The sequence below is a fragment of the Rhinolophus sinicus genome, chromosome 18 (assembly GCF_057876585.1).
Source record: "Rhinolophus sinicus isolate RSI-liver-muscle chromosome 18, RSI-T2T, whole genome shotgun sequence".
In the NCBI taxonomy this organism is placed as follows: Eukaryota; Metazoa; Chordata; class Mammalia; order Chiroptera; family Rhinolophidae; genus Rhinolophus; species Rhinolophus sinicus.
The window spans coordinates 76,722,056-77,010,413 of NC_142518.1; the positions used below are offsets into that span (position 1 = coordinate 76,722,056).

General features: G+C 39.9%; 1 protein-coding gene and 3 pseudogenes across 4 annotated transcripts; all 4 read right to left on the bottom strand.

Annotated features, from left to right (window-relative positions):
• Nucleotides 1-4,669: 4,669 nt before the first annotated feature.
• On the bottom strand, nucleotides 4,670-202,217 carry DCX (doublecortin). Of its 4 annotated transcripts, none has more exons than XM_074323613.2 (7): nucleotides 202,118-202,217; nucleotides 199,984-200,369; nucleotides 176,947-177,287; nucleotides 100,883-100,985; nucleotides 82,343-82,465; nucleotides 46,644-46,738; nucleotides 4,670-13,279 (listed from the first exon to the last, which is right to left on the bottom strand). In XM_074323613.2, the coding sequence occupies exons 2-7, from the start codon at nucleotides 200,345-200,347 to the stop codon at nucleotides 13,223-13,225; spliced, it is 1,083 nt and encodes a 360-aa protein (XP_074179714.2). In that variant the 5' UTR covers nucleotides 200,348-200,369; nucleotides 202,118-202,217; the 3' UTR covers nucleotides 4,670-13,222. The 4 variants fall into 4 exon arrangements, with proteins under 4 accessions (XP_074179714.2, XP_074179713.2, XP_074179716.2 ...); XM_074323612.2 differs by having other exon boundaries at nucleotides 82,328-82,465; XM_074323615.2 differs by lacking the exon at nucleotides 202,118-202,217 and adding an exon at nucleotides 201,948-202,073 and having other exon boundaries at nucleotides 82,328-82,465.
• An 11,145-nt stretch (nucleotides 202,218-213,362) lies between these two features.
• On the bottom strand, nucleotides 213,363-214,666 carry LOC109439111 (large ribosomal subunit protein uL4 pseudogene; annotated as a pseudogene).
• A 37,126-nt stretch (nucleotides 214,667-251,792) lies between these two features.
• Nucleotides 251,793-251,899, bottom strand: LOC141569805 (U2 spliceosomal RNA; annotated as a pseudogene).
• A 1,990-nt stretch (nucleotides 251,900-253,889) lies between these two features.
• On the bottom strand, nucleotides 253,890-254,091 carry LOC141569809 (U2 spliceosomal RNA; annotated as a pseudogene).
• Nucleotides 254,092-288,358: the final 34,267 nt, after the last annotated feature.

Here is a 288,358-nt window from a genome sequence, read left to right on the forward strand (position 1 = left end):
GAAAAAGGAATGCAAAACACAATTCCTTTTGCAATTGCAGCAAAAAGAATAAAATACCTAGGATTAAACTTAACCAAGGATGTGAAAGACCTATATGCTGAAAAGTATAAGACATTTTTGAAAGAAATTGAAGAAGATACAAAGAAATGGAAAGACATTCCCTGCTCATGGAATGGAAAAGTCAACATAGTTAAAATGGCCGTATTACTCAAAGCAATATACAGATTCAATGCAATCCCCATCAATATCCTAATGGTACTTTTTGAAGAAATGGAACAAAAAATCATCAGATTTGTTTGGAACCACAAAAGACCCAGAATAGCCAAAGCAATCTTAAGAAAAAAGAACAGTAATGGAGGTATCACACTTCCTGACTTAGGCTTGTACTACAGGGCTACAATAATCAAAACAGCATAGAATTGGCAGAAAAACAGAAACATAGACCAATGGAATAGAATTGAGAACCCAGAAATAAAACCACATAAATATGGACAGATAATTTTTGACAAAGAAGCTAAAAACATACAATGGAGCAAAGACAGCCTCTTCAATAAATGGTGCTGGGATAATTGGATAGCCACGTGCAAAAGAATGAAACTGGACTGCTCTCTGTCACCATGTACCAAAATTAATTCGAAATGGATCAAAGACTTAAGCATAAGACCTGACACAATAAACTGCATAGAAGAATCATAGGTACTAAACTTATGGACCTTGGGTTCAAAGAGCATTTTATGAATTTGACTCCAAAGGCAAGGGAAGTAAAAGCTGAAATAAACGAATGGGACTACGTGAAACTTAAAAGCTTCTGCACAGCAAAAGAAACCATTGACAAAATAAAGAGGCCACCAACTGAATGGGAGAAGATTTTTGCAAACAGTGTCTCCGATAAGGGGCTAATACCCAAAATATACAAGGAACTCATGCAAGTCAACAACAAAAAAACAAACAACCCAATTGAAAAATGGGCAGATGACCTGAAGAGACATTTCTACAAAGAGGACATACAAATGGCAAATAGACATATGAAAAAATGCTCAACATCACTAATCATCAGAGAAATGCAAATCTAAACCACAATGAGATATCACCTCACCCCAGTCAGAATGGCTGTCATCAACAAGACAAATAATAACAAATGTTGGAGAGGCTGTGGAGAAAAAGGAACCCTCATACACTGTTGCTGGGAATGCAGACTGGTGCAGCCATTATGGAAGGCAGTGTGGAGGTTCCTCAAAAAATTACGAATAGAATTGCCATATGACCCAGCAATCCCTCTCCTGGGTATCTACCCAAAAAATCTGAAAATGTTTATAGATAAAGAGACATGTGCTCCAATGTTCATTGCAGATTTGTTTACGGTGGCCAAGACATGGAAACAACCAAAATATCCTTCGATAGTGGAATGGATAATGAAGTTGTGGTATACATACGCAATGGAATACTATTCGGCCGGAAGAGAAGATGATATAGGAACATTTGTGACAACATGGATGGATCTTGAGAGAGTAATGCTGAGCGAAACAAGTCAGACAGAAAAAGCAGAGAACCATGTGATTTCACTGATATGTGGTATATAAACCAAAAACAACAAAAGAACAAGACAAACAAATGAGAAACAGAAACTCATAGACACAGACAATAGTTTAGTGGTTACCAGAGGGTAAGGGGGTTGGGGGTGGGGGGTGGGAGATGAAGGTAAGGGGGATCAAATATATGGTGATGGAAGGAGAACTGACTCTGGATGATGAACACACAATGGGATTTATAGATGATGTAATACATAATTGTACACCTGGAATCTGTGTAATTGTACTAACAATTGTCACCCCAATAAATTTAATTTAAAAAAAAAGAAATAGAAGAGGCAGAGTCTCTCCCACAGTGGCAAGGGGATCAAGGAGAAGGAGGCCAGATAATTTGACAAGGAAACCTAGGGAAATCCTGTCCCAGAAAGGAATCATATTTTCCAAACTCTCAGTTCAGATGTGTGTCTTGACAAGTAATGTTTTCTAATTCATGAGTGTGTTTATATAAAAATGTAAATAAAGGTCAAAAATGAAATCACGTTTAGTTATATGTTTAACAAATCACCTTTTTTTTTTTGAAAAGGGGATCAATTTACTTAAGATGAGGACTGCTCTGGAAAGTTCAGGGTAGAAAGCTGTAGTTTTCCCTCCATGTTTGGGTTTGTTTTTCTTACAAATATGTCTTAAGTTCCGTTGCTGGTAGCTCTTGGCTACATCTGAGATTTAGACAGGTGGAGAGAAGGTGAAAGTACATTCAGAGGGTATTTTTCTGGGCAGAAAAAGAAGGGTAGACTCTGTCAGCAAGAGTGAAGTGCGAATGAGCATTGCATAGCCAGGGCCCAAGTCAGGGGAGGAGGTGAATACGAGGGAGGCTATTGAACTTTCCAGAACAGAGAACCATATCTAGGGACAGGAAAAGCTAAAACTGAATTGCTTAAGTCAAGTCGGGGTTTCCCTTCTTTCACATTTCCTCCATACATCCAGTCTGTCCACCAAGTCCTGTCATTTCTATATCACCAGCTCCTTGCCCCCATTTTTCCTCTCCTCCACCATTCTGGCCACAGTTCAGGATCTCCTCATGTCCCCATATGGACACTTGCAACAGGTGCAAATACCCATTCTCAATATGTATCTACCTATGCAAGTTTTTTTGTCAAGCTTGAAAAGGTAGTATTTCTTCAGAAAACCAAATATACAGAGGTTTTGCCAGAGTTAACCGCCTTTTGGGTCTTTGTTCTTCCTGGAAAGGTGCAAACTCTAATTCAAATGACCCATGAAATCATATGTACTCACTGAATCCTGGGGAAAATGTAGTGGAATTCGCAAGAACAGGGGTCCTCAAACGAGGGAAGGCCTTAGAATCCACTGGAGGGCTTGTTAAAACAGGAATTACTGGTTCCCACTCCCAGAGTTTCTGATCTATTATATACAAGTTGGGATCCAAGGATTTGCATTTATGACAAGTTTCTAGTTGGTGCTAATGCACTGCTCTGCAGTGTGAACACCTTGAAGACAAAAACCGTGTTTTATTTCTGTACCCCAGGTCCTTAGTGCAGGGCCTGGAGTATAGGAAGCTTTCAGTAACAGCTGTTGAAAGAAGGAAATCATAAAACCAGAGAAAAGAGATGGGGGTGGGGATGAGGGGAGGAGAAAGGAAAAGGGGCTGAGGAAGGAGGACGGAAGAAGGGAGATTGGGAGAGAGAAACCACTGATCTAAACCACCCAAAATATAATTCCAGACTATGCTTTTCTGTTTTCCTCCCAGAACCCTGTGTACTGGGTCTATATAACCTTGCTACTTCAGGTAATTTTCAACTCTCAGAGCGGGCCTTGCTTTTTCTGCCATTTCCTGTGCTATTCCATATGCTTAGTTAGAATGCTCTCTGCCCACCTGGAAAACTCTTAAATCATTTCCCAAGTACTTCCAGTTCTGTGAAGTTTCCCTGACCTTCATCATCCTGGGACATTAATTTGCCCAACATTTGTGTTCCCATAGCACTTGCTCCTTTGCACTGGGCTCGTTTATTTATAGGTCTGATTTCACTAGGCTGGAACTCCTGGAGACCCAAAGGTACCTAGAACATAATTAGCACTCCAGAAATTTGACAAAAATAATAAAGAGGAGTTAGATTTGATCTGGGTAATAGACAGCTGTCATAAGTTCCTGGTCAGAGGAATAACACAATCAAAATAATCTTTTAGAAAGATTTTGCTTGCAGTGGAGACCAGGATAGACCAAGGTGGGATAAAGTGATATCACGAGAAAACAGCAATGAGAAAGGCCTGATGATAGTGGGGATGAAGACTGGCCTGGCCAGTCTGGTGGCTGTATCTAGCTTTTCTTTGGATTAAGAACACTAAGAAGTTCCACCTCTACCTACTTTCTTTGTCTCAACCAGAGTGATGGTCCTGGTGGTATGGAGGAAGCATTCCTAATCATCTGAGTCCTTGGGAACACCCAGGATGCTGGCATCTTTGCTTCTTCAAATACACGTCAGGTGGAAGCTCCAGGGTTGGCCTTCATTGTGAGGTTGTTCAAACAGTTTTCTAAGATCTCAGCCTCATTTTTCTGTACCTTTTTCTCCCACCATTTCCATCAACCTCTGCACAAGCCCAGTGCCTTGTATTCTGCCTGTTAATAAAACCTTATCTGTAAAAAACATTTAATTAGTCACTTATGCCTGATGGTGAATAAGATATTTAGGAGTTCCCTCTCCCAAAGAGTGGTTGTACCATCAACCTATGGAGGGAGAACTGGAACACTGTCAAAGGAATTTCAGGCAACAGGTAAAAGTATTTTTGAGGAACCCATGGAGTCTTTCTTGGACCTCTGAAAACACAGTACTAGAAGTGACCACCTATTCTGATGGCACAGACTGACCTTAGCCAAAGCGTCTTATATGTAAAAAGAGGTCGTTTAATTTCTGCTCAACTCTGGAAGAGAGATCCAAGATCTTATATGTTGCAAATGTGCTGTGCTGTTAATTATGGTATTTCCATCATACATTGATCCTCAGCTTTCTTCATCTATAAAATTAAAGGTTGGACAAAATATTGTCTAAGTTTTCTGCCAGATTGGACATTTTGTGGTTACATGATCACTGGTTCAATGCTTAAAAAGAAAGAATGTCAGCCAGAAATATTGAAATCAAATTTTATTTTTGGAAAATGACATTACACACATCTTGCAAATGTACACAGAAATGAGAATGAGATGAAGAACAGAGCTTGAGAGCCAAAATGATTGCAAGAGCAGCTCTTGGCTGCCCGGTGTTGAATGCTGTGAATGTACAGCATTCATAGTTCACAACACGCTACACACATGGGGAAATTTTCTAGACTTTGAAGTCCTCTGACCAAAGAAAGCCCTCATCAAATTGTGGAGGGAGGAAGAGGGAGATTAGCAGGCACAGGAGATGAAAAGGGTCTGCTCCAGCTGCTTTACATGGGCCTCACCAAACCTACCAGTCCAAGTGGGAACAGCATACCAAAAATGAGAATGCGTTTTGAATTACAGTCTAAGAGAAGGCTAGGCATTCCCTGGGAAACCAACAGCAGTGAATATAAACCCAAGTCCTTGTCTTTTCTGCCTGTAACTATTCTGAAGGGGCAGATAATAATTCCTAAATATCTGTTGTCTTTCTCTGTTTTTTTTTTTTTTTTTTTTTTTTTTTTTTTTAATAATTATTGGTCATTGGTCAAGCAGAGCCTTCAAAACTGCTGCAGGGATAGAGACATCATTGTTTGCTGTCATTTGATTATATGTGACTCTGAGAACTAGACAATTCTGCAATGTAATTAAATGGCCAATTGCACTCCCAATTTGCCACTGATTTTTATGTAAAGGGGAGTTTAGTCTTTGATCACAATGCCATTCCTTGAGAAATGGTCAATAACTGCAGAGAGACTGTTGAGAAATGCTTCGTCCCCCCTTTTTTATTTGTTTGTTCTTTTCTGACTTTACTTGAAAAATATTGTTGGCCCCCAAATCAGTTATTTACAACTGTAAAGACACCTGGGAGCAGGGGGAAGGAGAGGCCAAGGGAGGGAGGAGGGATCACAAGGAAGAATATTTTCTTTTCAGAGATTAAAATGAGTTATTTAAGAAATGTGATGTACAATACCATGCATTTACTCTCCAAAGCTAGTCACTAGCAAGCTAACATCTCTAACACTACAACCACCAATTACAGTTGTTTTGCTACACTTACTGAGTTCTAACTACAGATATAGGACAGAAAGGGTGGGCTGTTTCCATTTTAAACTTTCTCCCTTTGAAAATGGCCATAAAACAGTTTTCTGTACAAGTTTAATGGCAGAAAATGATGACCAAAAATGTTTTAAAGAACTTACCACACATGAGAAATGCAAAAATTCAATCAAAACATGCATCAGTTGTGTACAAGTTATAAGGGATCATTGGCGTCAAGCTGCAATATATTACAGGACCATACATTGAAGACATTTTGATATAACCTCTTACTTGCTCAAATCCCATTAAAAGGACTTATAAAGAAATGGCATTGGAAAGGGCATTCCATATCGTATTGCCAAGCATTGACATTCCCAAGGGCTTTGTACCCTGTTAAATAAATTAGCACCTACAGGCTGACTTATTTGTCTAATAGTTACTTTTATATGGACTACCTGAACAAAATCATGAACAGTTGGTGTCGACAGTAAATATTTAGGTTAATTTAGTAACAGATGGAAAAACACATTTCAGTTAAGCAAATGTTTCTTTTTATGGTATGGATTTGTTAAATACACTTTTCATTTAAATCAACCCCAATTGCCTATAAGTTTAGCAAAAAAAAAAAAAAAAATCAGCAGTTGGCAAGCCCCAAAATATAAGGTTGTTATGCAGAGCTTAATGTATGTTGGTAAAACTTTAAACAAATTGTTCCCCCACCCAACACGACCACCCAGCCAAACCAAATGACAGGGGAAATTACCTGTGGTCTCTTATTATATTACATTGCAGCTTTTCAAACTAAGAGCACATTAAACAAAATTAATTAATAGTATTTAGCTGATATGAATCCATGGGTGGATTTTTCTGTTCTGCTGATTATTTCTCTGAGCACACTTAACTGCTCCACAAAATGGAAGACTAAAAAGTAATCACAAAGTATTCTGCACAGTGCTTGGAAAGCAAAGGCCAAAAGGTACATGAGCTATAAGGAAACTGCTTGTGTGGATCCGCTTCAGGGAATTACAACTGAAAAGGGTGAAGAATAAAGGGCCAGATTTGGATTATTCCCACCAATTTACTTCTTACTAGACGTGGGTAGGATCAGGGCTGGCTGAGTAGGGAAATAATTCTCATCACCAAGGGGAAATCACAGGGTTAAGCAGAGACATATGCCCAATTCCTAGACAAGGAGGAAGGAAAAAAAATTAAAAGGCTTTTAGAGGACAAAAGACAGAGTAAAAAAATTGCAGAGGACAAAGGGTGGATGTATGTACTGTGGAAAGAGAGTGGCAACACAGAGTATAAAACTAAAATAAAAAATAGTGAACTAGAGAGAAAAAGCAAAGAGATATGCAGGGGAGGTAGAGAGTGGCAAAAAACCCATTGATTTCCTCAGGTTACTAACCCAGAAATGAGAAGTCCCAATGCCTGTTTTTGCCTTAATTTACAAGGTGTTTGTTCTGACTTAGGCTGTGCCATCTGCCCTCTCTCACTAGCCTGTCTTTCTAATCTGGAGCAGGAAGGTGCCTTTATTTCCAAAGGGGATTCTATATTTTCCTACCCCTGGCATCCAAGGCAAGGCAAGATTGCCTCTGATTCCAGAAGATGTTGAAGCCTATAAACTAAGAGATCCAAATTAGGCAGGCAGAAGGGGGCTTCAAGAGTCTTGTCACATGATAACCAGTGTCACGCTACCTAGGCCAAAGTGGGAGATCTGCATGGATCCTTAATGGGAAACAAGCAGGAAGCAACACCAACACTGAGAAGCTGGGTGTAAAGATCACACTAGATCTTTGAGGACCCAGGTATGCGAGAGAGAGGAGGAAGTCATTTTTTCCTGAAGAGATAGGAGGGGCAAGATTCTTTAACCAGGCATACTAAAAGAAAAGCCAATGAAGAGTGAGTCTTTTAGTCTCTGAAAAGAGAAAGTAGAAGGGGCTAGGAGAAGCTGCTGACAGTCCCAGACTATAGTAGGTTGCCCATTGGATTCAGTGCTCTGTCGGTTTAGAAATGCATTTTATCCCCACACACGTGACTTGGCTACTGTGTGACTAAAACTTCCAGCCTTTTACCTACTAGAGAAGTGAGGTCTGCAAGCCAGAGGAAGAATAAAATTGGGAATTTATTTTTTTGGACTTATTGCTTTTTAAAATTGTAAGTATGTTATTAAAATTGAAATAGAGAACTTTAATTTTACCTCTAATTTATTTCTTCCCAAAAAAATCTCAATCAAAAATTTTAAAAATGTAAGCAAGGGTAGTGCATACTTTCATGTTTCATATATTACTTTGTACTTGCAGCAAAACATTGCATAGGCCATAGATGAAAATTATTGGGCCTGTTGGGAATTCATTTTTAAGAAATGACCTGTGTTGCCTTAGTTTAGGATCACAGCCTTTAGCTATGATTAAGGACAATTCACTGAGTGTTAAGAGTACTAGACTGGGTCTGGATCAACAATAACCAGAGAACCTGTCAGAGATGCCTCTCCATCCAAAAGCTAGGCATGAGGGATCAATGCAGTATCCTTGCTCCAAGTGGTAACACCTGTAAGGAAGAGGAAAACTTCCATGGAATCAGAACAGTAGATGAGGCTACATATGGGCAGAAGAGTGACAGCTTCAAAGTTCCATACCAGGAGCAACACCCAGGAAGACCAGCAATTGCAAGGCATCATTGTACACAAGAGGTCTCAGATCACTTCTGGCCTATCAATGGCTGTACCTTTAGTCTCTCTAGATCCCAGGTCCAAAAACATACAACTCTAATCCCTCCCCCATCCCAGATAAGCTTCAAAACACTGATCATTTACTTAGGAAACCAGCCTAGGCCTAAGAGCTAAATCCCTTAATGCAATGAAGGCAATGTATGAGTGAGACCTGGCCGTGGAGATCAAAGTGACCCCAAGTGGCCAAGGACAAGTTCCAATGTCCTTGTTTTTTTTGTTTGATTTGTTTTTATTTTTATTTTTATTTCTAATGCTTTTATTTCCATAGCAAACTGGACAGTGGATGAGGTCATTCAAACCCCACTGTCCCAGTGCATCTATCTGGGTAAGTCTCTTGGCATAGATATTTCTGAGGTGAGCGGGTCTTTGGAAGCATTCTCATCAGTGTGCTAGAGCTCATTTTGGGGACATGCGAAGCCTTGTTCCCTTGTCCAAGGAAGACATGTTTGTTTGTTTTTTAAGTTGAGAACCAAATCTGAGGTGGATTGGGAGCATGTCCATCCATAATACTGAAAGGACTAGGGAAGCGGACACAATTTTTTCCAAGGCAAGCACTGGATTGCTGCTCTAAGACTTGGACTGGTTAATTCAAAGAGGGATCTAGGGGCTCAGACCGTTTCTTCTTGCCTTCTTCAGATAAATACACATCCACTTTAAGGTTTCTTGGTTATTTTGGATTGGGGAGGAGAAGCGGGAATGAGACAGAATTTCCTGAGGAATAGGGTAAGCCTGGAAGGAGGTCTCTTGGAACTGAACTAATAAATACCCTTTAGTTCCCAGGAAGAGGCTTGCTGTGAGTAATAGTACGTGTTCAGAACTTGTTGTCCTGGTTACTGCCATGGAAGGCCACAGGAGCAGTGTACACAAGATGAGTATGGTGTGTAGAGCACATAGCTTACTATTTTAGTGCAAACACAAGGAGCCAATGTTTAACATAGGCCAGGGTACATTTTAGTCACAAAGTCCCTTGCTTATACTTGGAAATTGTCCCTATAATGGCAAGATGGTTATGGGAACATTGCGGATGAGGATAACCACAGCAAGACCAGGTTATTTTCTCTAGCTAGTCTCACTCCCATATTTTTAAAAGAAATCATTGCCAGCAAATGGTAGCCACACTCATTTTAAAAATACTAAAAAGCCATCACAGAAAGTCAGGATGAACAAAGCTGTTGTTCCCTCTTCCTTCCTTCCTTTCCATGCTCTAAAACCAAGAAACATTTCCCTCGACCTATGAAGACCAACCAGTGTGAAATGAGATAAAATGAGCTGTTTGGGAAAACCAGTCTTTCTATATCCCATTTGGACAGGGCAGGAACTCAGGGGGCTGTTCTGAGGGCTTCTCAAGGTGATCCCCTGTGTTGGGCTTCTCACAGTGATCCCTTGTGTTGGATGCACAAGGTCAGGGACCCCATTGCTCCTGTTGGTCTTCAGTGCTTCCTTCTCTTTGCAGACATCTGCAGTCCATGTGGATGGGAACCATATGAATACAGGGAGAAAAAGCTGTATTAGGTTGCTGGGTGGATTTCCCACTGAGATCAGGACAGCAGCATATGGCTCCAAGATGCAACATGATCCTGGGAAAGAATTCTCAGGAGCCTAGTTGAAGGCAGTACAGTTCAGTTGGAAAAGGCCCTGGAATAAGAGCCAGAAGATGTAGGTTCTAATCCCAGACTTGCCCCTAGCCAGCTGTGTGACCTTGGGGAAATTACTTTACCTCTGCATCTCCATTATTGGCCTGAAAATGACGAAAATTTAGAGTAGATGATGTGATCTTAAGGTTCCTTCCAGCTAGAAAACTCTATGATTCAATCTAGGCTAATACTAAAGTCCGTAAGGACAAAAAGAAGTCATGCTAATGGCTGTCCTTTCCAAACTGAAAAGGAAATTTTCTCTCAATTTACCTCTAGTTAACACCACTTATGAAGTTGTTCTGCCCTGACCCCATATATACATTTTCCCCTTCTTGGTCCCTATTTCTATTTCTGTAAGGGAGAAAAATCAGGAGGTAGGAATAAGCAACAGATCAATTGAGTGTGTGTTTGTATGTGTGTGTTAAAGAGGAAGAAAGAATGGGGTGAGTGGAAGCAAGTGTTTGGTGAATGACTTGTTATTTGCTAACTGTGCAGCAGGTAACACAATGGGAATTTAGTAGTAAAACTGGATTGGGTAAAATTGGAAATGAATGATGGGTGAAGTAGCTCAGTTACAATTTTTTTCTTTTTTGCCTTGAAAATGGGCCAATTTAAAATGCAATTACTAAAGCCTTGAATTTTTAACTATACCAAGTCCCCCTGAAGTGGCAGTACAGAAATATTTCCCTATAATTTATTACAAGAAAGATGGAAAATCTATTATTATAGGAGATTGTTGGTTCAAAGATTATTCTAAAGAAAACGTCCATTTAGTATTTCCTAATGATACATATGCCACAAGCAAGGCAACACTCAGAGAGGTATCATAGGGCCTGGATATAAGGAAATCTCAATCTCTCCTCTAGTCCCGCTCTTTCCAGCAGGTCATTTAGCTGCTTCAGCCTTAATTTCATCATAGATGGAAGGAAGTGGAATAAATGAGATCTAGAGAAAGATCTAGAGAAAGGATGGAATCTTTGGGGGTCTGACCTGAAGTTTACAAATAGACCTCCTACCACTCTCTATAACACCACCCATTTCAAGCACCAATTTTTCCCAGTTAACTACAAATTGTTCTGGGAGGTACTAAGAAAACCTTGAATTTTTCAAAAAGAATTAAAGGAGTAAATAAAATGGGCTTCTTAATGGTTTCTAAAAAACCTACAAATAGAGGAGAGGGGCAAAAAGAGATTATCATATTTTGGGGTTCTTCAATGACCAATTTAACCAGGAATCAGTACTACCACCATCTGGACTTCTCTTGAACCAAGAATGTCTCTTGTAGCGGAGGTCATCTGAATCTTGTCTAGAGGCATCTGAAGTACCCCTTCATCCACTGAATTCCCTCCTACACAGTGCTCATCAGCAAGGCCACCAAGTTGCTACTGATCAATGTTGGAGTATCCTGTAGTATCTCTCAATTATGAAGGGGTACTTTCACACGCCTGCACGCGCGTGCATGCACACACACACACACACACACACACACACACACACACACACAGCAAGCTCATTCCTATTAAAGTAGAGGAAAACTGCAAGTCATTCAATAGCCAAGAAGCAACTTGGCTTCAAATGTTGCGCTTTTCCAACTATCTGCACATTACGAAGAAATAAGAAAATCTTCATATCTGTTAAAAACAAACACAGAATTGGCATGCATGGTTTTCACTTAAATTTAGTTATCTTTGCAATTATGGGCTATGATTACAGACAAAAAGCAGTGTTATGAACCTGTACCTCAAAGACTTATAATTATTTGAAATGATCAGTCCTTAGCAAAGAGAAACCCTTTCTAGTGTTAAAGACAGGAGAAAGGTTTCTGTAGCTTCAGTATGAACTATCAGGATTATAGATAAAAAAGAGTTGCTTAAAATATGCCATAACATTTCATTTAAAATATAATTAGAATGTCTGGTCCACATTGAAATTATTAATGTAAGCATAACTGTTAAAAAGTTATCAAAAGACTGATTCTATTGAATTGGCCTCTGCTATTTATTTTGTTTACTCCTGGAGGTCTCTGTTTGGCAGTGACAGCATGATTTCTAAACTACGTTATTCTGCATTTTTTTTGATAAATTTTCTGCTGTGTTTTTTAGACAAAAGAAAAATCACCAGTTTATAAAAAAGGAGCTTGAAGAGTTTGCTCCTGAAATACAGACAAGAGGTTTTATAAAAAGGATATTGGTTCCTTGCTATAAAAAGCGACCGAAAGGTAACAGACCTGAAAACAAATTCTCACAGTGTTTTCAGTGTTGGCTGTTTACAAGGCATTCAATAGAACAGAGATAGATGGATACCATACACTTTGTGTAATAATTTGCTATGTTAGACAGCCTCCTAGAGGAATCAGCTATATGAAGTCCGTCACCCCCAACTCTATTAATTGCTTATTGATTCTAAATTGCCCCAGTGGAGGAGTTGACAAGGAATTCACTGTGATTTATAAACTTTACTGAGATGCCTACAGTGTTTTCCAATTCTGCCTAGTCTCTTTCAGCCAGCCCTGTACCAGGGCCCTAAGTGTCTAGTGTCAGAATTATAAGTTGCTGGTGTTTCTCCCCATGGTTAGCCAGAATTGATGCTAGACAACAAACAGTGGGCTCAATCAGGTGTGAAGAGCAAGACCAGGGAGCTGCCTTGCCATCCTCTGAGGATCTTCCAGGATTCTCGAGATTGGGAGTCAGGAGGTACTTGTGTTTATCACTCTTGGATTTGCCAATGATGTTTTCACCACACACACATTTTAAGTGCATGTATGTAAACAACCCTCTACAAAAGGATGACTCCTGTGTATGAGCAAAGTGAGACAGGGAAAATAATGGAGATGCCTAAATATTCAGTAGGACGGTCATGGACTATCACATTTTGCATCCCTGGAAAGATACCCCAAAGTATGGTTATCAATCTATCTCTTACAATTGGGAACTGTGGATCAATCAGTGGCCCAGAGGAGAAATCACAGGAAAATAAACCCAACATATTACAGTGTTGTTGTTTTTTAAATAACAACAATAACAAAAAAATAAAAACTTGAAAGCACCAATAACCCTGTTGGACACTTGAGCAGAAGTACCCTATTGTAACAGTAAGCTTGGATTTGTACTCTGGACTCTGAATACTCTCTCCTTCTTCACATGGAATCACCAAGTGAGTCTGAGTCATCCAACGACAGAGGCAGGTACAGGTCCTATAAGAAGATAAGAGAAAAAGTTAATTATCTTTTTCTGAGCAACTTGGGCTCTGAAATGGGCGAGATTATATGGCTGCTTTTATTTTTTAGTTAATATTTTCTCTAATTTTATTTTGAAATATAGATTCACAGGAAGTTGATATACAGGGAGGTATACTTGTACCACTTACTCTTCACTCAATTTCCTGCAATGGTAACACATTGCAGTTTTCCATTTACTCATGGGTGTGTGTAGTGGTGGTGGTGGTGGTGGTAATAGTAGTAGTAGTAGTCCCATGCAGTTTCACCACATGTATATATTTTTGTGTAATCATCACCAGTCGAGATACAGAACTGCATCCTCACCAAAGGGCTCTCTTGTGCTATGCCTTTATAGCAACATCTACCCCTCCCCCATCCCTAAGCTCTGGTAACTAAAAATCTTTGCCATCACTGTAATTTTGATGTCAAGAATATTATATAAATGTAATCATATAGCATGTAACCATTCACCCATTGAAGGGCATGTGGGATGATTCCAGTTCAGGGCTATTACAAGTAAAGCTGCTATAAACATTCATGTGCAGGTTTTTATGCCAATATGTTTTCATTTCTCTGGGGATAAATGCTCAAGAGCACAACTGCTGAATCATATGGTAATTACACGTTTAGTTTTGTAAGGACTTGTTTTCGAGAGTGGCTATACCATTTGCATTCTCACCAGAAAAGTATTAGTGATCCAGTTTGTCTACATCCTCATCAGTATTTGGTGTTTTCACTACTTTTTATTTTATCCATTCTTCTGAGTTTGTATTGATATCTCATTGTGGGTTTTTTGTATGTCCCTGATGGCTAATGTTAAATATCTTTCCATGTGCATAGTTAACATCTGTAATTCCCTCTCAGTGAAATGTATCTTCATGTCTTTTGTTCATTTTCTAATTGGATTTTTTCTTACTGTTGAGATTTAAGTTACTTTTTTAAATTAAAGTTTATTGGGGTGACAATTGTTAGTAAAGTTACACAGATTTCAGGTGTACAATTCTGTAATACATCATCTATCTATCACATTGTGTGTTTATCAACCAAAATCAGTTCTCCTTCCATCACCATATATTTGATCCCTTTTACCCTCATCTACCACCCCCCCTTACCCTCTGGTAACCACTAAACTATTGTCGGTGTCTATGAGTTTTTGTTTCTTCATTTGTTTGTCTTGTTCTTTTGTTGTTTTCAGTTTTATATACCACATATCAGTGAAATCATATGGTTCTCGACTTTTTCTGTCTGACTTATTTCGCTTAGCATAATAATCTCAAGATCCATCCATGTCATCATAAATGGCATTATTTCATCTTTTCTCATGGCAGAATAGTATTCTGTTGTGTATATGTACCACATCTTCTTTATCCAATCATCTATCAAAGGACACTTTGGTTCTTTCCATGTCTTGGCCACTGTAAATAAAGCTGCAGTGAACATCGGAGCACATATATCTTTACGGATAAATATTTTCAGATTTTTTTGGTAGATACCAAGGAGAGGGATTATTTTTGTATTCTATATATGTCTTTGGTTAGATATGTGGCTTGCAAATATTTTCTCCCAGTCTGTAGTTTGTCTTTTCATATCCTTTGCATGGTCTTTGACAGAGCAAAATTTTTTAATTTTAATGAGGTCCAATTGATTATTTTTTTCTTTTTATGGATTGTAATTTTGTTGTCAAATCTAAGAATTCTTTGCCTTGAAGAAGATCAGAAGATTTTCTCCTATGTTTCCTTTCTAAATGTTTATATCTATAATACATTTTTTATTTAATTTTTGCATAAGACATGAAGTTTAGGTTGGGGATCATTTTATTTATTTATTTATTTTTGGCTGTCCAATTGCTCTAGCATCAATTATTTAAAAAGGTACCTTTTCTCCATTGACTGCCTTTTGCACCTTTGACAAAAATCAGTTGTGAATATATATATGTAGGTTCATTTCAGGCTCTGAGAGAATTCCTAGGCTCTGAACAAATGCCTAACCCAGAAAATGTACCCCATCTACAGACTTCTAATTTGTTTCCTGATGTTTCCATTTCCAGGAATTAGGATTCATGGCTCCAATACTGTCCCAAGCCTGATCAATTGTCTTGAGGTAATGCAGGCATGATATGGCATTGGTTTTTCCCATTGTTCCCAGAGCTCTATTTGGGGAGCTTTGTGATTCCTCTTGGACTTACTTCACCCATTGTCTAAATCAGTGATTTTCAAATCTGTCTTTCTCTCTCAATCTCTCTCTCTTCTCCTTTTAAATCTTCTATTAAAATAAAATTTGCAGACTTCCGGAAAAATGGCGGAGTGAGGTGAGCCTCTGTAAAGCTCCCCTGGAATTTACAAAGAATCGAACAACAAAAACTCCACAAAGGACTCCCTGCACAGCAGACAAGCAACACGAAGAGGCCCACTACTGACTGAAATCACCTACAGGTGGGAGATTCGCGCGAGTGGAGGGAGGAGGAAAGGGAGAAGCGCGCTGAGATGGAGCCGCGCGGGTGCAGGACGCAGACCTGGCTCAGTGCGCCGAGCTCGCTGCTTCCCGGAACTACCGCAGCTGCGGGAGAGGGAAGAACTCAGACTGCTAGGGCTCCGCCAGGGCTCCACAGGGCTGAGGGGACAGCATATAACACGGCTGAACCCAACGCTCACGGCAGAGACCTCGGAGAAAAGACTGAGGGAAAAAGGCTGAAAACGGTGGTTTAAGCCCGCACTGCCGAGCAGAGAACGGAGCCTTAGGCACTGAGACTAGCCGCCCCCTCCCTCCCCTCCCAGAGCTCGCCCCGCCCCCACCTGCCCGGTGCTAGAAGCGAAACAGTAGCAGTGTCAGATCAAAACAACAGAAAATTTGCTGTTTTGAGATCTGTGGACCGCAAACACAAATTCACAGCCCAAATAGTTCCAGCAAAGGGGAGAGAGCAGTGGAAGCACGACCGGCTGTGGTGGTGGTCGCCGCCATTGCTCTGGGCCACCTCTCACAACTCACCCCGCCCCTGACCCCACCTATTTGGGCGGATCCCTGCAGGAGTAAACAGAACTGCTGAAATATACGGGCTCTGAATCAGCAGCTGGAAGAGCTTTCGAACATCAAAAGCTCTCCGCATACCCACCGGACACTGCGCCCTGTGACCTAGACGAACTATTAACAGAGGAGAAGCCCGTCTCCCAGGGAATCCCCCCATTGCGTGAGAAGTTGGAATAGTGCAGAGAAAACATAGCACTACTGTGTGGGAGAAGAAAAATAAGTTGCAGTTGGAGAAATAATAAAACATTCTACCAACAAGTACTGGCAAACAAAAGAAAGACCGCTTTCCATCAACCTGTTGCAGAAGTCACTCCTGTAGATGTCTAGGAAGAGAAATAGTAAACCAGTAATCGCCATGAATAACCAAGGCAACAAGATAGCTCAGAAAGAAAGTGAAAAATCTCCAGAGAAGGCACTTAAAGATACAGAAATATGTGACTTAAATGACAGAGAATTCAAGATTGCAGTTCTGAAAAAACTCAACGAGATACAAGAAAACACAGATAGGCAGTTAAAGGAACTCAGAAACTCAATCAAAGAACAGCATGAACATTTTACGAAAGAGATTGAAATCTTAAAAAAGAACCAAATAGAATTTCTGGAGATTAAGAACTCAATAGAAGAAATTAAGAATGAAATAACCAGCTTAGGTAGTAGAGTTGACCAGATGGAGCAAAGAATCAGTGACATCGAAGATAGAAACCTGGAAATGACACAAATTGAAGAAGAAAGAGACTTGAGACTTAAAAGAAATGAAAGAACTCTATAAGAACTTTCTGACTCCATCAGAAAGAGCAATATAAGAATAATGGGCATACCAGAAGGAGAAGAAAGAGAGAAGGGAACACAGAATATATTCAAACAAATTGTCGATGAGAACTTCCCAAATTTGTGGACAGAACTGGACCCTCGAATCCAAGAAGCAAATAGAACACCTAGTTACCTCAATCCCAACAGACCTTCTCCAAGGCACATTGTATTGAAGATGTCTAAAATCAACGACAAAGAAAGAATCCTCAAGGCAGCCATGGAAAAGAAGACGGTAACCTACAAAGGAAAGCCCATTAGATTATCATCAGATTTTTCAGCAGAAACTCTACAAGCCAGGAGGGAGTGGAATCAAATATTCAAACTATTGAAAGAGAGAAACCATGAGCCAAGAATAATATATCCAGCAAAGATATCCTTTAAATATGAAGGAGGAATAAAGACCTTTCCAGACATACAGAAGCTGAGGGAATTTTCTAATACACGACCTGCACTACAAGAAATACTAAAGGAGGCCATTCGACCACCATCAACAGGGACAATTTGTGGCAAACAAAACTCAAAAAGGGGGAGAGTAAAGGCCTCTACCGGAATATGGGAATGGAGAAAGTAAGCGTGCTGAAGAAAATGGAATACTCTAAATATCAAACTTTATTTTACATAAACTTAAGGGTAACCACTCAAAATAAATCCAGAATTGAAATACATACTGAAATAAAAAAAGAAACAGAGGGAAACATCATAGAATACCACCACATAGAAATAATAGACAACAACAAAAAGGCAAAGAAACAATGGAGACACAACCTTACCAGAAAACTAAGGATAGAATGACAGGAAATCCTCACATATCAATAATTACTCTAAATGTAAATGGACTGAACTCACCAATAAAAAGGCACAGAGTAGCAGATTGGATCAAAAAACTAAACCCAACCATATGCTGTCTCCAAGAGACACATCTCAGCTACAAGGACAAGCATAGACTCAAAGTGAAAGGGTGGAAATTGACAATCCAAGCAAATGGTACCCAGAGAAAATCAGGTGTAGCCATAATGATATCAGATGAAACAGACTTCAAGGTGAAAAAGATAACAAGAGACAAAGATGGACATTTCATAATGGTGAAGGGGACTGTACAACAAGAAGACATAACAGTCATCAATATTTATGCCCCCAATCAGGGAGCACCGAAATACACCAAGCAACTACTAACAGAACTAAAGGGAGAAATTGACCAAAACACAATTATACTAGGGGACTTAAATACATCATTGACAGCTATGGATAGATCATCCAAACAGAAAATAAATAACGAAATAGTAGCCCTAAATGACACATTAGGTGAAATGGACATAATTGACATTTATAGAGCACTTCATCCTAAAACTTCAGACTATACATTCTTTTCTAGTGTACATGGAACATTCTCAAGGATAGACCATATATTGGGACATAAAATCAGTCTCAACAAATTTAAGAAGATTGAAATCATACCATGCATATTCTCTGATCACAAGGCTTTGAAATTGGATATCAACTGTAAAAAGAAAGCGGGAAAAAACACAAATACATGGAGACTAAACAACATACTTTTAAAGAAGGACTGGGTCAAAGAAGAAATTAGAGGAGAGATCAAAAGATACATTGAAACAAATGACAATGAAAATACATCCTACCAAAATTTTTGGGATGCAGCGAAAGCAGTTTTAAGAGGGCAATTTATCTCATTACAGGCCTATCTCAAGAAACAAGAAAAATCCCAAATAAATAACCTCATGTTACACCTTAAAGAACTAGAAAAAGAAGAACAAGTAAAACCCAAGGTCAGCAGAAGAAAGGAAATAACAAAAATTAGAGCAGAACTAAATGAAATAGAGAACAAAAAGACAATAGAAAAAATTAATATGACAAAGAGCTGGTTCTTTGAAAAGATTAACAAAATTGACAAACCCTTGGCTAGACTTACTAAGATAAAAAGAGAGAAGACACTGATTAACAAAATCAGAAACGTAAAAGGGGAAGTTATCACGGACACCACAGAAATACAAAGGATCATCCAAGAATACTATGAAGGACTGTATGCCACCAAATTCAACAACCTAGAAGAAATGGACAAGTTCTTAGAAACATACAGCCTTCCAAGGCTGAACCATGAAGAACTGGAAAATCTAAACAGACCGATCACCAGTAACGAAATTGAATCAGTCATCCAAAACCTTCCCAAAAGCAAAAGTCCGGGACCAGATGGCTTCACTAGTGAATTCTACCAAACCTTCAAAGAGGATTTAATACCAATTCTGCACAAACTCTTCCAAAAAATTGAAGAAGAGACAGTACTCCCTAACTCATTTTATGAGGCCAACATTACCCTGATACCAAAACCTGGTAAGGACAGCACAAAAAAAGAAAACTACAGACCAATATCTCTAATGAATACCGATGCAAAAATCCTAAATAAAATTCTAGCAAATCGAATACAACAATGCATTAAAAAGATTATTCATCACGACCAAGTGGGGTTCATCCCCGGGGCACAAGGATGGTTCAACATACGCAAATCCATCAATGTGATACATCACATAAACAAAATAAAGGACAAAAATCATATGATTATGTCAATTGATGCAGAAAAAGCATTTGACAAGATACAACACCCATTTATGATTAAAACACTTAATAAAATGGGTATAGAAGGAAAATACCTTAACATAATAAAGGCCATATATGACAAACCCTCTGCTAATCTCATAATTAATGGAGAAAAACTGAAGCCCTTTGCTCTACGTTCAGGAACACGACAGGGATGTCCCCTATCACCTCTGCTTTTCAACATAGTGTTGGAAGTCCTTGCCAGAGCAATCAGGCAAGAGAAAGAAATAAAAGGCATCCAAATTGGGAATGAAGAAGTTAAATTATCACTCTTTGCAGATGACATGATGCTATATATAGAAAACCCTAAAGACTCCACCAAAAAGCTATTAGAAACAATCAACGAATACAGTAAAGTTGCCGGCTACAAAATCAACGCGCAAAAGTCCATTGCCTTCCTATATACTAACAATGAAATCTCAGAAAAAGAAATACAAAAAACAATTCCTTTTGCAATTGCAGCAAAAAGAATAAAATACCTAGGAATAAACTTAACCAAGGATGTGAAAGACCTATATGCTGAGAACTATAAGACATTTTTGAAAGAAATCGAAGAAGACACAAAGAAATGGAAAGACATTCCGTGCTCATGGATTGGAAGAATCAACATAGTTAAAATGGCCATATTACCCAAAGCAATATACAGATTCAATGCAATCCCCATCAAAATCCCAATGGCATTTTTTAAAGAAATAGAACAAAAAATCATCAGATTTGTTTGGAACCACAAAAGACCCCGAATAGCCAAAGCAATCTTAAGGAAAAAGAACAATAATGGAGGTATCACACTTCATGACTTTGGCTTGTACTACAGGGCTACAATAATCAAAACAGCTTGGTATTGGCAGGAAAACAGACACATAGACCAATGGAATAGAATTGAGAACCCAGAAATAAAACCACATAAATATGGACAGATAATTTTTGACAAAGAAGCTAAAAACATACAATGGAGCAAAGACAGCCTCTTCAATAAATGGTGCTGGGATAATTGGATAGCCACGTGCAAAAGAATGAAACTGGACTGCTCTCTGTCACCATGTACCAAAATTAATTCGAAATGGATCAAAGACTTAAGCATAAGACCTGACACAATAAACTGCATAGAAGAATCATAGGTACTAAACTTATGGACCTTGGGTTCAAAGAGCATTTTATGAATTTGACTCCAAAGGCAAGGGAAGTAAAAGCTGAAATAAACGAATGGGACTACGTGAAACTTAAAAGCTTCTGCACAGCAAAAGAAACCATTGACAAAATAAAGAGGCCACCAACTGAATGGGAGAAGATTTTTGCTAACAGTGCCTCCGATAAGGGGCTAGTATCCAGAATATACAAGGAACTCATGCAACTCAACAACAAAAAAACAAACAACCCAATTGAAAAATGGGCAGAGGACTTGAAGAGACATTTCTCCTAAGAGGACATACAAATGGCAAATAGACATATGAAAAAATGCTCAACATCACTAATCATCAGAGAAATGCAAATCAAAACCACAATGAGATATCACCTCACCCCAGTCAGAATGGCTATCATCAACAAGACAAACAATAACAAATGTTGGAGAGGCTGTGGAGAAAAAGGAACCCTCATACACTGTTGGTGGGAATGCAGACTGGTGCAGCCGTTATGGAAGGCAGTGTGGAGGTTTCTCAAAGAATTACGAATAGAATTGCCATATGACCCAGCAATCCCTCTTCTGGGTATCTACCCAAAAAATCTGAAAACATTTAGAGATAAAGACACGTGTGCTCCAATGTTCATTGCAGCTTTGTTTACGGTGGCCAAGACATGGAAACAACCAAAATGTCCTTCGATAGATGAATGGATAAAGAAGTTGTGGTATATATACACAATGGAATACTATTCGGCAGTAAGAAAAGATGATATAGGAACATTTGTGACAACATGGATGGATCTTGAGAGAGTAATGCTGAGCGAAACAAGTCAGACAGAAAAAGCAGAGAACCATGTGATTTCACTGATATGTGGTATATAAACCAAAAACAACAAAAGAACAAGACAAACAAATGAGAAACAGAAACTCATAGACACAGACAATAGATTAGTGGTTGCCAGAGGGTAACGGGGGCGGGGGGTGGGGGGTGGGAGATGAGGGTAAGGGGGATCGAATATATGGTGATGGAAGGAGAACTGACTCTGGGTGATGAACACACAATGGGATTTATAGATGATGTAATACAGAATTGTACACCTGAAATCTATGTAATTTTACTAACAATTGTCACCCCAATAAATTTAATTAAAAAAAATAAAAATAAAAAAAATAAAATAAAATTTGCTTGGAAGTCCAATACATGAAATAAATAAAACTGTAGTAGTTCTGGTTGAACCAGACATGGGGGAGGCAGAATCTCACCCATCTCCAAGTGAAGCAATTTGAAAAACCACTGTTTTCATTCATGTTATCAGCAAGATTCTAAAGGGAACTAGAAAACTTAAGATTAATTCTGTGGATATTTAAGAGATCTACTTTGGTAAAATGGAAACAGAGAACTTCAGTAGAGAACTGTCTAAGAAAATTAGAGAATACAGCTTTTCCCTGATGTAGAGGAAAAAGTAAAGATTAGCAATAGGAACAAGAATGGGGAAGAGAGGGATTTATTCATCTAACATTGAGAATGCTTTTTGCTTGGAAGGAGTGACAGGAGAATTTTTAGGCAGCTTAGAATGGAAAGAGGAGTAAAGTATATTCAGAAACATGAGGTTTTAATTCTGGTTAATTAGTACTGTGACATTAGCAAGTCTTTTGAGTCTTGGTTTCTTTCTTTAATTAAAATTTATTCGGGTGACAATGGGTAGTAAAATTATATATGTTTCAAGTGTACAATTCTGTAATATATCATCTATATCTCACATTGTGTGTTCACCACAAAGAGTCTTGGTTTCTTCGTCAAGAAAACGCAGATATTGGAATGGATAATCTGTAAGGTCTCTTCTAGCACAGAGACTATTATTTGGAACTCTTAAGAGAATATTGAGTCCTTAACAAAAAACAACAACAAAGGCAACTACAGTGAATAGACTCACTTCTCACCACCCTTTCACTGTAAATCAGGGGTTGGCAATGTTCTTCTGTAAAGGGCTAGATAGTAAATATTTTAGACTCTCTTTGCTGGTCATATATGGTCGCTGACACACAGTCTTGTTTGAGATTTGTTTCCTTTATAACCCTTTAAAGATATAAGAAACATTTTTGTTTTGTTTTGTTTTACGTCTGGGGTTAATCCAAAAACAACCAGGCCATAGGCAGCATTTGGCAGCCTTGTTTTCTTTTAATCTACCAAGTACGATTCCTTAAAAAACTGATAAACAGGTAAGAAGTAAAAGTCTGAGGAAATAATAAGAGTGCAATATATGATATATAGATGATGTATTACAGAATTGTACACTTGAAACCTATGTAACTTTACTAACAATTTTCACCCCAATAAACTTTAATTTTTTAAAAAAAGAGTGCAATAAAAACTTGTCAAATGGAATTGAAGCAAAGTGGCATAAAATGGAGTTGCATCTCTGAAAGGATTTAGTTCTTCAGTACTTGAGTAAAGTGAAAATTGATCATAGTAAAAAAATATCTTTGAGCGCTATACTTCCATAATGGTGGAGAAAAACTCTCTGAAAATCTAATTTCACATAAATGCAGTAACACTGGAAAAATTGTCAAAATCAACACTTTCAGAATTTTGGAAATTAACTAAAGGCTTGTAAAAATCCAAAAAGTGCTTATTCAAGAAAAATGAGAATACCAAGATTTGTGGTGTTTTCAAAGCTACCCTCTCCCCAGCTCCAGATAGCTTTGAAAACTAACAGCCTCAGCAGTGCAATCTCGAAAAACAGCACTGTAGGAGACATGGGAGGATGCAGAACAGGTTTGGAACTCCTCAAAATGCCCCATTCCCAGAGAATTGTCACTTTTTGACCTGTCTGGTAGCTCCCTGGAAACTCCCACTTGTAGGGCTCTTCTTTGTTTGACCTAAGTCAGAGTACACTCATTGCACACAGCTTTTTACTGGAGTATTAATCAGTTGCAATTGTTTAAAACCACAGGCGGCCTGAGGTGGGGGAATTATTTGGGGCAAATGAAGCTGCTCAAAACCTTAAAAGGAAAAGCTGGTAAATGAATGTCCTTAGGGGACTTTGAAAAGCTCCAATATATTCCCAGTAACCTCTAAGGCCAGGCATGTGTACATAACTGTGAGTATTCTCAGAAAAGACCTGAAAATCCCTAATCTTTTACCTCTGGTTGGTTTTGGGGCCCTGTGCAAGCAGCAATTGAATACTAAGACAAAGTTGTAAACTGCGTGACAGCATTGAAATCATATCCCAAGACACAGAGAGAGCCCTCAGCAAAGGCTGGGAGACTTATTGGATCAAAGCATTGAAGTTAATCTAGCAAAATTATCTTTCAAGGATGAAGGATAAATCAAGATGATTCCCAGATAAACAAAAACAGATTTTTCATTGCTTGCAAACATGTCCACAAGAAATAGTAAAGAGAATCCTTCAGGGAGAAACAAAAGGACAACAGACAATAATTCATATCCACATTAGAAATAAAGAACATTCATAAACGTAAGTACATTGGTAAATACAAAAGATGGTACAAATTTACTTTTGTAACTCTTCTATTATCCAATGCAAAAGACAACTGCATGAAATAGTAATCATAAAAATGTGTTGATGGACTTATTTTGTATAAAGGTGTAATTTGTTTGTCAAGAGCACAAAGGGAGGTGGAAAAGACTAGTGATATACTATAGCAAAATTTTTATATACAATTAAAATTAAGGTTATATTAATTCAAAAAAGATTGTATTAAGGTGTTGATTGTAAATAGTCATGGGCATACATAGTATAGCATAGGGAATATAGTTAATAATATTCTAAAAACTATGTACAGTGTGAGATGGGTAACAGACTTATTGGGGTTATTACTTTGTGAGGTATATAAATGTCTAATCACTATGGTGTTTTGTACATCTGAAACTAATTTTTTTAAAAGATGTTGATTGTAATTCCCACAGCAATCACTAAGAAAACTCAAAATATAATTAGTAAAAATACAAAAAGTGAATAAAAATGGTACGCTAGAAATATATCTCCTTAAGACCAAAAGGGCAGGCATTGAGGGATAAAAGAACACACAAGCTATAAAACAAATGGAAAATAGGAAAATGGGGTATGTATTTCCCACTTTACTAGTAATTGCATTAAATATAAGTAGATTAAACACCCAAATGAAAGGCAGAGATTAGCAGAATGTATTAAAGGAAAAAAACATTATCCAGCTCTATGCTGTTTGAAAGAGACACAATTCAGATTCAAAGACGCAAACAGATTGAAAGAAAAGATATGGAAAAAGATTTAACATGCAGTTAGTAACCAAAAGGGAGCTGGTGTGGCTATACTAATATCAGAAAAAGTAGACTTTGAGAAAAAAATTTTTACTAGAGACAAAGAAGGAATTTTATAACGATACAAAGAAGCAATACATCCCAAAAAATAATTATAAATGTATGCGCACCTTAACAACCCACATATATAAAGCAAAAAATGACTGAATTGGAAGAAAGAATAAAGAATTCAACTATAATAGTTGAAGACTTCAATACCCTGAACCTTCAGTAATGCATAGAATAAGTAGACAGAAGACCATGAAGGAAAGAAAAGACTTGAACAACACTAGAAACAATTACACATTTCTAGAATACTCCATCCAACAACAGCAGAATACAAATTCTTCTGAAGTGCCCATGGAACATTCTGTAGGATAGATCATGTTATGTCATAAAACAAGTCTTAATAAATCTAAAAGAATTGAAATCATACAAAAATATATTCTTTGACTACAGTGGAACTAAATTAGAAAGCAGCGACAAAGATAGTTTGAAAATTCACAAATATGTGAAAATTAAACAACACACTGCTAAAGAGTCAATGGGTCACAGGAGAAATTATAAGGGAAACTAGAAAATATTTTTGAGATAAAGAAAAACAAAATAATAATATACTGGGGTTGCCAAAAATGTATACAAGTGGACACTTTGGTCAATGTTACTCAAGCAATATTTCACCGTAATCAGAAGTGTCTGGACACTGATGGCAACCACTTTGAACACCTCTTGTAATTGCAGAAGTCAAGCTGACTTGTATTCATATTTTGTCATTAGTATACATTGAGTATTACAATTTTAATAGGTTTGTTTTCCTTTCTTGAAATGTGTATACATTTTTTTGGCACCTTCTGTAGAAAAAGTTATGGGATGCAGCTAAAGCAGTGCTCAGAGGGAAATTTATAGGAGATGTTCAGAATATACTAACTCATGGAAAGAAAGAGTAGTAAATTAGTGGTTGTCAGAGCATGTGTAGAAGGGGACGGAGCTGTGACCACTAAAGTACATAGAGTTTCTTTTGAGGGTGATAAATATATTCTTGCACAACTGTGTGACTATATGAAAACCCACTACGTTTTATGCTTTAAAACGATGTAATTTATAACATATGAATTACTTCTCAATAAGCTCAATAAGTTATTAAAAATAGCACTTTGAGTGAATGTATGATATATTTTAGAAATGTACACTTGAAACCTCTGTAGTTTTACTAATGTCACCCCAATGAATTTAATAAAGATAAAAAATACCTTTGAAAATCCCTTACATTGATAATTAGATGCTATTTAAGTGATTCCTGAGCATGTAACCTTATACAAAAATATGCATGTAGAAATATATAATGCATATTGTAATATTCAGGATGTAATTATGTGTACAAATATAAGAGTAGTAGTAGTTTTTTTCTATGACTATATTGTGACTATTGATGAATTCCACAAGTTAAACTTACACATAATGCCAAGTCCACTATAGAAGAAAAAGCGCATTATTAAGAGTCAGGAGATCTAACTTGTAGGCCTAACTTTCTCATTTAACTTTCCCCTTTCAGGACCATTGCTTCTTTGTCTGAAAACCAAGGAATACGTGGACTACAAAATCTTTAAGGTTCCTCTTAGTTCTAAAATACTATAAAATATAAGTTGGATTATTGCCTTTTGTTTTTCTTTAGTTATACAAAAGCAAGAGAAATGTGATATACACTGCCAAGTTATGGAACTCCTTGGAAAGAGTTCAGGAAGTACAAAACAGACTTTTCATTATGGAGGCCACTTTGAGTCCACCACTCTCAACCACTGATTTTCAGCATTCACCCCTGCTCTTTACAAAACAAATTTTTTATAGACGTCATCAAAATGGTGGCGTGAGGTGATCCTCTGTGAATCTCCCCTGAATTTACAACTAATCAACAGGCAAGACGAAGAGGTCCACTACTGAATTCACCTAAAGGTGGGTGTATCATGGCAGTGGGGAAGGAGGGAAGGGAAAAGTGTGGAGACGGAGGAGCAGCGGGTGCAGGAAGCAGACCAGGTTCAGTGCTCCGAGCTCGCTTCATCCTGGAACAACTGCAGCTGCGGGACAGGGAAGAACTCAGACTGCTAGTGCTCCGCTTATGGCCCACAGGGCTGAGGCGACAGCATATAACATGGCTGAACCGAAGGATTAGGGCAGAAACCTCGGAGAAAAGACTGAGGGATGAAGGCTGGAAATGGCGGTTTAAGCCCTCACTGCTGAGCAGAGAACAGAAGCCTTAGGAACTGAGACTAGCCGCCCCCTACCTACCCTCCCAGAGCTTGCCCCGCCCCCACCTACCCGGCGCCAGAAGCAGAACAGTAGCCATGTCAGATAAAAAGAATAGCATATTTGCTGTTCTGAGAACTGTGGACTGCAGACACAGATTCGCAGCCCAACTAGTTCTGGCAAAGGGGAGGGAGCTGTGGAAGCAGGACTTGCTGTGGTGGTGGTCCCTGCCATTGTTCAGGGCCACTTAACATAACTCACCACAACCCTGGCCACACCTATCTGGTCACATCACTGCAGGAGTAAAAAGAACTGCTGAAACATACGGGCTCTGAATCTGGTGCAGTAACAGCTTTGGAACTTCAAAAGCTCTCCGCATACCCACCGGCACTCTACACCCTGTGACCCAGGCGAACTATTAACAGAGGAGAAGCCCGTCTCCCAGGGAATCCCCCCATTGTGAGAGAAGCTGGAATAGTGCAGAGAAAACGTAGCACTACCGTGTGAGAGAGAAAAAATGGCTGCAGTCGGAGAGAAAATAAAACTTCTACCAACAAGTACTGGAAAACAAAAGAAAGACCACTTCCTATCAATCAGTTGCAGAAGCTACTACTGTAGATGTCTAGGAAGAGAAATAATAAATCAATAATTGCCATGAATAACCAAGGCAACAAAAAAGCTCAGAAAGAAAGTGAAAATTCTCCAGAAAAGGAACTTAAGATATTGAAATAAGTGATTTAAATGACAGAGAATTCAAGATTGCAGTTCTGAAAAAACTCAACGAGATGCAAGAAAACAAAGAAAGGTAGTTTCATGAATTCAGAAACACACCAAAGGAAAACATGAGTATTTTACGAAAGACATTGAAATTTTAAAAAGGAACCAAACAGAATTTCTGGAGATTCAGAACTCAATAGAAGAAATGAAGAATGAAATAGCCAGATTAGGTACTAGAGTTGACAAGATTGAGGAAAGAATCAGTGACATTGAAGATAGAAACCTGGAAATGACACAGATGGAAGAAGAAAGAGACTTGAGACTTAAAAGAAATGAAAGAACTCTACAAGAACTTTCTGACTCCATCAGAAGAGCAATATAAGAATAATGGGCATACCAGAAGGAGAAGAAAGAGAGAAAAGAACAGGGAATATATTCAAACAAATTGTTGATGAGAACTTCCCAAACTTCTGGACAGAACTGGATCCTCAAATCCAAGAAGCAAATAGAACACCTAATTACCTCAATGCCAACAGGCTTTCTCCAAGGCACATTGTATTGAAGCTGTCTAAAATCAACGACAAAGAAAGAATCCTCAAGGCAGCCAGGGAAAAAAAGATGGTAACCTACAAAGGAAAGCCCATTAGATTATCATCAGATTTTTCAGTAGAAACTCTACAAACCAGGAGGGAGTGGAACCAAATATTCAAACTATTGAAAGAGAGAAATTATGAGCCAAGAATAATATACCCAGCAAAGATATACTTTAGATATGAAGGAGGACTAAAGACCTTTCCAGACATACAGAAGCTGAGGGAATTTTCTAATACACGACCTGCACTACAAGAAATACTAAAGGAGGTTATTTGACCACCATCAACTGGGACAATTTGTGGCAACCAAAATATAAAAAGGGGGAGAGTAAGGCCTGCACTGGAATATGGGAATGGAGAAAGTAAGCGTGCTGAAAAAATGGAATACTATAAATATCAACTTTCTTTTACATAAACTGAAGGGTAAACACTCAAAAAAATCCAGAACTGAAATACATACTGTAATAAAACAAGAAAAAGAGGGAAACATCATAGAATACCACCACACAGAAATAATAGACAACAACAAAAAGGCAAGGAAACAATAGAGACACAGCCTTACCAGAAAACTAAAGATAGAATGACAGGAAATCCTTACATATCAATAATCACCCTAAATGTAAATGGAGTGAGCTCACCAATAAAAAGGCACAGAGAAGCAGATTGGATCAAAAAACTAAACCCATCCATATGCTGTCTCCAAGAGACACATCTCAGCTACAAGGAGAAGCATAGACTCAAACAGAAAGGGTGGAAATTCACACCCCAAGCAAATGGTATACAGAGAAAATCAGGTGTAGCCATAATGATATCAGATGAAACAGACTTCAGGTTGAAAAAGGTAATAAGAACAAAGATGGACATTTCATAATGCTAAAGGGGACTATACAACAAGAAGACATAACAGTCATCAATATTTATGCCCTCAATCAGGGAGCACCGAAATATACCAAGCAACTACTAACAGAACTAATGGGAGAAATTGACCGAAACACAATTATGCTAGGGGACTTAAATACATCATTCACAACTATGGATAGATCATGCAAACAGAAAATAAATAAGGATATAGAAGCCCTACATGACACATTAGATGAAGTGGACATAATTGACATATATAGAACACTGCATCGTAAAACATCAGACTATTCAATTTTTTTCTAGTGTACATGGAACATTCTCAAGGATAGACCATATATTAGGACATAAAATCAGCCTCAGCAAATTTAAGAAGACTGAAATCATACCAAGCATATTCTCTGAACACAAGGCTTTGTAATTGGATATCAACTGCAAAAATAAAGCAGGAAAAACACAAATACATGTAGTTTAAACAACATACTTTTAAAGAACAACCAGGTCAAAGAAGAAATTAGAGGACAAATCAAAAGATACATAGAAACAAATGACAATGAAAATGCATCCTATAAAAATTTTTGAGATGCAGCGAAAGCAGTTTTAAGAGGGAAATTTACATCATTACAGCCCTATCTCAAGAAACAAGAAAACTCCCAAATAAATAACCTCATGTTACACCTTAAAGAGCTAGAAAAAGAAGAACAAATGAATCCGAAAGTCAGCAGAAGAAAGGATATAAGAAAAATCAGAGCAAAACTAAATGAAATAGAGGGGATAAAAGACAATAGAAAAAATTAATGTGACAAAGAACTGGTTCTTTGAAAAGATTAACAAAATTGACAAACCCTTGTCTAGACTCACTAAGATAAAAAGAGAGAAGACACTAATTAACAAAATCAGAAATGAAAAAGGGGAAGTTATCACAGATACCATAGAAATACAAAAAATCATCCAAGAATACTATGAAGGACTATGGGCCACCAAATTCAATAACCTAGAAGAAATGGACAAGTTCTTAGAAACATATAGCATTCCTAGGCTGAACCATGAAGAACTGGAAAATCTAACCAGACCGATCACCAGAAATGAAATTGAATCAGTCATCCAAAACCTTCCCAAAAGCAAAAGTAGGGGACCAGATGGCTTCACTAATGAGTTCTACCAAACCTTCAGAGAGGATCTAATACCAATCCTGCTCAAACTCTTCCAGAAAATTGAAGAAAAGATGGTACTCCCTAACTCATATTATGAGGCCAACATTACACTGATACAAAAACCTGGTAAGGACAACACAAAAAAAGAAAACTACAGACCAATATCTCTGATGAATACAGATGGAAAAATCCTAAACAAAATTCTAGCATATCGAATACAACAATGCATTAAAAAGATGATTCATCACGACAAAGTGGAAATTTCCGGGGGTACAAGGATGGTTCAACATCTGCAAATCCATCAATGTGATACATCACATAAACAAAATAAAGGAGAAAAATCATATGATTATATTACTTGATGCAGAAAAAGCATTTGACAAGATACAACATCCATTTATGATTAAAACACTTTATAAAATAGGTATGGAAGGAAAATACCTTAGCATAATAAAGGCCATATATGACAAACCCTCAGCTAATCTCATAATTAATGGTGAAAAACTGAAGCCCTTTGCTCTACGTTCAGGAACACAACAGAGCTGTCCCCTATCACCTCTGCTTTTCAACATAGTGTTGGAAGTCCTTGCCAGAGCAATCAGGCAAGAGAAAGAAATAAAAGGCATCCAAATTGGGAATGAAGAAGTTAAATTGTTACTCTCTGCAGATGACATGATGCTATATACAGAAAACCCTAAAGACTCCACCAAAAAGCTATTAGAAACAATCAACGAATACAGTACAGTTGCTGGCTACAAAATCAACATACAAAAGTCCATTGCTTTCCTATATACTATCAATGAAATCTCAGAAAAAGAAATACCAAAAAAAAAAAAAAAAAAGCAATTCATTTTGCAATTGCAGCAAAAAGAATAAAATACCTAGGGATACACTTAACCAAGGATGTGAAACACCAATATGCTGAAAAGTATAAGACATATTTAAAAGAAATTGTACAAGACACAAAGAAATGGAAAGACATTCCATACTCATGGATTGGAAGAATCAACATAGTTAAAATGGCCGTATTACCCAAAGCAATATACAGATTTAATGCAATCCCCATCAAAATCCCAATGGCATATTTTAAAGAAATAGAACAAAAAATCATCAGATTTGTTTTGAACCACTGAAGACCCTGAATAGCCAAAGTAATCTTAAGGAAAAAGAACAATACTGGAGTCATCACACTCTCTGAATTTAACTTGTACTACAGGGCTACAATAATCAAAACAGCCTGGTACTGAGAGAAAAACAGACACATGACTAATGGAATAGAATTGAGAAACCGGAGAATAAAACCACATAAATATGGACAGATAATTTTTTTTTAAATTAAATTTATTGGGGTGACAATTGTTAGTAAAATTACATAGATTTCAGGTGTACAGAATTGGACAGATAATTTTTGACAAAGAAGCAAAAAACATACAATGGAGAAATGACAGCCTCTTCAATAAATGATGCTGAGAGAACTGGATTGCCATGTGCAAAAGAATGAAACTGGACTGCTCTCTGTCACAATGTACCAAAATTAATTCAAAATGGATCAAAGAGTTAAGCATAAGACCTGACACAATAAACTGCATAGAAGAAAACATAGGTACTAAACTGATTGACCTTGGGTTCAAAGAGCACTTTATGAATTTGCGTCCAAAGGCAAGGGAAGTAAAAGCTGGAATAAATGAATGGGAGTATGTGAAACTTAAAAGCTTCTGCACAGCAAAAGAAACCATCAACAAAATAAAGAGGCAACCAACTGAATGGGAGAAGAGTTTTGCAAACAGTACCTCCGATAAGGGGCTAATATCCAGAATATACAAGGAACTCGTGCAACTCAACAACAAAAAAACAAACAACCCAATTGAAAAATGAGCAGAGGACCTGAAGAGACATTTCTCCAAAGAGGACATACAAATGGCAAATAGACATATGAAAAAATGCTCAGCATCACTAATCATCAGAGAAATGCAAATAAAACCACAATGAGATATCACCTCACCCCAGTCAGAATGGCTATCATCAAGACAAATAATAACAAGTGTTGGAGAGGCTGTGGAGAAAAAGGAACCCTCATACATTGTTGGTGGGAATGCAGACTGGTGCGGCCGTTATGGAAGGCATTGTGGAGGTTCCTCAAAAAATTAGGAATAGAATTGCCATATGACCCAGCAATCCCTCTCCTGGGTATCTACCAAAAACATCTGAAAGTATTTATACATAAAGACACGTGTAATCCAATGTTCATTGCAGCTTTGTTTACAGTGCCAAGACATGGAAACAACCAAAATGTCCTTCGATAAGTGAATGGATAAAGAAGTTGTTGTATATATACACAATGGAATACTATTCGGTGGTATGAAAAGATGAAATAGGACCATTTGTGACAACATGGATGGATCTTGAGAGTATGATGCTAAGTGAAATAAGTCAGACAGAAAAAGCAGAGAACCATATGATTTCACTGATATGTGGTATATAAACCAAAAACAACAAAAGAACAAGACAAACAAATGAAGAAACAAAAACTTATAGACACAGACAATAGTTTAGTGGTTACCAGAGTGTAAGGGTGGTGGGGGTGGGAGACGGGGGTGGGGGGGATCGGGTGTATGGTGATGGAGGGGGGGCTGGCTGTGGGTGGTGGACACACAATGGGATTTGTAGATGGTGTGTTGCGGAGTTATGCACCTGAAATCTATGTAGTTTTGCTAACAGTTATCACCCCAAGAAAGAAGAAAAAAAAAGAAAGAAAATTAAATTATTAGTTTCAGGTACACAAAACAACATAGTAACTAGACGCTTATGTTTGTTGCAAAGTGGTAACCCCAGTAAGTCTATTATTCATCTGGCACTGTACGTAGTTATTACAATATTATTTGCTATATTCCTTATGCTGTACTTTATGTCCTGTGACTATTTTTTTAATTATAGTTGAATTCAATATTAATTTATTAATATATTAGTTTCAGGTATATAGTGTAGCAGTTAGACATTTATATATTTTTTGATGCAATCCCCTCAATAATCTTAGTACCCACCTGACACTATACATAGATTTTACAATATTACTGACTATATTTTTCATACTGCATTTTACATCCCTGTGAATATTTTGTAACTACCAACTTGTACTTCTTAATCCCTTCAACTTTTTCACCAAGCCTCCAAACTCCCCTCCCATCTAGTAACCATCAGATTGTTTTCTGTATCTATTAGTCTGTTTCCATTTTGTTTGTTCATTTATTTTATTCTTTAGACTGCACTTGTAAATGAGATCATAGACTATTTCACTCTTTTTCTGTTTTATTTCACTTAGAGTAATACCTTCAAAATCCTCTAGGTCCATCCATGTTGTTGCAAATGATAAGATTTCATTCCTTTTTATTGCAGAGTAATAGTACATTGTATAAATATACCACAATTTCTTTATCTTTATTAATGATCATTTCAATTGTTTCCATATTTTGGCTACTCTGAATGGCACTGCAGTAAACATAGGGGTGCATATATCTTTTCGAATTAGTGTTTTGGATTTCTTTGGATAAATACCAGGAGTGGGATTACTGGGTCATAACATAGTTTCATTTTTAATTTTTTCAGGAACCGCCATACTGTTTTCCACAGTGGCTGCACCAATTTGCAATCCCACCAACAATGCATGAGGGTTCCCTTTTTTCCACATCTTTGCCAAGACTTCTTATTTGTTGCTTTATTGATGATGGCCAATCTGACAGGTGTAAGGTGATAATTCATTGTGTTTTTTTATTTGCATTTCTCTGAAGATTAGTGATATTGAGCATCGTTTCATATGTCTATTGTTGATCTGTATTTCCTGTTTGGAGAAATCGTTATTCAATTCCTCTGCCCATTGTTTAATTGGATTGTTTGGTTTTTTGGTGTTGAACTGTATGAATTTTTTTTCATAAATTTTGAATATTGACCCCTTAGATATATCACTGGCAAATATCTTCTCTCATTCAGTAGGATAACTTTTCATTTTGTTGATGGTTTCCTTTGCTGTGAAAAACTTTTAGTTGGATGTAGTCCCATTTGTTTGTTTTGTTTCCCTTGCCCAAGCTGATAGATCAGTAAAAATATTACTAAGGGTAATGTCTGAGAGTTACTGCCTATGTTCACTTCTAGGAGTTTCATGGTTTTGGGTGTTATGTTCATGTCTTTTGTCCATTTTGAGTTTATTACTATATATGGAGTAAGCCATATATAATATATAAGCCATATATAAGCAGGTGGCTCAGTTTCATTTTTTGCATGTATCTCTCCAGTTTCCCCAGCACCATTTATTGAATAGATTGTCTTCTTAACTTATTGAAGTTACATTCTTGCTCCCTTTGTCATAGATTAAATGACAATACAAGCATGGATTTATTTCTGGGCTCCCTATTCTCTTCCATTGATCTATGTGTCTGTTTTTATAGCAATGCCATGCTATTTTTATTACTGTGGCCTTGTAGTAAAGTTTGATCTCAGGTAGGGTGATACTTCCAGCTTTGTTGCTGTTTCTCAGGGTTGCCGTGACTATCCGAGCTCTTCTATGGTTTCAGGTAAATTTTAGAATTATTTGTTTCAGTTCTGTGGAAAATGCCATTGGTATTTTGATAGGGTTTGCACTGAATCTATATATTGCTTTGGGTAGTATGGACATTTTAACTATATTAATTCTTTCTATCCATGAACATGGCATGTGTTTTCACATATTAGTATCATCTTCAGTTTCTCTCTTCAATGTCTTACAATTTTCTGATTACAGGTCTTTTGCTCCCTTGGTTAAATTTGTTGCTAGGTATTTTATTATTTTTTTTGATTCAATTGTAAATGGGATTTTTTTCTTGATTTTCTTTTCTTATAGTTTGTTATTGGTGTATAAATATGCAACCAATTTCTGAATATTAATTTTGTATCCTGCTACTTTACTGAATTCATTTATCAGTTCTAATAGTCTTTTTGTGTGGAATCTTCGGGGTTCTCTATATATAGTATCATGCCATGTGCAAGTTATGACAGTTTTACTCCTTCCTTTCCAATTTGGATGCTTTTTGTTTCTTTTTCTTGTCTGATTGTTGTGGCTAGGATTTCCAGTACTATATTGAATAAAAGTTGTGAAACTGGTTATCCTTGTGTTGTTCCTGGTCTTAAGGAGAATGGTTTTAGCTTTTCCCCATTGAGTATGATGTTAGATGAGAGTTTGTCATATATGGCCTTTATTATGTTGACATATGTTCCCTCTATTCCCACTTTGCTGAGAGTTTTTATCATAAATGGGTGCTGGATGTTGTAAAACACTTTTTGTGCATCTATTGATATGATCATATGATTTTTATTTTTCATTTTGTTTATTTGTTGTATCATGTTAAATGATTCGTGGATATTGAACTAACCAGAAATAAATCACACTTGATTGTGGTGTATAATCTTTTTAATGTATTGTTGATTCTGTTTGCTAATATTGTCTTAAGGATTTTTACATCTATGTTCATCAGGGATTTTGGCCTATAGTTTTCTTTTTTTGTAATATGTTTGTCTGTTTTGGAGTCAAAGTAATGGTGGCCTTGTAGAATGAGCTTGGGAGCCTTCCTTCCTGTTGGATTTTTTGGAATAGTTTGAGAATAGGTGTTAATTCTTCTTTGAAAGTTTAGTGAAATTCACCTGTAGAGACATTTGGTACAGGACTTTTGTTAGGCCAGAGCTTGTTGATTACTGATTCAATTTCATTAGTAGTATTCAGTTGTTTCAGATTTTTTGTTTCTTCTTGATTCAGCCTTGGAAGTTTGTAGGCAGCTAGGAATTTATCCATTTCTCCCAGATTGTGCAATTTGCTGGTGCATAGTTACTTATAGTATTTTCTTAATTTTTTGTGTGTGTTTCTGTGGTTTCTGCTGTCAATTCTTCTCATTCATTTCTGATTTTATTAATTTGAATCCTCTCTTTTTTTGTGTGATGAGTCTGGTCAGAGGCTTAGTAATTTTGTTTGTCTTTTCAAAGAACCAGCTCTTGGATTCATTGATCTTTTGCTTTTTTTTTTTTTTTTTTTTTTTTTGCTGGTTTGTTTGTTTGTTGCCTCTATGTTGTTTAATTCCTCTCAGATCTTTATTTCCTTCCTTGTACTCATTTTGGGCTTTGTTTGCTGTTCTTTTTCTAGTTACTTTGAGTATAAAGTTAAACTGTTTATTTGAGATTTTTCTTGTTTCTTGAGGTAGGCCTGCATTGCTATTACTTTCACTCTTAGGATTGCTTTCGCTGTGTCCCATAGATTTTTGGGTCATTATGTTTTCATTTTTGTTTGCCTCAAAGTATCTTTTGATATCTTCCTTGATTTCATTTTTAACCCGTTCATTATTTAGTAACAAGTTATTTAGCATCCATGTGTTTGCAGTTTTTCAGTGTTTTTCTTGTCATTGATTTCTAGTTTCATACCACTGTGGTCAGAGAAGACACTTGATATGATTTCAATCTTCTTAAATTTATTAAGACTTGTTTTGTGGCTTAACCTGTGGTCTACCTTGGAAAATGTTCTATGTGCATTTGAAAAAAAAATGCATATTCTGCTGCCTAGGGAGAAATGTATTAAAAATATAAATTAAATCTATCTGATCTAGTATTTCCTAGTTGATTTTCTGTCTGGAAGTTCTGTCCATTGGTGTCAGTTGAGTGTTCAAGTCCCCTACTATGATTGTGTTATTGTCAATCTCTGCCTTTATGTTGGGCAATATTTGTTTTTCATATTCAGGTGCTCCTATGTTTGGTGCATAAATGTTTACTAGGGTTGTGTCCTTTTGTGGACTTACCCTTTATTATTATGTAATGTTTTCTTTGTCTCTTATTATAGTTTTTAACTTTAAAGTCTATTTTATCCGATATACATATTGATACCCCAGCTTTTTTCTCATTTCGATTTGTGTGAAATATGTTTTTCTATCCCTTTATTTTCAGTCGATTTGTGTCTTTTGATCTGAGGTGTGTCTCTCATAGACAGCATGTGCATGGGTCTTGTTTTCTTATCCAATCAGCTACCCTATATCTTTTGATTGGAGCATTTAATCCATTTGCATTTAAAGTAATTATTGATATGTACATAGTTATTGTCATTTTATTATTCATATTTTTATCTTCTTTTGTTTGTTTGTTTACTCCCTTCTTCTTCTTAAAGTAGTCCTTTTAACATTTCTTGTAATACTGGCTTGGTAGTAATTAATCCCTTTAGCTTTTTTTAGTCTGTAAGCTCTTTATCTCTTCTTCAATTTTAAATGATAGCCTCACTGGGTAGACTAGTTTTCACTGTAGGCCCTTGTTTTTCATCACTTTGAGTATTTCATGCCACTCACTTCTGGCCTGCAAAGTTTCTGTTAAGAGTCAAACAGACAGTCTATGGAAGCTTCTTTGTAAGTAACTAGTTGTCTTTCACTTGCTGCTTTTAGGATTCTCTCTTTGTCTTTAACATTTGCAATTTTAATTATAATGTGTCTTATTGTAGGCCTGTTTAGGTTCATCTTGTTTGGGACTCTCTGTACTTCCTGGCCTTGTATGTGTATTTCCTTTGTCAGGTTTGGGAAATTTTCTGTCATTATTTCTTTTCTTTTTTTATTTTTTATTTTATTAAATTTATTGGGGTGACGATTGTTCGTAAAATTACATAGATTTCAGGTGTACAATTCTGTATTACATCATCTATAAATCCCATTGTGTTACCCAAAAAATCTGAAAACATTTAGAGATAAAGACACGTGTGCCCCGATGTTCATTGCAGCTTTGTTTACGGTGGCCAAGACATGGAAGCAACCAAAATGTCCTTCGATAGATGAATGGATAAAGAAGTGTGGTATATATACACAATGGAATTCTGTCATTATTTCTTCAAGTCAGTTCTCGATCCCTTGCTCCCTCTGTTGTCCTTCTGGTACTCCTATTATGCAAATGCTGTTATGCTTGATGTTATCCAAAGGTCCCTTAAACTATCTTTATTTTTTTAAGATTATTTTTCCTTTTTGTTTTTCCAGTTGGGTGTTTTCTGCTACGTTGTCTTTTAAATCACTGATTTAATCATCTGCTTCATGTAATCTTCTGTCAATTACTTCTAGTGTATTCGTCATTTCAGTTATTGTGTTATTTATTTCTGGTGATTCTTTTTTATGGTTTCTATGTCCTTTATGCTTAATATCTCTCTGTTGAAGTTCTCAGTAACTTCCATAAACATTCTTATAACCATATTTTAAACTCTGTCTCTAGTAATTAGTGCCTCCATTTCATTTGTTTCTTTTTCTGGAGTTGTTTCCTGTTCTTTTATTTGGAATATATTTCTTTATTGCCTAATTCTGGCTCCCTCTCTGTGTTTGCATCTATGTATTAGGTAGATCTCCCACGAGGTCTGATGATGTTGGTAAGCTTTTTTGATATCAGAGGAATTATTCATTATGAATTTGTACCAACTGGACAAACAGTTAACCAAGTTTACTGTTTGGAAGTGCTGAAAAGGCTACTTGAAAAAGTACATAACCTGAACTTTTTGCCAACAATTCATGGCTCTTGCATCATGACAATGCACCAGCTCACATGACACTGAAAGGAGGTTTTAGCCAGTAAACAAATAACTGTATTGGAACACCCTCCCTACTCACCTGATCTGGCCCTAAATGACTTCTTTCTTTACCCGAAGATAAAGGAAATATTGAAAGGAAAACATTTTGATGATATTTAGGATTTAAAGGGTACTATGATAACAGCTGTGATGGCCATTCCAGAAAAAGGGTTCCAAAATTGCTTTGAAGGGCAGACTAGGTGCTGGCATCAGTGCATAGCTTCCCAAGGGGAGTACTTTGTAGGTGACCATAGTGATATTCAGCAATGAGGTATGTAGCACCTTTTCAAAGATGAGTTCAGGAATTTAATTGTCAGACTTCATATATCTCTGTCTTTGCCATGTGGCCTCATGTAGTAGGTGTCTGGCGTGATCCAGTGGTGCAATCTCACTGATCACATGTACATGTGTTCCAAGAGTATCCCTTGTGTGTGTTGTGTGTATTCTCCTGTTGTATTTGAGCCTTGATTACTTTTGGTGTGTCAGTGAGTGGGATTGACTCTCAGGCTGACTGGCTGTGAGGACTGGCTATGCCCTTAGTTTTTGAGCTGCTGTGTAGGGCCTGACCTCTCAGAAAGGGATTTGCCCCAGTGGGCTCTTGTGCCTGTTGAGACCACCCTTTGGGTGTGCCACTTGTCGGGCTAATTGGGTATTACTCTGCTGTGGTCTGATGCTGGCCTCTGAGTGTGTTGTTTCTGGTGTCTTCTGGGAGGTGTTCCCATGCACACCAATTTGAGCCTTGCCTGTGACTAGCCCAGGGCGACATGGTAGGAGCAACAAACCTATATGTAGTTTGTTGCTGCATGCCCTGAACCTGGAGGCATGTGTCAGTATCCTAGCTATGAACCACAGCTGGCTGCCACCAGTATCAGGCCTGAGCCAACTTACCAAAAGGCCCAGGTCCTCTATGTCTGTTGCTACCTGCTGGCTGCCCATAAGGCCCAGCTGCTGAAAGAGCCTCCTTAGGTGTACAGGCTACGCTGGTTGACCTGGTGTTGAGAGTGTCTCCAGTGATGCAGCACTAGCTGGGTGGGGCAGGGTCCCAGGGAGTCTCAGGGCGGGGGTGGTGATTTTTACAAAGTTAATGCAGATTCAGTTCTGGTGCCAGTCTCAGGCCTGTGATCACTTCACAAAATGCTCTGATAACACTGCAGTCAGGCACCGCTGCCTAGAGCCTGCATATCTCCAAGAGCTGCCCAAGAGAGGCTGTAATGCAAGCTGTGGCTGACTGGCCACCACTGAAAGTTTTCCAGACCACCATGGAACTTATGCTGTTGTAAAAGTCTCTGCAGCTTGTGGGAGCAGGGCTGGTGCCCAGGAGCCAAGAGAGTCCCCAGTGATGCAACACTACCTAGGTGGGGTAGGGCCTCAGGGAGTCATGGGTTGTGGGGTTAATGGTTTTTACAAACTTAATGCAGCTTCAGTTCTTGCAGCAGTGCTGAGCCTGTGACCATTCAGCAAAATGCTCTGAGGACCCTGCGGCAAGCCACCACTCACCTCGGGACTGCAGATCCCCGAGAGCTGCCCAAGAGAGACTGGAGCACCAGCTGTGGTTTACTGCCAACCACTGAAAGTTCCCCAGGCTGTTGTGGGCCATCTGCTGCTGTAAAAGTCTTCCGCAGCTTGTGGAGTGGGGCTGGCTGCCCAGAAGAAGAGAATGCCCCTGACAATACAGCACTAGGTGGGAGGGGCAGGGACCCAGGGTGTCACATATGCACAGATTTTACCAGACCAATGCATTTTCAGATTTGGCCCTTTGGGGAGGGTTCAACACAGGAAAGATGGCACCCTCCTGCAGGCTATTCATGAGGCAGGCTCCATACAGGGACAATGATGGCTGTCCCTCCATCCCTTGCCCAAAAGCCACAAAACTCTATCTTTCCCGTATGTCTGTGGCAACTCTCAAGTTGCTGTCCTCCACTGGAGCCCAGGTGAGTGTTTGCAAGTGAGTGAATCTGTGGGGGCCCTTTAAGACGATGCCTTGTTTTCTTTGAGGTTGATGCAAAAGTAATTAGGTTTGAAAGGTTAAAAATAATTGCAAAAACTGCAATTACTTTTGCATCAACCTAATAGTTGTCTTCCATCTCACCAAGAATGATGGACAGAGTCCTCACTAATTTTCACTGCCAGATATTGAGGGGACTCCTCAATATGGTACAAGACCCCTGTGCTGGGGAGCCCCATGTGGGGCTGTGACATCTGCCTCTTCAGGGCAGACCTCCATCACTGAGGTGACCCTCCCAGTGCTCAACAACTAACTGTGGGTTTTGGGTTAGCCCTTTTTACATCTCTGCCCCTCCTACCAGTCTCCATGTGGCCTCTTCAGCATATCCATAGTTATAGGGGTTCTGTTCAGGTACTTTTCAGATTATTCTTGAGGTTGTTTGTTCTATAGTTTAGCTGTAATTTAAATGTAATACTGGGAGGCAGCAAGCATAGGGTTTACCTATTCTGCCATCTGGACCTTTATCCATTCACCCCTGCTCTTAATTGTTCATGTAACAGACACTTCAGTGTAGTTGGTTTATTGGTGGAAATAATTATCTGAGAAAATTGTTCCAGAGTCTTCTCTCAGAGGACAGGGGGATAGCCCTTGGGGTAGAACTGTGAGGAAACTTCACTCTCAGTTGCTATGACTTGGAATGTGTAGGGTGAGATGCAGGCTATGAAGATAATCCACAGGACTAGGCCTAAGTATGAACATTTGTATTTCTGTCCTCCATCATTTATTTACTATTCAAAAGATACTTCCTTGTATGCATAGAAAAATGTTCAGGAAAAAGTATTATCTCAACATTCTGGTTTTTTTAATTGATATGTAGAAATACAGAAGCACACATATTGCTTAAAAATGCAAATAATTTGCACCTGAAATTCATTTGCTTAGTCCCGGGGATCACTGCAGAACAAAGTGTAACAAATACAGCTGTGCTGGCAATACTCTTGTGTTAAAGGAAATAAAAACTTGGTCTCTGGTGCAAGGAGTTTATAATTCCAAAGGGAATCAGAGAGGAGGAGTTTTAAGAAACATGGTTTCTAATTTGGGTTTGCTGTTTCCCAAATGTGTCCTGCACATTTCTGATGGCATGGCTTTGGTTTTGTTGATTTTTCTTAAAAGCTGAAGTGCCCAGTTCTCTTCACCAGCCATCAAAAATCCTATCCAGGCTTCAAGGCCCCACCTAAATGTCACCTAGTCTGTAAAGTTTTCCTCATCTCCCACCCTCCTTTGTGCTCCTGCAGTCCTTTGTTCACTCTTGATTACACTACCAAAATCCACTTAGAGTGGTGTCTGTGACTTAAAGGTCAGGACCCTGCTTTATTCACCCAACTATCTCTCCAAGCACTTACAAGATGACAAAAAAGGAAAAAAAAGTCTGGGAACACAGAGGAAAAAAATATGCATATATATTTAAATAATCTTAGTTATATTTTCAAATAATATGTCAAATATATTTTCCTCCAATCTCCAGGCAACTTAGCAAGCAAAACGCCTCCAAATTTAAAGCCATGAGTGCAATCACTAATCTGGAAAATATATATAAATAAATGAAAAATTTTCTCTATGTTTCTAAGTTTTTTGAACATATTTAATATGTTGAATCCAAATTGTTTAATCATACTTGGGCTGCCTTTAACCTCAGCACCTCCTTTTTCTCATCTGTAAAATGGAAATGCTACCCACCCTACCTCTTTCACAGGATTATCACAATGACAAATGAGAAAAAGGGCTATGCAAAATGATAAAGCTGTATAGAAATGCAAAACGTTGTTCTCATTAACTATATAAGGATTTATTTTGTGTCCATATTGTAGTACTTGAGTATGTGGACTTTGGCTAACCCCATTGCAGCTGCACTAACGAAGATTCTCCATGAGCTGCTTAACAGGGGACGCCAAGAGGCTGATTACAGCTCAGGGCCCTGCCACAGCCATCAAAAGTTACCAAAGGGATGCTGGGACTTCAAGTTTGTTTCCAATTGCGCAGGAGGAAAGTCATGGCCTTAGCCACCTGTTTCCTGTCTCCATAATGACTCACAGCTTTCAGGTCCATTTGGATGGACTTTCAGATGAGATTTGCTTAGGCCTACTGCCAAGTATCTTGATGGTACTAAAGCTCAGGTAGCTGTATGAGAGGAGGAGCAAGAAGCTGATACCTGAGCCCCAGGGGGACTAAGCCAAGGTTACAAGACATTTTTTAGCTTATTCACAAAAACCAGTTCATCCTCCTTTTGTGGTATAAGCATGAGGCTGTTGCTTCCTGATAGGATGTACCAAAAAAGGCACAACACCACTTCTATGGCACTTCTGCCCCAAAGGCATAATCTGAATTTAACCACAAGGAAACATTAGATGAACCTAAATAAATGAAAAAACATCCCACCAAATAACTGGCTTGTTCTCTCCCTTTCTACAATATACTGTCCCAAAAGATAAGAAAAAGGCTCAAAAACTTTACTAGCTTAAAGAAGACTAAACATGATGACTGTAGGCAATGTGTCATCCTAGATTGGATCCTGGACCAGAAAAAGAATGTTATTGGGGCAATTAATAAAATTTTAATATGGACTGTAGAGTACATAATAGTATTATGGCAGTGCAAATTTCCTGATTTTGATCATTGTTCTACAGTTATGAAATAATATGTCCTTATTCTTAGGAAATGCATACTGAAGTACTTAAATGCAAAAGGACGTGATGTCTGCAAATGTCTGTAACTTAATCTCAAATGGTTAAAACAATAGTAAAGTGTGTGTGTGTGTGTGTGTGTGTGTGTGTGTGTGTGGAGAGAGAGAGAGAAAGAGAGACAGAGAGAGAGAGAGAGAGAGAGAGAACACACCAAAAAAAGTAAATGGGGCCAAAATATAAACACCTGATTATTCTGTGTAAAGAGTATACAGAAGTTCTTTATTATTCTTGAAACTCTTCTGTAAATTTGAAATGATATCAAAGTAAAAAGTTCAAAAATTAGTAAGAATTATACCAAAGTATAATTTTAATAGTTTTTTCCTAGAAAATTATATAATTCATCACTTAATATTTGCTTAACTGTCCTAAAAGAGTAATTTTAAAAATAGAATGACACTGACAATGCCACAGTTAAGAAAATAGTGAAGCTCTGACAATGCTGCTACCTATAACTTGTTCTAGTTCTTCAGTGGTCAAATTAGATTCTAGAATTGACTCAAATAAATAAATTAAACAAACAAACAAACAAACAAAAACCCTACAAATCCAACCAGGAGAAATGGTTTAACTCTACCTGCACTCAGCTCAATGGCCTTGTAGGTCATAGGTTTTCAACCTAAATGAACTAAACATGTCAACTGAAAAGCTGCATGACTCAAGTGTGCAGACCAAATAAATGCCCATGCTTCTCCTGGCTATTTGGGGAAGACACTCATGGAAGGTGCTGGAATAGGTCACACTTCCTAGAAGGAAAGCAAGGGCAGAAATACATAGGGCAAAGATAAAGTAAGAAGCAATGTAGCATACGAGGTTCTGTGGGGAGAGCAGAACCACAGAAGTAGGCTATTCCTCATGTTGAAATGTCCACATTTAAAAGCTTTGCTGCTCAGAAGAATAACTGCAAGCTGACTGCAAAAGCAATTTTCATCCTTCTCACAATATCTGGGTACTTTTGGCTATAGCGACAGCTCAGCAGGTCCTCTTTCAGGGTAACCAAATAGCTCATCAGGACAATTAAAAGGTTCTGGCCAAGGTCAATACCAGAAGTTAAAGAGGTCACTAAAGGAAGGGAATAGATATTAGGAGTGGTAAAGCGGTAACGGTCAGATTAACCAGGATATTAAAATCCTGATGTAAAGAAAAGGAAATAAAAATGGACGTCAGACAGCGGTATGCTCTTAAATCTTTAACAACTGAATGTATGTGGGGGGAAAAAACCTTCATTTTTAGTATTTGCTGATTTCCATGGTGTAAATATTTCCACCACTGCTGTGTTCTAGTTATCAACACAATGTCACTAAACACAGAGTTGGGAAATTATATACAATCAGCTCTCATGACCTAGTGTGAACTGGCTCCAGTGTACTTCCAGCAGTAACCTGGGTACCAAACCTCTGTCTGCTACTAGCTAGCTATGTTACCCTACTAAGTAATTTAAACTTTCTGGGTTGTAATTTCTTCATTTGTAAAATATCAACCTCATAAGATCATTGAGAGAATAAAATGAAATTAATTCATCTCCATCTAAGATCTCTTCCAGCTCTGACCATGGTTCTGTGATGGAGTTGGTCACATTGGTGGCTTTTTGCCTTTTCACATTTCACACCATGTCTTCTGAGTAGGCAGAAGGCAAGAGTCCTAGAGGAAGATGCTCTAGAGTTTGGTAATCAGAGCAGAAACTACATTCATATCACTTCAGAGATGAGGTCCAAGGCAGAGACCACTCCAGATTTTCTATACAAGAGACACTTTTGAGTGGGAATCTTGGAAATGGGGCTAGAAATATATAAATATATTAATATATTATATAATTTTAATGGTATACAGAGGTTGCCAGAAAAATGCATACACATTTTAATTAAGGGGAAAAAAACTATTAAATTTGTAATACGATGAATGATAGCATTCATTTGATTAATGCCATCTTTTGAGCAAACATTATACTACACATTGCTACCGTAATTCAATTCAACTTTGAAAAGCAATACATAGATAACATCTCTTAAAATGTGTATAATTTGGCACCCCTGATATTTATTTGGAATGACTTAGAGGTGAGGTGTAAATGGTGCCCAGGGCCAATGCAATGCATATGTGCCCTGTCTCCCTGCACTGTACCAGAATCTGCCTGGTAAAGTATACATAGTGAAACTAGGGTCTGTCTATAGTCAATGAAATGTTTTGATGTCCAACAAATCTAAAGTGAGTAACTCAGTGCAAACTTTCTTTGACTGCTATATGTATGTCACTTCTACTGACTGGTGCCTGGGGACATAAGTTGCCCTTAATGCTCTTTTTGCTATGTCTCTGAATTGGACAGAAAAAGTGGTCAACCCATCCCTTGAGTCATCATTTGGTAACAACATTGGCTCAGAATGTGTATTTGGGACCTTTTTGTCTCTTAATTTTGGTTCAATGTAACCATAATTAAACAAACCAGGGGTCAGAGGAATAAATACTAGTGACTGGAAGCTTAGCCCCTGCTGAGATTCCCAGGGCTTCATACTAATGGACCAGACGAAAGGAAATTCTGGCCTTGATGTGCTGTTGAAGTTGATGGAAGAGAAAACCCTCACCCAGTCATTCAAAAATCCAAATGCAAAGGGGTTTAGTAAGGTATAAGAGACATAATACCTTGTGCTTCCGGAGGCTGCCAGGACTGGTGGGCGTAGAGATGGGAGACTGCTTAGACTTGGGGGTAGAGAACTGGCTGCTGGAGGTTCCATTTGCTAGCCCAAGGCGAGAGAAAAGGAAGGGATAAAAATCAACAGCATACAAAGTAACAAGTTATCCTTCACCTCTGAAGACACTAAGAACATTTAAACAAGGCACTCATACAACCAAGTGATTTGATGAATAGAACAAAGGTGAAACAAAACATATTTCTCAGAAAGGAAAGAAATGCAATGCTCAGTTAATTAGATCCCTGCTCAGTAGAAGGCAATAATCCCCCTACTCTTTCCCCATGAGTGCTTCCAATTACAGGGTCTGGTTCTTTTCAAACCTTTTTCATATTCATTCCCAAGTTTGACCCTAACATCTTTGTGAGGTAGTCTGGGAATGTATTATTTAGTTTCAATTTTATAGAGGAAAAATGTGAAGCACAAGAAGGTTTTGTGTATTACCTTAAAGGGGAAGAAATATGCGTGGTTCAGATCGGGGCACATCCCCTTTAGTTGCAGATGATGTGGCAGGTGCAGGGCAACCATACTGTCAATCTCTCCCCACTCTCTCTTTTCATGCTCAACTCCCCCCCCCCCCCCCACACACACACACACACTTTCTCTTCCCTACCTCATCCTGGGAAAAAATAATAGAAGGAAAGGAAGAGAAAGGGGGCTAGTCAGGAAGAAGAATGAAAAAGTTGAGGAGAAATGCAGAATGAAACATAATGCAAGGTTCATACAGAAAAATGGGAGGAGGACAGAATCGAAAAAGAGTGAAAGATGTCAGGAATAGAGCTGAAGGGAGAGAGGAAAGATAGGGTAGGAGATTAGGAGAAGGAAGGAAAGAATGAGGAAATTTGAAATAGGGACAGAAACAGAGAACAGCACACAATGGTGGCCAAAATCAGAGTGCACCCCAATTATCTGTAGTCAATAAAATGCTGAAAATGAAATGCTTTCATATTTAACAACTTCATATTCTATTGTGTTTGCAAATTTTTCTATATTCCCTTGCTAATGAGCTTTTTAAATATTCAATCAAGTAAAAAGAAATGGAGTGCATTTAATTGAACAATTACACAGCTTTCAAAGTGGATTCATGTGCATGCAACTCATGCTAAAGTTATTCTTTTTTTAAATCTAAGGACCTACATTATTAATCAGAGATATTCTGAAATGTGCTTTACAAATACACGTAAATATCATGAGGCTGTGTGGGAGGGGGAAGAAGGAAGGAAAATGAAAGAAAGGAGGAGGAAAGGAAGGCAGAAATGGGAGAAAGGAGAGAAAGATTGAGAAAGAGAGTATGAGAGATAGAGATAGATGATAGATGATAGATAGATAGATCGATCGATCGATCGATCGATAGATAGATAGATAGATAGATAGATAGATAGATGACAGATAGATGACAGATAGATAGATAGATGATAGATAGATAGATGATAGATAGATAGATAGATAGATAGATAGATAGATAGATAGATAGATATGAGAGAGAGAGAGAATAGAAAATTGAAGACGTTAAGCAAGAATATGGCCTTAGAGTGTTGCTATTAGTCCCACAGGTAAAGCTTAAACTTCTGTATGATAAATGTTTCCTGAGGATATACTTCCTCTGCACCACTTATGGTAATGTTTCCCTAGATTCTGGAATCTGCATACCAACTGTAGAGATAGAATAGACATCAGTTTAGTGGTTGCAGCAATTATCCAAGTGCAAGTAAGCTGAAAATAGTGGGCACTTAGGCATCCACTGTTTAGTTGTTCTTGTATTTACTCATCCCTCACCCACTCACTGAGAGACCTTTCTCCCTGTCAGGGTTTCCTGGAAATCTTTCATTCATTTAGCCAATAGTTACAGGGTACTTTCTCTAAGCCAGGCCAAGTATTAGACATTAGGGTTTCAGAGATGAGTAGTCGCTACCTGTGGGGAGACAGGCAAGAACACAGTGGGCTAAGCATTATGATAGAGCTATGCAAGGGCTGTTTTTGGAGCCAAGAGGAGAAGCTTTCAAATCATGGGACTGGGAGGCAAATAAGAGGAGGCAACATCTGAAAAAGGTCTTGAAAAATGAGTCTGTGAGGTTCTGGGCAAGATGGCAGAGTAGGTAAACACTTGTCTCCTTCCATGACTACATTAAATTACAACTAAATTATAGAACAATCAACCCGGAGAGCCATCTGAAGACTAGCTGAACATAAGTCCTATAACTAAGCATGTAAAGAAGAATCCATGTCAAGACTGGTAGGAGGGACAGAAACACAAAATGGGCTGTCTTCACACCCATATATGGTAATTGAGAATTGGGAAGGATATCTCAGTTACAGAGGTACCCTCTGAGGAGCAAGGGATTCCAGCTCCAAACCAGGCTCTACAGCTCAGAGTACCAGTTCCAGGAAAAGGAGCCACCACATCTGGCTGTGAAAATTAGCAAGAATTCTGTGTGTCTAGATGAAGTGGAAGGTTCCTGGAAACCCAAGCATCCTCTTAAAGGACCCAAACACAGGCTCTCTTCCTCCCAGCCACTCACCCTGGCCTTTAGCAGAGGGATGGTTGCTAAGGAGGCACCAGAGACATACAGGGAAACACTGAGTTGTAAGGCTGCAGGACGAGGTCTGGAGGGACAGACGCCATTGTCTCTGTGTTGAGCCCTCAACCCATGAAGCCTGTGGTCAGGCACCATCTTTACTGTGTTGAGCCCTCCTCCCACATGGAAAAACCTGAATCTTCATTGACCTGGGGAAATCCCCTCACTCCACCCTGGTCACTCTTTGAGACCCTGCCTCATCAAACTCAGATACAAACCAAGGGTTTTTCAGTGGCTGAGCCTTATGGGCAGCTTCCAGGCAGCAGCAGGCCACGGAATACCTGGGGTCTTTTCCTGAGCAGCCCCAGTACTTGTGGCAGCTGACCTTGGTTCACAAGATGGCCTCTCCTATGCATCTCCAGGTCCAGCACAAGCATGACCAACTGTAGATTGCTTTGTAGCTCCTACAAAGCTGCCAGTTACAGGCAGCAAGTGACCTTGGCTTGCACAAGAACCCCTGCCAAGAGGCCCCAGAAGCAACACACCCAGAGTCCATCTTCAGACCACAACATAGCACCATCTGATTAGCCCCAAAGTGGCACACACAAACGGTGGTCTCAGCTGGAACCACAACCCACTGGGGTGAATACGACTCCATGGAGTCAACCACCTCACAGCAATTTGTAAGCTGTGGTTATGGCCAATCCTCACAGTCAGCCTGAGGGTCAATCCCACCCACTGATGTGCAGACAGCAATCAAGGCTCAACTACAACAGGAGGGCACACATAACCCACAAAAGAAACTCATCTGGAGCACCCAGCTCAGGTGATCAGGAGACTGTACCCCTGGACCCCAAGGGACATCTGCTCCATAAAGTCACCATTCCAAGACTGGGAGGTGTAGTATATCTACTTAATAGACAAAAACTAACACAAAGAGGCAGCCTAAATGAGGAGACAAAGGAACATATCCCAAATGAAAGAAGAGGATAAAACTCCAGAATAAGAATTAACTGAAATGGGGGCAAGCAATCATCCAGATACAGAGGTCAAAACACTGGTTATAAGGACGTTCAGGAACTTAGTGAGAACTTCAACAAAGAGACAGTAAGAATAAAAAAGGACATCGAAACGATTAAAATGAACCAGTCAGAAATGAAGGATATAATACCTGAAAGGAGAAAGAATAAACTAGAAGGAATCAACTCCAGATTAGATGAAGCAGAGGATTGAATCAGCGATTTGGTAGACAACAGAGGAGAAAGCAAGCAATCAGAACAGCACAAAGGAAAAATAATGAAAAATAAGGATAGTTTTAGAGACCTCCGCGACAACATGAAGCATACCAACATTCATATCTTAGAGGTACAAGAAGAACAGAGAGAGCAAGATATTGAGAACATATTTGAAGAAATAATGACAGGAAACATTCCTAATGTGGTGAATGAAATAGACATACAAGTCCAGGAAGGACAAAGAGTCCCAAACAAGATGAACCCAAAGAGACCCACACCCAGACACATTATAATTAAAATGGCAAAGGTTAAAGACAAAGGGAGACTCTTAAATGCAACATGAGAAAGGCAGTTAGTTAATTACATGGGAGCTCTCATAAGACTGTCAGCTGATTTCTCAACAGAAACATTGCAGGCCAGAAGAGATTGGCACCAAATATGCAAAGTAATCAAAAGAAAGGACCTACAACCAAGATTACTCTACCCAGCAATGCTATCATTTAAAATTGAAGGAGAGATACAGAGTTTACCAGACAAGAAGTTAAAGGAGTTCATAACCAAAAATCCAGTATGATAAAAAATGTTAAAGGGATTTATTTAAGCAAAAGAAGGGGAGTCTTTTGGGCAGCCTTCTGATACAGCTGCAAAGTATTGACTGTTGGAGTAAATGCACATTGTCAATACCAGAGACATCCAATCAAATGGATACATCACACTTCACCTATTTTCTGGGAATGGCGGCAGCGAGGTGGTCTTCTTGATTTCTCCTCTGGAACTTACCACAAATTGAACATCTATAACCCATCAAAGGACTCTCTGTTCAACACAAAGAACAGCTAAGAGACTAGTATGAGGATTACTTGAAGATGGGAAAATTGGGCGAGCAGGGGAAGAGGGAAGGGAGCTAAGTGGAGATGTGGCCTGCATGCATGGCTGCAGAGACACAGGGATTCACAGGAGAGACCAGAGATCACAAAAGAAAGGAGGTGGGCTCTTTCCCTGCGTCCCACAGCTGATCTCTCCTGCCAAGAGATCAGCATATCCAGCATTTGAGGCAGTAACCTCAGCTGAGACTTCCAGCTGGGCCCTAGGTTGGACAAAGGACATGAACTGCATTCCTGGGTCCTTCCTCCCACTCTCCCAAACCCACCCCCTCTCTTCCAGAGAATCAAGCTGGACCCTGAACTGAGGAGTAGTGTCAGATTACAGAGAGACCATAGCAATCAGGATCTGGGAAGACCCAGCACTGTGCAGCTCTGACCCAGGGAAGAGGCTGGGAAGAGTGTGACACCACTGGGCTGGGAGAGAGAAGACTCCTCCATTACCAGCCCCCATATTTTCTGGCCTGCCTAGGGCAGGGTAATTACAACTGCGGAGACACTCCCAGGCATCAGCAGTAGGCAGCAGACGCAGCTCTGGGCTTTCAGTAGCTCAGAAATCTCCCGCCCTCCACAAACACACACACACACACACACACACACACACACACACACACACACACACAGAAGAAGTGCCCTAAGACTCAGCAGATCTGAGCACAAGGCTGGTTGTGTTACTCTCAGTGTGCATATGTGCAGGCAAGAGCAGAAACTGCACTGACTTTGTAAAAACTACCATCCAGACCACATAGCCCTACTCATCTAAAACTGCAGGCCCAGGGTCACTCTGGGCACCAGGTGACCTGCTGTGTCTGTACAATATGCGGAGGACTCTTTGGTACAGCAGAGGACAACCGGGAGATTACTTGTAGGGCTTAAGCCAAGACTGGCACTGCTTTTGTTTTGTTTTGTTTTGTATTTTTGATATTTTTGCCTGTGTTGAGTGTGAGTTATTGTTTGTTTTTACATGTGAGTGTATTTGTTTTTTTCTTTGTTGTCATTGTTGTGCTTGGTGATTTGCTTTCTTCTGAAATTTCTCTACACTGGGGCCCTGATCAAGAGGCACAAGATTCAACATACCCAGAGGCAAACTCCAGACCAAACCAGAGTATTATCGGGTTTGACCTACAAGTGACACACCCAGAGGGAATCCTCTCCAGGAAAAAAGAGCCCATAGGGACCAAGCCTCATTTAAGTGGCCAACCTTCACGCAGCAGAACATCCACTGTGGGCAGAGCCAAGTCTCACAACTAGTCAGCCTAGGAGTCAATTCCACCTGCTGACAAGCCAAAAGCAATTAAAGATTGACTTTAACAAGGAAATATACACAACACAAGAGTCCCCTTTGGAGCACATACACAGGAGAAGAAGGAACCGGTGCAAGTCAAATATAAAGAACACATAGCATGTAAGATAACCCAGCAATCTACATAATACATCGAAACAAACACAGAGAGTCAGCCAGAATGGGGAAACCAAAAAACATGTCCCAAGTAAAACAACAGAAGAAACTTCCTGAATTGGAACCAAATTTTTCTAATTTGTGGGCATGTAGTTGCTCATAGTAATTTCTTAAATTTTTTTTGTGTTTCTGTGATGTCTGTTGTCACTTCTCCTCTTTCATTTCTGATTTTACTAATTTGCATGAAATATCTTCTTCCAACCCTTCACTTTCAGCCTGTGTGTGTCTTTTGATCTGAGGTGAGTCTCTTGTACACAGCATATACAAGGTCTTGCTTTCTTATCCACTCAGCCACCCTATGTCTCTTGATTGGAGCATTTAATCCGTTTACATTTGAAGTGATTATTGATAGATACATAGTTATTGCCATCTTTAAATTTGTAGTTAGATTGTTTTCATCTTTCTTCTATTTACAGAAGTCCTTTTAGTATTTCTTGCAATGCTGGCTTGGTGGTAATAAATTCCTTTAGCTTATTCTTTTCTGGGAAGCTCTTTATCTCTCCGTCAACTTTAAATGATAGCTTTGCTGGATAAAGCAACCTAGGCTGTAGGCCTTTGTTTTCCATCACTTTGAGTATCTCCTGCCACTCCCTCCTGGCCTTCAATGTTTCTGCAGAAAAGTCATTTGATAGTCTTATGGGAGTTCCCTTGTATGTAACCCTCTGTCTTTCTCTTGCTGCTTTTAGGATTCTCTCTTTGTCTTTAACCTTTGCCATTTTAACTATAATGTGTCTTGATGTAGACCTGTTTGGGTTTATCCTGGTTGGAACTCTCTGCACTTCCTGGGCTTGTATGTTGGTTTCCTTCATCAGGTTAGGGAAATTTTTGGACATTATTACTTCAAATATGTTCTCAATCCCTTGTTTCCTCTCTTCACCTTCTGGTATTGCTATGATGCGCATGTTGTTGCGCTTGATGTTATCCCATAGGTCTCTTAAACCATCTTCATTGTTTTTTATTCTTTTTTCTTTCTGTTGTTCTGTTTGGGTGATCTCTGCTAACTTGTCTTCTAGGTCGCTGATTCAATCCTCTGCTTCATTTACCCTGCTGGTAATTCTTTCAAGTGTTTTCTTTATTTCAGTTATTGTATTCTTTAGTTCTAACTGATTGTTCATTATCATATCTCTATCCTTCTTTATGTTGTCATTAACCTCCTTAAACATTCTTATCATCAGTGTTCTGAACTCTGTCTCTGATAGGTTGGTTACCTCAGTCAAAATGGCTGTCATGAATAAATAAACAAACAACAAGTGCTGGCAAGGATGTGGAGAAAAGGGAACCCTTGTGCATTCTTGGTGGGATTGCAGAGTGGTGCAGCCACGATGGAAAACAGTATGGAGTTACCTCAAAAATCTGAAAATGGAACTACCTTATGATCTAGCAATTCCACACCTAGGTATCTGTGGGGACAGAATCCCAGAGAGTAGTTTCCAGGCCTCACGTGGAAAGGTGCTGGCTCAGGTAGTAGATGGCCGTCATCTGTGGCTAGTTGGCTGTCAACTGTAACCAGTTAGCCAATTAGCCACTGATATAACTGCCCCGGCTGCACTGGTTGGTCAGTCGGTTTGTTGGCAGGCAGAGAAGCAGACAGCGGGTTGCAGGTCTTGTGGATCCAGCCTCCTGTGAGACTATAGTGCCTGCAGTGAGACTATAGTGGTATGACTCCCCTATCTATGGCTCTGTGGGTGTTACTTTTTGGCCTAGCCATATCCTGCCTTCTTATGTGGGGAGCAGGACCGGAGACCCCCCAGGCTGCCTCATATGACAAATGGCACAGCGAGCAAGGTATGGCGCAAGCCAAAGCTCTCCGAGGGATGGTAGAGCAGTTTGTGCGTGTGAAAACTCAGTCTCAGGAAGCCCATGAGGAGTAGCGCCAGAGACGGGGAGCGCAGTCTGCCTGGAAGAGATGTACCCCTCAGTGAATTGGTGATCCTCTCAAGCCTCTGGATGGTATGCCACCCTGTTGCCCATAGTAGGCATTACTGGCTTTTTGGTGGGCTGTTGCTGTAGGCTCCAAGTGTTGTGGACATCTTACACCAAGGCCTCCACCCAATCAGACGTGTGGCATGACGAGCAAGATTCCGGCCAGGTAGGAATGGCGTTTGACTCTGGGCAGGAGGACAGGTGGCCCCCAACAGTCTGTGGTGCCTGGGGGCCACTGTTCTCAGGAGTTGGACCCCCAAGGAAGCATGGGAGGACATGGATGGCTCTCCAGCCAGCGTGGAGAGGGCCCTGCAGGGTTTGGCTGAGCGGTTGTTGGAGGAAGCGAAGGCTACAGGCAGCTGTGTGGGCTGGATATTCCTCATGGCCTTGACTCTCAACACGGAAAATGCGCATCAAGAAATAGCCCAGGTGCCGGATCAGGTGTCCCAGATGGAGGCGCTGGAAGCTCGGGTCCGCCTGTTAGAAGAAGGGCCCCACAGTGGAGACTCTGAGGCAGAGGTAGAGGAAGCGAGTGGAGACAATGTAGCTCCCAACCTCCAAGCTGGTCAATCTTGAAGCAAAGTGTAAAATTTGAGCAACCTTTGGGCCCCATGGGCTTTGCTGCTGGCAACCCAGCTGTGACTGAGTACACAACCTATAACCCTTACACCCCCACTGAGTTCCAGGAGCTGGGGAGGCGGTACAGACAGTGCCCTGGAGAGCCAGTCTTGGCTTGGCTATTACGTTTATGGGATGAGGGAGCAGACAACTTTCACTGCTCCCCAGGCAAGATGGAAAAGCTAGCCTTCATGACAGTGCATCTGTCCCTGCGACAAAGGTTACAGAACTGCCATAGGTTGGCCCAAGACCAGGGCAACCACACTCTAATGGAGTGGCTCACTGCTGTGGTAAGCACAGTATGGGGACAGGCTGGCGAGCTGCCAGACACTGTGAGTAAATGGCAATCATATACGGAACTTACTCAAATCATCTGTGAAATGTGTATGAGACATCCTATTTTCTTTTTTTTTTTTTTTTTATTAAATTTATTGGGGTGACAATTGTTAGTAAAATTACATAGATTTCAGGTGTACAATTCTGTATTACATCATCTATAAATCCCATTGTGGAGACATCCTATTTTCAACTGTAATATGCGGGGGCCGGATGACAAGCTTTTTACAGCCAGCGTGAGAGATCTGGTTTTGGATACTGCACCTGCGAGTGCTTTTGGACACTTGATTGCCATTCTTACAACCTATGTGGGGCAGCGGATCCATGAAGTTACAATTGCCATGGCCACCCTAGAGGATGTTGAAAGATGAAGGCAAAGGAAGTTAAGACAGGTGGTCCAAGCAGTTGAGACTTGGAAGCCCAAATCAAAAGTAAAGGGGTGACGTTGTGGGCCTCAGAGAGTAACACGCGCACAGATGTGGCATGATCTCGTGGCAGCAGGGTCGATCGGGAAAAAATAGACCGACAACCCAATGCACTCTTGTTGGAACTTTGGAAACAGTTGCATTTGGAACAGCAATTATGGAAAAGCCTGAAGGAGAAGTCTGGGAAAGTGTGACCCGTGTCCCTCCAGGACTTCATGCAGCCGCTTGAGGCTGACTCCTTTCAGCTTGATTAGGGGTGGGGCCAAGGTACCTGATCAGAGGGGACTAGCGGGGACGGGAGGCCCCACGTGGAACTGTCCATACATTTGTCCCCTTCTAATGTGCAGAGGGTTTTAGCCCTAGTTGACACTGGTGCAGACTGCAGTCTTGTTTATGGGAACCCAGAACTGTTTTCCGGACAAGCAATCTGCATTGATGGCTATGGGGGAAAGACTGTGACTGTTAAAGCTGTTTCCTTACCACTGGGTATAGGAAGGCTTCCCCCTCGTAAGTACAAGGTTTATTGCTCCCCCGTTCCAGAGTATATTCTAGGGGTGGACGGGCTACATGGCCTCAGCTTACCGACATCGGTAGGAGAGTTCCGTCTCCAGATCTGGGTTGTGAAAGCAGTAACACGCGGGCATGCTCACCACCCTCCTCAAGTGTTGCCGCAGCCCCGACTCATGGTTACAATGTGACAGCACCACCTGCTAGGAGGGCAGGAGGAGACTGGTGGTACCCTAAGAAGCCCAGGAAGTCTGGCTGTGCCCAGAAGGACTGGTTGTGCCCTGAGAAACCCTGGCTGTCTCCAGAGAGCCTGGCTTTGTGCAGGATACTGCATTCACCTCCAGGCTCCTCGCACAGGGACCCTCGTGGAACATGATTGTCACATAGATTGTGAGGTGAGACCCTGTAGGGGTGGAGTGTGGGGACAGCGTCCCACAGAGCAGTTTCCAGGCTCTTGGCCTCATGTGGAAAGGTGCTGGCTCAGGTGGTAGATGGCCGTCAGCTGTGGCTAGTTGGCCATCAGCTGTAACCAGTTAGCCAATTAGCCACTGATATAACTGTTGTGTCTGTGTTGGTTGGTTAGTTGGTTGGTTGGCAGGCAGAGAAGCGGACAGCAGGTTGCAGGTCCTGTGCGTCCAGCCTCCAGTGAGAGTATACTGCTTGCAGTAAGACTATTGTGGTATGACTCCCCTATCTATGGTTCAGTGGGTGTTCCATTTTGGCCTAGCCATATCCTGCGCTCTTATGTGGGGAGCGGGACCAGAGTCCCCGCAGGCCACCTTGCACGACAAATGGCGCAGCGTGCAGGGTCTCCTGCACGACAGCATCTATCCAGAGAAACCCAAAACTCTAATTCCAAAAAATGTATGTACCCCTATGTTTATTGCAGCACTACATGCAATAGCCAAGACATGGAAACAACCAAAATGACCATCTGTAGATGACTGGATTAAGAAACTATGGTAAAATTATACAATGGAATATTATGCAGCCATATAGAAGAAAGAAATCGTACCATTTGCAACAACATGGATGGACCTAGAGAACATTATGTTAAGTGAAATAAGTCAGACAGAGAAAGACAAATACCATGTTATCTCCCTTATATGTGGAATCTAAAGGAAACAATAAATGAATGAACTAATGAGAAACAGTCTCAGAGACATAGAGGAAAAATTTAGGGTTGCTACATGGGAGGGTAGTTGGGATAAGGGGGAAGGTGAGGTGATTAGAAGGCACAGTCAGTAACCACAAGATGGCCACGGCTATATGAAAGTTAATTTGGGGAATGTAATCAATAATGTTGTAAAGATTTTGTAAGGTATCCGATGGATACTTGTCTCATTTGGGACACCACCCCAGGGATCAGTAGATGCCTGATTACTGCACTGTACACCTGAAGCTGAACAATAATGAATGACAACTACAATTATATACATATATATGCAATATGTATATATATACATATATACAATTATATACATATATAGTTATATATATTTACAAGAAGTGGAGTATAGCATTAGGAATAGAGACAGTGGAAATGTAATGTCTGTGTGCGATGTCAGAGGGATAGTGGATGGGGGGAGGGGGTTGTCACTGTGTGAGGGATATAAATGATAAATGTCTAACTACTACATTGTTTTGTGCACCTGAAACTAAAAAAAAAAAAGGAAAAAGGAAAATAAGGGGAAAAACATAAATAGAAATAATAAAATGGCAATAACTATGTACCTATCAATAATTACTTTAAATATAAATGGATTAAATGCTCCAAAGACATAGGGTGGCTGAAGACATATATGTGCTATCTACAAGAAACCCCCTTCAGTTTGAAAGACACACACAGACTGAAATGAAAGGGATGGAAAAAGATATTTCTTGAGAATAGAAACAAACAGAAAGCTGGGGTAGCAATAGTTACGTCAGACAAAATTGTCTTTAAAACAAAGACTATAATAAGAGACAAAGAAAGACATGACATAACAATAAAGAATCCAACAAGAGGATTTTTCTTTGTAAACATTTATGCACACAACATAGGAGCACTCAATTATATAAAGCAAATACTGACCAACATACAGGGAGAGACTGAGTGTAATACAGTCATAGTATGGGACTTTAACACCCCATTGACACCAATGGACAAGTCTTACAGACAGAAAATCAACAAGAAAACAGTGGCCTTAAATGACACACTAATTTTCTGGTCACTATGGCAGAGTAGATATACACAGTGCTTGACTCCTTTCCATCCATATCAAAAGTACAACTAAACTACAGAACAACCATCATTGAGAATGGCCTGAAGTCTAGCTGAACAGCAGTCCTATAACTAAGGATACACAGAAGAAGTCACCTCAAGACTGGTGGGAGGGGCAGAGAAGCAGAAAGAGATGTTGTACACCTACTTATGGGAGTTAAAAATCGGGAGGGATATCTTAGGCATGGAATTAGAGGTTCCATCCCCATACAAGGTTCTTAAGCCCAGGATTCCAGTACTGGGAAGAGAAGTCCACCACAGCTTCTGGCTGTGAAAACCAGCAGAGATTATGGCTGAGTTAGATGGAAGGCTGCTGGAGTTTAATGTGTTCCTCTTAAAGATTCCATGCATGGACTTCCTCACTGATGGACTCACTTGCTTCTAGGTTCCAGCACTTGGGCAGCAGCTCAAAAGGTGCCAGGGACATATGGGGAGGAACAATATTGTCTGGCTTCAGGGGAAGCACTGGAGGGCAGCTTTCTCTCAGACTGAATTGTTGGGAGAAGCCATTATTATGTTGTTGAGGGCTCCCCTCACCCAGCACACAGATGCAGGCAGCTGCCATTTTTGTGTCTCCATTAACCAGGCTACCCCTATTCACTCCCCCCACAACCGTCATTCCCTGACACCCCACTCCACCCAAATTGCAGAAACACCCAAGCTGCTTCCACTGTCTTTTCTATACAAATGGCCTGTCATGGCTCATACTGAATACCTTCCTAAAATCTTCCAAGGAATCACAAACCCTAAACAAGCAGTTTGGCCTCAGTGTGCCACATACCTCTTGCTAAGTAGCCCCAAGTGCAGCACTAGTGGCAGGCAGCCTCGGTTCATGGCTTGGTCTTTCAAGGTAACTCTAAGCCCAGTATGAGTGGCTTCCATCTGTCAATTATTTTGTGGCTCATGCCAGGTGGCCCTTAGCACAGACTTTAACTGAATTTGGCTCACTGCAGGGCACCTTGCTGGAGACCCAGAGCCAACATACCTGGTGACTGGCTTCAGACTGAACTGGAATACCACCCAGCTGTCTCTGTGGACAACACACCCAAAGTACAGACTGGACAGACACCAGCTCCTTGCTAATGTGAATCCTGCTCCATAGGGTCAGCCTCTACACAACAGCTCCTCTACTGTAGTCACTGCCAGTCCTGAGAACAAATCAGCCTGAGGGTTAATGCCTCCCATTGATGTGTAAACAGCAATGAAGGCTCAATCACAACATGAAAGTCCACACAACCCATACTAGAAATTCACCTGAAGCGCCCAGCTCAGGTTACTGGAGAGGATGCGCCACTGGGCCACAAAAAACACCTACTACATAAGACCATTCTACTAAGACCAGGTAACATAGCCCTACTTATTACATAGAAACAAACACAGGGAGACAGCCAAAATGGCGGGCCAAAAAAAAAAATGTCCCAAATGAAAGAACAGAAGAAAAGATGCAGAAAAAGAACAACAAGAAAAAAACCTCAGTGGATAAATGGATAAAGAAGAGGTGATAAATAGATAATATGGAATATTACTCAGCCATCAAAAGAATAAACTCTTACCATCTGCAACAACACTGAGGGACCTAGAAGGTATTGTCCTGAGTGGAGTAAGTCAGACAGAGAAAGACAAACGCTATATAATTTCACATATGTGGAATCTAAAGAACAAAATAAACAAAACAGAAAGAAATGTATAGATACAGAGAACATTTTGATGGTTGGTAGCTGGTAGAGGGTTTTTGGGGGATGGGGGAAAAAGGAGGAGTGATTGAGAAGTACAAATTGGTAGTTACAAAATAGTCATGGGGATATAAAATAAAGCATAGGGAATATAATCAATAATATTGTAATAAATATGTATGGTGCCAGATGGATACTAGTCTTATCAGGAGGACACTTCGTAATTTATATAAATGTATAACCACTATGCTGTCCCCCAGAAACTAATATAAAATAATATTGAATGTCAGCTATAATTGAAAAAATAAACAAATTAGTAAAAGAAAGATGACTCTGGAATAGACAAATCTATATAGACAGAAGTAGATCAATGGTTGCCAAGGAGGTGTGTGGGGAGGTGTTGGGGGAAAATGGAGAGTGTCTGCTCATATAGAGTTTCTTTTAGGGCAATAACGAAGGTATGGCATTAAATAATGGTGACTGTTGCACAACTCTGTGGCTAAACGGAACACCACTGAATTGTATATTTATTTATTTATTTATTTATTTATTTTTTTATTTTTTTATTTTTTTGCTTTGTAACTTTGGTGGTTGCCAGAGGGTAAGGGGGGTGGGGGGTGGGGGGTGGGAGATGAGGGTAAGGGGGATCGAATATATGGTGTATATTTATTTTTATTTATTTTTTAAAGGATATTTTTGTTCTCTATCATCACCAAGAATATAGCCAAATAAACTATTGTTTGTTACAGAATTTTTGCATTTCCTTTTCCAATTAATTTCATTTGATGTTAAAATTTCAGTTTATATATTGTTCAAAGTTAAAATCCGTTCAAAATGTTTTATTTTTAAAAAACTCCAATTGAAAAGCTGCCATTCGTTTAAAATCTTGTGTTATGAGTGATGTAAAATAATGTACATTTCTGTGATTTTTGTGTGTAGAGGTAAGGAAAAATAACTGTTTATGATATAGTTTGTGTATGTGTGTGTGTGTGTGTTTCTTTTTTTCTTGTTTTATGAGTTTCAGGTGTACAAAACAATGTAACAGTTAGACATTCCACCCCTCACAAAGTGATAACTCCCCTCCCCCAATCTATTGCCCCTCTGACATCATATATATCTATTACAATTCCACTGTCTCTATTCTATGATATAGTTTTTTAATCTTTTACATTTTTAAAGTTGATTTGTAGATATCAACAAATGTTTGGAAAATAATAGTGTTTACCACGGAGGAGACTGCATTAATACAGAAGGATCCTACGATTGTACTTGTCCAGATTGATTTCACCTAAATGACAATAAAGAATGCCAAGGTACTTCTCCCTCCCTCTTTAAGTTATAATTTATATGGTTCTTCAGTTCATGATGATTCCTGATAGTGGTTCGTGGTTTTACCACTTGCTTTATATGTAAATGAGCCACACTAATTTGTGTTGTTAAAATACCTTTCTTGGTTCTGCATCAAGTAAACACAGGTAGTTTTCCTTTGCACCACACCTTGGTATTAAGTGAAACTCCTATGTTTTAGAACTGTGTCCTCGCTTTGCATGCTGTGTGGTAACAGATCACAATTTGCTGCTTCTTCCATGAGCCAAACTTCGTACTTGATTCTAAATGATCTCTCTAGCTCTTTCATATCCTTTGTGGGCATATTTCGTTTTGTCGAATAGCTGACATTTATCTTTTTCCTTATCCTTATTTTCATCCAGTATTCAGCTTTTTCTCTTCTGAAAAAAAACCTCATAAGTAATTTGATCAAAATTTAAAGGACAGGATTTTATAGTTTTTCAAAGTGCTATCACATTTAATCTCCCAAATAATAGTACAGTAGATACAAGGTACTAATAAGAGCACTGCACTAACTACAACAGCTTGAATCTAATACCTACTATTTGCCGAGTACTGCAGGTACTTCATTTAATTATTGTTATTTTAATCAAAGGTAATTGGGGTGACATTTGTTAGTAAAGAAAGTTACATAGGTTTCAGGTGTACAATTCTGCAATGCATCATCTACATATCACATTGTGTGTTTGCCACCCAGACTCAGTTCCTCTTCCATCACCATATATTTAATCCCTTTTAACACCATCTACTACTCCCTTCCACCTTTACCCTCTGGTAACCACTAAACTATTGTATGTGTCTATGAGTTTTTGTTTCTTCATTTGTTTGTCTCGTTCTTTGTTGTTTTCAGTTTTGTATACCACATATCAGTGAAATCATATGGTTCGCTACTTTTTCTCTCTGACTTACTTTGCTTAGCATAATAATCTCAAGACCCATCCATGTTGTTGCAAATCGCATTATTTCATCTTTTCTTATGGCAGAATAGTATCCCATTGTGTATATATACCACATCTTCTTTATCCAATCATCTATCAAAGAACACTTGTTGTTTCCATGTCTTGGCCACCATACATAAAGCTGCATTGAACATCGGAGCACATATATCTTTATGGATAAATGTTTTCAGATTTTTTTGGTAGATACCCAGGAGAGGGATTGCTAGGTCATATGGTAATTCCATTCTTAAGTTTTTGAGGAACCTCCACACTGCCTTCCATAGTGGCTACACCAATCTGAATTCCCAACAACAGTGTATGAAGGTTCCTTTATCTCGACAGCCCTCCAACATTTGTTACTATTTGTCTTGTTGATGATAGCCATTCTAAGAGGTGTGAGGTGATATCTCACTGTGGTTTTTATTTGCATTTCTCTAATGATTAATGATGTTGATCATTTTTTATATGTCTATTGGCCATTTGTATGTCCTCTTTGGAGAAATGTCTATTCAGGTCCTCTTTCCATTTTTTCATTGGATTCTTTGTCTTTTTGTTGTTGAATTGTGTGACTTCCTTGTATATTTTTGATATTAGCCACTTATTGGAGGAGTTGTTTGCAATAATCTTCTCCCACTTGGTAGACGGCCTCTTTATTTTGTTGATGGTTTCTTTTGCTGTGAAGAAGCTTTTGAGTTTGTTACAGTCCCTTTCATTTATTTTAGCTTTTACTTCCCTTGCCTTTCAAGTCAAATTCATAAAATCTTCTTTGAGATCAAAAGAGGCGAGCCTCTGTAAAGCCCCCTGGAATTTACAATGAATCGAACAACAATAACTCCACAAAGGACTCCATGCACAGCAGACAGACAAACGAAGAGGCCCAATACTGAATTCACCTAAAGGTGGGGGAATCGTGCGAGCAGGGGAGGAGGGCAGGGAGAAGTGCAGAGACGGAGACGCGCAAGTGCAGGACGCAGACTTAACTCAGTGCTCCAAGCTCGTTGTATCCCAGAACTATCGCAGCTGCAGGAGAGGGAAGAACGTGGAATGCTAGGACTCCGCTTATGGTCCATAGGGCTGAGGGGGCAGCATATGACATGGCTGAACCCAAGGCTCATGGCAGAGACTTCGGAGAAAAGACTGAGGGAAGAAGGCTGAAAACAGTGGTTTAAGCCCTCAATGCTGAGCAGAGAACAGAAGCCTTAGGCACTGAGACGAGCCGATCCCTCCCTACCCTCCCAGAGCTCGCCCTGCCCCCACCTGCCTGGTGCTAGAAGAGGAACAGTAGCAGTGTCAGATCAAAAGAACAGAATATTTGTGGTTCTGAGAACTGTGGACCTCAGACACAGATTAGCAACCCAACTAGTTCCAGTAAAGGGGAGGGAGCTGTGAAAGCAGGACCGGTTGTGGTGGTGGTCGCCGCCATTGCTCTGGGCCACCTATCACAATTCACCAAAGGAACTGGCCCCATATACCTGGGGGAATCGCTGCAGGAGTAAACAGAACTGCTGAAACATACAGGCTCTGAATCTGGTGCAGGAAGAGCTATGGAACTTCAAAAGCTCTCTGAATACTCACATGGACACTGAGCCCTGTGACCCAGGCAAAATATTAACAGAGGGGAAGCCCGTCTCCCAGGGAATCCCCCCATTGTGTGAGAAGCTGCAATACTGCAGAGAAATCATAGCGGTACCGTGAGAGAGAGAAACAAAAGGCTGTAGTTGAGAGAAAATAAAGCATTCTACCAACAAGTACAAGAAAACAAAAGAAAGACCTCTTCCTAACAACCTGCTGCAGAAGCCACTCCTGTAGATGTCTAGGAAGAGAAATCATAAATCAGTAATTTCCATGAATAACCAATGCAACAATACAGCTCAGAAAGAAAGTGAAAAGTCTCAAGAAAAGGAACTTAAGGATATGGAAATATGTGACTTAAATGACAGAGAATTCATGATGGCAGTTCTGAAAAAACTCAACGAGATGAAAGAAAACACAGAAAGGCAGTTTGATGAACTCAGAAACACAATCAAAGAACAACATGAGCATTTTACGAAAGAGATTGAAATTTCATAAAAGAATCAAATAGAATTTCTGGAGATTAAGAACTCAATAGAAGAAACCAAAAATGAAATAAGCAGCTTACGTAGTAGAGTTGACCAGATGGAGGAAAGAATCAGTGACATCGAAGATAGAAACCTGAAAATTACACAGATGGAAGAAGAAAGAGACTTGAGACTTAAAAGAAATGAAAGAACTCTACAACAACTCTCTGACACCATCAGAAAGAGCAATATAAGAATAATAGGCATACCAGAAGGAGAAGAAAGAGAGAAGGGAACAGAGAATATATACAAAGAGATTGTTGATGAGAACATCCCAAACTTGTGGACAGAACTGGATCCTCGAATCCAAGCAGGAAACAGAACACCTAACTACCTCACTCCCAACACGCCTTCTCCAAGGCATATTGTATTGAAGCTGTCTAAAATCAACGACAAAGAAAGAATCCTCAAGGCAGCCAGGGAAAAGAAGACGGTAACCTACAAAGGAAAGCCCATTAGATTATCACCAGATTTTTCAGCAGAAACTTTACAAGCCAGGAAGGAGTAGAATCAAATATTCAAACTATTGAAAGAGAGAAATTATGAGCCAAGAATAATATATCCATCAAAGATATCCTTGAGATATGAAGGAGGAATAAAGACCTTTCCAGACATACAGAAGCTGAGGGAATTTTCTAATACACGACCTGCAATACAAGAAATATTAAAGGAGGCTATTCGACCACCATCAACAGGGACAATTTGTGGCAACCAAAACATAAAAAGGGGGAGAGTAAAGGCCTGAACGGGAATATGGGAATGGAGAAAGTAAGCGTGCTGAAGAAGATGGAATACTCTAAATATCAAACTTTCTTTTACATAAACTTAAGGGTAACCACTCAAAAAAAAACCCAGAACTGAAATACATTCCACAATAAAAGAAGAAACAGAGGGAAACATCATAGATTACCACCACAAAGAAGTAATAGACAACAACGAAAAGGCAAAGAAACATGGAGACACAGACTTATCAGAAAACTAAAGATAGAATGACAGGAAATCCTCACATATCAATAATCACCCTAAATGTAAATGGCCTGAACTCACCAATAAAAAGGCACAGAGTAGCAGATTGGATCAAAAAACTAAACCCAACCACATGCTTTCTCCAAGAGACACATCTTAGTTACAAGGACAAGCACAGACTCACAGTGAAAGGGTGGAAATTGACACTTCAAGCAAATGGTACCCAGAGAAAATCAGGTGTAGACATAATGATATTAGATGAAACAGACTTCAGGGTGAAAAAGATAACAAGACACAAAGATGGACGTTTCATAATGGTAAAGGGGACTATACAACAAGAAGACATAACAGTCATCAATATTAATGACCCCAATCAGGGAACACCGAAATATACCAAGCAACTACTAACAGAACTAAAGGGAGAAATTGACCAAAACACAATTATACTAGGGGACTTAAATACATCATTGAAAGCTATGGATTGACCATTCAAACAGAAAATAAATAACGAAATAGTAGCCCTAAATGACACATTAGATGAAATGGACATAATTGACATTTATAGAGCACTTCATCCTACAACATCAGACTATAAATTCTTTTCTAGTGTACATGGAACATTCTTAAGGATAGACCATATGTTGGGACATAAAATCAGCCTCAGCAAATTTAAGAAGATTGAAATCATAACAAGCATATTCCCTGATCACAAGGCTTTGAAATTGGATATCAACTGCAAAAAGAAAGCAGGAAAAAACACAAATACATGGAGATTAAACATATGTTGTTAAACATATGTTGTTTTACACAACGACCAGGTCAAAGAAGGATTTATAGGAGAGATGGAAAGATACATAGAAAAAATGACAATGAAAATACATCCTACCAAAATTTTTGGGACGCAGTGAAAGCAGTTTTAAGAGGGAAATTCATATCATTACAGGCCTATCTCAAGAAACAAGAAAAATCCCAAATAAACAACCTCATGTTACATCATAAGAAGTAGAAAAAGAAGAACTAGTGAAACCCAAGGTCATCAGAAGAGAGGAAATAACAAAAATCAGAGCAGAACTAAATGAAATAGAGAACAAAAAGACAATAGAAAACATTAATGTGACAAAGAGCTGGTTCTTTCAAAAGATTAACAAAATTGACAAACCCTTGGCTAGAGTCACTAAGATAAAAAGAGAGAAGACACTAGTTAACAAAATCAGAACTGAAAAAGTGTAAGTTATCACGGACACCACAGAAATACAAAGGGTGATCCAAGAATACTATGAAGGACTATATACCACAAAATTAAATAACCTAGAAGAAATGGACAAGTTCTTAGAAACATATAGCCTTCCAAGCCTGAACCATGAATAACTGGAAAATCTAAACAGACCGATAACCAGTAACGAAATTGAATCAGTCGTCGAAAACCTTCCCAAAAGCAATAGTACAGGAAGAGATGGCTTCACTAGTGAATTCTACCAAACCTTCAAAGAGGATCTAATACCAATCCTGCTCAAACTCTTCCAAAAAATTGAAGAAAAGACAGTACTCTCTAACTCGTTTTATGAGGCCAACATTGCCCTGATACCAAAACCTGGTAAGGAGAGCACAAAAAAAGAAAACTACACACCAATTCCTCTGATGAACACAGATGCAAAAATCCTAAATAAAATTCTAGCAAATAGAATGCAACAATGCATCAAAAAGATTATTTATCACTACCAAGTGGGGTTCATCCCTGGGGCACAAGGATGGTTCAACATCCTCAAATCCATCAATGTGATACATCACATAAACAAAATGAAGGACAAAAAATCATATGAATATATCAATTGATGCAGAAAAAGGACTTGACAAGATACAACATCCATTTATGATTAAAACACTTAATAAAGTAGGTATAGAAGGAAAATACCTTAACATAATAAAGGCCATATATGACAAGCCCTCTGCTAATCTAATAATTAATGGTCAAAAACTGAAGCACTTTGCTCTACGTTCAGGAACACGAGAGGGCTGTCCCCTATCACCTCTGCTTTTCAACATAGTGTTGGAAGTCCTTGCCAGAGCAATCAGGCAAGAGAAAGAAATAAAAGGCATCAAATTGGGAATTAAGAAGTTAAATTATCACTCTTTGCAGATGACATGATGTTATATATAGAAAACCCTGAAGACTCCACCAAAAAGCTATTAGAAACAATCAACGAATACAGTAAAGTTGCTGGCTACAAAATCAACGTACAAAAGTCCAGTGCATTCCTATATACTAACAATGAAATCTCAGGAAAAGAAATACAGAAAACAATTCCTTTTACAATTGCAGCAAAAAGAATAAACTACCTAGGAATAAACTTAACCAAGGATGTGAAAGACCTATATGCTGAAAACTATAAGACATTTTTTAAAGAAATTGAAGAAGACACAAAGAAATGGAAAGATATTCCGTGCTCATGGATTGGAAGAATCAACATAATTAAAATATCCATATTACCCAAAGCAATATACAGATTTAATGCAATCCCCATCAAAATCCCAATGGTATTTTTTTAAGAAATAGAACAATAAATCATCAGATTTGTTTGGAACCACAAAAGACCCCGAATAGCCAAAGCAATCTTAAGAAAAAAGAACAATAATGGAGGTATCACACTTCCTGACTTTGGCTTGTACTACAGGGCTACAATAATCAAAACAGCATGGTATTGGCAGAAAAACAGACACATAGACCAATGGAATTGAATTGAGAACCCAGAGATAAAACCACATAAATATGGACAGATAATTTTTGACAAAGAAGCTAAAAACATACAACGGAGGAAAGACAGCCTATTCAATAAATGCTGCTAGGAGAATTGGATAGCCACATGCAAAAGAATGAAACTGGACTGCTATTTGTCACCATGTACCAAAATTAATTCAAAATGGATCAAAGACTTAAGCATAAGACCTGACACAATAAACTGCATAGAAATAAACTTAGGTACTAAACTTATGGACCTTGGGTTCAAAGAGCATTTTATGAATTTGACTCCAAAGGCAATGGAAGTAAAAGAGAAAATAAACGAATGGGACTGTATGAAACTTAAAAGCTTCTTCACAGCAAAAGAAACCATCAACAAAATAAAGAGGCCACCAACTGAATGGGAGAATATTTTTGCAAACAGTGCCCCCGATAAGGGCCTAATATCCAGAACATACAAGGAACTCATGCAACTCAACAACCAAAAAACAAACAAGCCAATTGAAAAATGGGCAGAGGACTTGAAGAGACATTTCTCCAAAGAGGACATACAAATGGCAAATAGACATATGAAAAAATGCTCAACATCACTAATCATCAGAGAAATGCAAATCAAAACCACAATGAGGTATCACCTCACCCCATTCAGAATGGCTATCATCAACAAGACAAATAGTAACAAGTGTTGGAGAGGCTGTGGAGAAAAAGGAACCCTCATACACTGTTGGTGGGAATGCAGACTGGTGCAGCCATTATGGAAGGCATTGTGGAGGCTCCTCAAAAAATTACGAATAGAATTTCCATATGACCCCTCAATCCCTCTCCTGGGTATCTACCGAATAAATCTGAAAACATTTATACATAAAGACACGTGTGCTCCAATGGTCACTGCAGGTTTGTTTACGGTGTCCAAGACATGTAAACAACCATAATGTCCTTCGATAGATGAATGGATAAAGAAGTTGTGGTATATATACACAATGAAATACTATTCGGCGGTAAGAAAAGATGATATAGGAACATTTGTGACAACATGGGTGGATCTTGAGAGTGTAATGCTGAGTGAAATAAGTCAGACAGAAAATGCAGAGAACCATGTGATTTCACTGATATGTGGTATATAAACCAAAACAACAAAAGAACAAGACAAACAAATGAGAAACAGAAACTCATAGACACAGATAATAGTTTAGTGGTTACCAGAGGGTAAGGGGGTTGGGGGTTGGGAGATGAGGGTAAGGGGGTTCAAATATATGGTGATGGAAGGAGAACTGACTCTGGGTGGTGAACACACAATGGGATTTATAGATGATGTAATATAGAATTGTACACCTGAAATCTATGTAATTTTACTAACAATTGTCACCTCAATAAATTTAAAAAATACATTTAAAAAATTAAACTCAACTCAAAGTCAAGCATATTGGTTTTGGTTTCATATAATAATGAAATATTCCCACCCGGAAAAAAAAAAAAGAAAACAACCCAGACTACCAAAAATGCCATGATAATAACTTAAGAGTTGCCTTAACAATTGCCATCGTATGCATCAAAATATAATAAAATACCTAGGGTTAAATTTAACCAAGGGATTAAAAGACGTGTACTCCAAAAACTATAGGACACTGAAGAGAAAAACTGAAGAAGATACAAATAAATGTAAGCAAATATTGTACTCATGGATAGGAAGCATTAACGTCATTAAGCTGTCCATAATACCCAAAGGAATCTATAGCTTCAATGCAATCCCTATCAAAATACCAATGGCATTTCTCAGAGAAGTAGGACAAACAATCTTAAAATTTATATGGAACCACAAAAGATCCTGAATAGCCACAGAAATCTTGAGAGAAAAGAAAAAAATATGGAGGTACCACCCTACCTGATATCAAATTATGGTACAAGGCTATATAATCAAAACAGCATGGGGCTGGCATAAAAATAGATACATAGATCAAAGGAACAGAATAGGGAGCCCAGAAATAAACCCATGCCAATACAGTCATTTAATCTATGACAAAAGAGGCTGTGGTATATATACACAATGGAATACTATTCGGCGGTAAGAAAAGATGATATAGGAACATTTGTGACAACATAGATGGATCTTGAGAGTGTAATGCTGAGCGAAATAAGTCAGACAGAAAAAGCAGAGAACCATGTGATTTCACTGATATGTGGTATATAAACCAAAACAACAAAAGAACAAGACAAACAAATGAGAAACAGAAACTCATAGACACAGACAATGGTTTGGTGGTTGCCAGAGGGTAAGGGGGGTGGGGGGTGGGGGGTGGGAGATGAGGGTAAGGGGGATCGAATATATGGTGATGGAAGGAGAACTGACTCTGGGTGATGAACACACAATGGGATTTATAGATGATGTAATACAGAATTGTACACCTGAAATCTATGTAATTTTACTAACAATTGTCACCTCAATAAATTTAATAAAAAAAAAAAGAGGCAAGAACATACACTAGGGTAAAGACAATATATTCGATAAATGGTGCTGGTAGAACTGGACAGATACATGCAAAAATGAAACTGGACCACCTTCTTACACCATATACAAGAATAAACTCAAAATGGATTAAAGACTTACATATAAGACCCCAAACCATAAAACTCCTAGAAGGAAACAAAGGCAGTAAACTCCCTGACATTGCTCTTACTGGTATTTTTTTTCTGATCTATCTCCTCAGGCAAGGGAAACAAAATACAAATAAGACTAAATCAAGCTAAAATGTTTTTGCACAGTAATGGAAACCATAAACAAAATGAAAAGACAACCTACTAAATGGCAGAAGATATTCACCATTGATACATCTAATAAGGGGTTAATGTGAAAAATTTATAAAGAGTTTATACAACTCACCACCAAAAAAATCTAACAATCCAACTAACAAAGGGGCAGAGGACCTTAATAAACATTTCTCTAACGAGGACATACAGATGGCCAATAGACATATGAAAAGATGCTCAAAGTCACTATTCATCAAAAAATGGAAAATAAAACCACAATGAGATATGACCTCATACCTGTCGGAATGACTATCATCAATAAATCAAGAAACAATTGTTGGTGAGGGTGCGGAAAAGAGGGAACCCTCATGTACTACCGGTTGGATTGCAAATTGGTGCAGCCACTATGAGAAATGGTTAGGAGGTTCCTCAAAAAATTAAAAATAGAACTACCTTATGACCCAACAATTCCATTTCTGGGTATTTACCTGAAGAAATCTAAAACACTAACTCAAAAAGATACATACACCTGTATGTTCATCGCAGCACTATTTACAATATATGTAAGCAACTGAAGTGCCCATCAATAGACAATTGGATAAAGAAGAGATGGTAAATATATTATTCAACCATAAAAAAGAATGAAATCTTACCATTTGCAACAACATGAATGGACCTAGAGGGTATTATGTGAAGTGAAATAAGTCACACTGAGAAAAACAAATACCGTGTGATTTCACTTATATGTAGAATCTAAAGAACAAGATAAAGGAACAAACAAAACAGTAACAGACTCATAGATACAAAGAACAAGCTCATGATTGCCAAAGGGAAGGGGGGTGAAATGGGTGAAGAAATTAAGAAATACAAATTGTCAGTTACAAAACAATCATGTGGATGTAAAGTACAGCATAGAGAATAGTGTCAATAATGTTGCCACAACTATGTATAGTGTCAGGTAGGTACTAGACTAACTGGGGTGGAGGACCACTGCATAAATTATAACTACTATGTCTAACCACTATGCTGTACACCTGAAACTAATATAAAACAATATTGAATGTCAACTGTAACTGGAAAGAAAAATAAATAAATAAATATATATATATATATATATATATATATATATATATATATATATATATATATATATATATATATATATTAAATTGTCATTGTATTTTGACAAATATTTTCAAGTAATTTTACCATATATAAATTCACAAGACTCTCCTGATAACCTCAAGAAATGGTGGCCAGGAATCACTGGTCTCCTTTTAATCACAAGGATATAGAAGTTCAGAAAGAGTAGGACTTACTTAATGTTATAAACTGCTTCTCCTCAATGGATAGTGGTTTGGGGGACTTGCATTAAGGTTAGCACATCACATACCTCCCACCATGATCTTTCAGTGATTGGTTCTCTGTCTTGTTTTCCCTAATTCCATAATGTCTTGCAGAGGAGACCTTAATACACAATTCTGTCACTGCCTCACTTTTTCTCATATTGAGATGCTCTAAGTGTTCCTTTACTCCAGTCCAAAGGCATCCTGTTTTCTCCTTACATATACAGGGAGTTTTTCTGGAAGACCATCCAAGTAGAACCAAGGTGGTTTCAACCTACTTCAGAACAAGACCAGGAGGCAGAGTGTGTGGTTTTCACACATTTATTCCAAAGTGCTGTTGGATGGAATATCTGGATTGGTTTGGCTAATTGTTTCTGCTCACCAAGACAACTTGCACCTCTCCACAAACTCATCCATTACGGAAGTAAGAATTGAGGACTCAGGAACAGTTTTTCACTGATTTGATAATAGGGTTGGTTCTTAGGTCAAATTCAATCACAGGTTGTGAGTTACTATAAATTTACAAGTAGGAATTTAAATTTTAAATATATTCCCTAAAGTGTCTCGGACAGTATGCAGTTGTGAATACTTTAATTAAGGGACAAAATTAAGAGTGCTTTCTGTTGTAAAACAAATATGTGTACCCATTCCTACAATATTCTGACACAGATCAGTTTCCCTCAACAAAAGAGCATCTATAAAAAGATTGATGGAAGTTCCAAGATTGTTTTTCCAGGCTTGATAATGCTGATAACATTTATTTCCTATAAAAGGTGGTTCTTCTGAGAATATGTTTCTGATGAAGCAAGCCTGTTAACAATGCTCACTATAGGTTTTATAGGGCAGGAAGGAGAACAAACTGCAGTGCTCTTAATTTATGGAAAGAACACGCAACTTGGAATCAGTCAAGATTTTAAATCCTGGCTTAGCCATTTCCTAGATGTGTGACCTTGAATGTAAACTAACCTCTGAAAGTCTCAGTTCCTCCATTTGAATAAAAATAATGTACATCTCAACTATTGTTGTTTTGAGGATTACATGACAGACTATACATAAAATTCTTAGCCAAGTGCTTTAGAACCTAGGAAGGGCTCAATAATGACATCTTTTATTAATATTACTATGGCCACTACTAGAAATGGAATGAATTAACTATGCAATATATGGACACTGAATTAGGAAATCTCCTCCCCCAAGGGATGATTTATCAATCTATACAGGCTGAAGGCTAATTCTTTGGCTAGTAGGTGAAGCATTAGAGGACTAAAGTTTTCCTGAGTGAAAATGATTACTTCCAGTTTTTTATTTTATTGCTGTGCTCTCTCAAACAAGGCTCTTGGCCCTCTGCTCTTCTCTCTTTTTACTTTACCAGCATTACCATGGTGGGAAGGGATGTCGATGAATGCAATGTGGAGACATTGAAGGTTTTGCAGCAGAGGAGAAATACAATAGAAATGGTGTTTTAGGAAAAGAAATATGGTGGCACCACACAAGATGCATAAAGGGACAGAGATTTGAAGCAGCGATACTACTTAAGAGTCTATGGAGTAATCCAGGCATCAGATGATGAGGGAAGGGAGGGGACTTCTGTGTGAGTAATGTGGAGATGTTTTAAAGATTCAACAACAATAACAACAACAACAGCAACAATAACAACAACAGGATATGGTGGGCATGAAGGATTAAAGAGTGGGTAGAGTCAATGATAACACCAAGGTTTTAGAATTGATTCTATTGTCAGACAGGCAGTTGAGGGTGGGAAATGTTTTTAATTTTTAGACACATTATATGAATCAAAACTTCAAAAATATGAATATAAAATGGCAATAACTATGTATCTATCAACAATTACTTTACATGTAAATGGATTAAATGTTCCAATCAAAAGATAGTGTGGCTGAGTGGATAAAAATAGAAGACGCTTACACATGCTGCCTACAAGAGACTCACTTCAGATTGAAAGACACACACGGACTGAAAGTAAAGGGATGGGAAAAAGTTATTTCATAAAAATGGAAACAAACAAACAAAAGACCCCCAAAAAGTTGGAGTAACAATACTTATACCAGACAAGATGACTTTAAAATAAAGGCTATAATGAGAGACATCAAAGGATCCAGTAATCCCACTTCAGGGTATTTATCTGGAGAAACCCAAGGGACATGGGCATCCGTATATTCATTGTAGCATTGTTTACAATTGCCAAGATGTGAAGGCAGCCTGGGTGTCTGTCAAAAGATGAGTGGCTAAAGAGGAGGTGGTACATGTATACTATGGAATATTACTCAGCCATGGAAGTGAATGAATTCTTGTCATCTGCAGCAGCATGAATGGACTTGGAGAGTATGGTGCTGAGTGGAGCATGTGAGCCAGAGAAAGACAAATGCAATGTGATTTTGCTTATATGTGGAATCTGAAGAACAAACAGACAAAATAGAAACAAACTCATAGATACAGAGAACATTTTGATGATTGCCAGATGGGAAGGGGTGTTGGGGTGGATGAAAAAGGGGAAGGGATTAAGAAGTACAAATTGTTTGTTACAAATCGTGGGGATATAGTATATAGCATAAGGAATATAGACAACAGTATTGTAATAACTATGTATGGTGTCAGATGGGTACTAGATTAATCAGAGTGACAGATGGGAGGGGGTTGGTGTTGTCACACAGCAGCCTAGCCGCTTGTCCCTACCATCCTTTCCTTAGGGAAAGAGGGTTGCGGGTTGTCCCTCTTAGGGGTTGAGTTTTATAGGTCTCCTCTCTTGGTCCCAGTATGCTGGGTCTGCGGTCAAAGACGAGTAAGTTTCCTCAAGGGAGGGACGACTTAAGCCAGACGGGACCCCAGGGACCCCCATGAGTTAGCCTTTGAAACTAGGAGGGATGCCCCTCCTCCAATGTTTCCTGGGAGCTGCTGACTCCTGCTTCAAGTGACCAGCACCCTATTGTGCTAAGGAATGATTAATTGAGTGAAACCATCTCACTCCCCGCTTGGCTCATGGGATGATTGCCATGAGAGACCTGCTCCCCCAGGGATTGTATACACCGCACCTTGTTCACACGGGGACAGCATGCACAGGTTGCTTTGGGACAATATGATTGGATATTGGGAACATGCTAATTGTATTATTGGTGTAAGAGTTTTACAGACCCTGCCCAGAATCATGTGATGCCTATTGTAAAAAAGCAATAAATACCCACGACGACCCGATTCGGGGCTCCAGTCTCTTGAGGCTGTGAGTCCCTTGGTCCTCTGTGGTTTCTCTGCATTCAGTGTCTCTGGTCTCTTTATTTCTATAATAGAATTTAGCCCTTGCCGCCTCCCTCGCTTTCCCCACTGCTTGTGTTGTGCAGGTCGCAACAGGTTGGGGCAGGGTGAAAAAGGTGAAGGCATTAAGAAGTACAAATTGGAAGTTACAAAACAGTCATGGAGATGTAAAGTAAAGCATAGGGAATATAATCAATAATATGGTAATAACTATGTATAGTGTCAGGTAAGTACTACACTACTCAGGGGTATTCTTAAAGTATATAAATGTTTAACCACCATGCTATACACCTGAAGTTAACATAAAATAATATTGAATGTCAACTGTAATTGAAAATTTTAAAAAGGGGAGGAAAAGGTTAAGGTTAATAAGAGGTTCCAGTTTTCAGGTATGAAACAAATAAGTCATGGGGATGTAATATACAGCATAGAAAATATAGTCAGTAATATTGTGAAAGCATGGCACAGTGTCAGATGGTTGCTGACTTATCATGGTGATCACTTCTTTAGGTATATACATGTTGAATAACTATGGTGCACACCTGAAACTAAGATAATATTGTATGTTAGCTATATTTTAAGAAAAATCTTTAGAAAAATGAATTTCCCCTTTTGCTTTGAAATTTTTTACTGTGGCTACCAGAAAATGGAAATTTACATACAAGGCTCATATTTGTGGCTCACATTGTATCTGTTAATCAGAACTCATTGAGACAGTCACATTCAGAAAGTTCAGAATACATTTTAAGTAACCCAAAGCAGCCTGTTTGGTGCAGAAGAGAAAGACTCACATATTCAATTCTCCCATGGACCCTCCCACTACTCCAACCCACCTAACCCCCACTGTTTTATGTCCCTTGACTTCCCCCTTTCAAAGGCTATATACTTCGGTAGAGAAGCCATTCTTTCTTGGGAATTTGGGAACAGGGAAGATTTCACTTCCAAATATAAGTGTGTATAGGTTGGGGGAAGAGGGGTGAGGACCATCAGGTAGCTACAATAATGAGGTAGTTGAAGTAGAGCAAACTAATTATCATATTACTATACTCTCAGCCTACTAGGCTGGGTAATTAGCTTCCTTGGAGGCTCGTTGAAAGAAGGAGAAAGAAAGAAAGAAAGAAAGAAAGAAAGAAAGAAAGAAAGAAAGAAAGAAAGAAAGAAAGAAAGAAAGAAAGAAAGAAAGAAAGAAAGAGGGAGGGAGGGAGGGAGGGAGGGAGGGAGGGAGGGAGGGAGGGAGGGAGGGAGGGAGGGAGGGAGGGGAGGGAGGAAGAAAGAAAGAGGAAGGACGGAAGGAAGGAGAGAAAGAGAGAGAGAGAGATTCCTTCCTTTTAATTCAATTCAACTTAATTGGGGTAGTTGCATAAAGGGAAAAATTAACACATTAATGGCAGAAATGGAAATAGAGATGTCTTCCTTTAGTTTTAAAGCCAGACTTACCTTTGCCCATTAAAATGGTAAGTCCAATGTTTATTGCAGCATTATTCACAGTGGCCAAGACATGGGAGTAATCAGTGTCCTTTGATAGATGATTGGATAAAGAAGATGTGGTACATACACACAATGGAATACTACTCTGCCATAAGAAAAGATGAAATACTGCCATTTGTGACAACATGAATGGATCTTAAGATTATCATGATAAGCAAAATAAGTCAGACAGAAAAAGTAAAAAACCATATGACTTCACTCATATGTGGGGTATAAAACTAAAAGCAACAAAGGAACAAGATAAAATCTCAGACACAGATAACAGTGTAGTGGTTACCAGAGGGTATGGGCAGGGGTTGGTAGAAGAGGAAAAATGGAGTCAAATATATGGTGCTGGAAAGATAACTGACTCTGGGTGGTGAACACACAATGCAATATATAGATAATGTATTATAAAATTGTACACTTGAAATCTATATAATTTTACTAAACAATGTCACCCCAATAAATTTAATAAATATTTTTCTTAAATGGCAAGTCTGGGGTTAATCAAAATGTGGCACTACACAACAAGCTTTCTTCAAACATCCCATAAGAGCCTCCTGGGCTCAGATTTTATCTGCTGACCACAGTCCCTTGGCCTACTTTAAAGACAGACATGGCTATCAGGACTTGGACTCAGAGTCCATCAGCTCTGCCCGATGAGAATGAGCTATTTATAGCAATAAAATATTAAAGCCTACCTAAACTAGAGTTTTTGACTTAGCAACAGACATTCAATTTAGGGCAAACTCAATATTGGCAGGCATAGGCATTGAACTTGAAGGGAATAAAACAGAAGGATTTTGATTTATTCATGTGCTGAATAGGAAAAAGACAACTTAAGTACTAAGGAATAAAAAATCAAATAGTGATGCAAATTACAGACCAAAATAGCATGAATTTACTAAACCTCAAGTCAAACTGAACCCAAATATTAACAAAGAATTGGGCCAAATATATATATATATATATATATATATATATATATATATATATATATATATATATATATATGTATATGTATATGTATATGTATATGTATATGTATATGTATATGTATATGTATATGTATATGTATATGTATATATATACACATACATATATGTGTGTGCATATATATATATATATATGTATATGTATGTATATATCAAGCAAACTTGTTCAAACCAGATTCAAATCTATATAATGAATTAGAACATCAAAACATTCTTTTAACAACCTGAACTGAGCAATTGTTTCATTTGGTTTGATTCCCTGCTAAACAGGAACGTTTTCAGCTTCATTTGCCTTCAAAGGAAGGTAGTTAAAAATTCTCTGCAAGTGGCCTATCTTCCACAACCTTTAGTTATTCAGGTTGAATGAAGGAATGTGAATGCATCCATAAAGCCCACATCCAAGACAAACTAACACAGGATGGAAACAAGGTGGTACTACCTTGTTCTAGAACAGAACAAAGAATTTCAGCCATACTGCATGCCAGTATTCTTTGGTTAAATGTATGTTAACCTGCATATGACCCTTACTAACAGCTTAGAGAAAACTTGGATCTTTATGAAATAATTCTTTCTTCTTAATGTCTGAAAGGGGAAATTTATGCTAATGCAAAACTATGTGTTGTCTATAGCTCATCCTTTTGGTTCCCTGATTCTGATTAGGTGGAAGCTCTTGTAAACCCTGTAAATTGGAAATAACTGATAACAATGGAAAATGATTTTTTTTACAGACATGCAAATTCCGTGTCATCCAGGATGGAAACTATGTCTTAGAGAAGGTGAAAAACTTGTTCCAAATCACAAAGCTGGGAAGTAGCCAAGACTTCCTAGAGAGATGTCTCCCTCTCGTTCTCCTCCATATGCTATCCCCCTCCACCTCCTAGCTTCAAATGACCCTGAATGAGGTAGGGGTGAAAAGGGGAAAATGGGTATGTCAAATCCAAACTGAACCTAAATTCTGTTTTGCCTGCGATCACTTTGCCCATGTGGAATATTCATTAAGTGGATTCACTGAACTTGGCCCTAAACAAACTGTCTTGAAATGGACAAGGTTATGTTACATGGACCCTTTTACCCTTTGGGGCTGAAATCATGTGGAGGCTCCAGATACATCATTTAAGATGAGCCCAAAATGTTCTGGAAATTGCCAAGGAGGCTGATTAGACTGGAGTTAGGCTTCACTTATGTTCATAAACTATGTGAACTGAAGATTTAAATATTCACTACTGAGAACACCACTTCAAATTTTGTACTGGTGGGAATAGGGGCTGCTTGTAATTCTGAATATGCCAAGTAAAGTCCCATTTTCCCCCTCAAATTGATTAGTCAGTTTATTTTTTGCGTGTGAATACATCCTCATTCCTTTCCATCAGCAAGGAAATTCTGAAGGAACAAGAGCATATCTTGTCTGCCTAAGCTTGGGTTGGGTTATATTACAACACTTTCACTTTGACAAATATTTGTTGAGTCCTTATGCATTCCTGCTGTCTCTAATATCTTCTAATCAGTGAGGTGCATATTTCGTAGAAGGGAAATTCTGTAGATACCATGCTAAAGATCAATAATTTGACATGTTTAAATTGTGTTTAATGACTGGTGGTTGTGTTCTTGTGTGCTGAGTAACCCAATTGGATACAGTCAGCAAAGAAAATTCATTTACTTCAAGCTGCTGCCACCTGAGCATTTCTAATACATGGGTCATGTGGCAGTTTAAGAATAGATTCATAAATTATTTGATATTCCTTCCTGCAAGAAGTGAAGCCTGATTCCCCTCCCCTTGAATATGGGCTAGACTTAGCGACTGCTTCTAATGAATAGACTACAATAGAAGTGACAGTATGTGGCTTTGGACACTACATTTTCCTTGTTCACTTTTTTGAATTACTCAGTCTGGGCAAAGATCCTCCTAACAGCCATCTTGGAAGTGGATCCTACATTCCCAATTGAACCATCAGATGACTGCAACCCCTATCAATATCTTGACCAAAGCTACATGAGAGATCCTGGGCCAGAAAGAACCACTTAACTAAGCCACACTAGAATTCCTAACCCACAGAAACTGTGAGATAATAACAAATATCTGTTGTTTTAAGTCACTCAGATTAGGTAGCAATTTGTTTCATAGTAAGAGAAAAGTGATAAAGGTTAGAAATACCAAAAATAGCCAGTGATATATCTGGAAAAAATCATTAGCTAAGCAATTATTACCAGACATTAGGATCTTGACCAAGTGTTTAAAGTCAACTTTTTTTTTCAGGAGCCTGCTTAAAATCTGTACAAACAATTTCATTTTTAATCCAAGTGTTAAAACCTTGGTCTTTGTAGTTTGAGCAATATAGATTTGTTTAGATTCATGTGCTATTCTGTACACTTAACCAAAATATCACTAAACACATGCATTTTTATTCCTTCAGCAAGCATTACACAAATGCTTACTGGATCTCTAGCACTATGCTGTGTGAAATAGGAGCATTTATACATCTATTCATTCACAGGCATTATTTGAGCATCTACTAGGACCCAGGCACTGTGTTCGGCACTGAGGATGCAAAAATGAACATGACACCTTGTTCTTGCAAGGGCCCAATATTTAGTTGGGATAGTAGACAGGTAAATACATACTTTATACATGCTATGATATTGCAGAGATCAGAACAACTATCTATTTGAGGTATTGAAGAATGCATAGGAATTTTCAAACAAAGAAGGGTGGTTGACTGGAGGGATGGAATTCCAGGTGCAGAGCAACAGTGTGTGCAAACACATGAAAGTATGAAAAGCCTGAGCTGCCTCTTCTTTCTGCCTCAGAATAAAGAGATGGCTGGTGACATGCACGCACTTGCCAGCGTGAGGCTGGCAGGACAGGCTGTTTTTCTAGACTACAGGCATTTCAAAGGTAAGAGACTGCTCCAGCTGTCCCAAATTGAAGGAGAAAGAAAGAATGCTTGTGCTCTCTGCCCCAAGGTTCTCAATCTTGAATTCTCATGGTGAACCCTGAGCCTTGGGAAGATAAATGTGTAAGGTCTTCTGGACCATGTATTTTCCTTGCCATGAAGAACTCAAATTGTCTGTGCATGAATCTACTAATCTTCTAAACTTGGACTTCTATGTCCTTTTGCCTTTTAAATCAGTATCACTCAAACTGTGGGTACAAGACCTTACACCAGAACATACAACATATTTCAGCCTTCATCAATAATATCATGCTATGAAAAAAAGAGTCAGCTGAAGTAAATGGTTTGTTCATGGCAGGGTTTACTTTTGGCATAAGCTACCAATCTCATCCTAGATTGATAAATTGTTCATGGGTTGGCAGTGAGCCATAGACAACATTTTTTAGATTACTTACTATCCACTAGATAAAATACTATATGACAAATCTCTTTGTTTCTTTTCAGAATTTGGCCTATACAGTACTTTCTTTTCTAACTGTAAGAGTGATGCAGTTTATCTTGTTTATCATTTTTGTTTTGAATTCTATAAAGTTCAAAGTGAAATATGAAGCTCAAGTGCATCAACTATGTTGACAATTTTAGGTGGAATTTTTTAACTTCTTGTTTTTGGTTTTGATTTTCTATCTCAAATTTATAATTGAAATTATTATTTCATTACTATGATGGTGGAAATGATGACAATGAAGACAACCACAGCAATAGGCATCACAGCAATCATGGAAAAATAGGTCAGATTTCTGGTTTGCATCCACTCAAGTAGAATAAGGGTTGTGGGTGTATCTCATTACTCCAAACAAGTTTGACGGTTTAGTCTCTGAATTCATAGAATTGATATCATGGAGACACAATGGTGTTTATGAGGAACTCATTTCTCTGCATGCTGAGGGTACTGGCCTCCATAAATGAAGCCAGCATGCACAATTAGGAGAAGAACACTCACCGTCTTGGTCGTTACCTGAGTCAGCTGGGGACTTGCTCCGGCGCATGGGGCCAGGGCTCTTGGCTGAACTCTTCTGAGGCGTTGGAGATGCCTTGGGGCCAGCAGTGGTTGAAGGGTTTCCTTTCATGACTCGACATTCTGGTGGAAAAATACACAGACAGCTTAGTAGAGCCAGGATGAAATTGAGGCTCAACATGTTACCAACCTCTGGAAAGTGGAAAACACCCCAGAGGACAAAGCAACTAAAGGCTGAGGACAAGATGGTACTAAATTTTTGCAAGAATGATGAATCTCAAGAGGGAGGCTTGGGTGACTTTCAAAAGTCACCTGGGTTAAACCAAGTATTTGACTCACTGCATTATAGAAATAAGGGAAGAGGACGTCATCAAAATGGCGGAGTGAGGTGAGCCTTTGTAAATCTCCCCTGGAATATACAACTAATCGAACAATTATAACTCCACAAAGGAATCCCTGCAAAGTAGACAGGCAGGACGAAGAGGCCCACTACTGAATTCACCTAAAGGTGGGCAAATTGCGCAAGCAGGGGAGGAGGGAAAAGAGAAGCACAGAGATGGAGCAGTGTGGACTCAGGACAAGGCCTAACTCAGTGCTCCGAGCTTGCTGCATCCTGGAACAATCCCGGCTGCGGGAGAGGGAAGAACTAAGACTGCCAGGGCTCCGTTTATGGCCCACGGGGCTGAGGGGACAGCATATAACATGGCAGAACCCAACGCTCATGGCAGAGACCTCAGAGAAAAGGCTGAGGGAAGAAGGCTAAAAATGGTGATTTAAGCCCTGACTGCCGAGCAGAGAACAGAAGCGTTAGCCATTGAGACTAGCCGCCCCCTTTCTACCATCCCAGAGCTCACCCCAACCCCACCTGCCCAGTGCTAGAAGCAGAACAGTAGCAGTGTCAGATCAAAAGAACAGAATATTTGCTGTTCTGAGAACTGTGGACCGCAGACACAGATTCCCAGCACAACAAGTTCCAGCAAAGGGCAGGAAGCTGTGGAAGCAAGAATAAACGTGGTAGTGGTCGCCGCCATTGCTATCGGCCACCTGTCACAACTCACCGCCCCCCTTACCAACCTATCTGGGTGGATCCCTGCAGGAGTAAACAAAACGGCTGAAACATACGGGCTCTGAATTTGGTGCAGGAAGAGCATTGAAACTTCAAAAGCTCTTCGCATACCCACACGGACACTGCACCCTCTGACCCAGGTAATCCCCTCATTGTATGAGAAGCTCGAACAGTACAGAGAAAACATACCACTACCGTGTGAGAGAGAAAAAAAGGCTGCAGTCAGAGAGAAATTAAATATTCTACCAAGAAGTACTGGCAAACAAAAGAAAGACATCTTCCTATCGACCTGTTGCAGAAGCCACTCCTGTAGATGTCTAGGAAGAGAAATAATAAATCAGTAATTGCCATGAATAACCAAGGCAACAAGACAGCTGAGAAAGAAAGTTAAAAGTCCCCAGAAAAGGAACTTAAAGATATGGAAATATGTGATTCAAATGACAGAGAACTCAAGATTGCAGTTCTGAAAAAACTCAACGAGATGCAAGAAAACACAGAAAGGCAGTTTCATGAATTCAGAAACACAGCCAAAGAAAAACATGAGCATTTTACGAAAGACACTGAAATTTTAAAAAAGAACCAAATAGAATTTCTGGTGATTAAGAATTCCATATAAGACATGAAGAATGAAACAGCCAGCTTAGGTAGTAGAGTTGACCAGATGGAGGAAAGAATCAATGACATCAAACATAGAAACATGGAAATGACACGGATGGAAGAAAAAACAGACTTGAGACTTCAAAGAAATGAAAGAACTCTTCAAGAACTTTCTAACTCCATCAAAAAGAGCAATATAAGAATAATGGGCATACAAGAAGGAGAAGAAAGAGACTAGGGAACAGAGAATATATTCAAACAAATTGTCAATGAGAACTTCCCAAACTTGTGGACACTACTGGATCCTCAAATCGAAGAAGCAAATAGAACACCTAATTACCTCAATCCAAACAGACCTTCTCCAAGGCACATTGTATTGAAGCTGTCTAAAATCAACGAAAAAGAAACAATCCTCAAAGCAGCCAGGGAAAAGAAGATGGTAACCTACAAAGGAAAGCCCATTAGAATATCATCAGACTTTTCAGCAGAAACTGGACAAGCCAGGAGGCAGTGCCACAAAGTATTCAAATTATTGAAAGAGAGAAATAATGAGCCAAGAATAATATATCCAGCAAAGATAGCCTTTAGATATGAAGGAGGAATAAAGACCTTTCCAGACATACACAATCTGAGGGAATTTTCTAATACATGACCTGCACTACAAGAAACAATATTTGTTTGTCTTGTTCTTTTGTTGCTTTTGGTTTATATACCATGAAAAAACAAATGAGAAACAGAAACTCATAGACACAGACAATGGTTTGGTGGTTGCCAGAGGGTAAGGGGGGTGGGGGGTGGGGGGTGGGAGATGAGGGTAAGGGGGATCGAATATATGGTGATGGAAGGAGAACTGACTCTGGGTGATGAACACACAATGGGATTTATAGATGATGTAATACAGAATTGTACACCTGAAATCTATGCAATTTTACTAACAATTGTCACCCCAATAAATTTAATAAAGAAAAAAGAAAAGAAACAATAAAGGAGGCTATTCGAACACCATCAACAGGAACAATTTGTGGCAACCAAAACATAAAAAGGAAGAGAGTAAACACCTGCACCGGAATATGGGGATGGAGAAAGTAAGCGTGCTGAAGAAAATGGAATACTCTAAATATCAAACTTTCTTTTACATAAACTTAAGGGTAACCACTCAAAATAAATCCAGAACTGAAATACATACTGAAATAAAAGAAGAAACAGCGGGAAACATCATAGAATCCCACCACACAGAAATAATATACAACAACAAAAAGGCAAAAAACAATGGAGATACAGACTTATCAGAGAACTAAAGATAGAATGACAGGAAATACTCACATATTAATAACCACCCTAAATGTAAATGGACTGAACTCACCAATAAAAAGGCACAGAATAGCAGATTGGATCAAAAAACTAAACCCAACCATATGCTGTCTCCAAGAGACACATCTCAGTTGCAAGGAAAAGCATAGACTCAAAGTGAAAGGGTGGAAATTGACACTTCAAGCAAATGGTATCAAGATGAAATCAGGTGTAGCCATAATGATATCAGATGAAACAGACTTCAAGGTGAAAAAGTTAAAAAGAGACAAAGATGGACATTTCATAATGGTAAAGGGGACTATACAACAAAAAGACATAACAGTCATCAATATTTATACCCCAATCAGGGAGCACCGGAATATACCAAGCAACTACTAACAGAACTAAAGGGAGAGATTCACCAAAACACAATCATTCTAGGGGATTTACATTCATTGACAGCTATGGATAGATCATCCACACAGAAAACAAATAACGAAATAGCAGCCCTAAATGACACGTTAGATGAAATGGACATAATTGACATTTATAGAGCACTTCACCCTAAAACATCAGACTATACATTTTCTTCTAGTGTACATGTAACATTCTCAAGGATAGACCACGAATTGGGACATAAAATCAGTCTCAGCAAATTTAAGAAAATTGAAATCATACCAAGCATATTCTCTGATCACAAGGCTTTGAAACTGGATATCAACTGCAAAAAGAAAGAAGGTGAAAACAAAACTACATAAAGATAAAAAAACATGCATGTAAAGAACGACCAGGTCAAAGAAGAAATTAGAGGACAGATTAAAAGATACATAGAAACAAATAACAATGAAAATAGATACTACCAAAATTTTTGGGAAGCAGCGAAAGCAGTTTTAAGAGGGAAATTTATCTCATTACAGGCCTATCTCAAGAAACAAGAAAGATCCCAAATAAATAACCTCATGTTACACCTTAAAGAACTTGAAAAAGAAGAACAAGTGAAACCCAAGGTCAGCAGAAGAAAGGAAATAACAAAAATTGGGCAAAACTAAATGAATTAGAGAACAAAAAGACAATAGAAAAAATCAATGTAACAAAGAGCTGGTTCTTTGAAAAGATTAACAAAATTGACAAACCCTTGGCTACACTCACTAATATAAAAAGAGAGACAACACTAATTAACAAAATTAGAAATGAAAAAGGGGAAGTTATCACGGACACCACAGAAATACAAAGGATCATCCAAGAATACTATGAAGGACTACATGCCACCAAATTAAATCACCTAGAAGAAATGGACAATTTCTTAGACACATATAGACTTAAAAGGCTGAAACATGAAGAACTGGAAAATAGAAACAGACTGATCACCAGTAACGAAATTGAATAAGTCATCGAAAACCTAACCAAAAGCAAAAGTCCAGGACCAGATGGCTTCACTAGTGAATTCTACCAAACCTTCAAAGAGAATCTAATACTAATCCTGCTCAAACTCACCCAAAAAATTGATGAAGAGACAGTACACCCTAAGTAATTTTATGAGGCCACCATTACCTTGATACCAAAACCTGGCAGGGACAACAACAACAAAAAAGAGAATTGTAGACCAGTAACTCTGATGAATACAGATGCAAAAAATCCTAAACAAAATTCTAGCAAATCGAATACAATAATGCATTGAAAAGATTATTCATCACGACCAAGTGGGGTTCATCCCTGGGGCACAAGGATGGTTCAACATCCGCAAATCCATCAATGTGATACATCTCATAAACAAAACGAAGGACAAAAATCATATGATTATATCAATTGATGCAGAAAAAGCATTTGACAAAGTACAACATCCATTTATGATTAAAACACTTAATAAAATAGGTATAGAAGGAAAATACCTTAACATAATGGAGGCCATATATGACAAGCCCTCAGCTAATCTCATAATTAATGGTGAAAAACTGAAGCCCTTTGTTCTACATTCAGGAAAACGACAGGGTTGTCCCCTGTCACTTCTGCTTTTCAACTTAGTGTTGGAAGTCCTTGCCAGAGCAATCAGGCAAGAGAAAGAAATAAAAGGCATCAAATTGGGAATGAAGAAGTTAAATTATCACTCTTTGCAGATGACATGATGCTATATATAGAAAACTCTGAAGACTCCACCAAAAAGGTATTAGAAACAATCAATGAATACAGTAAAGTTGCTGGCTACAAAATCAACGTACAAAAGTCCAGTGCATTCCTATATACTAACAATGAAATCTCAGGAAAAGAAATACAGAAAACAATTCCTTTTACAATTGCAGCAAAAAGAATAAACTACCTAGGAATAAACTTAACCAAGGATGTGAAGTACCTATATGCTGAAAAGTATAAGACATTTTTGAAAGAAATTGAAGAAGACACCAAGAAATGGAAAGATATTCCGTGCTCATGGATTGGAAGAATCAACATAGTTAAAATAGCCATATTATCTAAAGCAATATACAGATTTAATGCCATCCCCATCGAAATCCCAATGTTTTTATTTTAAAGAAATAGAACAAAAAATCATCAGATTTGTTTGGAACCACAAAAGACCCCAAATAGCCAAAGCAATCTTAAGAAAACAGAACAATACTGGAAGTATCACACTCCCTGACTTTAGCTTGTACTACAGGGCTACAATAATGAAAACAGCATGGTATTGGCAGAAAACCAGACACATAGACCAATGGAATAGAATTGAGAACCCACAAATAAAACCATATAAATATGGACAGATAATTTTATACAAAGAATCTAAAAACACACAATGGAGGAAAGGCAGCCTCTTCAATAAATGGTGCTGGGAGAATTGGATAGCCACGTGCAAAAAATGAAAATGAACTTCTATCTTTCACCATGTACCAAAATTAATTCATAATGGATCAAAGACTTAAGCATAAGACCTGACACAATAAACTGCATAGAAGAAAACATACGTACTAAAGTTATGGACCTTGGGTTCAAAGAGCATTTTATGAATTTGACTCTAAAGGCAATGGAAGTAAAAGCTAAAATAAACGAATGGGACTATGTGAAACTTAAAAGCTTCTGCACAGCAAAAGAAACCATCGACAAACTAAAGAGGCCACCAACTGAATGGGAGAAGATTTTTGCAAATAGTGCCTCCGATAAAGGGCTAATATCCAAAATATACAAAGAACTCATGTAACTCATCAACAAAAAAACTAACGACCCAATTGAAAAATGGGCAGAGGACCTGAAGGGACAGTTCTCCAAAGAGGACATACAAATGGCAAATAGACATATGAAAAAATGCTCAACATCACTAATCGTCAGAGAAATGCAAAGAAAAACCACAATGATATAGCACCTCACCCCAGTCAGAATGGCTATCATCAACAAGACAAATAGTAACAAGTGTTGGAGAGGCTGTGGACAAAAAGGAACCCTCATACACTGTTGGTGGGAATGCAGACTGTTGCAGCCGTTATGGAAGGCAGTGTGGAGGTTCCTCAAAAAATTACGAATAGAATTGCCATATGACTCAGCAATCCTTCTCATTTGTTTCTATGTATCTTTTGATCTCTACTGTTATTTCTTCTTTGACCCAGTTGTTCTTTAAAAGTATGTTGTTTAATCTGCACATATTTATGGTTTTTCCTACTTTCTTTTTGAAGTTAATATCCAGTTTCAAATCTTTGTGATTGTAGAATATGCTTGGTTTGATTTCAATCTTCTTAAATTTGCTGAGGTTAGTTTTATGTCCCAATATATGGTCTATCCTTGAGAATGTTCCATGTATACTAGAAAAGAATGCATAGTTTGATCTTCTAGGATGAAGTGTTCTATAAATGTCAATAATGTTTATTTCATCTAATGTGTCATTTAGGGCTGCTATTTCTTTATTTATTTTCTGTTTGGATGATCTATCTATAACTGTCAATAATGCATTTATGTCCCCTACTGTAATTGAGTTTTGGTCAAGTTCTCCCTTTAGTTCTGTTAGTAGTTGCTTGGTATATTTTGATGCTCCCTGATTGGGGGCATAAATGTTGATGACTGTTATCTCTTTTTGTTGTATAGTCCCCTTTACCATTATGAAATGTACATCTTTGTGTCTTGTTACCTTTTCACCCTGAAGTCTGTTTCATCTGATATCAGTATGGCTTCACCTGCTTTTCTGGATACCATTTGCTTGGAGTATGAATTTCAACCAACTCACTTTTTGTCTGTATTTTTCCTTGTAGCTGAGGTATGTCCCTTAGAGGCAGCATAAGGTCGGTGTAGTGTTTTGACCCAATCTGCTACTCTTTGCCTTTTTATTGGTGAGTTCCGTCCATTTACATTTAGGGTGATTATTGATATATGTGGATTTCCTATCATTCTATCTTTGATATTCTGGTAGGACTGTGTCTCCATTGTTTCTTTGCCTTTTTGTTGCTGTCTATTATTTCAGTATGGTGGTATTCTCTGATTTTCCCTCTGCTTCTTTTTTTATTATCTTATATATTTCAGTTTAGGATTTTTTTCTTAGTACTTACCATTAAGTTTATGTAAAAGAAAGTTTTATATTTAGAGTATTCCAATTTCTTCAGCATGCTTACTTTCTCCATTCACTTATGCCAGTTCAGAACTTTATTCTCCCCCCTTTTACCTTTTTGTTGTTACCAATTATCCATATTTATGCTGGCTGAATAGCTTCCTTCAGTATTTCTTGTAGTGCAGATCAAGTGTTAGAAAATTCCCTCAGCTTTTGTATGTTGGAGAGGTCTTTATTCCTCTTTCACATATAAAGAATACCTTTGCTGGATATTTTATTCTTGGCTTATAATTTGTCTCTTTCAATAGTTTGAATATTTGAGTCCAGTCGCTCCTGGCTTGTAGCGTTTCTGCTGAAAAATGTGATAATAATCTAATGGGCTTTCCTTTGTAGGTTATCGTCTTCATTTCCCTGGCTGCCTTTCGGATTATTTCTTTGTCATTAATTTTTGACAGCTTCAATACAATGTGCCCCAGAGAAAACTTGTTGGGGTTGAGGTATTTAGGTGTTCTATTTGCTTCTTGGATTGGAGGATCCAGTTCTTTTCCCAAGTTTGAGTAGTTCTCATCAACTATTTGTTTGAATATGCTGTCTGTTCCCTTCTACCTTTCTTCTCCTTCTGGTATGCCCATTATTCTTATATTGCTCTTTCTGATGTAGTCAGAAAGTTCTTGTAGAGTTCTTTCATTTCTTTTAACTCTCAAGTCTCTACTTTCTTCCATCTGTGTCATTTCCAGATTTCTATCTTTGATGTCACTGATTCTTTCCTCCATCTGGTCAGCATTATTACCTTAGCTGGCTATTTCATTCTTCATTTCTTTTAGTGAGTTCTTAATCACCAGAAATTCTATTTGGTTCTTTTTTTTTTTTAATTTCAGTTTCTTTGGTGAAGTGTTCATTTTGTTCTTTGATTGTGTTTTGAGTTCAATAAACTGCCTGTCTGTATTTTCTTGCATCTCATTCAGTTTTTTCAGAACTGCAATCTTGAATTCTCTGTCATTTAAATTGCATATTTCCATGTCTTTAAGTTCATTTTCTGGAGACTTTTCATTTTGTTTCTGAGCTGTGTTGTTACCTTGGTTATTCATGGCAATTCACAAATTATTATTTGTCTTCCTAGTCATCTACTGGAGTGAGTTCTGCAATAGATTGGTAGAAAAGGTCTCTCATTTTTTGGTAATATGTTTTGTTGTTTTCTCTGACTGCAGCCTTTTATCCTCTCTCATGCTGTAGTGTTATATTTTCTCTGCACTATTCAGGCTTCTCACACAATGGGGGGATTCCGTGGAAGGGAGGCTTTTCTTCTGTAAACAGGTCACCTGGGTCACAAGGCACTGCCTCTGTGGGGCAATGTGGAGATCTTCTGAAGTTGCAAAGCTCTTCCTGTACCAGATTCAGGGCCTGTGTGTTTCACTGGTTTGTTTACCCCTGCAGGGATCTGCACAGTTAGGTGGGTGTGGGGCTGGGATAGACTATGAGAGGTGGCTCTGAGTAATGTTGGTGACCACCAGCAGAGCCCCCAGAGCTCCCTCCCCTCCACAGGAACTAGTTGGGCTGCAATTCCATGGCTGTGGACCGCAGTTCTCAGAACTGCAAATATTCTGTTCTTTTGAGCTGACACTGCTACCATTCCACTTCTAGCACTGGGCAGGGAGGGGGTGGGGCGAGCTCTGGGAGGGTGGGAGAGGTTGGCTAGGCTCTGTGCCTAAGACTTCCGTCCTTTGCTTGACAGTGAGGACTTAAACTATCGTTTTCACCCTTTTCCCCTTAGTCTTCCCTCCGAGGTCTCTGCCGTCAGCATTGGGTTCAGCTATATTATATGCTGATCACTCAGGCGGGACTGTTGTCCATAATTGGAGAGCTAAAAGTCTGAATTCTCCCCTCACCTTCAACTGTGGTAGGTCTGGAATGCAGGGAGCTCGGATCTCCCAGCTAGGTCTGATTCTTACGCTTGCTCGGCCCGCGTCTCTACACTTCCCGCTTCCCCTCTTCCCGCTTGCCCAATTTATTCATCTTTAGATGATTTCAGTTGCACGTCTCTTAGTCTTGTCTGTCTGCTGTGCAGGGAGTCTTTTGTGGAATTACAGTCCAATTTGTTGTAAATTTCAGGGCAGATTTCAAGAGGCTCTCCTCATGCCACATTTCTATGATGTCCTTGTTTAGTTCTTTTTCTGGAGCTTTGTTCTTTTCTTTAATTTGGGACATATTTCTTTGTCTCCCTATTTTGGCTTACTCCATGTGTTTGTTTCTATGTAATAGGCAGAGCTGCTATTCTCATGGTCTTAGTAGAGTAGCCTTATGTGGTAGGTGTTCTGTGGGGCCCAGAGGTAAAGTCTCCTTGGTCACCTGAGGCAGGTGCCACACTTGTGTCCCATGTGTGGCTTGTGTGTGCCCGCCTATCGTAGTTGAACCTTGGTTGCTGTTTTCACATCAGTGGGAGGAATTGACCATTGGGCTGATTTGTTCTGAGTACTGGCCTTGACTACAGCAGAAGAGTTGTTGTGCAAGTGTTGATCCTATGGTACAGGATTTACTTTAGCAGGGCTCTGGTTCCTATGCAGAGTGCCCCTTTGGCTTGTCATTTGTGAAGGTGTTTGAGTGGTGCTCTGGCGTGGTCTGGCGTGGTCCCAGCAGGTATCTTGATTCTGGGACCTCTTGGGAGGGACTCTGGTGTGGGCCAAAGTCTGCTGCTGCCTGTGCCATGTGCATGGCCACTTGGTATGAGCTACAAAGTGATCTGCAGATAGGTTCCACTTTTGGGGGGTTTACAGGTGCGTGGGAGAAGCTAACCTGCAAACTGAGGCCAGGTGCCACTAGTGCCAGGGTTGAGGCTGCTTAGCAAGAGGAATGGGGCAAGCCAAGGCCAGATGCTGCTTGTTTAGGGGTTGTGAACTTTTGAGAGGCTTTAGGAAAGTCCACAGAATAATCCAAGACAGGCCATTGGTATGGAAAAGCTTCTGAACATGTCTTGTGTTGGTCCACAAATTGGGTGTGATGGGGTCTCAGGGAAACACCATGGAGGGGAAAGTGTTAACCAGGTTGATGGAGATTCAGATATGGCACGTGCCTGCATCTGTATGAGAGGTTCAGGGAGGGCTAAAGAAAGAAACAGTGGCTTCTGCCAGCACTGCTTACTGGGAGAAAGCTGTCCCTGCAGGCCTCATCCTGAAGCCAGACAACTCAGTTCCTCCCTGTATGTTCCTGGCACCTTTTGAACTGTGGTCCCAAGGCTGGAGCTCAGAGTGAGTGAGTCCATCAGTGAGTAAGTCCATGTGTGGACTTCAATTGCAATGCCTATGACTCCAGCAGCCTTTCGTCTCACTTAGCCACAATCTCCACTGGTTTTCAGAGGCAGAAGCTGTGGGGACTTCTCCAGGCCCTGGATCCCCAGACTGGAGAGCCTGGTGTTGGGATAGGACACCTCTCTCCTGAGGGGGACCTCTGGCACTAAGATATCCCTCCTGATTTTCAACTGCCACATATAGGTGGGGGAATCATCCCATCCTTCCAGTCTCAACGTGGCTTCTTCTGTATATCCTTAGTTATAGGACTTCTGTTCAGCTAGACTTCAGGCAATTTTCAACAATGATTGTTGTGGTGACAGAGCCAGGAGAGCAATTTCCAGGCTCTTGGCCTCACGTGGAAAGTTACTGGCTCGGTAATAGAGGGCCATCAGCTGTGACTAGCTGGCCATCAGTTGTAACTGGTTAGCCATTAGCCACTGATATAATTGCTGTGGCTACACTGGGGGGTTGGTTGTTTGGCGGAGAAGCAGACAGCAAATTACAGATCGTGGGGATCCTGCTTCCTGTGTCTCCAACCCAGCTGCCAGCGACAATATAGTGGTATGAACCCCCCATCCATTGCTCTGTTGGTGTTCCTTTATGGCCTAACCATATCCTGTGTTCTTATGCAGGTAGTGGGAGCAGAGTCCCCGCATGACATATGGTGCAGTGAGCAGGGTATGGTGCCGGCCAGAATTTTCAAAGGGGTAATAAAGCAGTTTATATGTATGAAAGCTCAGTTTCACGAGCAGGGTATGGTGTCGGCCAAAGCTCTCCAAAGGGTGGTGGAGCAGTTTGTGCATATGAACACTCAGTCTCAGGAAGCCCATGAGAAGCAGAGCCGGGAATAGGAAATGTGGTCTGCTTCGAAGAAACGTGACCCCCTCGGTGAATTGGAGGTCCTCTCAAGCATCTGGACGGCACACCGCCCTATTGACCAAAGCAAGTGTCATTTTCCTTTTGGTGGTATGTTGCTGCCATGGGCTCCTAGAGTTGTGAACATTTTACACTGAGTCCTCTACCCAATCAGACACCTGGCACAGTGAGCTGGATTCCAGACAGGTAGGAATGGTGTATGACAATGGGCAGGAGGACATGTGGCCCCCACAGTGTGTGGTACACAGTAGTCACTCTTCTCAGGGGTTGGACCCCCAAGTAGGGGTGGAAGGACATGGATGGCTCTCCGGCCAGTGTGGAGAGGGCCCTGCAGGTTCTAGCTGAGCGGTTCTTGGAGGAGGTGAAGGGTACAGCCAGCCCTGTGGGCTGGATATTCCTCCCAGCATTGCTGCTGGCAACCCAGCAGTGACTGAACTCACAACCTACACTCCCACTGAGTTGCAGGAACTGACGAAGTGGTACCAACAATGCCCTGGAGAGCTGATCTCGGCTTGGTTGCTACATTTATGGGATGAGGGGGCAGACAGTACTCTCTGCTCCCCAGGTGAAATGGAAAAGCTAGCCTCCATGGCAGTGCATCCGTACCTGTAACAAAAGTTACAGAATTGCCATAGGTTGGTCCAAGACCAGGGTAACCACACTAATGGAATGGCTCACTGCTGTGGTACACACAGTATGGGGAGAGGCTGGCGAGCTGCCAGACACTGTGAGTAAATGGCAATCGTATACTGAACTTACTCAAATCATCTGTGAAATGGGTATGAGACATGCTATGTTCAACCCTAATATGTAGGGGCCCGATGATGAGCATTTTACAACTAGCATGAGGGATCTGATTTTGGATACTGCCCCCGCAAGTGCTTTTGGATCCTTCGTTGCCATTCTTACGCCTTACGTGGGGCAGCAGATCCATGAAGTTACCACCACCATGGCCACCCTGGGGGATGTTGAAAGCAGGCAGCGAGGGAAGTTAAGACACAAGGTCTGAGAAGCTAAGACCTGGAAGCCCAAATCAAAAGTAAGGGGGCGAGGCTGTGGGCCTCAGAGAGTAACACACACGCAGATGTGGTGTGATCTCGTGGCAGCAGGGGTTGATCAATAGACCAACAATCCAATGCACTCTTGTTGGAACTTTGGAAACAGCTGCATCCGGAAGAGCAATTCCTGCGAAGCCTAAAGTAGAAGTCCGGGAAAGTGCGACCCATGTCCCTCCAGGACTTCATGCAGCCGTTTGAGGCTGACTCCTTTCAGCTTGTTTGGGGGGACCAAAGTACCCAGTCAGAGGGGACGAGCAGGGACCGGAGGCCCCACATGGAACTGGCCATATATTGATCCCCTTCTAATGTGCAGAGTGTTTTGGCCCTAGTTGATACTGGAACAGACTGCAGTCTTATTTATAGGAACCCAGAACTGTTCCCTGGACCAGTAATCTGCATTGGTGTTTACAGGGGAAAGACTGTGATGGTAAAAGCTCTTTCCTCCACTGCATATAGGGAGGCTTCCTCCACCTCCATACCTACACGGTGTTTGTCTCCCCCATCCCGGAATATATTCTAGGAGTGCATGTGCTACATGGCCTCAGTTTACAGACACTGGTTGGAGAGTTCCCTCTCCAGATCTGGGTGGTGAAAGCAGTGACATGTAGGCATGCTTATCACCCTCCTCAAGTGTTGCACCAGCCCTGGCACGTGGTTACAGTGAGACAGTACCACCTGCCAGGAGGACAGGAGGAGATTAGTCATACAATTTTGGAATTGGAGAAGGCACATATTGTGAGGCTGACGTACAGTCCCTTTAATTCCCCACTATGGCCTGTCAAGAAGCCAGATGGGACCTGGCGAATGACTATGGACTATAAGGAGTTAAATAAGGTGATGCGACCTTTTATGCTGCTAGGCCTTCAACTCATAATTTGATGGATCGTCTGACTGTCCGCCTGGGAATGTGTCACTATGTAGTGGACTTGGCCAGTGCTTTTTTCTCCATTGACATTGCACCTGAGTGTCAAGGGCAGTTTGCGTTTACTTGGGATGGGCGGCAGTGCACTTTTCAAGTCCTGCCACAAGGATACTTGCACAGCCCCACTATCTGCCATGGGTTTGTAGCCCAGGACATGGCACAGTGGGATCACCCATCCTCTGTGGTCCTGTTTCACTATGTTGATGACATATTATTAACTTCTGATTCTTTTTCAGATTTAGAGCAAGAAGCTCCTTCTCGTCTCCACCACCTGAAGTCATGTAGCTGGGCAGTGAATGAGGAAAAGATCCAAGGTCCTGGCATATCTGTCAAGTTTTTGGGTGCTGTGTGGTCGGGTAAGACAAAGGTCATACCTGAGGCAATTATTGATAAGATACAAGCATTTCCTTGGCTGACCAAGATCCCCCAACAGCAGACGTATTTGGTTCTGCTGGGATATTGGCAAGTATTTGTACCCCATTTAGCACAAATGGCAAGGCCCTTGTATAACATGGTAAAAAGGGGGCATCATGGGATTGGACAGAGGCTGTAGATCAAGGCTTTGTTGCCACAAAATGGGCAGTGCCACAGGCACAAGCTCTGCAAGTAATAAACCCTGGTCACCCGTTTGAACTTGATGTTCATGTAACCCAAGAAAGGTATGGTTGGGGCCTCTGGCAACAGCAAGAGTATCTCTGGTCGCCAGTGGGATTTTGGTCCCAATTGTGGGAAGGAGCGGAAGTCTGCTACTCTCTAATAGAGAAACAGCTCACTGCTGTGTATGCAGCCCTAGTGGCCACAGAAGCCATCACAGGGACGGCACGGGTATTGATTCAAATAACCTATCCCGTTCAGGGGTGGGTCTATACATGGACCCAGGGACCCAAAACGGGGGTGGCACAGACCACCACCATTGCCAAGTGGGGTGCCTACTTGGAGCAATGTAGCACCCTTAGTTCAAGCCCTTTGAGCACAGAACTACAACAGGTCCTGGGGCCTGTGGAGCTTGTAGCCCAGGCTGAGCCAAGCACTCTGCCTAGGGGGGAGGACTTGGAGCTCTCGCCCTACAAAGAAGGACAGCCCCCAGTACCTGAAGATGCCTGGTATACTGACGGTTCTAGTCAGGAAACTGCAACCATTTGGACTGCTATTGGTGTGCAGCCCAAACAGACACCATTTTATTTAACACTGGGACAGGCCAGAGTAGCCAGTGGGCTGAGCTGTGGGCTGTGTGGATGATAATCAGCCACGAGCCTGGGACCCTAGTTATTTGTACTGACAGCTGGACGGTGTTCCACGGTGTAACATTGTGGCTCCCTACATGGAAACACCAAAACTTGTTGGTAGGACACCATCTACTGTGGGATCAAGCCATGTGGCAGGACCTCTGGGACCTAGGGCAGGGAAAGGAGGTGACCCTAGTGCATGCCACAGGTCACTCCCCCTTAGTGACCCCAGATAATGATAAAGCAGATGCCCTAGCATGGGTCTGATGGTTAGAACGGGCCCCTGTCACTGATGTGGCCCATTGGCTGCATAGGAAATTGCAGAATGCTGGAAGCCAAACCACATGACAGGTGAGCAGACACTGGGGTCTGCCTTTGAAATGGCAGGAGATTGCAGATGCCTGTTATGATTGTGCCATCTGTGCCCAAGACAGACCCTATTGGTGGAGGCTCCCCTGAGAGACACAGCAGATTACGCGAGGGAGGGTGCCCCTCACTCGCTGGCAAGTGGATTACATTGGACCCCTGCCTAAGGCCCACAATGCTATGTATGCATTCACAGCAGTGGACACTTCTATGGGGTGAATGTTTGCTTGGCCCTGTCCGGCTGCGGATCAGTGGCATACAGTGGTCACTCTTACACGGCTGTGCACCCTGTATGGGCACCCTCAAGTAATTGAAAGTGACAGGGGTACTCATTTTACCAGGCAAGAAGTGCAGCACTGGGCTGCCAGTATGGGCGTACAATGGTTGTTTCATACCCCGTATAACCCACAAGCATCTGGCATGATTAAACGCTACAATTTTGATGCAAGGCCTCTGGGTGTCAAAACACCTTCCCACGATGTGTGACTGGGCCTCGCGTCTATGGGACATCTTGACAATATTGAATGAGAGACCACGGAAGGGAGGGCCCACACCAATACAAGCTCTGCTACATCGAACGGCTGCCCCCATTCAGTTACAGGTTATTATAAGTGAGATTCTGTTAAAGCCAGGCTATGGCAGAAATGAACACAGTTTTTTGCCAGCACCCATATGCTTCAAAACGGGAATGGCAGCAATGGACTTGGCTGTAGCAGGTCAAAAGCCCCCACTGTGGGTGGTTGGGCCTGATAGCCCCAAGGGGGGCTGGTTTGACCCATGATTTGCAAGTGATACCAGGGGTGGTGGCCGAGTGGCCAATGCAAGTGACTGTGGTATATGGAGGTCCTGATGCCGGGACGATTTTGAGGGGAACCTACGTGCTCTCGCTATGGCCTATTATGGGATCCCCTGTTCTGTCACATGTTGAAACTATGCAAGGGACCCCAAGCACTGCCATAAATGTTTGGTACCACAAACTGGGAAAGGTGACAATGGCAGCGACTCTCCTTTCCCAGGACAAAAAGCTGGCATGTATCCTCCCAGATGGAAGGGATTTGCCATTGTTGGTTCCTATGGCTACTATTTCTTTTTGCCCATAGGTACCTATAGGCTAATAGGACACAGGCTCCATCACTAAAGACGCTTGTCATGTAGATTGTGAGGCAAGACCCTGGGGGAGGTGGAGTGTGGGGACAGAGCCAGGAGAGCAGTTTCCAGGCTCTTGGCATTATGTGGAAAGGTGCTGGCTCGGGTAACAGATGGCCATCAGCTGTGACTAGTTGGCCATCAGTTGTAACCTATTAGCCATTAGCCACTGATATAACTGCTGTGGCTACGCTGGGGGGTTAGTTGGTTGGCAGAGAAGCGGACGGTGGATTGCAGATCGTTTAGATCCTATTCCCTGTGTCTCCAACTCAGCCGCCAGCAAGAATATAATGGTATGAACCCCCATCCATGGCTCCGTTGGTGTTCCTTTTTGGTCTCACCGTATCCTGCATTCTTATGTGGGGAGTGGGAGCAGAGTTCCCACATGACAGTTTTTCTATTGTTTGGGTTTGATTTTGAAAGGTCGTGAGAGGAGGCAGGCACAGTGTTTTCCTACTCTGTCATCTTGACCAGAATCCAAGTTCTTTTTAATTTTAAATGTATGTTATTATAACCCCTATGCTGATTTAATGAATGAACAAGTCAGCAGTGACTCTACCACTTAGAACTCATGGAACAGAAAGCTCAAGAGTGTGTAACAAAGCCTGTCAAATATTCCTGCTAATTGCTCCAACCCCAGACTGACATGTTTGCAGCACCCTTTCTATGCAGGTCACACAGCATTCCTACTATGGCAATTTAGGGCACTGATTGTGCTAATATATTATCAATATAAGAATAATTATGCTAATTTTCCTGATAAGAATACAAAGAGCTTAAGCCTCTTCCTTAGGGCCAAAAAGCAAGAAAATAGCAGAACAAAAACTAGTAGCCAAGTCTCCTGAGTCCCAGTCTAGTTTTCTTTCCACTATATTTCAGGATTTTTTTCCCAACGTGTGCTGCTCAGATTAGAACAGAACTGTTTGGTAGAGGTCATTTTCTTTTTTCTTTAAATACCCCCTTGTCATCTTCTACATAAAGGTACATTGAAATACCATTTACCCAAAAACATTAGGGGATATTTTCTGATAGGTTGAGATTTTTAGGAAACTGGGATAAGCAGAAAGCTAATTTTTGTTTGTTTTACTTTTCACTTCTTGTTTTGGTTGATGAACTTCAGTTATCACTGTCCAGAGATGGAGATGTAGAAGGTATAAGAAATTTGACATAGCCTGGGATTTGTTTAGCTATTTTATGGTCATGTGCCTCTTCTCAATGGGAACACAGAAGAAATGCCACCTCTTTCATGGTCTTTCTCACTTGAGTTTTTTGTAAAGTCTATATTAGTACAACTCGGTTTGTTTTTCTCACACTGTATTCTTCATATGTGGGAAATATATATTGAATGTGTCTTTCCATCAGGATCACATCCTAACCCTGTTGTTGTGTGAGCTAATTCACCATTAACTTATACCTGGAGCTTAGATTCAGCGAAGACAGATGGGCAAATGTTTCACCTCCTTCCTCAGATTAACAGCCTTCTGAATTCTTGAGTTAAAAGGCAGGGGAAATGGGGCAGCAAACCAGAAGGTGGGAAAAGGGAAAAGTTTTGGCAGTGAGAGCTCGGTGGAAAATCTTTCTAAAATAGAATCATCAACATGGGCCAAATTGCCCGAGGATATTGACTAGAAAAAACACATACATACAATATCCAAGTTCTGACTCTAAATGTTCCTTCCCATGGTCTGATTGTGCCTGTCAGCCCATGTGACACAATATATAGTTCAAGAAATATGGCCTCTATTGGGGGTAGATAGTGAGTTTTATTGAGATTGGAGGCTGGGCATCTGGTTTATCAATCAACCTTTCACTTAGCGCAGGGGTGTCCAAAGTTTTTTCAACGTGTTTCACCAAGGGCCATATGCGGTAAAATACACAAACAGTTGGGCCACTCACTCGAGTGAAGTACGTATTGCCTCACCTGGTTTATTTAAGTAAACTAAATATATTTTTGGAATTTGCTGCGGGCCAATAAAAAATGGATCGTGGGCCACAGTTGGCCTGCGGGCCACAGTTTGGACACCTTTGACTTAGTGACTAATTTATCCAAATACACAAGAACAAGACTAACAATATTTGACCTTAAATGACCATGAATGGATGTACTGCAGGCCATATGAACCCATGGAAATCCTAAGGGATAGAATGAGGGGGAACACTGTAGCAATAACATTCAGTGGTGGTGCTTACCATTTTCATCCAAAGAAAAGTCATCCTGAGCATAGCGGAATTTTTCAGGACCACAGGCAATAAATACATCATCATCACCAAAGAAATCATGGAGACAAGTTACCTATGGATAAAGCAGAATCATTTAATTGGTATTTGATCATCTTACGACAATCATACCATGTTGGCAGGGGAAAAAAATTCACATCTAGGCCATTATCTCTAGCCCCCAGGGATTTACTTTTTCTCAAAATACCAGGCTCATAGTATGCACCACAGCCCCTAGAGAGTAAATAAATATTGAGTGCCATTGTCTTTCCACGTTTCATATGTGGTAGTCTTGTATCACAGTCTTGTATCCCGTAGAGTAACTATGGGAACATGTCTAAATGGAATGCCCACCTCTGAATAAAAGTAAACAAGCGGATAGCCCTACAAATGTCACCTTTTGTCAGAGCCTCAAAGGCAGAGTTCTCCTAGCCCAACTTGGGGACCAGGGGTCTAGGCCAAGGCAGACGAAAAATATCTTCTGAAACACGTTGTGGATAGAGTCTGTGATTGACCAGTACATAGAAGTTTCTCTCTTCATCATTAGTTTTTTAAAAAAGGACACCAGTTCTTCACTGCTTTGAACCCACAAAAATTGAACTTTTGCTTAAAATAGACCAAGAAACTGGTAGTGGCCCAGAATACCATGCCTCCCTAAAGAACAAGGAGGGGAAAACTGTCCTCACCACTTAAAACATAATCAAGAACAATAGATTCCCATAGGCTTGAGGTTCTGCTGGTAAAGCCATGTTCCCAGGACCCTTCCCACCTTGTAGTGCCCTATGCACTGTTGCTTATCCACAATAGAGAGACAGTCTCTATTTATTTTCTGCACAAAGAAACAAGGATCCCTGGGAAAGTATGCTGTTCCCTGCAGTCTCCCCAATTCTCAGTTTTCCTAGTTACATTTGATAAGTAGTCCAGCACACCAGGGAAACCCCAGTAGAAACCATAGAGTCAAAATGTTCTTATACCAATCTTTATCTTGAAAGTATTCAAAGCTTCTAATTATTCTAAGCTACCCATTCAATCTGCCAGCAATGGCTTTCCACAGGCATAGTGCTGACAAACTAATAATGGCCTGCTGGGTACAGAGAATAATATGTTATGTGTGAAAAATATTTATATTAACAACATCATGCCCCATCTGGGGCCTAGTCAATCTCTATTCCCCAGTCAAGATGATTACAAGCCTTACACAAAGCAAGAGATGCATAAATATTATCCCCAGTGTCTCAACCTCCCAACCATCCAAGAGATGCCAAGAAGCGGGAAAGAAACTTAGAGAATTGCCAGGATTGCTCCCATTAAGCCAGTTCCCAGCCCTGGGTTCTGACTTCATCAAAATAAGCCAACATCCTGCTTAAGCCCACTTGCTCCGCCCCCATTCATGCATTCCATGATCATGTAATGACAATCAGAACTACCACTAATCGAATGCTTATTCTGTGACAGGCACTCTGTTAAGTACTTCCAAATCTGTCATCGCATTTCACTTTCACAACAAATCCTAGAAATTGGTATTATTTTCTTCACTATTTTACAGATGAGAAAACTGAGGCCCAGAGACAGTAAGTAAATTACTCAGGAAGAAAGTGATGAAGCCAAACAAATGCAGATCTGTCTGACTCTAAATCCTGTGTTTTTGGCCACTCAGTAATACAAAGCACTTATGTATATTTCAGGCACTGTGGAGATAAAGATGAATAAGACTCAGTTCATGACTTTCTGGAGCTCATAATCTGATGGAGTGAGATACATTGAAACAGAGCAATTCAATGTGTATCATGAGTGCTAAGATGGGAGGATATGTAGGTGCCATGGGAGCTATTTAGTACCACATCCAAGTGAACAAGTCACTGGCTGGCACTGTTACTTCAATAAGTATCCTGCATATTTTCCTGGTAGTGGGTCCAATGACATAGGATACATGGCTTCGAACCCTGATGCAGACTCCCACTGACATCTTGGACCTTGGCTCAATAAAACCTGGAGCCCCTAACATTGATACATTGTGTATCTCTCAACTGTTTACTGCCTGCCACCTCCTTGACATGAGATCTCTGATATGCACACATATTTGAGGTTTCTTTACCCTGACTGGCTGCTTTTAGTTTTGATCATGAGTGAAGGAACCCTCGCCCTTTGTTGTCCATCCACTAGTGGTCTGTAGGATTTAGCATTTTGTTTCAAGACCTGCCGGTATTTTCATGAGTACTCACCTAGTCCTTCCCATTAGATCACAGGTTTCCTGCATGTAAAGACCAAATTTATCCCTCTTTGTGTATCTCCCCATTGTTCCTGGTAGAGTGCTTATCACATAGTGAGAATTTAGCCAGGACTGTTTTGCCTCAACCAAATGTAGATGGAGAAGAAGAAGGAGGAGGAGGAGGAGGAGGAGGAGGAGGAGGAGGAGGAGGAGGAGGAAGAGGGGAGGAGGAGGAGGCTTTGTAAGGATGTACAATGGCAAAAAAGTAGAAACAATAAAGAAGAAATCAATTGTGGCAGACAATAGAAACTACGTAACATTCAAAGGTTTTGAAAGGTAACAAATACACAAATTAGGAACAAGAAAGGACAAATTATGTGAAGTCAGAAGTTATTCTTTGTGGAGGGAATCCAAGATGCCAGAGTAGATAAATACTGTGCTTGCCCCATCCCATGAACACATCAAAATTACATCTAAATTATAGAACAATGTACCTGGAGAACCATCTGACATCCAGCTGAACAGAAATTTTATAACTAATGATATAAAGAAGAAGCTGCATCAAGACGGTAAAAGGGGCAGAGACTCAAAATGGGCTGGCCCCAAACCCCTGTGTGGTGGATGAAAATTGGGAGGGATATCTTGGACACAGATTCTCCATGGAGAAACAAGGGACCCTAGCCCCATACCAAGCCCCCCAGCCTGGAGTGCTGGTGCCAGGAAGAGGAACCCCCCACAACATCTGGCTGTGAAAAACAGTAGAGATTCCAGTCTCAGTGGTACAAAAGGCTGTGGGAAACCCAGATTGTCTCTTAAACAGCCCACACTAACTCACTTGCAGGCACCTACCCTGGGCTCTAGCAGAGGAACAGTGACATGGGGGACCTCGGAGGCATATGGAGGGCAGACTGAGGTATTTGGCTTCAGGTGAGGGCTGGAAGATAGTTGACATTTTCTCTGGCTGGGGTCCTCCTCCCCTGCAGTGGGAAGGCAGGCATCATATTTCCTGTGGTGAGCCTTCCCCCACACTCATGACCAAATCTCAATCTGAATTGGTCTGGTGAGCTCCACTTGCTCCACCCTGGTGACTCAATGAGACCCTGCCACACCCAACTCTATACTGTACAAAGCTTTATCGGTGACTGAACCTTAAGGGATCCAGCAAACAGCAGCAGGCCTTGGTGACTCCTGGCTTTATGCAGAGCTACCACAGACCCAGTACTGGTTGCAGCCATCCTTGGTTCACACTGTGACCTTTCCCACACACCTCAATGGCCACCACAGGCAGTGACCAACTGTGGATCACATTATAGCTCCTACCAGGTCATTCCCAACTGATCACAGTCAGTGGCTGAACTGGGCCTGCACCAGAGCTCTTCCCAAGAGGCCCCAAAACCAACATACTTGGATGTTGGCTTCAGACCACAGAAGAACACCACCCAATTATCCCCACAAGTGGCCCACCCAAAGGGTGGTCTCAATGGCACCAGATCCCACTGGGGCAAATCCCACTTTGTGTAGTAAGCCCCCTGCACAGCAGCCCATAAGCTGTGGACATGGCTTAACCCCATAGCCAGTCAGCCTGAGGAACAATCCTACCCACTGACGTGCCAATAGCAATCAAGGCTCAACTATAACAGGAAAGAACTCACAACCCACACAAGGGACTCTCCTGAAGCATACGGTGCAGATGATCAGGGAGACTGTGCCACTGGGCTCCAAAGGGCACTTACTGTATAAGGCCAACTGGCAAGATTGGGAAATGTAGCAGATCTACCAAATGCATAGAAACAAACACAGAGAGGCAGCCAAAATGAGGAAACAAAGAAATACAGCCCAAATGAAGGAACAGGAGAAATTTCCAGAAAAAGAACTAAACGACATGGAGGCAAGCAGCCTATCAGAGACAGAGTTCAAAACACTGGTTGTAAGGATGCTCAAGAAACTTAGTGAGAACTACAACAGAGATATAGCAAGAATAACAAATGACATAGAAACCATAAAAAAGAACCAGTCAGAATTGAAGAATACAATAACTGAAATAAACAATGCACTAAAAGAAATCACCAGGAAACTAGATGAAACAGAGAATAGAATCAGCGATTTGGAAGACAAGGTAGTAGAAAACACCCAATCAAAACAGCAAAAGGTTTTTTGAATCCAAAAAATCCAAAAATTTGGATTCTTTTTTGAATCCAAAAAAATGAGGATAGTTTAAGAGAACTCTGGAACAACATTAAGCGTGACAACATTTGCATCATAGTGGTACCAGAAGGAGAAGAGAGAAAGCAAGGGATTGAAAACCTATTTGAAGAAATAAGGACTGAAAACTTTTCTAACCTGTCAAAGGAAATAGACATACAAGCCCAGGAAGCACAGAGAGTCTCACACAAGATGAATCCAAAAGGTCCACACCAACACATTATAATTAAAATGGCAAAGGTTAAAGACAAAGAGACAACCTTAAAAGCAGTAAGAGAAAGGCAACTAGTAACTTATCAGAGAGCTCCCATAAAATTGACAGCTAATTTCTCAACAGAAACTTTGCATGTCAAAAGGGATTGGCAGGAAATATTCAAAATGATGAAAAGCAAGGATCTCAACCAAGACTACTCTACCCAACAAGGCTATAATTTAAAATCGAAAGACAGATAAAGAGTACACCTGAAATTTTTGTAACTTTACCAACAATTGTCACCCCAATAAACTTTAATTAAAATTAAAAAAAAGAGTTTCCCAGACAAGAAAAAGCTAAAGGAGTTCATCACCACCAAACCAGGATTACAAGGAATGCTACAGGGACTTCTTTAAGATGAAAAAATAAATTAAAAAAATATGAATAATAAGATGGTAATAACAATATATCTGTCAACAATTACTTTAAATGTAAACGGATTAAATGTTTGAATTAAAAGATAAGGTGACTTAATGGATAAGAAAACAAGACCCTTACATATGCTGTCTAAAAGAAAGAGACTCACTTCAGATCGAAAGACACACAAAGACTGAAAGCAAAGGGATGGAAAAAGATATTTCATGAAAATGGAAACAAACAAAAATCTGAAGTAGCAATACTTATACCAGACAAAATATATGTTAAAACAAAGGTTATAACAAGAGAAAAAGAAGGACTCAGTAATCTTACTTCTGGGTGTTTATCTGAAGAAACCCAAAACACTACTTCAAATGGACATGTGCATCTATATGTTCATTGCAGCATTATTTACAATAGCCAAGATGTGGGGGCAGCCTGGGTGCCCATCGATGAATGAATGGATAAAGAGGAGGTGGTACATACATAGAATGTCGTATTGCTTGGCCATGGAAGGGAATGGGTTTTTGCCACCTACGGCAGCATGGATGGACCTGGAGGGTACTGTTCTGAGTGGAGTATGTCAGACAGAGAAAGACAGATACAATGTGATGTCACTTATAAGTGGATCTAAAGAACAAAATAAACAAACAAACAAAACAAATACACTCGTAGATATAGAAAACATCTTGATGGTTGCCAGATGGGAGGGGGGGTTGAAAGAGTGGGTGAAAAAAAGGGGAAGGGATTAAGAAGTATAAATTGGTTGCTACAAAGCAGTCATGGGGATGTAGGATATAGCATAAGGAATATAGTCAACAATATTGTAATAACTATGTATGGTGTCAGATAGGTACTAGATTAATCAGGGTGACAGATGGGAGTGGTTGGGACAGGGTGAAAAGGGTGATGGCATTAAGTACAAATTGGTAGTTACAAAACAGTCATGGAGATGTAAAATAAAGCATAGGGAATATAGTCAACAACATGGTAATAGCTATGTATAGTGCCAAGTGAGTACTAGTAGTCAGTGATAACACTTCTTAAATTATACAAATGTCTCACCACTATGTTGTACACCTGAAATTAATGTAAAATAATATTGAATGTTAAATGTAATTGAAAAATTAAAAAGGGGGGGGGTGTGAAAGATGAAGGGGAATAAGAGGTTCAAATTTCCAGGTATAAAACAAATAAGTCTGTCTGACTTATTTCACTGAGATAGACTAATTTGTTTTCTACCTGGAAATTTGAACCTCTTATTCCCCTTCGCCTTTCACCCCCCCCCCTTTTTAATGAGGATGTTATGTACAGCATAGGGAATATAGTGAATAATATTGCGATAGCATGGTACAGTGTCAGATGGCTGCTGGACTTGTAAAGATCACTCTTTTAGGTATATAAATGTGGAACAACTATGGTGTATACTTGTAAGTGACATAATGTATGTTAGCAATATTTGTAGCATAAATCTAAAAAAGATGAAATAAAGTATAAAAGAGTTATTTGCATAACTATGCTAATTAGTTTCAAAACTTAGATGAAATGAAGGAAAACCTAAAAAAATGAAATTAGCTGAAAAAAGAAATAGAAAACCTCCATCAACTACTAGCCATAAAAAGAATTTAGTAAATACTTCAAACAGCCTCTCTTCCCCAAAAATGACCAGAGCATTCATTTTGGAGGTATTTGTGGCAATTGCTTCCCAAGAAGAAAAACCAAAAGCTCCAAAGCAGCCATGACAGTGACATGCCATGATATCCTAATGTAGGACAACAAAGCCTTCACATGTTGCTCTGGGGATTGATCTTACAATGACCTATCGTCCTCCAACTGCAAGCCTCTCTGCCCCCACCCAAGCTTTAGGAAAAGCCTTTGGACAACTACTCCTTTGGGGAGCTCCTAAGGCAAAGGCCCCTATGCTTCTAACACTCACAATGGTGGGGCTGACTTAAAGCATATTCATTTTGCAATCCAGCTGTTCAGCATCAGGTTGCTTGTGTAATCCCACCCTGCATTTTGCTGGCTCCCAAATATAGATGAATTCACACTGTGCATGTGTATACCCAGCTTTCCCAAATGCCTTGAATATTAAGATACAACAGCCCTCCTCCACTTTGTTACAGAAATTGGAAAATAAAAAGTTTTCCATATTAAATGTAAGGAGCCCAAATCACAGAGTCAAAGTGGCCCAAGGATACATAGGTGGCTTATGGCAGAGTTGAGACTAGCACTCGGTGTCCTGTTCAATTTCAAGACAAAACAATTCAATTTCCTGATAGAATATGCATTCCTAAAGCCCTGAACTGAAAGGCTTGTATCTAGCCTAGAGAGGAGAGTTGCCATTTCTCCTAATCAGTGTGTAATATGCATTAGAACATTTTACTGAATTGAAAAAGAGAAAACATATTTATGGATCATATTTTTAATCTATGAACAAGAAAACTCCTATTCATTACTCTACCTGGCAACTGAGTATGTCTTGGAAAAGGAAGACAAGGAGGAGGAGGGGGAGAAGGAAGAGGAAAAGAAAGAAGAAGAAGGAAACAAGGAGGACAAGAATGGAGTGTCAGACATAATTTCCAAATAAAACTCACACTTACACTTGAATTTAAAAATTTCATGGAGGTAACGCAACACAAAGTCCACCTTTGCTTACATTGCAAATGTATAAATTTGAAAGTGAGTTTTTTGAGATAAAATTTCCATCATGAGGTGGCAACAGAAGTGGTAAAAATAATAATCATTATGATACCACTTACAGCATCCTCAGAAAGCAAGGGTATTGCTGACATCAGCTTTTGTATGAGTCACACTTGAGTATTTAAGTCAGAGAAGAGAACAAGACTCTGCCAATTAATCAACTGCCAGAACAAAATCAATAAAATCAACTCACTTTAACATTGAACCATTAATAAAATGTTGTTCCTTTTAAAAAAAATCATCACCTATTGGAGAAAGGGAAGCTAGTTTGGTTGTGTGTAAGTGTGAACAAAAGATTATATGCACCAGTCTGCATTCCCACCAGCAGTGTATGAGAGTTCTCTTTTCTCCACAGCCTCTCCAACACTTGTTATTATTTTTCTTGTTCACAATAGCCATATAACAGATGTGAAGTGGTATCTCATTGTGGTTTTGATCTACATTTCCCTAATAGCTAGTGAAGTTGAGCTTTTTTTTCTTATATATCTGTTGGCAGTTGTTTGTCTTCTTGGGGGAAGTGTCTGTACAGTTTCTTGCACATTTTTTAAATGGATTGTTTTGTTGTTATTGGTGGTGGTGAGTTGTATGAGTTCTTTATAGATTTTGCATATTACCCCTTTATCAGAGGTGTTGTTCGCAAATATTTTCTTGCATTTAGTAGGTTGCCTCTTTGTTTCATTGATGGTTTCTTTTGCTGTACAGAGAATTTTTCATATAGTTCAATTCAATTATTTTTGCTTTTACTTCCCTTGTCTTTTAGGTCAAATTTGTAAAATCATCTCTGAACCCAAGGTCCATAAGTTTAGTACGTATGCTTTCTTCTATGCAATTTACTGTATCATGCCTTATGTTTAGATCTTCGATCCATTTTGAGTTAATTTTGGTATACGTTTACAGATAGCAGTCTAGTTTCATTCTTTCTTTTTAAAATGAAAGTTTATTGGGGTGACAATTGTTAGCAAAGTTACATAGATTTCAGGTGTACAATTCTGTATTACATCATCTATAAATCACATTGTGTGCTCACGACCCAGACACAGTTCTGTTTCTATCACCATATATTTGATCTCCTTTACCTTCATCTATCATTCCCTTCCCCCCTTACCCTCAGGTAACCACTAAACTGTTGTCTGTATTAATGAGTTTTTGTTTCCCGTTTGTTTGTCTTGTTCTTCTGTTGTTTTTGGTTTATATACCACATATCAGTGAAATCATATGGTTCTCTACTTTTTCTGTCAGACTTATTTTGCTTAGTATTATAATCTCAAAATCCATCCATATTGTCACAAATGGTCCCATTTCATCTTTTCTTACTGCTGCATAGCATTCCATTGTGTATATATACCACAACTTCTTTATCCTTTTGTCTACCAAAAGACATTTTGGTTGTTTCCATGTCTTGGCCACCGTAAACAAAGCTGCAATGAACATTGGAGCACACGTGTCTTTATGTATAAATGTTTTCAGATTTTTTGGGTAGATACCCAGGAGAGGGATTGCTGGGTCATACGGAAATTCTATTCATAACTTTTTTAAGGAACCTCCACACTGCCTTCCATAGCTGCTGCATAAATCTGCATTTCCACCAATAGTGTATTTGGCTTCGTTTTTCTCCACAGCCTCTCCAACACTTGTTACTATTTGTCTTGATGATAGCCATTCTGACTGGGGTGAGGTGCCATCTCATTGTGGTTTCTATTTGCATTTCTCTGATGATTAGTGATGTTGAGCATTTGAAAATATGAACATATGAAAAAAATTTTTCATATGTCTCCTGGTCATTTGTATGTCCTCTTTGGAGAAATGCCTCTTCAGGTCCTCTGCCCATTTTTCTATTTTTTTTTTCTTTTTTTTTTTTTTAATTAAATTTATTGGGGTGACAATTGTTAGTAAAATTACATAGATTTCAGGTGTACAATTCTGTATTACATCATCTATAAATCCCATTGTTTGTTCATCACCCAGAGTCAGTTCTTCCATCACCATATATTCGATCCCCCTTACCCTCACCTCCCCCCCCACCCCCCTTAACCTCTGGCAACCACTAAACTATTGTCCGTGTCTATGAGTTTCTGTTTCTCATTTGTTTGTCTTGTTCTTTTGTTGTTTTTGGTTTATATACCACATATCAGTGAAATCACATGGTTCTCTGCTTTTTCTGTCTGACTTGTTTCGCTCAGCATTACTCTCTCAAGATCCATCCATGTTGTCACAAATGTTCCTATATCATCTTTTCTCACTGCCGAATAGTATTCCATTGTGTATATGTACCACAACTTCTTTATCCATTCATCTATCGAAGGACATTTTGGTTGTTTCCATGTCTTGGCCACCGTAAACAAAGCTGCAATGAACATTGGCGCACACGTGTCTTTATCTCTAAATGTTTTCAGATTTTTTGGGTAGATACCCAGGAGAGGGATTGCTGGGTCATACGGCAATTCTATTCGTAATTCTTTGAGGAACCTCCACACTGCCTTCCATAACGGCTGCACCAGTCTGCATTCCCACCAACAGTGTATGAGGGTTCCTTTTTCTCCACAGCCTCTCCAACATTTGTTACTATTTGTCTTGTTGATGATAGCCATTCTGACTGGGGTGAGGTGATATCTCATTGTGGTTTTGATTTGCATTTCTCTGATGATTAGTGATGTTGAACATTTTTTCATATGTTTATTTGCCATTTGTATGTCCTCTTTGGAGAAATGTCTCTTCAAGTCCTCTGCCCATTTTTCAATTGGGTTGTTTGTTTTTTTGTTGTTGAGTTGCATGAGTTCCTTGTATATTCTGGATACTAGCCCCTTATCGGAGGCACTGTTAGCAAAAATCTTCTCCCATTCAGTTGGTGGCCTCTTTATTTTGTCAATGGTTTCTTTTGCTGTGCAGAATCTTTTAAGTTTCATATAGTCCCATTCGTTTATTTTAGCTTTTACTTCCATTGCCTTTGGAGTCAAGTTCATAAAATGCTCTTTGAACCCAAGGTCCATAAGTTTAGTACCTATGTTTTCTTCTATGCAGTTTATTGTGTCAGGTCTTATGCTTTTTTCAATTGGGTTGGTTTTGTTGTTGTTGTTGTTGTTGTTGTTGAGTTGTATGAGTTCCTTGCATACTTTGGATATTGGCCCCTTATCTGAGGGGTTGCTTCCAAAAAAATCTCCTCCCATTCAGGTGGTTGTCTCTTTATTTTGTCGATGGTTTCTTTTGCAGTGCAGAATCTTTAAGTTTGATATAGTCCCATTCATTTATTTTAGATTTTACTTCCCTTGCCTTTGGAGTAAAATTCATAAAATGCTCTTTGAACCCAAGGACCATAAGTTTACTACCTATGTTTTCTTCTGTGCAGTTTATTGTTTCAGGTCTTATGCTTAGGTCTTTGATCCATTTTGAATTAATTTTGGTACATGGTGACAGATAGTCAGTCTCATACTTTTGCACATGGCTTTCCAGTTCTGCAAGTACCATTTATTAAAGAGGCTGTCTTTTCTCCACTGCATGTTTTTTGGTTCTTTGTCAAAAATTATCTGTCCATATTTACGTGGGTTTATTTCTGGGTTCTCAATTCTATGCCATTGGTCTATATGTCTGTGTTTCTGCCAATACCATGCTGTTTTGATTATTGTTGCTCTTTAGTACAAGGTAAAGTCAGGGAGTGTGATACCTCCATTATTGTTCTTTTTTCTTAAGATTGCTTTGCCTGTTCGGGGTCTTTTGTGGTTCCAAACAAATCTGATGATTTTTGTTCCATTTCTTTAAAATATGCCATTGGGATTTTGATGGGGATTGCATTGAATCTGTATATTGCTTTGAGTAATATGGCCATTTTAACTATGTTGATTCTTCCAATCCATGAGCACGGAATGTCTTTCCATTTCTTTGTGTCTTCTTCAATTTCTTTCAAAAATGTCTTATAGTTTTCAGCATATAGGTCTTTCACATCCTTGGTTAAGTTTATTCCTAGGTATTTTATTCTTTTTGCTGCAATTGCAAAATGAATTGCTTTTGTATTTCTTTTTCTGAGATTTCATTTTTAGTATATAGGAATGCAATGGACTTTTGTACGTTGATTTTGTAGCCAGCAAATTTACTGTATTCATTGATTGTTTCTAATAGCTTTTTGGTGGAGTCTTTAGGGTTTTCTATATATAGCATCATGTCACCTGCAAAAAGTGACAACTTAATTTCTTCATTCCCAATTTGGATATCTTTTATTTCTTTCTCATGCCTGATTGCTTGGGCGAGGACTTCCAACACTATGTTGAAAAGCAGAGGTGATAGGAAACACCCTTGTCATGTTCCTGAACTTAGAGCAAAGGGCTTCTGTTTTTCACCATTAGTTATGATATTAGCTGAGGGTTTGTCACATATGGCCAAAATTAAGGTAAGGTATTTTCCTCTATACCTATTTTATTAAGTGTTTTAATCATAAATGGATGTTGTATCTTGTCAAATGCGTTTTCTGCATCAATTGATATAATCATAAGATTTTTGTCCTTTATTTTGTTTATGTGATGTATCACATTGAAGTATTTGTGTATGTTGAACCATCCTTGTACCCCTGGGATGGAACCCACTTCATCGTGATGTATAATCTTTTTAAATGTATTGTTGCATTGGATTTGCTAGAATTTTGTTTATGATTTATTCTTCAGAGATATTAGTCTTTAGTTTTCTTTTTTGTGTTATCTTTACCAGGTCTTGGTATCAGGGTACTGTTGGCCTCATGAAATAAGTTAGGGAGTATTGTCTCTTCTTCAATTTTTTGGAAGAGTTTGAGCAGGATTGGTATTAGATCCTCTTTGAAGGTTTGGTAGAATTCACTAGTAAACCCATCTGGTCCTGAACTTTAGCCTTTGGGAAGGTTTTGGATGACTGATTCAATTTCTTTAGTGGTGATGGGTCTATTTAGATTTTCCAAATCTTTATGATTCAGCCTAGGAAAGCTACATGTTTCTAAGAACTTGTCCATTTCTTCTAGGTTATTGAATTTGGTGGCATATAGTCCTTCATAGTATTCTTGAATGATCCTTTGTATTTCTGTGGTATCCATGATAACTACCTCTCTTTCATTTCTGATTTTGTTTATTAGTGTCTTTTCTCTCTTTATCTTAGTGAGTGTAGCCAAGGGTTTGTCAATTTTATTAGTCTTTTCAAAGAACCAATTCTTTGTCACATTTATTTTTTCTATTTTCTTTTTGTTCTCAATTTAGTTTAGTTCTGCTCTGATTTTTGTTATTTCCTTTCTTCCTCTTAACTTGGGTTTCAGTTGTTCTTCTCTCTCTATTTCATTAAGATGTAATGTGAGGTTATTTATTTGAGATTTTTCTTTTTTCTTGAGATAGGCCTGTAATGATTTTTTTTTCTTTTTTTTTTTATTAAATTTATTGGGGTGACAATTGTTAGTAAAATTACATAGATTTCAGGTGTACAATTCTGTATTACATCATCTATAAATCCCATTGTGTGTTCATCACCCAGAGTCAGTTCTCCTTCCATCACCATATATTCGATCCCCCTTACCCTCATCTCCCACCCCCCACCCCCCGCCCCCCTTACCCTCTGGCCTGTAATGATTTTAATTTCCCTCTTAAAACTCCTTTTGCTGCATCCTAAAAATTTTGGTGGGATGTATTTTCATTCTTATTTGTTTCAATGTATCGTTTGCCCTCTCTTATTTCTTCTTTGACCAGGTTGTTCTTTAAAAGTATGTTGTTTAATCTCCACGTATTTGTGGCTTTTCCTGCTTTCGTTTTCCAGTTGATATCTAATTTCAAAGCCTTGTGATCAGAGAATACGCTTGGGTGATTTAAATCTTCTTAAATTTGCTGAGGCTAGCTTTATGTCCCAATATATGGTCTATCCTTGAGAATGTTCCATGTGCATTAGAAAAATAATGTGTAGTCTGATGTTTTAGGATGAAGTGCTCATAAATATCAATTTACCACAAATTATCCCTATCAATGCTGGTCAAATAACCTCCTTCAGTATTTCTTGTAGTGCAGGTCATGTGTTAGAAAATTCCCTCACTTTCTGTATGTCTAGAAATGTCTTTATTCCTCTTTCATGTCTACAAGATGTCTTTGTTAGATATATTATTCTTGGCTCATAATTTCCCACTTTCAATAGTTTTAATATTTGGTTTCACTCCCTCCTGTCTTCTAGAATTTCTGCTTAAAAATCTAATCATAACCTAATGGGCTTTCCATTGTAGGTTACCATCTTCTTTCCATGACTGCTTTGAGGATTCTTTCTTTGTCGTTGATTTTTGACAGCTTCAATACAATGTGCCTTGGAGAAGTCCTGTTGCTGTTGAGGGAATTAGGTGTTCTGTTTGCTTCTTGGATTCGAGGATCCAGTAGTGTCCACAAGTTTGGGAAGTTCTCATCGACTATTTGTTTGAATATATTCTCTGTTCCCTTCTCTCTTTCTTCTCCTTCTGGTATGCCCATTATTCTTATATTGTTCTTTCTGATGGAGTCAGAATGTTCCTGTAGAGTTCTTTCATTTCTTTTAAGTCTCAAATCTCTTCCATACATGTCGTTTCCAGGTTTCTATCTTTGATGTCACTGATTCTTTCCTCCATCTGGTCAACTCTACTACCTAAGCTGGCTGTTTCATTCTTCATTTCTTTTATTGAGTTCTTAATCTCCAGAAATTCCATTTGGTTCTTTTTTAAAATTTCAGTATCTTTGGTAAAATGTTCATGTTGTTCTTTGATTGTGTTTCTGAGTTTATTAAACTGCATTTCTGTGTCTTTTTGCATCTCGTTAGTTTTTTCAGAACTGCAATCTTGAATTCTCTGTCATTTAAGTCACATATTTCCATATCTTTAAGTTCATTTTCTGGACACTTTTCACTTTCTTTCTGAGCTGTCGTGTTGCCTTATTATTCATGGCAATTAATGATTTATTATTTCTCTTCCTAGACATCTATAGGAGTGGGTACTGCAACAGGTTGATAAGAAGAGATCTTTCTTTTGTTTTCCAGTACGTGTTCGTAGAATGTTTTATTTTTTCTCTGACTGCAGCCCTTTTTTCTCTCTCACACTGTAGTTTTATGTTTTCTCTGCACTATTTCAGCTTCTCACACAATAGGGGATTCCCTGGAAGGCGGGCTTCTCCTCTTTTAACAGTTCACCTGGGTCATAGGGTGCCGCACCCGTGTGAGGATGTGCAGAGCTTTTGAAATTCCAAAGCTCTTCCTCACCAGATTCAGAGCCCGTGTGTTTCAGCAGTTCTGTTTACTCCTGCATGGATCTGCCCAGATAGGTTGGGAGAGGGGCGGGGTGGGTTGTGAGAGGTGGCCAAGAGCAATGGTGGTGACCAGCACCACAGCCAGTCCTGCTTCCACAACTCCCTCCCCTTTGCCGGAACTAGTTGTGCTGCAAATCTGTGACTGTGGACCACAGTTCTCAGAATTGCAAATATTCTTTCTTTTGATCTGACACTGTTACTGTTCTTCTTCTAGTACTTGGCAGGTGGGGGTGGGGCGATCTCTGGGAGGGTAGGGAGGGGGCAGCTAGTCTCAGTGCCTAAGGCTTCCATTGTCTGCTCAGCAGTGAGGGCTTAAACCACCCTTTTCAGCCTTCTTCCTTCAGCCTTTGCTCTGAGGTCTCTGCCATGAGCGTTGGGTTCAGCCGTCTTATATGCTGTTCCCTCAGCCCTGTGGGCCATAAATGGAGACCTAGCAGTTCGAGTTCCTCCCTCTCCCACAGCTGCGGCAGTTCCGTTATGCGGTGATCTCGATCTGGGAGCACTGAGCTAGGTCTGCTTCCTGCGCCCACGCAGCACCATCTCCGCAGTTCTCTATTCCTTCTTACCCTGCTCATGCAATTTCCCCACCTTTAGGTGAATTCAGTAGTGGGCCTCTTTGTCTTGCCTGTCTGCTCTGCAGGGAGTCCTTTGTGGAGTTATAGTTGTTCAATTTCTTGTAAATTCCAGGGAAGATTTCCAGAGGCTCACCTCACACCACCATTTTGATCCAATGGCATGTTAAAGTCCCCTACTATGACTGTATTACTGTCATACTCTCCCTTTATGTTGGTCAATATTTGTTTTCTATATTTAAGTGCTCCTATATTAGGTGCATAGATATTTAATAGGGTTATATACTCTTGTTGGATGGATCCATTTATCATTGTGTAAAGTCCTTTTTTGTCTCTTATTATAGTCTTCATTTTTTTAAATTAAAGTTTATTGGAGTGACAATTGTTAGTAAAATTACATAGGTTTCAGGTGTACAATTCTGTAATACATCATCTCTATATCATAGTCTTAATTTTAAAGTCTCTCTTATCTAACATAAGCATTGCTACCCAACTTCCCAGGTTTTTGTGTCTCTATTTGCATCTTTTTCCATCTCTTTACTTTTAGTCTATGTCTGTCTTTCTATCTCAGGCAGGTCTCTTGTAGACAGCCTATGTATGGGTTTTGTTTTCTTATCCATTCACCTAGCCTATGTCTTTGGATTGGAGCATTTAATCCATTTACATTTAAAGTGATTGTTGATAGGTACACAGTTATTGCCATTTTATTATTCATATTTTTAATCCTTTTCTGTTTTTTTCCTCCTCTTCCTCCTCTTCCTCCTCCTCCTCCTCCTCCTCCTCCTCCTCCTCTTCTTCCTCCTCCTCCTCCTCCTCCTCCTCCTTCTTCTCCTTCTCCTTCTTCTCCTTCTCCTTCTACTCTTTCTTCTCCTTCTTCTCCCTCTTCTTCTTCAAGAAGACACTTTAACATTTCTTGTAATACTGGCTTGGTGGTAATGAATTTGTTTAGGTTTTTCATGTCTGGAAAGCACTTTATCTTTCCTTCAATTTTAAATGATAGCCTTGCTGGGTAGAGTAGTCTTTGTTGTAGATCTTTGTTTTTCATCACTTTGAGTATTTCTTGTTATTTCCATCTGGCCTGAAAAGTTTCTTTTGAGAAATCAGTTAACAGTCTTATGGGAGTTCCCTTATATGTAACTAGTTGTCTTCTCTTGCTGCTTTTTTGATTCTTTCTTTGTCTTTAAAGTTTGCTATTTTAAATATGATGTGTCTTCTGTGGGCCACTTTGCATTCATCTTATTTGGGACTCTGTTCAGTTCCTGGCCTTATGTGTCTATTTCCTTTACCAGGTTAGGGAGGTTTGTCATTATTTCTTCAAATATATTCTCTATCCCTTGCTCTCTCTCTTCTCTTCCTGGTACTCCTGTGATGTGTTGTTATGCTTGATGTTATTTCAGAGGTCCCTTGAACTATTATTTTTAAATTATTTTCTTTTTTATATTGTTCTGATAGGGTGTTTTCTGCTACCTTGTTCTCAAAATCACTGATTTGATCCTCTGCTTCAATTAATCTGCTGGATTCCTTCTAGTGTATTCTTCATTTCAGTTATTGTATTCTTTTTTCTGACTGGCTCTTTTTTATGGTTTTATGTACTTCTTTGTGCTTACTATCCTTTTATTGAAGTTCTCACTAAAATTTTTTTTTTAAATTTTATTTTATTAAATTTATTGGGGTGACAATTGTTAGTAAAATTACATAGATTTCAGGTGCACAATTCTGTATTACATTATCTACAAATCCCATTGTGTGTTCATCACCCAGAGTCAATTCTTAAAACCAGTGTTTTGATCACTGTCTCAAGTAGGTGGGTTGCCTCCATTTCATCTATAATTTTTGTGTTTCCTTTTTTTGTGTTTTTTTTTGAAATATGAGATATGTTTCTGTTTCCTCATTTTGTCTGCCTGTCTGTATTCATTTCTATGTATTAGGTAGATGTCCTATGAGTCTCAGTTTTTGCCAGGTGGCCTTAGGTAGTAGGTGTCATGTTGTCCAGTGCACAGTCTCCCTGATCACCTGTGCCATGTGCTCCAAGACTGTCCCTTGTGTGACTTGTATGTGCCCTCCTGTTGTAGTTGATCCTTGATTGTTTTTGGCACATCAGTGGGAGGGATTGTTTCTCAAGCTGACTGGTTGTGAGTATTGGCTATGCCCACAGTGTATGAGCTGCTGTGTGGGGGCTGACCTCTCGGAGGGTGATTTGCTCCAGTGGGCTCTTCTACACATTGAGACCACCCTTTTAGGTGTCCCACATGTGGTACTAATTATATAGTACTCTAGTGTGGTCTGCGGCTTGCCTCTGGGTGTATTGTTTCTGGTGCCTCTTGGGAGTTGCTCCCATGCCAGCCAATTTCAGCCTTGCCATTGATTGGCCCTGGGCTACCAGGTACCATGTTTTCCCAAAAATAAGACCTACCCGAACAATGAGCTTTAATGCATCTTTTGGAACAAAAATTAATATAAGACTGGGTATTATATTATATTATATTATGTAAGACCCATTCTTATTTTACTATAAGGAAAATAAGAACAGGTCTTATATTAATTTTTGCTCCAAAAGACACATTAGAGCTGATGGTCCGGCTAGGTCTTATTTTCAGGGAGACATGGTAGGAGCTACAAAGCTGTATGCAGTTGGTTGCTGCCTTTACTAGACCTGTGGTGGAATGTGGTAGTGGCTATGCTGTGAACCGAGGCCATCTGTCACCAGTATCGGATTTGAGGCAGCTTAGCAAAAGGTTCAGGGCACCCTTAGGCCAGTTGTCATCTACTGGCTTCTGGTATGGCTCAGCTCCTGAAAGAGCCTCTTTAGGTGTACAGGGCCAGGCTGGTTGCCCTGGTGCTGACAGTGCCTCCGGTGCTTCTGTGCAAGTTTGGCAGGGTGGCATTTCAGGGAATCACTGGGGTGGTGCAGGAGGTGTTCACAAGGTTAATACAGATGAAGTCCTTGAGCCAGTGCCATGCAAATGCCCAGAGAGCACCGAAGCCAGCTGCTGCTCACCTTGACCCTCATATCTCCAAGAGCTGTCCAAGATATTCTGTAGCATGAGACAGGGCAGTCACACAAGCTGCTGTGGGTCATCTGCTGCTAGAAAAGCCTCCTGCAGTGTGCAGTTCAAGGCTGGCTGCCCAGGTACTGAGAGTGCCCCTAGCGAGGACTCATGAACTAGGGGGTACTGAGTCCCAGGGAGTCACCAGGGTAGGGTAGGTGGTATTCACAAGGTTAATGCAGATTCAGTTTCTGTGCCAGTGCTTAGTCTGTGGCCACTCCACAAAATGCCCATAGTACATCAAGGCCAATGTAGTCTCAGGTTTGGCCATGTGGGGGAGAACTCAACACAGTAAAGATGGTGCCCACATATTGGCTACTCATCAGGTGGGCTCAACCCAAGAAAAATGGTGGCTGACCCTTTATCCTTCACCCTGAAGCTACATAACTCAGTCTTTCCCTGTATGTCTCTGGTGCCTCTCAAGCTGCCACCTCTCCAATGGAGCTCAGGGTTCATGCTTTTGAGTGAGTGAGTCTGCATGCAGGCCCTTTAAGAGGACATCTGGGTTCCCTCCCAAGGGTATGGAGTCAGCCTGTTTTACATCCCTGTCCCTTCTACCAGTATTGACATAGGCTCTTCTTTATATCCTTAGTTATAGAGGTTCTGTTCAACTACTCTTCAGATTGTTCTCAAGGTTGATTGTTCTATAATTTAGTTGTAATTTGAATGTGGTCATGGGAGGCAGCAGGCACAGTGTTTACTTATTCCACCATCTTAAATACGGTCTCTCAATGTCTATTTTATTCATCCCATATCTGAATACAGTCATGTGTTGCTTAACAATGGGGACACATTCTGAGAAATGCATCGTTAAGCAATTTTGTTATGCACATACATAACCCTAGATGGTATAGCCTACAATACGCCTAAAGTATATGATATGACCTATTGCTCCTAGGCTACAAACCTGTACAACATATTACTGTACTGGAGGCTGTAGGTAATTGTAATAGAATGCTAAGTATTTTTGTATCTAAACATATCTAAACATAGAAAATATACAGTAAAAATATGGTATTAAAAATAAAATAAATGGTACTTAAAATATAATATTTGGCAGTTACAATGAATGGAGCTTTCTGGACTGGAAGTTGCTGTGGGTGAGTCAGTGAGAGAGTGGTGAGTAAATGTGAAGGCCTAGTACATTACTGTACACTACTGTAGACCTTATGAACACTGTACACTTAAGCTACACTAAAATTATTAAAAATATTTTTCTTTCTTCCATAATAAATTAACCTTATCTTACTGTAACTTTTTTACTTTATAAACTTTTAGTTTTTTTAACTTTTTGATTCCTTTTTAATAGTACTTAGCTTAAAGCACACATTGTACAGCTGTACAAAAAATATTTCCATTCTTTATATCCTTATTCTATAAGGTTTTTTTAATATTTTAAGCGTTTTTGCAGTTTAAACATTTTTGTGAAAAACTAAGATACAAACACACACATTAACCTAGGCCTAAACAGTGTCAGGATCATCAATATCACTGTCTTCTAGCTCCACATCTTGTCTCACTGGAAGGTATTCAAGGGCAATGACACCTGGAGCTGTCTTCTCCTATGATAATAATGCCTTCTTCTGTAATACTGACTGAAGGATTTGCCTGAGGCTCTTCTTGAGGAGGAGTCACTCTTCATAAATATGTCCATGGTGATTTGCTTGGTTTGTTTCCTTTTTTTCATCATAGATTTTCTTGTAAGCAGATAATGTACTATGAACATTCCTGTCTATTAATAAAAACCTTTTGGTGTTGGTGCCCATGTTTTCAAACCTTTCAAGAAGATTGTTGACGTCTGCAAAAGCTTCTGTTAAACGTTTCACTGTAAATTTTCTTTTGTTTCTTCTCTACAGTTTCTTTTTCTCTTACCTCTTCTTCAGCTATGCAATCCTGTTCCAGTTCCAAGAACTCCTCATTAGTCAATTCCTTAGGAACTACTTCTAAGAATTACCCAATGTCATCCTCATCTACACCCAGTTTAAAGTTGTTTGCCCTGTCAACCACAGCTTTGTTGATTTTTGCAAACTTTTCACACTTGGCAAATCATTTGAAGTCATGGATGAAACTCTTGAGTGTCTTCTTCCAGATGCCATTTATATACTCTATGGTGGCATCACCCCAAGGCCAAACAAGGTTCTTGATGCAGTCATACATATTGTAATCCTTCCAGAATCACATCAGTGTCTTCTTCGGTTGTAGCAATAGTCTGGGCAAAAGTCTTCCTCAGGTAGCAGACCTTAAAAGCTGCTATAACACCTTGTTCCATTGGCTGAGTCAAAGAGGTGTTGTTTGGAGAGAAAAACATCACTTTGATATTAAGATGGAGATGACCAATAGAAGGAGGATGTCTGGGAGCATTATCAACAATAAGAAAAATCTCAAAAAGTATGTTATTATACAAATAGTACTTCTCCATTTTGCTGGCATAGCAATTTGGGAGGGCATCTTGGAAGAGAAGCTAGGTCATCCATGACTTTTTATTGTTCTTGTAGTACACTGGCAGTGTGCTTATTGATATGCTTGAAAGCCCTGGGGTTCTCACAGTACCAGATGACAAAGGATTTCAATTTGTAGCCTGTAACATTGCCCCCAAGCAAGATGGTTATCTTGTCCTTAAAAGCTTTGAAACCATGCATTAGCTTGGCTTCCCTATGGATGAATGTCCTTTCAGGCATATGTTTCTAGAAAGGGATGTTTCATTCATATTGAACATTTACCCTGGTGAGTAATTTTCCTTCACATCAGTACCTACAAACTCACCACTTAACTTCACATTATATAATGAAAAACAACCCTTGAATTATTTAAACTATCCAGAGCTAGCAGTAAATTCAACATCATAGTCAGGTTCAGCTTTTTCTTTCAACATCTCAAACAAAGTTTTTGCTTTGTTTATTATCATTATGGTGCTAAGAGAGATGCACTTCTGTGTCTGGTCTTCAATCCAGGTTATTAGAAGTTTCTCCATGTCTGATATAGGCCCTTCTCAAACTTTTGTTAGCCCCATTTCCTACAGTGAAGCAAATCCTTTAACAGGTTCTGTCACTTTGTTCTTGTTCTTCAAGATCATAACTATGGCGGAATGGAACATGTCTAACTGGTGGGTAATAACCATCCCTTGATTTTCTAACTTTGTAGTCTTTAATCACTTTTAATTTTGTTTCTAGGTCAATCGCTTGACTGGTCTCTTACTGGCAACATTAGCAGTGGATTCTGTATTCTTAAAAGCCATGATGAACAAAACAACATGAGATTAAATCAAGCACAAGAGAAAATGATGCAATCAAGAGATGCAGTAATCACAAGATGTATGAGGTTGCTGCTGGAATAAGGTGGCATACTGTTTCACAGAAAACTTGAATATGTCTGTATATATATATGTATATGTATATATATATATATATATATATATATATATATATATATATATATAGAGAGAGAGAGAGAGAGAGAGAGAGAGAGAGAGGAAACACTCTAAAATAATGACAAAACATATAGTATAGTAAATACATAAACCAATAACATAGTCATTTATTATTATCAAATATTTTGTGTAGTACATAATTGCACATGCTCTACTTTTGTATGACTGGCAGTGCAGTAGGCTTGTTTCCACTAGCATCACCACAGACACGTGAGTAATGCATTGCACTATGATGTTACAATGGCTACAACATGATTAATTGATAGGAATTTTTCAGCTCCATTATAAGTTTATGGGACCATACATGTGGTCTGTCATTGACCAAAATGTCATTATGCAGTACATGACTGTATTTCTTATTATCACAGTATCACACCACAATATGCAACAATCCTACTTCTAGGTATATAAACAAAAAAAATTGAAAGCAGTGACTGAAATAGCTATTTGTATGGAATGTTTATTACAACATTATTCACAATAGCCAAAATATAGATATAACCCAAGTGTCCATTGACAGATGAATGGATAAACAAAATATGATATATCCATACAATGGAATCACATTGTGTTCATGTATTCATTTTATTCATACAACTCAACCACAAAAGAAAAGCAGTTCTGATACATGCAACCTGGACCTTGAAAACATCATGCTAAGTGAAATAATCTAGACATGAAAGGACAAATATTGTATGATTCCACTTATATTAAATATCTAGAATAAACAAAATGATTGAGACAAAGTAGACTAGAGGTTACCAGAAGCTATGGGAAAGGGGGATTGGGGAGTTATTGCTTAACAGTTGCACAGTTTCTGTGTAGGGTGATGAAAACTAAGATTTGAACTAGTTAGTAGTGATGGTTAAACATTGTAAATGTAATTAATGCCACTGAACTGCACATATAAAATGACAAATTTTGTTATATATATTTTACCACATTTAAAAACATCAATAATGTAATATACCAAAACCATTGAATTATACCCCTTAAATGGGTGAATTATATGTTATGTGAACTGTACATCAAGAAAGCTGCTAAAAATAAAAATGTTTAAAAATTATAATTTATCTAGCATTTATATTGTAGCAGGAAGAGTTTTTAGAATACTTAGTCTTCCATATTACAGAAGCAGGTGTCAAATTTAACTTATTCAAAGAGGTCTTTCTTATCTTCCAGTCTAAAGTAGAACCACCACCACCTTGATATAAGCTTCAAGAGAGCAAAGCCTTCATCTATCTTGCTCACCATTGTATCCCCACTAAATTCAAGTGTAAAAAGTAAAATATTATTATTATCATCTGTAACAGCAAAAGTAAAAAGTCTAAGAACCGTAATAATTAAATCTTAGTTTCATAATTAACGATATTACAGTATAATGTTATTTCAACCACTGATCACTGTCTTCTGCACCACATGTTAAAGAAATCTATAAGAAATAAATATTGAACTGTGTACTAAATTCTGCATATATTTGTTTTCTAATTATTTGAACAAAAACAGTACAGTGTCAACCCCTTCCTCCACTAAAGGCCATTTCGTTAAGCACCTTAGTTGCCCTATCGATTTTGTCCTTTCTCCCTCTTTCATCCATCAAAGCATCCATTTTCTGAAGGCATCAACCATGTGTCTGATTTCCTTCTTCTTGCCTCATGGTGCTTAGCTTTAACAGTGACCCATCCCAGGGCCTTAGCAAGCAGTGTTGATGGGCTGATTGTGAAGAGAAGGATTGATATTCTGTTCCCACTATGTTGTGCCACATTCTGGGAATTTTCTGCCCTTCTGCAAGCTAGTCTACTTATTCCTATGGCAAGTTATATTGAGGTTTACTCCCTCTGATCCTCCAGCACTAGATCTGAATGGGTCTCTCTTCTTCCTTGCCTTGTGAAGAGTGACTCATGTCTGGATGAAGAAGGTTTCTGGGATGCAAAGTTCTCATAGGTTTCTGGGATGCAAAGTACCATGTGAAACTCCATGAATAGATCATGATTCTGTCAAGTGACTTCTTCCACTGATTTTCTTAAATTCACAGCCAATGGTGACTCTCCTTCCCACTCCATTCTGGAATCTTCCCCAAAAAAAACAGTTAGACTGAAATCTGGGCAGCTAGATCTCAGCTGGGTTATTTGCCCTCAAGGTTGTTCTTTTCAATGTTTAAAATAATTTATGTCTGAATGGTGAAAGGTCATGATGACCCCTCATAGCTTTTGTTGGTTTGCATTTGTCAAGTAATCTCACCTCCATTGCCTCATTTGGTTCATTAGCCCCATTTTAAATGTGTGAAGCATGAAAACCCGTCAAGGTTAAGTGACTTGAACAAGATTGCATTGCTAGTTTGTTATTGAGCAATACTAGAAGTCAAGACTGCTTCTTTCACTCTGAAATATTGGGTACCTAAATTATACAGCAAAGGCACTTATTTCCTAGACAGGGGACTCTGGGTAGTATGAAAATACCTGTGACCTGGAAAGAGGGGCATAGGAGAGATTAGAAGAAATAAGACATTCTACCCTATTTTACCAGGAGCTAGTTGTGATTCATTAACCTGAGCCAGGCAGTGCCAGCTCCCCTGGAAGTCTGGCAATCCCTCAAGGCTCAAGGGTGTTTTTTCCTTAGCTCTTCTTTGCCATTTTCCAAGTCTCTGTGTCAGCTCCCACTTGGGGCCTCACAGGGATGAGAACAGCTGCAGAGGCGCTGGATTTGAGCTGCTGAGTCCATGCCCAGGACTGACACCTGCCTCTCCACAGGGCCCTAGGGATAAGTTGGCTTAGAAAATTGGGACGAGACAGAACTCCATTCATCAGAGAGAAATGGGGTGGAAAAACCCTGCTTGATCCCTTGGCACCACTAAGCTCTAACGTTGGCCCTGAGACTCACAGAGCTCCAGATTCTCTTTAGCAGGGTCAATTAAAATAAGATAGTGTAATTATAAGGCCCACTGCAGTTATCAATTGCATTTAACAGTTAGCTGGTGTCTGCTATGTACAAAGTATAGTGGGAGTATGGCATTGGATTTCAGTAGAGGAAAGAAAAGTTTGTTTTAAAAAGGAAGTTAATGTCTACGTAGATTCACTGTTAAATCTTGTCATTAACTTACTACGGAATCTTGGATAAGTTGCTTTCCCTCTGGGACTCAGTTTCCTCTGCTGTAAGGTAAGAGTGCTGGTCTAGATCTTTTTTAGGTCTATGGTTTATTGTGTGTGTGTCACAAGCCCTTTTGAATATTTGATGAAAGCTATGGATCTTCTCCCCAGAAAAATACATATGTGCACATTGATAGCCAATTTTCTATATAATTTAAGGGGTTTAAGGATTTCCCTGAAGCTCATCTATAGATCCTAAGTTAAGAACCTCTGGACAAGTTGATTTCTGAGGTTTCTTCTAGCTTTGACAGTCTATGAAACATTCCAGGTTGGACACGGTTAATGAGCAGAGACCAGAATGCTGGCAGCTGTTATGGAATCCCAGAGGCTTAACTGTACCCCCCTTTCCAGACTTCCTGAGACTCCAGTCCAAGGGAAGCAAAAGGATGTTCATTCTCTGCAAACTGAGTCCAAGGGAAGCAAAGGGGTACAAACTGATTTACAGCAAACCAGAGACTGGAGTGTGCATAAGAGAGTTGTCTCCCAGATTGTTGGAATTTATCAAGGATATAAACTTTGTGGGAGAGAGTAGGCATGAGAGCCATGGCCTCTGAATGCCCCTCAATAGTTAACTGGGGATAGGATCAAGATCATGGACTACCCAATTGGTAAGGAACATACGGCCTGATTATAGATGTTCTGAGGTGGTGACTTAGGAGCTAATTCTCAACATGGCTGGACAGAGTATTAATGGCCATAAACCTACTGCATTTTCTTATATCATGTCCCCTTATTTATAACTATATATTTCACTATAAATAAAACAAGATCAGGGGAGAGAAGAAAAGAAAGACTTGGTGGGTATATCAGTCACGATTCCAGTGAGAAACACAAGGCACACTCAGAGCAGATAAATTGTGTAGAGTTTAATAAAGGGAACTGATTACAAAAGTATGGACAGGGTATAAAGAAACCACAGAGGATACTGAAGTATTCCAGGGCTAGTAATAGTGGGGTCCATTACCACCCTTAGGTCTGAAAGAGAGATGGGAGGTAGCAGGTACCAGAACCCAGAGGGAGGAGAGAACATAAACGTTAAATGAAGAGAGTTCCCTGATAGAAGCTGTGACCTTTAGTAAAGGGATGCCAAGCAACTTCTCAAGCAGGCTGCCAGGGAATAAATAGACTAATCTCACTCTTCTCCCATCTAGTGTTTCCCATTGGCCAAACAGAACTGGAATCCAGAAGACAAGGGAGCCTGTTGATGTGGGTCAGCCTCCCAGATCACAGAACAGGGTGGAATACGGTAGAATATAGAAAGTAGATCTGAAGAGGAAGGCCTGGAAAGTAGGTCTGTCACTGCAGGCAAGAGAACGAAACTGTTGCTAGCCTTGACTATGACATCTCTCCAGTGGACACTGTGACATTTGGGCAAGAATAATTGAAGAGATGTAAACTGCAATTAATAATAATAATTTGCATTTATAAAAGCTTTTACATGTTTCATGCTGCTTTCACCCCATTGTCTCATCTGAACCATACTCATATACAAGCAGTTCTATTGTGCACATGACAAAACTAAGGTTCAGTTAATGTAAGGTGATTTGTAAGATCAAATGTCTGTAAGGAGGAAAACAGAGACGAGAACTTGGGTTTGGATTCCTGATCTAGGGCCATTTCCACTATATCCTATTGTCTCTTCTGTATCATGTTTTAGTCCACAAAGCTATTCGGATAGGCCTTCAGAGGACTCCTACTCCTTGCAGACATGATGATTCATCACAAGGTCAACACTGAAGAGCAAAAGCACATAGACTTCTTCACATTTTTACAAAAGGGTCAGTATAATGGGTGGTAGGGAAAAAGGATGAGTTGGAAGACAGATAAGTGGGTACAATAGTCTTTGCAACTATTCTCCAGAGCAGAGGTCCTTAGACTTAGTTTTTGACAAATGGCCCTAGTCAAAGTTCCCCATCCTCTCTCCTTCATTTCTGCCCTCTGGGTGTCCCACCTCATCAGCCACATACCTTGATTGTAAGGATATGGTTTGGATGAAAATAGGAAAGGGATGGAACTGAATAAATGAAAACTCAAGGTAAATAATAAGAAAACAGAAATTTAACATGTCTTTCAGGACTCAATTGCTGAAATTTAAAAGTATCTTCATATTTGTCCCACTTTGCATATAAACCAAGAATAAAAACCATGAGCAGATTTATCCTTGAGTTTGCAATTAAGTAGGATTGAAATTCTGAGGGTTAAATGTTCTTAGGAACTGCAATAATGCCTAATGGAAGAGATGAGCCATGTATTAAATGTGAAGAAAAAAAAATTGGGGAAGGATGGGATTGCAGATGCTTATACCTGTTACATTAGATTCCCTGCTCTGAGGATAATTTAGAAGCCAGTGAATCCAAGAAGGTTCAAGACCAATAAGCTTTCACAATCTATAGCTTCTAATGCAGTGGTTCTTAATCTGGGCCATTTTGCTTCCACTCAGCCCCTCAAGGGACACTGGACAATTTTTGGTTGTCACAATTTGAGGGAGATGCTACTGACATCTAGTGGGTAGAAGCCAGAGATGCTGCTAAATGTCCCGCAATGAACAGAACAGCACCACACATCAAAGAACTATCTGGCCCAAAATATAAAGAGTGCCAGTGTTGAGAAACCTGCTTTAAGACATTTCTTGACTATCAAGATATTACCTCTGCTATGACCACCACATTCTCCACTACCAACCTTTAAAGATGGCTTCCTTTCTCCCACCTATGAATCTCAGGCTGGCCACTCCCTAGAACCAGCTCCATTTCAGCAGGCTTCTGGGCTAAGGCAAAATTTATATAATTTTCCAGGGTGGTATTGTTGTTACTACTGTCCATTGCTATTTAGTTTTTGACCCTTGGCCTTGCTTTAACCCCAATAAGAAGTTTATTTCCTAGTTCCTAACTGTTTATCTTGTTAATGACACATGGCCTGCCTAAACCTCTGGTTTTTGCAAGCCCTTCGCTCTTCTAGTCTTGGCATCCTTCCCAGGCTCTGAGATCTAACTTCATCCATTGTTTCAGTATACAACTGCCTTGCTCATTACATTCTGGGACACCAAATAGGATTTGGGCTGGTAATTGCACTAGGCCTGCTACCTCTTTAATTTGTGTGAGAAAGTTGCCAGCCCTAGGAAAGAAAGGACTCAATGAAATATCACATAGTACAAGAGGTCCTCCTGCTGTGGTTATCAAAGAAAGTGATAAGAGAAAGAGAGGATGCATTCTGGGACAGCTCATTCCAAAAGACTTCTCTGTCAGCTGGCTTAAGTACAGACAGAAGATGTCCTACCAAATGTTGTTTTAGAGGTAGTTAAGCATGCACTTCATGTTTGATGAAGAAAAAGAAGCTGAGAATAGACTGATACCCCACAGTTGAGATAATGTCTGATCTGGCCATTTTTCAAGTATCAGCTTCATATGACTAGAAAGGAGTATAAAGAAATAATTTGAAACAACAAAAAGTATGAGGATTATAACCATGAAGGCAGTAAGACTAACTCTTGTTTTTCTAGCAAACCTCATTCCTGAATTTTGAAACTTGGGGTAATATTGTGCAAAGGGACTGACTTCTAGTCCTGGTTCGGTCAAACATTACCATGTGATTGTGGGCAAGTCACTTAAGCACTCTATACCTCAGGTTCCTCATCTGAAAAAAATGGAACTAATTAATACTACTTTGACTGCCTCATAGTGGGTTTTTCCCCCCAATTTGTAATGTAAAGAGATAGTGTATATGCAAGTTCCTTGAAAAGCATTAGTGCTATATGAATGCAAATTATTATAATTATTTTGCAAAAGATGTGTGACCTAAGAGGAAACGAAAATGGATAAGGTGGGACCAAGAAAAGCTGGTAAAGTAAACTGGTTTTGGCAAATACAGAGAGATAGAGACAGAGAGAGAAACAGAATGAGAGAGAGAGAAAGGAGAGACAGAGAGAGGGAGAGACAGAGAGAGAGAGAGAGAGAGAGAGAGAGAGAGAGAGAGAGAGAGAGAGAAACTTATATGAACTACTTTCATCCTGTTCCATAGCTACATCCACAAACTACAAGGAAAATGGGAAAATGCACTATCTCTGTCCTTACAGAGCACTTTACTTCTACATACTGAGCATAGTAGTACTGTACCTATCTTCTTTTATAAAATCTCTACAATAAACACTCACCAACATTGTTTGGTAATGCACTCCAGAATCGATCTTTTAGTCAAGAAATTCTGAATTTGTTCACTCATTGAATAACATTCACTGAGTTTTCATGAGATTTCAACCACCACGGTAACTGTTAGGGACACAGAAAGACACAGCTCCTGTCCTCAAGGAGCTGTTAGCCTGGTGGAAATTTCTTGGTTGAATCTCTTCTGTCACAGCGTAATTCTCTTCTTTCATCTGATATACATTTAATGGTCTGAAAAATCTACTTTTAAACCTCATTTATACAATTATCTAAACTGCTTAGCCATTTCAAGTTTTGACTGACACCAATTGCTTTTTGAGCTTGTTAAGCTTGCAGATTTGCACAATTAAATTAGTTTCCATTAGGAATGGGAAAAATAATCCAAGTCCAATATATTGGCAAGGAACGTCAGCAACTGGTTGCTGGGAAAAAATGAGTTGGCTGCAAATTTCTGATAAGCTAATAAATGCTAGAGTGTTCATAGTTTAATGCCTGGACAAGACCATAACTGAACACTGAGGAATAAAGTTCTAGTAGTAGACATCTCATGTCCAATAAAATTTGGTGAAAGACATTTAAGGGCCTTTAATGGCCCCTTCAAATCACTCTATTTATGTAAACCATCTTTAGAATTCTGTTTCCACTTTCTTTTACTTCATCTTCTCATTATGCCAATCACCATTTTTTTTAATGAGCCAAATTAGTTCAAACTCAGATAAAAGGCAAATACACAAAAGGTAAGGCTGATGTCTGTGCTAAAAGAAAGCTTCTGTGACAAGAAGACATCCAGGAAGACAAGCTAGTGTAACTCCTATATTCTCCCCCTCCTCACAAAAAATCCCTTTCTTTTTTCCCTCTTCAAATCCATTCCACCTCCCACACAGAGAGGCAGGACTAGTGGCAAGTTTAAGTAGAAATGCAAATTGAGGGATGTGTACAGGAAGACAGAAATAGACTGTATAAAATGGCAGCCATTGTGATCGCCTGTAAGGAGTTCAACTCAAACCTTTCCACTGAGAGCAAAACAGCCCATGTTTACATTTGTCTCTTGCATGGGCTTCTGGTATCAGGAGTCAGCCTTTCAATAGCTTATAGTGACAGAACCACACAATGGAGAGCCAAAGTCCCACTTTTCACTGTGACTTTTACCCAAATAAGTAGTGAGATCCACATTGAAGAGACAAGAAACTTAGCTGGACTGAGACTGCATGATGAGATTTCCCAGGCCCAATATAGACCAGGATTGCAGAAAGGAACTTACAGCACTGGGTTGGGCAACAAGCTGGAGTCATTTCAATCTCATTTTTCTCATATTTACAATAGACCAGAGGTCATTTCACTACCTTACAATTGGAATAGAAAGTTTGGGTGAATTTCGTTTTCTGGTTATTGAAGGTTAGCCTTTTAAAATTTTTTATTAAGTTTATTGGGGTGACAGTCACCGACCTAGACCCTCATCTGGATCTCAAGGGAAGATGTGCATTCTTCTGGGCATTTTTGTGTGGAGGTTACACTTTAGCCATGCAGACTCAGCTCAGAGGTGACAAACTACAGAAAGAGGAGCACATGGGCCAAGAGAAGGGGAAGGAAAGAGAGACAGGGAGAGCCATCTGAAATGCTTGCTGTACCATGGTTCAGAGAAAACTGCCTCCCTAGACTTGGCTGTCATTCTAGGCCACACTTCTGTCAATAACACATCTATTGGCCATCCAGACTTCAGCCTCTGATTTTCCCAATTCAAATATACTTTTTCCAAGAAACAGCTCTCCTCGTCATGGCCCCTGACCATTACAAACAATGCTGTTGAAAGGTTCGAGTGAAAGGGGCCATTTTCTCCAAATGAGTCACCACCACCTGGGAAGTTCTTGGAAAATGGAAGAGGTGCCAGAAGGCTAAAGACAAAGAAATGTTGTCCTACTTTTTGAAAAGGGAAAGAAGCATATCTCAGAAAATATAAACTAACAATTAACTTGATGCTGACACCCAGAAAAATGTCTTAAAAGGGTTATTAGAATATTGTTTGTGAGCACTCAAGAGAAATTATGATCAGTAGACACAAACAAGGTTGTCACAAGCCAAACCCAACTAACTTTTCCTTGAAAAATTTGCTAGACATCTGGGTGGAGTGTAATATATTTTAAAAACATTTTCGAGTACTAGGTATGCCCTGAGCCAGGTCTGGCAAAATATTTCCCTCCTGAACCCAAGGAAGAAATCATTAACCTCTCACAACACTCTTTGCCACTAAGTTTCTACCTGACCTCACAGTCCTTCTTGGTAGGCAATCACCATATTCCACATGCTATCACAGGCTCAAGGCCTGGTGATGCAGAGAATACATAATAACCTTAAGGAATTTATAAAATAGTAAAGGAAGTATGTTAGTTATTAAAATTTTATTTTAGTATAGAATGGGACCTATCAATTCTGCTTCAAGGATGAGGAATGGGGGCTTAGCAACACTCTACACAGGGGATGACATTTTAAATGGATCTCAGTAGATAGGTAGCAGTTCTCCATATAAGAGAAATGGAGGAGAAATGCCATTAAATGTGTCTGAAGTTATTGAAATTAGGTCTTGATTATACATTTGTTGGCAAATTGAAGAACTAAGGGTTGAATATCAACACAATGAGTTATAGCCTTATTTGAACAGCCGTGCCAAAAGAAATTGATGTTGGATGACAGAATCAAGATTTAGAAAGTTTTTAAAAGGCAGGACTGATGGGCCCAAACAACAACAAAATTCTAATGTTTCTTTGAGTTCTGTGAAAGATTACATTTTATACATTGAGTAAATGTAAAGTTCCACATTTAGATTTCCAAAATTCAACTCTATAAGATGGAGCAAATGGATATTAAGAGCAGTCCTAGGATTTTACTGGATTCCAAGGTTAATATAAATCATTAAAGCAGGGGGTTAATAGCGAGGAATAGTAAGACACAGTGAAAAGATCTCTGGTATGGGAGTTTAGTTCTTTCTATCCTGCTAAGTAACTGTGACCTCAGTAAGTCATTTCTCCTCTCTGGGCTATGTTATCCTTTGAAGAAGTTGGACTCAATCTGTGGTTTTCAAACTATGTTCATCAGATCCTCAGGATTCTTCTTGGATTACTTTGTGGAATAAGAAGGAAGTTGAAATGATGAAGGTTCTGTATCTTCTCAATCTCCTTTCATTTTAACGAAAATCCACTCTTAACTGTTTTATGGATTAGAGTTCTGGTTAAGATTTCATTTATAAAATGATTCCATTGCAAAAATATATATAATATTTCAAAACGATTTAGCACTAACATTGCAACTTTAGAGTACATTGATGGGAGTGTTGTGCTCAAATTAATAAAATAAGTCTTTGTACTCTGCAATGGTCAGAAAATATCTGAACACTTTTCAACTCCAGACACCATTTTTGAGAGAGATATTCACAAAATGGAATTCACTTAGGGAAAGATAGATACCTAGATAGATAGATAGATAGATAGATAGATAGATAGATAGATACATACATACATACATACATACATACATACATACATACATACATATCTGTCACACCCTGAGTCATAGTGTTTATCCCGGAAAACAGAAGATGTGGAGGGTGGGGCATGATAAGCATATTCAAATATATGAAGGGTTATCCTGTACAAGGGTTTGACTTATTCTGTTTAGCTCTAGAAAACTGAACTGGAGCTACTGGACAGAAAAATTTCAGGACAGATTTTAACTCAACACAGGAAGCAATTTTAAACATGTAGCCTTAAAAAGTAATGAGCTTACGACTCGGAGGAAAAATGGCGGGGTGAGGTGAGCCTCTGTAAAGCTCCCCTGGAATTTACAACGAACCGAACAACAAAAACTCCACAAAGGACTCCCTGCACAGCAGACAGGCAAGACGAAGAGGCCGACTACCGAAATCACCTACAGGTGGCAGATTCACGCGAGCGGGGGGAGGATGAAGGGGAGAAATGCGGACATGGAGCCGCGCGGGCACAGGATGCAGACCTAGCTCAGTGCTCTGAGCTCGCTGCATCCCGGAACTACCGCAGCCACGGAAGAGGGAAGAACTCGGACTGCTAGGGCTCTGCTTGTGGCCACCAGGGCTGAGGGGGCAGCATATAACACTGCTGAACCCAACGCTCACGGCAGAGACCTCGGAGAAAAGACTGAGGGAAGAAGGCTGAAAACGGTGGTTTAAGCCCTCACTGCGGAGCAGAGAATGGAAGCCTTAGGCACTGAGACTAGCCGCCCCCTCCAGACCCTCCAAGAGCTCGCCCCGCACCCACCTGCTCGGTGCTAGAAGCGGAAAAGTAGCAGTGTCAGATAAAAACAACAGAAAATTTGCCGTTTTGAGAACTGTGGACCACAGACACAAATTCGCAGCCCAACTAGTTCCGGCAAAGGGGAGTGTCGTGCGGGAGACCCTGCTTGCTGCGCCATTTGTCATGCACAGAGGCCTTCTCGCCACGCCATCTTTCAGGCGGGGCAGCCTGCGGGGTCTCTGCTCCCGCTCCCGACACAAGAACGCAGGATTGGTGAGGCCGAAAAGGAACACCCACAGAGCCATAGGTAGGGGAGTCATACCACTATGGTCTCACTGGAGGCTGGGCCCACCGGACGCCAACCTGCCGTCCGCCTTTCCGCCAACTGACCGACCGATGACTCTTCTCCACTCTCTCCCTCCTCTGTTCATCTCTCTCGGCTCTCCTCTTCCGTTCTCCTCGGCCCTCCTCTTCTGCTCTCTTTGGCTCTGCTCGGCTCCTCGGCAATCCTCGGCAATCCTTCGTAGCCGCAGCAGTTATACCAGCGGCCAATCGGCCAACCGGCCACAGCCGACGGCCAATCAGCCACAGCCAAGGCCATTCACCACCCGAGCCAGCACCCTTCAACGTGAGGCCGAGAGCCTGTAAACTACTTTCTGGGGCTCTGTCCCCACACTCCACCCCTACAGGGTCTCGCCTCACAATCTACACGACAAGCGTCTTCCGCGAGGGTCCCTGTGCCATATTAGCCTACTGACACCTATGGGCGAAAAGAAACAGTAGTCTTAGGAACCAACAATGGAAAATCCCTCCCATCTGGGAGGATACATGCTAGCTATTTGTCCTGGGAAAGGAGGGTCGCTGCCACTGGCACCTTTCCCGGTTTGTGGTACCAGACCTTTATGGCAGTACTTGGGGTCCCTTGCGTAGTTTCAACATGTAACAGAACAGGGGACCCCATAATAGGCCATAGTGAGAGCACATAGGTTACTCGCAAAATCATCCCGGTATCGGGACCTCTGTATACTACAGTCACTTGCGGTGGCCACTCAGCCACCACCCCTGGCGTCACTTGCAAATCATGAGTCAAACCGGCCCCCCATGGGGCTATCAGACCCAACCATCGACAGTGGGGGCTTTTGACCTGCCAGGGCCAAGTCCATTGCTGCCGTTCCCCTGCTTTCAAGCATGTGGGTGCTGGCAGCAAAATGTTCCCATTTCTGTCGTAGCCAGGCTTTAACAGAGTCTCCCTGGTGGTAACTTGTAATTGAATGGGAGCGGCCGTTCGATGTAGCAGAGCTTCTACTGGTGCGGGCCCTCCCTTCCGTGGTCTCTCATTCAGGACTCTCAAGACATCCCATAGACGCGAGGCCCAGTCACGCATCGTGGGAGGGTGTTTTGACACCCGGAGACCTTGCTTCAAAAGGCCATTATAGCGTTCAATCATGCCAGCTGCTTGTGGATTGTACGGGGTGTGAAACAACCATTGCACGTCCATCCTGGCAGCCCAGCGCTGCACTTCTTGCCCCGTAAAATGGGTACCCCTGTCACTTTCAATGACTTGGGGGCGCCCATAGAGGGCGCACAGCCGTGTAAGGGCGACCACTGTATGCCGCTGATCCACAGCCGGACAGGACCAAGCAAACATCAACCCCGTAGCAGTGTCCACTGCTGTAAATGTGTATATCGCATTGCGGGCCTTAGGCAGGGGTCCAATGTAATCGACTTGCCAGCGAGTGAGGGGCACTCTCCCTCGCGTAATCTGCTGTGTCTCCCAGGGGAGCCTCCACCTTTGGGGGCTGTCCTGGGCACAGACGGCACAGTCATAGCAGGCATCTGCTATCTCCTGCCATTTCAAAGGCAGGCCCCAGCGTCTGCTCACCTGCCACATGGTTCGGCTTCCAGAGTGCTGCAATTTCCTATGCAGCCAATGGGCCACATCAGTGGCAGGAGCCCGCTCTAACCACCGTACCCGTGCTAGGGCGTCTGCTTCATCATTACCTGGGGACACTAAGGGGGAGTGACCTGTGACATTCATTAAGGTCACCTCCTTTCTCTGCCCTAGGTCCCAGAGGTCCTGCCACATGGCTTGACCCCACAGTGGACGGTGTCCCACCAACCAGTTTTGGTGTTTCCATGTAGGCAGCCACAATGTTAGGCCCCGGAATACTGCCCAGCTGTCAGTACAAATAACTAGGGGCCCAGGTTCGTGGCTGATTACCATCCACACAGCCCGTAGCTCAGCCCACTGGCTACTCTGGCCCGTCCCAGTATCAAACCAAATGGTGTCTGTTTTGGGCTGCACACCAATAGCCGTCCAAACAGCTGCAGCCCCTCGGCTAGAACCATCGGTAAACCAGGCATCCTCAGGTACTGGGGACTCTCCTTCTTTGTAGGGTGAGGGCTCCAAGTCCTCCCCTCTAGGCAGAGCACTTGGCTCAGCCTGGGCTACAAGCTCCACAGGCCCCAGGACCTGTTGTAGCTCTGTGCTAAAAGGGCTTGAACTAAGGGTGCTACGTTGCTCCAAGTAGGCACCCCACTTAGCGAGGGTGGTGGTCTGTGCCACCCCCATTTTGGGTCCCTGGGTCCATGTACGGACCCACCCCTGGACAGGATACGTTGTTCGAACCAACACACGTGCCATTCCTGTGATGGCTTCTGTGGCCACTAGGGCTGCATACACAGCAGCCAGCTGTTTCTCTATTAGAGAGTAGCGAACCTCCACTGCTTTCCATAATTGGGACCAAAATCCCACTGGCAACCGGAGACGCTCCTGCCGTTGCCAGAGGCCCCATCCATACCCCTCTTGGGTTAAGTGAACATCAAGTTTAAATGGGCGGCCGGGGTCCACTACTTGCAGAGCCTGTGCCTGCTACACTGCCCATTTTGTGGCAATGAAGCCTTGCTCTATAGCCTCTGTCCAATCCCATGAGGCCCCCTTTTTTATCATATTGTACAAGGGCCTTGCCATTTGTGCTAAATGGGGTACAAACGCCCGCCAATATCCTAGCAGAACCAAATATGTCTGCAGTTGAAGATCTTGGTCGCCGGGGAAAGGCTTGTATCTTATCAATGATTGCCTCAGGTATAACCTTTGTTTAACCAGCCACACAACACCCAAAAACTTGACGGATAAGCCAGGGCCTTGGAACTTTTCCTCGTTCACCGCCCAGCCACGTGACTTCAGGTGGCAGAGAAGAGAGGGAGCTGCTTGCTCTAAATCAGAAAGAGAATCTGAGGTTAACAGAATGTCATCAACATAATGAAACAAGGCCACAGAGGATGGGTGATCCCACTGTGCCAAATCCTGGGCCACAAGCCCGTGGCAGATAGTGGGGCTGTGCAAGTATCCTTGCGGAAGGACTTGAAAAGTCCACTGACTCCCATCCCATGTAAAAGCAAACTGCTCTTGACACTTGGGTGCAATGTCAATGGAGAAAAAATCATTGGCCAAGTCCACTACATAGTGATATGTCCCCAGGCGGACAGTCAGACGATCCATTAAATCATGAATTGAAGGCACTGCAGCGTGCAAGGGTGGCGTCACCTTATTTAACTCCCTATAGTCCACAGTCATTCGCCAGGTCCCATATGGCTTCTTGACAGGCCATACTGGGGAGTTAAAGGGACTGTGCGTTGGCCTCACAATATGTGCCTTCTCCAATTCCAATATTGTACGACCAATCTCCTCCTGTCTTCCTGGCAGGCGGTACTGTTGCACTGTAACCACGCGCCAGGGCTGTGGCAACACTTGAGGAGGGTGGTGAGCATGCCCACGTGTCACCGCTTTCACCACCCGGATCCGGAGATGGAACTCTCCTACCGACGTCTGTAAGGTGAGGCCATGTAGAACGTCCACCCCTAGATATATTCCGGATCAGGGGAGACATAAACCTTGTAGGTACGAGGAGGAAGCCTTCCTATACCCAGTGGTAAGGAAACGGCTTTCACAGTCACAGTTTTTTCCCCCCGTAGCCATCAATGCAGACTGCTGGTCCAGGGAACAGTTCTGGGTTCCCATAAACGAGACTGCAGTAGGCGCCAGTGTCAACTAGAGCCAAAACCCTCTGTACATTCGAAGGGGACCAATGTATGGACAGTTCCACGTGGGGCCTCCGGCCCCTGCTCGTCCCCTCTGACCGCGTACCTTGGCCCCATCCCTAATCAAGCTACAAGGGGTCAGCCTCAAGCGGCTGCATGAAGTCCTGGAGGGACACGGGTCGCGCTTTGCCAGACTCCTCCTTTATGTTTCTCCGGAATTGTTGTTCCGGACGCAACTGTTTCCAAAGTTCCAGTAGGAGTGCATTGGGTTGTCGGTCTATTTTCTTCCTATCGACCCCTGCTACCACGAGATCACGCCACATCTGTGCGTGTGTTACTCTCTGAGGCCCGCGACCTCGCCCCTTTACCTTTGGTTTGGGCTTCCAGGTCTCAACTGTGCGGACCTCCTGTCTTAACTTCCCTCACCTCCGGCTTTCAACATCCCCTAGGGTGGCCATGGCAGTTGTAACTTCATGGATCCGCCGCCCTACATACGGTGTAAGAATAGCAACCAAGGATCCAAAAGCACTCGCAGGTGCAGTATCCAAAACCAGATCTCTCATGCTGGCAGTAAAAAGCTCGTCTTCTGGGCCCTGCATGTTGAGGTTAAAAATAGCATGTCTCATACCCATTTCACGGATTATTTGCGTAAGTTCTGTGTATGACTGCCATTGACTCACAGTGTCTGGCAGCTCACCAGCCTGTCCCCATACTGTGCGTACCGCAGCAGTGAGCCACTGCATTAGAGAATGGTTGCCCTGGTTGTTGGCCAATCTATGGCAGTTTTGTAACCTTTGTCGCAGGGATGGATGCACTGTCACGAAGGCTAGCTTTTCCATCTCGTCTGGGGAGCAGAGAATGCTGTCTGCTCCCTCATCCCATAAACGTAATAGCCAAGCCGAGACTGACTTTCCAGGGTGCTGTCTGTACTGCCTCCCTAGCTCCTGCAACTTAGTGGGAGTGTATGGGGTGTAGGTTGTGAACTCAGTCACAGCTGGGTTGCCAGCAGCAATGCCCCCAGGGCCCAAAGGTTGCTCAAGTTTTACCCTTTGCTTAAAGATTGGCCGGGCTTGGGGGTTGGGAGCTACATTGTCACCACTTGCTTCCTCCGCCTCTGCCTCAGAGTCTCCACCTTGGGGCCCCTGTTCTAACAGGCGGACCTGGGCTTCCAGTGCTTCCAACCGAGACACTGGTTCAGCACCCGGGCCACTTCATTAAGCCCATTTTCCGTGTTGAGACTCAAGGCCGTGAGGAACATCCAGCCCACGCGGCCGACTGTAGCCTTCTCCTCCTCCGACAACTGCTCAGCCAGAGCCTGCAGGGCCCTCTCCTCGCTGGCCGGAGAGCCGTCCATGTCCTCCCACCCCTCCTTGGGGGTCTAACTTCTGAGAACAATGGCCACCGAACACCATATACTGTGTGGGGGCCACACATCCTCTTGCCCAGAGTCAGACGCCATTAGTACCTGGTCGGAATCTTGCTCACCGTGCCAGGTGTCTGAGTGGGTGGTGGCCTCCGTGTATAATATCCACAATTCTCAGAGCCAACAGCCGAAGCAGATCAAGAAAAGGAGGACAACACCCTCCATGGCCAAGAGGAAGCTGGGCCATCTGGAGGCTCGAGTCTCCCAGGCAGACCGTGCCTCCCGCTCCCGGAGTAGCTCTTTGCGGGCCTTCCGAAGCTGAATTTTGTACGCATAAACTGCTCGACCATCCTTCGGTGAGTTTCGGCCGGTACCATACCCTGCTCGCTGCGCCATTTGTCGTGCGGGAGACCCTGCTCGCTGCGCCATTTGTCGTGCGTGGAGGCTTCTCTCCGCGCCATTTTTCAGGCGGGGCGGTCTGCAGGGTCTCTGCTCTCGCAACCCACACAAGAACGCAGGATATGGTGAGGCCGAAAAGGAACACCCACGGAGCCATAGGTAGGGGAGTCATACCACTATGGTCTCTCTGAAGGCTGGGCCCACCCGACGCTGACCTGCCGTCCGCCTTTCCACCAACCGACCGACCGATGACTCTTCTCCACTCTCTCCCTCCTCTGTTCATCTCTCTCGGCTCTCCTCTTCCGTTCTCCTCGGCCCTCCTCTTCTGCTCTCTTTGGCTCTGCTCGGCTCCTCGGCAATCCTCGGCAATCCTTCGTAGCCGCAGCAGTTATACCAGCGGCCAATAGGCTAACCAGCCACAGCCAACGGCCAATCAACCACAGCCCACGGCCATTCACCACCTGAGCCAGCAACTTTCCACATGAGGCCGAGAGCCTGTAAACTATTTTCTAGGGCTCTGTCCCCACAAGGAGGGAGTTGTGGAAGCAGGACCGGCTGTGGTGGTGGTTGGCGCCATTGCTCTGGGCCAACTCTCAAAACTCACCCCGCCTGAACCCACCTATCTGGGCGGATCCCTGCAGGAGGAAACAGAACTGCAGAAACAAATGGGCTCTACATCTGGAGCTGGAAGAGCTTTGGAACATCAAAAGCTCTCCGCATACTGACCGGGACACTGAGTCTTTTGACCCAGGCGAACTATTAACAGAGGAGAAGCCCATTTCCCAGGGAATCCCCCCATTCTGTGAGAAGCTGGAATAGTGCAGAGAAAACATAGCACTACTGTGTGGGAGAAGAAAAATAAGCTGCAGTCGGAGAAAAAATAAAACATTCTACCAACAAGTACTGAAAAACAAAAGAAAGACTGCTTCCTATCAACCTGTTGCAGAAGCCACTCCTGTAGATGTCTAGGAAGAGAAATACTAAACGAGTAATTGCCATGAATAACCAAGGCAACAAGATAGCTCAGAAAGAAAGTGAAAAATCTCCAGAAAAGGCACTTAGAGATACAGAAATATGTGATTTAAATGACAGAGAATTCAAGATTGCAGTTCTGAAAAAACTCAACGAGATGCAAGACAACACAGATAGGCAGTTAAATGAACTCAGAAACACAATCAAAGAACAGCATGAGCATTTTACAAAAGAGATTGAAATTTTAAAAAAGAACCAAATAGAATTTCTGGAGATTAAGACCTCAATAGAAGAAATTAAGAATGAAATAACCAGCTTAGGTAGTAGAGTTGACCAGATGGAGCAAAGAATCAGTGACATCGAAGATAGAAACCTGGAAATGACACAGATAGAAGAAGAAAGAGACTTGAGACTTCAAAGAAATGAAAGAACTCTACAAGAACTTTCTGACTCCATCAGAAAGAGCAATATAAGAATAATGGGCATACCAGAAGGGGAAGAAAGAGAGAAGGGAACAGAGAATATATTCAAACAAATTGTCGATGAGAACTTCCCAAATTTGTGGACAAAACTGGACCCTCGAATCCAAGAAGCAAATAGAACACCTAGTTACCTCAATCCCAACAGGCCTTCTCCAAGGCACATTGTATTGAAGCTGTCTAAAATCAACGACAAAGAAAGAATCCTCAAGGCAGCCAGGGAAAAGAAGACGGTAACTTACAAAGGAAAGCCCATTAGATTATCATCAGATTTTTCAGCAGAAACTCTACAAGCCAGGTGGGAGTGGAACCAAATATTCAAACTATCGAAAGAGAGAAATCATGAGCCAAGAATAATATATCCAGCAAAGATATCCTTTAGATATGAAGGAGGAATAAGGACCTTTCCAGACATACAGAAGCTCAGGGAATTTTCTAATACACGACCTGCACTACAAGAAATACTAAAGGAGGCTATTCGACCACCATCAACAGGGACAATTTGCGGCAACCAAAACTCAAAAAGGGGGAGAGTAAAGGCCTGAACCGGAATATGGGAAAGGAGAAAGTAAGCGTGCTGAAGATAATGGAATACTCTAAATATCAAACTTTCTTTTACATAAACTTAAGGGTAACCACTCAAAAAAAAACCAGAACTGAAATATATACTGTAATAAAAAAAGAACAAGACAAACAAATGAGAAACAGAAACTCATAGACACAGACAATAGTTTAGTGGTTGCCAGAGGGTAAGGGGTGTGGGGTGTGGGGTGGGAGATGAGGGTAAGGGGAATCGAATATATGGTGATGGAAGGAGAACTGACTCTGTGTGGTGAACACACAATGGGATTTATAGATGATGTAATACAGAATTGTACACCTGAAATCTATGTAATTTTACTAACAATTATCACCCCAATAAATTTAATAAAATAAAGTTGTTTTTTTTAAAAAAAGAAAAAGAAACAGAGGGAAACATCATAGAATAACACCACAGAAAAATAATAGACAACAACAAAAAGGCAAAGAAACAATGGAGACACAACCTTACCAGAAAACTAAAGATAGAATGATAGGAAATCCTCACATATCAATAATCACCATAAATGTAAATGGACTGAACTCACCAGTAAAAAGGCACAGAGTAGCAGATTGGATCAAAAAACTAAACCCAACCATATGCCGTATCCAAGAGACACATCTCAGCTACAAGGACAAGCATAGACTCAAAGTTAAAGGGTGGAAATTGACACTCCAAGCAAATGGTACGCAGAGAAAAATCAGGTATAGCCATAATGATATCAGATGAAACAGACTTCAAGGTGAAAAAGATAACAAGAGACAAAGATGGACATTTCATAATGGTGAAGGGGACTGTACAACAAGAAGACATAACAGTCATCAATATTTATGCCTCCAATCAGGGAGAACCCATATATATCAAGCAACTACTAACAGAACAAAAGGGAGAAATTGATCAAAACACAATTATACTAGGGGATTTAATACATCATTGACAGGTATGGATAGATCATCCAAACAGAAAATAAATAACGAAATAGCAACCCTAAATGACACATTAGATGAAATGGACATAATTGACATTTATAGAGCACTTCAGCCTAAAACATCAGACTATACATTCTTTTCTAGTGTACAAGGAACATTCTCAAGGATAGACCATATACTGGGACATAAAATCAGTCTCAACAAATTTAAGAAGATTGAAATCATACCAAGCATATTCTCTGATCACAAGGCTTTGAAATTGGATATCAACTGCAAAAAGAAATCGGGAAAAAACACAAATACATGGAGATTAAACAACATACTTTTAAAGAACGACTGGGTCAAAGAAAAAGTTAGAGGAGAGATCAACAGATACATAGAAACAAATGACAATGAAAATACATCCTACCAAAATTTTTGGGATGCAGCGAAAGCAGTTTTAAAAGGGAAATTTATCTCATTACAGGCCTATCTCAAGAAACAAGAAAAATCCCAATTAAATAACCTCATGTTACACCTTAAAGAACTAGAAAAACAACAAGTAAAACCCAAGGTCAGCAGAAGAAAGGAAATAACAAAAATCAGAGCAGAACTAAAAGAAATAGAGAACAAAAAGACAATAGAAAAAAATAATGTTACAAAGAGTTGGTTCTTTGAAAAGTTTAACCAAATTGACAAACCCTTGGCTAGACTCACTAAGACAGAAAGAGAGAAGATACTAATTAGCAAAATCAGAAACGAAAAAGGGGAAGTTATCACGGACACCACAGAAGTACAAAGGATCATCCAAGAATACTATGAAGGACTATATACCAACAATTTCAATAACCTAGAAGAAATGGACAAGTTCTTAGAAACACATAGCCTTCCAAGGCTCAGCCATGAAGAACTGGAAAATCTAAACAGACCGATCACCAGTAACGAAATTGAATCAGTCATCCAAATCTTTCCCAAAAGCAAAAGTCCGGGACCAGATGGCTGCACTAGGGAATTCTACCGAACCTTCAAAGAGGATCTAATACCAATCCTGCTCAAACTCTTCCAAAACACTGAAGAAGAGACAGTACCCCCAACTCATTTTATGAGGCCAACATTACCCTGATATCAAAACCTGGTAAGGACAGCACAAAAAAAGAAAACTACAGACCAATATCTCTGATGAATACTGATCCAAAAATCCTAAATAAAATTCTAGCAAATCGAATGCAACAATGCATTAAAAAGATTATTCATCACGAACAAGTGGGGTTCATCCCTGGGGCACAAGGATGGTTCAACATACGCAAATCCATCAATGTGATACATCACATAAACCAAATACAGGATAAAAATTATATGATTATATCAATTGATGCAGAAAAAGCATTTGACAAGATACAACATCCATTTATGATTAAAACACTTAATAAAATAGGTATAGAAGGAAAATACCTTAACATAATAAAGGCCATATATGACAAGCCCTCTGCTAACCTCATAATTAGTGGTGAAAAACTGAAGCCCTTTGCTCTAGGTTCAGGAACACGACAGGGATATCCCCTATCACCTCTGCTTTTCAGCATAGTACTGGAAGTTAAAGCCAGAGCAATTAGGCAAGAGAAAGAAATAAAAGACATCCAAATTGAGAATGAAGAAGTTTAATTATCATTCTTTGCAAATGACATGATACTATGTATAGAAAACCTTAAAGACTCAACCAAGAAGCTATTAGAAACAATCAACGAATGCAGTAAAGTTGCTGACTACAAAATCAACATACAAAAGTCCATTGCTTTCCTATATACTAACAATGAAATCTCAGAAAAAGAAATACAAAAAAAAATTCCTTTTGCAACTGCAGCAAAAAGAATAAAATACCTAGGAGTAAACTTAACCAAGGATGTGAAAGACCTATATGCTGAAAACTATAAGACTTTTTTGAAAGAAATTGAAGAAGACACAAAGAAATGGAAAGACATTCCGTGCTCATGGATTGGAAGAATCAACATAGTTAAAATGGCCATATTACCCAAAGCAATATACAGATTCAATGCAATCCCCATCAAAATCCCAATGGCATATTTTAAAGAAATAGAACAAAAAATCATCAAATTTGTTTGGATCAAGAAAAGACCCCGAATAGCCAAAACAATCTTAAGAAAAAAAAACAATAATGGAGGTATCACACTTCCTGACTTTGGCTTGTACTACAGGGATACAATAATCAAAACAGCATGGTATTGGCAGAAAAACAGACACATAGACCAATGGAATAGAATTGAGAACCCAGAAATAAAACCACATAAATATGGACAGACAATTTTTGACAAAGAAGCTAAAAACATACAATGGAGGAGAGATAGCTTCTTCAATAAATGGTGCTGGGAAAATGGGATAGCCATGTGCAAAAGAATGAAACTGGACTGCTATCTGTCACCATGTACCAAAGTTAATTCAAAATGGATCAAAGACTTAAGCATAAGACCTGACACAATAAACTGCATAGAAGAAAACATAGGTACTACACTTATGTACCTTGGATTCAAAGTGCATTTTATGAATTTGACTCCAAAGGCAATGGAAGTAAAAGCTAAAATAAACGAATGGGACTATATGAAACTTAAAAGCTTCTGCACAGCAAAAGAAACCATCGACAAAATAAAGAGACCACCAACTGAATGGGAGAAGATTTTTGCAGATAGTGCCATCGATAAGGGGCTAATATCCAGAATATACAAGGAACTCATGCAACTCAACAACAAAAAAACGAACAACCCAATTGAAAAATGGGCAGAGGACTTGAAGAGACATTTCTCCAAAGAGGACATACAAATGGCAAATAGACATATGAAAAAATGCTCAACATCACTAATCATCAGAGAAATGCAAATCAAAACCACAATGAGATATCACCTCACCCCAGTCAGAATGGCTATCATCAACAAGACAAATAGTAACAATTGTTGGAGAGGCTGTGGAGAAAAAGGAACCCTCATACACTCTTGGTGGGAATGCAGACTGTTGCAGCCGTTATGGAAGGCAGTGTGGAGGTTCCTCAACAAATTACGAATAGAATTGCCATATGACCCAGCAATCCCTTCCTGCGTATCTACCCCAAAAATCTGAAAACATTTATTCAGAAAGACACGTGTGCTCCAATGTTCATTGCAGCTTTGTTTACGGTGGCCAAGACATGGAAACAACCAAAATGTCCTTCGATAGTTGAATGGATAAAGAAGTTGTATATGTACACAATGGAATACTATTCGGCAGTAAGAAAAGATGATATAGGAACATTTGTGACAACATGGATGGATCTTGAGAGTGTAATGCTAAGCCAAATAAGTCAGACAGAAAAAGCAGAGAACCATGTGATTTCACTGATATGTGGTATATAAACCAAAAACAACAAAAGAACAAGACAAACAAATGAGAAACAGAAACTCATAGATACAGACAACAGTTTAGTGGTCACCAGAGGGTAAGGGGAGTGGGGGTGGGAGAAGAGGGTAAGGGGGATCAAATATATGGTGATGGAAGTAGAACTGACTCTGGGTGATGAACACACAATGGGATTTATAGATGATGTAATACAGAATTGTACACCTGAAATATATGTAATTTTACACCTGAAATATATGTAATTTTACTAACAATTTTCATTCCAATAAATTTAAAAAAAAAAGAAATGACGAGCTGAGTACTGGGGCTTGCAAAGGACTGAACGGAAACAATGAACGTAAGATTTAAAAGGGCCCGTAAAGATTCTCTAGCTCAGAGTTGGAAAAATTTTGTGGAATATGTAAATGGTAAGCATGCCGCCTCCCATGACCACATTAAAATTACAAATAAATTATAGATCAACCTGGAGAACCATCCAAGCACTAGCTGAAAATAGCTCCTAAAGCTAAGGATATAACGAAGAGGCCACATACAGAAGGTTCAAGCTGGCAGAATAGGTAAACTCTGTGCCTACCACCCCCCAGGATCACATAAAATTACAACTAAATTACAGAATAACCAACTTCAAATCATCTGAAGATTAGCTGAACAGACCTCCTATAACTAAGTATATAAAGAGGAGGCTGCATAGAGACTAGTAAGAGGGCACACACAAAATGTGCTGACCCCAAACACACAGGTAGTGGTTGACTACCAGGAAGGACATCTCAGCAGCAGACGACCCCCCTGAAAAGTGAGGGGTCCCAGCTCCATACCAGGCTCCCCAGCCTAAGCGTTCTGTGCTGGGAAGAGCTGTCCCCACAACATCTTGCAGTGAAAATTAGCAAGGATTCCATCCAACCATCCAGGTTAGCTGGAAGGCAACTGGAAACCCAGATGTCCTTTTAAAGGGTCCATAGCTAAACTCATTCACAGGCACTCACCCTGGTCTCTGGTGTAGGGACAGTGACTCAAGAGGTGCCAGACATACAGGGAAAGACTGAGTTGTGTGGCTTCAGGAAGAGGGCTAGAGAGACAGTTGCCATTGCCCCTGTGTGGAGTCCACCTCATGTGTAACCCACAGGAGGGCCCCATCTTTCCTGTGTTGAGCCCACTCCCATAGAGCCAAATCTGAGATCGCATCAGTCTGGTAAAATCTACATGCGTTTTCACCACCTTGGTGACTCCCTTGGACCCCTCCCAGCCAGTGTGGCATCACTCATGGCACCATCAGCTTCTGGGCAGCCATCCCTGCCCTGAAAGCTGCAGGATACTTTTACAGCAGTGGTTGGCCTGCAATGGCCTGGGAAACTTTCAGTTGTGGACAGTCAAACCTAGCTTGTTCTGCAGCTCTTCTTGGGCAGCTCTTAGGTATCTGCAGATCTGAGGTGAGTGGTGGCTGGCCGTGGTGTTCTCGCGGAGTTCGCAGAGAGACCTCATGCTATGCACTGGCACAAGAGCTGAATCTACATTAACTTTGTAAAAACCATTGGCTACACCTCTTGAATCCCAGTAACCTCACCCAGCCCAGCTACCACAACATTGACCAGGACACTCTTGGCTCCTGGGTGCCAACCCTGCCCCACAATCTACTGGAGGCTTGTAAAGCAGCAGATGGCCCATGGTAGCCTGGGAAGCTTTCAGTGGCATATGGTCGGCCCCACTCCCACTGCAGCCTTTCTTCAGCAGCCTCTACGGTTCTGTATGCCTGAGGCAAATAATGGCTGACCACAATGCTCTTAGGGCATTTTATGGAGTGGCCACATGTCCAGCAGTAGTGCAAGAACTGAATCTGCATTAACTTTGTAAAAACAACCGACCACACCTCATGAATCCCTGGGACCCAACCCACCCAACTCAGGTAGACTCACTGGAGACACTGTTAACACAAGGGCAATCAGTCCAGACTGTGCATCTAAGGAGTCTCTTTCAGTCACTGAGTCATACAGGCATCCATCAGGTGGCAAAAGGTCTAGGGGGGCTATGGGCAATTTGCTAAGTTGCCCAAGGCCCAATACTGGTGGCAGCTGACCTCAGTTCACAGCAAGGCCACCACGACTCCAAGTCAAGCATAGGCATCACCAACCACATATAGCTTTGTAGCTCCAACCAGGTAGCTTCAGGCTAGTCACAGGCAAGGCTGAAATTGGCCTGCAAGGGAGCCCCTCCCAAGAGTCATGGATTAAATGACCATAGGCATGGTATTATTGCCGGGCTCTCTATTCTGTTCCATTGATCTATGTATCTGTTTTTATGCCAATACCATGCTTCTTTGATTACCATGTCTTTGTAGTATAATGTGATAACAGGCATGATGCTACCTGTTTAAAAGGTATGGTTTACCCTTGTAGTAGGAGGATTTCCTGACCTTTTCAGGAGTTAAGGCCCCCCCCCCCCCGGACCAGGATGTCTCAGGGAACACCCACAAGCGTACAAGAAAACCCCTATTCTCAGCTTTGGAGACCAAGGACAGATGGGGCAACCCTCATCCTCCTTGCTGGTGGTCTCAGGAAATGTTGGCAGGAGAGAGGACTCCTGGGCCATGTCAGGAGTCGAAGAAAAGATTAAGGGAACCACCTACAAAGAGATAACAAAAAAATCTGAGCCCCACATTTGCATTCAGAACTTCAATCTCAGGGCAGGGCTTTCAGGCTAAGGTTCACCCTCACTCATTTACATCAAATCTAAGAGAAGAGATTCTTATGATGAGGATGCAGCCACCAGTCAGCAGAAGGGAAGTATGCCAGGCACTACCTGGAGACCAGGTGAGTACCCTGAATGAGGACCCAAGTAACCCATGAAGGAGAGGGCTCCAAATAATGCTCAGTTGGGTGCTCTCTGACAGGGATAGGGGCGAAGGAACCTTTTCACTGTCTCCTCTGGGGTCTCAGGGAGGTGCTGGCTTTAGTTTGAGTTATAAACTTCACAGCAGCAGAATAGAGGGGGCCCAGAACCTGCCAATAGGTGACATGAAGATCCTGATTGTGAACTGAGATAACCCCCCACACCCTAGAACAGAGGCTACTCACTGGCAATCCCCACTGCTGTCACCCCAGCATACCCCAAGGCAGGGCTCGCAGGTTGCAGTCTAGGTTCCCTCTAACAAAGTTCTCAGGGGACAGGCTGATCAGAACAGGAGCCCTGTGCGTTTCTAGAGCACCGCCTTCAAGGAAATCTGCAGAGGAGGCCTTAGTTAAAGCCAATGTGAAATCTCCTGCTGAATGCAATCACTCCATCTCATTCTTCCTCCAGGTATCTGCATCTCCTGACCTTCTATCCATACTCTTGCCTGCTGTTCCCTGACCAGTGTCATCATGCCTCAGGATCATAAGAGTAAGCATCACTGCCACAAGAAACACCACTAGGCCCACGGTGAGGCTCAGGGTTGTGAAGGTGGTCAGGGCCCTGCAGCAGCAGAAACGGTGCACACTCCCTCCTCTCCTCAGTGTGGAGGTAATGCCCAGAGTCTGCCTGCTCCTGAATCTTGTAGCATTTCCCACGCACCTCAAAGTGCACCAACTAGTGCCACTACTTCTGCAGGCATTTCTTGTGCTGGATATAATGAAGCTTCCAACAGACAACGTGAGGATAGGGCAGTCGCCTCTGAGGCCCCACCCTCCACTGAGAGCTCAGACACTTATTCAAAGTTGTTGTGTTTTGGGAGCAGTTCCATCTGTATAAGTATAAAATGAAACAGACCATTATGAAGGAAGATATCCTGAAGGTTGTCAGCAAATATTACCAAGACAAATTTCCTGAGAACCTCAAGAGAGTCTCTGAGCACATTGAGGCTGCCTTTGTGTTACATATGAAGGAAGTCAACTCAAGCAACCATTCATATGACCTTGTCAGCAAATGGAAACTCTCCAATAATGAGAGGGTGAACCCTGCAAGGGGTTACCTAAGCCCAGTCTCCTGATGAATGATCTTTGTGAAGGGCAACTCACTTGCCACTGAAGAAGAAATCTGGAGACTCCTGAGTTCAATGCAAATATACACTGGGAGGGAGCACTTCATAATGGCGGGGGTGGGTGGGGCGAATCCAGGAAGCTCATCACCAAAAATTTGGTGAGGCTAAAGTACCTGGAATACCGCCAGGTGCCCAACAGTGATCCTCCATGCTATGAGTTCCTGTGGGGTCCAAAAGCACAAATTGAAACCAGCGTGATGAAAGTCCTGGAGTTTTTGGTGAAGAACAATGGGAACATCCCCAGTGCTTTCCCATCCTATTATACAGAGGCTTTGCAAGATGAAGAAGAGAGAACACAAGCCATAGATGCAGCGAAGGCTGCCATTACTGCTGAAGTCAGTGCACCTTGCAAGGCTATGACCACCAATATCTTTCCACTCCTAGAGAACTCTGAGGCTTTTTGTCCTCTAGACAAGAATATATAACATCACAATAGGGATTATATTCTTGGAAATGTAAAAGAATCCCACAGTAAAATAGTTGGGATAATGGAATAGAAAAAAAAAAGATCAATCTTAATTATTCTTGTTCCTTTCAGTCTTCAGTTTTGTAAAATTAAGTGAGCTATACTTTTATTTTCTTAACTTATTCAAGAAGTTTGAAAAAATAAATCTTAATAAATTAGACCTTGTGTTTGCTGGCTCTTTTTATTCACCACACATTGAATATCTGCTATTGGGAAGGCTCAGTGTTAGTACTGGGGATGGTAAAGAAAATCCACCCTCTATGCATATAATTTTAGAGCCTGTGAGTTGCACCCATATGATTAAGATGTTGAAATACCCATTATGACCTACAGGTAAAGTAAAAAGAATGGGTGAGGAAGAGGGTGTTCCTTATGAGAGCAGTTAAGTGGAAATTTCCTGAGCAAGGCAATTTGGGACTTTAGGAATCTGCAAGTCTTCAGTGGGATGTAATTTTCATTTGTGCTATATAGTAGGCTATTTGAATTTGTGGAAATGGTGAGATCCTCTGATAGTATGCTTCAGAGTTGAGAGACAACGTGTGTGTTAGTCTGCTCAGGCTGCTATAACAAAATACCACAGACTGGGTGGCTTAAACAACAGACATTTTTCACAGTTATGGAGGCAAAGAAATCCACAATTGATGTGCCAGCAGATTCAGTTCCTGGTGAGAACTCTTTCTGCCTTGCAGATGGACATCTTCTTCCTGTGTCCTCACACGGTAAAGAGAGAGTTCTCATCTCTCTTTCCCTTCTTATAAGGACACTAATCACATTATGGACACCCCATCCTCATGACCTCATCAAAACTTAATTACCTCTCAAAGACCTGACCTCAAAATTACGTCACACTGGGGTTTAGGGTTTCACATATGAATTTGGGGGTGGGATGCAAACATTCAGTCTATAAAGGAAAACTGCTGCTATGAGTCACTTTGGGACTATGAGTAAACCACAAAGAAATCTCCACCGGGGCAAGAAAGGAAAGTGCCATTTGTTCTTGTCCCAGTGCAGGTGAACACAGTGTACAAACTAGGTGTTCTATATAAATGCTGAATAACTATGGTGAACACCTGAAACTAATATAATATTTTATGCTAGCTATATTTTAATAAAAATGTTTTTTAAAGAAAAAATACATGAAACATTAAAAAAATTAGTCCATCCATCGAGTCCTACAACCCAGTCCTCCTGATTTCCAATTATGTGTTTTTATCCCAGAGCATCACACATTTAGTCTCTAGACTAGCATCTGATGGATAATTATAAGGGAAGGTGACAACAATAGAAATGGATTCAGTCTTTTTCTTTGTGACTATACAAAACTCCTTCTGACTCCAGATTCTAGCATACGCATCAAGCACTGCAAAACCAGGGCAGAGGCTTAACCGTGCAGAATAGCAACAGAATCAAGTCTGTCACTACTTCTATTATTCTTTTGGTACCAATCTCACACAAAATTCACACCAAATTGCATACTAGGAAGGGTTGCCAGATTTAGCAAATAAAAATATAGGGTGCCTAGTTAAATTTGAATTTATCATTGTTCATCTGCAACTCAAATTTAATGCAGTATAATGTATTTAATCTGGCAAATCCAGTCCTACCGTGTTTCCCAAAAAATAGACCTAGTGTGGGGACAGAGCCCCAGAAAGCAGTTTCCAGGCTCTCGGCCTCACAAAGAAAGGTGCTGGCTCAGGTAGTAAATGGCCATCAACTGTGATTGGATGGCCATCAGCTGTGGCTAGTTGGCCGTCAGCTGTAACCAGTGAGCCATTGGCCACTAATATAACTGCTGTGGCTACGCTAGCAGAAAATGGGGGCTAGCAAGAAGATGGTGGCTGGCTGGCAAGAGCAGATTCTAGAGAGGCGGATGCTGCCAGCAAGAATATAGTGGTATGACTCCCCTATCTATGTCTCCGTGGGTGTTCCTTTTTGGCCTCACCATGTCCTGCGTTCTCTTGTTGGAGGCGGGAGCAGAGACCCCGCCTGGCACCCTGCACGACACCTAGCCGGACAATCAGCTCTAATGCATCTTTTGGAGCTGTCATGCAGGGTGGCATGCGGGGTCTCAGCTCCCGCTCCCCACATAAGAACACAGGATATGGTGAAGCCAAAAAGGAACACCCATGGAGCCATAGAAAGGGGAGTCATACCACTATAGTATCGCTGGTGGCTGGGTTGGTGTGGGGACAGAGTCCCAGAGAGCAGTTTCCAGGCTCTCAGCCTCACATAGAAAGATGCTGGCTCGGGTAGTAGATGGCCATCAGCTGTGGCTAATTGGTGGTCAGCTGTAACCAGTTAGCCAATTAGTCCCTGATATAACTGCCGTGGTTGCGCTGGTGAGTCAAGAGTCGAGTAGAGTCGAGTGAGTCGGTTGGTTGGCAGGCAGAAAAGTGGACAGCAGGTTGCAGGTCGTGTGACTCCAGCCTCCAGTGAGACTATAGTGACGCCAGTGAGATGATTGGGGTATGACTCCCCTATCTATGGCTCTGAGGGCGTTCCTTTTTGGCCTCACCATATCCTGCGTTCTTATGTGGGGAGCGGGAGCAGAGACCCCGCAGGCCGCCTCACATGACAAATGGCGCAGCGAGCAGGGTCTCCCGCATGACAGTTGGAGACACAGGAAGCAGGAGCCACACTATCCGCAACCCGCAGTGCGCTTCTCTGCCAACCAACCTCATTTGCTAGCTGCAATCTGCCACACTAACTGCCAGCCCAGCCACCATCTTCTTACTAGCCCCCATTGGCTGCTAGCATAGCCACACAGTTATATTAGTGGCCAATAGCTCACTGGTTATAGCTGATGGCCAACTAGCCACAGCTGGTGGCCATCCAATCACAGTTGATGGCCATTTACTACCTGAGCCAGCACCTTTCTATGTGAGGTCGAGAGCCTGGAAACTGCACTCCTGGCTCTGTCCCCACAGGAGCAAAAAGTAATATGAGACCCAGTATTATATAATATTATAATTTAAGAGCAGGTATTATATTATATATATATTATGTTATAAAGACCTGGTCTATAGTAAAATAAGACCAGATCTTATATTAATTTTTGCTGTAAAAGATGCATCAAAGCTGATTGTCTGGATAGGTCTTATTTTCAGGGAAACACGGTAGGAAACTGCTGGTCAAGTTGAAGAAACTTCTTAGCTCATGGATCAGCTATCCCTTCCTCCGCCCAGATTCTAAAGAGGCTAAAGAGCACCTGACCCCTCCATTTCCCATCTCTACCTGCAGCCTACTGGGCTTGTTGGGGTTCGATTGAACAAGAGCAGAAAGACTGTGATTTGTAAAGCAGCAAAAAGCAGCAGCAGCTGAACTAGTATCCTCTAGCATTTCTTATTTCTATGAAAAGTTTGATTCTGATTCCATGCCCTGTGATTAACCAAAACAAAACAAAAAAAAATTCTGTACAGCTGTTTCACACTGACAGACCTGACCTTCCCATCTGAGGGTTCATTGTGCTGGGAAATTGTTACCTAGCAACCAGGCCTTGCAGCTGCCAGACTCAAAACACTGCAAGCATGACTTATACCCATAGAAAACAAGCCACGAGTAGAAGGATGGGGTAGTGTGGAGACAGAGTCCCAGACAGCAGTTTTCCAGGCTCTTGGCTTCACGTGGAAAGGTGCTGGCTCGGTTATTAGATGGCCATCAGCTGTAATCAGATGGCCATCTACTGTGGCTGGGTGGCCATCAGCTGTTAGGGTTAGCCATTATCCACTAATATAACTGCCATGGCTACGTTAGAGGGTTGGTTGGTAAGCAGAGAAGTGGACGGCAGGTTGTGGCTACTGCTTCCTGTGTCTCCAAGCCAGCCACCAGCAAGAATATCACTGATATGTGGTATATAAACCATAAACAACAAAAGAGCGAGACAAACAAATCAGAAACAGAAACTCATAGACACAGACAATAGTTTAGTGGTTACCAGAGGGTAACGGGGGTGGGGGGTGGGAGATGAAGGTAAGGGGGATCAAATATATGGTGATGGAAGGAGAACTGACTCTGGGTGATGAACACACAATGGGATTTATAGATGATGTAATACAGAATTGTACACCTGAAATCTATGTAATTTTACTACAATTGTCACCCCAATAAATTTAATTAAAAAAATAAATAAATAGCAAATAAAATAAAATAAAATAAGAGTATTATGCTATGACTCCCCTATCTCTGGCTCTGTTGGTGTTCCTTTTTGGCCTCACCATATCCTGCGCTCTGGTGCAGGGAGCAGGACCAGAGACCCTGCATGACAGGTGGGTGTGGGGACAGAGCCCCAGAGAGCAGTTTACAGGCTCTCGGCCTCACATGGAAAGGTGCTGGCTCGGGTGGTGGATGGCCGTCGGCTGTGGCTGATTGGCCGTTGGCTGTGGCCGATTGGCCGATTGGCTGCTGGTATAACTGCTGTGGCTACAGAGGAGAGCCAAGGACTGCCGAGGATTGCTGAGGATTGCCGAAGAGTCGAGGAGAGTGGAGGAGAGTCATCGATCGGTTGGTGGAAAGGTGGACGGCAGGTCACGCATCCGGTGGGCCCAGCCTCCAGTGAGACCATAGTGGTATGACTCCCCTACCTATGGCTCCGTGGGGGTTCCTTTTTGGCCTCACCATATCCTGTGTTCTTGTGTGGGGTGCGGAAGCAGAGACCCCGCAGGGCGCCCCGCCAGAAAAATGGCGCAGCGAGCAGTGTCTCCCACACAACAAATGGCGCAGCGAGCAGGGTATGGTGTCGGCTGAAACTCTCCGGAATATACTGGAGCAGTTTACACGTATACAAGCTCGGCTTCGTAAGTGGAGTTCGGTGCCGGCCAAAACCTACCAAAGCATGGCGGAGCGGTTTGTACGTGTGAGAGCCCAGCTTCGGGAGGACCATGAGGAGCGACACTGGGAACGGGAGGCGTGGTCTTCCTGGGAGACTCAAGCCTCCAGCTGGCACACCACCTTCTTGGCCATAGAAGGCGTTGTCCTCCTTTTGTTGATCTGCTGCGGCCTTAGGATCCGAAGGTTGTGGACCTCTTACACCGAGGCCTCCACCCACTCAGACACCTGGCACGGCGAGCAAGTTTCCGACCAGGTAGGAATGGCGTCTGACTCTGGGCAGGAGGACGTGTGGCCCCCACAGAGTGTATGGTGTCCGGTGGCCACTGTTCTCAGGAGTTGGACCCCCAAGGAAAGGTGGGAGGACATGGATGGCTCTCCGGCCAGCATGGAGAGGGCCCTGCAGGCTCTGGCTGAGCGGTTGCCGGAGAAGGAGAAGGCTACAGCCGGCCGCATGGGCTGGATGTTCCTCACGGCCTTGAGTCTCAACACAGAAAATGCGCCTAATGAAATGGCCCAGGTGCCGAACCAGGTGTCCCGGTTGGATGCGCTGGAAGCCTGGGTCCGCCTCTTAGAACAGGGGCCCCACAGTGGAGACTCTGAGGCAGAGGCAGAGGAAGCAAGTGGAGACAATGTAGCTCCCTACCCCCAAGCCCGGCCAATCTTGAAGCAAAGGGTAAAATGTGAGCAACCTTTGGGCCCCAGGGGCGTTGCTGCCAGCAACCCAGCTTTGACTGAGTTCACGACCTGCACCCCATACACTCCCAAGCTGGGGAGGCGGTACAGACAGCGCCCTGGAGAGCCAGTCTCGGCTTGGCTATTACGTTTATGGGATGAGGGAACAGACAACATTCTCTGCTCCCCAGGCGAGATGGAAAAGCTAGCCTTTGTTGACAGTGCATCTGTCCCTGTGACAAAGATTACAAAACTGCCATAGGTTGGCCAACAACCAGGACAACCATTCTCTAATGCAGTGGCTCACTGCTGCGTACCGCACAGTATGGGGACAGGCTGGCAAGCTGCCAGACACTGTGAGTCAATGGCAGTCATATACAGAACTTACGCAAATAATCCGTGAAATGGGTATGAGACATGCTACTTTTAACCTCAACATGCAGGGCCCAGAAGACGAGCTTTTTACTGCCAGCATGAGAGATCTGGTTTTGGATACTGCACCTGCGAGTGCTTTTGGATCCTTGGTTGCTATTCTTACACCGTATGTAGGGCGGCGGATCCATGAAGTTACAACTGCCATGGCCACCCTAGGGGATGTTGAAAGCCGGAGGTGAAGGAAGTTAAGACAGGAGGTCCGCACAGTTGAGACCTGGAAGCCCAAACCAAAGGTAAAGGGGCGAGGTCGCGGGCCTCAGAGAGTAACACACGCACAGATGTGGCGTGATCTCGTGGCAGCAGGGGTCGATAGGAAGAAAATAGACCGACAACCCAATGCACTCCTGCTGGAACTTTGGAAACAGTTGCGTCCGGAACAACAATTCCGGAGAAGCATAAAGGAGGAGTCTGGCAAAGCGCGACCCGTGTCCCTCCAGGACTTCATGCAGCCGCTTGAGGCTGACCCCTTGTAGCTTGATTAGGGGTGGGGCCAAGGTACGCGGTCAGAGGGGACGAGCAGGGACCGGAGGCCCCACGTGGAACTGTCCATACATTGGTCCCCTTCGAATGTACAGAGGGTTTTGGCTCTAGTTGACACTGGCGCCTACTGCAGTCTCGTTTATGGGAACCCAGAACTGTTACCTGGACCAGCAGTCTGCATTGATGGCTACGGGGGAAAAACTGTGACTGTGAAAGCCGTTTCCTTACCACTAAGTATAGGAAGGCTTCCCCCCTGTACCTACAAGGTTTATGTCTCCCCCGTTCTGGAGCATATTCTAGTGGTGGACATGCTACATGGCCTCAGCTTACAGACGTCGGTAGGAGAGTTCCGTCTCCGGATCCGGGTGGTGAAAGCGGTAACACGCGGGCATGCTCACTACCCTCCTCAAGTGTTGCCACAGTCTCGGCGTGTGGTTACACTGCGACAGTACCGCCTGCCAGGAGGACAGGAGGAGATTGGTCATACAATATTGGAATTGGAGAAGGCACATATTGTGGGGCCAATGCACAGTCCCTTTTACTCCCCAGTATGGCCTGTCAAGAAGCCAGATGGGACCTGGCGAATGACTGTGGACTATAGGGAGTTAAATAAGGTGACGCCACCCTTGCACGCTGCAGTGCCTTCAATTCATGATTTAATGGATCGTCTGACTGTCCGCTTGGGGACATATCACTATGTAATGAACTTGGCCCTGGCAGGTCAAAAGCCCCCACTGTCGGTGGTTGGGCCTGATAGCTCCATGGGGGGCCGGTTTGACTCATGATTTGCAAGTGACACCAGGGGTGGTGGCTGAGTGGCCACCGCAAGTGACTGTAGTATACAGAGGTCCCGATACCGGGATGATTTTGCGAGGAAACTATGTGGTCTCACTATGGCCTATTATGCGGTCCCCTGTTCTGTTACATGTTGAAACTATGCAAGGGACCCCAAGCACTGACATAAAAGTCTGGTACCACAAACTGGGAAAGGTGCCAGTGGCAGCGACCCTCCTTTCCCAGGACACAAAGCTGGGATGTATCCTCCCAGATGGAAGGGATTTGCCATTGTTGGTTCCTAAGACTACCGTTTCTTTTCGTCCGCAGGTGTCAGTAGGCTAATACAGCACAGCGACCCCCGCGGAAGACGATTGTCGCGTAGATTGTGAGGCGAGAACCTGTAGGGGTGGAGTGTGGGGACAGAGCCCCAGAGAGTAGTTTACAGGCTCTCGGCCTCGTATGGAAAGGTGCTGGCTCGGGTGGTGGATGGCCGTCGGCTGAGGCTGATTGGCCTTCGGCTGTGGCCGGTTGGCCGATTGGCCGCTGGTATAACTGCTGCGGCTACGGAGGAAAGCCGAGGACTGCGAGGATTGCCAAAGAGTCGAGGAGAGTGGAGGAGAGTCATCGGTCGGTTGGTGGAAAGGCGGACGGCAGGTCGCGTGTCCAGTGGGCCCAGCCTCCAGTGAGACCATAGTGGTATGACTCCCCTACCTATGGCTCTGCGGGTGTTCCTTTTTGGCCTCACCATATCCTGTGTTCTTGTGTGGGGAGCGGGAGCAGAGACCCCGCAGGCAACCCCGCCTGAAAAATGGCGCAGCGAGCAGGGTCTCCCATAGGACAGTGGGTCTGTATCAGTCTGAGCTTTGTCTTGGGGTCTAATGCTACCCTGTTTCCCTGAAAATAAGACCAGCTGTACCATCAGCTCTAATGCATCTTTTGGAGCAAAAATTAATGTGACTTTCATGCAGGGTCTCAGCTGCCACTCTCCACACAAGAACGCAGGATATTGTGAGGCCAAAAAGGAACATCAACAGAGACATAGATAGGGGAGACAAAGATACCACTGTATTCTTTCTGGCCACTGGGTTGGAGACACAGGAAGCAAGAGCCACATGATCCACAATCCACAGTCCGCTTCTCTGCCAACCAACCAACTCCCTAGTGTAGCCATGGCTAATGGCTAACTGGTTACAGATAATGGCCACACAGCCACAATGGATGGCCATCTGATTACAGCTAATGGTCATCTAATAACCGAGCCAGCACCTTCCCACATGAGGCTGAGAGCCTGGAAACTGCTCTCTGGGACTCTGTCTCCACAAAGAGCTGGTATTATATTATATTATATTATATTATATTATATTATATTATATTATATTATACTCGGTCCTATATTATATTATACCTGGTCCTATATTACATTAAAATAAGACTGGGTCTTATATTAATTTTTGCCCCAAAAGATGCATTGAGATGCATCTTTTAATTTTTGCTCCAAAAGAGCTGATGGTCTAGCTTGGGGAAACACAGTATATTCCAGTAAGAGAAGATAAGCAGGAATCAAAGACCCTGTCACACAGGGCGGCCTGCGGGGTCTCTGCTCCCGCTCCCCACATAAGAACGCAGGACATGGTGAGGCCAAAAAGGAACACCCATGGAGCCATAGGTAGGTGAGTCATACCACCACAGTCTCACTGGAGGCTGGATTCACACGACGTGCGACCTGCTGTCTGCTTTTCTGCCAACCGACAGACTCTCTTCTCGACTCCACTCCCCAGTGCAGCCACGGCAGTTATATTAGTGGCCAATGGCTCACTGGTTACAGCTGATGGCCAACTAGCCACAGCTGATGGCCATCTACTACCCCAGCCAGCACCTTTCCACGTGAGGCCGAGAGCCTGGAAACTGCTGTCTGGGGCTCCGTCCCCACAGCCCCTTACTGTTGTGATTCAATTGCTGAATCAGGCTGCTTGGGCTCAGCTTCCTGTCACCTCCACCTGCTCTAGCATTCACCCCTGGGTGTGAAGATGGTAGGGTTAAGGGAGGAGTGGGAATGAAGATACTTCTCAGAGATGTCAATGATTCTGTGTGGTACACATGCCTTTTATTCTTTGACAGTGGAGCACATTTCCAATCTTCAATACCCATCTTTAATAATTGAGCATTTCTTTCCTCTTCCTCATCCTCCTTCTCCTCCTTTTCCCCTCCTTGTCCTCCCTCCCTCTCTGTCCGTCTCTGTCCATCTCCCTTAAAAACCAGAGATGGAAAGGCCTGCCCTCTGTATTTTTTAAACTCACTAGGTGTTAAGAATTTCCTAATACAGCAGAATGTGAAGGGTTAGCTCAGTGGACTTTAAACATTATAACCTCTATGAGTCACCTTACCAGCTTCTTAAAATGCAGAGTCCTGAATCTCACCCTCTAGCAAATCTGATTTAGTAGATTGGGGTGGGGTACAGGAAATCTGAATCTTTAACAAGTTCCCCTCACAAATGGTGTCTATGCACAGCACTGCAAAACACTATTTTTCTTTTGTTTGTTTCTGTTTTGACAGAAAAGGTGGGGTTTTTTTATTTTCCTGTAATTAAATCATATTCTTTTTTTTTAAAATTAAATTTATTGGGGTGACAATTGTTAGTAAAATTACATAGATTTCAGGTGTACAATTCTGTATTACATCATCTATAAATCCCATTGTGTGTTCATCACACAGAGTCAGTTCTCCTTCCATCACCATATATTCGATCTCCCTTACTCTCATCTCCCACCCCCTACCCCCCACCCCCCTTACCCTCTGGCAACCACTAAACTATTATCTGTGTCTATAAGTTTCTGTTTCTCATTTGTTTGTCTTGTTCTTTTGTTGTTTTGGGTTTATATACCACATATCAGTGAAATCACATGGTTCTCTGCTTTTTCTGTCTGACTTATTTAGCTCAGCATTACTCTCTCAAGATCCATCCATGTTGTCACAAATGTTCCTATATAATTTTTTCTTACTGCCGAATAGTATTCCATTGTGTACATATACCACAACTTCTATATCATTCATCTATCGAAGGACATTTTGGTTGTTTCCATGTCTTCGCCACTGTAATCAAAGCTGCAATGAACATTGGAGCACACGTGTCTTTATGGATAAATGTTTTCAGATTTTTCTGGTAGATACCCAGGAGAGGGATTGCTGGGTCATATGGTAATTCTATTCGTAATTTTTTGAGGAACCTCCACACTGCCTTCCATAATGGCTGCAGCAGTCTGCATTCCTACCAACAGTGTATGAGGGTTCCTTTTTCTCTACAGCCTCTCCAACATTTGTTACTATTTGTCTTGTTGGTGATAGCCATTCTGACTGGGGTGAGATGATATCTCATTGTGGTTTTGATTTGCATTTCTCTGATGATTAGTGAGATGTTGAGAAATTTTGCATATTATGTCCTCTTTGAAGAAATGTCTCTTCAGGTTTTCTGTCCATTTTTCAATTCGGTTGTTTGTTTTGTTGTTGTTGAGTTTCATGAGTTCCTTGTATATTTTGGATATTAGCCCCTATCGGAGGCACTGTTTGCAAAAATCTTCTCCCATTCAGTTGGTGGCCTCTTTATTTTGTCGATGGTTTCTTTTGCTGTGCAGAAGCTTTTAAGTTTCATATAGTCCCATTCGTTCATTTTAGCTTTTACTTCCATTGCCTTTGGAGTCAAATTCATAAAATGCTCTTTGAACCCTAGGTCCATAAGTTTAGTACCTATGTTTTCTTCTATGCAGTTTATTGTGTCAGGTCTTATGCTTAGGTCTTTGATCCATTTTGAATTAATTTTCGTACATGGTGACAGATAGCAGTCCAGTTTCATTCTTTTGCATGAGGCTATCCAATTCTCCCAGCACCATTCATTGAAAAGGCTGTCTTTTTTCCATTGTATGTTTTTTGCTTCTTTGTCAAAAATTATCTGTCCATATTTATGTCGTTTCATTTTTGGGTTCTCAATTGTATTCCATTGGTCTATGTGTCTGGCTTTCTGACAATACCTTGCCGTTTTGATTATTGTAGCCCTGTAGTACAAGCTAAAATCATGGAGTGTGATACCTCCATTATTGTTCTTTTTTCTTAAGATTGCTTTGGCTATTCTGGGTCTTTTGTGGTTCCAAACAAATCTGATGATGTTTTGTTCTATTTCTTTAAAAAATGCCATTGGGATTTTGATGGGGATTGCACTGAATCTGTATATTGCTTTGGGTAATATGGCCATTTTAACTATGTTGATTCTTCCAATCCATGAGTGTGGAATGTATTTCCAATTCTTTGTGTCTTCCCCAATTTCTTTTAAAAATGTCTCATAATTTTCAGCATATAGGACGTTCGCATCCTTGGTCCCTCATAGTATTCTTGGATGATCCTTTGTATTTCTGTGGTGTCCATGTTAACTTCACCTTTTTCATTTCTTGCCTTTGTTAATTTGTGTCTTCTCTCTTTTTATCTTAGTGAGTCTAGCCAAGGGTTTGTCAATTTTGTTAATCTTTTCAAAGAATCAGCTCTTTGTCACATTAATTTTTCTATTGTCTTTTTGTTCTCTATTTCATTTAGTTCTGCTCTGATTTTTGTTATTTCCTTTCTTCTGCTGACCTTGGGTTTCATTTGTTCTTCTTTTTCTAGTTCTTTAAGGTGTAACATGAGGTTATTTAATTGGGAGTTCTCTTGTTTCTTGAGATAGGCCTGTAATGAGATAAATTTCCCTCTTAAAACTGCTTTCGCTGCATCCCAAAATTTTTGTTAGGATGTATTTTCATTATCATTTATTTCCATGTATTCTTTGATCTCTCCTCTAATTTCTTGTTTGACCCGCTCATTCTTTAAAAGTATGTTGCTTAATTTCCATGTATTTGTGTTTTTCCTGTTTCTTTTTGCAGTTGATATCCACTTTTAAAGCCTTGTGGTCAGAGAATATGCTTGGTATGATTTTATCTTCTTAAATTTGCTGAGGCTGATTTTATGTCCCAATATACGGTCAATCCTTGAGAATGTTCCGTGTACACTAGAAAAGAATGTATAGTCTGATGTTTTAGGATGAAGTGCTCTATAAATGTCAAGTATGTCCATTTCATCTAATGTGTCATTTAGGGCTGCTATTTTGCTATTTATTTTCTGTTTGGATGATCTATCCATAGCTGTCAATGATGTATTTAAGTCCCCTAGTATAATTGTGTTTTGGTCAATTTCTCCCTTTAGTTCTGTTAGTAGTTACTTGGTATATTTGCGTGCTTCCTGATTGGGGGCATAAATATTGATGACTGTTATGTCTTCTTCTTGTATAGTCCCCTTCACCATTATGAAATATCCATCTTTGTCTCTTGTTATCCTTTTCACCTTGAAGTCTGTTTCATCTGATATCATTATGGCTACACCTGATTTTCTCTGCATACCGTTTGCTTGGAGTGTCAATTTCCAACCTTTCACTTTGAGTCTATGCTTGTCCTTGTAGCTGAGATGTGTGTCTTGGAGACAGCATATGGTTGGGTTTAGTTTTTGATCCAATCTGCTACTCTGTGCCTTTTTATTGGTGAGTTCAGTCCATTTACATTTAGGGTGATTATTGATATGTAAGGATTTCCTGTCATTCTATTTTTAGTTTTCTGGTAAGGCTGTGTCTCCATTGTTTCTTTGCCTTTTTGTTGTTGTCTATTATTTCTGTGTGGTGGTATTCTATGATGTTTCCCTCTGTTTCTTCTTTTATTTCAGTATATATTTCAGTCTGGATTTTTTTTGAGTGGTTACCCTTAAGTTTATGTAAAAGAAAGTTTGATATTTAGAGTATTCCATTTTCTTCAGCACGCTTACTTTCTCCATTTCCGTATTCCAGTTCAGGCCTTTACTCTCCCCCTTTTTGTGTTTTGGTTGCCACAAATTGTCCCCGTTGATGGTGGTCAAATAGCCTCCTTTAGTATTTCTTTTTTTTTTTAATTTTATTTTATTAAATTTATTGGGGTGACAATTGTTAGTAAAATTACATAGATTTCAGGTGTACAATTCTGTATTACATCATGTATAAATCCCATTGTGTGTTCATCACCCAGAGTCAGTTCTCCTTCCATCACCATATATTCGATCCCCCTTACCCTCATCTCCCACCCCCCACTCCCCGCCCCCCTTACCCTCTGGCAACCACTAAACTATTGTCTGTGTCTATGAGTTTCTGTTTCTCATTTGTTTGTGTTGCTCAGACAGAAAAAGCAGAGAACCATGTGATTTCACTGATATGTTGTATATAAACCAAAAACAACAAAAGAACAAGACAAACAAATGAGTATTTCTTGTAGTGCAGGTTGTGTATTAGAAAATTCCCTCAGCTTCTGTATGTCTGGAAAGGTCTTTATTCCTCCTTCATATCTAAAGGATATCTTTGCTGGATATACTATTCTTGGCTCATGATTTCTCTCTTTCAATAATTTGAATATTTGTTTCCACTCCCTCCTGGCTTGTAGAGTTTCTGCTGAAAACTCTGATGATAATCTAATGGGCTTTCCTTTGTAAGTTACCGTCTTCTTTTCCCTGGCTGCCTCATGCAGCCATTGTGATGACGTCTCCGCTAATTTAGCTTACTAATGCAAGCGTTTGATTCTTGCAATGTACATGTAATCCAATTTCCTGCCAGCATTTGATAAGGCATCTAATACATAGAAATTCAAAACACTGGAGCTTATCTATTTTCCCCTTAGCTTTATCTCAGGCAGATTAGTAAAGTTTGGATGTGGGTGGGGGGGTGGGAGATGAAGTTAAGGGGAATCAAATATATGGTGATGGAAGGAGAACTGACTCTGGGTGATGAACACACAATGGGATTTATAGATGATGTAATACAGAATTGTACACCTGAAATCTATGTAATATTACTAACAATTGTCACCCCAATAAATTTAATTAAAAAAAAAGATTTTTAAAAAAAATATTTTATTGGGGAAGGGGAACTGGACTTTATTGGGGAACAATGTGTAATTCCAGGCCTTTTTTCCAAGTCAAGTTGTTGTCCTTTCAATCTTAGTTGTGGAGGGTGCCGTTCAGCTTCAAGTTGTTGTCCTTTCAGTCTTAGTTGTGGAAGGCGCAGCTCAGCTCCAGGTCCAGTTGCCATTGCTAGTTGCAGGGGGCACAGCCCACCATCCCTTGTGGGAATCTAACCAGCAACTTTGTGGTTGAGAGGAGACGCTCCAACCAACTGAGCCATCCGGGAGCTCAGCGTCAGCTCAGCTCAAGGTGCCATGTTCAATCTTAGTTGCAGGGGGTGCTGCCCACCATCCCTTTTGGGACTCGAGGAATTGAACTGGCAACCTTATGGTTGAGAGCCCACTGGCCCATGTGGGAATCGAACCGGCCGCCTTCGGAGTTAGGAGTATGGAGCTCTAAACGCCTGAGCCACTGGGCCGGCCCGGGTTTAAGAATTTTTTTAAAACATTTCAGTTTATTTCACATCTGTGCTTACAGTAATCTAATTAGCATGTAATAAATATCTGAAATGACTTTTACTTGATGAGTCAGCATGATATGGGGGAAAGAGGATTGACCTCGAAGTCAAGAGATCTGGATTCTAGTTATGGGTCTGCCATTGATCAGTTCTATGTCCTCAGCTCAATCTCTTCACTGAATATCAGTTTTTGCATCTGCTAAATGGAGATAACCATATCGACTTAAACTATGTCAAAGGGTTGCTGTGACAATGAAAAGAGATAATAAAGGTGAGAGAGCTTCTAAAACCATGAAGCACAAAATAAGTGTAAAAGGTTTTTATTGCTTCATTTCACTTTTCTGCTTTTACCAGTGGAATGTCTGTTAAAGTTTTAAGCACTACAGAGAACGACTATGAATGCAAGATGTAAGAATGAAGGACAAGGTTTGATAAGAACCATAATTAATAGTTCACAGGGCACTTTCACATATACTATCTCCTATAAAATCTACAATAACCTTGCTCATTAGGCAAGGCAACAGTGAATTCCTCAAGGGCAGCAAATGTATCTTTCGCAACTTTACATATTCCCAACACCTAATGAAATGCCTGACAGAAAAAGTCGGGAACCATATGGCTTCACTCATATTTGGAATATAAAACAGAAAGCAACAAAGAAACAAGACAAACAAATGAAACAAAGACTCATAGACACAGACAACAGTTTTGTGGTTACCAGAGGGTAAGAGGGGAAGGGGATGGTAGATGAGGGTAAAGGGGATCAAGTATATGGTGATGGAAGGAGAACTGACTCTGGGTGGTGAACACACAATGTGATATATAGATGATTTAATACAGAATTGTAGACCTGAAGTCTATATAACTTTGCTAACAATTGTACCCCAATAAACTTCACTAAAAATATATATAAATAGAACTTCCATATGATCTATCAATCCAAATTTTGGGTGTATATATATATATATATATATATATATATATATATATATATATATAATTGAAAACAGGATATTGAATAAATATTTTCAACCCCCCACCCCCAAAAAACAAAATGCCTGGAAAAAATGCTTGTTTCTTTTAATTATTTTTTAATTAAAGTTTATTGGGGTGACAATTCAAACAAGAAAAATCCTAAATAAATAATCTCACATTACACCTTAAGGAACCAGAAAAAAGAACAAATAAAACCCAAGGTCAGCAGAAGAAAGGACATAATAAAAATCAGAGCAGAACTAAATGAAATAGAAAACAAAAAGACAATAGAAAAAAATAATGTGACAAAGAGCTGGTTCTTTGAGGAGATTAACAAAATTGACAAACCCCTACTAGAGTCACTAAGATAAAAACAGAAAAGACATGAATAAACAAAATCAGAAATGAAAGAGGGAAAGTTATCAGGGATGCCACAAAAATACAAAGGATCATCCAAGAATATCATGAAGAACTATATGCCACTAAATTCAAAAACCTAGAAGAAATGGACAAGTTCTTAGAAACATATAGCCTTCCAAGGCTAAACTATGAAGAACTGGAAAATCTAAACAGACTGATCACCAGTAATGAAATTGAATCAGTCATCCAAAACCTTCCCAAAAGCAAAAGTCCGGGACCAGATGGCTTCACTAGTGAATTCTGCCAAACCTTCAAAGATGATCTAGTTAATACCTGTCCTGCTCAAACTCTTCCAAAACATTGAAGAGACAGTATGCCCTAAATCATTTTATGAGGCCAACATTATTACCCTGATACCAAAACCTGGTAAGGACAGCACAAAAAAAGAAAACTACAAACCAATACTCTGATGAATACAAATGCAAAAATCCTAAACAAAATTCTAGCAAATCGAATGCAACAATGCATTAAAAAGATTATTCATCACAACCAAGTGGGGATCATTGCAGGAGCACAAGGATGGTTCAACACAGGCAAATCCATCAATGTGATACCTCACATAAAAAAAAAAATAAAGGACAGAAATCATATGATTATATCAATTGATGCAGAAAAAGGCATTAGACAAGATAAAACAACCATTTATGATTAAAACAGTTAATAAAATAGGTACAGAAGGAAAATACCTTAACATAATAAAGGTCATATATGACAAACCCTCAGCTAATCTCATAATTAATGCTGAAAAACTGAAGCCCTTTGCTCTATGTTCAGGAACATGACAGGACTCTCCCCTATCACCTCTGGTTTTCAACATTGTGTTGGAAGTCCTTGCCAGAGCAATCAGGCAAGAGAAAGAAATAAAAGGAATCCAAATTGGGAATGAAGCAGTTAAACTGTCACTCTTTGCAGATGATATGATGCTATATATAGAAAATCCTAAAACACCACCAAAAAGCTATTAGAAATAATCAACGAATACAGTAAAGTTGCCGGCCAAAAAATCAACGTACAAAAGTCCATTCCATTCCTATACACTAAAAATGAAATTTCAGCTAAAGAAATAAAAAGAACAATTCCATTTGCAATTGCAGTGAAAAGAATAAAATACCTAGGAATAAAGTTAACCAAGGACATGAAAGACCTATGTGCTGAAAACTATGAGACATTTTTAAAAGAAATTGAAGAAGACACGAAGATATGGAAAGACATTCCGTGCTCATGGATTGGAAGAATCAACATAGCTAAAATGGCCATATTACCCAAAGCAATATACAGACTTAATGGAATCCCTGTCAAAATCCCAATGGCATTTTTTAAAGAAATAGAACAAAAAAACATTAGATTTGTTTGGAACCACAAAAGACCCTGAATAGCCAAAGCAATCTTAAGAAAAAAGAACAATGCTGGAAGTATCATACTCCCTGACTTCAGCTTGTACTGCAGGGCAACAATAAAACAGCACGGTATTGGCAGGAAAAGCAGACTCATAGACCAATGGAATAGAATTCAGAACCCAGAAATAAAAGCACACAAATATGGACAGATAATTTTTGACAAAGAAGCAAAACACATCCAATGGAGAAAAGACAGCCTCTTCAACAAATGGTGCTGGCAGAATTGGAAAGCCACATACAAAAGAATGAAACTGGACTGCTATCTGTCACCATGTATGAAAATTAATTCAAAATGGATCAAAGACTTAAGCATAAGACCTGACACAATAAACTGCATAGAAGAAAACATAGGTACTAAAATTATGGACCTTGGGTTCAAAGAACATTTTATGAATTTGACTCCAAAGGCAATGGAAGTAAAAGCTAAAATAAACGAATGGGACTATATGAAACTTAAAAGCTTCTGCACAGCAAAAGAAACCATTGACAAAATAAAGAGGTAACCAACAGAATGGGAGAAGACTTTTGCAAACAGTGCCTCCAATAAGGGGCTAACGTCCAAAACATACAAGAAACTCATGAAACTCAACAACAAAAAAAACAAACAGCCCAATTGAAAAATGGGCAGAGGACCTGAAGAGACGTTTCTCCAAAGAGGACATACAAATGGCAAATAGACATATGAGAAAATTCTCAACAGCACTAATTATCAGAGAAATGCAAATGAAAACCACAATGAGATATCACCTCACCCCAGTCAGAATGGGTATCATCAATAAGACAAATAGTAACAAGTGTTGGAGAGGCTGTGGAGAAAAAGGAACCCTCATAGACTGTTGGTGGGAATGCAGACTGGTGCAGCTGCTATGGACGGCAGTGTGGAGGTTCCTCAAAAAATTTCGAACAAAATTACCATATGACCCAGCCATCCCTTTCCTGGGTATCTATCCAAAAAATCTGAAAACATTTATACATAAAGACACGTGTGCTCCAATGTTCATTGCAGCTTTGTTTACGGTGGCCAAAACATGGAAACAACCAAAATGTCCTTCAATAGATAAATGGATAAAGAATTTGTGGTATATATACACAATGGAATACTATTCGGCGGTAAGAAAAGATGATATAGGAACATTTGCGACAACATGGATGGATCTTGAGAGTATAGTGCTAAGCGAAATAAGTCAGACGGAAAAAGCAGAGAACCATATGATTTCACTGATCTGTGGTATATAAACCAAAATCAACAAAAGAACAAGACAAACAAATGAGAAACAAAAACTCATAGACAGTGACAATAATTTAGTGGTTACCAGAGGGTAAGGGGGGTCGGGGGGTAGGAAATTAGGGTAAGGCGGCTCAAATATATGGTGACGGATGGAAAACTGACTCTGGGTGGTGAACACACCATGGGATTTATAGATGATGTAATACTGAATTGTACACCTGAAATCTATGTAATTTACTAACAATTTTCACCCCATAAATTAAATAAATAAATAAATAAATAAATAAATAAATAAATAAATAAATGAAATTAAAAAAATAATACTACGAGCAACTACATGCCAACAAATTAGACAATCTGGGGGAAAATGGATAAATTCTTAGAAGCATACAATCTTCAAAGGCTAAATATCAAAGAAACAGAAAATCTAAACAGTCCAATTACTACCAATGAAATTAAATCCGTAATCAACCTACTTCCAGCAAACAAAAGTCATGGACCAGTTGGCTTCACATGTGAATTTACCAAACATTCAAAAAAGAAATTAAGAACTGTTCTCCTCAAACTATTCCAAAAATTCTGGAGCAGGGAAGTCTCCCAAGCTCATTTTATGAGGCTACCATTACCTTGATCCCCAAAGCAGACAAAGACATCACAAAAAGAAAACTATACGCTGATATCCCTAATGAACACAGATGCAAATATATGGTGATAGAAGGAGAACTGACTCTGGGTGGTAAATACACAATGTGATATGTCAGCCCCTTATTTGGCTATCCTCTTCAGTTTATTCAAGAAATAACTCTGATGCTAACCTTCCCCATTGGTAATGATCCTTCCCAGCACCTAAAATGACACCATTGTGGTGGAGATGGCTTAATGATGGCACTGTCAAATGTTTGTCACAATTTTAGCGGGCTGCTTTTTATCTTGCTTTGTTTTGTGATTCCACTACCTTTACTCCTCATATCATCCACGTTGGAAAGAAAGGGAGGTCAAATCAAAATTACAAGTTTGAAAATATTCTTTGGTTATGTAATCATGGGACCCAAGAAAGATCTGAATATAAGAACTGTGCAAATACCATATAGAGACCACCCTAGAATACAACTTATCTACCAACGTGAATACTACATCACGTTGGGGATTCTAGGAGCATAAAGAGGTAGAGGGCAGTAAGAAGAGTAGTATCCTGGTGAAAAATATCTATATAGAAGCAACATTGTGAGATGAACACTCTGTTATCATGGAGTTAGAAGTTCTCTTAAAGGTCATGTACTGATCTAAAAAAAAAAGGCCTGGAGAACAAATGGGATTGGCCCCATGTCACATAGCTAATGGAGAACAGAGTGAAGACTAGAAATCAGGTCTCTGAATCCCAGTCTAGGTCTTTTTCCATATATTGAATGTTGGATATCAACAGACTCAACAGGGTGGAAGACTGGAATATTGTGCAAAAGCTTTTGATTGATATGGCCAAACTCCCCCTCTATCACTGCTCAGAGCCAGGAGCATCTCATCAACAATACAACTCTTAAGAGGATAAGTTACTGAAGAAATAACCAATAACTAGGGTACAGTTAGTTTCTTTCTTTCTTTCCAGAAGGACAGTATATTTGATTTTGGACATCTGCATCACAATCCATTTTTGAAAATACAAAATGTACCTCAGTGTGAGACATTTTGAAGTATACACTACATATTACAAGGTAGTTTGCGAACTGTCTCCTTTCACAGAGCCCAGCCTGGCTTCCCACCTTTGCTCTTTTTCACTTCATGCTCAAGCCATTCCTCCCAAAGCTGGTCTGCAGGAATCAAATCTGTGGAAGTTTGGGAAGGGCAGAACTTTTGGTAACACAAACATAAACTTCCTAGCGTTGATTTTCTCAAGGGAAGGTCAATGATAAATGACCTCCCACTTGGGGTGTAATTTATGATCACGTGAGCCTAACATTGACTGACAGGATCATAACAGTAGGAGGAGAGAGAAGTTGGCTCTGTGAGAGCTGGAGGCCAGAGAATATAAGTAAGACCAGATGTGATGGGAGGGTACAGAGACAAGGGGAAAGAAAAACTAGCTACACAGGCACAGTAAACACCTTGGGAAATGGACTCAACATTTCCAAGCTTAAATCCAACTTGTCTTCCTGTGTTTCCTGCAATTGCCTTTGTGCTTGCAACACCCAGTTATTTAGCATATAGTGAGATGGAAGTGGCAAGTCTTTCCTGGAATACTTAGCAGTGGCCCAAACATCCTTTGTACTGATTTTCCTATTCCACCATTGTATGATTCAAAATATTTCTTAAAACTCCTGTTCTAGCTTCCAAAGCTATGGGTAATCTTGGAATCTGCTTAAACCTCTTTTCTGTTATACTGAGACAAAATATTCCTGGTCCAAATAGTTGGTAATAGGAAGAAATAGATAGAAACATAAAACAAATTTATCCAATTAAAAATTGGCCTACCAAAGCTAACGCAAATATTAAAGGCCATACTTATCCCGTAGGCATTTATCTTGAGGCAACAGTGAATCTTTGCACAGATCCTGGATGTGGGCAAAACTGACACTGGAGATGCCAATAAGGGTAGCATGAAAATGGGTGGTGTGAGGACCTTATATCCCTGTGTAAGATGCCAAAAATCTGGAAATCTATTAGTAAAGTTCTGCATCTCTAAGAGAAGCACCATGCTCTCTGTGCTTTAAAGGAATGAATATAAGGCTAGACCATGCATCAACTGAGCCACGAAGTGAACCAGAATTTTGGATTCCAGTTTTTGTGCATCCATGACCTTTAAACATAAGGGTCAATGTATGGCTTGATTCTAGAAATTAGTAGTTGGATAATTTTGTCAACACAGTGCAACCACTCCAGCTGCCAAGGAATCAAAAGAACAATCTCACCTAACAATGAACTAATATGCATCACCATCCAACCCTTCATCATGTTTTCCCTGACCTCCTAGAACCCATTAAGAATGTGGGAGTAGTTAGGGCCCTACCAACTACTTCTTATTCCATTATAAAATTCTTATTGAGGTGAGGAGTAAATTGGGACCCCTTCCTCCTAGTGATTAGCTTCCCTGACTACACAAACCACAAATATCTCAGAGGCAAGAGGTCAGGAGCCCAGTCTTCTATATTGGCAAAACACAGGCCCTAAAAAGACAAAAGTCTCCAAAAGCCCATCCAAACAAAATAAGAACAGAGAGAAAGAGATGAGAGCTATGTCTGCAGATTGCTTGTCAATCAGCGTAAGCCAATCAGTCAAATGTACACAGGAGAACAGAAGCAACAATAAATCAGGTATAATCAAGTAGGCTATTTTAATTAGTTATTATTAACAAAGGATTAGAAAAGAATTTGATTTGGTCTATTTGGGATCCAGTTAGAGGAAGACTGAAACCAAGTGATGGCCTCGATTTCATGTTAAAACGTTCCATAACAAATAGCCTTCAGCATACTTTGTCTTTTCTGGTGCCACATTTATCCAAAGACAGACATGGAATCTCATCCAAGCAAGTCCAAACCATTGCAACACATGTGCCTTCAGCCTGCATGGAGGTAGATCATATTCCCAAGTTTTAAGAATCCCCACCAGTAATCAAAGTGACTGACAAGTGCTAACATTAGAGTTGTCATCACTAGAATTGGGAAATGGGCTGGGATCCAAAATTTTGAGTTTGGCACCAAATTTCAGTATACCCAGCACCTTTTGTATTTAGTAGGTTTTTTCCTGCACCCCCAAATGTCATTATGTAATGTTCTTGCTGTAACCACACAACGATGTTTCATTTGTGGGTTACTGCATACATACCAATTATACCAGTGAAGTTAGTTAGTTCCTAATCATTCAGGATCTTCTGTAAACATGATTTCCTAGTGTGCTCTGCAGTATATATATGTATATATACATATATATGTATATATATAATATATATTTATTATATATATAATATATATAATATATATAATATATAATATATATAATATATATAATATATAGTATATATTATATAATATATACTATATATTATATATATTATATATATATATCTACCATATATATATATACATATATATATATATAATATATCTATTTCGTGTGTGTGTGTGTGTGTGTGTGTGTGTGTGTGTGTGTGTATTCCGTAAAAGGTATTTGTGGTTAAATAGGATTGGGAAATCCTGAGACTAAATTAAACAGGTTTCCTTTCTGCAGGACTTCTCAGGACATTTAATGTACAAATAAGCACTACGAATTTCTAAGAATAGCATATAATTGGCAGCATTTCACAACCTTATTTGACCATGGAACCCTTTTATGAAGAGCTTCTGGGAACAGGGAGATAGGGACAGTTCTTAGAATATACTTTGGGAAATACTGTTTTAAAAGTCTGCCTTCAATGACGTTCAAGTAAGTAAGGGATAAGAGCCACCTGGGTAGAATATCCACTCCTTTGTAAGCCCCCGATTTCTTTAGATAGACCTAAGGGTAGTAGTGTAAGGGGCATTGAAAGAAGAGGGCTTCTCAGAACATTTCAGAACATCTACCAGAGCCATGTGAGAATCACTTTATGTCAGTTGATTCAATCAGCAAACATTTATAGAGCATCCACAATGTTTTAGGAGCTGAGATTTTTTTTAAGAGGTTAAGATTGTTTTAATTTTGCATAGTGGAGCCAGAGTTTGGGGAGATAACATTACATTTGAATCAGGCCTGAAAATACAACTCCCAGGCAGACAGAGACATTTTAAAGAAACGTAACAGTGTCTACAGAGGCACTGATGCCTGACAAGGCCTTGTTCTGCTCCCTTGAGCACTGCTCCCTGACATTTTTGTACATACGAAGGTCTGACAATTAAATTCGTGACAATAAAGGTCTGACAGATAAGTTGAACAGATGTTGCTAACCTTTTTTGATATCAGAGGGATTGTTCATTATGAATTTGTACCAAGTGAACAAACAGTTAACCAAATTTACTATTTGGAAGTGCTGAAAAGGATGCGTGAAAAAGTTAGATGACCAGAATTTTTCGCCAACAATTCATGGCATCACGACAATGCACCAGCTCATACAGCACTGTCTGTGAGGGAGTTTTTAGCCAGTAAACAAATAACTGGATTGGAACACCCTTCCTACTCACCTGATATGGACCCCAATGATTTCTTTCTTTACCCAAACATAAAGGAAATATTGAAAGGAAGACATTTTGATGATATTCAGAACATCAAGGGTAATACGACAACAGCTCTGATGGCCATTCCAGAAAAAGAGTTCCAAAATTGCTTTGAACGGTGGACTAGGCACTGGTGTCATTGCATAGCTTCCCAAGGGGAGTACTTCAAAGGTGACCATAGTGATATTCAGCAATGAGGTATGTAGCACTTTTTCTAAGATGAGTTCATGAATTTAATTGTCAGACTTTATCATACACTGGCATTTCATGTTGTGTTCCCCCAAGAAATGGGACCTGATGCTTGAAGGAGTTGGAGAGGGTTTGCCACTTTATGTATGCTGCTGTAGGATAAAAATCTACCCATTACTGGACTGGAGTTTTCTTACCAAGGAGGCAGAGTTGTCCTTTTATTATTAGGAGAAATGACAGAATGCCAAGGTACGGTATACCACCACAAAATGTTGGAAATTCAATTAAAGAATGGTGGAGATAAAGTAGAGGGAAGAGAGCTAACATTTATTAATATCTCATTTAATGCTAAATTGTATACATACATATTTACATCATATGTTTAATTTACAGAATGCTTTCATACCCATTATTTTATTTGATCCTCATGAGAATTCTGTGAGCATGAGCAGGGCAGGTGTGATCAGCACCTTTGTACACAGGAGAAGTGTGAGGCTCAAGATAGTAAAGTGATTAGCCTAAGGTCACACAGTAAGTGGCTATATCAAGACTAGAAACCAGGTCTTCTGAATCAGTCTTATGTCCTTAATTTTTATGTGTCCTGTGTTATTTCAACAGGTATAGGGAAGCAGACTTATTCTCAATATAAGGAAAATATCTCCAGGTGTCTCTCTGATCACAAAATGTTAGGGAACAGGTAGAAGCCATAAATCTATCAAATTGCCAAGTATACAAGTTTGAGTCTTCCAAGAAACTTAAAATCTTTTGGCACACAGTATATATCAGAAATAATGGGAGGAGACACAGTTCTGCATTTGAACACTCATTGGTCATTCTGATGTGTACTGAATATGCTTTTTTGCAATCTATATTGTTACTCAAACAACAAAGCTGTTTTAAGAGGTGGAAAGTATGAACTGATAATAATTCACACTTTTCTTCTCTGATGGGGAACCAGGAATCTCTTTAGAGCCAACAGAACCAGTCACTGTTCCAATGCCTTTGGAATACTTTTTGTTGTATATTTATAGTTTCCTGTACTCAAGAGAATGGTGCATCTGTTTGATGGAGATGCCTGGCTGCATTCTTTGCCAAATATTAATATAGGTGTCACTTCAGTAGCATAACCAATGACATGAAGAACCTGATTTGGAGGAGAACAGATGGCAGCATCTTTCCTGAGCTAATTTTAGGATCCTGAAACCCTTTCTCACATAAACCATCAGTGGAAGCAAATTAAGATAGCTATGTCACATGGAAAAGGAACGGAGAAAAAATGTGGTCTAGTGTGAGGCAAGAAAACAAATGAGAGACTTCAGTGCTTCCCCCAGATCTGATTTCTTCATACAATATGAGGGTCACTTCAACTCTTTTCAACAAAATGAATGCTGAATACCAACCAACATGAGGGTATCTAAGAAGAAATGAGTGGTAGAAATCTCATTTCCAGTCACATTTATTGAACAACCAAGATTGCATCAGGTAATACCTAAATTCATATACATAAGAATGTAGATGATCTAGGTTCTAACACATCTTTTCTTAGCAGATAAGGAAGCTGAGGCTATGAGTAAGTGACCATTTTACTTGGTAAGTCAGAAGCAGATTGAATTTCAAAGCCTCAGATTCCTCATCCATTGATTTGTCTCCTAAAAAGAACTTTCTTCCAAATGAGACATAAAACATCAGATAGGGATGATGAGAAGTGGAGGATTGTCCCTCAATCAGAAATGATACCTGAGGTACAAGATGGTCATCCAATGATTTAGAACAAATAATAAAAAGAGTACTTCCAAAAAAAAAACCTACCTGTTTTCCATCCAGAGTATAGAGTTTTTTGACAACCCCGGTCTCTAGTTTGATGGCTTCAGTGATATCAGTAAGGACTTGCTCAAATGAGTGGGCAGTCTTCTTGTTCAGGAGCACACGCACGGCCTTCCGAGGCTTCACCCCACTGCGAATGATGGTCACCAGCTTGGGGCGCACAAAGTCCTTGTTCTCCCTGGCCTGAGCACTGTTGCTGCTAGCCAGGGACTGGGGAGCTTTCATATTGGCAGATGTCTTCACATTGACAGACCAGTTGGGATTGACATTCTTGGTGTACTCCACCTTTTTAAAGAAGTTGTCTGAGGAGCAAACGTAGCTTTCCCCTAAGGGAAAAAACAAGTGGTGATTAGTTTAATTACAGATATATGACTATTCTAACCAAACTAATACACACTGACCCTGGAGTAGGACTTTTGGAGAAATGGTGATAATAACCAACTTTAAGTTCAATTCCTAATTGGGCTCTCTAATAACTTGGCTTATTCAATTTCAAGAAAACATAACTAGAAAAACACTCTTCATTATAATGGCAGACTTATTTGGAAAATCCTATAAAGCTAAGGGTCCTAAAGAGAATGAACACACCTAAGTATAATCTAACAAGCAGGGTTCTCAAGCTCGATTTGGTTTTATTGGAATTGAAATGTTCATGTAAATTTCTAGGATGTTTGTTAACATCTAGGGCCATTACTGGAGTGTTTCTAACATGTCTATCTTACTTAATGTTCCAGTCCTATTTCTGGACCCATATCCCTATTCCACTGTTATATTATGAACCAAGAAGAACTCTCAACGTTACTATATTTTCATTCCAAGTTAAAATGACCCATGTAACTATGCATATTGGGCATACAGCACATACTTGCCAAGAAGCCAGATTATCCTTTCCACAGAGTATATGGCTAAGCAGTGTAATATTGAAATGGGAAATACGTGTGTGTGCTGAATGTATATATGTGAGCATAATTGTGTCTTCTACTGCTTAGCCCCACACGCAAGAGGAGAAAAACAACCTGTACACACACACACACACACACACACACACACACACACACACACACACAAAAAAAAAAAAAAAAAAAACATTCCTTATGTCTGCATATCTTAGCTCTTGCTTGAGAAATATTCTCCCTTGTTGCCACCACCGACCCCTCATCTTTCCATCTTTCCAAATGCTGCACTGTTTATTCAAGGACATCTTCACCAGTGCTCATCCTTGGCTCTTGTAATAAAGTGGAAATGTGAGAATAGATTGTACAGCCTGATTTACAGATTGGAAGGATCTAGTGTAATTTTCACATGTACCTTGGGCTAGAGGAAATGACTAATATAGTGGAAGAAATGCAGGGCCAAAGGCAAAAGGAGGGGATTAGACACATGGGACTAGAAGCTGGAGAACAAAGGAAGAGAGTTAGGCTCAGCCTGAGGGAGAGAGTTTTAGAAAAGGTTGAACTTGTTGAGTAAAAGACATTTGCCTCAAGGTATACAGAAGTTCATCCAGCGGTTCAGCTGCAGAAAACCAGTGTAATTTAATCAGGATTCCCCTATCAGTAATGGCTATAAATAAATAAATACATACATACATACATACATACATACATACATATACCGTAGCCAGTGCAAAGAATGCATACAACACAATTATAGTCTGATGGCTCACCTTCTTTGGTCTCAGCAGGAGACGCATACAGAGACATTCAGAAACACTGGGCTGATAATTCACTCCCAGTGCAAATATTGATTGCTTGGCTGTAGCACCAAATCCTTTAAGTCACATTAATTAATAAATATTTCAGTTAGTGCTGAGACGATTCAGTCAGAATCTCTGGGGCACGTTTGAGGACATTTGTGTGTGCGCGCGCGCGCGTGTGTGTGTGTGTGTGTGTGTAGGGGGAAGCTGTCTCCCAACATATGCAAAGTGGCTTCCAACAGAGTTCTCAGTCCCAGAAGGTGCTACTGTTCTCTCTTGATTTGTACGCAAGCAACAGCAATCTAGTGCACACATGCACACACAGGAAGTGGTGGTCAAAGGTCTCAGTGAAAAGAAACCTAATTTCCAAGTGATTACTAAAAGTCTATGAACTTTAAACTGTGATATAGAAACAACATCAAACTGGCAGCGTGAGGTGAGACTCTGGAAATCTCCCCTGGAATTTACAACAAATTAAAAAGCTATAACTCCACAAAGGACACCTGGCACAGCAGACAGGCAAGACGAAGAGACTCACTACTGAATTCACCTAAAGGTGGGCAAATTGCATGAGCAGGAGAGGAGGAAAGGGAGAAGTGCAGAGACGGGGCCACGTGGGCACAGGACACAGACCTAGGTCAGTGCTCCAAGCCCGCTATATCCCGGAGCTACCGCAGCTGCAAGAGAGGGAAGAACTCGGCCTGCTAGGGCTCCATTTATGGCCCACAGGGCTGAGGGGACAGCATATAACATGGCTGCACCAAACGCTCACGGCAGAGACCTTGGACCAAAGACTGAGGGAACAAGGCTGAAAACAGTGGTTTAAGCACTCACTGCCACAGAGAACAGAAGCCATAGGCACTGAAACTAGCCAACCCCTCCCTACGCTCCCAAGAACGCCCCGCCCCACGGGGCCAGTGCTAGAGGCGGAAAAGTAGCAGTGTCAGATCAAAAGAACAGAACATTTGCAGTTCTGAGAACTGTGGCCCTCAGACACAGATTCGCAGCCCAACTATTCCCCACAAAGGGGAGGGAGCTGTGGAAGCAGGACTGGCTGTGGTGGTGGTCGCCGCCACTGCTCTCGGCCACCTCTCACAACTCACCCCACCTCTGTCCCAACCTATCTGGGCAGATCCCTGCAGGAGTAAACAGAACTGCTAAAACTCACAAGCTCTGAATTTGGTGCATGAAGAGCTTTGGAACTTCAAAAGCTCTCCGCATCCAAAGACAGACACAACACCCTATGACCCAGACGAACTATTAACAGAGGAGAAGCCTGCCTTCCAGGGAATCTTCCCATAATGTGAGAAGTTGGAATAGTGGGGAGAAAGCATAACAGTACAATGTGAAAGAGAAAAAAAGGGCTACAATTGGAGAGAAAATAAAACATTCTACCAACACGTAATGAAAAATAAAAGAAAGACTTCTTCTTATCAACCAGTTGCAGAAACCACTAGAGTAGATGTCTAAGAAGAGAAATAATAAATCATTAATTGCCATGAATAACCAAGGCAACAAGACAACTCAGAAAGAAAGTGAAAAGTCTCCAGAAAATCAACTTAAAAATATGGAAATATGTGACTTAAATCACAGAGAATTCAAAATTGCAGCTATCAATAAACTCCATGAGATGCAACAAAAACACAGAAAGGCAGTTTAATGAACTCAGAAACAAAATCAAAGAAAACCATGAGCACTTTACCAAAGAGATTGAAATTTTAAGAAAGAACCAAATAGAATTTCTGCAGATTAAGAACTCAATAGAAGAAATTAAGAATGAAATAGCCAGCTTGGGTAGTAGAGTAGACCAGATGGAGGAAAGAATCAGTAACATCGAAGATCCAAACCTGGAAATGACATGGACGGAAGAAGAAAGAGATTTGAGATATAAGAATAATGGGCATACCAGAAGGAGAAGAAACAGAGAAGGGAACAGAGAATATATTCAAAGAAATTGTCGATGACAACTTCTCAAACTTGTGGACAGAAATGGACCTCGAATCCAAGAACCAAATAGAACACCTAATTACCTCATTCCCAACAGGAACATTCTCCAAGGCACATTGTATTGAAGATGCCTAAAATCAACGACAAAGAAAGAATCCGCAAGGCAGCCAGCAGATGGGAAAAGAAGACGGTAACCTACAAAAGAAATCCCATTAGATTCTCATCAGATTTTTCAACAGAAACTCTACAAGCCAGGAGGGAGTGGAATCAATTACTCAAACTACAGAAAGAGAGAAATTATGAGCCAAGAATAATACATCCAGCAAAGATATCCTTTAGATAAGAAAGACGAATAAATACATTTCCAGACATACAGAAGCTGAGGTAATTTTTTAATAAAAGACCTGCACTACAAGAAATACTAAAGGAGCCTATTCGACCACCATCAACAGGGACAACTTCTGGCAACCAAAACATAAAAATGTGAAGAGTAAAGGCCTGAACTGGAATATGGGAATGGAGAAAGTAAGCATGCTGAAAAAAATGGAATACTCTAAATATCAAAATTTCTTTTACATAAACTTAAGGGTAACCACTCAAAAAATATCCAGTACTGAAATATGTACTGTAATAAAAGAAGAAACAGCGGGAAACATCATAGAATACCACCACACAGAAATAATAGACAACAAAAAAAGGAAAAGAAACAATGGAGACAGAGTCGTACCAGAAAACTAAAGATAGAATGACAGGAAATACTCACATATCCTTAATCACCCTAAATGTAAATGGACTGAACTCACCAATAAAAAGGCACAGAGAAGCAGATTGGATGAAAAACTAAACCCAACCATATGCTGTCTCCAAGAGACATATCTCAGCTACAAGGGCAAGCATACACTCAAAGTGAAAGGGTGGAAATTGATACTCCAAGCAAATGGTACCCAGAGAAAATCAGATGTAGCCATAATGATATCAGATGAAACAGATTTCAGGGTGACAAAGATAAATTTAATACAATAAAAAATAATAATAATAATTAAAAAAAAAAAGATGGACATTTCCTAATGGTAAAGGGGACTATACAACAAGAAAACATAACATTCATCAATATTTATGCCCCCAATCAGGGAGCACCGAAATATACCAAGAAACTACTAACAGAACTAAAGGGAGAAATGGACCAAAACACAATTTTACTAGTGGACTTAAATACAACATTGACAGCTATGGAAAGATCATGCAAACAGAAAATAAATAATGAAATAGCAGCCCTAAATGACACATTAGATGAAATGGACATATAGACATATACAGAGCACTTCATCCTACAACATCAGACTATACATTCTTTTCTAGTGTACTGGATCATTCTCAAGGATAGACCATATATTGGGACATAAAATCAGCCTCAGCAAATTTAAGAAGATTGAAATCATACCAAGCATATTCTCTGATCACAAGGCTTTGAAATTGGATATCAACTGCAAAAAGAAAGCAGGAAAAAATACACATATGTGGAGATTAAACAACATACTTTCAAAGAATGACTGGGTCAAACATGATATTAGAGGAGAGATCAAAATATACATAGAAACAAATGACAATGAAAATACATCCTATCAAAATTTTTGCGATGCAGTGAAAGCAGTTTTAAGAGGGACATTTATATCATTACAGGTCTATCTCAAGAAGCAAGAAAAATGCCAAATATAGAACCTCATGTTACACCTTAAAGAACTAGCAAAAGAAGAACAAGTGAAACCCAAGGTCAGCAGAAGAAAGGAAACAACAAAAATAAGAGCAGAACTAAATGAAATAGAGAACAAAAAGACAATAGAAAAAATTAATGTGACAAAGAGCTGGTTCTTTGAAAAGATTAACCAAATTGACAAACCCTTGGCTAGACTCACTAAGATAAAAAGAGAGAAAACACTAATTAACAAAACCAGAAATGAAAAAGGGGAAGTTATCACGGACACCACAGAAATACAAAAAATCATCCAAGAATACTATGAAGGACTACACGCCACCAAATTCAATAACCTAGAAGAAATGGACAAGTTCTTAGACACATATAGCCTGCCAAGGCTGAACCAAGAAGAACTGGAAAATCTAAACAGACCGATTTTAAACAGCCCGAAATCTAAACAGACGAAATTGAATCAGTCATCCAAAACCTTCCCAAAAGCAAAAGTCCGGGACCAGATGGCTTCACTAGTGAATTCTACCAAACCTTCAAAGAGGATCTAATACCAAGCATGCTCAAACTCTTCCAAAAAATTGATAAAGAGACAGTACTCCCTAACACATTTTATGAGGCGAACATTACCCTGATTCCAAAATCTGGTAAGGACAACACAAATAAAGAAAACTACAGACCAATATCTCCGATAAATACAGATGCAAAAATTCTAAACAAATTCTAGCAAATCGAATACAACAATGCATTAAAAAGATTATTCAACACGACCAAGTGGGGTTCATCCACAGGGCACAAGGATGGTTCAACATCTGCAAATCCATCAATGTGATACATCACACAAACAAAATAAAGGACAAAAATCATATGATTATATCAATTGATGTAGAAAAAAACATTTGACAAGATACAACATACATTTATGATTAAAACACTTAATAAAATAGGTATAGACGGAAAATACATTCACATAATAAAGGCCATATATGACAAGCCCTCTGCTAATCTCATAATTAATGGTGAAAAACTGAAGCCCTTTGCTCTAAGTTCAGGAACACGACAGGGCTGTTCCCTATCACCTCTGCTTTTCAACATAGTGTTGGAAGTCCTTGCCAGAGCAATCAGGCAAGAGAAAGAAATAAAAGGAATCCAAATTGGGAATGAAGAAGCTAATTATCACTCTTCGCAGATGGTATGATGCCATATATAGAAAAACCTAAATACTCCACCAAAAAGCTATTAGAAACAATCAACGAATACAGTAAAGTTCCAAACTACAAAATCAATGTATAAATGTCCATTGCATTCCTATATACTAACAGTGAAATCTCAGAAAAAGAAATTGTACACCTGAAATCTATGTAATTTTACTAACAATTGACACCCCAATAAATTTAATTAAAAAAAATGACTTCCGGAAAAATGACGGCGTGAGGTGAGCCTCTGTAAAGCTCCCCTGGAATTTACAACGAATCGAACAACAAAAACTCCACAAAGGACTCCCTGCACAGCACACAGGCAACACGAAGAGGCCCACTACCGACTGAAATCACCTACAGGTGGGAGATTCGCGCGAGTGGAGGAAGGAGGAAAGGGAGAAGTGCGCGGAGACGGAGACACGCGGGCGGAGGACGCAGACCTAGCTCTGCGCCGAGCTCGCTGCTTCCCGGAACTACCACAGCTGCGGGAGAGGGAAGAGCTCGGACTGCTAGGGCTCCGCCAGGGCTCCACAGGGCTGAGGGGACAGCATATAACACGGCTGAACCCAACGCTCACGGCAGAGACCTCGGAGAAAAGACTGAGGGAAAAAGGCTGAAAACGGTGGTTTAAGCCCGCACTGCCGAGCAGAGAACGGAGCCTTAGGCACTGAGACTAGCCGCCCCCTCCCTCCCCTCCCAGAGCTCACCCCGCCCCCACCTGCCCGGTGCTAAAAGCGAAACAGTAGCAGTGTCAGATCAAAACAACAGAAAATTTGCTGTTTTGAGAACTGTGGACTGCAAACACAATTTCACAGCCCAACTAGTTCCAGCAAAGGGGAGAGAGCTGTGGAAGCAGGACCGGCTGTGGTGGTGGTTGCCGCCATTGCTCTGGGCCACCTCTCACAACTCACCCCGCCTCTGACCCCACCTATCTGGGCGGATCCCTGCAGGAGTAAACAGAACTGCTGAAACCTACGGGCTCTGAATCAGGAGCTGGAAGAGCTTTGGAACATCAAAAGCTCTCCGCATACCCACCGGGACACTGCGCCCTGTGACCTAGACGAACTATTAACAGAGGAGAAGCCCGTCTCCCAGGGAATCCCCCCATTGTGTGAGAAGTTGGAATAGTGCAGAGAAAACATAGCACTACTGTGTGGGAGAAGGAAAATAAGTTGCAGTTGGAGAAATAATAAAACATTCTACCAACAAGTACTGGCAAACAAAAGAAAGACCGCTTTCTATCAACCTGTTGCAGAAGCAACTCCTGTAGATGTCTAGGAAGAGAAATAGTAAACCAGTAATCGCCATGAATAACCAAGGCAACAAGATAACTCAGAAAGAAAGTGAAAAATCTCCAGAGAAGGCACTTAAAGATACAGAAATATGTGACTTAAATGACAGAGAATTCAAGATTGCAGTTCTGAAAAAACTCAACGAGATACAAGAAAACACAGATAGGCAGTTAAAGGAACTCAGAAACTCAATCAAAGAACAGCATGAGCATTTTATGAAAGAGATTGAAATCTTAAAAAAGAACCAAATAGAATTTCTGGAGATTAAGAACTCAATAGAAGAAATTAAGAATGAAATAACCAGCTTAGGTAGTAGAGTTGACCAGATGGAGGAAAGAGTCAGTGACATCGAAGATAGAAACCTGGAAATGACACAGAGAGAAGAAGAAAGAGACTTGAGACTTAAAAGAAATGAAAGAACTCTACAAGAACTTTCTGACTCCATCAAAAAGAGCAATATAAGAATAATGGGCATACCAGAAGGAGAAGAAAGAGAGAAGGGAACAGAGAATATATTCAAACAAATTGTTGATGAGAACTTCCCAAATTTGTGGACAGAACTGGACCTTCGAATCCAAGAAGCAAATAGAACACCTAGTTACCTCGATCCCAACAGGCCTTCTCCAAGGCACATTGTATTGAAGCTGTCTAAAATCAACAACAAAGAAAGAATCCTCAAGGCAGCCAGGGAAAAGAAGACGGTAACATACAAAGGAAAGCTCATTAGATTATCATCAGATTTTTCAGCAGAAACTCTACAAGCCAGGAGGGAGTGGAACCAAATATTCAAACTATTAAAAGAGAGAAATCATGAGACAAGAATAATATATCCAGCAAAGATATCCTTTAGATATGAAGGAGGAATAAAGACCTTTCCAGACATACAGAAGCTGAGGGAATTATCTAATACACGACCTGCACTACAAGAAATACTAAAGGAGGCTATTCGACCACCATCAACAGGGACAATTTGTGGCAACCAAAACTCAAAAAGGGGGAGAGTAAAGGCCTGAACCGGAATATGGGAATGGAGAAAGTAAGCGTGCTGAAGAAAATGGAATACTCTAAATATCAAACTTTCTTTTACATAAACTTAAGGGTAACCACTCAAAATAAATCCAGAACTGAAATATATACTGAAATAAAAGAAAAAACAGAGGGAAACATCATAGAATACCACCACACAGAAATAATAGACAACAACAAAAAGGCAAAGAAACACTGGAGACACAGCCTTACCAGAAAACTAAAGATAGAATGACAGGAAATCCTCACATATCAATAATCTCCCTAAATGTAAATGGACTGAACTCACCAATAAAAAGGCACAGAGTAGCAGATTGGATCAAAAAACTAAACCCAACCATTTGCTGTCTCCAAGAGACACATCTCAGCTACAAGGACAAGCATAGACTCAAAGTGAAAGGGTGGAAATTGACACTGCAAGCAAATGGTACCCAGAGAAAATCAGGTGTAGCCATAATGATATCAGATGAAACAGACTTCAAGTTGAAAAAGATAACAAGAGATAAAGATGGACATTTCATAATGGTGAAGGGGACTGTACAACAAGAAGACATAACAGTCATCAATATTTATGCCCCCAATCAGGGAGCACCGAAATACACCAAGCAACTACTAACAGAACTAAAGGGAGAAATTGACCAAAACACAATTATACTAGGGGACTTAAATACATCATTGACAGCTATGGATAGATCATCCAAACAGAAAATAAATAACGAAATAGTAGCCCTAAATGACACATTAGATGAAATGGACATAATTGACATTTATAGAGCACTTCATCCTAAAACATCAGACTATACATTCTTTTCTGGTGTACACGGAACATTCTCAAGGATAGACCATATATTGGGACATAAAATCAGTCTCAACAAATTTAAGAAGATTGAAATCATACCATGCATATTCTCTGATCACAAGGCTTTAAAATTGGATATCAACTGTAAAAAGAAAGCGGGAAAAAACACAAATACATGGAGATTAAACAACATACTTTTAAAGAAGGACTGGGTCAAAGAAGAAATTAGAGGAGAGATCAAAAGATACATAGAAACAAATGACAATGAAAACACATCCTACCAAAATTTCTGGGATGCAGCGAAAGCAGTTTTAAGAGGGAAATTTATCTCATTACAGGCCTATCTCAAGAAACAAGAAAACTCCCAAATAAATAACCTCATGTTACACCTTAAAGAACTAGAAAAAGAAGAACAAGTAAAACCCAAGGTCAGCAGAAGAAAGGAAATAATAAAAATTAAAGCAGAACTAAATGAAATAGAGAACAAAAAGACAATAGAAAAAATTAATGTGACAAAGAGCTGGTCCTTTGAAAAGATTAACAAAATTGACAAACCCTTGGCTAGACTTACTAAGATAAAAAGAGAGAAGACACTGATTAACAAAATCAGAAACGTTAAAGGGGAAGTTATCACGGACACCACAGAAATACAAAGGATCATCCAAGAATACTATGAAGGACTATATGCCACCAAATTCAACAACCTAGAAGAAATGGACAAGTTCTTAGAAACATATAGCCTTCCAAGGCTGAACCATGAAGAACTGGAAAATCTAAACAGACCGAGCACCAGTAACGAAATTGAATCAGTCATCCAAAACCTTCCCAAAAGCAAAAGTCCGGGACCAGATGGCTTCACTAGTGAATTCTACCAAACCTTCAAAGAGGATCTAATACCAATTCTGCACAAACTCTTCCAAAAAATTGAAGAAGAGACAGTACTCCCTAACTCATTTTATGAGGCCAACATTACCCTGATACCAAAACCTGGTAAGGACAGCACAAAAAAAGAAAACTACAGACCAATATCTCTAATGAATACCGATGCAAAAATCCTAAATAAAATTCTAGCAAATCGAATACAACAATGCATTAAAAAGATTATTCATCACGACCAAGTGGGGTTCATCCCCGGGGCACAAGGATGGTTCAACATCCGCAAATCCATCAATGTGATACATCACATAAACAAAATAAAGGACAAAAATCATATGATTATATCAATTGATGCAGAAAAAGCATTTGACAAGATACAACATCCATTTATGATTAAAACACTTAATAAAATGGGTATAGAAGGAAAATACCTTAACATAGTAAAGGCCATATATGACAAGCCCTCTGCTAATCCCATAATTAATGGAGAAAAGCTGAAGCCCTTTGCTCTACGTTCAGGAACACGACAGGGATGTCCCCTATCACCTCTGCTTTTCAACATAGTGTTGGAAGTCCTTGCCAGAGCAATTAGGCAAGAGAAAGAAATAAAAGGCATCCAAATTGGGAATGAAGAAGTTAAATTATCACTCTTTGCAGATGACATGATGCTATATATAGAAAACCCTAAAGACTCCACCAAAAAGCTATTAGAAACAATCAACGAATACAGTAAAGTTGCCGGCTACAAAATCAACGCACAAAACTCCATTACCTTCCTATATACTAACAATGAAATCTCAGAAAAAGAAATACAAAAAACAATTCCTTTTGCAATTGCAGCAAAAAGAATAAAATACCTAGGAATAAACTTAACCAAGGATGTGAAAGACCTATATGCTGAAAACTATAAGACATTTTTGAAAGAAATTGAAGAAGACACAAAGAAATGGAAAGACATTCCGTGCTCATGGATTGGAAGAATCAACATAGTTAAAATGGCCATATTACCCAAAGCAATATACAGATTCAATGCAATCCCCATCAAAATCCCAATGGCATATTTTAAAGAAATAGAACAAAAAATCATCAGATTTGTTTGGAACCACAAAAGACCCCGAATAGCCAAAGCAATCTTAAGAAAAAAGAACTATAATGGAGGTATCACACTTCCTGACTTTGGCCTGTACTACAGGGCCACAATAATCAAAACAGCATGGTATTGGCAGAAAAACAGACACATAGAGCAATGGAATAGAATTGAGAACCCAGAAATAAAACCACATAAATATGGACAGATAATTTTTGACAAAGAAGCTAAAAACATACAATGGAGCAAAGACAGCCTCTTCAATAAATGGTGCTGGGAGAATTGGATAGCCACGTGCAAAAGAATGAAACTGGACTGCTATTTGTCACCATGTACCAAAGTTAATTCAAAATGGATCAAAGACTTAAGCATAAGACCTGACACAATAAACTGCATAGAAGAAAACATAGGTACTAAACTTATGGACCTTGGGTTCAAAGAGCATTTTATGAACTTGACTCCAAAGGCAATGGAAGTGAAAGCTAAAATAAACGAATGGGACTATATGAAACTTAAAAGCTTCTGCACAGCAAAAGAAACCATTGACAAAATAAAGAGGCCACCAACTGAATGGGAGAAGATTTTTGCTAACAGTGCCTCCGATAAGGGGCTAGTATCCAGAATATACAAGGAACTCATGCAACTCAACAACAAAAAAACAAACAACCCAATTGAAAAATGGGCAGAGGACTTGAAGAGACATTTCTCCAAAGAGGACATACAAATGGCAAATAAACATATGAAAAAATGTTCAACATCACTAATCATCAGAGAAATGCAAATCAAAACCACAATGAGATATCACCTCACCCCAGTCAGAATGGCCATCATCAACAAGACAAATAGTAACAAATGTTGGAGAGGTTGTGGAGAAAAAGGAACCCTCATACACTGTTGGTGGGAATGCAGACTGGTGCAGCCGTTATGGAAGGCAGTGTGGAGGTTCCTCAAAGAATTACGAATAGAATTGCCGTATGACCCAGCAATCCCTCTCCTGGGTATCTACCCAAAAAATCTGAAAACATTTAGAGATAAAGATACGTGTGCTCCAATGTTCATTGCAGCTTTGTTTACGGTGGCCAAGACATGGAAACAACCAAAATGTCCTTCGATAGATGAATGGATAAAGAAGTTGTGGTACATATACAGAATGGAATACTATTCGGCAGTGAGAAAAGATGATATAGGAACATTTGTGACAACATGGATGGATCTTGAGAGAGTAATGCTGAGCGAAACAAGTCAGACAGAAAAAGCAGAGAACCATGTGATTTCACTGATATGTGGTATATAAACCAAAAACAACAAAAGAACAAGACAAACAAATGAGAAACAGAAACTCATAGACATGGACAATAGTTTAGTGGTTGCCAGAGGGTAAGGGGGGTGGGGGGGGAGGTGAGGGTAAGGTGGATCGAATATATGGTGATGGAAGAACTGACTCTGGGTGATGAACAAACAATGGGATTTATAGATGATGTAATACAGAATTGTACACCTGAAATCTATGTAATTTTGCTAACAATTGTCACCCCAATAAATTTAATTTAAAAAAAAAATGACAAAAAACAATTCCTTTTGCAATTGCAGCAAAAAGAATAAAATACCTATAAATAAACTTAACCAATGATGTGAAGAACCTATATGCTGAAAACTATATGACATTTTTGAAAGAAATTGTAGAACACACAAAGAAATGGAAAGACATTCCGTGCTCATGGATTGGAAGAATCAACATAGTTAAAATTGCCATATAACTCAAAGCAATATACAGATTTAATGCAATCCCCATCAAAATCCCAATGGCATTTTTTAAAGACATAGAACAAAAACCGTCAGATTTGTTTGGAACCACAAAAGACCCCGAATAGCCAAAGCAATCTTAAGAGAAAAGAACAATACTGGAGTTATCACACTTCCTGACTTTGGCTTGTACTACAGGGCTACAATAATCAAAACAGCATGGTGTTGGCAGAAAACAGACACTTAGACCAATGGAATAGAATTGAGAACCCAGAAATACAACCACATAAATATGGACAGATAATTTTTGACAAAGAAGCTAAAAACATACAATGGAGAAATGACAGCCTCTTCAATAAATGATCCTGGGAGAATTGGATAGCCATGTGCTAAAGAATGAAACTGGACTGCTGTCTGTCACCATGTACCAAAATTAATTTAAAATGGATCAAAGACTTAAGCATAAGACCTGACACAATAAACTGCATAGAAGAAAACATAGGTACTAAACTTATGGACCTTGGGTTCAAGGAGCATTTTATGAATTTGACTCCAAAGGCAATGGAAGTATAAGCTAAAATAAACAAATGGGACTATATGAAACTTAAAAGCTTCTGCACAGCAAAAGAAACCATCGACAAAATAAGGAGGCCACCAACTGAATGGGAGAAGATTTTTGCAAACAGTGCCTCCGATAAGGGCCTAATATCCAGAATATACACGAACTCATGTAACTCAACAACAAAAAAACAAACAACCCAATTGAAAAATGGGCAGAGGACTTGAAAAGACATTTCTCCAAAGAGGACATGCAAATGGCAAATAGACATATGAAAAAATGCTCAACATCACTGATCATCAGAGAAATGCAAATCAAAACCACAATGAGATATCACCTCACCCCAGTCAGAATGGCTATCTTCAACAAGACAAAGAGTAACAAGTGTTGGAGAGGCTGTGAAGAAAAAGGAACCCTCATACACTGTTGGTGGGAATGCAGACTGGTGCAGCCGTTATGGAAGGCAGTGTGGAGGTTCCTCAAAAAATTACAAATAGAATTGCCATATGACCCAGCAATCCCTCTCCTGGGTATCTACCCAAAAAATCTGAAAACATTTAGAGATAAAGACACGTGTGCTCCAATGTTCATTGCAGCTTTGTTTACGGTGGCGAAGACATGGAAACAACCAAAATGTCCTTCGATAGATGAATGGATAAAGAATTTGTGGTGTATATACACAATGGAATACTATTCGGTGGTAAGAAAAGATGATATAGGAACATTTGTGACAACATGGATGGATCTTGAGAGTGTAATGCTGAGCGAAATAAGTCAGACAGGAAAAGCAGAGAACCATGTGATTTCATTGATATGTGGCATATAAACCAAAAACAACAAAAGAACAAGACAAACAAATGAGAAACAGAAACTCATAGACACAGACAATAGTTTAGTGGTTACCAGAGGGTAAGGGGGGTGGGGGTGGGGGGTGGGAGATGAAGGTAAGGGGAATCAAATATATGGTGATGGAAGGAGAACTGACTCTGGGTGGTGAACACACAATGGGATTTATAGATAATGTAATACAGATTGTACACCTGAAATCTGTGTAATTTTACTAACAATTGTCACCCCAATAAGTTTAATAAAATAAAATTTTTAAAAAAAGAGGACATACAAATGGCAAATAAACATAATGAAAAAATGCTCAACATCACTAATCACCAGAGAAATGCAAATCAAAACCACAATGAGATATCACCTCACCCCAGTCAGAATGGCTATCATCAACAAGACAAATAGTAACAAGTGTTGGAGAGGCTGTGGAGAAATAGGAGCCCTCATACGCTGTTGGTGTGAAAGTAGACTGGTGCAGCCATTATGGAAGGCATTGTGGAGGTTCCTCCAAAAGTTATGCATAGAATTTGCATATGACCCAGCAATCCCTCTCCTAGGTATCTACCCAATAAATCTGAAAACATTTATAGATAAAGACATGTGTGAGCCAATGTTCATTGCAGCTTTATTTACAGTGGCTAAGACATGGAAACCACCAAAATGTCCTTTGATCGATGAATGGATAAAGAAGTTGTGGTGTTTATACACAATGGAATACTATTCGGCAGTAAGAAAAGATGAAATAGGAACATTTGTGACGTCGATGGATCTTGAGATTATAATGCTAAGTGAAATAAGTCAGACAGAAGAAGCAGAGAACCACATGATTTCACTGATATGTGATATTTAAACCAAAAACAACAAAAGAACCAGACAAACTAATGAGAAACAAAAACTCATAGACACAGACTATAGTTTAGTGGTTATTACAGGATAAGGGGGAAGGGGATGGTATATAAGTGTAAAGGGGATCAAATAAATGGTGATGGAAGGAGAACTGACTCTGAGTGGTGAACACACAATGGGATTTATAGATGATGTCATACAGAATTGTACGCCTGAAATCTATGTAATTTTATTAACAATTGTCACCTCAATAAATTTTTTAAAAATTGTGATTTAAGATGAAGGGGGTCTTTCAATCCCCGCATATATTTATAGCCAATATCTTCCACACCGTAGAAAGGGCCCTATTGTCTTAGCACTTCACCAGATGCTTGGGCACCTTCCACGACGCCACTGCCTTTAAGTCAGATGTTTTCCATAACTTGTCATATACTTTAAAACTCTGTTAGACAAAAGGTGTTGTGGAGCTATATATTTATGATTTCACTCATCTACAGTCTCTTTTGGAGGGTCAGCTGTGTAGCACTATTAGGGCTCTGGACTTTTTTTGCTCCCATCTCTTAAACCTCTTAAGCCTCTGAACTATGAATATGATTAACCACCCCAGATGCAAATGAACATGATGGCCCAGAGCTATAGTATCATATGGCACACAAGAACTTTCCAGAGGGCCCAGCCCTCAGCCAAATCTATGTTAAGCACCTTCCAAAAGTATATTTCAGTCTCTCCACTCTCTCTCCTTTTGGCCCCAATCTGAAGTGATGGAAAAAGAGCAGCTGATGTGATGTCAGTCCAAATCATGTCCTCAGTACTTCCCAGTTGTGTGCCATTGGACAAGTTACCTTGGTTTCAGTTACTTGTCTGCAAAGTTGGTTGATAGTAACAATTGCTATCTCATAAGGTTTTTGTGAGGCACAAATCAGATGATGAATATAAAGTGCTGAGCCTAGATCATGGTCACAGTAAGCACTTGATAAATTCTAGATATCATTATTATTAGGACTTAATCTGAAGAGAACAAGAAGGAAAGAGGGAAAGGAGACAGAAAGGGTGGGGGAAGGAAATGAAAAGAGGAGGAGTAGAAGCTGAAAAAAGACAATAGAAAGAAGCAAAAGCAGCCATCTTGGAATTGAGCTATAATCATCATATGAGAACTGGCCAGGTCCCATTCCACAAAGATAAGATGTTCTGCTGTTTAAGAGGCCTCCAGTTGCCGTAAATGCCAAATGTAGGAGCTCTATGGCTAACAACCAGCAAAGCCATTTGCTGCCACTGCTGATGCACACTGAGGGCAGGATTTTTCAAGAGTGTATTTTTAGAGCAGTTTTAGGTTCACAGCAAAATTAAGGGGAAGGTACAGATATTTCCCACATATCCCTCATCCCCACATATGTATAGCCTCCCCCATTATCACCATCCCCCACCAGTTAGCAGAATATTTATGGTAGTTAAAAGCAGTGATTCAGACAGTCAGACAGACCTAGATTCAAATCCCAACCAGGCATTTACAAGCTGTGTGACCTCAGGCAAATCAGTCAATCTCTGAGTCTCAGCTTTTCCATCTATAAACTGAAGGTATTATACTAGTGACGTCTGAGTCCTGTCCAGTCCTAATGATCTAAAAGAAGGAATTTTCTTCTCTATTCCATCCCAAATAGCTTTTAGGTGACAAAGCTGTTATGGTAATTAAATATTAAAGAAATAGTTGCCCACCACCGAGGACTCTCCACTTCTACTACTGGAAGGACATCAAATGTGCTACTTTTCTTTTTTTTTTTTTTTTAAATTTTATTAAATTTATTGGGGTGACAATTGTTAGTAAAATTACATAGATTTCAGGTGTACAATTCTGTATTACATCATCTATAAATCCCATTGTGTGTTCATCACCCAGAGTCAGTTCTCCTTCCATCACCATATATTCGATCCCCCTTACCCTCATCTCCCACCCCCCACCCCCTGCCCCCGTTACCCTCTGGCAACCACTAAACTATTATCTGTGTCTATGAGTTTCTGTTTCTCATTTATTTGTCTTGTTCTTTTGTTGTTTTTGGTTTATATACCACATATCAGTGAAATCACATGGTTCTCTGCTTTTTCTGTCTGACTTGTTTCGCTCAGCATTACTCTCTCAAGATCCATCCATGTTGTCACAAATGTTCCTATATCATCTTTTCTTACTGCCGAATAGTATAAATGTGCTACTTTTCTAGACCAAGCTTTCTTTGTTCTAATTTTGCCAATGTCTGCTACATCTGCTGTCAGAGCTCAGTGTTTTCTGCACATCCTTCATCCTGGCACTTGAAAACTGGGTGATGTTTGTTGCACCTTTACACAGCTGCATTCCCATCCTTCCACAGCTTCCAAGGGCCATTCCCCACCCATTGGGAGCTTAGAAGTAAACCTGGCTTCAGATAGTTGAGCAAGGTGACAATTTGGTGGAATTGACAAAGTTCTTCAGGGGTAGAGGGTAAGGAAATGAAGTCATGGAAGCACAGCTGAAAAGGTAAGAAGGGAACAAGTTGTGTGCTCAAGATGATCTAATGTCTACCTCCTTTCACTTTCAGAGGGACTCCATTTTCAAAAACATTAAACATATTTACATTTTCTCAATGCGAAAGCATTCCTGCCTGGGTTTTTTTTTTCCTTTTTTTCTGGGGCTTCATCACTCAAGAAAAAACATATTAAATGGTACTTCATTGAATTATCATACCTATTAATGATGTATCTCTCCCAGTTATCCTAAAATCCTCCTCCTTGGCAATTTGCTTTAGTAGTCAGGATAAATTAGTGACAAGATGGTTTCATCTCATTGGAAAAAAGTGAGCTATGGCAAAGGAACTGGATCTTGCTACTGTCACTATACAGCTCCAATTTTCTAACAGGCCTGTCTCAATTGTAAATATTCTGTCCCACGGTCTGCATAATAATGCTCAAAATGGATACCCTTAAGATTGATCTGGGCACTCACATACAAGAAAACGAGGAAAGATTTGGACAGGATATGAGGGGAAGAAGAAAGATTCAACAAAGAAAGACTAAGCAAGGCAAATGAAAGTCACTCATGGATTTCATTCACTGACTCACTAGGAATACAGGTAATAAGGGCCACATTCTATATAGCTCTGGTAAGACACCTAGTGTAACCAAGGAGCTGTGAGAAAGCTGACATCAATAACCCGACATTAGTCTAAAATTCTCCCCTTGTTACTTTCAGTATCTAGAAGCAGACTGTAGACTAGAGGCATTAGACAAAAGAGGTCCACAAGGCCAGAGTGATTATTAAATGTTTGCTTTTTATTTCATTTCATTTTAGGATATATTTTAATGAGGCCATTTGGAAACATAGTATGATCTCTGGTTCATTATTCCTTTAAGATCTACAAAGAAAAAAGCACAAACAAGGATTTCTGCATTCCTAGGAACTCTCACCACTGTAGTTAGCTGAAGGGGACCATCAAGATCAGCTAATCAAGTACTGTACTTCCCAAGTTTAAGTGCTCACAAGAATCACCTGGGGAGATTTGTGAGAACATAGATTCTGGAGCCCTAGCCCTGTGGGTTCTAATTCAATAGATCTGAAATGTAGCCCAGGAATCTATATTTTTGTAAAGCCCTACAAAATTCTTAAAGTCAGCCTGGTTTGGGAACCACTGGCCATTCCAACCCCTCACTAGCATCGCCATTTTTATTATTATTATTATTATTATTATTATTATTATTATTATTATTACATCACTAACAATGATGGTACCTTGTAGCTATAGGTTTACCTTGTCAATGTGTTTCCATAACTATTATCTAATTTTATCCTCACAACCACCTTAATAGATAAAGAAGGCAGCTGTTACTAGTCTGATTTTATAGATAAGAATATTGCAATAGATACACAAAATGTGATCTGTACATACAATGGAATATTATTCCTCGATAAAAAGGAATAAAGTGTTGATAAATGCTACAACATGGATAAGCCTTGAAAACATCTTTTTATAAGTGAAAGAAGCCAGTCACAAAAGAGAATATAATGTATGATTCAATTTATATAAAATGTCCAGAAAAGGAAAATCTGTAGAGACATGAAGTAGATTAATTATTGCTTAGGACTGGATAGACTGGGGGAAATGGGCAGTGGCAGCTAATTAGTACAGGATTTCTTTTCAGGGTGATGAAAATGGCCTAAACTAGATTATGGTGATGGGTGCACCACTTGGTAAATTTTCTAAAAATCATTGAATTTTACACTTAAATGGGTGAATTTTATGGTATGCAAATTATAACTTAGTAAAGTTGCCTTTTAAAACTAGTTGTTTTTAAAAAAGAGAACATTGGATCAAACATATGGTGATGATGGAAGGAGAATTGTTGATTCTGGGTGGTAAACACACAATGCAATAGATAAATGATGTATTACAGAAATGTACACTTGAAACCTATATAATTTTACTAACCAATGTCATCCTAATAAGTTTAATAAATTAAAAAGAGAACATCATAATTTATCAGGATGATCACTTCATAAGTTGTATAAATCTCTAATCACTATGTTGTACACCTGAAATTAATTTGTATGTCAACTGTAATTGAAAAAAAATTTTAATTAATAAATAAAAGAGAGAATATTAGTCACAGTGATGATAAGTCCAAACCTATGGTCATTTAGCTAACCAGCTACAAACTAGAATGGCTCAAACAATAATTGCTATCCTTTATTGAGTCCTACTGTGTGCCCGGCATAATACTAAACATTTAATATCCATTGTCTTATTTAATTCTCAAAGCAGTTATTCCCACTTTACAAATGAAAAGGTGAGGTTCAGGCAGTCAAAATGGTTTCACTAGGGACACATAAGCTAGCAGGTGGCAGATCTTGGATTTGAACTCAATCTGATTCCAAAGACTTCTTCCATTATAATCTTCTGCCTCTAAGACTTGAACCCAATGCCTCTGATTCTTCACCCAGGGATCTTTCCAAACTGTTTCAATTTGAAGTCTCACAGAAAACAATGTATATGAATTTTGTAATCTTTCATTTAATTTCTTCCAAAAGCGAACAAAGTGAGAGACTCCTGTCCTCCATTCCTAGGTGAGTAGTTCCAAAGGACAAAAATAGGAGAGAAAAATACCCTTTATCTTTATCCTCCTCATCCCAATGCCCTTTCCCATCTAGCTCTGTGGTAGTGAGAAAGCTGGTCACATTTCTCAACACTATCCTAAAGATATCCAGAATTTCTTTGACTGAATGGGCAGTACTCAGGAGTAGGGGGAGGCGTTGAGAGCCACTGCAGCTTGTGGTTGTAAATGACATATGGATAAATGCAACTGAGCCATAAACACACTCTACATAGTGAGGGAATTCACAGGAATTATTACCACAGCATCCTGGAACAGTAGATGGTAAAAGTACAATTCAACAGGACTTAAAAAGATCAAAAGAAAAGGAAGCTACAGTCTTCAAAATTACTTTTATTATCTATATTGAACTAAGATTATCATCTCACACACACACACACACACACACACACACACACAAATCCAGGGGGTGGAAATCAATATCAAGGAATTCTCTTTGAGCAAGACATGTTAAAACATAGATTGTGGGTGGGGGGATTTGTGCATGACATCTTTCTTATATCAGACCCAAGAACAGTATAATCCTTGCTCTGAATACGATGTCATTTGGTTCAGAAGTCTGCCATAGTGTCTATCATAGTCTTTAGAAGATTACAGCTAGTAGAAATGAGGACATACTGGGAAATGAGGATATGCTACATTCAGGGTTCTTTGTTTGTGAAAATTATTACAGAGAACCCCCTCAAATTCGACTGAGATATGTATTTTACAGTGACGAAAGACACACCTTATCAATTACTCTGTTGGACAGCTCCTTCAGCCTAGCTTCAAACCCTTCAAGTTTGCCCTGACTCTCCTTTATTTCAAGATATACACTAGGATGGCCAATCCTTCAATGTTCAGAAGCCTAGGATTAACCACTGCCTGGCCATTCAGCACATGATCAAATAATTTAAGCCTCCTCAGCATCGTTTTTCAAGGTCAACTATGTAGAAAAACCTTGGACTTGAACCTTGAGACCCAGATCTAACAGCCATATGGATATTGTCTCTTATAAGTAACTGGCCCCAAATCACTTGACCTAACTTGGGAAATAGCAGTTACGTGCGACAATGTGGTCTTGTATAAGGGAAGCCCTCATGCTCCTTTGTCTGGGAACACAAGAAACCTACAAGCAGTGAAGCGGAGGCAGGCACTCCCACACCAATTCATTGAATATTCTGTTTCTCCTTCCTTGTCGGCTGTATCATAATTTGTTTTTCCTAGAGACCTGCCTGCTGTAAACTCACCTTTGCTCAGGGAATGGAAGGAGTGAGAAGAGAGGGCTGAAGGGCGGGGGTGAGTTTGTGGGGGCAAGGTCATTTTCATTATCACCACTCCTTAAGGCTCTCCTCTAAAGCATTGTGTGAGGTTAAACTGATCACATATGTTATACCAATTTAAAAGTGGGAGTAAAAAGGCATCCTCAATATAATTGACTTGATAAAGTAAAATATATAAACACATCCCAACATCTGTTTTCTAAATGAGCACAAAAAGACTTCATGGCTTAGCAAGTTTTGGCAAGAGTGGGGATTTTCCTTGTTTTGGGGTAGATACAGAGGTTGTCACGATTTTCAGCAATCTAGTCATAAAATTCAATTGCACAAACCAAAATGTAGAGAGGATTTAAAGGGATTTAGGTACAGTGAGTCAGTTCATATTCTAATAGGAATCGTGTATTAAAATACCAGGCATACCTACAGCTTTCTTTGGTATTTCTCTCAATGACCTCAGCCTTAGGGACACACGCTGATGTGGGCTTTTTAGAAGCAACAGCTGAGCAGTGACCACTTACCTAAAAGTATAATCCTTTGTGAATATGTCCAAGAAATCCTGCTTTTAGGGTGCATATTTCCATGAGATGCAATTCACAAATAGTCTCTTAGCAGTTCAAAGAATATTTGAGTCCATTTTTTTTCTGTTAACCCAACCAAACTTCTTTGCTCATTTAATACCCCTAATGATTTCATACTCTGCCTCCATAGTTCTACTTAGAGTTAATTTTGAACAACAATTCATATTCTGAGTAAATGACACTATTCAGATATTCCTTTGTGAACCCTGGTGGATAAGCACAATGCATTATCACCACCATCAACACTCAACCCAGCAGAGACTGAAAGCCATGAGGGGTAATGGCTGATGGCTCTGTTGGTGCCTATAGAATCAAAAGCCTGAGCATCATCCCGGTATTTTCACAAATCTATTTCCTAATTTATTTCATTGAAATCCAAGAAATATAACCATAACCAATGATGCCATCTCCCACCAAGGGCCACCACCCACTTTATGAATTACCTTCCTCCAGTTCGTCCATGCTTCCAATTTTCCTGGATCCGTCAATGGTGTAAATGTAACGCACTCCCTGAGGCAGGTTGATGTTGTCAGACAGAGATCGAGTCAGGTCAGCCAGCAAGGCATCGAAGCTGCGAAAACGGTCAGAGGACACAGCGTACACAATCCCCTTGAAGTAGCGGTCCCCATTGCGGTAGAAACGTACCTTCTTGGCTTTCTTCTCGTTGCTCAGTGCCTGCAAGGTTCTGGTTCGGTAGAAGCTACAGTGGGCGCTGTGAGTGGGGCTAGGCAGCCCATTCATTCGTGAGCCTCGCATGTTTCTGGATGTCTTATCTCTTTCGTCAAAATGTCCAAAATCAAGTTCCATATTTTGATGAAACGTCAGAGACCTGAGTGTTGGAGAAAAAGGTGGGGGACAAAAAAAAAAAGGCAAAGAAAAAGCAGTGGGGAGGGAAAAAAAAAAGAAAGGAATTCAAATATTAGCCAGATCCAGATCTGCAATCTGCTGCTTGTGAAAAGAACTGGTTGAAAAAAATCCCCTGACCCATCTGCTGCTTGCCCCTGACCTGCAGGAATATTGATCTTAACAGAGAAGAAGGAGGGGCTAAGGGGGTGCTGGTGGTTGTGGGGGTTGGGGCAAGAGATAGAGAGGGAGGCACTTTTGGCACTATTCCAATAGAGGAGAGAGAGGGATTTTGAAATAGCTTAAAATCCTGGGACCTACTGACAGTGGCTCTTATGAAATTGAAACTTCGGGCTAAATACATTAAAACTGGTATCTGTTTCCTCACACATGTTCACATGACTAACAGTTGTAAGTGAATCCAGAGCCTGACAGAATGCCCTTTGAAGACAACAGAAGGAGGTAGCCAAGGTTAGTATCTCCGGCTTAGGAAGCAATCTTTGCATATCAGTAAAATGAGTATGAAGTGGAGTTTTTAAATTTTATTCCAAACCCTCTTTCCTATTCTAATGTGTGCATAACCTCACCCCCACCAGAATTAACTAGGATTTTCTTTTAAAGGGACAGCCTCTAGGGAATAGCCGGTGTCTTTGTGCTATTCATCAAACCCTTTCCCCACCAAGCTGGTGCAGCTATCCAAGATTCATAAGAAATAAGCCGAAAAACAAAAAGGATTAGAAAAATCAGTTATTTAACAAGTTATTAGCTATTTCCCTCTGGTACCATTTGGTCACAAAATCCTTTTCTTTGCTTTTCTTTTTTTCTTTTTTCCTGATGCTTTATCCCCTCCCCACCGATGCAGCCCTACCTCTTAATGGAATAATTTGATTATTGAAAGATTCTCAAATGAGTCCCTGAAAACAGCATATGGGACTATTAGAAGCAAGCACACCTTTCATTGTTCTGGATTTCTACCCTGACTGAAGGGGCATTTTGCCCTCAGAGCAGGCAATTCCCCCGCAAACTTGTCTATTGTCCAGGTATGTTAACTAGGAAAAAGACGGTCATCTGTTCAGATTTGCTTTCCCTCTTCTACTGAACCAAAAACAAACAAACAAAACAAGAAAGAAAGAAAATCAGAACATGTAATGAAATACAACAGAAATCTCAAAAGCTAGCAAAGCTAATGACAGCGTAGGAACTGGACTATTAACATGCATCTCACAGATGGGGATGAAAGGGCTCACAAAGCAAGCAGGGCTCAGCTGCTACACACTGCCACATTGAGATATTTGCAAGGGACCAGGACACAGGAGATAAAAGAGGGCTGGTGTTGGTAGGTTTGCCAGGCTCAGTCCCCCTTTCCTTCCAATGTCACCATGACCTGTGCTGAGCTCAGCATTGTCTCTGTCAGACAACCTGCAGTGGAAAGAGACCCCACCTCCTCAAGACAAGTAGCAAGCATTTCCCCAGGCATGCAGCAACCCTTGGCTTTCCTTTAAGGTCAGGGGTGGTATTATTCTACATCAACATTACAGTGAAAACAAAGCAACATCAAACTCACTTTTTCAAAGGAAAATCCCAGGTAGAGGCTTAGGGAAAAAATCTGAGAACAAGGCAGGGAAAAAAAAAGAAAGAAAGACAGAGAGATAGAGAGTACACCCTTTGCCTTGTGCTTTTCACGTTTGACATTTGTTACATTCTCCCTGAAAATCACTCAAAAGCCCCACTCACCGGTTTTCTGCTGGTTGGGTGGAGATGCTGAGGGAAAGAAAACCAATCTCTCTATGCCTTTGTTGTCTGAGCTCCAAGCAAGAAATTCCTGCCAGGGTGGATAGATGCCTTCTAGGTCCTAGTGCCTTGTCCAACATCTCCCTTATATTCAGACTTAGTGAATCCCCCAAATCTCCTATGATTAATTACATCCTTTTTTTCCTCAATTCACAGGCTGCATTAACAGCTAGAAAGATTTCATTTATAACCAACAGGAAATTGCAGGATAGCAAAAAGATTGCACAAGCAAGTTCAGAATGCTCTAATAAGCAACGAACGTGCTAGCCTTTTCTTTTAGGGAATAGACAATTTCACTTTTCCAAACCTGGAACTAATCTTCCTGGGGCTGGATTCAGTCAAACCAGGCTTCCTAGAAATTGTAGCTCTATTTCTTTCACCTTCTTGATTAAAAAAAATCAAATCTGCAAATTCTTTAAGGCATTTTAGTTTATGCATCCAACAACTGGTTATTTTTGAAGTGAGAACTGAGGAGTAGACTAAGAGGAAGTAGGAAACAGACAAGAAAAAGGAAAAGAGTTCCAAAATTTCATGGAAGACAGAGTTGAGAAAAGACCGCATAGAACTTTCATCTTCATGTAGTAATTTGGTTAATGGGATTTGTGGCATTTACCTTCGGGAGTTTGAGAGTTCAAATCCAATCCAGAGACCTTTCTATGTGAAGTGAGTCTGATGGTACAAGATAAATATTAAAGTCTCTCTCATCAAACTACCTATTTGTTTCTAATTGACTTATTTACATCAAATATTTTAAAAGGGACTAGGAAGCATCCAAATTTAATTAAGTAATGTAGCCAAAGAGAAAGGTGAGAGATTAAAGTGGGGTGTGCTACTATCTTCACAAATGAAGCTACATACATAAATATGAAACTGTCTTTAACTACATGTTTCCATTTTTTACCTGCCCTCCAGGAATCTCAGAGTTAATAGTATGCTCAGTAATTATCTTATATCTGATTCCTAGTACAACTGACCCTCTTTTTTACATATAACTGTTGCGGATTTACAGTTAAGCACTTTCCATGCATGTGTTTTACCTTGAAGTAGGAGAAAAATTACGATTTTCCTTTTCTGGAAGGTGTTGGCTCAGCAAAGCCTAGCTATCTATGTTAGCTTGGTGGTCAGCCTGAAGTGTGCAACCTGCACAGTCATGTCCCTTTAACAGCTTGTTGCTGCTCTCCTGGTTTCTAAGTAAGTCCCTCAGGTGATTGCATGCATGTTTCCTGTTCTCTTCCATTTCTTTCTGCATAACATTGAGGCCACCTCTGGAAAACCCAGGGTTAGTCAGGTCAAGAGAAGAGAAATATCAAAGAATGGGAGCAGGGAAATATGGAAATTCTTATCAATGCTTGAAACTTGTTTGTCCAGAAAGGCCAGTGCCTTAATTGCTTTTTGTTGCACATCATAAGCATTCTATAAATATCCAGCAATTGATTTTGCATTCAATTCAAAATCATTTCATTTCCAGTGAGGATATAAAAATGGGTGGAATTTTAAAACTTAAACATTAAGGATTTGGATTAGACTTTATTCTCTTTTTTTTTTCAAAGTTTACTGTGGTGACAATTGTTAGTAAAGTTACATAGATTTCAGGTGAACAATTCTGTATTACATCATCTATAAATCCCATTGTGTGTTCATCACCCAGAATCAGTTCTTCCTCCATCACCATATATTTGATCCCCCTTACCCTCATCTCCCACACTCCTCGCCCCTTACCTCTGGCAACCACTAAACTATTGTCTGTGTCTATGAGTTTTTGTTTCTCATTTGTTTGTCTTGTTCTTTTGTTGTTTTTGATTTATATACCACATATCAGTGAAACCACATGGTTCTCTGCTTTTACTGTCTGATTTATTTCGCTTAGCATTATAATCTCAAGATCCATCCATGTTGTCACATATGGTCCTACTTCACCTTTTCTTATAGCCAAATAGTATTCCAATGTGTATATATACCACAACTTCTTTATCCATTCATCTATTGAAGGACATTTTGTTTGTTTCCATGTCTTGGCCACCATAAATAAAGCTGCAATGAATATTGGAGCACACATGTCTTTATGGATAAATGTTTTCAGATTTTTTGGATAGATAACCAGGAGAGGGATTGCTGGGTCATATGGAAATTCATTCATAATTTTTTGAGAAACCTCCACACTGCCTTCCATAACGGCTGCACCAATCTGCATTCCCACCAACAGTGTATGAGGGTTCCTTTTTTTCTACAGCCTCTCCAACACTTGTTACTATTTCTCTTGTTCATGATAGCCATTCTAACTGGGATGAGGTGATATCTCATTGTGATTTTTATTTGCATTTCTCTGATGATTAGTGATGTTGAGCATTTTTTCATATGTCTATTTGCCATTTGTATGTCCTCTTTGGAGAAATGTCTCTTCAGGTCCTCTGCCCATTTTTCAATTGGGTCGTTTGTTTTGTTGTTATTCAGTTGCATGAGTTCCTTGTATATTTTGGAGATTAGCCCCTTATCGGAGGCACGGTTTGCAAAAATATTCTCCCATTCAGTTGATGGCCTCTTTATTTTTTCGATGGTTTCTTTGGCAGTGCAGAAGCCTTTAAGTTTGATATAGTCCCATTCATTAATTTTAGCTTTTATTTCCCTTGCCTTGGGAGTCAAATTCATAAAACGCTCTTTGAACCCAAGTTCCATAAGTTTAGTACCTATATTTTCTTCTATGCAGTTTATTGTTTCAGGTATTATGCTTAAGTCTTTGATCCATTTTGAATTAATTTTGGTAAATGGTGACAGATAGCAGTCCAGTTTCATTCTTTTGCACATGGTTTTCCAATTCTGTCGGCACCATTTATTGAAGAGGCTGTCTTTTCTCCATTATATGTTTTTCGCTGCTTTTTCAAAAATTGTCCATATTTATGTGGTTTTATTTCTGGGTTCTCAATTCTATTCCATTGGTCTATGTGTCTGTTTTTCTGCAAACACCATGCTGTTTTGATTCTTCTTGCCTTATACTACAAGCTAAAGTCAGGGAGTGTGATACTTCCAGCATTGTTCTTTTTTTCTTAAGATTGCTTTGGCTATTCAGGGACTTTTGTGGTTCCAAACAAATCTAATGATTCTCTGTTCTATTTCTTTAAAAAATGCCATTAGGATTTTGATGGGAATGGCATTAAATTTGTATATTGCTTGGGGTAATATGGCCATTTTAACTATGTTGATTCTTGCAATCCATGAGCACGGAATATTTTTCCATTTCTTTGTCTCTTCTTCAATTCCTTTCAAAAATATCTTATACTTTTCAGCATATAGTTCCTTCACATCCTTGGCTAAGTTTGTTCCTAGGTACCTTATTCCTTTTGCTGCAATTGCAAAAGGAATGTTTCTTTTTATTTCTTTTTCTGAGATTTCATTGTTAGTATATAGGAATGCAATGGACTATTGTACGTTGATTTTGTATATGGCCACTTTACTGTATTCGTTGATTGTTTCTAATAGCTTTTTAGTGGAGTCTTTAGGGTTTTCCATATAGAGCATCATGTCATCTGCAAAGAGTGACAATTTAACTTCTTCATTCCCAATTTGGAAGCCTTTTATTTCTTTCTCTTGCCTGATTGCTCTGACGAGGACTTCCAACACTATGTTGCAAAGCAGAGGTGATAGGGCACAATCCTGTCATGTGCCTGCACAAAGAGGAAAGGACTTCAGTTTTGCACCCTTACTTATAAGATTGGCTGAGGGTTTGTCATATATGGCCTTTATTACGTTAAGGAATTTTCCTGTTTTATTAAGTTTTTTAATCATAAATGGGTGTTGCATCTTGTCAAATTCTTTTCTGCATCAATTGGTATACTCATATGATTTTTGTCGTTTATTTTGTTTATGTAATGTATCACATTGATGGATTTGCGTATGTTGAACCATCCTTGTGCCCCGGGGATGAACCCCACTTGGTCGTGATGAATAATCTTTTTAATGCATTGTTGTATTCGATTTGGTAGAATTTTATTTAGGATTTTTGGATCGGTATTCATCAGAGATATTGGTCTGTAGTTTTCTTTTTTTGTGCTGTCCTTACCAGGTTTTGGTATCAGGGTAATGTTGGCCTCATAAAATGAGTTAGGGAGTACTGTCTCTTCTTCAATTTTTTGGAAGAGTTTGTGCAGGATTGGTATTAGATCCTCTTTGAAGGTTTGGTAGAATTCACTAGTGAAGCCATCTGGTCCTGGACTTTTGCTTTTGGGAAGATTTTGGATAACTCATTCAATTTCGTTACTGGTGGTCGGTCTGTTTAGATTTTCCAGTTCTTCATGGTTCAGTCTTGGAAGGCTATATATTTTTAAGAACTTGTCCATTTCTTCTAGGTTATTGAATTTGGTGGCATATAGTCCTTCATAGTGTTCTTGAATGATCCTTTGTATTTCTGTGGTGTCCATGATAACTTCCCCTTTTTCGTTTCTGATTTTGTTAATTAGTGTCTTCTCTCTATTTATCTTACTGAGTCTAGCCAAGGGTATGTCAATTTTGTTAATCTTTTCAAAGAACCAGCTCTTTGTCACATTAATTTTTTCTATTGTCTTTTTGTTCTCTATTTCATTTAGTTCTGCTCTGATTTTTATTATTTCCTTTCTTCTGCTGATCTTGGGTTTCACTTGTTCTTCTTTTTCTAGTTCTTTAAGGTGTAACATGAGGCTATTTATTTGGAAATTTTCTTGTTTCTTGAGATAGGCCTGTAATAATATACATTTCCCTCTTAAAATTGCTTTTGTTGCATCCCAAAAATTTTGGTAGGATGTATTTTCATTGTCATTTGTTTCTATGTATCTTTTGATCTCTCCTCTAACTTCTTCTTTGACCCAGTCCTTCTTTAAAATTATGTTGTTTAATCTCCATGTATTTGTGTTTTTTCCTGCTTTCTTTTTGCATTTGATATCAAATTTCAAAGCCTTTTGATCAGAGAATATGCTTGGTATGATTTCAATCTTCTTAGATTTGCTGAGGCTGATTTTATGTCCCAATATATGGTCTATCCTTGAGAATGTTCCGTGTACACTAGAAAAGAATGTATAGTCTGATGTTTTAGGATGAAGTGCTCTATGAATGTCAATTATGTCCATTTCATCTAATACGTCATTTAGGGCTGCTATTTCGTTATTTATTTTCTGTTTGGATGATCTATCCATAGCTGTCAATGATGTATTTAAGTCCCCTAGTATAATTGTGTTTTGGTCAATTTCTCCCTTCAGTTCTGTTAGTGGTTGCTTGGTATATTTCGGTGCTCCCTGATTGGGGGCATAAATATTGATTACTGGTATGTCTTCTTGTTGTATAGTCCCCTTCACCATTATGAAATGTCCATCTTTGTCTCTTGTTATCTTTTTCACCTTGAAGTCTGTTTCATCTGATATCATTATGGCTACACCTGATTTTCTCTGGGTACCATTTGCTTAGAATGTCAATTTCCACCGTTTCACTTTGAGTCTATGCTTGTCCTTGTAGCTGACATCTGTCTCTTGGAGACAACATATGGTTGGGTTTAATTTTTTGATCCAATCTGCTACTCTGTGCCTTTTTATTGGTGAGTTCAGTCCATTTACATTTAGGGCGATTATTGATATGTGAGGATATCCTGTCATTCTATCTTTAGTTTTCTGGTAAGACTGTGTCTCCATTGTTTCTTTGCCTTTTTGTTGTTGCCTATTATTTCTGTGTGGTGGTATTCTAAGATGTTTCCCTCTGTTTCTTCTTTTATTACAGTATATATTTCAGTTCTGTATTTTTTTTTTGAGTGGTTACCCTTAAGTTTATGTAAAAGAAACTTTGATATTTAGAGTATTCTGTTTTCTTCAGCACGCTTACTTTCTCCATTCCCATATTCCGGTTCAGGCCTTTACTCTCCCCGTTTTTATGTTTTGATTGCCACATTTGTCCCTGTTGATGGTGGTCGAATAGCCTCCTTTAGTATTTCTTGTAGTGCAGGTCATGTATTAGAAAATTCCCTCAGCTTCTGTATGTCTGGAAAGGTCTTTATTCCTCCATCATATCTAAAGGATATCTTTGCTGGATATATTATTCTTGACTCATAATTTCTCTCTTTCAATAGTTTGAATACTTCGTTCCACTCACTCCTGGCTTGTAGAGTTTCTGCTGAATAATCTGATGATAATCTAATAGGCTTTCCTTTGTAAGTTACCGTCTTCTTTTCCCTGGCTGCTTTGAGGATTCTTTCTTTGTCGTTGATTTCAGACAGCTTCAATACAGTGTGCCTTGGAGAATGCCTGTTGGGTTGAGGTAATTAGATGTTTTATTTGCTTCTTGGATTTGAGGGTCCAGTTCTGTCCACAAGTTTGGGAAGTTCTCATCAACGATTTGTTTGAATATATTCTCTGTTCCCTTCTCTCTTTCTTCTCCTTCTGGTATGCCCATTATTCTTATATTGCTCTTTCTGATGGAGTTGGAAAGTTCTTGTAGAGTTCTTTCATTTCTTTTAAGTCTCAAGTCTCTTTCTTCTTCCATCTGTGTGATTTCCAGGTTTCTATCTTCGACGTCACTGATTTTTTCCTCCATCTGGTCAACTCTACTACATAAGCTGGTTATTTCGTTCTTAATTTCTTCTATTGAGTTCTTAATCTCCAGAAATTCTATTTTGTTCTTTTTTAAAATTTCAATCTCTTTCGTAAAATGCTCATGCTGTTCTGTGATTGTGTCTCTCAGTTCATTTAACTGCCTATCTGTGTTTTCTTGCATCTCTTTGAGTTTTTTCAGGACTGTAATCTTGAATTCTCTGTCATAAGTCACACATTTCTGTATCTGTGCCTTTTCTGGAGACTTTTCACTTTATTTCTGAGCTATCTTGTTGCCTTGGTTATTCATGGCAATTACTAATTTATTATTTCTCTTCCTAGACATCTAGAGGAGTGTCTTCTGCAACAGGTTGATATGAAGCGGTCTTTCTTTTGTTTTCCAGGATTTGTTGGTGGAATGTTTTATTTTTTCTCCAATTGCAGCTTATTTTTCTTCTCCCACACATTTGTGCTATGTTTTCTCTGCATTATTCCAGCTCTCACACAATGAGGGCATTCCCTGGGAGATGGGCTTCTTCTCTGTTAATAGTTCGTCTAGGTCACAGGGCGCAGTGTCCCGGTGGGTTGCGGAGAGCTTTTGATGTTCCAAAGCTCTTCCTACACCAGATTCAGAGCCAGTATGTTTCAGCAGTTCTGTTTACTCCTGCAGGGATCCACCCAGATAGGTGGGGTCAGGGGCGGGGTGAGTTGTGAGAGGTGGCCCAGAGCAATGGCAGTGACCACCACCACAGCCGGTCCTACTTCCACAGCTCTCTCCCCTTTGCCGAAACTAGTTGGGCTGCAAATTTGTGTCTGCGGTCCATAGTTATCAGAACAGCAAATATTCTATTCTTTTTATCTGACACGGCTACTTTTCCGCTTCGAGCACCGGGCAGGTGGGGGCGGGGCGAGCTCTGGGTGGGTAGGGAGGGGGCAGCTAGTCTCAGTGCCTAAGGCTTCCGTTCTCTGCTCGGCAGTGAGGTCTTAAACCACTGTTTTCAACCTTCTTCCTTCAGTCTTTTCTCCGAGGTCTCTGTCGTGAGCGTTCGGTTCAGCCGTGTTATATGTTGTCCCCTTAGCCCTGTGTGCCATAAGCGGAGCCCTAGCAGTCCGAGTTCTTCCCTCTCCTGCAGCTGCGGTAGTTCCGGGATGCAGCGAGCTCGGAGCACTGAGCTAGGTCTGCGTCCTGCGCCCCCGCAGCTCCGTCTCCGCACTTCTCCCTTCCCTCTTCCCCGCTCTCACAATCTCCCACCTGTAGGTGACTTCGGTAGTCAGCCTCTTCGTCTTGCCTGTCTGCTGTGCAGAGAGTTCTTTGTGGAGTTTTTGTTGTTCGATTTGTTGTAAATTCCAGGGGAGCTTTACAGAGGCTCACCTCACGCAGCCATTTTTCCTCCTGTCCTTCTCTGTGCCTTTTTACTGGTGATTCAGTCCATTTACATATAGGGTGACTATTGACATGTGACGATTTCCTATCATTATATCTTCAGTTTTCTGGTAAGACTGTGTCTCCATTGTTTCTTTGCCTTTTTGTTGTTGTCTATAATTTCTGTGTGGTGGTATTCTATGATGTTTCCCTCTTTTTCTTCTTTTATTACAGTATACATTCCCTTCTGGATTTTTTTGGTTGTTTACCATTAAGTTTATGTAAATGAAATTTCGATATTTAGAGTACTCCATTTTCCTTTTTTTTTTTTTTTTTTTAATTTATTGGGGTGACAATTGTTAGTAAAATTACATAGATTTCAGGTGTACAATTCTGTATTACATCATCCATAAATCCCGTTGTGTGTTCACCACCCAGGGTCAGTTCTCCTTCCATCACGATATATTTGATCCCCCTTACCCTCATCTCCCACCCCCACCCCCCTTACCCTCTGGTAACCACTGAACTATTGTGTGTGTATGAGTTTTTGTTTCTCATTTTTTTGTCTTGATCTTTTATTTTTTTTGCTTCAGCATGCTTACTTTCTCCATTCCCACATTCTGGTTCAGGCCTTTACTCTCCCCCTTTTTGAGTTTTGGTTGCCACAAATTGCCCCTGTTGATGGTGGTCGAATAGCCTCCTTTAGTATTTCTTGTTTTAATTAGCTCCACAAAGAGCATTTTCTTTATTTTTTTTAAAATTTTATTTTATTAAATTTATTGGGGTGACAATTGTTAGTAAAATTACATAGATTTCAGGTGTACAATTCTGTATTACATCATCTATAAATCCCATTGTGTGTTCACCACACAGAATCAGTTCTCCTTCCATCACCATATATTCGATTCCCCTTACCCTCATCTCCCACCCCACCCCCCACCCCCCTTACCCTCTGGCAACCACTAAACTATTGTCTGTGTCTATGAGTTTCTGTTTCTCATTTGTTTGTCTTGTTCTTTTTTTATTACAGTATATATTTCAGTTCTGTTTTTTTTTTTTGAGTGGTTACCCTTAAGTTTATGTAAAAGAAAGTTTGATATTTAGAGTATTCCATTATCTTCAGCACGCTTACTTTCTCCATTCCCATATTCTGGTTCAGGCCTTTACTTTCCCCTTTTTTGAGTTTTGGTTCCCACAAATTGTCCTTGTTGATGGTGGTCGAATAGCCTCCTTTAGTATTTCTTGTAGTGCAGGTCATGTACTAGAAAATTACCTCAGCCTATGTATGTCTGGAAAATTCTTTATTCCTCCTTCATATCTAAAAGATATCTTAGTTGTGTATGTTATCCTTGGCTCATAATTTCTCTCTTTCAATAGTTTAAATATTTGGTTCCACTCCCTCCTGGCATGTAGAGTTTCAGCTGAAAAATCTGATGATAATCTAATGGGCTTTCCTTTGTAGGTTAACTTCTTTTTTCCTTGGCTGCCTTGAGGATTATTTTTTTGTCATTGATTTTTGACAGATTCAATATAGTGTGCCTTGGAGAAGGCCTTCGGGGTTGAGGTAATTAGATGTTCTATTTGCTTCTTGGTTTCGAGGATCCAGTTCTTTCCACGAGTTTGGGATGTTCTCGTCGACTATTTCTTTGAGTATAATCTCTGTTCCCTTCTCTCTTTCTTCTCCTTCTGGTATGTCCATTATTCTTATATCTCAAGTCTCTTTCTTCTTCCATCCATGTCATTTCCAGGTTTCTATTTTCGATATCACTGATTCTTTCCTCCCTCTGGTCAACTCTACTTCCTAAGCTGGCTATTTCATTCTTCATTTCTTCTATTGAGTTCTTAATCTCCAGAAATTTTATTTGGTTCTTTTTTAAGATTTCCATCTCTTTGGTAAAATGTTCATGTTGTTCTTTGATTGTGTTTTTGAGTTCATTAAATTGCCTTTCTGTGTTTTCTTGCATCTCATTTTTTTCTGAACTGAAATCTTGAATTCTATGTCATTTAAGTCACATATTTCCATATCTTTAAATTCGTTTTCTGGGGACTTCATTTTCTTTCTTAGCTGTCTTGTTTGTTGGTTATTGGTTATTCACGGCAATTAATGATTTATTGTTTCTCCTCCTAGACATCTACAGGTGTGGGCTCTGCAACAGGTCAATAGGTTGCAGTCTTTCTTTTGTTTTCCAGTATTTGTTGGTAGAACATTTTATTTTCTCTCCGACTGCAGCTTTTTTTCTCTCTCACACGGAAGTGCTATGTTTTCTCTGCACTATTGCAGCTTCTCACACAATGGGGGGATTCCCTGGAAGGCAGGCTTCTCCTCTGTTAACAGTTCACTTGAGTCATAGGGTACCGCATCCATGTAGGGATGTGCACAGCTTTTGTAGTTCCAAAGTTCTTCCTGCCCCTGATTCAGAGTCTGTGTGTTTCAGCAGTTCTGTTTACTTCTGCAGGGATCCGTCCAGATAGGTGGGGACAGGGGCGGGGTGGGTTGTGAGAGGTGGCCCAGAGCAATGGCAGCAACCACCACCACAGCCAGTCCTGCTTCCACAGCTCCCTCCCCTTTGCCAACACTAGTTGGGCTGTGAATCTGTGTCTGTGGACCACAGTTCTCAGAACTGCAAATATTCTGTTCTTTTGATGTGACACTGCTACTGTTCTGCTTCTAGCACTGGTCAGGTGTGAGCAGAGCAAGCTCTGGGAAGGTAGGGAGGGGGTGGCTAGTCTCAGTGCCTAAGGCTTCCATTCTCTGATGCAGTGAGGTCTTAAACCACTGTTTTCTGTCTCCTTCCCTCAGTCTTTGTTCTGTGGTCTCTGCCTTGAGCGTTGGGTTCAGCCGTGTAATATGCTGTCTCCTTAGCCCAGTGGGCCATAAACAGAGCCCTAGCATTCCGAGTTCTTCCCTCTCCCACAGCTTCAATAGTTCAGGGATCCCGGGAGCTCGAGCACGAGCTAGGTCTGTGCCCTGTGCTCACGCAATCCCGTTTCCATACTTCTCCCTTCTCTCTTCCCCTGCTTGCTCAATTTTCCCACCTTTAGGTGAATTCAGTAGTGAGCCTCTTTGTGTTGCCTGTCTGCTTTGCAGGGAGTCCTTTGTGGAGTTATAGTTGTTCAATTTGTTGTAAATTCCAGGGGAGATTTCCAGAGACTCACCTCTCGTCACCATTTTGATGACATCACTTCATTCCTTTTTTTTTCATGTTTCTCCTTGCCTCTTTGATCCCTTTATTCAAAATTAGCTCTCCAAAGTGATTTGACTTTCAAGAAATAAACAAATTTAAGTTTATGCCATGGGTTTCTTTTCTTCTGTGGTACGTTTCTTTTCTGCAGGCTTCTTCTCAGCTGCTGGTTTCTTGGTAGCTGCAGCCTTTTTCCCCACCAAAGGCTTCTTCTGCTTTGTAATGCCAACAGCTTTTTTTCCTTTCTTTCCTACCACTGGCTTCTTGCCTGGAACCCCCTTCTCATCTGATTTGGCTTCTAAAGCTGCTGCTGCTTTATCCATCTGGAGCTTGTGATTCTTGGCCTGGTGAAGAATGGTGTTCCAGCGCATGGCCTTTTCATATGGGTTTAGCTTCAACATGATTCTCAGGTTTTTCAGTGGATTCTTCTTCAGGACTCTGCGATGAATCTTTTTGCATGGTGCTCGGAGGGCTCTTTGAATCTCTGAGCTTTTCAAGATTCTGCTAAGGTCTGTATTGAGCATCTTGTGCATGGGAAGGTTGTAGTTACTCTTGAGGGAGGCAGCTTTATGCCACGTGCCATACAGCTCATCTAACTTGTGGAAAGTGCTTTCAGTCCAAATGCAGAAATGGCCCACATGTCCACCAGGAGCAAGTTTCAAAATATTCAGTTTGCTTACATTAAACAGAGTAATTCCAGGGATGTTTCTGAAGGCTTTGATGATGCCATTGTCCTCATTATAGATAATGCAAGGTCCCCTGCGCTGGATATGACGACAGTTTCTCATTTTGCCCTTGCCAGCTCTCATTCGCTGAGAGGCATAGACCTTTTTGATATCTTTCCAGGCCTTAAGCTTCTGAAGAAGCAAAACAGCCTCTTTGGTCTTCTTGTAGCCTTCAACTTTATCTTCAACCACCAAAGGAAGTTCAGGAACTTCCTCAATACGATGACGTTTAGACATAACCAGCACTGGTAAGGCCGAGGCAGCCAAGGCAGAGCAGATGGCATATCGCTTCTGCATTGTGTTTACTCTGCAGAGCCAATGGCGCCAAGTTTAGTTGGTTCAAACATGCAGCCTCCATGACACATATTGCCAAATGCACCCTGGCCAGAACGATGAGTCCCACCACCTCGAACTCTGGGAATTCAAGCCATAGCTCTGCCAGTACCCCACGACTCAGCACTGTTTTGATGACCTGCTAATTCACTGACAGCATAGGGCTCTCTATTGCTTTTCCACAAGTCGGTGTGAACAAAGTTCACAATATCCGGTTGAATGGGAGCATTGAACACAGCAGGCAAAGTGACATTTTTGCCAGATGATTCCCCCTTTTTGGAGTATGCTGATATCAATGGACGAGCACACGCCATGGTGGGGAGAGGAGACAGCCATGCTCCTCTCAACCCGGAGGCTCCCACAGGAAAAAAGGAAAGCTCATTCCTTTTATTTTTAATAATTGTTTTATTTTTCTTTTACAGTTGACTTACAATAATATATTAGTTTGCTTTATTTTTTTCTTTAGATTCCACACACAAGTGAAATCATATGGCATTTGTCTTTCTCTATCTGACTTACTCCTCTCAGCACAATAACCTCCAGATCCATCCATGTTGTTGCAAATGGCAAAATTTAATTCTTTTTTTATGTCCAAGTAGTATTCCATTGTATATATGTACCACCACTTCTTTATACATTCATCCATTGATGGACACCCAGGTTGCCTCCATATCTTGGCTATTGCATATAATGCTGCAGTTAACATATGCATGTATGTCCCTTGGAAGTAGTGTTTTGGGGTTTCTTCAGATAAATAACCCAGAATTGTGATTACTAGGTCCTTCTCTGTCTCTTGTTACAGCCTTTGTTTTAAATTCAATTCTGTCAGTATAAGTATAGCTTTCCAAGCTTTTTTGTTGTTGTTTGCATTTTCATGAAATATATTTTCCCCTCCCTTGACTTTCAGTCTCTGTGCATCTTTCACTCTGGAGTGAGTCTCTTGTAGCAACATATGTAAGGGTGTTGTTATCTTATCCAGTCAGCTATCCTATGTCTTTTGATTGGAGTATTTAATCCATTTACATTTAAAGTGATTATTGATTGATACGTAGTCTTTGCCACTTTTAAAATTCATCTTTATGTTCTATTTCTCCCACCCATTCTTCTTAAAGAAGTCCCATTAACATTTCTTCTAATACTTTCTCTTGTCTGGGAAGCTCTTTATCTCTTCTTCAAGTTTAAATGATAGCCTTGCTAGGTAAAGTAATCTTGGTTGTAGTTCCTTGCTTTTCACTTTTAATATTTCTTGCCAATTCCTTCTTGCCTGCAAAATTTCTGTTGAGAAATCAGCTTGCAAACTTATGGGAGCTCCCTTGTAAGTAACTAGTTGCCTTTGACTCGATGCTTTCAGGATTCTCTTTTTGTCTTTAACCTTTTCCGGTTTAATTATAAAGTGTCTTGGAGTGGGCCTGTTTGGGTTCATCTTATTTGGGATTCTCTGCACTTCCTGGGCTTGTATGTCTACTTCCTTCACCAGGTTAGGAAAGTTTTCAGTTCCTGGGAGACGCCAAGCTGTGAAGAGAGTTTAATTGCTGCTAGTGCTGGGCTTGGGGCTGCTCGGCAAGAGCTATGGGACATACTGAAGCCAGATGCTACTTGTTTGGATTTTGTGAACATTTGCCATACTTTGGGAAAGTTCACAGCATGAGCTAAGACAGGCTGTTTGTATGGAAAATCCACTGGAAGTGGCTTGGGTGTGCCTGCAAATTGGGTTGGGGGCTGTCTCATAGAATCACTGAAAGAGGGGGGGTGGCAGGAAACAAACAGTGTTAGCCAAATTGATTTAGACTCAGATATGGTAGCCATCTGCATCTGTACTCTGTGAGGGGGGAGGGCTCAACAAACAAACAATGGATTCAACCAGCACTTCTGTCTGGGAGAATGCTGCCCCTCTAGCCCTCACTCTGAAGCCAGATAATTCAATACTTCCCCATATGTCCCTGGCAAGTCTTGAGCTGCTGCCCCAGTGCTGGAGCTCAGAGCAAGTAAGTCCATCAGTGAGTAAGTCCATAAGCCCACCCTTTAAGAGGAGCACCTAGGGCTGCAGCTGTCCTCTGTCTCACTCAGCCACAATCTCCACTGATTTTCACAGCCAGAAGTTATAGGGACATCTCTCCCCAACCCTGGATCACCTGGTGTGGGGAACCTGGTGTGAGGCTAGGACTCCTCACTCCTGTGGGGGAACCTCAACATCCAAGATACCCCTCTCAATTTTTAACCGTCACATATTGGTGTGGGACCAGCCCATTCCATGTCCCTGCCCTTCCACCAGTCTCAAGGTGGCTTCTTCTGTGTGTCCTTAGAGGTTGGACTTTGGTTCAGCTAGACATCAGGTAATTCTCAATGACAGTTTTTCTGTAGTTTAGTTGTAATTTTGATGTGGTCATGAGAGGATGTAAGCATAGCATCTACCTATTCCACCATCTTGACTGGAAATCTGAAGATTCCATCTTTTGTTGCATATTTAAACTACAGTTCTTCCTAAGAAGCCATGTGACATAGTGGAAAGACTGTAGACTTTAACTGCATGACCCCAAGCAAGTTGTTTAATCTTACTGAGCTTCAGTTTACTCAGCTATACTATGTGGATAATATTAGGGCCAACTCTGTAGGAAATTGTAAGAATTAAATAAAATAATGCATACAAAGTTCTGGGCCCATACCTGGTGATATAAAATAATAACTACGATTCATAGGTTTGTGCTTAAAAATTACCCTACATATGTGTTATTGAATTTTTGTATATTACCTATTCTAGTTACTATGGCTGCATAACTAATTACCCCTAAACTTAAAAGCATAAACCAACCATTTATTATGCTTATGGATTCTGTGCATCAGGAATTTGGACTGGGCATAGTGAAGATGGCTTGTTTCTGCTCCATAATGTCTGAGGCCTCAGCTGGAATACTAAGGCTAGTGTATGGAATCATCTCTAGGCTAGTTCACTCACATGTCTGCTAGTTGATCCAAGCTGTCAGCTGGGGGCCTCAGTTCCCCTCCATACAGAGCTTCTCCATGTGGTCTCTCTTCTTGGGTTGGTATGATTTATCTCACAGCATGATGGCTGACTTCCAGACATCAAGTGTGTCAAAGGGGAAGAAACACAGGGCCCACTCTTCAATGGGGAGAATATTGAAGTCACATTTGAAGAACACATAAGGAAAGAAATATTGTTGTAATTATATAGGAACATACAATGTTTTATGTTATCGATGAACACACAATGGGATATATAGATGATGTAATACAGAATTGTACACCTGAAATCTATGTAATTTTACTAACAATTGTCACCCCAATAAATTTAATAAAAAAAAAAAAAAAGAAATTTGTAAGTTCAAAATGCAAATGTCAGATGGGATCCCAAAGATCCCTATGCCTATAAAATGGTGTGGTTGTTACTCTTAGTATCAGCTAGCACCCGTCAAAATGCTTTAGCCCTAAAAAACCAAGATGTGTTTTCCTCTTCCCTGATGCTTGAATAAGAGCTCAACTTATTTTCATCAGAAATGACTGTATGTCCAACAATAGAATGACCTGCCTTATGAGATAATGACCTCTCTACATTCTAATTTGTGTCAGACATTTTATATTCATTATTGTACTATCCATCATCACAAGCTGGAGTAGCTATTATTGCGCCCATTTTACAAATTTAGGTTCAAAAAGGCTAAGGTAATAGTAGAGTCAAGATTCAGGTACAGGTCAGACTCCAAAGTCTAACTTTTCCCTCTCCACTGGAAAAAATTATTGCCTCTCCACTGGAAATATTTAAGTTGATTATACATATCATCACTTAGAGGTGTTAGAGAGGGAATTCCTGACCAAGTGAGAGGTTGGATCAAAACATCTAAGATTTCTTACAACGCTAAGATTCTAAGTTTGTCTTCTAAGTTTATACGTATATTTTTTACCAACACAAAATGATTTTTACCTTATAAGATCTTATATAATATCACAGACTGTTAGTCCTGCACTGAAATTTCACCCGTTCAGAGACACTTTATATAGTATTTAAGCTAATGAGCTTTGGAGTCAGACAGATCTTGGTTTGATTGCTGAATTTACCATTTACTGCCTTTGTATTTGGATAACACAGGATGAATTTAGCTGTCAATGACAAAATGACCAATGAACAGTGGCTTAAACAACAAGTCTGGACACAGGACAATTCTAGAGTTCTTAATTCAGTGGCTTATCAGGGATCCAGAACTTTCTATTTATCTCCTCTCCCCACCTCTAGTTGTCAGCAATGTCTACATGTATTCATATGAGCCACAAGGTTACAGATGTTCTAGACATCCTATGCTGAACCATTCATTTTAAGTAACATTTCTTCCCATGAGTGTCTTTATTCTCAATAAAAGTCTCTCCTAAGAAGCCCCTCACCAGACTTCCCTTCAGGTCCTGTTGACCAGGATTAGTCCCATATCCATGGAAAAAAAAACAATTACTAGCAAGGGAAATGAGAGCACTGGTTAGGTAAAATTAATCATGATTCACCTCCTCAGGATGGGAAAGAGTTCAGCCCCCCAAATAATCATGGCAACCCAGAGGAAAGTGAACATTTTGAGGTTCTATTAACAAGGAAGAGGAAAGGATAAACAAGGTTTGCTAGAGTACCTAAGATTTCTGAGCTTTATAGTGGGGTCCTCAGAGTGGATTTTTCCCCAAAGAACTGTAATAACTATTGAATGAGATAAATCTCGTTAAGTACTCATTAAATGTCAGCTATTCATATTGTGGAAGAAGTTATTGTTTAGCATTTAATTTGATGTTTTATCAATAGATGATGGTCTTTTCCAGATTTCTGTTCTGTCCTCCAGGGCTTAATATCAATGCCTCATTTCATGGCCAGATAGCCACAGCATTTGTAGTCATCACATGCAAACAATATCGCTGATCCTCAGTTTTGCTATCTGTAAAATAGAGATATTCATAGTTACCTCAAAGATTTGTTGTGAGGATTAAATTAGATCATTCATTTAAGTGTTCAATAAACTAGTTATTATTGTTGCCATTACTTACATCAATACTCTCTAGACAGTGCATGTTATAATGTCAAGCTCAAAGCAAGTAGTCAACAAAGGGTAGCTGTCATTATAATTAAACATTTGCATGTCCAATCTGTGCAAGAAAGGGCTGGGAAATATTCATGACCTTGGGTTTAGCAAAAATTCCTTACAACATCAAAAGCAGAAATGACAAAAGGAAAAATAGATACCTTGAACTACAACAAAATTTAAAACATTTATGCTTACATGATGCCACCAAGAAAGTGAAAAGACAACCCACATAATAGGAAAAAATAGTAGCAAATCATATAGCTAACAAGGGACTTGTATGTAAGCTATATAAAGAAACTTTGCAACTCAAAAATAAGCAAATAACACAATAAAAAATGAGTAAAGGATATGACAGATATTTCTCCAAATAAGATATACAAATGACCAATAAGCACATAAAAATATGCTTAACATCATTAGTTATTGGGGAAATGCAAATTAAGTCCAAAATGAGGTGCTATTTCATACCCTCTAGGATGGAAGAATCATAAAGACAGATAATAAAAAATACTGGCAAGAATGTAGACGAATTGGAACCCTCGTGCTTTTTGTGCTTTTGTTATGAGAATATAAAATGGTGCAATGATTGTGGAAAACAGTCTTGCAATTCCTCAAATGATTAAACATAGAGTTATTACATAATCCAACAATTCCAAATCTAGGTATATGAAGGTCGGGCAATTAAGTTCATGAATTCATCCTAGAAAAAGTGCTACATACCTCATTGTTGAATATCACTATGGTCACCTTCGAAGTACTCCCTTTGGGAAGCTGTGCACTGATGCCAGCACCTAGTCCACCCTTCAAAGCACTGTTGGAACTCTTTTTCTGGAATGGCCATCAGAGCTGTTGCCGTATTACCACTGATGTCCTGAACGTCATCAAAATGTCTTCCTTTCAATATTTTCGTTATCTTCGGGTAAGGAAAGAAGTCATTGGGGGCCAGACCAGGTAAGTTGGGAGGGTGTTCCGATAGTTATTCGTTTACTGGCTAAAAACTCCCTCACAGACAGTGCCATGTGAGCTGGTGCATTGACATGATGCAAGAGCCAAGAATTGTTGGCGAAAAGTTCAGGTCATCTAACTTTTTCATGCAGTCTTTTCAGCGCTTCCAAACAGTAAACTTGGTTCACCATTTGTCCAGTTGGTAAAAATTCATAATGAATAATCCTTCTGATATCACAAAAAGGTTAGCATCATTAGAACAAATTTGCAAATTTGTCAGACCTTGTGTACCAAAGAAAAATGAAAACATACATGCACCTAAAACTTGTACACAAATATTCAGAGCTGCACTATTTATAATGGTCAAAAGGTGGAAATAACTTAAATGGCCAACAGATGAATGGATAAACAAAATGCATTATGTTCATACAATGGAATATTATGCAGCCATAAAATGAAGTGAAGTACTGATACATGTTACAACATGAATGAACCATGAAAATATGCTAAGTGATGGAAGCCAGACACGAAAGGCCATATGTTGTATATGTCCATTTATGTGAAATACCCAGAAGAGGCACATCCATACAGACAGAAAATAAATTAATGTTTGCCAGGGGCTGGGGGTAAGAGGAAAGGAGCAGTGACTGCTAAAGGGTATGAGGTTTCTTTTGGGGATGACAAAAATATTCAATAATGGATTGTGACAGTGATTGCACAGCTCTGTGAATATACTAAAAATCATTGACTTTCACACTTAAATGGGTGAGTTTTGTGGTACATGAATTATACCTCAATATAGCTATTTAAGGAAAAGGAATGGGTGAGGTCTTTTTAGAACTACAAAGATGAATAAAACAGTTTTTTCATTACGGCACTATAAAGAGGGTTAAGAAGTGTACAAAAATAGCACTTTGGGCTCCATTTTATGTCCTCAGCTTTATTTGTCTTTTATTCCACTTTTAGTTTGTGATATCTATTTGTACTTTATTTACTCTAAAAATCACTTCAAATCCTTTCTGGAACAAGGTGTAGTATTAAGTAAGCAAATGACCTCAAATAGAGATGATACAGGATATAAACTGTTCAGTGTCATAAAAGAGGCACTGCTGAAGTGCTATGGGAGTAAGAGCATTTCCAGAAGAGGAAAAACAAGAGTTCCTCGCATCCCAGAGCATACTGGTGTCCCTGCTCTCCTAATCAACCATGGAAGAAAGAAGACAGAGGACATACAAATGGATCCCAGAGGGACATGAGCAGAGCCAGTCAGTGGACATATGTTCAAATGCGATGACTCTGAGGACTCTTTTGTCAGGTACTATGTTTCCCCGCAAATAAGACCTAACCAGAAAATAAGCCCTAGCATGACTTTTCAGGATGGCACCCCCTGAACATAAGCCCTAATGCGTGTTTTGGAGCAAAAATTAATACACGACCCGGTCTTATTTGGGGGGAAACACGATAGTTAGGCTCTGCTGGGCTGTGTCCTGGGCTGCAGCCAACCCAATAGTAAGATGAGGAAAATTATGCAAACCTCTCAAGCTGGAGTGTGACTGCAGCCTGAAACCTGCTCCAGACTAGAACTGAGCACATGGAACCATAAAATTATTGGACTATTAAGTAGGCCTACTAAGGAAGAGCCAGATATTAAGAGGTGAGTTTTCAGTACAGCAGCTGAGCTCAGCTGTTGGTGCAGCAGGCACTGGGATCTCTGCGCAGAAACTGCCAGAAGCATAATACTTAAACTTCCCCAAGTTTCCCTGACCAGGGCTGAAAGCTGTGAGAGCAGAGCTGCTTGGAAAGGCACATATCTTCTTGGATCAATTCTGATTCGTAAAGTGGGTGGGAATCATTGCACCTCCCCAATTTCCATAACAAAAGGTAATTGTATTCCTGGGAAACCCATGAGTCAGAGATGCCTGAGCCATCTTAAATGAAAGAAGTGTTTCTCCACATTTGGAAAAAGGTATGGAAGTTTCTTACAAAGTTACATATAGAGTTGACCCTTGAACAATGCAGGGGTTAGGGGCATTGACCCCAACAACTGCAGTTGAAAACATGCATATAACTTTTGACTCCCTAAAAACATAAATACTGATAGTCTACTGCTGACTAGAAGCCATATTAATAACATAAACAGTCGATTAACACATATTTTGTATGTTATATGTATTATATACTGTATTTTTACAGTAAAGTAAGCTAGAAAAAAGAAAATGTTATTAAGAAAGTCATAAGGGAGAGAAAATATATTTACAGCATTTATTCAAAAACATCTGCATATAAGTGGAGTCATGAAGTTCAAATCTGTATTGCTCAAGGGTCAACTCTATATCTATCTTATGATCCAGCAATTCAATACCAGGTATTTATCCAAGATAAGTGAAAATGTATATCCAGAAAAATATTTGTATATAAATCTTCACAACAGCTTTATTCATAATAATCCAAATTGAGAACAGCCCAGATATTCATCAAAAGAAAGATGGATTAACAAACTATAATCTATTCATATGATGGAATACTACTCAGCAATAAAAAAGAATGACTGATGCATGAAAGATGGATGAATCTCAATAATATTACATTAAATAAAGAAGTCTTACAAAAGAGTATATTTTGTAAGATTCCATTTAAATCAGGCAAAATGTATGGTGAAAAAGTTGGAACACTAATTACTTTGGGTGGGATTGGGGACAGGGAATAACTGGAAGGGGCATGAGGGAATTTCTGGGATGTGATTATGTTATATCACTTCATAGGGGTTTCGTTGCCACAGGTGCATGCATTTGTCAAAAGTCAGCAAATGCACATCAAAAATAAAAAATGAATGGAATTAAAAATAAGGAATAAATGTTTCATTGCAGGGAGGGTAGATGTTGAACATTATCAGATTCCATTTTTTTAAATGTCAGTCTGAAACCACTGATTAAAAATGGCAAAAATCTTGAACAGATATATTACTGAAAAGGATATGTGAATAGCAAATAGGCCCATGAATGAAAGTTCCACATCATTTTTCCTTAGGGAAATGCAAATTAAAGCTACAATGATATATCACTGCACACTTACTAGAATGATTAAAAAAAACAAAAACAATGTTTTCTTTTCTTTTCTTACTGCCGAATAGTATTCCATTGTGTATATATACCACAACTTCTTTATCCATTCATCTATCTAAGGACATTTTGGTTGTTTCCATGTCTTGGCCACATAGGAACATTTGTGACAACATGGATGGATCTTGAGAGAGTAATGCTGAGCAAAACAAGTCAGACAGAAAAAGCAGAGAACCATGTGATTTCACTGATATGTGGTATATAAACCAAGAACAACAAAAGAACAAGACAAACAAATGAGAAACAGAAACTCATAGACACAGACAATAGTTTAGTGGTTGCCAGAGGGTAACGGGGGCGGAGGGTGGGGGGAGGGAGATGACGGTAAGGGGGATCGAATATATGGTGATGGAAAGAGAACTGACTCTGGGTGGTGAACACACAATGGGATTTATAGATGATGCAATACAGAATTGTACACCTGAAATCTATGTAATTTTACTAACAATTGTCACCCCAATAAATTTAATTTAAAAAAAAAAAAAAAAAAGAAAGAAAGTGAAAAGTCTCCAGAAAAGGAACTTAAAGATAAGGAAATATGTGACTTAAATGGCAGAGAATTCAAGATTGCAGTTCTGAAAAAACTCAACGAGATGCAAGACAACACAGAAAGGCCATAAAATGAGCTCAGAAGTGCAATCAAAGAATAGCATGAACATTTCACAAAAGACATTGAAATTTTAAAAAGAACCAAATAGAATTTCTGGAGATTAAGGACTCAATAGAAGTAATTAAGAATGAAATAACCAGCTTAGGCAGTAGAGTTGACCAGATGGAGGAAAGAACCAGTGACATCGAAGATAGAAACCTGGAAATTACACAGATGCAAGAAGAAAGAGACTTGAGACTTCAAAGAAATGAAAGAACTCTACAAGAACTTTCTGACTCCATCAGAAAGAGCAATATAAGAATAATGGACAGTACCAGAAGGAGAAGAAAGAGAGAAGTGAACAGAGAATATATGCAAACAAATTGTCGATGAGAACTTCCCAAACTTGTGGACAGAACTAGATCCTCGAATCGAAGAAGCAAATAGAACACCTAATTACCTCAATCCAAACAGACCTTCTCCAAGGCACATTGTATTGAAGATGTCTAAAATCAACGACAAACAAAGAATCCTCGCGGCAGCCAGGGAAAAGAAGATGGTAACTTACAAAGGAAAGCCCATTAGATTATCATCAGAATTTTTAGCAGAAACTCTACAAGCCAGGAGGGAGTGGAACCAAATATTCAAACTATTGAAAGAGAGAAATCATGAGCCAAGAATAATATATCCAGCAAAGATATCCTTTAAATATGAAGGAGGAATAAAGACCTTTCCAGACATTCAGAAGCTGAGGGAATTTTCTTTTTTTTTTTTTTTTTTTTTTTTTAATTTAATTTTATTAAATTTATTGGGGTGACAATTGTTAGTAAAATTACATAGATTTCAGGTGTACAATTCTGTATTACATCATCTATAAATCCCATTGTGTGTTCATCACCCAGAGTCAGTTCTCCTTCCATCACCATATATTCGATCCCCCATACCCTCATCTCCCACCCCCCACCCCCCGCCCCCGTTACCCTCTGGCAACCACTCAACTATTGTCTGTGTCTATGAGTTTCTGTTTCTCATTTGTTTGTCTTGTTTTTTTGTTGTTTTTGGTTTATATACCACATATCAGTGAAATCACATGGTTCTCTGCTTTTTCTGTCTGACTTGTTTCGCTCAGCATTACTCTCTCAAGATCCATCCATGTTGTCACAATACACGACCTGCAAGACAAGAAATACTAAAGGAGGCTATTTGACCACCACCAACAAGGACAATTTGTGGCAACCAAAACATAAAAAGGGGGAGAGTAAAGGTATGAACCGGAATATAGGAATGGAGAATGTAAGCATACTGAAGAAAATGGAATACTCTAAATATCAAACTTTCTTTTACATAAACGTAAGGGTAACCACTCACACAACTCCAGAACTGAAATATATACGGTAATAAAAGAAGAAACAGAGGGAAACATCATAGAATACCACCACACAGAAATAATAGACAACAACAAAAAGGCAAAGAAACACTGGAGACACAGCCTTACCAGAAAACTAAAGATAGAATGACAGGAAATCCTCACATATCAATGTAAATGGACTGAACTCACCAATAGAAAGGTACAGAGTAGCAGATTGGATCAAAAAACTAAACCCAACCATATGCTGTCTCCAAGAGACACATCTCAGCTACAAGGACAAGCATAGACTCAAAATGACAGGGTGGAAATTGACACGCCAAACAAATGGTACCCACATAAAATCAGGTGTAGCCATAATGATATCAGATGAAACAGACTTAGGAGTGAAACAGATAACAAGACACAAAGATGGACATTTCATAACGGTAAAGGGGACTATACAACAAGAAGACATAACAGTCATCAATATTTATGCCCCGAATCAGGGAGCACCGAAATATACCAAGGAACTACTAACAGAATTAAAGGGAGAAATTGACCAAAACATAATTATACTAGGGGACTTAAATACATCATTGACAGCTATGGATAGATCATCCAGACAGAAAATAACTAACGAAATATCAGCCCTAAATGACACATTAGATGAAACGGACATAAATGACATATATAGTGTACTTCATCCTAAAATATCAGACTATATATTCTTTTCTAGTGTACATGGAGCATTCTCAAGGATAGAACATATATTAGGACATAAAATCTGCCTTAGCAAATTTAAGAAGATTGAAATCATACCAAGCATATTCCCTGATCACAAGGCTTTGAAATTTGATATCAACTGCAAAAAAAAACAGGAAAAAACACAAATACGTGGAAATTAAACAACATACTTTTAAAGAACGACTGGGTCAAAGAAGAAATTAGAGGAGCGATCAAAAGATACATAGAAACAAATGACAATGAAAATACATCCTACCAAAATTTTTGGGATGCGACAAAAGCAGTTTTAAGAGGGAAATTTATCTCATTACAGGCCTATCTCAAGAAACAAGAAAACTCCCAAATAACCTCATGTTACACCTTAAAGAACTAGAAAAAGAAGAACAAGTAAAACCCAAGGTCAGCAGAAGAATGGAAGTAACAAAAATCAGAGCTGACAAATGAAATAGCAAACAAAAAGACAATGGAAAAAATTAATGTGACAAAGAGCTGGTTCTTTGAAAAGATTAACAAAATTGACAAACCCTTGGCTAGACTCACTAAGATAAAAAGAGAGAAGACACTGATTGACAAAATCAGAAACGAAAAAGGGGAAGTTATCACGGACACCACAGAAATACAAAGGATCATCCAAGAATACTATGAAGGACTATATGCTACCAAATTCAATAACCTAGAACAAATGGACAAGTTCTTAGAAACATATAGCCTTCCAAGGATGAACCATGAAGAACTGGAAAACCTAAACAGAATGATCACCAGTAACAAAATTGAATCAGTCATCCAAAACCTTCCCAAAAGCAAAAGTCCGGGACCAGATGGCTTCACTAGTGAATTCTACCAAACCTTCAAAGAGGATCTAATACCAATCCTGCTCTAACTCTTCCAAAAAATTGATAAAGAGACAGTACTCCCTAACTCATTTTATGAGGCCAACATTACCCTGATACCAAAACCTGGTAAGGACAGCACAAAAAAAGAAAACTACAGACCAATATCTCTGATGAATACTGATGCAAAAATCCTAAATAAAATTCTAGCAAATTGAACACAACAATGCATAAAAAGATTATTCATCATGACCAAGTGGGGTTCATCCCTGGGGCACAAGGATGGTTCAACATACTAATATCCATCAATGTGATACATCACATAAACAAAATAAAGGATAAAAATCATATGATTATATCAATTGACGCAGAAAAAGCATTTGACAAGCTACAACTTCCATTTATGATTAAAACACTTAATAAAATAGTTATAGAAGGAAAATACCTTAACATAATAAAGGCCATATATGACAAACCCTCAGCTAATCTTATAATTGATGGAGAAAAACTGAAGCCGTTTGCTCTATGTTCAGGAACATGACAGTGCTGGCCCCTGTCACCTCTGCTTTTCAACATAGTGTTGGAAGTCCTCGCCAGACCAGTTAGGCAAGAGAAAGAAATAAAAGGCATCCAAATTGAGAATGAAGAAGTTAAATTATCACTCTTTGCAGATGACATGATGCTATACATAGAAAACCCTAAAGACTCCACCAAAAAGCCATTAGAAACAATCAACGAATACAGTAAAGTTGCTGGCTACAAAATCAACATACAAAAGTATATTGCTTTCCTATATACTAACAATGAAATCTCAGAAAAAGAAATACAAAAACAATTCCTTTTGCAATTGCAGCAAAAAGAATAAAATACCTAGGAATAAACTTAACCAAGGATGTGAAAGACCTATATGCTGAAAACTATAAGACATTTTTGAAAGAAATTGAAGAAGACACAAAGAAATGGAAAGACATTCCGTGCTCATGGATTAGAAGAATCAACATAGTTAAAATGGCCATTTTCCTAAAGCAATATGCAGATTCAATGCAATCCCCATCAAAATCCCATCAGCATTTTTTAAAGAAACAGCACAAAAAATCATCGGATATGTTTGGAACCACAAAAGACCCCGAATAGCCAAAGCAATCTTAAGAAAAAAGAACAATAATGGAGGTATCACACTTCCTGACTTTAGCTTGTACTACAGGGCACAATAATCAAAACAGCGTGGTATTGGCAGAAAAACAGACACATAGACCAATGGAACAGAATTGAGAACCCAGAAATAAAACCACATAAATATGGACAAATAATTTTTTATAAAGAAGCTAAAAACATACAATGGAAGAAAGACAGCCTCTTCAATAAATGGTGCTGGGAGAATTGGATAACCACGTGCAAAGGAATGAAACTGGCCTGCTATTTGTCACCATGTACCAAAATTAATTCAAAATGGAACAAAGACTTAAGCATAAGACCTGATACAATAAACTGCAAAGAAGAAAACATAGGTACTAAACTTATGGACCTTGGGTTCAAAGAGCATTTTATGAACTTGACTCCAAAGGCAATGGAAGTAAAAGCTAAAATAAACGAATGGGACTATATGAAACTTAAAAGCTTTTGCACAGCAAAAGAAACCATTGACAAAATAAAGGGGCCACCAACTGAATTGGAGAAGATTTTTGCAAACAGTGCCTCTGATAAGGGGCTAATATCCAGAATATACAAGGAACTCACGCAACTCAAAAACAAAAAAACAAACAACCCAATTGAAAAATGGGCAGAGGACCTGAAGAGATATTTCTCCAAGGAGGACATACAATTGGCAAATAGACATATGAAAAAATGCTCAACATCACTAATCATCAGAGAAATGCAAATCAAAACCACAATGAGATATCACCTCACCCCAGTCAGAATGGCTATCATCAACAAGACAAATAGTCACAAGTGTTGGAGAGGCTGTGGAGAAAAAGGAACCCTCATATACTGTTGGTGGGAATGCAGACTGGTGCAGCTGTTATGGAAGGCAGTGTGGAGGTTCCTCAAAGAATTACGAATAGAATTGCCATATGACCCAGCAATCCCTCTCCTGGGCATCTACCCAAAAAAATCTGAAAACATCTATAGATAAAGACACGTGTGCTCCAATGTTCATTGCAGCTTTGTTTACGGTGGCCAAGACATGGACACAACCAAAATGTCCTTCGATAGATGAATGGATAAAGAAGCTGTGGTATATATACACAATGGAATACTATTCGGCGGTAAGGAAAGATGATATAGGAACATTTGTGACAACATGGATGGATCTTGAGAGTGTAATGCTGAGCGTAGTAAGTCAGACAGAAAAAGCAGAGAACCATGTGATTTCACTGATATGTGGTATATAAACCAAAAACAACAAAAGAACAAGACACACAAATGAGAAACAGAAACTCATAGACACAGACAATAGTTTAGTGGTTACCAGAGGGTAAGGGGGTTGGGGGGTTGGAGATGAGGGTAAGGGGGATCAAATATATGGTGATGGAAGGAGAACTGACTCTGGGTGGTGAGCACACAATGGGATATATATATGATGTAATACAGAATTGTACACCTGAAATCTATGTAATTTTACTAACAATTGTTACCCCAATAAAAAAAAAAAATGTGCTGAAGATCACCTTGGAATTGGATTTCCAAGCAACTGGTGGCGCCATCTTGTGGCCAAAACAAGGTTTTCTCTGTTTTCTTTCTTTTTTTTTTTTTTTTTTAACATTCTTTTATTCTTTTTTAATTAAAGTTTATTGGGGTGAAAATTTTTAGTACTCTTACATAGATTTCAGGTGTACAATTCTGTATTACATCATCTATAAATGAGGAGGACTAGAGACCCCAGAAGAGACCCCGCATGACACCCTGCATGACACATGGCGCAGAGAGCAGGATATGGTGTTGCCCAAAACTCTCCAAAGGGTAATGGAGCAGTTTATATGTATGAACGCTCAGTCTCAGGAAGACCAAGAGGAGCAACTGCCAGAGAGCTGGACCCCCATGGAGGGGTGGGAAGACGTGGATGGTTCTCCAACCATCATAGGCCAGAGAAACCAAAGATCATTGTGGCCGTGTGGGCTGGGAAGTGTTTGCTGAGGCAGCCCAGATGCGGAACTTGTAGTCCCAGTAGGAAACGCTTGGTGAGTCTTTGGTGGAGGATGTGGGTGAGTTGAAGGTCATCCCTCACCCCCAGGTTGGGGAAGACTTGGAGCCCTCGCCCTGTGGAGAGGGCACACGTTGTGGGGCCGGTGCACAGTCCTAGTGAATGACTGTGGACTATAGGGAATTACCTTCCACCCCTTATTTGGTGGACCACTTGACTGTTTGCTTGGGAACGTACCACCATGCAGTGAAACCGGTGGATGTTTACTTCCTGTGTCTCAACCGGCTGCCATCAAGAATATGTAAGCTCCTTGACTGTGAGCCACTATTGTTCCAGCACGGTGCCCTGAGAACTTTGGCTGTGCCAAGAAAGTCCGGCTGTGCCCAGAAGGACTGGGGTATCCTGAGAAACCCTGGCTGTGTCCAGGAAGTCTGGCTGTGCCCAGATAGAGTGGCAGTGCCCTGAGAGGCTGTGGGGACAGAGCCAGGAGTGCAGTTTCCAGGCTCTCGGCCTCACGTGGAAAGGTGCTCTCTCGGGTAGTACATGGCTATCACCTATGATTGGATGGCCATCAGCTGTGGCTAGTTGGCCATCAGCTGTGACCAGTGAGCCACTGGCCACTAATATAACTGCCATGGCTACGCTAGCAGAAAATGGGGGCTAGCAAGAAGATGGTGGCTGAGCTAGCAAGAGCGGATTGCAGTTCGCATTGCGGATTGCAGTTAGCAAGTGAGGTTGGTTGGCAGAGAAGTGAGTGGAAGGTTGCAGATCGCGTGGATCCTGCTTCCTGTGTCTCCAACCTAGCCACCAGCGAGACTATAGTTGTATGACTCCCGTATCTATGGCTCCGTGGGTATTCCCTTTCGGCCTTACCATAACCTGAGTTCTTATGTGGGGAGTGGGACTAGAGACCCCAGTAGAGACCCTGCACAACACTGTGCATGACATATTTTGAATTCATTCTTGTATATGGTGTAAGGAGGTAGTTCTGCTTCATTTTTTTTGCATGTGTCTGTTCAGGTTTCCCAGCACCATTTATTACATGGACTGTCTTTACCCCACCATAAATTCTTCCTTCCACTGTCGTAGATTAAGTGACCATATAGGCATGGATTTATTTCTGGGCTCTCTATTCTGTTTATTGATCTATGTGTCTGTTTTTATGCCAGTACCATGCTGTTTTGATTACTGTATCCTTGTAGCATAATTTGATGTCAGGTATCGTTATACCTCCCACTTTGTTCTTATTTTTCAAGAGTGCCGAGGCTATCCGGGGTCTTTTTGGTTCCATATCAACCAAATCCATAGGAGATATGTTCTATTTCTGTGAAAAACGTCCTTGGTAGGTTTATAGGAATTGTGTTGAATCTGTATATTGCCTTAGGCAGTATGGACATTTTAATGATATTAATTCTTTCTATCCGTGAGCATGGTATGTCTTTCCATCTGTTTGTATCTTCTTTACTCTCTTTCCTCAGTGTCTTATAATTTTATAAGTACAGATCTTTTTCTTCTTTGGTTAAATTTATCCTCAGTTATTTTACAGTCTTTGAAGCAATTGTAAACAGGATGGTTTTCTTAATTTCTCCTCCTGATATTTTATTATAGGTATATGAAAATGCAACTGATTTCTGAATATTAATTTTGTATCCTGCTACTTTACTAAATTCATTTATCAGTTCTAATAGTTTTTTGGTGGAGTCGTTAGCATTCTCATATATAGTATCATGTTATCTGCATATAATGACAATTTTACTTCCTCCTTACCAATTTGGATGTCTTTTATTTCTTTTTCTTGTCTTATTGCTGTCGCTAGAACGTCCAGCACTATGTTGAATAGTAGTGGAGAAAGTGGGCAACCTTGCCTTGTTCCTAATTTTAAGGGGAATGGTTTTAGCTTTTCCCCATTGAGTATGATGTTAGTTGTGGGTTTATCATATATGGCCTTTTTAATTTTGAGACACAGTCCCTGTATTCCCATTTTCTTAAGAGTTTTTATCATAAATGGCTGTTGGATTTTGTTAAATGCTTTTTCTGCATCTACTGATATGATCATATGAGTTTTATTTTTCAGTTTGGTAATGTGGTGTATCACATTAATTGATTTGCAAATGTTGAACCACCCTTGCATACCAGGAATGAATCCCACTTGATCATGGTGTATGATCTTTTTAATGTGTTGCTGAATTCTGTTTGCTAATATTTTGTTGAGGATTTTTGCATCTATATTCATGAGGGATTTCAGCCTGTAGTTTTCTTTTTTTGTAATGTCTTTGTCTGATTTTGGGATCAGGGTGATAGTGGCCTCATAAAAAGTGTTTGGGAGCCTTCCCTCCTTCTGGATTTTTTGGAATAGTTTAAGGAGAATAGGTGATATTTCTTTTTTGAATGTTTTTTAAAATTCACCTGTAAAGCCATCTGGTCCAGAGCTTTGGTTTGTTGGGACCTTGTTGATTACTGATTCAATTTCCCTGGTGGTAATCAGTCTATTCAGGTTTTCTGTTTCTTTTTTTTTTTATTAAATTTATTGGGGTGACAATTGTTAGTAAAATTACATAGATTTCAGGTGTACAATTCTGTATTACATCATCTATAAATCCCATTGTGTGTTCATCACCCAGAGTCAGTTCTCCTTCCATCACCATATATTCGATCCCCCTTACCCTCATCTCCCACCCCCAAGACAAACAAATGAGAAACAGAAACTCATAGACACAGACAATAGTTTACTGTTTCTTCTTGAGTTTGCCTTGGAAGGTTGTATTCTGCTAGAAAATTTTCCATTTCTTCCAGATTGTCTAATTTTTTGGCATATGGCTGCTCATAGTAATTTCTTATTTTTTTTTTTATATCTGTGTTGTCTGTTGTCACTTCTCCTCTTTCATTTCTGATTTTATTAATTTGGGTTCTCTCTCTCTCTCTCTCTCTCTCTCTCTCTCTCTCTCTCTCTCTCTTTGATGAGTCTAGCTAAAGGTTTGTCAATTTTGTTTATCTTTTCTAAAAGCCAGCTCTTGGATTCATTGATCGTTTGTAAATTTTTTTATTTTTTTTTTTGGTTTCTGTTTCATTTATTTTCGCTCTGATTTTTATTATCTCCTTCCTTGTGCTCCCTTTGGGCTTATTTTGCTGTTCTTTTTCCAGATCCCTTAAGTGTGAAGATAAACTGTTGATAAATGGTTTTTCTTGTTTTTTCAGGTAGGCCTGCATTGCTATGAATTTCTCTCTTAGGACTGCTTTTGCTGGATCCCATAGATTTCGGTTCATAATGTTTTCATTTTCGTTTGTCTCGAGATATCTTGATTTCTTCCTTGATCTCATTGTTATTCCAACAATTACTTTAAACGTAAATGGATAAATGCTCCAATCAAAAGAAAGGATGTTTGAATGGATAGGAAAACAAGACCCTTGCATATGCTGCTTACTGGAGTGAAACTCCAAATTGAAAGACTGAAAATAAAGGGAAGAAAAAATATATTTTATGAAAATGGAAATGATAAAAAAAAGCTGGGGTAGCAATACCTATACCAGACAAAATAGACTTTAAAACGAATGGTATAACAAGAGGCAAAGAAGTACCCAGTAATCCCACTTTTGTGTATTTATCTGAAGAAACCCAAAATGCTACTTTGAAGGAATGTGAGCATCCATATTTTCATTGCAACATTGTTTACAATGGTCAAGATTTGGAGGCAGCCTGGGTATCCATCAATGGATGAATGGTTAAAGAGGAGGCAGTACATATATACAATGGACTATTGCTTGACCATGAAAAAGAGTGGGTTACTGTCATTTGTGATGGCATGGATTGACCTGGAGGGTATTGTGCTGAGTGGAGTATGTCAGACAGAGAAAGACAGAGGCAATGTAGTTTTCCTTACCTTTGGAATCTAAAGAACAACAAAAAAAAAACCAAACAAAAAAGAAACAAGCTCAGAGATATCGAGAGCATTTTCAGGTTGCCAGACTGGAAGGGGTTAGGAGTGGGTGAAAAAGGGGAACAAATTAAGAAGTACAAATTGGTTTTTAAAGAGTAGTCATGGGGATATAGGATATAGCATAAGGAATATAGTCAACAATATTGCAATAACTATGCAAGGTGTCAAATGGGTACTAAATTTATCAGGGTGATAAATGGGAGAGGAGTTGGGGGGTAGGGTGCAAAAGGTGAGGGGATTAAGAAGTACAAATTGATAGTTACGAAATAGTCATGGGCATGTAAAGTAAAGCATAAGTTATATAAGCAATAATGTAGTATTAACTATGTGTAATGCCAGGTAGGTTCAGCACTAGTGAGGGGGATCACTTCTTAAATTATATAAATGTCTAACCACTGCGCTGTACACAAGAAACTGATATAAAATAATATTGAATGTCAACTATAATTGAAAAATTTAAAAAGTGTGGGGAAAAGATGAAGGGGAGTAAGAGGTTCAGATTTCCAGGTATAAAACAAATAAGTCATGGGGATATAATATACGCCATGAGGAATATAATCAACAATATTGTGATGGGCTGGTACGGTGTCAGACGGTTGCTGGACTTATCACGGTGATCACTTTTTTAGGTATGTAATTGTTGAAAAACTATGGTATACACCTGCAACAAATATAATGTTGTATGTTAGCTATATTTTAATCAGTTTTTTAAAAAACGATTACAATTGATAAATGAATTCAGTAAAGTAGCAGGATAAAAATTAATATTCAGAAATTGGTTGCATTTTTATACAGTTATCATGAACTATCAGAATAGAAATTAAGAAAACAATCTTATTTACAATTGCATTAAAAATACTAATAACACAATAAAAGAAAATTACAGACCAATATCTCTGATGAATACAGATGCAAAAATCCTAAACTAAATTCTAGCAAATCCAATGCAACAATACATTAAAAAGATTATACATCATGACCAAGTGGGGTTCATCCCAGGGGCACAAAGATGGTTCAATATACACAAATTGACAAATGTGATACACCACATAAACAAAATAAAGGACAAAAATTACATGATTATATAAATAGATGCATAAAAAGCATTTGACAAGATACAACATCCATTTATGATTAAAACACTTAATAAAATAAGTATAGAAGGAAAATACCTTAACATAATATAGGCCATATATGACAAACCCTCAGCTGGTATCATAATTAATGATGACAAACTGAAGCCCTTTGCTCTATGTTCAGGAACACGACAGGGATGTCCCCTATCACCTCTGCTTTACAACATAGTACTGGAAGTTCTAGCCAGAGCAATCAGGCAAGAGAAAGAAATAAAAGACATCCAAATTGGGAATGAAGAAGTTAAATTGTCACTCATTGCAGATGACATGATGCTATATATAGAAAACCCTAAAGACTCCACCAAAAAGCTATTAGAAATAATAAACGAGTACAGTAAAGTTGCCAGCTCCAAAATCAATGTACAAAAATCTATTGCATTCCTATAAACTAACAATGAAATCTCAGAAAAAGAAATGGAAAAAAAAAAAAACACACACCACAATTCCTTTTGCTCTTGCAACAGAAAGAATAAAATACCTACAAATAAACTTAACCAAGGATGTGAAATACTTATATACTAAAAACTATGACATTTCTAAAAAAATTGAAGAAGACACAAAGAAATGGAAAGACATTCCGTGCTCATGGATTGGAAGAATCAACATAGTTAAAATTGCTATATTACCCAAAGCAATGTACAGATTTAATGCAATCCCCATCAAAATCCCAATGGCATTTTTTCAAGAAATAGAACCAAAAAATCATCAGATTTGTATGGAACCACAAAAGACCACAAACAGCCAAAGCAATCCTAAGAAAAAAGAACGTTTGAGGTATCACACTCCCTGACTTCAGCTTGTATTAGTGTGCAGCAATAATCAAAACAGTGTGGCATTGGCAGAAAAACAGACACACAGACCAATGGAATAGAACTGAGAACCCAGAAATAAACCCACATAAATATGGACAGATAATTTCGACAAAGACTCCCAATAAATTTTAAAGTATTTAGAACAAATTGATCAGTAGATTCAAACAAAGAAGATAATGTTAATAGATTTAGAAGGTAGAAATAGGTTTAGGAGGTAGAATATTTAGTCTTGAGATGTATGAGATTGCTCAGAGAGAGAGAAAGTACATAACACATTTAATGTGATGGGTAAAGCAGTGAGCGGGATTTAAGCTTACTTTGAGGTTTGTGTCTTGGGTGACTGGGTTGATGCTGCCAATAACTCTTTTAAGGTTGATAATAAGTTTAGGAGGAAGAACAAGTACTGAGGCATGATAATAAAGTCTATTTGGACATTTATTTCAAACGCCATAGTGTTTCCTTGACCTGTCATTATATATTTTATTTTTACTTTTTAATTGTTTTTTAATTACATTTGACATACAATATTATAGTAGTTTCAGGTGTACAACACAGTGATTAGACATTTATGTAACTTATGAAATGATCACCCTGATAAGTCTCATAGCCGTCTGACACCATACCATATTATTGACCATATTCTACAGTGTTTTTATACCTCTATATTGTCATTTGACTAAAGAACAGTGATCTTGGAGTCTAGAAGCCTGGGTTCTGGTCCTGATTTGACTGATTTTAGGCACTTCACCATTATGATCATGCTTTTTTCTCATCCTTAAAACGAGACTAGAGTTCCGGAAAAATGGCGGCGTGAAGTGAGCCTCTGTAAAGCTCCCCTGGAATTTACAACGAATCGAACAACAAAAACTCCACAAAGGACTCCCTGCACAGCAGACAGGCAAGATGAAGAGGCCCACTACCGACTGAAATCACCTACAGGTGGGAGATTCGCGCGAGTGGAGGGAGGAGGAAAGGGAGAAGTGCGCGGAGACGGAGCCGCGCGGGCGCAAGACGCAGACCTCACTCAGTGCTCCGAGCTTGCTGCTTCCCGGAACTACCACAGCTGCGAGTGAGGGAAGAACTCGGACTGCTAGGGCTCCGCTTGTGGCCCACAGGGCTGAGGGGACACAATATACCACGGCTGAACCCAACGCTCATGGCAGAAACCTCGGAGAAAAGACTGAGGGAAAAAGGCTGAAAACGGTGGTTTAAGCCCGCACTGCCAAGCAGAGAACGGAGCCTTAGGCACTGAGACTAGCCGCCCCCTCCCTCCCCTCCCAGAGCTCGCTCCGCCCCCACCTGCCCAGAGCTAGAAGCGAAACAGTAGCAGTGTCAGATCAAAACAACAGAAAATTTGCTGTTTTGAGAACTGTGGGCCGCAGACACAAATTCACAGCCCAACTAGTTCAGGCAAAGGGGAGGGAGCCGTGGAAGCAGGACCGGCTGTGGTGGTGGTCGCCGCCATTCCTCTGGGCCACCTCTCACAACTCACCCCGCCCCTGACCCCACCTATCTGGGCGGATCCCTGCAGGAGTAAACAGAACTGCTGAAACATACGGGCTCTGAATAAGGAGCTGGAAGAGCTTTGGAACATCAAAAGCTCTCCGCATACCCACGAGGACACTGCGCCCTGTGACCTAGACGAACTATTAACAGAGGAGAAGCCAGTCTTCCAGGGAATCCCCCCATTGTCCGAGAAGCAGGAATAGTGCAGAGAAAACAGCACTACCGTGTGGGAGAAGAAAAATAAATTGCAGTTGGAGAAATAATAAGACATTCTACCAACAAGTACTGGAAAACAAAAGAAAGAATTCTTCCTATCAACCCGTTCCAGAAGTCACTCCTGTAGATGTCTAGGAAGAGAAATAGTAAACCAGTAATCGCCATAAATAACCAAGGCAACAAGATAGCTCAGAAAGAAAGTGAAAAATCTCCAAAGAAGGCACTTAAAGATACAGAAATATGTGACTTAAGTGACAGAGAATTCAAGATTGCAGTTTTGAAAAAACTCAACGAGATACAAGAAAACACAGATAGGCAGTTAAATGAACTCAGAAACTCAAACAAAGAACAGCATGAGCATTTTACGAAAGAGATTGAAATTTTAAAAAAGAACCAGAGAGAATTTCTGGAGATTAAGAACTCAATAGAAGAAATTAAGAATGAAATAACCAGCTTAGGTAGTAGAGTTGACCAGATGGAGGAAAGAATCAGTGACATCGAAGATAGAAACCTGGAAATGACACAGATAGAAGAAGAAAGAGACTCGAGACTCAAAAGAAATGAAAGAACTCTACAAGAAATTTCTGACTCCATCAGAAAGAGCAATATAAGAATAATGGGCATACCAGAAGGAGAAGAAAGAGAGAAGGGAACAGAGAATATATGCAAACAAATTGTCGATGAGAACTTCCCAAATATGTGGACAGAACTGGACCTTCGAATCCAAGAAGCAAATAGAACACCTGGTTACCTCAATCCCAACAGGCCTTCTCCAAGGCACATTGTATTGAAGCTGTCTAAAATCAACGACAAAGAAAGAATCCTCAAGGCAGCCAGGGAAAAGAAGACGGTAACTTACAAAGGAAAGCCCATTAGATTATCATCAGATTTTTCAGCAGAAACTCTACAAGCCAGGAGGGAGTGGAACCAAATATTCAAACTATTGAAAGAGAGAAATCATGAGCCAAGAATAATATATCCAGCAAAGATATACTTTAGATATGAAGGAGGAATAAACACCTTTCCAGACATACAGAAGCTGAGGGAATTTTCTAATACACGACCTGCACTACTAGAAATACTAAAGGAGGCTATTCGACCACCATCAACAGGGACAATTTGTGGCAACCAAAACTCAAAAAGGGGGAGAGTAAAGGCCTGAACCGGAATATGGGAATGGAGAAAGTAAGCGTGCTGAAGAAAATGGAATACTCTAAATATCAAACTTTCTTTGACATAAACTTAAGGGTAACCACTCAAAATAAATCCAGCATTGAAATATATACTGAAATAAAAGAAGAAACAGAGGGAAACATCATAGAATACCACCACACAGAAATAATAGACAACAACAAAAAGGCAAAGAAACTATGGAGACACAGCCTTACCAGAAAAGTAAAGATGGAATGAGAGGAAATCCTCACATATCAATAATCACCCTAAATGTAAATGGACTGAACTCACCAATAAAAAGGCACAGAGTAGCAGATTGGATCAAAAAACTAACCCCAACCATATGCTGTCTCCAAGAGACACATCTCAGCTACAAGCACAAGCATAGACTCAAAGTGAAACGGTGGAAATTGACACTCCAAGCAAATGGTGCCCAGAGAAAATCAGGTGTAGCCATAATGATATCAGATGAAACAGACTTCAAGGCGAAAAAGATAACAAGAGACAAAGATGGACATTTCATAATGGAGAAGGGGACTGTACAACAAGAAGACATAACAGTCATCAATATTTATGCCCCCAATCAGGGAGCACCGAAATACACCAAGCAACTACTAACAGAACTAAAGGGAGAAATTGACCAAAACACAATTATACTAGGGGACTTAAATACATCATTGACAGCTATGGATAGATCATCCAAACAGAAAATAAATAACGAAATAGTAGCCCTAAATGACACATTAGATGAAATGGACATAATTGACATTTATAGTGCACTTCATCCTAAAACATCAGACTATACATTCTTTTCTACTGTACACGGAACATTCTCAAGGATAGACCATATATTGGGACATAAAATCAGTCTCAACAAATTTTAGAAGATTGAAATCATACCATGCATATTCTTTGATCACAAGGCTTTGAAATTGGATATCAACTGTAGAAAGAAAGCGGGAAAAAACACAAATACAAGGAGATTAAACAACATACTTTTAAAGAAGGACTGGGTCAAAGACGAAATTAGAGGAGAGATCAAAAGGGTGAGGGGGATCGAATATATGGTGATGGAAGAACTGACTCTGGGTGATGAACATACAATGGGATTTATAGATGATGTAATACAGAATGTACACCTGAAATCTATGTAATTTTAATAACAATTGTCACCGCAATAAATTTAATTTAAAAAAAAAAAGATACATAGAAACAAATGACAATGAAAATACATCCTACCAAAATTTTTGGGATGCAACAAAAGCAGTTTTAAGAGGGAAATTTATCTCATTACAGGCCTATCTCAAGAAACAAGAAAACTCCCAAATAAATAACCTCATGTTACACCTTAAAGAACTAGAAAAAGAAGAACAAGTAAAACCCAAGGTCAGCAGAAGAAAGGAAATAACAAAAATTAGAGCAGAACTAAATGAAATAGAGAACAAAAAGACAATAGAAAAAATTAATGTGACAAAGAGCTGGTTCTTTGAAAAGATTAACAAAATTGACAAACCCTTGGCTAGACTTACTAAGATAAAAAGAGAGAAGACACTGATTAACAAAATCAGAAACGTAAAAGGGGAAGTTATCACGGACACCACAGAAATACAGAGGATCATCCAAGAATACTATGAAGGACTATATGCCACCAAATTCAACAACCTAGAAGAAATGGACAAGTTCTTAGAAACATATAGCCTTCCAAGGCTGAACCATGAAGAACTGGAAAATCTAAACAGACCGATCACCAGTAACGAAATTGAATCAGTCATCCAAAACCTTCCCAAAAGCAAAAGTCCGGGACCAGATGGCTTCACTAGTGAATTCTACCAAACCTTCAAAGAGGATCTAATACCAATTCTGCACAAACTCTTCCAAAAAATTGAAGAAGAGACAGTACTCCCTAACTCATTTTATGAGTTCAACATTACCCTGATACCAAAACCTGGTAAGGACAGCACAAAAAAAGAAAACTACAGACCAATATCTCTAATGAATACCGATGCAAAAATCCTAAATAAAATTCTAGCAAATCGAATACAACAATGCATTAAAAAGATTATTCATCACGACCAAGTGGGGTTCATCCCCGGGGCACAAGGATGGTTCAACATACGAAAATCCATCAATATGATACATCACATAAACAAAATAAAGGACAAAAATCATATGATTATATCAATTGATGCAGAAAAAGCATTTGATAAGATACAACATCCATTTATGATTAAAACACTTAATAAAATGGGTATAGAAGGAAAATACCTTAACATCATAAAGGCCATATATGACAAGCCCTCTGCTAATCTCATAATTAATGGAGAAAAACTGAAGCCCTTTGCTCTACGTTCAGGAACACGACAGGGATGTCCCCAATCACCTCTGCTTTTCAACATAGTGTTGGAAGTCCTTGCCAGAGCAATCAGGCAAGAGAAAGCAATAAAAGGCATCCAAATTGGGAATGAAGAAGTTAAATTATCACTCTTTGCAGATGACAAGATGCTATATATAGAAAACCCTAAAGACTCCACCAAAAAGCTATTAGAAACAATCAACGAATACAGTAAAGTTGCTGGCTACAAAATCAACGCACAAAAGTCCATTGCCTTCCTATATACTAACAATGAAATCTCAGAAAAAGAAATACAAAAAACAATTCCTTTTGCAATTGCAGCAAAAAGAATAAAATACCTAGGAATAAACTTAACCAAGGATGTGAAAGAACTATATGCTGAAAACTATAAGAGATTTTTGAAAGAAATTGAAGAAGACACAAGGAAATGGAAAGACATTCCGTGCTCATGGATTGGAAGAATCAACATAGTTAAAATGGCCATATTACCCAAAGCAATATACAGATTCAATGCAATCCCCATCAAAATCCCAATGGCATATTTTAAAGAAATAGAACAAAAAATCATCAGATTTGTTTGGAACCACAAAAGACCCCAAATAGCCAAAGCAATCTTAAGAAAAAAGAACAATAATGGAGGTATCACACTTCCTGACTTTGGCTTGTACTACAGGGCTACAATCATCAAAACAGCATGGTAGTGGCAGAAAAACAGAAACATAGACCAATGGAATAGAATTGAGAACCCAGAAATAAAACCACATAAATATGGACAGATAATTTTTGACAAAGAAGCTAAAAACATATAATGGAGCAAAGACAGCCTCTTCAGTAAATGGTGCTGGGAGAATTGGATAGCCACGTGCAAAAGAATGAAACTGGACTGCTGTTTGTCACCATGTAGCAAAGTTAATTCAAAATGGATCAAAGACTTAAGCATAAGACCTGACACAATAAACTGCATAGAAGAAAACATAGGTATTAAACTTATGGACCTTGGGTTCAAAGAGCATTTTATGAACTTGACTCCAAAGGCAATGGAAGTAAAAGCTAAAATAAACGAATTGGACTATATGAAACTTAAAAGCTTCTGCACAGCAAATGAAACCATTGACAAAATAAAGAGGCCACCAACTGAATGGGAGATTTTTGCAAACAGTGCCTCCGATAAGGGGCTAGTATCCAGAATATACAAGGAACTCATGCAACTCAACAACAAAAAAACAAACAACCCAATTGAAAAATGGGCAGAGGACTTGAAGAGACATTTCTCCAAAGAGGACATACAAATGGCAAATAGACATATGAAAAAATGCTCAACATCACTGATCATCAGAGAAATGCAAATCAAAACCACAATGAGATATCACCTCACCCCAGTCAAAATGGCTATCATCAACAAGACAAATAGTAACAAATGTTGAAGAGGCTGTGGAGAAAAAGGAACCCTCATACACTGTTGGTGGAAATGCAGACTGGTGCAGCCGTTATGGAAGGCAGTGTGGGGGTTCCTCAAAAAATTACGAATAGAATTGCCATATGACCCAGCAATCCCTCTCCTGGGTATCTACCCAAAAAATCTGAAAACATTTAGCGATAAAGACACGTGTTCTCCAATGTTCATTGCAGCTTTGTTTACGGTGGCCAAGACATGGAAACAACCAAAATGTCCTTCGATAGATGAATGGATGAAGAAGTTGTGGTATATATACACAATGGAATACTTTTCGGCGGTAAGAAAAGATGATATAGGAACATTTGTGACAACATGGATGGATCTTGAAAGAGTAATGCTTAGCAAAATTAGTCAGACAGAAAAAGCATAGAACCATGTGATTTCATTGATATGTGGTATATAAACCAAAAACAACAAAAGAACAAGACAAACAAATGAGAAACAGAAACTTATAGACACAGATAATAGTTTAGTGGTTCCCAGAGGTAAGGGGGGTGGTGGGTGGGGGGTGGGAGATGAGGGTAAGGGAGATCGAATATATGGTGATGGAAGGAGAACTGACTCTGGGTGGTGAACACACAATGGGATTTATAGATGATGTAATACAGAATTGTACACCTGAAATCTATGTAATTTTACTAACAATTGTCACCCCAATAAATTTAATTTAAAAAAAAAAAAAAAAAAAAACGAGACTAACTGATCTCCACATATCATTCCCACTCTAATAGTTTTGGATAGAATGATGATATAAACTCTGTTTCTTGTATGGACTGAAGTAAAGATATACAAGGGAACAGCAGAGGGCATCATTATACAAAAGTAGACTCAGAACGTAAAAGCAGTCTGAAGAAAGGATCAGCATTTTCAGGTTGTAATGGATCTTTAAAAACAAGCTTATTATGTTAAGTGAAATAAGTCAGAAAGAGAAAGACAAATACCATATGATCTCACTTATATGCGGAATCTAAAGAAAAGAATAAGTGAATGAACTAATCAGAAACAGTTTTGGAAACATGGAGGAAAAACAGAGGGTTGCTAGAGGGGCGGGGGGGGGGGATAAGGGGAAGGTGAGAGGTTTTGGGAACGTACAGAGGGATAGTGGATGGGGGAGGGGGGTTCACACAGTGTGAGGGATATAAATGATAAACGTCTAAGTTTTGCTTTGTCTTGTGCACCTGAAACTAATTTTAAAAATAAATAAATAAATAAAAATTTAAAAAAAAAAACAAGCTTATATTTGTATAATACTTTAAAAAATGAACAAAATAATTTACATATGGGTTTTTCAATATGTGATTTTTCTTCACCATAATTATGTGATCTGCACAGGAAATGGTTATCCTATTTTATAGATGAGGAAACAAACTCAGAGTTTTCCAGGCCCATAAAGCTGGTAAAAAGCAAAGATAGGAGTAAACCCAGATCTTTCAATTCATCGGTTTCAATTCACCAGCTTTAATGCTGGCCATGAAAAGGCTTGGGATTGTTTAGTTAAAACTAGAGAGGTTAACGTCCTCTTTTCTATATGGTGAATGATTTATATACTACATATAGCTGTACAAACAATATGACTTCTTTATTTTCTCTTACTGGTCTAATCTTATTCAAGTGCTCCCCACCCCACTGGGGTATAGGTGGTATAAGAGACAGTTTACAGATTCTCCTAAAAATTGGAGAAAGGATGGCCAACTTTCAGTGCCATCCCATCCTGCCTGCCTCTGCTGGTGTTTGCTGCAAGATGGCTGGTCTAGACTGATTTCTGGACTGACATATATTGCATACAAGTGGTTCCATATGCCTTTTTGACATAAAATAGCATCCACTCTGGCTGTCTGCTGATTATGCCATTGCCCCTAGACATCAAGGCCCCCACCCTCAGTGGCCTTGTCCGACTTCCAGATCTCTGTTGGTCCCATGATCCCATCAGTATATCCATGACCCTTCGCTTGGGTACATAATAGGTGGATCAGTTTGGGTCTTTCAAGAAGCAGATGTCAAGGTGAGTTTAGATGTGCAAGATATTTATTGGGGGAAATACAAAGGAGGTATAAAAAGGAGGGAGCAGGAGTGAGCACAGAGAGTCTTCAGACCCCAGTGCCTGTCTGACCTTTGTGGAAGGAAAGAGGGAAAGGAAGCTTGGGTAGAAAGACTCTCAGACTGCAGCACCATTCTAAGAAAGTTTTTGCCAGGTCAATGGGGAATCCATGAGCCAAAGTAATACATTAAAGGAGTCCTGCATCCCTCAGCAATAAGCCAGTTCTAGTGTGCCTGTCATGTTCAATCATTGGCTAGGAGCAGCCTCAGAGAAGTGTGGCTTTGGTAGCAATGTGGTGATGTGTCCAAATAGATATAAGCTGGGACTGTCAATTATGCTTCCTGCAAGAGGTTTTCTTGAAGAAGATCTGAGAAGAATATTTACATAGCTGCCACAAGCACATAGACAACTAAATGTAGGATATAATGTCAGGTAGCGATAAGTGTTAGGAATAAAATATAAATCAGGATAAGGCCGTAAAAAGTGACTTTTGCTTGGAAGAGGAAGGAGAGCTCATATTTGAGATAACATGATCACAGAAAGCCTCTCTCAGGAGGTGACTTTTGATCGAACACCTGATTAAGGAAGAAAACCATGTGAAAGTTTGAGAAAACGGCATTCCAGTAGCAGTAGTCAGTGAAAAGCCCCTGAGGCAGGAATGAGTTTAATAACTTGAAGGAACAAAAAGAAACTCAACATGTCTAGAGCAGAGAGAGTTGGGGAGAAGTGGTAGGAGGTAAAGTCAGATATAAACAGGGGTCTCATAAGCCATGGTAAGCAGTTTGAATTTTATTCTGTAATTGGAAGTCATTTATGGGTTTCAGACAGGGGACATCATCTATACTAGTAAATCATTGCTCTGCTTTGTGAAGACTTGACTGAGGGTCATATGAGTGAATAACCATTTAGGTGGGGTTTAGAGAGACAAGTTCAGAGGCTATTACAGTATACCTGGCAAGAAGAGATGGTCTGACTAGAATGGGAGTAGTGGGAGTGAAAGGAAATAGTTAAATTTGTGATGTATTTTAAAGGTAAAGATGTCAGAACTTGCCAATGGATTGGATGAGCAGTAGGAGGGAAAGAGAGGGGCCCCTGATGATTCTTAGATTTGGGTCTTAAAAACACTTAGGGAGATCGGTAAGAAAGTTGGTAGGGTTTTTTGGGTAGTGAGGTGGGAATCAAAGGTCTGTGTTACATCTCCATGAATATAATAAAAACCACTGAATTGTATACTTTAAATGGGTGAATTGTATCATTTGTGAATTATATCTTAATAAAGTTGTTACAAAAAAACTGTATTAGGCCTGTTAGTGACTCTTAGCCATCTGGTGAACAGTTACATACCTGAGTCTAAAAGGGGGGAGAGATTCAAGCTGGGAATAAAATTTTGGGAGTCATCAGCATGTTGATAACATTTGTTTTCAGTTAACTATTGCTATGTTAAAAGAAACCGCAAATGTTACTGGCTTGAAGCAATAATGAGTTATTATTCCTCATGATTCTATGGGTTTGTCATGACTCATGTGGCTGCATTATCTGTGAGTTCAGGTGCAGCTGGTACATGCATGCCTGGGGCCTTGGTGCTAACTGTTGTCTGAGGCATTTTAATTCTCCTCGATGTGGTCTCTCTCTCTCTGTATGGTCCCTTCTTCATGTAACACAAGATTCAGACATGGGAACTGGCTTCAAAGAAAGCAGAAGCTGCTAGGTCTCTTAAGGGCTAGACCAAGAACTGTAACATTCTAATTTCACCACATTCTACCACATTCTGTGGGTCAAAGCAAGTTTCAACACCAGTCCAGATTCAAAAAAGAAAAGAAATAGACTTCACCTCCTTATAGGAGGTATAATGTGCACATACAGCAATGGGAGGAATTGCTGGTCATCTTTGCAGAAAATGCACCACAATATTTAAAGTCATGAGATTGTTAAGGGAGTGAATATATAGTTCACCCTTGAACAATACAGAATTGCACAGGTCCACTTATATGTGGATTTTTTTTTCTATAAATGTATTGGAAAATTTTTTAAAGATTTCTTACCATGAAGCAATCATATCAATTACACTAGGTAGGCTACCATATTGCTTCTTCTTCATTATCAATGCATGAATCATTATACTTATAAACAAATATGAATTTCAATTTCAAATTATGTTTTCATTTTTTATGTCTAGTGTCAGTAATACATATAACATCTACAGTGTTTTGTATCATATAAGACAATATTGATGTAGGTACTGACAGATGATTCATCTTGTAAATGAACAACATAAACTTACAGTATTGATAAATATAGTACAACATTTTCTCTAGCTTACTTTACTCTAAGAATATAGTATATAATACATATAACATACAAATTTTGTGTTAATCAGCTCTTTATGTTATTGGTAAGGCTTCTGATCCACACAGGTTGTTAATAATTAAGTTTTGGTGGAGTCACAACATATATGTGGATTTTTGTTGGTATGGTAGGTTGGTGCTGCTAACCCTGAGTTGTTCAAAGGTCAACTGTAGATAGACATAATGTCTGAGTATTGAGGTCTGGAACACTCCAGTGATGAAGTGGAACTTGAGAATCAGGCTGAGAAATAGTAACCTATGTGGTGTAGGAAATCCAGGAGATAGACCTAGGTTCAAATCCTGGCTCTGCCACTTGCTAGCTGTGTTACCTTGGATGCTCATTAGACCCCGGGTAAGATTCTTAACCTTGCTAAGCCTTAATTTATTTATCCATAAAGAAGGATAATAATAGTACCTACTTGTCTATTCCTTTTCTTTATCACAAGGTAGAGAAATAATGACTGAATGACTGAATGAATAAATAGGTAGATAAATAAAAAATAAAATTGTCCTTTACATCAAACACAATGTAGCCATTGGTGACTTTGGGAAGTGAAATATTGAGATCAGAAGAGAAAATGATTGAGAGATAAATTAGAGCTTCTTTCAGGAAGCTTATCTATAAAGAAAAGGTAGGGGCTAGAGTAGAACAAAGTGTCGACTGTAAGGTTTTTTTTATTTCAAGATAGTAGAAAAGAAGGAGATCCTAATCAATCTGGAGAACCATCCAAAGACTAGCTGAACAGAAGTCCTATAACTAAGTATATAAAGAAGAAGGCACCTCAAGACTGGTAGAAAGGGCAGACACGCAAAATGGGCTGACTTCTCATCCACGTATGGTGGTCAAGAATTGGGAAGAATATCTCAGGTGCAGAGGTCCCTTCTAAAGAGTGAGGGGTCCCAGCACTACACTGGACTCTCCAGCCTGGAGCACAAGTGCCGGGAAGAGGATCTCCAATGCATCTGGCTGTGAAAATCAGCAGGGATTCCATCTGACCAGGTGAGAAAGAAGGTGGCTGGAAATCCACTCGTCCTCTTAAAAGGGACTGCACACAGAATCTCTCACTCCCAGGCACTCATCCTGGGCTCCGGAAAAGGGACTGTGGCTTGAGAGGTGACAGAGACATAGGGGAAGAGCCTGAATTGTGTGGCATCAGGGCAAGGGTTGGGGGAAAAACAGCCATTGTCCTTGTGTTGATCCCTACTACCCTGTAGCCAGTGGGTGGACTCCATGTTTCCTGTGTTGAGCCCTCCCTCCATCCAACCAAATCTGAATTTTCATTGGGCTGGTGAGTGTCACTCCACTCTGGTAGCTCCCTGGGACTCCACTCCACCCAACTTGCACAATGCCAGAGGCATTTTCACAGCTGGCAGGCAGCCAGGGTTAGCCCATGCTGCAGTTTTTCTTGGACAACTCTTGGGGGTCCATGGGTACCAGATAGGTGGCGGCTGGCCTTGGTGTGTTCTGAGACTTTTGCAGAGTTAAGCCAGGTGCAGAACTGGAGTCAATTGTGAATCTGTGTTAACCCACTGAACACCACTCACCCCACGCTAGTGACTCCCTGAGACCCCACCCCACCCTACCAATCTAGAGCTGCCAGAGGTAGTTTTGGCAGCTTGTGGGCAGCCAGTGTTGGCCCACACTGCAGTCCTCATTGGACAACTTTCAGGGATATGCGTTCCCCAGACAGGTGGTGGCAGGCCTTGGTGAGCTCTGAGTCTTTTGCAGAGTGGTGCCAGACTTAGAACTGGTGTCAAATCAGAGTCTGCATTAAACTGTTGAACACCATTTGCCCCATGATGGTGATTCTCTGAGACTACGTCCCACCCAACTCCTGTACCAACCAAGGCTTTTTCAGTGGCTGAGGCATATGGAGAGCTGGCAGGTGGTAGCAGGGCTTGGCATGCCCTAGGCCTTTTGCTGAGCTTCCCCAAGTCCAATATTGATGATGGCCAGCCTCATTTCCCAGCATGGAATCTTCCACACACCTCTAGGTCCACCAGTATCAGCGACAAACTATGGATTGTTTTTTAGCTCCTACCAGGTAGCCCCAGACAAGTCACAGGAAGAAGCTGGCCTTGGCCTGCACAGAAGCCCCTCGCAAGAGGCCCCAGAACCAGTACACATGATGGCCAGCTACAAACAACAACAGAACAGAACCTGATTGACCCCACAAGCATCACACTCAAAGAGTAGTGTCAGCAGGCACAAGAGCCCCCTGGGACAAATCTCACTTTATGGGGTCAGCCCCAAAACAACATCTCTGCTCTGTGGTCATGGCAAACTCTCACAGCCAGTAAGCATGAGGTCAATCCCACCCATACACGATACAAATTCCAAAACACTGATTATAACTTAATGAGAAACTTAGTGATAAATTTAAAAAACAGCTAGTAAGCATAAAAAAGGACATAGAATCCATAAATAAGAACCAGTCAGAAAAGAAGAGTGTAATAACTGAAATGAGGAATAAACTAGAAGGAATCAACAGCAGATTAGATGAAGCAGGGGATCAAATTAGTGATTTAGAAGACAAGGTAGCAGAAAACACACAATCAGATCAGCAAAAAGAAAAAAGGAATTTTAGAAATTACCATAGTTTGAGGAACCTCTGGGATAACATCAAGCATAACAGCATTTGAATCATAGGGGTACGAGAAGGAGAAGAGTGAAAACAAGGGATTGAGAATGTATTTGAAGAAATAATGACAAAAAGGAGAAGGCCCAAGATGGTGGATTAGATTAGGTAAACACTATTCCTACTACCTCCCAGGATCATACCAAAATTACAAATAAATTATCAAAAAATCAACCCCAAGAATTACCTGAAGACTAGCTAAACAGAACACATATAACTCAGTATCTATGAAACAGACAACAGCAAGACTAGTACAAGCATCAACTATATGGTGATGGAAGGAGAACTGACTCTTGGTGAACACACAATGTGATATATGGATGATATATTACAGAATTGTACACTTGAAAACTATGTAACTTTACTAACCATTGTCACCCCAATGAACTTTAATATAAAAATAAAAAAGACTGGTTGAATTGGTGGAGATGTGAAATGAGATGACCACAAAACCACAGATAGTGGTTAAGCACTGGGAGGGACACCTCTGTCGCAGAGGTCACCCCAAAAGAAGGAAGGGTCCCAGCCCCACACCAGACTCCCCAGCTCTGGGGTCCTGTGCTGGGAAGAGGAATTCCCACAACATCACGCAGTGAAGATCAGCGAGGACTCTGTCTGTCTATCCTCGTGAGACAGAAGGTGGTTGGAAAAACAGACACCCTCTTTGGGGAATATATGCAGACTCACTCGCTTGCAAACACTTACATGGTCTCTAGTGGAGGGGCAGCATCTTAAGAGGCACCAGAGACATACAAGGAAAGAATAAATCATGTGGCCTCAGGGTAAGAGCTGGGGGGACCAGCCATTGTCCCTGTGTAGAGCCTGCCTTATGAATACCCTAAAGAAAGATGCCATCTTTTGTTGTACTCTCCCCCAAAGGGTGAAATCTGAGACTGTACTGGTCTGGTAAAGTCTGTGCATGCACACCACATTGCCGATGCTTGCAGTTCCTGCCCCACGCAGCTGGGGCTGCATCACTGGGGGCACTCTCAGCTGCTGAGTGCCAGCCCGGCACCACGTCATGAGCTGCAGAAGCCTTTTGCAGCAACAAACAGCCTGGGTTGGCCTGGGCAAATTTTGGTAGTGAGCAGCATGCTACAACCTTACACTGCAGACTATCTTGGGTAATTCCTGGAGAGCTGGGGGACTGAGGCAAGTGGTCACGGGCCTGGCACTGGTGCAAGAACCAAAACTTCCTTAACTTTGTGGAAACAACCACCAACACCCTATAACTCCCTGGAACCCAATCCCACACACCTAAGGCTGCAACACCAGAGGAACTCTCAACGCAAGGTCAACCGGCCTGGCCCACGCACCTAAGGTGGCTCTTTCAAAAGCTGAGCCTTATGGGCAGCTGGCAGGTGGCAACAGGCATTAGGAGTCCTCGGCCTTTTTCTAAGATGGCATAGGCATAATACAGGTGGCAGCTAGCCTTAGTTCACAGGGAGGCCACTCCCACATGCCTGCAGGTCCAGCACAGGCAGCAACCAAACATGTATAGCTATATAATTGCTACTGGGTAGCCTGGGCCACTCACAGAGAAGGCTGTAATCGGTTTGTATGGGAGCCCCACCCAAGAGACATCAGACTCAACACACACAGAGGCTGGCACCAGAATACACCAGTACACTATATGATTATCCCAACATGTGGCACACACAAAGGGTAGAATCAACAGGCACAAGAGCCTGCTAGGGCAAACCCAACTAGGAAGGGTTAGCCCCCACCCAGCAATTCACACACTGTGAGTATAGCCAATCCTCACAGGCAGTAAGCCTGGGAGTCAATCCCACCCACTGATGCATCAAAAGCAATCTAGGTTCAACTATAACAAAAGAACATATACAATACACACAAGGGACACTCCTGGAACAGACACACATACAGGAGATCAGGGGGATTGTGCCACTGGTGCATACAGGACACATAATACAGAAGGCCACCCAGCAAAGACTGAGCGACATAGGAGATCTACCTAATACATAGAAGCAAACATAGAGAGGCAGCCAGAATGAAGAAACAAAGAAACATGTCCCCCCAAAAAAAAGAAGAGGAGAAACTTTCAGAAATGAAACTAAATGAAAGGGAAGCAAACAACCTGCCAGAGACAATTTAAAACATGTATCAGATATTAAACTGATAAGAATACATACTACACTTGATCTTATCCAAAAGACGAAGAAGTGATGTGAGGTATAGGTGAAATATAACAGAACTGTACACTTGAAACCCATGTAAATTTACTAACCATTGTCACAAAAATAAATTTTAATTAAAAAAAGAAAGAATTTTTTTAAAAAAACAACGCCTAAGGAACATACTGAGAATTTCAACAAAGATATACTTAGCATAAAGGAGGACATAGAAATCATTAAAAAAAAATTTTTTTTCTATCAAAGTGGAGGCATGAGGTGAGCCTCTGTAAAGATCCCCTGGAATTTACAACTATTCGAACAACAATAACTCCACAAAGGACTCCCTGCACAGCAGACAGGCAAGACGAAGAGGCCCACTACTGAATTCACCTACAGGTGGGCAAATCGAGTGAGCGGGGAGGAGGGAAGGGAGAAGTGCAGAGACGGAGCCCCTAGGCGTCGGACGCAGACATAGCTCAGTGCTCCCAGCTCACTGCATCCCAGAACTACCGCAGCTGCGGGAGAGTGAAGAACTCGGACTGCTAGGGCTCCGCTTATGGCCCACAGGCCTGAGGGGGCAGCATATAACACGGCTGAATCCAACGCTCACGGCAGAGACCTCGGAGAAAAGACTGCGGTAAGAAGGCTGAAAAAGGTGGTTTAAGCCCTCACTGCCGAGCAGAGAACGGAAGCCTTAGGCACGGAGACTAGCCACCCCCTCCCTACCCTCCCAGAGCTCGCCCCGCCCAAACCTGCCTGGAGCTAGAAACGGAACAGTAGCAGTCTCAGATCAAAAGAATAGAATATTTGATGTTCTGACTGTGGACAGCAGACACAGATTCGCAGCCCAACTAGTTCACGCAAAGGGTAGGGAGCTGTGGAAGCAGGACGGGCTGTGGAGGTGGTCGCCACCATTGCTCTAGGCCACCTCTCACAACTAACCCCGCCCCTAGTCCCACCTTTATGGGTGGATCCCTGCAGGAATAAACAGAACTGCTGAAACATACAGGCTCTGAATCTGGTGCAGGAGAAGCTTTGTAACTTCAGAAGCTCTCCGCATACCCACCGGGCACTGCGCCCTGTGACCTAGGCAAACTATGAACAGAGGAGAAGCCCATCTCTCAGGGAATCCCCCCATTATGTGAGAAGCTGGAATTGTGCAGAAAAACATAGCACTACAGTGTGAGAGAGAGATAAAAGGCTGCAGTCGGAGAAAAAATAAAATATTGTACCAACAAGTACTGGAAAACAAAAGAAAGATCTCTTCTTATCAACCTGTTGCAGAAGCCACTCCTGTAGATGTCTAGGAAGAGAAATAGTAAATCAGTAATTGCCATGAATAACCAAAGCAACAAGAAATCTCAGAAAGAAAATGAAAATTCTCCAGAAAAGCAACTTAACGATATGGAAATATGTGACTTAAATGGCAGAGAATTCAGGATTGCAGTTCTGAAAAAACTCAACGAGATGCAAAAAAACACAGATAGGCAGTTAAATGAACTCGGAAAAACAATCAAAGAACAACATGAGCATTTTGCGAAAGAGATTGAAATTTTAAAAAAGAACCCAATGGAATTTCTAAAAATTAAGAATTCAATAGAAGAAATTAAGAATGAAATAACCAGCTTAGGTACTAGAGTTGAGCAGATGGAGGAAAGAATCAGTGACATCGAAGATAGAAACCTGGAATTTACACAGATGGAAGAAGAAAGAGACTTGAGAATTAAAAGAAATGAAAGAACTCTACAAGAACTATCTGACTCCATCAGAAAGAGCAATATAAGAATACTCAGAAAATGAACTAAAAGAAAAATTCCTTTTGCAATTACAGAAAAACGAATAAAATACCTAGGAGTAAACTTAACCAAGGATGTGAAAGATCTATATGCTGAAAACTACAACACATTTTTTAAATAAATTGAAGAAGACACAAAGAAATGGAAAGACATTCCGTGCTCATGGATTGGAAGTATCAGCATAGTTAAAATGGCAATATTACCCAAAGCAATATACTGATTTAATGAAATCCCTATCAAAATCACAATGGCATTTTTTAAAGAAATAGAACAAAAACCATCAGATTTGTTTGGAACCAAAATAGACCCCAAATACCCAAAGCAATCTTAAGGAAAAAGAACAATACTGGAGGTATCACACTCCCTGACTTTAGCTTCTACTACAGGGCAACAATAATCAAAACAGCATGGTACTACACTTGATCTTAGCCAAAAGGCCGAGAAGCTATAACAGCATGGTACTGTCAGAAAAATAGACACATAGACCAATGGAATAGAATCGAGAACTGAGAAATAACACCACATTAATATGGACAGATAATTTTTGACAAAGAAACAAAAAACATACAATGGAGAAAAGACAGCCTCTTCAGTAAACGGTGCTGGCAGAATTGGAAAGCCACATGCAAAAGAATGAAACTGGACTGCTATCTGTCATCATGTACCAAAATTAATACAAAATGGATCAAAGACTTAATTAAGCATAAGGCCTGACACAATAAAATGCATAGAAGAAAACATAGGTACTAAACTTATGGACCTTGGATTCAAAGAGCATTTTATGAATTTGACTCCAAAGGCAATGGAAGTAAAAGCTAAAATAAACGAATTGGGACTATATGAAACTTAAAAGCTTCTGCACAGCAAAGGAAACCATCAACAAAACAAAGAGGCCACCAACTCAACGGGAGAAGATTTTTGTAAACAGTGCCTCCAATCAGGGGCCAATATCCAAAATATACAAGGAACTCATGAAACTGAACAACAACAAAAAACAAACAAACCAATTGAAAAATTGGCAGAGGACCTGAAGAGACATTTCTGCAAAGAGGACATACAAATGGCAAATAGACATATGAAAAAATGCTCAACATCACTAATCATCAGAGAACTGCCAATAAAAATCGCAATGAGATATCACCTCACCTGAGTCAGAATGGCTATCATCAGCACGACAAATATTAACAGGTGTTGGAGATGCTGTGGAGAAAAAGGAACCCTCATACACTGTTGGTGGGAATGCAGACTGGTGCAGCCGTTATGGAAGGCAATGTATAGGTTCCTCAAAAAATTAAAAATAGAATTACCTTATGACCCAGCAATTCCTCTCCTGGGTATCTACCCAAAACTTCTGAAAACATTTATGCATAAAAACACATGTGCTCCAATGTTCATTGCAGCTTTATTTACGGTGGCCAAGACATGGAAACAACCAAAATGTCCTTCGATAGATGAATGGATAAAGAAGTTGTGGCATATATACACAATGGAATACTTTCCGGCGGTAAGAAAAGATGAAATAAGACCATTTGTAAAAACATGGATGGATCTTGCGATTATAATGCTAAGCCAAATTAGTCACACAGAAAAAGCAGAGGACCATGTGTTTTCACTGATATGTGGTATATGAACCAAAACAACAAAAGAACAAGAGAAACAGTTGAGAAACAAAAACTCATAGACACAGACAATAGTTTAGTGGTTACCAGAGGGTAAGGGGGGTGGGGGGTCGTAGATGAGGGTAAAGGGATTCAAATATATGGTGATGGATGGAGAACTGACTCTGGGTGGTGAACAGGCAATGGGATTTATAGATGATGTAATACAGAATTGTACACTTGAAATCTATATGACTTTGCTAACAATTGTCAACCCAATATACTTTAATTTCAAAAAAAGCAATAGACAATGTCCAACATCCATTTATGATTAAAACACTGAACAAAATGTGTATAGAAGGAAAATACCTTAACATAAAACAGGCTATATGTGACAAACCCTCAGCCAATATGATAACTAATGGCAAAAAATCAAAGCGCTTCACTCTACATTCAGGAACACAACAGGGCTGTCCCCTATCACCACTGCTTTTCAATATTATTGGAAGTCCTAGCCAGAGCAATCAGGCAAGAGAAAGCAATAAAACACATCAGAATTAGGAATGAAGAAGTTAAATTGTGTCTTTTTGCAGATGACATGATTCTATATATAGAAAACCTTAAAAACTCAGAAAAGCTATGAGAAACTTTAAATGAACACAGTAAATTGCTGGCTACAAAATCAATTTACAAAAGTACACTGCATTCCTATATACTGACAATGAAATCTCAGAAAAAAAATTTTTTTCAAAATTCCTTTTGCAATTGCAAAAATAAAATAAAATAAAATAAAATACCTAGGAATAAACTTAACCAAAGGATGCGAAAGACCTATACCCTGAAAACGACAAGATATTTTTAAAAGAAATTGAAGAGGACATGAAGAAATGGAAAAACATTCTGTGTTCATGAATTGAAAGAATCAACCTACTTCAAATGGCCATATTACCCAAAGCAATAGACAGATTTAATGCAATCCCCATCGAAATCCCAATGGCATTTTTTAACGAAATGGAACAAAAAATCATCAGATTTGTTTGGAACCATGAAAGACACCGAATAGCCAAAGCAATCTTAAGAAAAAAGTCAGAAAAAGCAGAGAACCATGTGATTTCACTGATATGTGGTATATAAACCAAGAACAACAAAAGAACAAGACAAACAAATGAGAAACAGAAACTCATAGACACAGACAATAGTTTAGTGGTTGCCAGAGGGTAACGGGGGCGGGGGGTGGGGGGTGGGAGATGAGGGTAAGGGGGATCGAATATATGGTGATGGAAAGAGAACTGACTTTGGGTGGTGAACACACAATGGGATTTATAGATGATGTAATACAGAATTGTACACCTGAAATCTATGTAATTTTACTAACAATTGTCACCCCAATAAATTTAATTAAAAAAAAAAAAAAAGAAAGAAAAAAGAACAATAATGGAGGTATCACACTCCATGACTTTAGCTTGTACTACAGGGCAACAATAATCAAAACAGCATGGTTTGGGCAGAAAAACAGACACATAGACCAAAGGAATAGACTTGAGAACCCAGAAATAAAACCGCATAAATATGAACAGATAATTTTTGACAAAGGAGCAAAAAACATACAATGGAGAAAAGATAGCCTCTTCAATAAACGGTGCTGGGAGAATTGGAAAGCAACGTGCAAAATCATGAAACTGGACTGTTATCTGTCACCATGTATCAAAATTAATTCAAAACGGATCAAAGACTTAAGCATTAGACCTGAAACAATAAACTGCATAGAAGAAAACATAGGTACTAAACTTCTGGACCTAGGGTTCAAAGACCATTTTATGGATTTGACTCCAAAGGAAAGACAAGTAAAAGCTAAAATAAACGAATGAGACTATATCAAACTTAAAAGCTTCTGCACAGCAAAAGAAAACATTGACAAATTAAGAGGCAACCAACTGAATGGGAGAATGTTTTTGCAAACAGTGCCTCCGATAAGGGGCTAATATCCAAAATATACTAGGAACTCAGGCAACAAAAACAACAAAACAAACAGCCCAATTGAAAAATGGGCAAAGGACCTGAAGAGATATTTCTCCAAAGAGGGCATACAAATGGCAAATAGACATGAAAAAATGCTCAATATCACTAATCATCAGAGACATGCAAATAAAAACCACAATGAGATATCACCTCACCCCAGTCAGAATGGCTATCATCAACAAGACAAATAGTCACAAGTGTTGGAGAGGCTGTGGAGAAAAAGGAAACCTCATACACTGTTGATAGGAATGCAGACTGGTGCAGCCACTATGGAGGACAGTGTGGATGTTCCTCAAAAAATTATGAATAGAATTACCATATGACCCAGCAATCCCTCTCCTGTGTATCTACCCAAAAAATTGAAAACTTTTATCCATAAAGATGCATGTGCTCCAATGTTCATTGCAGCTTTATTTACAGTGGCCAAGACATGGATACAACCAAAATGTCTTTCGTCATTTTTTGAGGAACCTCCACACTGCCTTCCATAGCGGCTGCACCAATCTGCATTCCCACCAACATTGTATGAGAGACAATTTAATTTCTTCATTCCCAATTTGGATACCTTCTATTTCTTTCTCTTGCCTGATTGCTCCGGTCAGGTCTTTCAGTAGTATGTTGAAAGCAGAGGTGATGGGCGACAGCCCTGTCTTGTTTCTCAACGTAGAACGAAGGGATTCAGGTTTTCACCATGAATTATGATATCAGGTGAGGGTTTGTCATATGTGGCCCTTTTATGCTAAGGTATTTTCCTTCTGTACCCATTTTATTAAGCGTTTTCATTATAAATGGATATTGTAGCTTGTGAAATGCTTTTTCTGCATCTATTGATATTATCATATGATTTGTGTCCTTTATTTTGTTTATGTTTTGTATCACATGATCTATTTACATATGTTGAACAATCCTTGTGCCTCTGGGATGAACCCAACTTGCTTGTGATGTATAATATTTTTAATGCATTGTTTCATTAGATTTCCTAGAATTTAGTTTAGGATTTTTCCATCTGTATTCATCAGAGATATTGGTCTGTGATTTTCTTTTTTTGTGTTATCCTCACCAGGTTTTGGTATCAGGGTAATGTTGGACTCATAAAACGAGTAACAGAGTATTGTCTCTTCTTCAACTGTTTTGGAAGAGTTTTAGCAAGATAGGTATTAGATCCTGTTTGAATGTTTGGTAGAATTCACTAGTTAAGCCATCTAGTCCTGGACTTTTGCCTTTGGGAAAGTTTTGGATGACTGATTCAATTTCCTTACTGTTGATCGGTCTATTTAGATTTTCCAGTTCTTCATGGTTCAGCCTAAGAAGGCTATATGTTTCTAAGAACTTGTCCATTTCTTCTAGGTGATTGAATTTGGTGGCATGTAGTCCTTCATAGTATTCTTGGATGATCCTTAGTATTTTTGTGACATCAGTGCTACTTCATCTCTTTCACATCTGATTTTGTTTTTATTTATATCTTTTCTCTTTTTATCTTAGTGAGTCTAGCCAAGGGTTTCCCAATTTTTTAAATCTTTTCAAAGAACCAGCTCTTTGCTGCGTTAATTTTTTTCTGTTGACTTTTTGACCTCTGTTTCATTTAGTTGTGTTCTGATTTTTATTATTTCCTTCCTTCTGCTGACTTTGGGTTTCTTTTGTTCTTCTTTTTCTAGTTCTTTAAGGTATAACGTGAGGTTATTATCAGGATTTTTTTCTTCCTTCTTGAGATAGACCTGTAATGATATAAATTTCCCTCTTAAAATTGCTGTCGCTTCATTTCAAAATTTTTGGTAGGATGTAATTTCATTCTCGTATGTTTTTATGTATCTTTTGAGCTCTCTTATTTCTTCTTTGATCCAATGGTTCTTTAAAAATGTGTTGTTTAATCTCCACATATTTGTGGGTTTTCCTGCTCTCTTTGCTGTTGATATCCAATTTCAAAGCCTTGTGATCAGAGATTATGCTTGCTATGATTTCAATCTTCTTAAATTTGCTGAGTCTAGTATTAAGTCCCAATATATGCTCTGTCCTTGAGAATGTTCCATGTACACTAGAAAAGAATATATAGTCTATTGCTCTAGGATAAAGTGCTCTATAAATGTCAATTATGTCCATTTATTCTAATGTGTAATTTCAGGCTGCTATTTCTTTATTTTCTGTTTGGATGGTGTATTCATAGCTGTCGATGATGTATCTAGGTCCCTTACTATAATTTTTTAAATTGTTTTTGGTCAATTTTTCCCTTTAGTTCTGTTAGTAGTTGCTTGGAATATTTTGGAGCTCCCTGATCAGGGGCAAAAATATTGATGAGTGTTATGTCTTCTTGTTTTATAGTCCCCTTTATCATTATGAAATATCCATCTTTGTTTCCTGTTACGTTTTTTAACGTGAGGACTGCTTCATCTGATATCAGTATGGCTACACCTGGTTTTCTCTGAATACCAGTGGTTTGGATTGTCATTTTCCACCCTTTCACTTTGAGTCTGTATTTCTCCTTCTAGCTCTTATGTGTCTCTTAGAGACAGAATATAGTTGGGTTTAGTTTTTTTTTTGTTGTTTTTTTTTTATCCAATCTGCTACTTGCGCCATTTTATTGGTGAGTTTAGTCCATTTACATTTAGGGTAATTATTGATATATGAAATTTCCTATTATTCTATATTTGGTTTTCTGGAAGGACAGTGTCTCCGTATTTCCTTGCCTTTTTGTCACTGTCTATTATTTCAGTGTGGTTGGATTCTATGATTTTTCCTCTGTTTCTTTTTGTTTTATGTTAAATATCTCAGTTCGAGATTTTCTTTTTTCTTTTTTTTTTTGAGTGGCTACCATTAAATTTACATAGAAGAAATTTTCATATTTAGGGTATTCTATTTTCTTCTGCATGCTTCCTATCCCATGCCCTTTTGACGTTTCAGACGTTTACTCTCTCCCCTTTTATGCTTTTGTTGTCACAATTTGTCCCTTTTGTGCTGTGAGTTGATTTCTGCACTGCAGTAGCAAGTTGTCTTTTTCCTTTAAGTATTTTTTTCTTTACCCTGTACATTACGTTTAAGTGTATAGTGTCCTATTTGGTGTAGGGGTTACCATTTCCTGCTCTGTTCATAATACTATTTATGGTTTTGTATTCTTTTACTTTTTTTGTTTCGGGTCAAATATCGTCCTTCAGTATTTCTTTCTTTCCTGTTTTTTAAATTGAAGTTCATTGGGGTGACAATTTTTAATAAAGTTACATAGATTTCTTGTGTACAATTCTGCAATACATCATGTGGTATATAAAACTGAAACTATTTCTTGTAGTGCTGGCCATGTGTTAGAAAATTCCCTCAGCTTCTGTGTTTCTGAAAAGGTCTTTATTCCTCCTTCATATCTAAATGATATCTTTGCTTGATATATTATTCTTGGCTCATTTTTTCTCTATTTCAATATTTTGAATATTTAATTCCACTCCCTCCTGGCTTGTAGAGTTTCTGCTGAAAAATCTGGTGATAATCTAATGGGCTTTCCTTTGTACGTTACTGTCTTCTTTTCCCTGGTGCTTTGAAGATTCTTTCTTTGTTATTAATTTTTGACAGCTTCAATACAATGTGCCTTGGATAAGGCCTGTTGGGATTGAGGTAATTAGGTGTTCTATTTGATTCTTGGATTTGAGGACCCAGTTCTAGTATATGTGCTGCCGAAGCAAGCACTGAGGACCCAGTTCTTTCCACAGGTTTGAGAATTTCTTGACGACTATTTGTTTGAATATACTCTCTATTCTCTTCTCCCTTTCTTCTCCTTCAGGTATGTTCACTATTCTTATATTGCTCTTTCTGAGGGAGTCAGAAATTTCTTTTAGAGTTCTTTAGTTTCTTTTAACTCTCAATTCTCTGTCTTCTTCCGTATGCATCATTTCAAGATTTCTATCTTCGTGTCACTGATTCTTTCCTCCATCTGGTCAGCTCTTTTATCTAAGCTCGCTATTTCTTTATTTCTTTTATTGAGTTCTTATATCCAGTATTTTTATTGGGTTCTATTTTTAAATTTCAATCTATTTGATACAATGTTCATTTTGTTCTTTGATTGTGTTTCTGAGTTCATTAGACTGCCTGTCTCTGTTTTCTTGCATCTTGTTGAGTTTTTTTAAGAACTGCAATCTTGAATTCTCTATCATTTAAATCACATATTTCCATGTCTTTAAGTTCCTTTTCTAGAGACTTTTCATTTTCTTTCTGAGCTGCCTTGTTACTTTGGTTATTCATGGCAATTAATGAATTATTATCTCTCTTCATAGGCATGTGCAGGACTGGGTTCTTCAACAGATTCTTAGGAAGTGGTCTTTCTTTTGCTTTTCAGTAGACGTTGGTGGAATATTTTATTTTCTTTCCCACTGCAGCCTTTTATTCTCTCTCACGCTATAGTGTTATATTTTGTTTGCACTGTTCCAGCTTCTCACACAATGGGTGGGGTGGTGTTCCCTGGAAGGTGGGCTTTTCCTCTGTGAGTAGTTTGCCTGGGTCTCAGGGCACCTCCTCTGTGGGGGATGTGGAGAGCTTCTGAAGTTCCAAAGCTCTTTCTGCACCAGGTTCAGAGCCTGTGTGTTTCAGCAGCTCTCTTTGCCTCTGCAGGGATCCTCCCAGATAGGTCGGGACAAGGGTGGTGTGGGTTGTGACAGGTGGCTCTGAGCAATGGTGGTGACCACCAGCCTAGCCAAACCTGCAACCGAGGATCCCCCCCCCTTCACTGGATCTAGTTGGGCCATTTGTCCATGTCTGCAGGGCCACAGTTCTAGGAACTGCAAATATTCTGTTCTTTTGACCTGACACTTCTAACTTTCTGCCTCAAGCACTGGGAAGGTGGGGGTGGGGTGAGCTCTGGGAGGGTGTTGAGGTGTCTGCCAGGCTTCATGCGTATGTCTTCTGTCCTCTGCTTGGCAGTGAGGCCTTAAACCACTGTTGTCACCCTTCTTCCCTCAGTCTTTGCTCCAAGTTCTCTGCCCTGAGCATTGGGTTCAGTGGTGTTGTATGCTGATTCCTTAGTTGGGACTTCAGGCCATAAGGGAAGTGCTAGCAGTCCAAAGTTTTCCCTCTCCCGTAACTGCTATAGCTCTGACGATACAGGAGAGTTAGTATGTGCCTAGGTAGACAGGGAGGTCCCTGGTAAAATAAAGAAAAGACAGCCATATCCTAAAACTTCAGGCTTTGAAATCACTCCTTTGCTCCAAGACATAATGTAACAAGGCCTTGCAGTTAATCATAAAATTCATTTTGGCCTGACAAATGGAGCAGATCTGATAGATAAGAGTGGGTTACTTTGCTAATTCCTTTAGGATGGGCAAGCAGAACAAACCTGGTAGACAAATTTCATTAGAAGGCGCCAGTTCTCTTCTTCAAACAAGTTCCCTTCTTCAAGCAGCTCCCCTTCCCCAAGCAGGCAAGGGAAGGCATAAAAGTAAGAGCTTTTGCCTCACTCATGAGTCACCCCCCATTCGGGACCCCATCCCGCTCGGGAACTGCAACCTCTTCTCCTGCTTGTAATAAACTATCCTCTTTTTAAATCTTTTTGCCTCTCCCTGGTCCGTGTTTCCATTCTTCGGCTTCACAAGACAAGATCCCAGCCCACACTCAGAAATTGCTGGCAGATCCAACATTACCTACATCACTGAGATGCAGGGAACTAGGAGTTCCAAGTTCCAGTCTGTGTTCTGCAGCCTGAGTCTCCGCACTTCTCCTTTCCCTCCTCCCCAGCTCGCCCAATTTGCCCACCTTTAGATGATTTCAATTGTGCATCTCTTAGTCTTGCCTGTCTGCTGTTCAGGGAGTCCTTTGTGGAATTATATTAATAGCTGTTTAATTTGTTGTAAATTCCAGGGGAGATTTCAAGAGGGTCACCTTACATGGCCATTTCTATGACATAATCCTCAATGCCATTTCTGAGTTGGCATTGGCACTGTTAGAGATTGTGCTGATCATTTAGATGACCCTATGTACCTCTTTTTGATTAGGAAACTGATATAAATCTACCATGCTGGAAGTGGAATGGAACAAACCTTACCTTACTTTTTACAGTCTATAGTTCAGGGAGGGATAGATTCATATTCCCCTTGAGCCTTAATATTCACATAAGACGGTGCTACAACATAACACATGGAGCAGTGGGAGAGGACGGCGTCACCTCTTCAGTGAGCCAGGTTGAGTTAGCCCTGGAGATCACTGGGGTGAGAGGTAACATAATTGGAATTGAATGTGTGTTTGACAAAATTGGGCACTGGGATTACTGATTCTCTATGTCACATAGCCTGATACCTGTTAGACTTAATGCTTTCTTTGCCCCGGAGAAGCTGCTTGCTCCCTAAAATAATCTATCTTAAGTCACAATTAACAGAACTGAAGAAAAGTGTGATGGCAAAATGTCATAGAGCAAGATCTGTGCTCTCTCGTTGTAGAGTTTAAACTGCAGTGCCAGAGCTGTCTATCAAGTGTTCATTATAAAATTTCACTCAGGAATTATGATTTTATCAGATAAGTCTCGAGAATCATAGGGCAAGAACCTGGCCCCCAAGTAGCCACAACAAACATTTTCTAATACCTGTAACCTTTTTTGAGGATTTGTACACATGTGATCTCATTTAATGCTTACAACAACACTGAGTGTTAAATACTATTATCCCCATCTCATAGATAATGAAATTGAGGCGTGAAATGGTTAACCTAAAAATTACCTCGAGCTAGTACTGGGAGAAAGCCAAGACTTGAACCTAAGCCGGTCTTATGCCAAAGTGCAAGCTGAAAGTTAAATTCTGCACCTGAAGTTAATTCATTAAGGACATGAGATTGGGCAGATCTCCCTGCACAGGCTGGTTCACCTCTTGAGCCCTCAAGCTTGGAATCAAGCAGTTCATTGGAGACCTGTTTTTGCAAAAATACCCAACTTCTTATGATTCTTGAAATTCGAGTTACATGTACCAAGGACAATATTTTAGCTTCAGTGGGCTGCTGACCTGCTATGAAAAGTCAAAAAATCCAGCGGCCATGGGGAGATTAGGAAGAAACCAAGTGTCTTAAGAATCCATGACTTAGATTATCAGCTAGCCTAGAAAGAAAAATGATTGTATCTCCAGTTATTTGGAATTTATCGTGGGGAGATGGATACCTGATTAATGGAAAATTTTATTCCAGGAAACAGCTTTACTTCTAGACACAGGGATTGCTTATATATTTTTCAGAAATTGTTCTTCTCCCTTCAAAGTAATCTGCAGGGTCTTTAACAATCTTTATAGCACTGCTCTGTAATCCCCACCCTCTCATCTGAGAGTAAAGACAAAAAATTCAGTTTTAACATGAAATCTAGATATCAGGAGAAGAAGGGGGAAAAGGCTGTCTGTTTTGTTTGTTTGTTTGGTTGGTTGGTTGGTTGGTTGGGTTTATTTTTGCTTTGATTTGTTTTAAGGTAAGAACTTCTGCCCGTCAAAGATGGAATCAGGACTTGGGATTAAGGAACTTACATATTGTATGCTTCACTGGTGATTTGGGGACTTGAGGTTCAAGGTGAGTGGACTAGGTTTCTTTCCTCTGGGACCTGATGAGAAAGCTCTGTTGTTTAGGTACTTAATTCAGCCTAGTGATTTAACAACAAATAACAGGGAAGGAAAAGGTCCCTAAAGGAGGCAAAATAGTTTGCAAAGGAGTCTGAGTTTATAAGACAAGTCTCTGGGGAAACATTCAACTCCTATGCATATTCCCCCTCAAATACACATGCCAAGCCAAAGTCTGGTAAAGAATAGGTAGGCCCATCAGGTCAGTACCACAGAATCATTAAACCAGGGGAGCATTATAAACACCAATAATCAAATAAATTTTTTCATTCATTTATTAATCAAACATTTGAGTGCAATTTTAGTTGTTCTCTAACCATAATGTACATCAGAATTTATTTTTTCTAGTCAGTCCCCCGTACTGCAACAACTATTTGCAACCTCCCCAAACATGGTTGCAATATAGTGAAAATTCATGAAAAGTCTGAGATTGGCCATTTTATTGTTAGTTTACCTGGTATATCAATTAAGATGTTGTTGCCTATAAATAACAGAAAACTTTTGCCCCCCTTTTAATCAGGTTGTTGCTTTTATGTTCCCTTACATAGCAAAAGGGACTTTTCAGGTTTAATTAAGTTAAGTATTTTGAGATGGGAAGATTTTCATGGATTATCCAGATGAGCCCAATGTAATCACAAGGGTCCTTATGATAGGGATGCAGCAGGGTCATGGTCAGAGAAGGAGATATAACAATGGAAGCAAAGGTCAGAGTGACATGGGGCCATGAGCCAATGAATATGGGAAGTGTCTAGAAGCTGAAAAAGGCAAGAAATAAATTTCCCCCTAGATCTTCCAGAAGGAATGCAACTCTGCCTATACCTTGATATTAGTTCTGCAAGACCCATTTCAGACTTTTGACCTCCAGAACTGAGAAATAATAAATTAGTGTTGTTTCAACCTTCTAAGTTTGTGATAATTTGTTACAGTGGTAACAGGAAACTAATACACTACCTTATTGTTTAAGACAAAGGAAGCCTCAGAGTTGGTTGATTCAGCAGCTTGAAAGTGTCAAGTACAACTCAACAACAAAACTACCTAGTTAAAAAGGGACCAAGGACTTGAATAGACATTTATCTAAAGAAGGTATACAAGTGGCCAATAAACGCATGAAATACTCAACATCACTAGTCATTAGAGAAATGAAAATCAAAACCATATCAAGGTACCACTTCGTATCCATTAGGATGGCTATTATTAAAAAGGAAAAAAAAAAGAATTATTTCACTTACATGTGGAATCTAAAGGACAAAATAAATGAACAAATAAAACAGAAACAGACTCATAGTTACAGAGAACACTTTGATGGTTGCCAGATGGGAGGGGGAGTCGTGCAGGGCAGCCTGCGGGGTCTCTGGTCCCGCTCCCCACACAAGAACGCAAGATATGGTGAGGCCAAAAAGGAACACCCATGGAGCCATAGATGGGAGAGTCATGCCACTATATTCTTGCTGGCTGCATCCACCTCTCACAATACGCGCTTGCTAGCTCAGCCACCATCTTCTTGCTAGCCCCCATTTTTTGCTAGCATAACCACAGTAGTTATATTAGTGGCCAATGGCTCACTGGCTATAGCTGATGGCCAACTAGCCAGAGCTGATGGGCATCCAATCACAGTTGATGGCCATTTACTACCTGAGCCAGCACCTTTCCACGTGAGGCCGAGAGTTGGGAAACTTCATTCCTGGCTCTATCCCCACACTCCACCCCTACAGGGTCTCGCATCACAATCTATGCGACAAGCATCTTCCGCGAGGGGCTCTGTGCAAGGAACTTGGAGGTGAATGCAATATCCTGGACACAGCCAGGCTCTCTGGGCACAGCCAGGGTTTCTCAGGGCACCACCAGTCCTTCTGGGCATGGCCAGACTTCCTGGGCTTCTTAGAGTACCACCAGACTTCCCGGGCACAGCCAGGGCCTCTCAGGGCACTGCCACTCTCTCTGGGCACAGCCAGATTTCCTGGACAGAGCCAAGGCCTCTCAGGACACTGCCACTCTCTCTGGGAACAGTCAGAATTCCTGGACTCAGCCAGGGCTCTCAGGGCATTGCCACTCTCTCTGATCCTCTCAGGGTACCATGCTGGAACAACAGCGACTCACAGTCAAGGTGGTTACATATTCTAGATGGCTGCCAGTCAAGACAAAAAAGCAAACATCCGTCAGTTCCACTACACGGTGGTATGTTCCCAAACAATCAGTCAAGTAGTCCATTAAATTAGGGATAGAAGGCAATTCCCCATAGTCCATAGTCATTTGCCAGGGCTGCCCTGGGTGTGAGGGACGACCTTGACCTCACCCTCAGCTCCCACGGAGGACTCAGCAAGCGCTTCCTCCTGGGACTACAAGTCCTGCATCCAGGCTACCTCAGCAAGCACTTCCCAGCCCACAGGGCCGCAATGACCTTTGCTTTCTCTGGCCTGTGCTGGTTGGGGAACCATCCATGTCTTTCCATCCCTCCACGGGGGTCCAGCTCGCCGGCAGCTGCTCCTCCTAGTTTTCCTGAGACTGAGTGTTCATACATATAAACTGCTTCACCACCCTTCAGAGAGCTTTGGCCAGTGCCATACCCTGCTCCCTGTGCCATGTGTCGTGCGGGGGATCCTGCTCGCTGCGCCATGTGACATGCGGGGCAGTCTGCAGGTTCTCATCTCCCGCACCCCACACAAGAACACAAGATATGGTGAGACCAAAAAGGAACACCCATGGAGCCATAAATGAGGGAGTCATACCACTATATTCTCGCTGGTGACAACCGCCTCTCACAATACGTGCTTGCTAGACCAGCCACCATCTTTTTGCTAGCCCCCCATTTGCTGCTAGCATAGCCACAGCAGTTACATTAGTGGCCAATGGCTCACTGGTTACAGCTGACAGCCAACTAGCCACAGCTGATGGCCATCCAATCACAGTTGATGGCCATTTACTACCTGAGCCAGAACCTTTCCACGTGAGGCTGAGAGCCTGGAAACTGCACTCCTGGCTCTGTCCCCACAGTGGGGTTGGGGGGATTGGTGAAAAAAGTGAAAGATTAAGAAGTACAAATTGGTAGTTACCAAATAGTCATGGGGATATAAAGTATAGGTTAAGGAATATAACCAATAATATTGTAATAACTATATAAGATGTCAGATGGGTACTAGATTTACCTGGGGAATCACTTCATAAATTATGTAAATGTCTAATCATTATGTTGTACACCTGAAACTAATATACTATTGTATGTCAACTGTAATTGAAAAAATAGTTTACGTCACCAAAATGGCGGGGTGAGGAGAGCTTCTGTAAATCTCCCCTGGAATTTACACCAAATGGAACAACTATAACTCCACAAAGGACTCCCTGCACAGCAGACAGGCAAGACGAAGAAGCTCACTGCTAAATTCACCGAAAGGTGGGAGAATCGCGCAGGCGGGGAAGGAGGAAAGGGAGAAGTAAAGAGACTGAGCCACGCGGGAGCAGGACAACAGACCTAGCTCAGTGCTCCGAGCTCGCTGCATTCCGAAACTACTGCAGCTACGGGAGAGGGAAGAACTTGGACTGCTAGGGCTCTGTTTATGGCCCACAGGGATGAGAGGACAGCATATAACATGGCTGAACACAACGCTCACGGCAGAGACCTCGTAGAAAAGACTGAGGGAAGAAGGCTCAAAACGGTGGTTTAAGCCCTCATGGCCGAGCAGAGAATGGAAGTAGTACGCATTGAGAATAGCCGCCCCCTCCCTACCCTCCCAGAGTTCACCCCGCCCCCACCGGCCCAGTTCTAGAAGCAGAACAGTAGCAGTGTCAGATTAAAAGTACAGAATATTTGCTGTTCTGAGAACTGTGGACTGCAGTCACAGATTTGCAGCCCAACTAGTTCTGGCAAAGGGGAGGGAGCTGTGGAAGCAGGACCAGCTGTGGTGGTTGTCGCCGCCGTTGCTCTGGGCCACCTCTCACAATTCACCCCGGCCCTGGCCCCACCTTTCTGGGTGGATCCCTGCAGGAGTAAACAGAACTGTTTAAACTCACCGGCTCCGAATCTGGTGCAGGAAGAGCTTTGGAACTTCAAAAGCTCTCCGAATATCCACAGAGACACTGCACCATGTGAACCAGGAGCACTATTAAGAGAAGAGAAGCCCATTTCCCAAGAAATCCCCCCATTGTGTGAGAAGCTGAAATAGTGCAGAGAAAACATAGCACTACCATGTGAGAGAGAGAAAAAGGCTGCAGTCTGAGAGAAAACAAAACTTTCTACCAACAAGTACTGGAAAAGAAAAGAAAGACCTCTTCCTATAAAACTGTTCCATAAGCCACTCCTGTAGGTCTCTAGGAAGAGAAATAATAAATCAGTAATTGCCATGAATAACCAAGGCAACAAGAAATCTCAGAAAGAAAGTGAAAAGTCTCCGAAAAAGAACTTAAAGATATGGAAATATGTGACTTAAATGACAGAGAATTCAAGATCACAGTTCTGGAAAACCTCAACAGAATGCAAGAAACACAGAAAGGCAGTCTAATGAACTCAGAAGCACAAAGAACAACATGAGCATTTTACGAAAGAGATTGAAATTTTAGAAAAAGAACCAAATAGAATTTCTGGAGATAAAGAACTCAATAGAAGAAATGAAGAATGAAATTAGGTAGCAGAGTTGACCAGATGGAGGAAAGAATCAGTGACACCAAAGATAGAAACCTGGAAATGACACGGATGGAAGAAGAAAGAGACTTGAGACTTAAAAGAAATGAAAGAACTCTACAAGAACTTTCTGACTCCATCAGAAAGAGCAATATAAGAATAATGGGCAAACCAGAAGGAGAAGAAAGAGAGAAGGGAACAGAGAATATATTCAAACAAATTGTCGATGAGAACTTCCCAAACTTGTGGACAGAACTGAACTCTCAAATCCAAGAAACAAATAGAACACCTAATTACCTCAATCCCAACAGGTCTTCTCCAAGGCACATTTTATTAAAGCTGTCTAAAATCAACAAAAAAGAAACAATCCTCAAAGCAGCCAGGGAAAAGAAGATGGTAACCTACAAAGGAAAGCCCATCAGATTATCATCATTATTTCAGTAGAAACTGCAAGCCAGGAGGCAGTGAAACCAAATATTCAAACTATTGAAAGAGAGAAATTATGAGCCAAGAATAGTATATCCAGCAAAGATATCCTTTAGATATGAAGGAGGAATAAACACCTTTCCAGACATGCAGAAGCTGAGAGAATTTTTTAATACATAACCTGCACTACAAGAAATACTAAAGGAGGCTATTCGACCACCATCAACAGGGACAATTTGTGGCAACCAAAACATAAAAAGGGGGAGAGTAAAGGCCTGAACGGGAATATGGGTATGAAGAAATTAAGCATGCTGAAGAAAATGGAATACTCTAAATATCAAAATTTCTTTTACTTAAACTTAAGTGTAACCACTCAAAAAAAACCCAGAACTGAAATATGTACTGTAATAAAAGAAGAAACAGAGGGAAACATCACAGAATATCACCACACAGAAATAATAGACAACACAAAAAGGCAAAGAAACAATGGACACACAGTCTTAACAGAAAAGTAAAGATAGAATGAAAGGAAACACTCACATATCAATAATCACCCTAAATTTAAATTGACTGAACTCAAAAATAAAAAGGGACAGACTAGCAGATTGAATCAAAAAACTAAACCCAACTATATGCTGTATCCAAGAGACACAGTTCAGCTACAAGGACAAGCATAGACTCAAAGTGAAAGGGTGGAAATTGACACTCCAAGCAAATGATATCCAGAGAAAATCAGGTGTATTCATATTGATATCAGACGAACAGACTTCATGGTGAAAAACATAACAAGTGACAAAGATGGACATTTCATAATGGTAAAGGGGACTATACAACAAGAAGACATAACAGTCATCAATATTCATGCCCCCAATCAGGGAGCACTGTAATATACCAAGAAACTACTAACAGAACTAAAGGAAGAAATTGACCAAAACACAATTATACTAGGGGACTTAAATACATCATTGACAGTTATGGATAGATCATCCAAACAGAAAATAAATAACGAAATAGCAGTCCTACATGACACATTAGATGAAATGGACATAATTGACATATAAAGAGCACTTCATCCTAAAACATCAAACTACATTTTTTCTAGTGTACACGGAACATTCTCAAGGATAGACCATATATTGGGACATAAAATCAGTCTCAGCAAATTTAAGAAGTTTGAAATCATAACAAGCATATTCTCTGATCACAAGGCTTTGAAAATGGATATCAACTACAAAAAGAAAGCAGGAAAAAACACAAATACATGGAGATTAAACAACATACTTTTAAAGAATGACCGGGTCAAGAAGAAATTAGAGAGACCAAAAGATACATAGAAACAAATGACAATGAAAATACATCCTACCAAAATTTTTGGGATCCAGCGAAAACAGTTTTAAGAGGGAATTTTTTTTTTTAATTTTATTTTATTAAATTTATCGGGGTGACAATTGTTCGTAAAGTTACATAGATTTCAGGTGTACAATTCTGTATTACATCATCTATAAATCCCATTGTGTGTTCATCACCCAGAGTCAGTTCTCCTTCCATCACCATATATTCGATCCCCCTTACCTCATCTCCCACCCCCCACCTCCCACCCTCCTTACCCTCTGGCAACCACTAAACTATTATCTGTGTCTATGAGTTTCTGTTTCTCATTTGTTTGTCTAGTTCTTTTGTTGTTTTTGGTTTATATACCACATATCAGTGAAATCACATGGTTCTCTGCTTTTTCTGTCTGACTTATTTCACTCAGCATTACTCTCTCAAGATCCATCCATGTTGTCACAAATGTTCCCATATCATCTTTTCTTACTGCCGAACAGTATTCCATTCTGTATATATACCACAACTTCTTTATCCATTCATCTATCAAAGGACATTTTGGTTGTTTTCATGTCTTGGCCACTGTAAACAAAGCTGCAATGAACATTGGAGCACACGTGTCTTTATCTCTAAATGTTTTCAGATTTTTTGGGTAGATACCCAGGAGAGGGATTGCTGGGTCATATGGCAATTCTATTCGTAATTCTTTGAGGAACCTCCACACTGCCTTCCATAACGGCTGCACCAGTCTGCATTCCCACCAACAGTATATGAGGGTTCCTTTTTCTCCACAGCCTCTCCAACATTTGTTACTATTTGTCTTGTTGATGACCACCATTCTGACTGGGGTGAGGTGATATCTCATTGTGGTTTTGATTTGCATTTCTCTGATGATTAGTGATGTTGAGCATTTTTTCATATGTCTAGTTGCCATTTGTATGTCCTCTTTGGAGAAATGTCTCTTCAAGTCCTCTGCCCATTTTTCAATTGGGTTGTTTGTTTTTTTGTTGTTGAGTTGCATGAGTTCCTTGTATATTCTGGATACTAACCCCCTTATCGGAGGCACTGTTTGCAAAAATCTTTAAGAGGGAAATTTATATCATTACAGGCCTATCTAAAGAAACAAGAAAAATCCCAACTAAACAACCTCACGTTACACCTTAAACAACTAGAAAAAGAAGAACAAATGAAACCCAAGCTCAGCAGAAGAAAGGAAATAACAAAAATCAGAGCAGAACTAAATGAAATAGAGAACAAAAAGACAATAGAAAAAATTAATGTGACAAACAGCTGGTTCTTTGAAAAGATTAACAAAATTGACAAACCCTTGGCTAGACTCACTAAGATAAATAGAGAGAAGACACTAATTAACAAAATCAGAAATGAAAAAGGGGAAGTTATCACAGACACCATAGAAATACAAAAGATCATCCAATAACACTATGCCACCAAATTTAATAACCTAGAAGAAATGGACAAGTTCTTAGAAACATATAGCCTTCCAAGGCTGAACCATGAAGAAATGGAAAATCTAAACAGACCGATCACCAGTAATGAAATTTGATCAGTCATCCACAACCTTCCCAAAAGCAAATGTCTGGTACCAGATGGCTTCACTAGTGAATTCTACCAAATATTCAAAGAGGATCTAATACCAATCCTGCTCAAACTCTTCCCAAAAAATGAAGAGACAGTACTCCCTAACTCATTTTATGAGACCAATATTACCCTGATACCAAAACCTGGTAAGGACAACACAAAAAAAGAAAACTACAGACCAATATCTCTGATGAATACAGATGCAAAAATCCTAAACAAAATTTTATCATAAATTTGCTAGTATATATTTGTTGAGGTTAGTTTTACATCCCAATATCCCAATGGTCTATCCTTGAGAATGTTCCATGTACACTAGAAAAAAATGTTCAGTCTGATGTTTTACAATGAAGTGCTCTATAAATGTCAATTATGTCCATTTCATCTAATGTGTCATTTAGGGCTACTATTTCGTTATTTATTTTCCGTTTGGATGATCTATCCATAGCCATCAATGATGTATTTAGGTCCACTATTATAATTGTGTTTTGGTGGATATCTCCCTTTAGATCTGGTAGTAGTTGCTTGGTATATTTTGGTGCTGTCTTATTGGGGGCGTAAATGTTGATGACTGTTATGTCTTCTTGTTGTATAGTCCCCTTTACCATTACAAAATGTCCATCATTGTCTCTTGTTACCTTTTTTCACCCCAAAGTCTTTTTCATCTTATATCATTATAGCTACAACTGATTTTCTCTGCATACCATTTGCTTGGAGTGTCAATTTCCACCCTTTCACTTTCAGTCTGTGCTTCTCATTGTAGCTGAGATGCGTCTCTTGGAGACAGCATATGTTGGCTTTAGTTTTTTGATCCAATCTACTACTCTGTGCCTTTTTATTGGTGAGTTCAGTCCATTTACATTTAAGGTGATTATTGATATGTCAGGATTTCCTATCATTCTATCTTTAGTTTTCAGATAACACTGTGTCTCCATTGTTTCTTTGCCTTTTTGTTGTTTATTATTTCTGTGTAGTGGTATTCTGTGATGTTTCCCTTTGTTTCTTCTTTTGTTTATTATATTTTTCAGTTCTGTATTTTTTTTAATGATTACCCTTAAGTTTATGTAAAAGAAAGTTTGATATTTAGAATATTCCATTTTCTTCAGCATGCTTACTTTCTCCATTCCCATATTCTGGTTCAGGCCTTTACTCTCCCCCTTTTTATGTTTTGGTTGCCACAAATTGTCCCTGTTGATGGTGGTCGAATAGCCTCCTTTAGTATTTCTTGTAGTGCAGGTTGTGTATTAGAAAATTCTCTCAGCTTCTGCATGTCTGGAAAGGTCTTTATGCCTCCTTCATATCTAAAGGATATCTTTGCTAGACATACTATTCTTGGCTCAAAATTTCTCTCTTTCAATTGTTTGAATATTTGGTTCCACTCCTTCCTGGCTTGTAGAGTTTCTGCTGAGAAATCTGCTGATAGTCTAATGGGCTTTCCTTTGTAGGTTACCATCTTCTTTTCCCTGGCTGTCTTGAGGATTCTTTCTTTGTCATTGATTTTTGACAGCTTCAATACAACATGCTTTGGAGAAGTCCTGTTGGGGTTGAGGTAATTAGGTGTTCTATTTACTTCTTGGATTCGAGGATCCAGTTCTTTCCACATGTTTGGGAAGTTCTCATTGACTATTTGTTTGAATATACTCTCTGTTCCCTTCTCTTTTTCTTCTCTTTCTGGTATGCCCATTATTCTTATATTGCTCTTTCTGACGGAGTCAGAAGGTTCTTGCAGAGTTCTTTCATTTCTTTTAAGTCTCAAGTCTCTTGCATCTTCCTTCCATGTAATTTCCATGTTTCTGTATTCGATGTCACTGATTCTTTCCTCCATCTGGTCAATTCTACTACCTCAGTTTGCTACTTCATTGTTTATTTCTTCTATTGAGTTCTTAATCTCCAGAAATTCTGTTTGGTTCTTTTTTTTTTAACATTTTTATTGGGGAAGGGGAACAGGACTTTATTGGGGAACAGTGTGTTCTTCCAGGACTTTTTTCCAAGTCAAGTTGTTGTCCTTTCAATCTTAGTTGTGGAGGGTGTCATTCAGCTTCCAGTTGTTGTCCTTTCAGTCTTAGTTGTGGAGGGCGCAGCTCAGTTCCAGATCCAGTTGCTGTTGCTAGTTGCAGGGGGCACAGCCCACCATCCCTTGTGGGAGTCGAAACCAGCAAACTTGTGGTCCATTTCGGGAGTCGAAACCAGCAACCCTGTTGTTGAGAGGACACGCTCCAACCAACTGAGCCATCCGGGAGCTCAGCAGCAGCTCAGCTCAAGGTGCCGTGTTCAATCTTAGTTGCAGGGGGCACTGCCCACCATCCCTTGCGGGAGTCCAGGAATCGAACTGGCAACCTTGTGGCTGACAGCCCACTGGCCCATGTGGGAATTGAACTGGCAGCCTTTGGAGTTAGGAGCATGGAGCTCTAACCGCCTGAGACACTGGGCCGGCCGTTTTTGGTTCTTTTTTTTAAATTTCAATTTCTTTGGTAAAATGTTCATGTTGTTCTTTAATTGTGCTTCTCAGTGCATTAAACTGTCTTTCTGTGTTTTCTGCATTTCTTTGAGTTTTTCAGATCTGCAATCTTGAATTCTCTGTCATTTAAGTCACATATTTCCATATCTTTAAGTTCCTTTTTTGGAGATTTTCACTTTCTTTCTGAGCTGTCTCTTTGCCTTTGTTAGTCATGGCAATTAATGATTTATTGTTTCTCTTCCTAGACATCTACAGGAGTGGGTTCTGCAACTCTTGATAGGAAGAGGTCTTTCTTTTTTGTACCAGTACGTGTTTGTAGAATGTTTTATTTTCTCTCTGACTGTAGCCTTTTTTTCTCTCTCACACTGTAGTGTTATGTTTTCTCTGCACTATTCCAGCTTCTCCCACAATGGGGGGATTCCCTGTAAGGCAAGCTTCTCCTCTGTTAACAGTTTGCCTGGGTCATAGGGCACTGTGTCCCTGTGGGGATGTGGAGAGCTTTTGAAGTTCCAAAGCTCTTCCTGCACCAGATTCAGATCCCGTGTATATCAGCAGTTCTGTTTACCCCTGCAGGGATTCCCCCAGATAGGTGTGGAGAGGGGGCTGGGTGAGTTGTGAGAATTGGCCTAGAGCAATGGCGGCAACCACCATCATAGGCAGTCCTGCTTCCACAACTCCCTCCCCTTTGCCGGAACTGGTTGGGCTTCAAATCTGTGTTTACAGACCACAGTTCTCAGAACTGCAAATATTCTGTTCTTTTGATCTGACACTGCTACTGTTCCATTTCTAGCACTGGACAGGTGGGGGTTGGGTGAGTTTTGGGAGGGTAGGGAGAGGCCGGCTTGTCTCGTCTCCGTGCCTAAGGCTTCCGTTCTCTGCTCGGCAGTGAGGGCTTAAACCACTGTTTACAGTCTTCTTCCCTTAGTCTTTTCTCCAAGGTCTCTGCCCTGAGCGTTGGGTTCAGCCGTATTATATGCTGTCCCCTCAGTCCTGTGGGCCTTAAACGGAGCCCTAGCAGTCTTAGTTCTTCCCTCTCCCACAGATGCGGTAGTTCTGGCATGCAGCGAGTCAGAGCTCTGAGCTAGGTTTGAGTCCTTCGCCCGTATGGTTCCGTCTCTGCACTTCTCCCTTCCCCCCCTCCCCTCTTGTGCAATTTGCCCACCTTTAGGTGAATTCAGTAGTGAGCCTCTTCGTCTTGCCTGTCTGTTGTGCAAGGAGTCCTGTGGAGTTATAGTTGTTCAATTTGTTGTAAATTCCAGGGGAGATTTCCAGACTCACCTCACACCGCCATTTTGATGATGTCCGATTTTTTTTTGTCCTTGTAATTTTCATATCTATAGTCAACCAAATCTGGCACTATTTTCCTCCCTAGAATTGTGTTTTGGTATGTGGATCTAGCAGAAGAAAATGGAAAACTAGACCCAGTATCTATAGACAAAAGGAGTCACTTTAACATTTTGGAGAAATGCTCTACATTCTGTATTTCTCTTCTGTCTCACCCAATCAGATGGAGAATTCGATATGCTCAGTTCAATATGCTTACCTATACTTCAGTAAACTCAATTCAATATACTTACCTATTCTTCAAGAGTCAAGGCCCTGGTTCAACCGTATAGGGACCCATGTTCCTTCCTCTTTCAGGATTATTGTGATGTCCATTGCCAGTTAATTGTCCATGAGCACCTCAGGTGGCACAAAAAGATAATATTCAGGAAGAAGAGCATGGAGTGACCAAAGGCACTTGCCAGTTGGCTAAATGACAAGACAGGACTATAGAAAACTGGGTTCCCAAAAAGAGGACATTACAAAGGCATTCTGTACATAGGGTTTAGTGGTACCCTGAAAGGATACTAAATGCCCAGCATGTTCCCAGGCCTGCAGAATGGCCACTAAACCAGAGCAACTCTCAATGAACTGACTTATGCTAGGACAAGACAGTAGCTAGAGGTCCTGGATGATTGAGGTCATTACTGACCTCCATGCTTCTTTCTATATGGGTGCTTAGGGACTATGACCAAAGCAGCTAACACCTGTTATAAAGTGAATTGACATGATCCCTTCAAGAGCTGTGGATGGCCAGGCTCTTTATCAAGAGCAGATAGACCAGTAGCCAACCAGCTAATTAAACTAATACTGGAGTATCCACATAGAGAACAGATTTTTTTCTACATGCTTTACCATCTAGCTTTCTAGAATGGTGGAGTCCAGTGGAAAAGTATTATAACTATTATTTTAGTAGCGGTAGCCCCCATATTATAAATAAAATGTATTTCAAAGGTTTAATGGCTTGGAACTCAAACCATATTTTTCCTGTAGAATTAATGTTATGCATTAATTTTCAGTTTCCTATCCATCCCATAAAAACCTATTAATCCTCCAGTGCAGCTGAGTTACAATATTATGATAGTATTTGGAATTCTATATTCTTATTCAATATTAGCTGCTGGGGGCCATGCATATAGAAGTAAAGAGGAGAAGAAGAATGAGGAAGAGAATTCTACAATCCCTGCTCCTCTCTCAGGAACAGTCATGGCCTGCTTGAGGCAAATTTTCAAACATGCCAAATTGTTCCTGAAAAATACCCACCTTCCTTTCTACACCTTTCCCAGTCAGGGTTATAGTGCCTTTTAGGCTACTCTAAGCTCCCAACTTGACAGCTCCCTAAATTACCTTCGCATCTCCAGTCCTCCCATGGCTTTCGAATTTCTTATTCTCATCACTCTCCATAAAATTATTATTTCATCACAGGAGTAAAAAACCTAGCTCATCCACCCCTATTCCAAACTAGTTCAGCTTCATGACTTTCCAGGCTCTGTCGATAGCAATAAAATTTCTATTCAGTTAAGTTTATACAGCCCAGAGTCCTCTTAGATGCCTTTTTCCCTTGCTCCATGCAGCTCAGCCATCAAATATCTTGTTGATATTACTTCTAGAAGAAGGTCTTTGGATATCACCATCTCATCAGTGTAAGGAAACCTTTGACAGCTGCAGATTTAGAATCAGTATATCTCTCACTTGAATTATAGCAGCAGCATCCTGACTGCTATCATTACCTAGTTCCTCCCTCTTTCCTTCGCTGATAGATGAAACTTTCTAAAGCATAGCTTTAATCACTTCCTCTATCCTTCTCCCCAAATTTACCAGCGGTTCTCTTAACACATAATAGTTACTCTTACTCCATTTAGTTTACACAAACAAGATGAAGTAGATATCCATATTCCCACTTTGAAAACTAGGAAAAATAATTTACTGAAGGTCACCTGCCTGCTCAGTAACGCAGTCAAGATTTGAATTCAAGCTTGTGTCCAAAGACCATGGTCTTTTCACTCTACGCCACATCCCGATGTAGCCCAGATACCTTAGGTTAGTGTTCCATTATCTTCCAGTTTACTTTCCCATCATCTCACACCTCTTCTCTTTATAGCCACTCTATGAGGTCAGACAATTAAGTTCATGAACTTGTTGCAACAATGTTGCTAATCTTGTTTGATATCAGAGGGATTATTCATCATGAATTTGTACCAACTGAACAAACAGTTAACTACATTTACTATTTGGAAGTGCTGAAAAGACTGCATGAAAAAGTTTGATGACTTGACATTTTTGCCAACAATTCATGGCTCTTGATTCACGACAATGCACCAGCTCACACAACACTGCCTGTGAGGGAGTTTTAGCCAGTAAACAAATAACTATATCGGAACACCCTCCATTCTCATCTGATCTGGCCCCCAATGACTTCTTTCTTTACCCGAAGATAAAGGAAATATTGAAAGGAAGACATTTTGATGACATTCAGGACATCAAGGATAATACGACAACAGCTTTGATGGCCATTCCAGAAAAAGAATTCCAAAATTGCTTTGAAAGGTGGACTAGGTGCTCGCATCAGTCCATAGCTTCCCAAGGGGTGTACTTTGAAGGTGACCATAATGATATTCAGCAATGAGGTATGTAGCACTTTTTCTAGGATGAGTTTGTGAACTTAAGTGTCCAATCTCATATTCCCACCTAGCCAGACTACTTGCTGCTTCCCAAACCTGCCCTGGATTCTACTGCCTTTGTCTATGATTTTTGCTGGATAGTGAGTATTTTCCTTGTCAGAGCCCAATTCAAATGCTATTTCCTCAACAAACCCTTCCCTTCTACCACCTCCCTTCACCTACAAATACACCCAAACACCATCCAAATGTTCTCTGCCTTTTCTGAATTACCACAACACTAATTGTACCCTGTATTATAGTTATTTCAGTGGGGCTTACCACCACAACTACTACTTTAAGACCTTCAGTCCTAGCAAGTGGAGGTGTTCATGGTAGGGATTCAGTTGTTTAAGGCATGAATCATTAGTGAATATTAAGAATGCAAGGTAAACAAGGCTAAATGTCATGGTGAGGAGTTTCTATTTTATGAGAAAGCTCCCAGAGGATTTTAATAAGAGGAAGGCCATCACAAATGTTGTGTTTTAGAATAACTAATGAAGATTCAAAATCAAGGTTAGAGGAAAGCTGTGCTGGATGCAAGTTCAGCTCTATTATGCATTAGCTCTATGACTTTGGGCAAGTCACTTTACTAATAACAGCCTTATCAAGGCATAATTTACATAACACAAAAATCACCCCTTTGAAGTGGAAAATTCAATGTTTTAAAATATGTTCACAGTGTGTTGCAAGCATCAACCCTATCTGATTCCAGAATATCTTAATTACTCTGAAAAGAAATCTCATATCCATTAGTAGTCACTTCCCATTTCTCCCCACACCTGCCATCACCGTTGACCTTAGACAAGTTACTTGCCTCTCTGACAGTCTTCTAGTTTGTAAAATGGGGATAAGAATAGTACCTACTTTACAGTGTTCTTATAAAGATTGAATGAATTAGTTTACACACAATGCTTGAAAATATAACTGACATATAGCATTCAATAAATGTCAACCAACATTATAGCATCATATAGCATCATAACTGTCATTAGGACACTACACCCAGTGGCATTTCTAAACATATACTTATGACATTGACCCTTGCTTTGCATGATTTGAGTAAGTCAAGCATTTGCTTGGAACTGAAGTGAGTAACCTTCTATAAACTAGACTCGAATGGCAATTCTCACATATTAATAATAAACTGGATTCTATAATTTCCCTAGGTGGACATACAAATAAATAATTGCTTTTGCAATGCATTTGACATTGTGCAAGTAAAGCCCTTTGTAGTCACACAGTTAACTAAACAGAAAACATATAGATTGCTTGGGATAACAGTTTTGTGGGAAATAAGTGCAATATCATTGCATCTTTTTTTTTTCCTTAGGAATCTATTTCTCTCTGCTCCTAGGTTCAGCTTATTGGAAACAGTTAGGGGAGAGAGTCAGAGCTGTATATGCACATCAGTGCTTTGCCTGTCTCCAGTCCCCTCAGACACAGTCTGATCCCTGATGGCGTCTGGTTGTAGGGAGGTTGCATTGGGTTGATTGCTGGTGAAGCACTGTGCCTGCTGCCTGTCATCTCAAGTCTTGAGCTCAGGGAAATAATTACTGAAACTTCTGCAGTCAGGAGCAGAAAGGGAATCAGGGCAACCAACACGACAACCTAATGACAGCCTAAAAAGGAAACAGCAATTTCTCTTAGAACCAAGGAATCAAGGGGCTTGCACAGGCCCCTCAACAAGCCATCCATATCCTAGTTCATTCCTTAGCCTCTAGGAAGGTCTATAGTGAAATCACTTAGGACAAACTGATGTGAAGCCCCCACCCCTGCACTTTTTGCTGTTTAGTCCATTTCTTAACACAGGGGAGATGGACTTTAGGACACTTGAACATTTAAGTGGAGTTTAGAGGATAAAGCCCTAGATAGGAAATCTTCTCTCCTAAAATCCCTCATTCCCCAGCATGGAAGACCCAAGAAACAAAAGTGCAGGAAGAAAAAAGCCAAATAGCAACAGCTCCCTTGTGCCAGCTAAGTGTTGCTTAGCAGAGCAACCTGGGTATTGAATATGGGTATTGCCTCATGGAAGCAGTAGAATGAGCAACACAAAGACAAGGAAAGCTAGCAGGAGCCTTTAGTCCAATCTTAGAGAAAGGCTCTGATGCTCTTATGAACATTTGAGACATTCTGATAAAATGATTTCCTTTGTTGCTGACAATAATTAAAAATAATTTATGAAGCCAAAGGATGATATGTACTCAGCCAAAGGTGAGAGCTTAATGGGAACTCTGAAAATAATTGCATTAGTACATTTTAAAACCTAGGATTGTGCTCTAAACCTCCTTCTTCTCTTCCCCCAAATTCTGTTCTCTAGTTGGACCCGGTTTCATTCCTTCCACCAAAAAGTTCTTCCATCCCCATTTTGTAAAATTAGACTTCCATTCTCCCTGGTCATCATTAAAATTTGTGGTCTTTATTATTATTTAGTCTTAACTACATAAAATCTGATTGAACTAATTCAAGCTTAGGTAGGGATGATAGAGAGCTCTTGAATAATCTTGACTCGGCATTTTAAAAAATCAGGTTCATCCAAATTAATTTTTGATCCTGGAAAAAATTGAAACTAAGTGATTTAATGAGATTTTTTGGAGGAAATGTTTGGGGAGGTAAGGGGTGCCTCTTAGTGCCCTTCAAATCACATACTATACTACTTTGTAGCCCACAATGCTTTTGCTACATTCTAACTAATGTCATTAGTGACATGGAATATGGTCACAACCTCAAAAAGCCCACCAACTCAGAGGCATCGGCATTGAAGTATTAGATTCTAAATGAAAGTGAGAATCAGAGCTTTGGAAGTTTTTTATTGAGTCTCCGTAAAGCTTCCCAGCTGGTGACTTCCTGGAGGAAGGCTCGTTTCTCTGTGTTACACCTAAAGAGTAGTATGACCAAGATGAATGATTGCCTACCCTGTCTTGGAGTTTCCTTGCTGAGAAGGCAGTAGGTAAGAGATGAATAAGAAGATAAGCAACAAGATGTAGTTTAAAATTTGATAAATTAATGGGGAAAGAGAGAGCCCCTCAGTATGCGTCAGCCTCAGGCAACTGAGTAGATAGTGTTTCTCTTGCTTCTCAATTTGACAGTTGGTGAAATTCAGTATTGGCTTAATACACACAACTGTGAGATGGACACGCATTGTTCCACAAGCAAACTCACTACAGATAACAAGCGACAGTTTCTACAGTGAGGTTCCACTTGACTGGTCTGTAACTCGCAGATGCACTAAAAACACTCTATTCTAAGCTTTTTCCCTTGGAGTTTCCGCCTTTTCATCTCTTCACCAGCACCACCTTCCTCTCCCCACACAAAGACACATTATGCATTTTGCAGGGGTGATAACTATACCTACTGACTTGCAGATACACTAAAAACACTCTATTCTAAGTTTTTTCCCTTGGAGTTTCTACTTTTCCATCTCTTCAACAGCACTACCTTCCTTTCCCCAAAGACACATTATGCATTTTGCAGAGGTGATAACTATACCTACATTTAAGTATCACCATCTCTCTGAATGACAGAACAGCAAAAGAAGACCCAAAAGGAAAATTAATGACGTGAAACAATGCAAACCTTCCAAAGCAGTATGCCTGAAAACATTGGCAAGGTCTTTAATGCTGAAGGATTTAGCTGCTTAATGTCTTTAACAGAAGCAGTGATGTCTATTTTTTTGCTGTTTGATTGTGTTTTTTTTAATTAGTTTCAGATGCACAAAACAATGTTAGACATTTATCATTTATATCACTCACACTGTGTCAACCCCCCTCCCCCCATCCACTATCCGTCTGACATCACACACAGCCATTACATTTCCACTGTCTCTATTCCTGATGCTGTACTCCTCTTCTTGTAACTATATACATAATCTGTATATATAAGTGTGTGTGTATTTATATATATATATATATATATATATATATATATATAAACTTGTAGTTGTAGTTGACATTCATTATTGCTCAGCTTCAGATTCAGATGTACAGTGCAGTGATCAGGCATCTACATCTTCCCTGAGGTGGTCTCCTTAACGAGACAAGTGTCCATCTGATACCCTACAAAATCTTTACAACATTATTGATTACATTCCACAAATTAACTTTCGTCAATCCTGTGGTTACTGACTGTGCTTTCTAATCCCTTCACCTTCCCCCTTATCCCCACCCTCCCTCCCATCTAGCAACCCTCAGTTTTTCCTCTATGTCTCTGAAACTGTTTCTGATTAGTTCATTCATTTATTCTTTTCTTTAGATTCCACATATAAGTGAGATCATATGGTATTTGTCTTTCTCTGTCTGAGTTATTTCACTTAACATAATTTTCTCTAGGTCCATCAATGTTGTTGCAAATGGTAAGATTTCATTCTTCTTTATGGCTGCATGATACTCCATTGTATAAATGTATCACCGTTTCTTAATCCAGTCATCTACTAATGGGCATTTCGGTTGTTTCCATGTCTTGGCTATTGTGTATAGTGCTGCAATACAAATAGGGGTGCATACATTTTTTTGAATTAGAGTTTTGGATTTCTCCAGATAGATACCTAGGAGTGGAATTGCTGGATCATAAGGTAGTTCCATTTTCAGATTTTTGAGATACCTCCATACTGTTTTCCACAGTGGCTGCACCAGTCTTCAATCCCACCAACAGTCCACAAAGGTTCCCTTTTCTCCACATCCTTGCCAGCATTTGTTGTTTGTTGATTTATTGATGATAGCCATTTTTACTGGGGTGCGGTGGTATCTCATTGTGGTTTTTATTTGCATTTCTCTAATGGTTAGTGAGGTTGAGCATTTGTTCATGTCTGTTTGCCATCTGTATGTTCTCTTTAGGAAAATGTCTCTTCATATCCTCTGCCCTTTTTTAAATTGTGTTGTTTGTTTTTTTGGAGTTGAGTTCAGTGAGTTTTTTATAAATTTTGGATATTAACCCCTTATACGCTATGTCATTGCAAATATGTTCTCCCATTCAGTAGGATCAAGTTTGTTTTACTGATGGTTTCCTTTGCTGTGAAAAAATTTTTACTTTAATGTACTCCCACATGTTTATTTTTTCTCTTACTTCCCTTGCCCGAGGGCATATATCAGTAAAAATCTTACTCAGGGTAACGGCTGTAAAGTTTCTTCCTATACTTTCTACTAGGAATTTTATGGTTTTAGATCTTACACTTAAGACTTTAAGCCATTTTGAATTTATTTTTGTATGTGGTGTAAGGAGGTGATCCAGGTTCGATTTTTTGCATGTGTCTATACAGGTTTCCCAGCACCATTTATTGAATAAACTGTCTTTACCCCACTGTACATTCTTGCTTCTATTGTTGTAGATTAAATGACCATACAGGCATGGATTTATTTATGTGCTCTCTATTCTGTTCATTGATCTATGTGTCTGTTTTTTTTGTTGTTGTTGCTGTTTTAATTTTATTTTATTAAATTTATTGGGGTGACAATTATTAGTAAAATTATATAGATTTCAGGTGTACAATTCTGTATTACATCATCTATAAATCCCATTGTGTGTTCATCACCCAGAGTCAGTTCTCCTTCCATCACCATATATTCGATCCCCCTTACCCTTATCTCCCACCCCCCACCCCCCACCCCCCTTAACCTCTGGCAATCACTAAACTATTGTCTGTGTCTATGAGTCTCTGTTTCTCATTTGTTTGTCTTGTTCTTTTGTTGTTTTTGGTTTATATACCACATATCAGTGAAATCACATGGTTCTCTGCTTTTTCTGTCTGACTTATTTCGCTCAGCATTACTCTCTCAAGATCCATCCATGTTGTCACAAATGTTCCTATATCATCTTTTCTTACCGCCGAATAGTATTCCATTGTGTATATATACCACAGCTTCTTTATCCATCCATCTATCGAAGGACATTTTGGTTGTTTCCATGTCTTGGCCACTGTAAACATATGTGTCTGTTTTTATACCAGTATCATTCTGTTTTGATTACTGTAGCCTTGTAGTATAATTTGATATTAGGTATCGTTATACCTCCCACTTTGTTCTTAATTCTCAAGATTGTCGAGGCTCTCCAGGGTCCTTTATGGTTCCATATAAATTTTAGGATTATATGTTCTATTTCTGTGAAAAACGTACTTGGTACTTTGATATGAGTATAGGTGATAATTCCTTTTTGAATGTTTTGTAAAATTCATCTGTAAAGCCATCTGGTCCAGGGCTTTTGTTTGTTGGGAGATTGTTGATTACTGATTCAATTTCCCTGGTGGTAATCAGTCTATTCAGGTATTCCGTTTCTTCTTGAGTTAGCCTTGGAAGGTTGTATGCTTCTAGAAAATTGTCCATTTCTTCCAGATTGTGACATTTCTTGGCATATATTTGCTCATATTTTTTGTATTTCTGTGGTGTCTGGTGTGACTTCTCCTCTTTCATCTCTGATTTTATTAATTTGGGTCCTCTCTCTCTCTTTTTTTTTTTATGAGTCTCGCTAAAGGTTTGTTGATATTGTTTATCTTTTCTAAAAACCAATTCTTGGATTCATTGATATTTTGTATTGTTTTTCTGGTTTCTATTTCATTTATTTCTGCTCTGATCTTTATTATCTCTTTCCTTGTACTCCCTTTGGGCTTATTTTGCTGTTCTTTTTCCAGATCCCTTAAGTGTGAAGACAAACTGTTGATTAGTGCTTTTGCTTGTTTCTTTAGGTAGGCCTGCAATGCTATGAATTTCCCTCTTAGGACTACTTTCACTGCATCCCATAGATTTTGGGTCATCGTGTTTTCATTTTCATTTGTCTCGAGATATCTTTTGATTTCTTTCTTAATCTCATGGTTGACCCCTTCATTATTTAGTAACATGGTATTCAGCCTACATGAATTGGTGTGTCTTCCCGTTTTTTTCCTGTAGTTCATTTCTAATTTCATAGCACTGTGGTCAGAGAAGACAATTGGTATGATTTCAATTTTCTTAAATTTATCAAGACTTGTTTTGTGGCCTAACATGTGGTCTATCTTGGAAAATGTTCCATGTGCGCTTGAGAAGAACATGTATTCTGCAGCTTTGGGGAGAAATGCTCTGAAAATACCAATTAAAGCCAACTGGTCCAATGTGTCATTTAAGGCCATTGTTTCCATATGGATTTCTGACTAGAAGACCTGTCCCTTGTTGTCAGAGTTGTGTTGAAGTCCACTGCTATGATAGTGTTAGAGTTGGTCTCTGTCTTTATGTCACTTAATATCTGTTTTATATATTTAGGTGCTTCTATGTTGGGTGCATAGATGTTTACTAGGATTACGTCTTCTTGGATCGATCCCTTTATTATTATATAGTGCCCATCTTTGTCTTTTAATATATTCTTCATTTTAAAGTCTATTTTGTCAGATATAAGTATTGCAACTCCAGCTTTTTTCTCATTTCCATTTGCATGAAACATCTTACTCCAACCCTTCAATTTCAGCCTGTCTGTGTCTTTTATTCTGAGGTGAGTCTCTTGAGTACAGCATATACAAGTGTCTTGCTTTCTTATCCACTCAGCCATCCTACCCTACGACTTTTGATTGGAGCATTTAATCTATTTAAATTTACAGTGATTATTGATAGGTACATAGTTATTGCCATTTTTAAATTTGTTTTCATCTTTCTTCTGTTTAGAGAAGCCCATTTAATATTTCCTGCAATGCTGGCTTGGTGGTAATAAATTCCTTTAGCTTATTCTTTCCTGGGAAGCTTTTTATCTCTCCTTCAATTTTAAATGATAGCCTTGCTGGATAAAGCAATCTAGGTTGTCGGCCTTTGTTTTCCATCACGTTGAGTATCTCCTGCCACTCCGTATTGCCTGCAATGTTTCCGTAGAAAAGGCATTTGATAATCTTATAGGAGTTCCCTTGTATGTAACCCACTGTCTCTCTCTTGATGCTTTTAGGATTATCTCTTTGTCTTTAACTTTTGCCATTTTAACTATAATGTGTCTTGGTGTGGAACTGTTAGGGTTTATCCTAGTTGGAACGCTCTGTACTTCCTAGGTTTGTATGTCGATTCCCTTCACCAGGTTAGGGAAGTTTTCGGACATTATTACTTCAAATATGTTCTTGATCCCTTGCTTACTTTCTTTACCTTCTGGTATTCCTATGATGCACATGTTGTTGGGCTTGATGTTATCCCAGAGCTCTCTTAAACCATTTTCATTGCTTTTTATTCTTTTTTCTTTTTGTTTTTCCATTTGGGTTATCTCTGCTAACTTGTCTTCTAAGTCGCTGATTCGATCCTCTGCTTCATCTAACCTGCTGTTAATTCCTTCAAGTGTGTTCTTTATTTCAGTAATTGTATTCTTTAGTTCTAACTGGTTGTTCATTATGATTTCTCTATCCTTCTTTATGTTGTCACTAAGCTCTTTAAACATTTTTATCATCAGTGTTCTGAATTCTGTCTCTGATAGGTTGATTACCTCTATTTCATTTGGTTCCAGTTCTCGAGGTGTCTTCTGTTCTTTTATTTGGGACATGTTTCTTTTCTTCCCCATTCTGGCTGACTCTCTATGTTTGCTTCAATGTATTAGGTAGATCGCAGTTCTTGGTTTTTGCTGGGTTATCTTATGTAGTATGTGTCCTTTATATTTGACTTGCACCACTTCCTTCTTCTCCTGTGCATGTGCTAAAAGGTGACCCGTGTGTTGGGTATATTGTCCTTTAAAGTTGATCTTTAATTGCTTTTAGCTTGTGAGTAAGTGGGATTAACTCCTAGGCTGACTACTTGTGAGACTTGACTCTGCCCTCAGCAGGATATTCTGCTGCATGAGGGTTGACCCCTTAAATGAGGCTTGGCCTCTATGGGCTCTTGTTCCTGTAGAGAATTCCCTCTGGGTGTGAACTGTAGGTCAAACATGGTAATACTCTGGTTTGATCTGGAGAAGGCCTCTGGGTGTGTTGAATCTTGTGTCTCTTGAGCTGGGCCCTGGTTTAGGGCAATTTCATAACTAAGCAAATCACCCAGCATGACAACAACAACAAAAACAACAAAGAGAAAACCAAACACACTCACATATACAAACAACTGATAACCCATACTCAACACAGGCAAAAATATAAAAAATACAAAGAAAAAAAAAAAGCAATACAAAAAAAAGCAGCACCAGTCTAGGCTTCAGCAAGTAATCTCCAGGTTATCCTCTGCTGTAACAAAGAGTC

Coding starts and splice junctions, on each gene's coding strand:
- DCX (XM_074323612.2), bottom strand. CDS start 200,347: ATGGAACTTGATTTTGGACATTTTGACGAAAGAGATAAGACATCCAGA. Junction 177,288..199,983: donor CATGGACGAACTGGAGGAAG/GTAATTCATAAA, acceptor TTTTTCCCTTAG/GGGAAAGCTACGTTTGCTCC. Junction 100,986..176,946: donor ATACTCTGGATGGAAAACAG/GTAGGTTTTTTT, acceptor CTTTATCCATAG/GTAACTTGTCTCCATGATTT.